The 250,575-nt window shown below is 42.3% G+C and overlaps 4 protein-coding genes and 3 long non-coding RNA genes across 8 annotated transcripts in view; 6 read left to right on the top strand and 1 right to left on the bottom strand.

Annotated features, from left to right (window-relative positions):
- The first annotated feature begins 8,056 nt into the window (after positions 1 to 8,056).
- Positions 8,057 to 215,614, top strand: LOC115569868 (uncharacterized). The gene is given in 38 exon segments (XM_030398062.1): positions 8,057 to 8,078; positions 8,728 to 8,881; positions 9,747 to 9,921; positions 9,923 to 9,980; positions 10,170 to 12,036; positions 13,643 to 13,816; positions 14,880 to 15,053; positions 17,876 to 18,049; positions 19,015 to 19,188; positions 19,491 to 19,664; positions 43,607 to 43,783; positions 45,692 to 45,865; positions 46,285 to 46,458; positions 47,442 to 47,482; positions 47,624 to 47,685; positions 95,960 to 96,006; positions 97,197 to 97,414; positions 97,683 to 97,948; positions 99,224 to 99,340; positions 99,409 to 99,550; positions 99,808 to 100,269; positions 124,453 to 124,479; positions 129,628 to 129,639; positions 163,940 to 164,388; positions 194,012 to 194,030; positions 196,675 to 197,538; positions 197,992 to 198,445; positions 202,073 to 202,246; positions 206,841 to 207,014; positions 207,434 to 207,607; positions 208,595 to 208,635; positions 208,777 to 208,838; positions 210,720 to 210,766; positions 212,011 to 212,228; positions 212,584 to 212,849; positions 213,998 to 214,114; positions 214,209 to 214,350; positions 214,613 to 215,614. Coding segments are annotated over 37 exon segments (8,613 nt in total). The 5' UTR covers positions 8,057 to 8,078; positions 8,728 to 8,747; the 3' UTR covers positions 215,002 to 215,614.
- LOC115569892 (protein NLRC3-like) lies at positions 33,110 to 42,972 on the top strand. Its single transcript, XM_030398101.1, has 8 exons — positions 33,110 to 33,209; positions 33,379 to 33,518; positions 33,928 to 34,047; positions 34,813 to 35,036; positions 35,173 to 36,537; positions 36,934 to 37,387; positions 41,030 to 41,203; positions 42,813 to 42,972. Exons 2-8 carry the CDS (start codon positions 33,409 to 33,411, stop codon positions 42,931 to 42,933), a joined length of 2,568 nt encoding a protein of 855 aa, XP_030253961.1. The 5' UTR covers positions 33,110 to 33,209; positions 33,379 to 33,408; the 3' UTR covers positions 42,934 to 42,972.
- On the top strand, positions 47,693 to 50,861 carry LOC115570005 (uncharacterized). Its single transcript, XR_003981665.1, has 3 exons — positions 47,693 to 49,389; positions 49,484 to 49,530; positions 50,782 to 50,861. It is a non-coding gene; the product is annotated as an uncharacterized LOC115570005 (long non-coding RNA).
- On the top strand, positions 102,871 to 103,860 carry LOC115570010 (uncharacterized). Its single transcript, XR_003981670.1, has 3 exons — positions 102,871 to 102,974; positions 103,066 to 103,164; positions 103,471 to 103,860. It is a non-coding gene; the product is annotated as an uncharacterized LOC115570010 (long non-coding RNA).
- LOC115570020 (uncharacterized) lies at positions 169,035 to 177,484 on the top strand. Its single transcript, XR_003981679.1, has 3 exons — positions 169,035 to 169,075; positions 169,911 to 170,084; positions 177,442 to 177,484. It is a non-coding gene; the product is annotated as an uncharacterized LOC115570020 (long non-coding RNA).
- Positions 182,605 to 188,801, bottom strand: LOC115569926 (uncharacterized). Of its 2 annotated transcripts, XM_030398160.1 has the most exons (8): positions 188,591 to 188,801; positions 188,388 to 188,451; positions 188,262 to 188,297; positions 185,567 to 185,636; positions 184,497 to 185,478; positions 184,207 to 184,272; positions 183,897 to 183,992; positions 182,605 to 183,575 (listed from the first exon to the last, which is right to left on the bottom strand). In XM_030398160.1, the coding sequence occupies exons 5-8, from the start codon at positions 185,457 to 185,459 to the stop codon at positions 183,261 to 183,263; spliced, it is 1,440 nt and encodes a 479-aa protein (XP_030254020.1). In that variant the 5' UTR covers positions 185,460 to 185,478; positions 185,567 to 185,636; positions 188,262 to 188,297; positions 188,388 to 188,451; positions 188,591 to 188,801; the 3' UTR covers positions 182,605 to 183,260. The 2 variants fall into 2 exon arrangements, with proteins under 2 accessions (XP_030254020.1, XP_030254021.1); XM_030398161.1 differs by lacking the exon at positions 185,567 to 185,636.
- A 1,725-nt stretch (positions 215,615 to 217,339) lies between the features above and the next one.
- dnah5l (dynein, axonemal, heavy chain 5 like) overlaps positions 217,340 to 250,575 on the top strand; it is a 37,511-nt gene continuing 4,275 nt past the window's right edge. Inside the window, exons 1-88 of the mRNA XM_030398060.1 lie at positions 217,340 to 217,465; positions 217,630 to 217,867; positions 218,243 to 218,346; positions 218,585 to 218,773; positions 218,857 to 218,931; positions 219,060 to 219,149; positions 220,225 to 220,296; positions 220,389 to 220,490; positions 221,119 to 221,305; positions 221,425 to 221,590; positions 221,682 to 221,775; positions 222,095 to 222,193; positions 222,381 to 222,562; positions 223,207 to 223,326; positions 223,405 to 223,510; positions 224,037 to 224,132; positions 224,263 to 224,358; positions 224,444 to 224,617; positions 224,796 to 224,885; positions 224,972 to 225,127; positions 225,416 to 225,555; positions 225,661 to 225,812; positions 225,890 to 226,097; positions 226,196 to 226,283; positions 226,514 to 226,637; positions 226,903 to 227,081; positions 227,214 to 227,306; positions 227,386 to 227,489; positions 228,077 to 228,173; positions 228,259 to 228,339; positions 229,080 to 229,334; positions 229,440 to 229,589; positions 229,754 to 229,872; positions 229,949 to 230,085; positions 230,158 to 230,320; positions 230,398 to 230,509; positions 230,651 to 230,779; positions 231,354 to 231,553; positions 231,642 to 231,795; positions 231,876 to 231,986; positions 232,068 to 232,223; positions 232,396 to 232,524; positions 232,929 to 233,144; positions 233,222 to 233,368; positions 233,453 to 233,625; positions 233,712 to 233,782; positions 233,860 to 233,967; positions 234,334 to 234,521; positions 234,836 to 235,030; positions 235,147 to 235,281; positions 235,534 to 235,591; positions 235,777 to 235,908; positions 236,163 to 236,380; positions 236,495 to 236,629; positions 236,755 to 236,931; positions 237,048 to 237,137; positions 237,408 to 237,542; positions 237,646 to 237,747; positions 238,394 to 238,561; positions 238,653 to 238,859; positions 239,013 to 239,105; positions 240,046 to 240,282; positions 240,363 to 240,428; positions 240,689 to 240,829; positions 240,921 to 241,052; positions 241,142 to 241,252; positions 241,455 to 241,609; positions 241,742 to 241,863; positions 242,043 to 242,272; positions 242,574 to 242,732; positions 242,813 to 242,969; positions 243,051 to 243,196; positions 243,650 to 243,784; positions 244,006 to 244,107; positions 244,198 to 244,311; positions 244,945 to 245,112; positions 245,210 to 245,314; positions 245,421 to 245,534; positions 247,826 to 248,002; positions 248,192 to 248,386; positions 248,488 to 248,643; positions 248,763 to 248,945; positions 249,040 to 249,210; positions 249,304 to 249,555; positions 249,670 to 249,796; positions 249,874 to 249,995; positions 250,077 to 250,226; positions 250,346 to 250,510. Of these exons, the coding sequence (XP_030253920.1) occupies positions 217,630 to 217,867; positions 218,243 to 218,346; positions 218,585 to 218,773; positions 218,857 to 218,931; positions 219,060 to 219,149; positions 220,225 to 220,296; positions 220,389 to 220,490; positions 221,119 to 221,305; positions 221,425 to 221,590; positions 221,682 to 221,775; positions 222,095 to 222,193; positions 222,381 to 222,562; positions 223,207 to 223,326; positions 223,405 to 223,510; positions 224,037 to 224,132; positions 224,263 to 224,358; positions 224,444 to 224,617; positions 224,796 to 224,885; positions 224,972 to 225,127; positions 225,416 to 225,555; positions 225,661 to 225,812; positions 225,890 to 226,097; positions 226,196 to 226,283; positions 226,514 to 226,637; positions 226,903 to 227,081; positions 227,214 to 227,306; positions 227,386 to 227,489; positions 228,077 to 228,173; positions 228,259 to 228,339; positions 229,080 to 229,334; positions 229,440 to 229,589; positions 229,754 to 229,872; positions 229,949 to 230,085; positions 230,158 to 230,320; positions 230,398 to 230,509; positions 230,651 to 230,779; positions 231,354 to 231,553; positions 231,642 to 231,795; positions 231,876 to 231,986; positions 232,068 to 232,223; positions 232,396 to 232,524; positions 232,929 to 233,144; positions 233,222 to 233,368; positions 233,453 to 233,625; positions 233,712 to 233,782; positions 233,860 to 233,967; positions 234,334 to 234,521; positions 234,836 to 235,030; positions 235,147 to 235,281; positions 235,534 to 235,591; positions 235,777 to 235,908; positions 236,163 to 236,380; positions 236,495 to 236,629; positions 236,755 to 236,931; positions 237,048 to 237,137; positions 237,408 to 237,542; positions 237,646 to 237,747; positions 238,394 to 238,561; positions 238,653 to 238,859; positions 239,013 to 239,105; positions 240,046 to 240,282; positions 240,363 to 240,428; positions 240,689 to 240,829; positions 240,921 to 241,052; positions 241,142 to 241,252; positions 241,455 to 241,609; positions 241,742 to 241,863; positions 242,043 to 242,272; positions 242,574 to 242,732; positions 242,813 to 242,969; positions 243,051 to 243,196; positions 243,650 to 243,784; positions 244,006 to 244,107; positions 244,198 to 244,311; positions 244,945 to 245,112; positions 245,210 to 245,314; positions 245,421 to 245,534; positions 247,826 to 248,002; positions 248,192 to 248,386; positions 248,488 to 248,643; positions 248,763 to 248,945; positions 249,040 to 249,210; positions 249,304 to 249,555; positions 249,670 to 249,796; positions 249,874 to 249,995; positions 250,077 to 250,226; positions 250,346 to 250,510 (12,357 nt within the window). The 5' untranslated portion in view covers positions 217,340 to 217,465. The remainder of the gene's footprint in view (positions 217,466 to 217,629; positions 217,868 to 218,242; positions 218,347 to 218,584; positions 218,774 to 218,856; positions 218,932 to 219,059; positions 219,150 to 220,224; positions 220,297 to 220,388; positions 220,491 to 221,118; positions 221,306 to 221,424; positions 221,591 to 221,681; positions 221,776 to 222,094; positions 222,194 to 222,380; positions 222,563 to 223,206; positions 223,327 to 223,404; positions 223,511 to 224,036; positions 224,133 to 224,262; positions 224,359 to 224,443; positions 224,618 to 224,795; positions 224,886 to 224,971; positions 225,128 to 225,415; positions 225,556 to 225,660; positions 225,813 to 225,889; positions 226,098 to 226,195; positions 226,284 to 226,513; positions 226,638 to 226,902; positions 227,082 to 227,213; positions 227,307 to 227,385; positions 227,490 to 228,076; positions 228,174 to 228,258; positions 228,340 to 229,079; positions 229,335 to 229,439; positions 229,590 to 229,753; positions 229,873 to 229,948; positions 230,086 to 230,157; positions 230,321 to 230,397; positions 230,510 to 230,650; positions 230,780 to 231,353; positions 231,554 to 231,641; positions 231,796 to 231,875; positions 231,987 to 232,067; positions 232,224 to 232,395; positions 232,525 to 232,928; positions 233,145 to 233,221; positions 233,369 to 233,452; positions 233,626 to 233,711; positions 233,783 to 233,859; positions 233,968 to 234,333; positions 234,522 to 234,835; positions 235,031 to 235,146; positions 235,282 to 235,533; positions 235,592 to 235,776; positions 235,909 to 236,162; positions 236,381 to 236,494; positions 236,630 to 236,754; positions 236,932 to 237,047; positions 237,138 to 237,407; positions 237,543 to 237,645; positions 237,748 to 238,393; positions 238,562 to 238,652; positions 238,860 to 239,012; positions 239,106 to 240,045; positions 240,283 to 240,362; positions 240,429 to 240,688; positions 240,830 to 240,920; positions 241,053 to 241,141; positions 241,253 to 241,454; positions 241,610 to 241,741; positions 241,864 to 242,042; positions 242,273 to 242,573; positions 242,733 to 242,812; positions 242,970 to 243,050; positions 243,197 to 243,649; positions 243,785 to 244,005; positions 244,108 to 244,197; positions 244,312 to 244,944; positions 245,113 to 245,209; positions 245,315 to 245,420; positions 245,535 to 247,825; positions 248,003 to 248,191; positions 248,387 to 248,487; positions 248,644 to 248,762; positions 248,946 to 249,039; positions 249,211 to 249,303; positions 249,556 to 249,669; positions 249,797 to 249,873; positions 249,996 to 250,076; positions 250,227 to 250,345; positions 250,511 to 250,575) is intronic.

The following is a 250,575-nucleotide window of genomic DNA, read 5'->3' on the forward strand; positions in this document are numbered from 1 at the left end:
CACCTGGACCTCCACCTGGATCCTTATTCTTTTATTCACTCACATATTCTGAACACAAAGCGCCTATGATGTAATATATGATGTAATAAATAATGACTTTGTTTTGTTGCTGTAACTGAAGACCATGAAAAGAACATTTGATTTCACTGATGTTATTTAGTATTTTATAGATTTGTAATTTCTGTCAAAATGTTGTAAAACAAACAAACAATGCACAAATATTAAACACCAGAGTCAAATATTTTGGTCGTCATGTCTTTTATTAATGTTGAAGCTCACTTCTAATCCGACACTTCCCCTAAAGTGGCCACTCTTCCAGGATTTGCTCCTTTTAACGGCGTCGTAACCTGTAAAATATATCCACATGAATGCTGACAGATTGAGGGTCACAGGGGCGTTGCCAGACACTTTTTACCGGGCCACGTGCCCCGGTAAACATGCGCTGTGCCCCCCTGTAAAATTCCAGATGAAAATTCACATTGAGTCTATTTTTCATCACAGACAGTTTATGATCAAAGAATGGAGTAGTTGACAGCTCCTGTGACAGGTGAAAGCAGGAGAAGATGCAGGTGGACAGTCTGAGGGAACAGATTCCATAGAAACAGATATATCTGTTGAGGAGGACACTGGTCAGACGCAAGACTGAGACAGGGGGGGCTGTGCCCCTGTAAAGCTGCAGGGCTAGCAACGCCCCTGTTGAGGGACAGCACAACCTGGTGTAATATGAACAATGAGATTGCATGAGTCGGATATTTGGCTCATATTTACATGTTAAGAGAAAAAATAACCTTAAAAAGGAAATTGACAAATTGTATTCAAATTTGTTGGATTTAATTTGTAAGGTTGAGAAACTCCTGAAATGGAAAATAAAACAAGACTGATAGAAATGGTTCAACATTTGGGGAGATGTGCTTTCTCATGAGCAATTGGTCATCTTAGTGTAAAGAGTGAAAAGTGGTATTGTGGATAATGACACAGCTGGACTCATTATGGACAGTTTAAAAAACAAATGATCCAAATCGATGCAGCAGAACCAGAGATATCACCTTTTTTATTCCACACATTCTTCTTGCGTTTCAAAATCTGGTGCTACATTACACACAATGCATCTGAGCCACTGAGTGACATCACTGGAGGCAGTTTATCAGATGACATGCAGCTTCCTCTGAAGGCTTTATACCACTTTATTCTCCCATGCAGTTGTATACATGCACTGTAACTGTTTCCCTTTTTAACTGTTAACTTGAACAAATCCGACATTAACTACAAGTTATTTTCTTTGTTCTCCTTTTTTAATGAAGTTTAGCTCCATGTCATTCAAATGTGTCCTATTTATTAATGATGTATTATTGTACAGAGCCTGTCTTGTGTTTTATGGATCTTGTCTTGATGCCTTTCTGTGTCTCATGTGAAACACTCTAATGACCTTGTTGCTGAATGATCTTTCCTCTGCTGTCAATCATCCATATTTCCATCTGATAAGAGAGAAGCTTCCTGTTTGACCGGCTCAAGATTTTCATCCAAAATTTCCAGTTTGTGCCTGCACACATAGTTTCCACTGCAAAACATCTTGTGACCTCCAGATTCTTTCCTCCACACACAAGATGAATTCCAGCGTGCAGAAAACTTTATTTAAACCAACAATATTCAGTTTGTTTTGGAGACAGACGGTTGATTGTTGATAGCTTTAAGTGAACTGCTCCTTTAATGTAATCAACACAGAACTGCTGAAACACATCAGGAGGTTATAAATGTCATGTCTTGGAGACGGGTTGCAACAAGACTGGGCCATGAAATGAAGTCCTGCTGCTGATGAGTGGAAGAAGTTGTTCTTGTTCTTTATTGATTCAGATTAATGAACCAATTTGAGCTTCATTTCATTTATTCTCAACAACCAGCAGACGTGCAGTGAATCTGGGTTCCTCTGGGCCCTTTGGCCTGCGCCTGCTTTGTGATCCGGTCTCGGTGCCGTCCTGACAACAAGCATTTAGTCCAGTGAAGTGGATCACATGAAGCACACAGCACATTCAAACCCCTCAGAACCACAGAACTTTGATCAGCACCACCGTCTGCTGTAGTCTGGACTTCAGCTTCTCCTCCGTCATGGCAGAGTGAAATCAGAGAGTCAAGTCCTCACTGCTTGTTGTTCCTTTCAGCTCCACTGGAAACAACTGGTTTCTTTGCTGCTTGACATGTTTTGACAGGATGCAGATCAGCTTTCACCTGATGCCTCACCTGCAGAAGACAAGCAGCTTTATTTCTACAGCAGCATTCACACACAAGGCCGTACGAAGGGCTTCACAGGAGCAGAGAAATACAGCAGAATAACACTGAGAATGTGTTTAAAAGAGCATAAAAACAAGAAGCAAATACAGAGTTACACATTTAAATAAAGTTATGTGTGATATTTAAATCTGTCCTTTGACACAGGAAACCTCTGTGGTGATTTAAGGATGGTGGAATGTGCTCCACCCTCTTGGTGAGCGAGGAGAAGCTGATGCAGGGATGATAAATCTTTGATTGAATATGGTTATTTAATTAGTGTTTTTTGTTGATTTGGCTCTGATGCAGCATGTAATCTGCAAAGTAACTAAAGTTGTTGAGTAAATGTACTTAGTTACATCCCTCAGTGTCTCCACATTAGCTCTCTTTATGACAACAGAACTGGAGATGAACACATTTAATGTGATATTTGTGTAGTGCTCTCTGTTGCAGCTCCACCCTGTGGAACGATGGAGTAGTGCAGTTAATTTCCACATGTTTCTGATCAACAGTACAAGTTGATGTTGCAGAGTGAAGTTCTGCTTATTACCACTAATATCAGCTGTTTGTTATGTTAGAATAAATGAAGCGGATCAAATCTGAACACAGTCTGGATTCAATCGAGGCTTTACTGAATCTTCTGGACTGACTTGTGTCTGGATTTTGGTGCAAAGTCAGCAGCTTCATATTTCATCTTTATATATTGTTTGATATTAAAAAGATGTGTTTAACATGCTTATTCTACACTTTATATTCATTAATCATGTCTGTGAAACAATCACAAGTGCACAGAAATATAAAACTCTCTTGATTTTTACAGAAAACCAACAAATTCGGTTTTTGACTTTAAAGTCTGTGAAGTTTATCAGAGTTTTATGTGTGACCCTGCTGGATTTCACATCACGTCATCAACAGACACATGACGTCATCCTGTGGAGCTTCTTCTCACAGAAGTCCTTGTTACATGCAGTTACATGAGAATTTAAATCAAATGTAAAGTGGTGCCACTGTTTTTATCAACTATTGAGTCTTTGTTAATGTTATAAAGAGTTCAGTTCAGAGCTGCTCCATATGAAAAGAGCCCTGAGAGAACTTCTGTTATCATCTGTCTCTATAGAAATAACAGGGACTGGACTATTCTCTGGGTTTGTTCTGACCTTTAATAAAACTGGACCAGGCTGAGTCTCACTTTGTTAAATCCACATCAGAAACCAATTTGTGTAAAATAAAAGCAGCTCGACTGTCATTTTGAGTCCACAGAAAGGCTGTTTAATTTAACTTTGTAAATATCACTTCCTGTGCCTGCAGGTGGCAGACAAAAAGAAAAGATGAGAGAAAACGTCAACATTTCAAGCTTTGTGCTGACAGAAACAAAGGAGGCTGATGTGTGTAAGCTGCTGTTTTATTCTATTAAAGCTGAGTCCAGTAGGGGTGGGCGATACTGCAAATTTTGGTATCGATCCGATACCAAGTAAATACAGGGCCAGTATTGCCGATACCAATACCGATACCGATACTTTTTACTTGAAAATTCCTGATCAATTAATGATTTTGTACTTTATTTAACATATCAAATCTCTAACCTGCATGTAGCCTAAATAGGAATACTAATGTTCCTTCAACAGATACACAAAAGGGTTATTATATTCTTGAGGTAGGTTATATATCTTAATATAAGTATATATTTTTGAGTTACAGTTACAGTGGACCTGAGTGAGCGGAGTGAGAGAGGTGAAGAGGAGCGCTGCGCTCACACAAACTCTGGGAAGAAATACAAGTGATTTGCTGAATTTATAGAAGAGAAACTACAACAAAAATATCGATCTCATCACGCTGGTATCGATCCGATACCAATACTCACCTTGGTATCGATACTATCGATATTTGGATCGATCTGCCCACCCCTAGAGTCCAGTTTGACTCGGAGGAAAACTAATTAAAGACTGTATTCGTGACCCGCTCGATGGCAGGATGAGCCGGGACTTAACCGGCGGCTGCGGCCAAGATGGCGGCCAAGCGGGCTGAAATAACCGTAGTAACTTGGGGTGTCAACGTGTACACGTGTAAACGGATGCACGGATAACAAATCATAACCGTTTAGAAAAATCAATAACCGTTTACACGTCTTTTTTTCTTCCTCCTCCTCCTCCTCGTTCATTTCTCATCAATATATATAGTATTCAGGGTTTCCCCTACATGTAATTGACTGTGGCGCACCGCCACGGCAAAAAATAAAAGCCGCCACACCTTAAAAATTCAGGCATAAATAAATCCAGTGGAAATATTTTACCGTCGTCTTCCACCGCAGTCTTTGACGTTAACTAGCATGTTTGATATTTAGCTTGATAATTGGCTAGAGGATTAAAATGGTCACTTAGAGCGGAGTCCTGCACGGGTCACCGCATCCGACCCGTTATCCGACAGTAGCACAGATTACATTCCGTACCAGAGCCGACCCGCTAGAAATTGATACCGACGCCCGAAGGAAAATTGGACGGACGCAATTTTTAAAAGTGAAAGTAAGATAATGTTACCTGAAAGCTTCAGATAATAACATTAACTAACTATACACTTAAATGTTCCCACTAGTGCAGTTATCCGCATACATAGCCTAATAGATGAATGGGGCACAATGTTACGTTGATATAAAAAAACAAAAAAAACCCGCAGCCCGTGTCGCGTCACGTCACGTCACGTCACTTCAAGTTGACTGGGGGACACGATGGCGGCGGTCAACAAGCGGAGCACTGTGTGTTTTTTGAACAAACTGCCAGTGGAAATCAAGTTGAGTGTAGGCTATGTCAGGCAAAGTTGGCTTACAACAACAGCACGGGATCCATGCTAAACCACCTGTGATGGAAACACCCGAACAAGTTGGAGGGAGAGACTGCTGCTGGCATCGGTGCTACCACAACTGCGATAGCAAGAGATCATAAATCTCCGACGTGTAACCGTGTACACGTCGGTTAGAAGCCCCGTTTACACGTGTAGAACAAATTGTAAACGTTGACACCCCTAATATAACATTAACCAAGTACCAACAAACTCTGGTCGCTTCTTAGATACACTTGTGATTTTTGTTAAACATGAGCAGAATGTAGGACAGTTTAATAAATACAGTTAGATAGCAGCAGATCAACGGAGTAATCAGCAGCTGCAGGTAGCTAGCTATTCTCGGCTTTGGCTAGCTACCGTTAGCTCATTAGCTCAGTTAGCCGTTACTGCCTGCACCGCGGGTCACGAGCGGAGTCGCTGTGGGTCAGTTCAACCGGGCTCAACAACCTTCCGGTGAACACCAGACCGGGACCAGACACAACCTCTGAGGTCAGTGTGAAGACAGGGGGACGGTATGGATCCGATTAGGACCATGACTCCGGGGAGGAGCAGACACGACAGGCGGGGACAGGAGGGACATGAAGCGGCAGAGGAGAGAGGACGAGTCGGGCATCAGTGGCGGCGGAACGGAAACGGTGCGTAGAGCCGGAATCTGGGTTTCCGTTATCCGGTAATTACCGGACTTTGACTGGTAAAATCTGCGGAAGTCAGGGTAATTTTTGACACCGCCGGTCAAAATATCCGGTGAAAAAATTCCCCCCTAGCAGTGATAAACGATCACTCCGTCTGTTCAGAGCATCGTCGGGAGTATGCTGAATCAGTCACACAAACCATTATTGGTCATGTTGGCGTACAATTACAAGTGAGGACGAGCTGGCGGCAGCTACAGCTCCGCTCATCGATGCCACTTGTGCGCGACGAGACGCCATGGCTGTAATGAAGGCGCTCCGCGGTTATGGAGGCTTGAACTTCTAAACAGCCTGCGTAGTTCTCATCAGAGATTTCAGCGAAATCTTCCCCAAGTGGGCTAAACTGGCCAAGATAGCCTGCGTGATCCACGTCTTCAGGGTGAAGAACCGCATCAGAACAGAACAGCGAAGTCGCCTCGGGGAGAACAAGGTTCTCACACTGATGCGCATTGCACGTTGTGGAGAGACAACTGGCCCTGTTGCTGTCCTCCTCGGACAGACGCTGGAGCTCCGTTTCTCTCACTCTCTCGGGGTCGACAGAGAAACGTCCGGCGGCGGCTTCTCCAGAGTTTTCCTCTGAATATTTTACGACGGAAAGTTCGTGGCGATCATCAGTGTGATACTGACTGACAGAAAGCAGCACAATACGTGAAAAAGCGAAAAAGGAAAACGTGCAGTGTCAGTGGTCACGTCTTCCTTGATTAAAAAAAATAAAAAAAAATATATATATATATATATATATATATATATATATATATATATATATATATATATATATATATAAAAATATATATATATAAATATATATATATATATATATATATATATATATATAAAAATATATATATATAAATATATATATATATATATATATATATATATATATATATAAAAATATATATATATATATATATATATATATATATATATATATATATATTTATATATTAGATTCTGCATTAATTTGGAACCGGCGGTTATTTACCAAAATATACATCTGCACCCAGCGTTTAAAGGGACCCTGCGGTTCATTGAACCCCGGATATTATTTGGTAATTTATTGCATAGGCTATATTTCAAAAGCATAATCGTGAACGGACTTTTTTTTTTATTTCAAATTGCACACCGCGTTGTTACAATGGTATGAGCCAGTCCAGATGTGTTTTTTGTTTGCAGGTGGTCTTATCTGAGAACAGGCCTTCAGTTTCTTTATGTTCATGTTAAAAGAGCACATTGTGCAATCTTTATTTTAGAAGTCACGCACTTGAGTCAATTGACACACTCATTTTATTTGATACAGCCTTTACTTTTCAATAAAAAGATTATAAACTGACATGCTTTGATATCATTCTTATATATACACTGCACATCATTTATCATTTTGATCTCAATAAATTCAGATAGGTATTTGACCGGAATTTCAAACGTTTGTCCAGTAAATTGAAAACCTGCCAGTCTTGCTGTCCGGTGCCAATTTTTTCTAGCGGAAACCCTGGCCGGAATATTTCCACATTTTTACTCAGAGCTGATGATTGATTTTCACCAAAGCAGACGTGACTGCAGAAAGACACAGCAAGACTTGGTGAGTTTGATTTCATGTCTGTCGAGTTTGAATGAAGTGTTTTAACAGAGTTATCAAGGTGATGAAGCTCTTCTCAGTTCTTTCAAAGAGACAAACTTGAACTCTGAAGCTGGACGGTTGAATTTTTCTGTTTAGTGAAGAAAATAGGTGTCAGAATTTTTCCTGTTTTTAGTTTATTTAGTTTAGTTATCTGAGTGAAAATATTGATAGATGTCCTGAAACGTAACTTCCGTCTTCTGGATGAGTTTGTGATGATGTGTGTGTTTTTATGAAAAGAGTTGATGAGGAAAGTGACAAACATGTCTGTGAAGAAGCTGTTCCAGGACAAAGCTCACGTTGAAGAGCTGAACGTTACCAAATACTTGTTCAGCTGATCTACAACCAGAAACATTGTTGAAGGGAGGTAAACTCAGCTGACCAGGGGAAGATTGTCTGACAGCAATCTGAACTTAGTTTGCTGTGTTTGGTTTATCTGTGTTAGTTTGAGCTGTTCAAGCAGAGGGAGGTCATCATGGAGACACCTGAACAGAAAAAAGTACACATGTGATTTACAAGAAATGACAAGAGGAGGAGCAACACTGACCAGGTGGTTCAGGTGCAGCAGGTGAGAACAGGGAGGAGACAGTTAAAGTGAAAGTGTTCAGTCAGTCAGAGTTCAGACTCCATCTTGAGTGAACAGAGCAGCAGGAGGAGAAGACGTCTGAGGCAGGGTGAGTTTTATTTCTACATTATTGTTTTACAGTCAAAGTCTCTGATTCTTCTGTGAGTGCAGCGTGATTAGATTCAAAAATTACACAGAACAAGAGACAACAAGCTCATATTTAAAGACAACTGACCTGTGTGTGTGTGTGTGTGTGCGTTTCAGACTCAACAGACCGGTTTGTCTTGATTCTCATGTTCTGAGTTACCTCTAAATGTTTATCAAAAGGAGCAGGATTGCTCTGTAATTTTATCATATGTGTTAATATTCAAACTAAGGACTATGAGCGTAGAACATTTTAGATTGAAATAACAGAGAAAAGCTCTTAAATTCAAACCACAAACCTGAGCAGGTGATCCAGGTGCATGAAACATGGAGGAAGCAACCAACAAGTTAGAGAGAAAGTGTGCAGGCAGTTAGTTGAGTCTCTGTTTTGAGTGGACAGAGCAGGACATCATACTGAGGGACGTCCCTTTAATTACACAGAAACATGGCCCATCTTTGTAAATGTCACTTTTGTTGAGCATCACATTGGGTGATGAGTCTGCAGCTTCACCAGCTCCATTTTACACCTTCCTCCTCCTCTTCATCTTGTTTCACCTGTTTGTCTTCCTCGTCTTCATGTTGTTCTCCATCCATGTGCTACATATTTACCTCAGTGCTTTCTGAAGTGCAGAAGATGAGTGATTGTGTGGAGGAAGAGGAGGACGGAGCAGAGTCTGCAGTCTCCAGCTGTCTGTCTATGAAGAGTGACCGGTCCAAAGATTTTCCTCCACTAGACTTCAGTAAAGAACCTGGACCCTCAGACACACAGTAAGAATACTGATACTAACTTCAGTTTATACAATTATATCATTACCATTATATGACTTGCTGCCCAAACGTTGGGATGAGACAACTATGTGTCAACATCAGATATTCCTTTCTATTTTCTATTCTATTAATTTTTTCACTAAAAGTGTTTAGTTTGCTCAGTTAAACCTTCAGAAGTTTGATGGCTTGTTCAACGTGTTTTGCTGCGATGGAAGAATTACTGATGAATGAAAACCAACAAAAGTCATCTCAGTGTTTTTACTGCAGATGGATCAAATGATCTGTTCAAAACACAAGAATTACAACTTTCACTGAATGCCAGGATGAGGAGCACAAAGTATTTTACAGATAGATAAATGACACAAATGAGGGATATATGTTCTGCTTTAATGACAAGTGAGGATTTCTTCTTTATCTTTGCAAAGTAAAAGGCTCCATTGATGAGGGCTGGAAGTATCTCATGGAAACTGTCCCAGAATCTTCACTCTGAGATTGTTTTTATCTTCATCAAACCTTTTTTATCAAACACAGCTGTTGAACAAAGAGAAGGGTATATTGTACTAAGCGTGACTATGTACTTTGTCCAGTATGGTTTAAGTTTTTAATGGCTGCTAATGAGGTCATGTTTTATGGTCCTTTTTGTTTGTGTAATACAATTTCCCATTAAAAATTTTTTTTTTTTGCTTAAATCGAATGATGCAAACTGCTCCACTGACGGACTCAGACAGAAACAAAGTGTTAGTGATTGGGAGTCCAGTCCAGATTCAGACATTGGAGAAGACATACTTATGTTTATAGTCTGTCTTCTCTTTTGTCAGACTGATCTATGATTTCTAATCTGAGGAATTTTCCTTTATCTCTTCAGAAAGACAGAGGGAAGTGTTTCTGTGGAGGAGCAGCCGTCCTGCTGTTCTTTGTGTCAGGACGTCCTGAAGGATCCAGTCTCTACCAGCTGTGGACACTGGTTCTGCAGACAGTGCATCACCTCATACTGGGACCAGTCTGCTTCATCAGAACACTCCTCCTGTCCCCAGTGTGGAGGTAAGATCCAGTACAAGAGCTGGACTGCAGACAGTCAGTCAGACTAACACTGTACAAAGTAAGACTGAACATCTGTCTGCTGATGTCATCATGTCTGAAAACAGGAACTGTTCACTTATTAAAGGAACAATTGTTGTGTTCTGTAGAGCATTTAATATTATCATGAATATCATTCATTCAAAAACATTTTTATTTAATCAAGATTCTTTCTCTCCATTTAATCCCAGAATATTTTCTTCTCTTTTAGCTGATAGTGTTCTGCAGGAGGCTTTAGATGAACATAAGATCAGTCTGAGGAGGAGATGTGAACATGTCACTGAAGGAAGTGAAACAGGAAGTGATGAAACAGGAAGTGGAACCCTCCTCAACAGGATCTACACTGAGCTCTACATCACAGAGGGACAGAGTGAAGAGGTTAATACCCAACATGAGGTGAGACAGCTAGAGACAGCTTCCAAGATGGAGACCCTCCATGACACTCCAATCAGGTGCTGCGACATCTTTAAAGCCTCACCTGACCAACAGAGACGCATCAGAGTGGTTCTGACCAACGGCGTCGCTGGAGTTGAAAAAACCTTCTCGGTGCAGAAGTTCACTCTGGACTGGGCAGAGGGCTCCGAAAACCAAGATGTCAGTCTGCTGGTTCTGCTGTCGTTCAGGGAGCTGAACCTGATCAGAGATGAGCAGTACAGTCTTCTCAGGCTGCTCCATGTTTTCCATCCAACATTACAGAAGGTGACAGCAGAGAAGCTCGCTGTCTGTAAACTTCTCTTCATCTTTGACGGCCTGGATGAAAGCAGACTTTCACTGGATTTCAACAACCATGAGGTCGTGTCTGATGTCACACAGAAGTCATCAGTCAGCGTGCTGCTGACAAACCTCATCCAGGGGAAGCTGCTTCCCTCGGCTCTCGTCTGGATCACTTCCCGACCTGCAGCAGCCAATCAGATCCCTCCTTCATGTGTGGACAGGGTAACAGAAGTACGAGGCTTCACTGACGTCCAGAAGGAGGAGTACTTCAGGAGGAGGTTCAGTGATGAAGATCTGTCCAGCAGAATCATCTCACACATCAAGACCTCCAGGAGCCTCCACATCATGTGTCAGATCCCAGTCTTCTGCTGGATCACTGCTACAGTTCTGGACCACATGTTGACTACAGACCAGAGAGGAGAGCTGCCCAAGACCCTGACTGACATGTACTCACACTTCCTGCTGGTTCAGACAACGAGGAAGAAGCAGAAGTACGATGAGGGACGTGAGACGAGTCCACAGGAGCTGACGGAGGCTGACAGGGAAGTTCTTCTGAAGCTGGGGAGGCTGGCGTTTGAACATCTGGAGACAGGAAACATCATGTTCTACCAAGAAGACCTGGAGCACTGTGGTCTTAATGTCACAGAGGCCTCGGTGTACTCAGGAGTTTGTACAGAGATCTTCAGAAGAGAGAGTGTGATCTTCCAGAAAACAGTCTACTGTTTTGTTCATCTGAGTGTTCAGGAGTTTCTGGCCGCAGTCTACATGTTCCACTGTTTCACCAACAGGAACACAGAGGTCCTGGAGGCTTTCCTAAAAGACTCAAAACCAAAGTCTCATCTTGAAAAGATTTCTAAGTCGTTTGGTAGAGGAATTGATGGCCATGAGGCCTGTTACCCATACCTGGATGTCTTCCTGAACAGAGTAATGACAAAATCCCTTGAAAGCAAAAATGGTCACCTGGACCTGTTTGTTCGCTTCCTTCATGGCCTCTCTCTGGAGTCCAACCAGAGACTCTTAGGAGGTCTCTTGGGTCGGACAGACAACAGTCCAGAAATCATCCAGAGAGCCATCAACAACCTGAAGGAGATGAACAGTGATAAGATCTCTCCTGACAGAAGCATCAACATCTTCCACTGTCTGATTGAGATGAACGACCACTCAGTTCATCAAGAGATCCAAGAGTTCCTGAAGTCAGAGAACAGATCAGAGAAGAAACTCTCTGAGATCCACTGCTCAGCTCTGGCCTACATGCTGCAGATGTCAGAGGAGGTTCTGGATGAGTTGAACCTGAAGAAGTACAAAACATCAGAGGAGGGACGACAGAGACTGATTCCAGCTGTGAGGAACTGCAGGAAGGCTCTGTAAGTCCAGATGTGATTATCAACATCAGTGTAGATTACAAGCTTAATTCTCCAGATACAGTAGGCTATCTCACAAAAGTGAGTACACCCGTCACATTTCTGTAAATATTGTTTTATATTTTTTCATGGGACAACACTTAAGAAATGAAACTTTGATACAATGAGTGTACAGCTTGTATAACAGTGTAAATCTGCTGTCCCCTCAAAATAACTGAACACACAGCTATTAATGTCTAAACCGCTTGCAACAAAAGTGAGTACACCCTTAAGTGAAATTGTCCAAATGAAACTAATAAAAGATGTTTTTTTTTTTAACCCCTATACTGAAGGATTTGAAATAATAGATGTATCATTGTTCATGTGATGTTTTTTTAATCCTTCCAAATTTCTGTCATGCAGTTAATTATTATCATTTTATGTTTAGAGACATTTCACGGTGAGCAAACGGACCAAAAAGTTCTAGCTCAAATTTAAAATATTTTATCTTACCTTTGTACGTGACATGAATTTTATTTTCTGATTCGACTGTTATTTAGTTTGAATCTTTATGTATTTTTGTTCTGTAGAATCAGAATCGGCTTTATTTGGCCAAATATGTGTTGACATACAAGGAATTTGACTCGAATTTATCATTGCTCTGAGTGTAGTTACACAGAAGAGACATACAGCTGGAAAGGAATCCAGCGAAACTGAACTAACAACTAGATGAAACGTAAAAAATAAAGAATTGTGAATGCTCAGGACTGCAATGTACAATAGCATTTTAAAAGACCGCAGGTGTATAAATCAACATCACCAATGGCAACACCATAAAAGTGTTCATCATATAAGTCTTCAGAGAAGTCAGCTATTCTGAATCGTATCTGTATTAGTGGGCAAAATATTAATAATTTGAATGTAGATTTCTAAGGTGGTTTCTCTTCTGTTTTTGACAGTTGAAATATACATGAAAAAGTCTTATCTCAAAATTAATTGTAAGTTATTTGCTGTAACAGTATTAAAAGTATATAGCATACAATTGAGAACATGAGCATGAGGTGGACTGTAATCAACGAAAGTCATCTTGTACAGATGCATTAACTGTGCTGTCCTGAACTTTTGTAATCAACAAAGTGAGAAAAAACAAATGTCAAACCTTCAAACTCATATATCTTGAATTCAGGAAGTGCACCATCATTCAGTACCCTGGTTTGTTGAGTCAACATACTCGACACAAGACGTGTGATGATATAAATTTTGGCACTCATTCTCATGCTCACACTGTGTTGGACATAAACTAATGTAACTTTTTGGCCAAAGACATCGGATCAGACCACACTGACAGACTGTGGACATCATGGAAACCCAAATGTTACTACATTTACTCTTGTGCAAGATTATTAAATTATTAAATTTACGATTATTAAATAAAACCCAGATTTAAAGTCTGCAGGTTTTAGAGAGTGTTGAGAATCACTGTTTCATGTCAAACACAGATAAGATGAAGGTTTGCTGAACCACTGATGTAAATAGCAAATGATAATCAGGGCAGAATATTGAAAAATGTTTTGACATCAAAAGTTTCCTCTTTCACGTTAACATTTTTGTAATATCTGTGTCATGACAGACTTTCTCGCTGTGGACTCTCAGAGACTCACTGTGAAGTTGTGGCTTCAGCTCTAAGGTCCAACCCCTCCCATCTGAGAGAGCTGGACCTGAGTTTCAACAGCCTAAAGGATTCAGGAGTGAAGCTATTGTCTGTTGGACTGGAGAGTCAAAACTGTGCACTAGAGATTCTGAGGTCGGTTCATTGTCTTGTTTTTCCATATATTCAATTCAAAACTTTCACTGAGAATTAAACAGTTGAGTTAATTAACTTCTAGTTCATAAATATCCATCAATCAAAATACTGACCACTTTCTTCATGAGTCGTTCCTGATAAACCAGCTGCTTAGAGAACAAACACTAGTGATGATTCATTCGTACTAGAAATACTAAGTTACTGTTTGAGTTCCCCAACAAGTGAAGTGAAACGTCAAACTGACATCAGGCACTGTCTGTCCAGTGAGTGTTGAGGAGTTTTGAGTGTGCCAGGAGGGTCGTGCTTGTTCTCATGCATACATTTAAATCCTACATCCTACAAAATCAACAGTCCTGACAAAATCCACAAAACAAAGGACATTTCTTTCACGTTTCTTTTTTATGTTAAGTCAAAGTAATTGTCATTGTTCAAGTGCTACAGTAGACAGCTCAGTTCTGTTTGTTCTGAAACCAAAACTGCCCTCAAAATAAGAAAAAAAGTATTCAATTCAGTGTGGATGATATCTGTAGACAATTTTTATATATATATATATATATATATATATATATATATATATACGTGTGTGTGTGTGTATATCAAAATTAAATACAAATTCTACATGAATCGAACATTTTCCTACATTAATTTTTTCAATACATTTATCTTGCCTCCATATATTTTTTGGGTTCTAATTTTGCAGGTACCCGCGAGGGTATCTGACAAATCACTAGTATCATACTAGAAATAGTATCACTGCTGTTTGTGATTGTGTTTTTCTGTATTTGTTCCTCAGATGTGCAGCAAACACACACAGGCACATACCACAGGTTCAAGAAAAGCATGTGATCTGCTACTCCAGTGCAAGCTAACAACAAATATTACTATCACTTTTTGTATTTTCCAGTGTTGAACCTGCATCCTGTTGGGTTAAGGTGTCTGAAGTTTCCATTTTCTAAACTTCTACATTCTAAACCCTCTTCAGCTCTAAACAGATTATTAAACACTGAATGATTTCAAGCAGGAACTTTGTCTTCTAAACTTTCATCATGTATCCTTTATTCAGATTGGAGCAGGGCAGTTTGTCAGAGATCAGCTGTGCTTCTCTGACCTCAGCTTTGATGTCCAACCCTTCCCATCTGAGAGAGGTGGAGCTGAGTGACAACAACCTGAAGGATTCAGGAGTGAAGCTGCTGTGTGATTTTCTACAGAGTCAAAACTGTCGACTGGAGACTCTGAGGTCAGTCAAACTCTATTATTGTAGATCTGAAAAGTTTGTTTAAAAAATTACCCTACTTCATGTTTGTGTATCCACGCATTGTTTAAAAACAAAACAAAAAAAAACTGACTGACTGACTCTGTTACTGCTAACTAATGTTTGAGTTACATTCATACATAACTTACATTGATAAAGTTAAGTTGATTTAATTTAGTCCGTAGTCACAAATGACTTTGTGTGTGTGTGTGTTTTTGAGAGTGTTTTCATTTTATTCAATTTTATTTTTCTCAGTCACTTCCTACCTCGAGCTGCTGTTATCTCCAATTTGACACTGCAGCTCAAAGGAACAGTGTGCAAACAATAGAATTTGTCCTACGGGTGATCAAGAAATGTTCATTTTATCATTTTAGAGAAAAGCTCATTGATGAGGACACAGTAATGTTAAGCAACACATTTAAAACCTGAACACATCTGAATGAATTATAAATTGGGCACTGCAGTTTGTCAGTGTTGAGGCAGTGTTGACCAAATATGAATCATGTCTCTAGTTCTCTCAGAAATATATTTATATTCACTGTTTAGCTGTAATATGATAAAGTTTATGTCCCTGCCAACCATGTTAGGAATGTACCAGGGACGACAGAGAAGCGTCATTATGGATCCTACTGCTGTTACCTTTGTTGGTTTAGGCATGAGGAGTGGTATTGGTTTGGATTAGGGTAAGAATATCAGGGTAAGATAATCAGAGGCAGACTAGGTTGGATCTTAGCAAGATAAACAGTGGAATCCAAAATGAGGCGACAGGGAGGCACTCACATGCACTAACATGCAGCTCAGATCACAACCCACACACTCAGAGTATGACGTCATTCTGTGTTCAAGACATCCTGACTCCACTATATCTTTACATAACTAATAGTTGTATTATAACTTCCATTTTGTTGTGTTCAGGTGTCTATGTCCTGTCTACCAGGGAGTGAGACAGGAGTGTTTCCCTATTTTTAAGCCTTTTACCCAGCTGTGCTCTCATTTGGTAATTTCTCCTGTTAATATCTAGGGGTGTGACGAGATCTTGTGGCACGAGATCTCATGTTATTGAAACGTGTTTGACGTTGAAATTGAAATTAGCATAGTAGATGCCCCCGCTACTTTTAAATTGTTTGTGTGGCAGCATTTTGGGTACCTGGTGGAAACAATAAATAGCGACAGACTGATAGACAAGACACGAACAATATGTAAGAACTGTAAGAAAATAGTGCTGTACACTGCGGATAACACGAGCACTATGCAAAGGCACTTGCAGAAAATACTGAAACAAGTCTATGGTCCTTTTAACTTCATTGTTACAGAAGAAGTAGGGCTGCAGCTATCGAATATTTTTAGAATCGAGTATTCTACCGATTATCCCATCGATAAATCGAGTAATCTAATAAAAAATAATTTAGCATTATTCAACAATAATACCAAAGAATGCAAAGCGAAAATGACAGGCCTGTCAAATAGACCAAGCAATTGGCTTTTATTCCAAAAAAAAAAAAATACAGGTATGCATTACAACTATTCCTAACACCGGGAGTAAAGGTTTGTGTTTATGTGTGCACCCGTGCGTGAGGGAGAGTGAGACAGACAAGATGAGTGTATTCAATCAATTCAATTCAAAGAACTGTATTTTTCCGTTAGGAACTTCATTTGTAAAAAGCGTCAGTGCAGTGCAAATTTTAGACAAGATAAATAAGCAAATAAATACATACAGGTGAATACAAATGTTAAAGAAAAGAGAAAAAAAATTAGAAGTACAAAACAAATGTTAAAAAGAGAAGGACATTCATCCACACGCTCACACACACACGAACACACACCCCCACACACAAGCCAGACCGGGTCAGCTGTTCAGTAATCTGATTGATGCTGGGACAAAACTTGTCATGGCTCTCTTTGTTTTAAAAGTGAGGGATCTGTATCTCAGGCCTGAAGGTAGGAGACTATAGTATGTGTGTGTGGGGTTTCCACATCTTAACATGATGTCCGCCATCACGCTAACTCAATTCTCAATGTAGCGGTGTGTGTCTGCAATAACAGTCCATGTGGAAACATGGTCCCTGAGCTAAGCGGGCCACATAACGCCGGTGATAGGAATTAAACGAAGCCTCGAGGCAGAGATTTTGCCTCGATCATTTTTTGTAATCAAATTATTCTAGTTACTCGAGTAATTGTTGCAGCCCTAAGAAGAAGCAGCATCCTGCTTATCCCATAAAACGCTTCATGTTATCAATTCATGGTCTTCATTATAAAGATGCTCTAAGTGTACATCTAATAAGAAGAGAGCAGAGGAGCAGAATTTAAGTTAAAGCCATTTTATGTTTGAAATGTTACATGTTGGCTTTTGATCACTTTTGTGCATTTAGTTTTACTTTTCTGACTTGAAAACTTACATGAAGTCTTTTTACTCACTCTGACATGTCAGGATATAACCTTTTTGATTAAAACGGCATTAAAATAACATGTGATCTGCAATTTTAGTGCACGCGAACAACCATTATTGCTGGGACCACAAAAAAATGTGCTCAACAGCTTTTTAATTCAAATGATTAACTCTACCACTGACTTCCTCAGTAACTGGCCACATTTAGGCACCTTGAGTAGCCATATACTTGTTTTTTTTTTCACTTTTTGTATGTTCCAGTGTTGAACCTGCATCCTGTTGGGTTTCAGGTGTTAGGAGTTTCCATTTTCTAAACTTCTACACTCTAAACCCCCTTCAGCTCTGAACAGATTATTAAACACTGAATCATTTCAAGCAGGAACTTTGCCTTCTAAACTTACATCATTTGTTCTTTATTCAGCTTGAAGGACTGCTGTTTGTCAGAGATCAGCTGTGCTTCTCTGGCCTCAGCTCTGATGTCCAATCCCTCCCATCTGAGAAAGCTGGAGCTGAATAAGAACAACCTGCAGGATTCAGGAGCGAAGCTGCTGTGTGATTTTCTGCAGAGTCCACACTGTCGAATGGAGACTCTCAGGTCAGTTCAGATTAATATGATATGAAAGTTGTGGTGACACCAAACTAAGGACATAGGACTAATATTATACTGATCCACACTGAGTATCTTAATGCTAAGTCTGTTTTCTTCTTCTGTGGTTTTACTGTGGTTGTTTAATATTTAGCTGCACATTTAAAACGTTCCTGTAGCAAATAAGTCTACACTAGACAATTCACCCTGAACATCTTAAACTCTTCATTTTCATTTCAAATTTCAATTTGTTTCCTAAAACAATGTTTTCTCAATTCATCTTGGACAATAAAAACATATTCATTATCTTATTTTCTAAACCTTGTTTATGAAAATTAAATAAATATATGAATAATTTTGTTCACATTTCCCCAAAATGTATCCTGACATATTTGCATCTTTATAAACTTTGTGATGTTGAGTTGAATCTTAAATCAGTTTCTGTGAGGTTTTATTTGTGTTTGGCTGCACAACATGAGCTTGTATAGATGGAGCCACTGGTGGAGCTGCAGAGTTGTCCATTTTCTAAACTTATAAAATCTAAACCTTTTTCAGCTCTGAAGAGATTATTAAACACTGAGGACCCAATTATGTAATGTACTCACACCCACCTGTGCGCTCCTGGGCATGTTGGTTTTAAAGTGAAGTGTGTTCACCGTTCATACGCTCTGATGTTGTAATTTGAGGGGCTGCTTTCAGTTATTTAAAACATTAAAACAGGGAATGGGAGACGACATTCGGATTGGTTGGATTTATGTTCCGCCCAACACATACCCACGAGTCGAGAGAAATATAACCCTTGTACCATGCAACTCACATTGCACCGAGATTATCCGCCATTTAACCAGCAAAATGGACTTGGACTTGCCCTGAATGCACTAGGGCAGTGTTCTTTAGACCATCTAAATAGGGCCCTGAATGTTTTCAAGCGGGAACGTTGTCTTCCAAACTTACATCATTTATTCTTTATTCAGCTTGTGGGACTGCAGTTTGTCAGAGATCAGCTGTGCTTCTCTGGCCTCAGCTCTGAAGTCCAACCCCTCCCATCTGAGAGAGCTGGATCTGGACAACAACAAGCTGCAGGATTCTGGAGTGAATCTGCTGTGTGATTTTCTGCAGAGTCCAAACTGTAGACTGGAGATTCTGGGGTCAGTTATCTGACTCTGTTACACTTGTAGATCTGATTTGTTACATTAACATTTGAGTTTATATTCATACATTACTTATATACATAAAGTTGTAAATCTCCTTTGATTCATATTTTCTTTCTTTTTTTATTAAGATTTGGTCTTCAGATTTCTGTTTCTTAAAGAAACTGTCCAGTTAGTAGTTCAAGTAAATTCATGTTTATGATTTTATCTGTTAACAGAAGATCCTCTGAGCTAACATTTAATTTACACACATTGGATTATGAATAGATTTTCATCTACATCATTCATTCTTTATTCAGATTAAGTTGGTGCAGTTTGTCAGAGATCAGCTGTGCTTCTCTGGCCTCAGCTCTGAAGTCCAACCCCTCCCATCTGAGAGAGCTGGAGCTGGGCTGGAACAACTTGAAGGATTCAGGAGCAAATCTGCTGTGTGATTTTCTACAGAGTCCACACTGTAGACTGAAGAGCATGGGGTCAGTTCATTGACTCTGTTATTGTTGTATTGTTGAATTAACATTAAAGTTCATATATAACGTCCAAGTTTCAGATTTTCTTTTGGTTCATATTTACAATGTTCTTAAACTAAATTTAGTCTTCAGACTTCTGTTTCTTCAAGAAACTGCAGAAAATGTTCAGTTGTTGAATGTGAATTAATATTTATACTTTCACCTGTTAACAGAAGATCCTCTGAACTAACATTTGATTTAAATTGATAAAGTTGAGAAGCTGAACTTAAAATATTTTGATTTCTGTTGATGGCAATATCTTTTCACAAATAAAGTCTGATCATTGATATTGATCCTACGGAACACACACCGATCAAAGCATATTGTCTAAAGATGTTGAAAAGAAAATTCTCACTCTACTTATTTTAGAGAAAAGCTCATTGATGAGGACACAGTAATGTTGAGATACACATTTAAAACCTAAACACATCGGCTTGGATTATACATTGATTTTTATCTCCATCATTTATTTTTTATTCAGATTGATGGACTGCAGTTTGTCAAAGATCAGCTGTGCTTCTCTGGCCTCAGCTCTGAAGTCCAACCCCTCCCACCTGAGAGAGCTGGACCTGAGGAACAACAAGCTGCAGGATTCAGACGTGAAGCTGCTGTCTGAGCTGAAGGAGAGTCCAGACTGTAGACTGGAGATTCTGAGGTCAGTAGAGGGTTGGAGTCAGTTCATGCTGGTTTCAGCAGTATTGTACTAAACACAGTATCAAAGTAAAGATCCAGTATTTCCTGCTTTCCTCAGTGAAGCTGTGAGAGGAGAACAGTCAGCCAATCAGACGAGCCAGAAGCTTGTTGTGATGGTGTGTTTGAGTTGATGTGAAGACGACTGTTGTTGTTGTGTTCATGTCTACAGGAAATAAAGCTGATCACAGCTGACAGCATCACAGGATGTATAGAGACAGTGTCCTCATTCATCAAACTGTCGGAGCATCAAATCTGATCTCAAAGTGTTTGTTCTCTCATTTCAACACTGAAGAACTCATCAATTCATCGTTGTCACAGCTCTCAGATCAGTCTGACTGAAGGCTCTTATTTCAGAGAACCATCATTATATTTAGTAACCATGTGGTCTGTATACAGACCAGAACCTCTGCTGAAGTCCAGAAACCACAGCTGATGTTTTACTGTTCAGTGTAGGACCTTTAACGTTATATTTATATCTGCCCATGTGTCATTTGATTTGTCCAAATATTTTATAACAGACTCCATATTTACATATTGTCATGTAATGTTTCCAAAGTAGATGAAATCTTTAAATGTGAGTGAGACTCTGGTTTTTAACAGCAGTAAATCATCATTAAAGTGAGCTGTGAGTATCTGTGTTCCTGCAGTAATGATGCGTTCAGGGACTGTCAGCAGTTTATTTCCACTGTGTCCTTCAGTGAAACCTGCAGAGTAAACAGACTTGATGTCCAAAGTGTCTGCAGGTCTGTGAGCTTCACTCCAACACGTTAACATGAAGCTGAAAGGAAGCTGGCTACGCTACACAGCCGCTCCACTTGTGGTCTGAACAGGACTGAAGTCCTGCTGGTCTTTATATCACTGACTGACAGCTGATGGAGGGAGTCTCTGGAAACACTCATTTATCACTTCTGCTGTCTCTCTGCTTCTCTCATCAGATGGAGTTGATCTCTGTCAGAGTGATGAGAAAGGTGGAGGTGTTGAGAGGATCAGCTGTGTCCTGATGATCCAGAGAGGTTGAAGCAGCACCATCAGCTGGTGGGTGGAGAGGCTCTGACTGGGCCGTGTTACTGGGAGGTGGAGTGGAGAGGAGAGCTTCATCCAGCAGTGACTGACGGACCAATCACAACAAGTGGAGATGACTGTCAGTGCTGCAGTGTGAACTGCTCTGAGATCAGCTCCACTGTCACACACAATGTCCAGTCCAGCATCATCCCTGTGTTCCTCTGGATGTGACAGAGTATCATCAGTGTATCTGGACTGCTCTGCTGCTGCTCTGTCCTTCTACACAGTCTCTGCAGACACACTGACACTCCTCCACTCCTTCTGCTCCACACTCACACACCTCCTCCACCTGGACCTCCACCTGGACCTGGACTTCCACCTGGACCAGGACCTGGACCTGGATCTTTATCTTGTATTGTTTAGTAGTAACAAAACATATTAGTACTATTAGTAATCATTATTGTTAAAGCTTTTTAAGTCACACACAGGCCTGTTAAACTATTGTGAAGTTAACTGTAAAATCAGTTTATTGCTCTGTGTTGTAGCTCCACCTTGTGGTATGATGAAGAACTGCAGCTGATGTCCACATTGTATTTCTAATCATCCTGCAGATTGATATCAGTATGCAGCAGCCAGACTGCAGGTGCAGAGTTATTAAAGTAAGATTGTGTATCATTCTTACTTCTTAATTGTTGCTTAGTGCTTGATTATAGTTTAAATGTATTTGTTCCATTCTTCATGTGTTTATATCTTTTCACAGATTCTATTATTTGCAGAACAACTTTGAGACTCACGATCCATTCTGTGCTTTATGTGTTTAACAGAGTCTACAGACTGTCAGATGTCTGCAGGACACACACTTAAAAAACAAAGAGAGAGACACTGAGGAAATCAGACTTACAGAAATATAAAATGAAGAAATGAGAGAGTGAAGTAAATGATTCCAGCAGACACTGTGAGCACGACTACAAAGCATCAGTCACTGAAGTTTGTTTCTGTTCAAAATAAAAAGACAAAAAAAAGATTGTGGTCTCCTCTCCCTGTTGTTACATGAATGTACTCTATACGGTTTATATCCACTATATAGTTATTGGACCAGTGAACTGTAGTTTGAGGTATGATACAGTCATGAAACCTAATAACCACTGATTGTGTGATATTAAAATACATCATCTATGATGTCATCTACGTATAAAGGGCACAGCATCGTAAAGTAGAGACACATACAGACTTTATATGACCTTTATTACTGACTACATGAAAACCAGCTTTTCCACTTTATCAGCTGTTTCTAATCATCTTCATGAGCAACAACACAAACCTCTGACAACAACATGAACAGTCTCAATAAACACAGAAGCTTTCTTCTGCTGCTTTGTGCTCTTCAGTTATCGAGTATCTTCACTCAGCTTTTTAATTTGACGTTGTGTAAAAAACCCTTGAAACCTTCCAGCTGGTCGCATCGGTCGACGCACCATCATCCTGCTTTCTTTGTTGTGAGTTTAGTTGCCGAGTCACCGACACGTGCAGCTCCAGTCGCCGTGGCAACAGTCAAACTTTTCCTTCTCAGAGCCAGTTTGGATTTACTTCCTGCTCTCACAGCATCTCTCTCTCTCTCACTGTGTGTGAACCTCGCTCTCCCTCTGACTCTGAGCTCAGTTTGTTTCAGCAGTGACTCGTCAACAAACAACAGGACCAGAACTGTCAGCAGGACCGGGACTCTCAGCAGGACCGGGTCTCTCAGCAGGACCGGGACTCTCAGCAGGACCAGGACTCTCAGCAGGACCAGAACTCTCAGCAGGACCGGGACTCTCAGCAGGACCAGGACTCTCAGCAGGACCAGAACTCTCAGCAGGACCAGGACTCTCAGCAGGACCAGGACTCTCAGCAGGACTCTCAGCAGGACTCTCTGCAGGACCAGGACTCTCAGCAGGACCGGGACTCTCAGCAGGACCAGGACTCTCAGCAGGATCAGGACTCTCAGCAGGACTAGGACTCTCAGCAGGACTCTCAGCAGGACTCTCTGCAGGACCAGGACTCTCAGCAGGACCGGGACTCTCAGCAGGACTAGGACTCTCTGCAGGACCAGGACTCTCAGCAGGACCGGGACTCTCACCAGAACTCTCAGCAGGACCAGGACTCTCAGCAGGACCGGGACTCTCAGCTGGACTCTCAGCAGGACCGGGACTCTCAGCAGGACCTGGACTCTCAGCAGGACTCTCAGCAGGACCGGGACTCTCAGCAGGACCGGGACTCTCAGCTGGACTCTCAGCAGGACCAGGACTCTCAGCAGGACCGGGACTCTCACCAGAACTCTCAGCAGGACCTGGACTCTCAGCAGGACCGGGACTCTCAGCAGGACCAGGACTCTCAGCAGGACCGGGACTCTCAGCTGGACTCTCAGCAGGACCGGGACTCTCAGCAGGACCTGGACTCTCAGCAGGACTCTCAGCAGGACCGGGACTCTCAGCAGGACCGGGACTCTCAGCTGGACTCTCAGCAGGACCAGGACTCTCAGCAGGACCGGGACTCTCACCAGAACTCTCAGCAGGACCTGGACTCTCAGCAGGACCGGGACTCTCAGCAGGACCAGGACTCTCAGCAGGACCAGGACTCTCAGCAGGACTCTCAGCAGGACTCTCTGCAGGACCAGGACTCTCAGCAGGACCGGGACTCTCAGCAGGACTAGGACTCTCTGCAGGACCAGGACTCTCAGCAGGACCAGGACTCTCAGCAGGACCAGGACTCTCAGCAGGACTAGGACTCTCAGCAGGACTCTCAGCAGGACTCTCTGCAGGACCAGGACTCTCAGCAGGACCGGGACTCTCAGCAGGACCAGGACTCTCAGCAGGACCGGGACTCTCACCAGAACTCTCAGCAGGACCAGGACTCTCAGCAGGACCGGGACTCTCAGCAGGACCAGGACTCTCAGCAGGACCGGGACTCTCAGCTGGACTCTCAGCAGGACCAGGACTCTCAGCAGGACCGGGACTCTCACCAGAACTCTCAGCAGGACCTGGACTCTCAGCAGGACCGGGACTCTCAGCAGGACCAGGACTCTCAGCAGGACCGGGACTCTCAGCTGGACTCTCAGCAGGACCGGGACTCTCAGCAGGACCTGGACTCTCAGCAGGACTCTCAGCAGGACCGGGACTCTCAGCAGGACCGGAACTCTCAGCTGGACTCTCAGCAGGACCAGGACTCTCAGCAGGACCGGGACTCTCAGCAGGACCAGGACTCTCAGCAGGACCGGGACTCTCAGCTGGACTCTCAGCAGGACCGGGACTCTCAGCAGGACTCTCAGCAGGACCGGGACTCTCAGCAGACCTGGTTATTGACTCGGTGCTTCCTGTGAGTCCTGGTTCATTCAACAGGAACTAAATGTGTCTCCACATGTTTTCTGCAGCAGTCAGTGACCTTCCTCATCCTCCTTTATAGGATGACGACACGTTCACACACTACTTCTGAGTTTGTACATTTGAATCAGTGAATGCTGAAGATGTTTCCACTCTCAGATGGCAGATCCTGACTCTCAGCCTCCAGACGAGGTTTCACAGAGGGAACAAGGAGCTGATGTTCCCCCGGCTGGCAGCTCTGAACCTGGGCTGAGTGGATGTGCACCTCCCTCAGACTAAGACCACCACTAAAGACCACCATTTTTATAAACCAGAGTTCCTGTCATGTGTTCTGACTCCTGAGACTATCACAATTTGAATCAGCAGTGGTCCGAGCAAACCGGTTCTGTAAAGGTTCACAATCCAGAACCAGCAGAATTATAAAACATTGTTGGGAAAGATGGTAAAATGACAAGTAGAACTGATGAGAGCAGAACTGTTCTGTACTAGAATAGAGTAGAATAGAATATACTTTATTGTCCTCTAGGGGAAATTTGTCCTGGACTCAAAGTGCGTGTGCACAGTAGTAGCTGCCATTTCAAACAGTAAATACACATCAAAATACATAGAACAGCTGAAGGCGTACAGGCGTAGGCTACATACACACTCATGACACATCCATAAAAGATTCAAACAAATACAAAACAAACAGAACACGACATTATTGCACACTTCCCAGGCCTCAGCGTACAGATCTACTTAACATTTTGATGGAGGTGGTACGAAGGAGGATTTAAAACGCTTCAGTTTGCATTTGGGGATTCTGTACCTTCTGCCAGAAGATAAGAGCTCGTCATCTGTTTGAAGGATGTGGGACGGGTCCGACAACACCCTCCACACCTGCCTGAGTACAGACTGCTCATAGATGGACTGAAGGGAGAGCTTGTCAGTCCTCCCCATCACCTTCATAGCAGTCTGTACCAGGCGCTGCACTTTAGATTTGGACTGTGTGGAGAGATTGCAGAACCACGCCGTCATCCCATACCTGATGACACTCTCCATCACTGCCGGATGAAATAAAAACATGATGTTCTGGCTGACACCAAACACCCTCAGTCTGCGTAGAAAATACAGCCTCTGCTGTAAAGGAGAACACACAGAGTCTACGTGATCCCTCCAGCTGAAGAGGTTATCCAGGTGGAGACCCAGATACCTGTAAGATGTGACCTGTTGGATCTCCTCCCTGTGTGTGGACAGTGGAGTATGATCCCCCACCCACCGAGGGTCAAACACCATCTCCTCAGTTTTTTGGATGTTAATGATGAGGTAGTTGTCGTCACACCGCTGAACAAATGTATTAACCTCCGTGAAGTCCAATGACGGGTCTGAGTTCTGGTGAAGCAGGATGAGACTATTGGTGCAGTGGTTTGTGTGAAGGGTGAACAGGACCGGGGAGCTTACACAGCCCTGAGGTGCACCTGTACTGGAGAAAGGATTCACATTCATCTGGGTCATTTTCTGTCAGAGCAGATGAGGCTGTAATGTAGTGAAAGCAGAACTAAAATCAATGAACAAAAGGCGTGCATAAGCCTCGGGATCCTCCAGATGCTGAAGAGTCAGGTGGGTGATGCTATTAACTGCACCGTCTGTGCTCCTCCCCTGCTGTTAGCAAACTGGATCTAGTTCAGAATGAACCTCAGATTTCAACACGGATACCATGATGTATTTGTCAAAGCATTTCATGACAACAGAAGTTAAAGCCGGCGGTCTGTAATCATTGTTTTCTGTAGGACAGGGTTTCTTTGGAATGGGAATAATGGCAGATGTTTTCCAGAGGGCAGGAACCAGGTGGGAATCTGCAGACCTCTGAAACACAGAGCACCATGCTGGGGTTAGCTCTGCTGCAAAGGTCTTCAGGAGAAAAGCAGAGAGGCCATCAGGGCCTGAAGATTTCTGTCTGCATACATGGCTGAACAGTGACTGGATTTTAAGGGGTTCAGCTGCTAACCTTGAACAGGAGTCAGCAGTTGTGATTGACTGTAGTACATTATCACATTCCAAAGAATAGTCCTGTGCATCAAACCTGAGACAGAAATCATTGAGTGTGTTTGCTTTGCTCAGCTCATCACATGTTATGAGGCACTTTCTATGTGTTGTCATGTTGGTAACAGCTTTCATGGAGACCCAGAGTTTTTTACAGTCCATAGAAACAAAGTTCTGTTCTGTGACATCCTGTGTTTCCTTCCTCCCTTAACGACTGATTAAGCTCCCTTTGCACTGATTTGAACTCCATCCTGTCATGATTCCTAAAAGCTAGTTTGTTCCGGTTGATACAGTCCTTTAACTCTCTAGTGATGTATGACTTATTGTTAGGGTAGATTGTAATAACCTTCTTGGTAGCCACACAATCCAAACAGAGCTGAATATACTCTGTAATAGTGTCAGTGGCTTCATCCATACTCATATTATCTATATTTATAATCTGTATATAAATATTTGCTGTTCATTCTGCACTATGTCATGTAAATATGTATATACATCAATTTGATTCTATTTTTCTCTCCTTTTCAATGATAATGTCTATTTTATATTGTCTATTGTCTATTTTGCTCTTGTTCTTGTAACAATCTGACGCTGCTGTGACAAACACATTTCCCGTCTGCGGGACATTAAAGGATTTCTGATTCTGATTCTGATACGGTGAAAAATGTCCCAGTCTGTAGAGAGAAACGAGCCCTTCAGTGTCTCTATGCTGTCTGTAGACCATACAGGCACTGTGTTGCAGAGACTCGAGTCACTGTGACTCGAGTCGACTCGAGTCGTTGTTTTGATGACTTTTGACTTGGCTTGAAAAAAAATAAAAGACTTGAGACTCAACTCAGACTTGGAAGTTAAAGACTCGGGACTTGACTTGACTTGAGACACAATGACTTGAATGACTTGAGTGTTATTCAGTTCACGATTTCAGTTTGAATATACATTAATACATTAATTTAAAAAAATAATATATGATATATCGATTACCTGGTAGGAGTGCAGACTGAGAATGGCATTGTCATGATTGGATCACTACCCTGTCAATCAATCATGCCCTCTCTACGTATCTTATTGTTATTTGAGAAACCCGCCCTCTTATATCAGATCTGCATCAACATGGCAGCGGGAGGGGTGCTGACAGTCATCGTCTTCGGCTTTCGGAATTACCATTTTGACGGCAAAAGACGCACAGCACAGTGCAAGACATGCGACATAAACATCTCGGACAGCCAAGCGACAACTTCAAACTTTGTTCGTCATTTGAAGAGCCATTCTGCCCAGTAAGTGCTTGTCAGTTAGCTAATATTATCCTGTTAGCCTAGTCGGTAGCTAGCTAACTTTAGCTTGATATGATACGGAGGTGGGGGGGGGGGGGGGGGGGGGGAGGGTCGGTTTGGTGGAACTTCTTGTTTTTAATTTGCCAACATCAACCCCAGACAACGTGAGCGAAGCTTCCGACCGGTTCATCACAAGAAAAGCTGTACGTTTTATGAACAGCAACACAACATACCAGCCCGCCAACACCGAATCATTACCTGGTGTTTTCCCGCCTCTGAAGCAACGGCAGGCCGCCTGCGGGATTTTGGCCGCTACCTCTGTGTGTGTGTGTGTGCAAAGTAAATATTGCAGCAATTAAGTCACCTTATATAGTAGTAGTAGTAGTAGTAACTAAGGTTGTGAAGTTGAATGAATACTGTTTGAGATGGACTAAATGAAGCAGTTGTCTTAAAACTGAGTAATTACTACAAGCTAAAACACTAGTAAATAAAGTAGATGCTGCTTAAAAACAGATCATGTCACAAATATGGTTTTAAAACTTAGCAAAGTAAGTAAATATAATTTAAAATGGAATACATATGTTCAAACAGTACAGTAGTGGGTTAACAGCTTAGTAAATGTACATTTCTGTTTTGTTTGATTCCATTATGTATTTTACTGAATATCAGTACTTACAATGCAAATCCAAAGTATTGTCATTTTTTAAACAGGTTGGACACATTGGCCAAGAAATACAGAAATAACCCTTGTGAAATAGACATTGAAATGTTTGCTGGGTAGTGTCGATCAGATACCAAGTAACACAAGATCAATATCACCAATATCTGTACTTTATTTTTTTTATGAGTTGTTGAAGGTAAATAACAGAAGTGTTGCTCTCTGAGGATCACCTCTGTGAAATACCAAAACTAAAAAGGTCTGTGGTCTGTGGTCTCATGAAAAGGTTCATATACTGACAATATTCAACATGTTTCACTTTCATGACCATAATTGACTCAGATAAAGTTTCAGTGGACTGAAGACTTTATTCCTCCTCCCTTCTTCTCTGCTGCAGCTCCGTCTGCTGTTTCTAATGAGTCTGAACAAGTTGATGATGTCACAGCAGTGAACAGCTCAGAACTCTTTCATTTACAGCTGTGAACAAAACGTGGACATGTATGATTTTTGTCCTTATGAGTCAAATCAAACCATGGACACTCCTGAGTCTTCACCCAAGCAAGTGGAGGCACATGACAACCAGCAGCAGGTTTGTTCAGAGAGGGAAAAAAGAGGGTTTATTTAGTGGTGAATGTGTGCGGTAATATTGTTGGTTACATGTTTTTGCATAAGATATTTTTCTAATGCTGGTTTGGTGTGTTCTGCAGACTGGTGACATGGCAGAAGAAAGCAGATATGTGTTATGTTTCTTTTCTTTAAGAAGGGGAGATGTGTTGATAGTAGTGGGTGAACTACATTACCCACAATGCCATATAAGTACTCACGTGTTTGTGGCGTCACAGTTCAAAAATGTCTACCTGAAGTTGGTCAGTAAAAGCTGCATGAAACCTGTGCCGGTGTGTTCATTGAGAGCATTTTTTAATCGGATTTGACGGATAACTTCACATATGCAGTTTAAAGTGAAGCTGTGGCTCTTTATTCCGTCATTAGAAGTCTTGTTAACCAGAAGTAACTGACCAGTGTTGCCAAGATGGCTGCCAGATGCACCTTGAACATCTTTAGGTTAAGAAATGAACCCCGGTTCTCTGAAACATGAGTGAGGTCTCTCACTATAGGACACGCCCCCTGTGCTTGTCCCCAGAAAATATTTTCCACGACGCCAGTCTTGACTGGCAGACAGACGTGACGTCCGCTCCCTGGAGGAGGGACTTCCTCCTTATAAAGCCGGCGTAACGTCATCTATTCAGTCTTAAACCTCTTCTGGCTCCCAGAAGCTCTCAGACAGCAGGTGTAGCTCAACTAGCAATACAGTTCACAGAGCGAGCTAACCACTCAGTCGCTGAACGCTACGTTACCTAAAGCTACAAAGCTTTCTGAGTGCAACAGCTGGACTGTCTCAGAACAGGAGCTGCTTCCATCCTTTACAGAGCTGACAGAATGTCAGAGCTCGTACCTTCCCTCACCATGGAAGACATCAAGCCAGCGAGGACGTGTGCGTCTGGCAACAAGACCTCGGGAGCAACCACCCACTCTTTTTGTGCTGCGTGCCTCGGCTGCATCCCCTGCCTCTTGTGAGCATTGTGCACGCCTGTCCATTAAGACCCGCCAATGCGGGCTAGCACGCCAAGCTTGACGCCATTGCTCCACTAACTGACCATGATGACCTTGAAGCCTGCCTGATAGCAGAGCACGGCAACATTGCAGGAGATGACTTCCACTTGGGGATGAGTCCATTAGCCTCGGGTCTGACAATGATGACGAGGACCAGGACTGCTCCTTTACCCCCTCGACGGCTGCAAAGCCGTCACCCGGGGGCGAGTCAGGCAGCGGGTCTGCAAACCCGCCCGCCAGTACGGACCTGCACGATGTCTATAAGAGAGTGGCTGCAAAACTTGGCATCACGTGGCTGGAAACCCCCACCGAGGCCACCACATCTCGTTATGAGGGAAGAATGCTGCCCAAGGTCAAATCCTCTACCAGACAGTTCCTGACGGTCTTCCCTGAGTGCATGGAGGAGGGCAACCCAATTGTGGAGCAATCTTCTTTCCGCCAAGAACCCTGTCCAGGGAGGCTCAGCGCTGGACTGGGCCTCCAGTCAAACCTCTGCTCGCATCCCGCCTCCATCCCTCACTCAAGTCCACCATGACAGCAGCGAGCCCCGCTCTCCCATCCAAGGCCGAGTGTTTTCAGCCTTCACTGACTGAAAAGGGCTACAAAGCAGTGGCAATGTCAGTGAGGGCCCTGAACGCATCATCGCTGCTACTGGCCGACCAGGCTGAACTGCAGGATGACATGTCACCTACCCGGCCCTGTGGGATGAGGTGTGCGTGGTCACGGACCTCTGCCTGCGCCATCCAAGCCTCCAGAAGAGCCATGGCCCTGATGGTCGCTCAAGAGAGAGCGAGGTGGCTGAACCTCTCCAGTCTCTCTCAGGAGTGACAGGCATGTTAGTTTGTTTGAGAGGTGAAAGTAGACAGACCAATAGAGAAGACAGACTACGACGTACTGTTAACTATTTAATAAGAAGAATTGTGTCATTAAGCAAAAGCAAAAAAGCTTGATCAAGGTCTTTCTCTGTTTGAAAAATCACAGGCCGCAAAAGCCAAGCAACCAGTCGCCCAGAAAAAGATGCAGAATTTCAGCATGTAATACATTATATATTGTTGTCACAACGTATGTGTTGAATTGTCATTGGTCAACCATATAGATAGGATGAATACTATTATTGGACAATCAAGTAAAAAGGTGGGGAGAAACCGTGGTTTAGACTTTAGCCCTCCCATCGTTGGTGCATAAACTGGTCCCAGTTTCTTAGCACACGAACCATGATTCCTGGAGACGTCACCCTGTTGAAGAAAACAAAATGTGCCTGGCCTCAACTGCCTGTTCCCCGTTATCTGCCTTTGTTTGTGGTGCCTTCACTGTCGCATACGCACAAAGGATTTGGGAGGTGATATTGCTGGCCTTGGAGGCCTCCTCATGTGTGAAAGTTTTAGTGAAAGTGTTCTGTTCACTTCTGACCATCTCATTAGTCAGCAGGATATGTGCAACTCTTAATAATGTGAGATAACAGGAAAAGATGGGAAAAGACAATCTATATGTGTCACAGTGTGGCAGACGTCATAATTTAATGAGCAATGAATGATGTGCGTGCAGTTTCATGAGTGGTGTGTTTGTTAAGGGAGTCACGGGCAGTCATGGGCAATATTTAGTAGGCCGGGGTCATAGGGGGGGCATACTGAGGGGTCATGGGGCATAGAGGGGCATAATGAAAATGTATAAATCCTAACAGGAGGAGAAAGCTCAGCTCCTCGACGTCCTGGTGGACCCAAAAGACCTGTTGGGCCCGGCGGTTGCCACCATGCAGAGATGATGTGAGGAAAAAAAAGAAGGAGGGTGAAGCGCTTCAACTGTGTCTCTCCAGGAAGATGCAGCCACCTCCTCCCCTGCAGCACCTCAGCAGACGTTTGGCCGAGTTGCAACCCGGCCGGGTTACCACATCCCCAAACACCAGCCCCAAGCCCAGGCAGCCACCCAGAGCAAGCCACATGAACTTAATAATATACGGGTGAAGAAGCCCTTTGTTGCCGTGCAGAGGCCGCGCCGGCACTCGCAGTTCACAGCCAGATGAAGAGGAGGAAGGTGGGACCTGCAGGGAACTCTGTGGAGCCCCAGCTGTGTCACAACAGAACACACCAGTGTCCCTTCCCCCTAAAATCTTTAATAAAAATGTTTTCTGGTGCTCACCCAGGCTCAAAGCTGCAGCCACATGTGTTAATGACAACAGGAATAAAAAAGAAACAGAACACGGCTGTACAGCCCCATATAACTCCACAGAGCGGAGACATAACCCCACTCATGGTGCAGCGGACCAGTCTGTCTGCTGGACAGCACAGAAATATCACACTGGTTTTACTGTATTTCTGACCATTCTTACCTTATTGTTTCTATAAATGTCTTCTCTGCTGATTGGATGGTCCACACAGTTGTGAACAGGTTTGTGTTAATAATCATAATATTACTTTGGTAGATAAAATGATGAAGATGCTTGTTTAGGTCCTCTAATAGTTCTTCTAAGTGTCCTGAGGTAGTTTTCAACAGAAGTATATGAGTCTGGCTCTCATTCATATGCTGTTACATTAGTGCTTTACTGTGTTGGTCAGAGCTGCAGTGGAGCATGAAGGAGCTGATGTTCAGCTGTGTGTGTGTTCGTCATCAGTCTGAAAAATAACGTCTTCATTTTAATCTAGTTTAAAACACTTTAGTTGTCACTTAAACAAAACATGTAACAAATATACATATATATCTTGAAAATAATGCCCAGTATTCTCTATCAAAACTCATCTTAATTAAAACTATTTAAGTCAAGAAAGGACACACACACACACACACACGGACACACACACACAGCAGCATGTGGAGAGAGGAGGAGGAGCTAAGATCATGTGATCCAGTGAAAGTGAATTGTTTTCAGACGACAGACGAGGGAGGAATCTAAAGCTGATGCAGGGTGAGTCTTCATCTAACCTTTTTTATTTCACTGCCAAAGTCTGTGAGTGAATTTTCAGATTTAAAGAAAGCTGACCAAGTGGAGATCTGCCTCCATATATTATACTGTACACTGCTGCTGTGGGAGTGAAGGGAGAACCGGAGATTGTGAGATACATCCTGTTTCTCAGACATGGCTGCTGCTGGCTTAAGTCCAGAAAATGAGTCATCGTGTGGAGGAAACAGGACAGAGCTGTCTGTCTCTGAAGAGTGACCGGTCCAAAAATGAACCTCCACTCTTCAGTACAGAACCAGAACCCTCAGACACACAGTAAGAGAACTGATACTAACTTATTATAATGACTAATTTTCAGTCTTTTTTGATTTTGTCATATTTGTCCTCAAAATAATTAGTTGTCATGATCAGATAATCAATCAGTTTTTCAGTCTTTTCTGTTTCACTGGTTGATTGTGTGTTTTATGTGACATTATTTACTGAGATGTATTTGCTGCCTAAATCTAACAAACTGTCTGTGAAACTAAAATAATTTGTCTCACCTTCCTCTTCTTACCTGTGACAGCTGTCAGTCACCTTCTAATGTAATCAGTAATCTAATCTAAAGGACTAATACAAACTTTAAACACCTAATAATCGACTGTTACAGGAGTTTGTGTTTTTAGAGCTTCCTACATTTTAAAGGTTCTAGTGAGATCAATAAAAAACCTGTTTGTGTTTGCAGAGTTCAGTCCAACAGACAGAGAGCAGAGTCTCCAGTGTCCAGCTGTCTGTCTCTGAAGAGTGACTGGTCCAAAGATCGTCCTCCATACTTCAGTACTGAACCAGAACCCTCAGACAAACAGTAAGAGAACTGATACTAACTTATTTGATTATGTCATATTTGTCCTCAAAATAATTAGTTGTCACGACTTGATTATCAATCGGTTTTTCTCTTTTAGCACGATGTCTCTGCCTTTTTTAGACTAGTCTAGTTCAGGATCATTGGTTTTATGTCGTGATGACTCATTGAATTATTAATTCTTATTTCCAAAGATGGTCTACATGGTGTCATGAGTGATATAATCTCCATTGTTTGTTTGCAGTGCACCACACTAAGACCTTATTGTCAAATTAAAATAATTTATTAACAATATAAATGTGACAGTAACTTGTTTCACCAGACAATTAGAAACTATCTGTAAACAAAAGATATGATAGAGAAACCTTGGTGTTAGCACGGAGATGGTGGTGTGGAGGTGTGTCACTCCATGGTCCATGTGTGTGACGTGTTGAGAACCCCTGCTGACCAGTTTGCTGAATGGCAAAGCTTCTATGTTGTTATGCTGCTAACATGCTGGACCTACTAGAGACTGTTTGTCCTCATGGACAGATTAAAAATAACAGCAGAGTCATCACATGCTGTGTGTCGTAGACTGCTGGTCAGATATAAATATATATTATAGAAACAAACATTTTCATTACAGACTGAATGCTGAATAAACAGAAAAATAATGACCTCTTATGGATCCTTGTGACCATCTGAGCTTCCACACAGTGTCTGCTAAATCTGGATATCTTTCAACAACAGTGAATGAATCATTATAGTTATAAAGACGTGTCTTCACAGAGAGAGGAAGAGGAGGCATGTTTCTGTGGAGGAGCAGCCGTCCTGCTGTTCTTTGTGTCAGGACGTCCTGAAGGATCCAGTCTCTACCAGCTGTGGACACTGGTTCTGCAGACAGTGCATCACCTCATACTGGGACCAGTCTGCTTCATCAGAACACTCCTCCTGTCCCCAGTGTGGAAAAAGATCCAGGACAAGACCAGCCGTTCAGACCAGCAGTGCACAATGTAAGACTCTACATCTGCACCAATTAAAAATATCACCTGCTACATGTAACTACAAATAACAGAGGGTTGATGGGCTCTATATGTAGATTGTCGTTGTGTTTTGTTTTGTCTCACACTTTTCTCCCTTTTTCTTTAGTGAATGTTGTTCTGCAGGAGGTTTTAGATGAACATAAGATCAGTCTGAGGATGAGATGTGAACGTGTGACTGAAGGAAGTGATGGAACAGGAAGGGATGAAACAGGAAGTGGAACCCTCCTCAACAGGATCTACACTGAGCTCTACATCACAGAGGGACAGAGTGAAGAGGTTAATACCCAACATGAGGTGAGACAGCTAGAGACAGCTTCCAAGATGGAGACCCTCCATGACACTCCAATCAGGTGCTGCGACATCTTTAAAGCCTCACCTGACCAACAGAGACGCATCAGAGTGGTTCTGACCAACGGCGTCGCTGGAGTTGGAAAAACCTTCTCGGTGCAGAAGTTCACTCTGGACTGGGCAGAGGGCTCCGAAAACCAAGATGTCAGTCTGCTGGTTCTGCTGTCGTTCAGGGAGCTGAACCTGATCAGAGATGAGCAGTACAGTCTTCTCAGGCTGCTCCATGTTTTCCATCCAACATTACAGAAGGTGACAGCAGAGAAGCTCGCTGTCTGTAAACTTCTCTTCATCTTTGACGGCCTGGATGAAAGCAGACTTTCACTGGATTTCAACAACCATGAGGTCGTGTCTGATGTCACACAGAAGTCATCAGTCAGCGTGCTGCTGACAAACCTCATCCAGGGGAAGCTGCTTCCCTCGGCTCTCGTCTGGATCACTTCCCGACCTGCAGCGGCCAATCAGATCCCTCCTTCATGTGTGGACAGGGTAACAGAAGTACGAGGCTTCACTGACGTCCAGAAGGAGGAGTACTTCAGGAGGAGGTTCAGTGATGAAGATCTGTCCAGCAGAATCATCTCACACATCAAGACCTCCAGGAGCCTCCACATCATGTGTCAGATCCCAGTCTTCTGCTGGATCACTGCTACAGTTCTGGACCACATGTTGACTACAGACCAGAGAGGAGAGCTGCCCAAGACCCTGACTGACATGTACTCACACTTCCTGCTGGTTCAGACAAACAGGAAGAAGCAGAAGTACGATGATGGACGTGAGACGAGTCCACAGGAGCTGACGGAGGCTGACAGGGAAGTTCTTCTGAAGCTGGGGAGGCTGGCGTTTGAACATCTGGAGACAGGAAACATCATGTTCTACCAAGAAGACTTGGAGCGCTGTGGTCTTAATGTCACAGAGGCCTCGGTGTACTCTGGAGTTTGTACAGAGATCTTCAGAAGAGAGAGTGTGATCTTCCAGAAAACAGTCTACTGCTTTGTTCATCTGAGCGTTCAGGAGTTTCTGGCTGCAGTCTACATGTTCCACTGTTTCACCAACAGGAACAGAACAACATTGGAAGCTTTTCTGTTGGAGAAAAAGTCATCTCTTGAAAAGACTGATTATGATCAAAGTCACGAAGATTATGATGAAGATGAAGAAAATGATGATGACTCTCATTATGATGGTTATTCTGACAATGATGACAAAGAAACATATGATGATGAATATGATGACGAAAATGACAATGATGAAGAAAATGATGATGACTCTCATTATGATGGTTATTCTGACGATGATGACAAAGAAACATATGATGATGAATATGATGACGAAAATGACAATGATGAAGAAAATGATGATGACTCTCGTTATGATGAATATGATGACGAAAATGACAACGATGAAGAAAATGATGATGACTCTCGTTATGATGGTTATTCTGAAGAATATAACGAAGACAAAGATGATCATGATGACTCAAATGTCCCTGATGACAATCCTGATGACATTCTCTCTTCCTTGAAAGTCTTCCTGGGAAGAGTGATGGAAAAATCCATGAAAAGTAAAAATGGCCACCTGGACCTGATTGTTCGCTTCCTTCATGGCCTCTCTCTGAAGTCCAACCAGAGTCTCTTAGGAGGTCTGCTGGGTCAGACAGACAACAGTCCAGAAACCATCCAGAGAGCCATCAGCAACCTGAAGGAGATGAACAGTGATGATATCTCTCCTGACAGAAGCATCAACATCTTCCACTGTCTGATGGAGATGAACGACCACTCAGTTCATCAGGAGATCCAAGAGTTCCTGAAGTCAGAGAACAGATCAGAGAAGGAACTCTCTGTGATCCACTGCTCAGCTCTGGCCTACATGCTGCAGATGTCAGAAGAGGTTCTGGATGAGGTGGACTTGAGGAAGTACAACACATCAGAGGAGGGACGACTGAGACTGATTCCAGCTGTTAGGAACTGCAGGAAGGCTGTGTAAGTGCATGCATAATTATTGATACATTTTAAAAAATCAATGTAAAGTTAGTTGTTTTTTTATCAAACATTTACATTACATTTACTAATTTTGAAACAGATATGTATATATATGATGGTGTTCATTACCATCCGAAATGATGTTGAAAACAAAGGTTGCGATGTTGATTTGACTAGATTAGGCAACACCCTCTACTGGGCTCAATTTGGAATACTCTCCTCCAATCACACACATGTATTTCGCCCACTGAAATTTGTGTAAACCTTACCAGCCAAGTAGCATGTGTTTACAATAATTAATGTGGAGTTCACGGTATGGGCAGCGAGACAGCTGTCGGTCATACTACAACCTTTTTAGCAATCGGTGTAGGAGTGGTAGTGTCCATAGATAAATGACTATACCTGTGCTTATAGATCTAGGGATGAAACTGAACTGGGCAGAGCCATTGCCTTACCTTGCAGGGGTCCACAGACACGCTGCTGTCACCCTGTACACCTCATTGCCAGGGTCATGGAGGAGCATGGGGAAATCGAGATGTATCATTCCTAGAGGGGGTCAGGTTCATCACAGTTGACACACACCAGTCCTGAGTCGTTCATGTAAGCAGGAAGAAAGCCTTTTGGGCTAAGTTGGCCCAGGAGTCTTCTGTAACAGCAGCCGCCATAAGGGCTCCAGCTTTGGTAGCCGCTGAAGCGCAAACCTGTGTGTGGGAGAAGTTTGGGGAGGCTATTGAGAAGGACTTTGATTGACCCCAAGGGGTATTCCACTCTTGGCCGCGCCGAGTCAAACTGAGCCATGCTGATTTGCTTTTCCATCACCACTTTTACTATGGGGAGTTGAGTGGAGTTGTGCCTGTGATAGACATGCTTCAGAGTATGACTGGTACAGGTACAAGGTGCTGAAACAAGTGTCTCCATTGGTTGGCTGGCCTCAGGGTTCAAAATAGGGTAAGCATTTCAGACACCTGGAGGGAGCTCAGAGTAGAGATGCTGCTCCTTCGTGTCAAAAGGAGCAGCCGCGCCCAGAGGTGGTTCGTGTTGCAGCATCAGGGAAAACCATTGTGGGTACTGGATGTTCCATCAGTTGACAAACATCCACTTCCACCTCCCTGAACCTGGTCCAAATCTCCTTTTCCACCTCCGGGTGAAGCGTTCCCTCTGCATGACGTTGGCATCACTACTCATCAGCCCCATTATTGAGGAGAGACTTAAGAGAGAACAGGTGCTTTGAAACCCACATCCACATGGTCCTCAACAGGGTAGCAAATCTAACTCTGCTGTGCCTGTTGATGTAAGCCTTTGCAGTGCGGTTGTCGGTGATCACTAACACTTTATCTGGGTCTTGAAGCATTGGACAACCAAAAATATTGCCTGAAGCTCAAGATGGTTGATGTGTTGGTCTTCTGTCAAAGGCCACACTCTACCTATCACTCTTTTCAACCAGGACTCTTCCCACCCTGCACAGGGGGAGTGGTTACCAAGTAGAGGTGGGTAAAAATATTAGTTCATCAATGCATTGCAATATATTTTTTCCCAATTCAGTATCGATTCAAAAAATCCTCTGAATCGATTCAGGCAAGCAGCGGCCCCGACCACCCGCTGTCCCTCGCCGGACGCCTCTCGGGCCCTGCCTCCAGCAGCTGGAAGCGCCTCGCCTGCGACCACGCTCGAGTTCAGTGTCAACGTTTTACTCCATTGCGTCTCGCCGGAGGTCGGAGGGACCGCAGTTATGTCTATGTTTATGTCAGACAAAAATTTACCATGCAGTCCCAGAAACAATGGCACTTTCTCATCTCAACTATGGTTGCACTATTTTATAACTAAACACATTTGTACTGCCCTCGCAGTGCGTGTGCCGATACAAAGCTAGACAGTCAGTCAACGGATAGAAGTCCCCCAAAAAACCACAAGGCTTGATCTTTTCTTGTCCTTTAATGGAGTCTTCTATTTCTCCTCCGTAAAACTGAAATTATCACAGATAGAAACACAATTTACTTACAGTACTTACAGTAGCATAGTATGAACACATTTCAACTAGCATCCATAGATTAACAAAATGAAAAGAGTTAGCATAGACTGAAGGCTAGCAAGGGATATTTACCGAAAACATAACTAATCATGTCTTAATTACAAAAATACACAATCATGTAACACTATTCACGTATTCTACTCACAGATAAATATTCTCCAAGGCAAAAGGCGTCCAACAATATTATTTAGCAGTCTGTTTAGCCGTCTGTGCTCACTTTTACACCCAAGCATGAGAACTGAGCATGCAACAGAAAAAACACAGCATAGCTGGACTTGACGAGCCGAGCGCTCACTCCAACGCTGGTTCTCTGAACCAAAGAGAAGACCTCTCACTCTGACGCGGTTTCTTTGAACCAAAGCACATATACTTTTTAGACCTGCTTACTTATGAACTGTAGCTTAACATTTTAACTTTTGAACCCTCAAAGACAGTACAACATTGTGTGCCTTTGGTTACATTTCAGTTCAAACTAGAACTTCCTAGAGAAATGATTTATAATTTAAGATGATATTTTGATAATTATCAACAGATACTCTAATGAATTATTTGTTTATTACTACTTATTACTGAATCAATATCGAAGCATTTAAATCAATATTGAATCGAATCGATATTGAATCGAATTGTGACCTAAAGAATCTAAAACGAATCGCGAGGTTCTTAACAATACCCAGCCCTATTACCAAGCGACGCTTGTGCTTCTTGGTATACAGGCAAACCACTTGCATGCATTGCATACGCAGTACTTCCAGTGGTACCAGAGGATGGACTGCTGCCATTAACCACAGAGTCTGCAAGCCTTCAGATCAATGGTGGTCAACCAATCGCCCGGTTGAACCAGTGCCATTAATCGCTGACTGATTAATATATAAATTACCTTTAGGTTGATGCACTGGTTAAGGATGCAAAATGCAGATCCAGAATGGCTCTTTAACTCCCAATCTAGACTTGTGCTCAAATCACTAATCATTGATTCTGCTGAGTGATTGGCATACATTGAAATATGTCCCCTTCTTTATAACTGAAGGAAGATCATTCGTAAAAATTGTTTCGCAACAGTGGCCCAGGACAACTCCGTTGAAGCGCTCCATGTCTCATGTTTCACCTCAAAATAACTTCACCATACCATATGTCATTTTCCTCCTATAACTCCTATAACTATTATCAAATAGCTGTAGTGAAGATTGAGAGAAGCCATAACATCCTATTTTCTTTTATCACTTACTCATGATCAATGATGCCAAAAGGAGCTGAAAAATCAAGCAAAGCAACTCATAAATTTCCCTCTCCTCTATTTGCTGACATCAATCATCAACCATTTAAGTCAGTCCAACAAAGTTGTCCTTGGCCAATATTGGCTGTCAAATATTTTACTGTGTATGCCTGTTGGAAATAAGTGATTAAATCATTGTTGGACAAATATTGGCATTTTGGTGCCAAAGATGGAGGAAGAGGGAAAAGAAGTGTTGTTCAAATGAGGCAACGCAAAACAAATAATGAGTATTTTAGGGTAAATTTGTAGTTGGTCTATCTGTTGTCTGTTACATATTCAAAATATTAGACCATTTACTTTCAAGATAACAGCTTTTTACATGTATCTGTATTCACAGAATTCATAACTGCAGACTTTCAGATGCTCACTTGCAAGTTGTGGCCTCAGCTCTGAAGTGCAGTACCTCCCACCTAAAAGAACTGGACCTGAGCAACAACAGTCTGCAGGACTCAGGAGTGAATGAGATATCTGCCGGACTGGAGAGTCCAAACTGTAGGCTAGAGACTCTGAGGTCAGTTTGCTGTCTTTCTGGTGCTGTTAAATTCATGAATAAATTGTGATATTTTCTTTGCTTCATTTTTTTCACAAGTTTGGCTGAGCACAAGAAATATAAAAAGTTTGTCAATCCAAATATCTTAGAAGGTGTTTTACGTATAACTCAAAATTACTTTTTCAGTGAAAACGGATTACTTATTTTATAGGAACTAAGGTAGAAGTCCTATGAGGGAGGGCACTAACATATGAAAGATATTCAATGAGATTCTCACAAAATAATTGGTGTGCACATTCATTTGATGATCTCATGCTTCCCATTCTGCCTTCCCTTGGAGACTGGGACAGCGCTACACCGGGGCTAGGGGGTGATAGCCATGTCACCAATCTGTATAGCCCCAGTTAAGCAACCTCAAGCGTTTGAGTGCCCAATTTTTCCTTTGATAGTAAAGAAATATGTAAAAGTTAATTTCCAGCTTTTCATTCTGTTCTAATTCTGTTCCAATCTAATCCCTGATCGTGCATGTATGTCCAGATAACAGGCGTAGGGTTTAGATGAGGCTGATGGTAAGGAAGCAATGATCATACTTATTTTAACAACCAAGAAGGACAGTTAAAAGTTAGAAGAAAGTTAATATGGTCATAACTAAACTGCCATCAGACACCAGAAAGTATAAATCCATATGCCAGCATAGTTTATATGATGTGCACAAAACTCACATGCTTCAGGCGTAACCGAGTAACCTGACAGCTCTTTTTCTGTCTTTTTTTAAAGACAGGTTTTTAAGTGCATCCAAAAGCACAGACCTAGTTAAGAATATAGCCCAACTTCAATAAGAAGGCAGGATCCAGCATCAGTTAAGTAATTGCATGTAGTGTGTTTTCTTTAAATTTCCTCATTGAAGAAGTACTATTTCAGTCGCATCCCATCTGCTATTTATAAGAATGATCATTTTATTGAACAGACTGGCCGATCCGCTGATCATCCTGGGGATATAACTGCAGCCAACATATCACTTTGTTGACCTAGAGACTTACCCGAGATTCCACCAGATACGTTTCCGCTGCGTTATGGCTCTGGTTCAGTTTTGCTCTGCCATCTGCATGACTGGCGGAGCTGGGATGGAGCAGATACGCAGCGGATCTGGTGGAAGTTAACACAGACTTATCAGCTCTGTCAGCGTGGCAGAAACGTAAGGCAGCGGACACGTATCTGGTGGAATCAGTTGATTAATCACCCACATTTCTCGTTGTGGCTGCACTTTGGGTATTACTAATTTTGTCTGTGAAGCTGTGATAGCCATTAAATCTGAAATATTCTTAGGAATGCACAGTTTGCTGATTATGCATATGGAACAAACTCACTTTTTATTGTTGCATTTAACAGTTGAGTTAATTTTCATTTATTATGGAATCATGGCCGCTGTCAAGTGCTGAAGTCCTTAACCTCAGCATGTAAAAAACATTTGTATAATTGCCTTGTGGTTTATATATATATTCTGCTGAACATTCTCCTGATAAGTTTGATTAAAAACAACATTTATGTGGAATGTGCTGCATATAATATCCACTTTTATAGTTACAGAACATTAATACTGTGAAGTCATGAAAATCAACTGTTTTCTTAGCACCCCACATATTGTTCAAAGCCCCCCAGCACCGGCAGAGAAAACAATCCTGGTGCTGTCCCTGCTGGAAAATTACTTTGGTCTCTATCTCTTCTGTGTATGCACCAATGCAGACAGATAGGGGCAGGTACCTGGACGCTGCGCACATTATTTTTGCAAGGTGAGCCTTGAAAAAGTTCTGTCTGCCTTTTATCAACACTTTTTGTGGGCCTACATAGGGGCAGGACCATTGTCAAGGGGAATAACAAGGTAAACTCTCTATTCAATTCAAGAATAAAGGTTGATAAAATGGCTTTCAGACAGTGCTTGGAGAGCAAGATGATGGATGTCCATTCCTTATTCTTCCATGTTGGAAAACTACATCACCAGCGTGACTGCGTGACAGAGTGACTGACACCTACATTGTTACTACACCCATGCAAATAGGTTGGTGAGGGATTCAAAAATCCAATCTGATGATTTACAAATAAAGTCTGTCAGATATGATGTGAAACATAAATCAAATTTGCTTGCAGTCTGAACAAAGGGAAGGGACAGAGTCCTGTTCTACTCCTGCACCAGCTCAGGAAGGACAATCTGCCTCAAGAGGTGCGGATCCAGTCCTACATTGCAATCATCCAGTGTGTTCTCTGGGGCAGCTCAATTTGCTCAATTTGATGATGTCTGTCAAAAGTTGACATTATGATGATCCACAATAACATAGTAACCGTCATTGACAAAGGGGATTATAGAAATTATATTTACCAATATCAATTCATTCACCAATTCATATAAAACTTCCCTTTCTTTTTCAGACTGATTTACTGCAGGTTGTCAGAGATCAGCTGTGCTTCTCTGGCCTCAGCTCTAAAGTCCAACCCCTCCCATCTGAGAGAGCTGGAGCTGAGTTACAATCACAAGTTGCAGGATTCAGGAGTGAAGCTGCTGTGTGATTTTCTGCTGAGTCCACACTGTAGACTGGAGACTCTGAGGTCAGTTCCGTTTCTGTTGTTAATGTTTTCATTTTAAATGATTCATAAAGTATTATTTTTCTTAGGTCTATATCCTATTTTATTTTATTGTAGTGCTCGCCATTCCCTATTTTCTATATTACTCCACTAGGCATAGCCACCAGAAAATGTTCAGAGAAGAAAAGATCCATCTTCTATTTGTCTGCAAAGTCTGACAGCTAAACAGATCCTTCACTCATCAAATAAATGAGAAATGTCCTATGCTTCAACAAACAACGTTACAGGACCAAACCTGGCAATGGGTTAACTAGTGGTGACTTTGGCAACTTATATGAAGAAAAAATGCTGCAGTTATATGTGGAAAATTGTCTGTCATCCTTTCTGTCCTACCGAATCTTCTTCACATTTCTGCCTGAAAAACAGCGTCTGTCTGAGAGAAAACTGGTCAGGATGGTCCAGAGTCAACCAAACTACTACAAAGCATGTCTGCAATGAATTAGAAGCTGCTGGAAGACAGGTGTTAGTGTCCACAGTCAAGTTTGTTTTACATTAACATGAGCTGAGAGGCTGCTGTGGAACAAAGAAGCCCTTGTTCCAGTGGCACCTTTAAAGTTGAGTGAAGTTTCTTGCTGATCACATGGACAAATAAAAAACCTTCTTTAGGAAAACTCTGTGGTCACATTAAACAACAACAGAGTTGTTTGGCCACAATGAGCAGCAATATGTTTGGAGGAGAGAAGGTGAGGCCTTTAACCCTAAGAACACCAAACCTACAGTCAAGCATGGTGAGTAGTATAATGCTGTGGGCGTGTTTTGCTGCCAGTGGATCTGCTGTTCTAAAGAAAGTAAATGGAATATTAAGAGGGAGGATTATCTCCAAATTCTTCAGGAAAATCTAAAATCATCAGCAGAAGATTGGCTCTTGGTGCAGACACATCACACCCAAACACATCAAAAGTGGTAATGGAATGGATCAATAGAATAGAGAATTGAGATTTTGGAATGGCCTTCCCAAAGTTCTGACTTGAACCCCATCGAGAACATGTGGACTGTGTGGAAGAAACAAATATGTGCCAGGAAGCCAATAAATGTGGTTGATCTTCACCGATTCTGTCAGGAGAAGTGGTTAAAGATTCAACCAGATGACTACCAGAAGCTTGTGGGTGGCTATGAAAAGCACCTAACTGAGTTTAAAATGGCCAACCTTACTTGGTTTGGGTCCATTTGACCTCATATAGGGACGGTTCATTGTTCTGTGTGATTAGCTTTATCCTATGAGGAAACATTTCTATCCTGATGGGAGTGGTCTCTTCCAGGATGGATGGCCCAATCCCTAGTGCATGAGGGCTCACTGTATGGATTGATGAGTGCTAAAATGATGTGAATTGGATGCCTTTGCAGTCAACAGATCTCAACCCAATTGAAGACCTATGTGAAATTTTGGACTGACGTCGCAGACAGCGCTTTTCACCACCATCATCCAAACAACAAAAAGGGGAATATCATTCAGAAGAAAGTGTTCCATCAGGCCACCACCTCACCAGAGTTCAGGCTTGAATGGCAAGGGAGACTGAAGTTTTTAGATTGATCCAAATACGCCAAAATCAGTGGTGTCTAATCTGAGCTGAGTCCCATAGTCCAAGTTTGGTGGAAATTTGGTGTTCAGTAGTTTTTGTGTAATCCTGTTTACAAACAAACCAACCAACTAAATCAACTGAATGAAACTGAATTTGAAGAAACAACAGTGTTGACATTCTGTCAAAGATATGTTCTGTGTAATATAGTTTGTAGCACCTACATTACGTCTGACAAATTGTTACAGACCTGGGATTTATATTTATCACAGTGGTGTCGCACTCAGAACTTTCGGCAGGCTTCACATTTAAGACTTTGTGGGTTTTTTATCCAAATTGTTCATTCTTGTTTCAGTTTGAGTTGGTGCAGTTTATCCGAGACCAGCTGTGCTTCTCTGGCCTCAGCTCTGAGGTCCAACCCCTCCCATCTGACAGACCTCGACCTGAGTGGAAACAACCTGCGGGATTCAGGAGTGAAGTTGCTGTGTGATTTTCTGCGGAGTCTAAACTGTAGACTGAAGACTCTGAGGTAAGACACCATTTTTTACTTCTGTCTTCAGATTAATATGATGTGAAAGTTGTGGTGACACTAACTGCAGACATCAGGGTGATGCTATACTGATTCACACTTTGTATCTTAATGCTAAAGTCTGTTTTCTTCTTCTGGAATTTAGTCCATTGACTGTGGCAGAGCAATGTTGAACTACACCTATGCTGGAATGTATTAAAGTAGCAGCTCATTGTGATTCATACTAATGACAGCTCTTTTTCATTTTTTTTCATTTTCAAGTTTTAAACCTGTATCCTGTTGGGTTCAGGTGTTGAGAGTTAAATTTTCTAAATTTCTGCATTCAAAACCTTCTTCCGCTCTGAACGGATTATTAGGCACTGAATGATTTCAAGCAGGAACATAGTCTTCTAAACTAACATAATTTTTTCTTTATTCAGATTGAGGGACTGCAGATTGTCAGAGATCAGCTGTGCTTCTCTGGCCTTAACTCTGAAGTCCAACCCCTCCCATCTGTGTGAGCTGGACCTGGACTACAACAGGCTGCAGGATTCAGGGGTGAAGATGCTGTCTGATCTTGTGGAGAGTCCACACTGTAGACTGAAGACTTTAAGGTCAGTATAAGAATAGCGTTATGTTATGCTGTTTTCGACAGTATTGTACCAAACACAGGGAGGTTAATGTGTTACTCTCATGGAATGTACGTCAAGTTCCACCATCCACTGTGTGAGTACCGCAACCAATCAGTTGGAGTTGCTAGCTTAGTTACAAGGTTAATAACCCTCACAACAAAGCCTACAGAGGTACCTCTACAAGGAATTGAGCCTTGGTTTTCTGCTACGGTAAACAATACTTCTTCCCATGGGTGGTTGCAGTAGTTGTAATATTATCAGAAAAATAAGAATTTACAGTAGAGTATTTTTTTTTTTTGTGATGTTTATTGATTTCGACAGATGACTCGTTATTTCCTTGAAATAAGGAGGCAGACAACATGAGTGGTGGCCAAGATTATAAAAGTTTTTAACTTTCAATTGTTTTTTAGTTAGTTTAGTTTTCAGAGTGCGTTTGCCAGTTGTAGTTGACTGTCAGTTTTTCGAAGTTTCAGTTTTTTCATATATTCAATTTATAGTTTAACAGGAGTTTTACTTTGTTATTGTTTCGACTAGGTATGATGTGGCAGAAGTATGTAGCTACATATGCATCTAAAATACATGAAAAATGTTCTACAAATTCAAATATGTGTCTTCTATGTTTGTATTGCATGAAGAAGCTACAACTTTCATTTTACTGTGCAACTGTATGTTGCAAAATGTCAATAACCTTATTGCTAATGCACAAACAAAAAAGAAACAGGCATTTTTTAAAAAAGCATTTCTATAATATTTCAGTTCAGATTTTTTCACTGCGTATATTAATTCCAGTTTTAGTTTAGGATAGTAACCCTGGTGTTAGTCAGTTTTTTAGTCTTTGCTGTGACAATGTAACACGATGTGAAGTGATCACTTGGCTTGTGTCAGGACTTTGAAGCTGGCTAATTCAAAGAAGACATCAATTTAAATTTGATCCATAACTTTAGGGATTGTGTTCATCCCTACAGGATTGATGGCATGTTGATGACAGCTGACGAACCTCAAAAATGTGAGTAATGAAACAGTGTCCACCATTCATCAAGGTCAAGTACATTCAAATCTTGTTTTAAAATGAGCATGTGATCCTAATTATTTTTCACACTATGCAAGTTTTCATTATTGCTCTTTCTGTTTCACTTCTCTCCATCAGATTACTCTGATGTCAAACCGGATGTGACAAAAGAGTGCCACCTGCCCGCTGATGACAAAAAGGTAAGAAAGGAGCATTTGCACAGTGTCCTCCAGTATATGACTATATTTTGACATATGTATGTCCTTCACCAATGGAAATAATATGTTGACCTAAAACTGCAGAAATTATAGATTTGTATTTATTAGTATTTACAGTCTTAACACTCTGCATTGAATTTGTTTAATTAGTAAAACAACAATGGAATTACTCAAAAAGATGTGGCAAGAAAATAGGTTCCAGTTTACTCTCAACAGTCCCTCATTACAGCTAAAGAAAAAGTCTTTGCACCAACTGTTTTTCTTTAACATGACCAGTCAGTGGCACCTTAGCACACACATAAATTCATCTAATAAGAGCTACATTTTAACAAGAGAAATGCTGCTGAAATATCCATGATAAGCTCAGTGTTGTACAGCGGTTGTATTTAGACTCTTGATAGACTCGTCATGGGTGTGTTTTTGGCTTAGGGCCAGAATATCATTGAGTTTCACCCTTAACAGGATGTGATTGCCACTTCCTGTTACTGGAGACAAAGACAGACTGTGCTGGTGTCTTCCTCTTTCAGCCATCCAACACACGGCCTGACAATAGCGTCCTCTGCACTTGCCTGCAACTGGGCATAATTATATGTATATGTGTGATTAAAAGGAAGACCTTCTATGGTGCAAATGATGGAAACAATTTCATGAGTGTTGGGCTAATTCATCCCTACTATCTGGTAATGTGAGGGTTTTACCGATCCAGTCCTCAACCTCCTGAACTGCTCACAGACTCATCAGGGCCACCCCAATGATTTCAAACATGTGTATTAGTGAGTTAAAATCTGGATGTTTACATGAGTTTTTTACAAGCAAGACCACAATAACCAATGAGATGTTATTCCCAAAGCAGCTGACTTTATTAAGATAAAATAATCCTGTATTAGTCCCACAACGGGGACATTTGCAGTATTACAGCAGTGAACGGGATAACAAAAAAAGAGAGCATCAATTCAAGACAGTAGAAACAATATGAATAAGAAAGACCCCAAAATATTTACACTACTGCGCATTGGGACACAGCAATTGCCAAACACTGTACAACTGCTGGCCCCAGAGGATAATATTGACTACAGAAATATACAAATTTGTAGACTTTGCCTATCTCTGCAATGCAAATCAAACACCAGCTGTCTCCCCGGATGTGGCTGTTAACATGACGTCACAGTGATTGGGTTTGTTCTGTTTGCATGTGCTGCATCGCTCCCTCTGGCACGGCAATCTTAATGCTATCCTGGAGTGTGTGATACGCCATTATTTTCTAGTCTAGTGTATGCATGTTTAAGATTAGAAAAAACTGATATTTTAAGATGTTTACAGTGTTTCCATGCACAGTTTTCTGTTTGAAAAATTACTGCACATTTTTACTGTACAATTGCGTATTTCAACTGAAACAAAAGCCATTCATCATTTCCCTCAGTGCTGTAGTGATACATGTAGTAGTGCTGTATCTATAACATATCCACCTGCTGCAGCCTGACATGCTGGACCTGTCTCTTTCTCTCACTCTGTTCGTCTCTCTCTCCCTTTTTTCTCTGGTGGTTATGTAGTCTGTATTGTAAACGTCTCTTCGAGAGTTTTTGCTTTCCTGCATTGATAACAAGGTTGGCCTTATAGATTTGAACAGTTACATCATTGATTCTATTTCCTCTTTGATCCATACTTGGATACCGATCCGTGCTTGAGGTGAATATTGACAATTTGAGTTTACCATTTTGTTACTTTAGACAACACAAGTTGGCATTTCTCTGAAATGAACTTTTGCCTTCTGTAATCACAGGCTCCACTGTCCTTCTCACCTGAGCAGGCACCTGACTCTTCATACAGGTAATCATATAAAATGACAAAACATCATTCCAGTTTCTTTCGAGACTCATTAAGTAACAAGACTCTGTTGTCTGTGTTGAGATGGCCAAAGCTGAAAACAGTAGATTGAAGAATTATAACACAGAGTGGTTGCAGCAGTTGGAAAACAGCCTAATTTATAGAACTGTGTAGAATGCAAGCAAATGGTGCAAGCGCAAAAATGTATCCTTATAATCCTTGAACAGCTTCATATTCTGTGCATTGCACTCTGCAATGCAAATCTTTAAGGGCTTTAAACCCTTTGTAGCTCAATGCATGGATTCATAGAAGTGCACCACTTGGCTTATGTTAAATATACACCTACGTAGGTCATAAAATCACACTTTGAATATCTAATAAAACAATACAGACTGTGTCTAGGATTTAGTGGCATCTTGTGTTGAGGTTGCAGACTGCAACAAAAGAAATACCCTCACCTGGCTCTCCTTTATAGTGGCCACGAAAAACGCAGAAGTCCCTCTGTTGAGTCAGTGTTTAGTTTGCCCATTCTGGGCTTCTATACAAACATTGGGGTGCAACATGATGGACTCAGTGGAAGAGGACCTGCTCCCTCTGTAGATATAAAAGGATCATTATACACTAATGAAAATATAATTATGATTATATTCAATTTCTGCCAATGTCTACACACAGACCTTTAATTCCAAAATCCCCTGTCTAACTTCTTTAGTCACTGGTCAGGTACATTCATAAAGAGCAGCTCAATGAAGTTAAGGTGAAAAAAAGTGTTGATCTGAGAACTTGTTAATACCATTTACATTTCAGGCCCTTGAGCAGTTGAGATCTTATGGATCCATATGAACACCAGCAACACAACTTAAAAATATGTAGAAATTCAGAGTTAAAATGTCTAAAACTGACATTGTTCTCCATGTTGTTGAGTTGTGTTCTCACATTATCCCAAATGATCCCAACAATGTTCTATTCACACCAGAGAAATCCTCCAGGTTCCTCGAGGTAACAGTGAGTTTCATTTGGTTCATTTGTCATTTCTTTGGGGATAGGGAAATTGTCATCAGTAACAGTAGTTACCAGTGTGTTCACCACCAGTTCACCCCTCCAGCTCCAGTCAGCAGTCAACAGTACAGAACAGTACCACCCGACAGTGGAGGTCAGCTCCGGATCACTGCTGCAGTCAGGCTGATCAACAGGAGTGAAGAGAAATCACCTAAATCAATTAATGCTATATTTCGGCATTTCTGTGTCCTGCAGGTTCAGGTGTCCTGGTCCAGGTGTGTTCCAGTGTTCTTTGACTGGCCTGGTGTTTGTTGTGGCTCAGGAGGCGGAGCTGCTGTACAGGACTGTCCAATGGGATGAGAGCCTCCTCCAATCTGCTGGCAAGAGACCTGCAGGGATGCTGTTTGATATCAAGTGTTCAGAGGATGATGCTGTCTGTCAGCTGCACCTGCCACACTCTGAAACTAAGGATGGTAAACACATGGTTGTCTTCAGTGTTGAATGATGAATTAGTAAAATGTAAAGATGTTTTTGCAGTACTTTGCAGCATTCAGTGACATGCAAAAACAACTTTTCCACACAAGTTGTTGTTGCATGTTGAAAGTTGAAAGTTGAAAAGTACACGCATCCAAGTAGATCACAATGTGGGTCATGAAAAATGATAAGTAAGTAAGTAATAGATGAAGGAAGAGGCTAACTGGCCCCAGTACTGCAGAGATGACAACAGCAGATTAATTTGAACTCTCTAAACTGAAGTGATCAAACATAAAATTGCCAAAGATGAACCTGCAGCAAAACAAAAGTTTAACAGCTCTTTCCTTTAACAGCGTTGCTTGTTGAAGGCCTGCTGTCTGTCGTCCACATCACTGACGATGGGATGAGCATCTTGGAGCCGCTGGAGATCACAGACACTCATGTGGCTGTGAAGGTCCCTCACCTCTCTGCCTTTGGTCTGGTCTGGGATATTGTTAAAAGAGTACTCAACATCTCACTGCCATTGAACGGCCAAGTTCTGCTGTTCCTCCGGCCTCCAGACAGAAGACATCGAGTACTTGATGTATTTCTGCTGCAGGACAACATCCCTGTGCATGAGGTAAAGCATGTGTCGTGTTTACCATCAGCCTAAACTCGTGTTTTTAGATACAGCTCATTCCACAAAGACGATTCAGGTCAGGCACAAGTGTGAAACTTTCTCACGCTGCGCTAAGAATCAAAATCAGTCTGTACATTTTCAGATGAATGTATCTATTTCTTTTTACAATTTAATCGTCATTATACTGCCAGGATTGTATGTTGATTGTTGTAGTCCCTTTATGCTACATATAAAAACAAAATCATATGGATGATTAAACAATAAACTAGATTTATTGCCTCCCAATTGTTTCAAGTCAGCACTATGTATATATAATCATTTGGGGTTATTTGTTGGGCTTTCAAGCCTTTATTTGATAGGACAGAAGAGAGATATGCAGCAACGGACTGCAGGCTGGACTCAGTACATGGGTCGCCTGCTGTACCAGTTGAGCTATGAGTCGCCCCTGTTATCACTATCATTTCCAGGAGAAAGAAGAAAGATGCTGTTTCCGTTTACAGGCTGGCCACACGAGCTGTGAGAGCAGCAGATGTGCGAGGGGTGACATTTTGGTGTCCATGTTGAGGTTAGAGCAGCCACACTGGCTGTCTGAGTTGTGCTTCTACTGCATGTGTCAAGCGAGGCTGCAGCGGCGTCATCGAGAGATTCAGAGTCCCGCTTAATTTTACTGCGACGGAACATCATGATGTCACATTTGGTCCAAATGGATGCCGAATTTTAAGAAATGTCCTCAAGGCGTTCAGTCAGGATGCAAGAATTTGTGACAGGAATTTATCCTTCTGAAGTTTCAGTCAAAATTAGCAGCAGCTACCAGCCTGTTTGTAGGATTTGTGCAAGTGGTGGTAGATTTGCTTCACTCACCGACCAAAAAGACAATCTACGAGTGAGATTAGATATTTTCCATTGTTTGCCCCCTTTACAGTTTTAGATCTTACCTCTTTAAAGCCCATTTTAAGAAGTATCTCATTTCTCTGGTCTTTAGCTATCATGAAGACATGACCGATGACACACTGTTGTTAGTAATTGTTTGATTTTATTTAATTGTTCTCTGTGTATTCTTTGCTAGTATTAATTTACTTGTATCCTCTTGATTATGTCTGTCTCTGTCATTTTATTTGAGTGTAATTCTCATCCGTCATCTGTCTGACATGTGCTCTATAAATAACATGGACTTGACTATCTGAGCATAAATGCCAAAATAAAATGTCCTGTGACTGAAGGTTGCTGCTCAACAAGGAGGTGCTGAGTACATCAGGACCTCTTCAGACTGTCGTCTCAGCATTGATCAAAGTTACAGTGTCTGCTGTGAACATGAGGGCTGCACAATACAGCCTGAGGTGAGTCGACACATGAGGATAGAATTATCATTAATACAATGTTGGCTTCATGTTGACAATAGGTTACAATATGGAAAGTAAACATTTTTGCAACAGAGCTGAAAATGACACATTGCTTCTGCCTTTCAGGGTGCACCGTTTAGTCCAAAGTTTGGACCAAACTTCCATCCAACATTTGAAGTTTTCCTGACTACAAACGCAGAGGAAGTGACTTTGATGGTCCAGGACCAAGACAGGAAAGACATCTGGAGACGTAATGTGTATCTGAGAGGTAAAGGCTTCACCACCCTGCAGGAGCAAAGCACCTGTCAGAGTTTAGACCCCAGCGATAGATTAGAATAGAGTAGAACTTGCATGTGTAGTCACAAGTTAGCGACTTTTAATAGAGAAGTGATCAAAAGTCATAATAACTGATACACCAGCTCACTTGTATGTATAAGCGTTGGCTAACTGGGCTAATCAATAATAATAGTGTTGGTAGTTTTCACTCAATTAAGTTGCTAAGCTAGATCTTCATGAATTTACAATACCCTATTTTGTGTCCCAGCAGAGGACAGGGTCCCAGCAGTGGACAGGGTCCCAGCGGAGGACAGGGTCCCAGCGGAGGACAGGGTCCCAGCAGTGGAGAGGCTGCTCTCTGTTAGGACAGAGTTTGTAAACCGAGTGTCTGAACCTGTTCTGAACCAGCTCCTGGATCAACTTCTTCAGCATGGCGTTATAACAGATAATGAACTGCAGTCAATCAGAAATGTCAGAGTCCCAGCAGATAGAGCGAGAGATATGATCGACACAGTGCGAGGAAAGGGAAGAGAAGCCAGCTCAGTCCTGATCGCTGCTCTCTGTGAGGTGGATCCTCTCCTCTACAGACTGCTGAACTTAAGCTGAAGCTAAATCAAGAAAGTGTGATGATAATTCTCTGTAACAGCTGGCTGCTGTTCAGTTTCACATGATGCAGTTAAATGTTTGAATGAGACGTTCTGCTGTTAATGCCTGTGGTTCTGATGAGATTTCTTGACAATGAGTGACTGTAGTTGGAGAAAAAAGGACCAAACAAAGCACTATTTTTTCTCAGGGAAACATTTGTTCTTTTGTACAAAGCTATGTGAATATATCATGGTTACACGTAGTTTCTTTGACAAACAAGGTCAGAAGAAGAAGAACTGAAACCTTGTCAACTCATGTGGAGAGGTCCTCATCAGTCTGCATCAGCTCAGGTGAATTCTTGTCTTATCACATCGTTTCAGTGGTTTTCTATCCAACTGTGCTGCTTCTCAAATGCAAAGTGTGTTCTGTGCTCAATTGATCCCACTGGGTTGACTTTGTGCCACATTTATACCGCTGTGCCAACTTGAGCGAGTATTCTAACTGCTTTTTTCTCACATTCAGTCGTATATATGCACTGTAACTATTTTTCTTTTTAGCTGTTAATTTGAATAAATCTGACATTAACTACAAGTTATTTTCTTTGTTCTCCTTTTTTAATGAAGTTTAGCTCCATGTAATTCAAATGTGTCCTATTTATTAATGATGTATTATTGTACAGAGCCTGTCTTGTGTTTTATGGATCTTGTCTTGATGCCTTTCTGTGTCTCATGTGAAACACTTCAATGACCTTGTTGCTGAATGATCTTTCCTCTGCTGTCAATCATCCATATTTCCATCTGATAAGAGAGAAGCTTCCTGTTTGACCGGCTCAAGATTTTCATCCAAAATTTCCAGTTTGTGCCTGCACACATAGTTTCCACTGCAAAACATCTTGTGCCCTCCAGATTCTTTCCTCCGCACACAAGATGAATTCCAGCGTGCAGAAAACTTTATTTAAACCAACAATATTCAGTTTGTTTTGGAGACAGACGGTTGATTGTTGATAGCTTTAAGTGAACTGCTCCTTTAATGTAATCAACACAGAACTGCTGAAACACATCAGGAGGTTATAAATGTCATGTCTTGGAGACGGGTTGCAACAAGACTGGGCCATGAAATGAAGTCCTGCTGCTGATGAGTGGAAGAAGTTGTTGTTGTTCTTTATTGATTCAGATTAATGAACCAATGTGAGCTTCATTTCATTTGTTCTCAACAACCAGCAGACGTGCAGTGAATCTGGGTTCCTCTGGGCCCTTTGGCCTGCGCCTGCTTTGTGATCCGGTCTCGGTGCCGTCCTGACAACAAGCATTTAGTCCAGTGAAGTGGATCACATGAAGCACACAGCACATTCAAACCCCTCAGAACCACAGAACTTTGATCAGCACCACCGTCTGCTGTAGTCTGGACTTCAGCTTCTCCTCCGTCATGGCAGAGTGAAATCAGAGAGTCCAGTCCTCACTGCTTGTTGTTCCTTTCAGCTCCACTGGAAACAACTGGTTTCTTTGCTGCTTGACATGTTTTGACAGGATGCAGATCAGCTTTCACCTGATGCCTCACCTGCAGAAGACAAGCAGCTTTATTTCTACAGCAGCATTCACACACAAGGCCGTACGAAGGGCTTCACAGGAGCAGAGAAATACAGCAGAATAACACTTAGAATGCATTTAAAAAAGCATAAAAACAAGAAGCAAATACAGAGTTACACATTTAAATAAAGTTCTGTGTGATATTTAAATCCGTCCTTTGACACAGGAAACCTCTGCGGTGATTTAAGGATGGTGTAATGTGCTCCACCCTCTTGGTGAGCGAGGAGAAGCTGATGCAGGGATGATAAATCTTTGATTGAATATGGTTATTTAATTAGTGTTTTTTGTTGATTTGGCTCTGATGCAGCATGTAATCTGCAAAGTAACTAAAGTTGTTGAGTAAATGTACTTAGTTACATCCCTCAGTGTCTCCACATTAGCTCTCTTTATGACAACAGAACTGCAGATGAACACATTTAATATGATATTTGTGTAGTGCTCTCTGTTGCAGCTCCACCCTGTGGAACGATGGAGTAGTGCAGTTAATTTCCACATGTTTCTGATCAACAGTACAAGTTGATGTTGCAGAGTGAAGTTCTGCGTATTACCACTAATATCAGCTGTTTGTCATGTTAGAATAAAAGAAGTGGATCAAATCTGAACACAGTCTGGTGCCGGGTCTTAGTGTTTGTTGGAAATATTTCTATTATATTCTGATGTCTTGAGAAAAGACTCAACTTTGCTGGGAAAGATGTCTGGAATCATATTTGTTTCTCCCTCAGCACCGTTTGGCCTCTGACAGTCAGTCAGGTTAATACACACACATACACACACACACACACACACACACACACACACACAGTATATTTCCCAACAATTATTAACCATATTTAACTATTATCTTTTCACTCATTCAATACAGAAACTCCGTATAGATATTTAAATGTTCCCAATCATCAATACATTGAAATTAATTGAATTTCTCAGTCTGATTCAGAGTATTTGATTCATTCTCACTGTAACATCTCTTCATACTCCATCAGTTGCTTTTCAACACAAATTCAAGCAAGTGTTTCAGTTTGTCTCAAAGCTTATGTTCCATTTTTAATGCTTCATTCTAACCGAACTATTATGAAGCTTCATTCTCTCCAGACGAGACTACATATAAATTAACGCCAAGAATTCAGTTTGGCCTTAGTTTTTCAAAACACCCTAAATTATTTCACAGTTTTTAGATATTGGGGACATTATTCAAAGTTTTCACAGCCAGCAATCCACATTTGACCTTAAGCTGGTCAACAGGGAGCATTCAGAACCATCAAGTTCTTCAGAAATTGCCTTTTCTAGTTCTTCTAAGTGTCCTGAGGTAGTTTTCAACAGAAGTATATGAGTCTGGTTCTCATTCATATGCTGTTACATTAGTGCTTTACTGTGTTGGTCAGAGCTGCAGTGGAGCATGAAGGAGCCGATGACACACACACACACACACACACACACACACACACACCTACACACACACACACACACACACACACACACACACCTGACACCTGTAAGTTGAGAGGGGAGGAGCAGCGCAGATCATGTGATTCAGGAGCAAAAGAACAGAACCTCAGAAGTGAAAGTGTTTTACGGTCTTCATCTAACCTTTTTTATTTCACTGCTGTGAGTGCATGTTCTCCCTGTGGACTGGAGAGGAAAGAACTGCTAACATGAACTCAACACTTTGATTCATATGTGGACACAAAGTTGTGATTGGCTGAATAAGTAAGGGATAATGACCTTCAAGGTGTCTCTTATCTATCAGAAATTAACGGACTTCGCGGAGGTCCGTTAATTTCTGATAGATAAGAGACACCTCGTCGGGCATTAACCCGCTTATACCATGGTCACTTGCCAAAGAAAAGAAATAAAGACCAATTCATTAATATGTGAGATTATTCACGTATCAGTAAGTTTAGAAGGGAAGTGAACTTTCTGCAGCTTGTGTGTTACAGTCGCCACCCTGTGGTGTTCAGAGGATAAGACACTGAAGGACTGACGGACTGAACTCAGTGTTGGAAATAACATATTCAGATTTGATACGCCAGCTAGCGCATTGATTTACAGCGGTGAACAGACAATTTGACTGGAAATTTGACTGGTGTGTGTGTGTGTGTGTGTGTGTGTGTGTGTGTGTGTGTGTGTGTGTGTGTGTGTGTGTGAAGGGAGACTGTGATTGTGATCACACACACAGTCACTGTGATGTGACTGTGAGATTGTGTGTTACTTCCTGTTTCTCCGTCTCAGCCTGGCCTGCTGGCTGAAGTCCAGAAAATGAGTCATCATGTGGAGGAAGCAGTGGACAGAGCAGAGTCTCCAGCGTCCAGCTGTCTGTCTCTGAAGAGTGACCGGTCCAAAAATGAACCTCTACACTTCAGTACTGAACCAGAACCCCCAGACACAAAGTAAGAGACTGTTTTTACTGTAAGCTGATGTCTGTCCTGTCCACAGACGAAACATTCAGACAAACTCTTTAAAAAACTAAATTATAAAGAAACTGAACTAAAGTATTAATACTATGAATGTATTCTCACCCTACGTACTCTGTTTTGGCCTTCATATTAAAGTCATGGTAAATATTTGGAAATAAATAAAAGTGTTGGTATTTCCAGAAGTCAGTCCAACAGACAGAGAGCAGAGTCTCCAGTGTCCAGCTGTCTGTCTCTGAAGAGTGACCGGTCCAAAAATGAACCTCTACACTTCAGCACTGAAGTTGGACCCTCAGACACACAGTAAGAGACTGTCATGTTTTAATAACCAAACTGTCAGTAGTAATGATACATTTATAACTGCATATTAGGGGTGGGAGAAAATAATCGATTCTTGGATGCATCGCAATGCAGATGATTCTGAATCGTTTCACAAATGTCAAAAATCGATTTTCTAAATGTTAATTGACAACGTAATGTTGACAGAACTCGTAAGTGCAGCGCCCAGACAGTCGATGGCACGCACATAACAAAAAACGTGGCTGAGCGCAACATTCAACCAGCAGACTCTCCTTTTAAAAGCAAGTGTGTGGAAGCATTTTGGCTTCTATGAAGTTGAAGGAAAAACACATTGTATTGAAATGCAAGCAGCATAACTTAGCATAGCATTGAGATATGCTGCTTATTACCCATAACAGGAGGATTTTGAGATATGAGAAGTCACATTCTTATCTTTAATGACACATAGAGAAGAAAAATTCATGTGTTTATTTTATTAGTGTCAATTACCAAAAGTAGCCATGTTTTAGTGTTACAGCCAGGGCTCTAGACCAACTTTTTTTACAAGGAGCACAGTTGCCCCTCACTGAAAATTTTAGGAGCGCAATCACAAAATTTAGGGACACACACCACAAATCAGTTATGTTGACTGTGTGTGTGTGTGTGTGTGTGTGTGACAGAGAGAAAGATAACCCAGAGATTCCACCAGATACGTGTTCGGTGTGTTAACTGCTCCGATCTGGTTTTGCAGTGATGCAGTTATAGGTATGTGTTCTAAATCTCCAGACTGCCTGAGCAGGTATGCAGCGCAGCGGACGTGGTGGAAGTTAAGACATTATCTAAAGTAAAAAAAACAGCTCAGCTCCACCATGCAGCAGACACGTATCTGGTGGCATCGCAGAGTTCGTTTCGCCATTGTTCGCTGCTGAAAGTGAAACCTTCTCCTTCTGCACTTGGAACAACTTTCAGACCCTCCCCCTCCACACATTAGCCACTGACAGTGCCATTCCCCATTCCCTGCTCATCTAACACACATGGTTGCTGTCTGGAGCCCTGAGAGCTGATACATAGGTCCATGATGTGTTGAAATGCAAGCTGCATTGATTATTGCAGTGAAAGCTTTTTTATTTTTATATAGGCTACAGCATACTGTTTTTCTCTCAGGGGTATGCTCATCGCCTATAATGGGAGGAGTCTGTGTTCATAGAAAGTCAAATCTATTTGTGACAAAGAAAAGCCTGTTCTTTAATAAAATATTAGAGAAGCTAATTAATCTGTTGATTTTCTAATGATCATCATAAGAAGGAAGTGATTAGCAAACTCAGATTTAATTACTATTTTTGGCATGGAAATGTGCACTAAAAAATTGACAAGATGCATCAATAATGGATTACAATCAAATCGTGACCTCTGAATCGAATCGAATCATGAGGTGCCAAGAAATTCCCACCCCTCATGCATACTGACATGAAATGAATGTAAATGTGTTGGTTTTTCCAGAAGTCAGTCAAACAGACAGAGAGCAGAGTCTCCAGTGTCCAGCTGTCTGTCTCTGAAGAGTGACCGGTCCAAAAATGAACCTCTACACTTCAGCACTAAAGTTGGACCCTCAGACACACAGTAAGAGACTGTCATGTTTTTAATCACCAAACTGTCAGTAGTAATGTTACATTTATAACTGTATATTGGGGTGGGAGAAATAATTGAGTCTTCGATGCATCGCGATGCGGATGTGGCCGATTCTGAATCGATTCACAAATGTCAAAAATCGATTTTCTAAATGTTGACTGACCTTAACCTTTACTGGCCCATCTCCAACCTCCCTTTCATCTCCAAAACACTTGAAAGGGTGGTTGCTGCACAACTACAGTCCCACCATGACATAAACATCCTCCATGAACCTTCTCAATCCGGTTTCCGTCCAAAACACAGCACTGAAACATCTGGTCAAACCCTGGTCAAAATCACTAACGACCTCCTGTTACAGGAGTTTGTGTTTTTAGAGCTTCTAAATTTTAGGGGTTCTAGTGAGACTAAGAAAAAAAAATGTTTGTTTGCAGAGTTCAGTCCAACAGACAGAGAGCAGAGTCTCCAGTGTCCAGCTGTCTGTCTATGAAGAGTGACCGGTCCAAAAATGAACCTCTACACTTCAGTACTGAACCAGAACCCTCAGACACACAGTAAGAGACTGTTTGTACTGTAGGCTAACGTCTGTCCTGTCCACAGACGACATACCAAACTAAAGAATTAATACTACGAATTTATTCTCACCCTACTTACAGTGTTTTGGCCTACATATTAAAGTCATGGTAAATATTTTAAACTGTTCAAACTTTTAAAGAATGTTCTTCAAATGTTTGATTTTGTCATATTTGTCCTCAAAATAATTAGTTGTCATGATTCGATTATCAATCTGTTTTTCTCTTTTAGCACGATGTCTCTGCCTTTTTTAGACTAGTCTAGTTCAGGATCATTGGTTTATGTCCTGATAACTCATTGAATTATTAATTCTTATTTCTAAAGATGGTCTACATGGTGTCATGAGTGATATAATCTCCACTGTTTGTTTGCAGTGCACCACACTAAGGCCTTATTGTCAAATTAAAATAATTTATTAACAATATAAATGTAACAGTCACTTGTTTCACCAGACAATTAGAAACTATCTGTAAACAAAAGATGTGATAGAGAAACCTTCGTGTTAGCACGGAGATGGTGGTGTGGAGGTGTGTCACTCCATGGTCCATGTGTGTGACGTGTTGAGAACCCCTGCTGACCAGTTTGTTGAATGACAAAGCTTCTATGTTGTGATGCTGCTAACATGCTGGACATACTACAGACTGTTTGTCCTCATGGACAGATTAAAAATAACAACAGAGTCATCACATGCTGTGTGTCGTAGACTGCTGCTCAGATAGAAATATAAATTATAGAAACAAACATTTTCATTACAGACTAAATGCTGAATAAACAGAAAAATAATGACCTCTTATGGATCCTTGTGACCATCTGAGCTTCCACACAGTGTCGGCTAAATCTGGATATCTTTCAACAACAGTGAATGAATCATTATAGTTATAAAGACGTGTCTTCACAGAGAGAGGAAGAGGAGGCATGTTTCTGTGGAGGAGCAGCCGTCCTGCTGTTCTTTGTGTCAGGACGTCCTAAAGGATCCAGTCTCTACCAGCTTTGGACACTGGTTCTGCAGACAGTGCATCACCTCATACTGGGACCAGTCTGCTTCATCAGAACACTCCTCCTGTCCCCAGTGTGGAAAAAGATCCAGAACAAGAGCTGGACTGCAGACAGTCAGTCAGACTAACACTGCACCAAGTAAGATTGTATGATAGATAATGAGTCACATGAGTCACACAGAAAACAGCAGGAGTGCTGGAAGTTCTTAACATTTGAGGAAAATAAACGAGGAAAGGTGAAAGAATTCAAGCAAACTCATATGAACACGATGCTACAGAGCAGTGCTAACTGAAGATGCTAACTCAACACATTTAGAACCAACACAGACCTACAAAAAGAATTTAGCAAAACTGGTGATGGCTCCTGTTTCATCATCACTGTCGTATGAAGACAGTGTGGCCCAGTAGACTGGTGCTGATAAGTGAGTGAACCTGTTGTCAGCTCAGCAGCTATTTGTTATTCTCAGAGCTGCTCACTCAGAGCCATCAGGCCTTAGAAATCTCAGACAGCAGAGTTTCAGTAGAAAAAGACTTGTCAACTTTTGTTTCTGTCTCCCTTTTTTCTCTGTTGCAGTGAATGTTGTTCTGCAGGAGGTTTTAGATGAACATAAGATCAGTCTGAGGAGGAGATGTGAACGTGTGACTGAAGGAAGTGATGGAACAGGAAGTGATGAAACAGGAAGTGGAACCCTCCTCAACAGAATCTACACTGAGCTCTACATCACAGAGGGACAGAGTGAAGAGGTTAATACCCAACATGAGGTGAGACAGCTAGAGATGGTTTCCGAGGTGGAGACCCTCCATGACACTCCAATCAGGTGCTGCAACATCTTTAAAGCCTCACCTGACCAACACAGACGCATCAGAGTCGTTCTGACCAACGGCGTCGCTGGAGTTGGAAAAACCTTCTCGGTGCAGAAGTTCACTTTGGACTGGGCAGAGGGCTCCGAAAACCAAGATGTCAGTCTGCTGGTTCTGCTGTCGTTCAGGGAGCTGAACCTGATCAGAGATGAGCAGTACAGTCTTCTCAGGCTGCTCCATGTTTTCCATCCAACATTACAGAAGGTGACAGCAGAGAAGCTCGCTGTCTGTAAACTTCTCTTCATCTTTGAGGGCCTGGATGAAAGCAGACTTTCACTGGATTTCAAGAACCATGAGGTCGTGTCTGATGTCACACAGAAGTCATCAGTCAGCCTGCTGCTGACAAACCTCATCCAGGGGAAGATGCTTCCCTCGGCTCTCGTCTGGATAACTTCCCGACCTGCAGCAGCCAATCAGATCCCTCCTTCATGTGTGGACAGGGTAACAGAAGTACGAGGCTTCACTGACGTCCAGAAGGAGGAGTACTTCAGGAGGAGGTTCAGTGATGAAGATCGGTCCAGCAGAATCATCTCACACATCAAGACCTCCAGGAGCCTCCACATCATGTGTCTGATCCCAGTCTTCTGCTGGATCACTGCTACAGTTCTGGACCACATGTTGACTACAGACCAGAGAGGAGAGCTGCCCAAGACCCTGACTGACATGTACTCACACTTCCTGCTGGTTCAGACAAAGAGGAAGAAGCAGAAGTACGATGAGGGACGTGAGACGAGTCCACAGGAGCTGACGGGGAAGTTCTTCTGAAGCTGGGGAGGCTGGCGTTTGAACATCTGGAGACAGGAAACATCATGTTCTACCAAGAAGACCTGGAGCGCTGTGGTCTTAATGTCACAGAGACCTCAGTGTACTCAGGAGTTTGTACAGAGATCTTCAGAAGAGAGAGTGTGATCTTCCAGAAAACAGTCTACTGCTTTGTTCATCAGAGTGTTCAGGTAGTTTCTGGCTGCAGTCTACATGTTCAACTGTTTCGCCAACAGGAGCACAAAGGTGCTTGAGACCTTTCTGGAGGATTTCTTCCTGAGAAGAGTGATGGAGAAATCCCTTCAAAGTAAAAATGGTCACCTGGACCTTTTTGTTCGCTTCCTTCATGGCCTCTTACTCAGGTCCAACCAGAGTCTCTTAGAGGGTCTCTTAGGTCAGACAGACAACAGTCTAGAAAACATCCAGAGAGCCATCAAGAGCCTGAAGGAGATGCACAGAGATGATGTCTCTCCTGACAGAAGCATCAACATCTTCCACTGTCTTACGGAGATCAACGACCACTCAGTCCATCAGGAGATCCAAGAGTTCCTGAAGTCAGAGAACAGATCAGAGAAGAAACTCTCTGAGATCCACTGCTCATCTCTGGCCTACATGCTGCAGATGTCAGAGGAGGTTCTGGATGAGTTGGACCTGGAGAAGTACAGAACATCTAAGGCGGGACAACTGAGACTGATTCCAGTTGTGAGGAACTGCAGGAAGGCTCGGTAAGTCCAGACGTAATTATTAACTTTATAAATCAACATGAAGCTAAAGACATCAACTTTAGAGTGAAGATATCATCACCAAGCTCAGAGATGAAATTATTTTGCTAAACTCCACTTGAGGAAACACTTACTAATACAATTACAATAATATAATACAGTGATAATCACTGTAGGTTTCAACATACAGGTCATTGAACAACAGGTTAACTTTAGCAAACACAAATCACAGCACCCCGTTTATTAAAATATGACACATTTACATAATAGTCAGGCTGTTTAACTGTCAAACTGTATCAAAGTTCAAGTTTTACTTTCTCTTTCATCACAGACTTTCTGGCTGTGGACTCTCAGAGCCTCATTGTGAAGTCGTGGCCTCAGCTCTTAAGTCCAACCCCTCCCTTCTGAGAGAGCTGGACCTGAATGACAACAGCCTGAAAGATTCAGGAGTGAAGCTGCTGTGTTCTGGACTGAAGAGTCCAAACTGCAAACTGGAGACACTGGGGTCAGTTTGTATATTTTTGCAAACTATGTTGCCCTTAGTATGGGAAATGTAGGATTTACCAAAACCAAGAACTTGAACATTCATACATTCAACATCTCTCTCTCTCTCTCTCTCTCTCTCTCTCTCTCTCTCCTATTAGATACATGAGCACAGACACAAAGCATGTGAAGCATGTTTTTAAATACAGTTGTGCTGACATGTGAATGATGTCTCTAGAAGGCCGATGATGATCAACAATAACACAATGACAATGTCACTCTAATTATTTTAGAGAAGAGCCCTTTGATGAAGACACAGAAATGTTGAGCTACACATTTAAAACATGAACACATCTGACTGGATTATAAAGTGATTTTTCTCTGCATCATTTATTCTTTATTCGGATTGAAGCGCTGCAGTTTGTCAGAGATCAGCAGTGCTTCTCTGATTTCAGCTCCGAAGTCCAACCCCTCCCATCTGAGAGAGCTGGACCTGAGTGACAATGAGCTGCAGGATTCAGAAGTGATGCTTCTGTGTGATTTTCTGCTGAATCCAAACTGTAGACTGGAGAGACTGAGGTCAGACACCATTCTTTACTTCTGTGCTCAGATTAATATATCCCCTATTACAAGAAAGAGCCCAGTTGAAAAGCTATTTAAGTGAAACTCTCGCCTAAAAGCAAAGAAGGCTTTATTTGTGATTGAATATGAGTCAAACCTTCATGTAAAAGCATAATTACGACGAAAGAAGCACTTTTAATATTTATCGTAGTTTAGTTCGGGCAAGCTATTTTTTCAATGGGAGAGTTATGGGCGCTTTAGCGCTAGCATCAAAATATATCATTTAAACTATTTTTAAAGGCTTGACACAACATGAAACTTTGCTTGTAGTATCACCAGGGTCTCTACACATGAACACGAGCATTGAGAACATTGTTTGTGTACACAGAGTTTACTAAAAAGAAGGTTTTTGAACTACTCACCATAGGAGCTGGATCTCCTGTGCATCGCCGTCAGGGCAGACAAAAAGTGTCGATCCCAGGCGGGTTTGAGGAGCGGTCCACCGTTACTCTCCTGCCTGTTAGGTCACACTTGGGGATCGACACTTTTTGTCTGCCTTGATGGCGATGGGCAGGAGTTGCTACTGCTAACGTGAGTTGTCCAAAAACCTTCTTTTTAGTAAACTCTGTGTACACAGACAATGTTCACAATGCTTGTGTTCATGTTTACAGACCCCGTTGATACTACGAGCAAAGTTTCATGTGGCATTTTTTTCACTTACATCATTTATTCTTCATTCAGATTGGGGAGATGCAGTATGTCAGAAATCAGCTGTGTTTCTCTGGCCTCAGCTCTGAAGTCCAACCCCTCCCATCTGACAGAGCTGGAGCTGAGTGACAACGAGTTGCAGGATTCAGGAGTGAAGCTGCTGTGTGATTTTCTACAGAGTCCAAACTGTAGACTGGAGACTCTTAGGTCAGACACCCTTCTTTACTTCTGTGCTCACATTAATTTAATTTAAAAGTTGTGTTGACACTAAACTGCAGACATCATGCTGATTTTATACTGATCCATGCTGAGTATCTTAATGCTAAAGTCGTTTTTTTCTTATGTGGTTTAGTCTGTTGTTGGTTTCAGAGCAATGTTGAGCTGTGCATTTAAAACCTTCATAAAACAATAAAAGTGTATCCTGGATAATTCACTCTGAACCTCTGAAACACTGGATTTTATCTTAAAGTTGTCCTTAAATCAAAATGAGGTATAATAAATACGAAGAACAAATAATCTGTATTTGAAGTATCCGATAATAACAAATATATCCAGTTTTTTCTTTCCCATCTTTTAAATTTAATTCTTTTAAACTGAAGATGCTTTGATTTGATGACTCAACTGTTCCTTAAAGATAAATTGTAGATGTCTTTTATTCACATTGTCCTAAATTCATCCTGACATGTTCATCATCTTTACACTTTGTGGTCTTGAGTTGAATCTTAAATCAGTTTCTGTGGGTTTTTCTTTGTGTCTGACTGAACAACATGAGTTTGTATAGATGGAACCACTGGTGGAGCTGCAGAGTTTAAGAGGTGACGTCACTACATCTTTATTGAAGCAGCAACACGTTGTCATTAATATTAATGAGAGCTCTTTTTCAGTTATTTTATTTTACAGTGTTGAACTTGCATCCTGTTGGGTTCGGGTATTTTTTAAACTTCATTCTAAACCTTCTTCAGCTCTGAACAGATTATTAATCACTGAATGATTTCAAACAGGAACATTGTCTGCTAAATTTACATCATTTATTCTTTATTCAGATTGGAGAGCTGCAATTTGTCAGAGATCAGCTGTGTTTCTCTGGTGTCGGCTCTGAAGTCCAACCCCTCCCATCTGAGAGATCTGCAGTTGAGTGAAAACAACCTGCAGGATTCAGAAGTGAAGCTTCTGTGTGATTTTCTGCTGAGTCCAAACTGTAGACTGAAGACTCTGAGGTCAGTCACCATTCTTTAGTTCTGTGCTGAGATTAATATGATGTACAAGTTGTTTTGACACTAAACTGCAGACATCTGCCTGATATTATACCAATCCACACTGAGCATCTTAACGCTAAAGTCAATTTTTTCTTCTGTTGTTTAGTCTATTGTCTGTGACAGAACAATGTTTAACCGAACATTTAAAACTGTAATATAACACGAAAAGTATCCTGGATACTTCACTCTGAACCTCTGAAACACTTAATTTTAACTTAAATGTTATATTAAATCAAAATGAAGTATAATAAATACAAAGAATAAATTATCCATATTTCACGTACCAGACAATATCAAATATATTCAGGTTTTTCTTTTTTTTCAGGTTTATGAAGTTATATAATGCTGATACTGAAGTTTAGTTTATTTGAAAACAGGGACAATGCACATTAATAACATTACTGTAAATGCGCCACAATTAGCCAAGAGGCTATTTTTCATCTGTAGTCCGTAGACAGATGTTAAAGTCACCCTGCTCTACCTGCAGCCATCTTGATCCCTCAAGATGACCGAATACTTTAAACTGAATATGCTTTGATTTGATGACTCCACTGTTCCCTAAAGATAAAATGTAAATGTCTTTCATTCACATTGTCCTAAATTCATCCTGACATGTTTGTAATTGTGACGGAGCGGCTCCATCACTAACTGTGGGCAGCGTACAAACACACACACAATGCATATCGCTCAGTGGTGTCGCCGGCTGCAAGCAGCAAACACATCTATGCACACGACTCTCGGACCCGTCCACATCGGAGTTAATTCATGCCCTTAACTGTTTTAGTAGTGTGATCAAGGGTGCACACTTGTTCACTCTACTGTTTTCTGGAAACATACATACTCACACAATCAGTACACATTTACAAATGGATGAAACGCATCACACTCACCTTGTCCTTGCCCATGCAGGCAAAACGGGGGCAAAATCATTTCGGCCCTTAAGAAGAGTAGGACGGGTCATGTGACCATTAATAAAATGTTTTATTATTTTCATTGCGATTGTGTGGCCAAATAACATATGTGTATGGGGAAATGTTTGGATGACAGGGTAAAATTAGTGTGTAAAACACACTCATGTTTAAACAGCCTGTAAACGTTTCATTAATATCATGATAATGATAAATTCCTGTAAACGTGGATATGCCCAGGGGAGGGGCTCTGTGTTTAAAAGGAGGCCATTTTGCCTTGGTAAGTCAGTCTTGCTATGGTTACAGAGAAGGTAGCACTGAGACAGAGAGTATTGCTCAGCTTTTGTGTCATTTCTTTTGAACAGTATGTTACAGTATGTTTGTTATTTTCACTTTTGTAAATATTTGCACTGCTGCATTGTGGAGGTTGGGGTAATCAAAGTATATATTTCATATATATATATTTCTATTTCTTACTACACCATCGTTTTCCCAATTTTTGAGGAGTTTAAAGTAGAACCCCGCTACGGTCATCTTTATAAACTTGGTGATCTTAAGTTGAATCTTAAATCCATTTCTGGGCGTTTTCCTTTGTGTCTGGCTGCACAACATGACCTTGTCTAGATGAAGCCTCTGGTGGAGCTTCAGAGTCTAAGAGGTGGTGAAGCAGGAGCACGTTGTCATTAATATTAATGAGAGCTCTGTTTCACTTAAAGTATTCTACAGTGTTGAACCTGCATCCTGTTGGGTTCAGGTATTTTCTAAACTTCATTCTAAACCTTCTTCAGCTCTGAACAGATTATTAAACTCTTAATGATTTCAAGCAGGAACGTTGTCTACTAAATTTACATAATTTCTCTTCTATTCAGAGTGAGTGGCTGCAGTATGTCAGAGATCAGCTGTGCTTCTCTGGCCTCAGCTCTGAAGTCCAACCCCTCCCATCTGAGAGAGCTGGAGCTGGGCGGAAACAATCTGCAGGATTCAGGAGTGAAGCTCCTGTGTGATTTTCTACAGAATCCAAAATGTCAACTGGAGACTCTGAGGTCAGACACCATTCTCTACTTCTGTGCTCAGATTAATATGATGTGAACATTGGGCCTCATTCACCAATATCTTCTTGAGAATCTTCTTAGATTCTTTCTTAAGTTGTTCTTAAGAGGTTCCTTAAGAAAACCCTACGTCAGATTCACCAACTCGTTCGTAAGCCTGAGAATTGTTCGCAGCTGTGTTCTTACATTGATGAAAGCCGCAAGAGCAATATATATGCCATTGTTTTGCCTTGGATGGAGAAATGCCACGTATAAATATGGTGGGGGGGTTACTTATTGATGGCATGTTTCCAATTTACTTGATTTGTCTTAAATCATTGGCACATTTAATTTATTTTAGAATTTAAATTCTTTGTAAATTACCAAAAATCTGAAATAAATAAATAAATGAATAAATATGACAGAATTATTACTGTAATATTGCATTTTATTGAACTACACGAGAAGAAAACACAACCATGCCAACATTTCGGCACTGAAATGTGCGTAAGAGTGCTCCTGAGTGTTCGTAGGATTTGTTCTTGCCTAAGGAAAAATCCTAGATAAGAAAAAATTCACGAATGCCACAATCTTCGTAAAATATTCGTAAGTGGGACTTAAGAACAAATTTGTTCCTAAGAACGGTTCATGAATGAGGCCCATTGTTATTACACTAAACTTCAGACATCAGGCTGATATTATACGAATCCACACTGAGTATCTCAATGCCGAAGTCTGTTTCTTCTTCTGTGGTTAAGTCCATTGACTGTGGCAGAACAATGTTGAGCTTGACATTTAAAACCTTCATACGACAAGAACAGTCTATCCTGGACAATTCAATGTGAACCTCTGAAACTCTGGATTTTATCTTAAATGTTTCCTTAAATCTAAATGAGGTATAATAAATACAAATAATATATAACCTGTATGTGAGTATAAGAAAATAACAAATATATTCAGTATTTTTCTTTTCTATATGATGCTGACACTGTCTGAATACTTCTTACTGAATATGCTTTGATTTGATGACTCCACTGTTCCTTGAAAATAAATTGTAGATGTCTTTTATTCACATTGTCCTAAATTCATCCTGACACGTTTGTCATCTTTATAAAATTTGTGACCTCGAGTTGAATCTTAGATCAGTTTCTGTGGGTTTTTCTTTATGTCTGGCTGCACAACATGAGTTTTTATAGATGGAGCCTCTGGTGGAGCTGCAGAATTCAAGAGGTGGAGTCACTGCATCTTTATTGAAGCAGCACCACGTTGTCATTCATATTAATGAGAGCTATGTTTCACTTTGTATACTTGACAGTGTTGAACCTGCATGCTGTTGGGTTCAGGTGGTTAAGGTTGATATTTTAAAAACTTCTTCATTCTAAACCATCCATTCTAAACCATATAAATCATTCTATAGCTCTGAACAGATTATTAGACACTGAGTGATTTCAAGCAGGAACTTTGTCTTCTGAACTTACATCATTTATTTCTATTCAGATTGTGGAGCTGCAAGTTGTCAGAGATCAGCTGTGCATCTCTGGTCTCAGCTCTGATGTCCAACCCCTCCCATCTGAGAGAGCTGAACTTGAGTGGAAACAAACTGCAGGATGCAGTAGTGAAGCTTCTGTGTGATTTTCTGAAGAGTCCACACTGTGAACTCAACCATCTGGCGTGAGACACCATTTTTTACTTCTGTGCTCAGATCAATATGCTGTGAACTTTAGACTTTTATTCATCCCACATCGGGAAAATTCACTTGTTACAGTAGCTATTAGGTAGACATACAATAAGTAAAAGACTTAAAAAATACAAAAAAGGTTTAGATAGGATAGAAAGATATAGAATAGAAAGGACTATGCTATGTGCATTATATACAGGAAAAAGAGGCAGTGTGTATTGTATACAGAGGTAAATGTGCATTATATACATTTAAATAAAGTTCAGAAGTATTGCCTTGTTGAAGGCTAGATGTGTAAAAAAAAAAATATAATACAGTGTTTGAATTAAACAGACTCAGTGTAAGAATATGAATATGTAAGAATTATATATATTTTTTAATTAAAGCTGCAAGCAGCGATGATCGGGCCCTTGCAGTCCACGCGCATCGGGGCATGCTGCCGTCGGGGTGTGCCACGTAGATGTACTCAGGGCAAGACCCTCTACATGTTTGAGCAATTTGGAGTAGATTACAATTGTATGTGGAAGTTATAATGACTTGATGGTTTTATGGCAAAGCATCAAAATGGACAACGCCACCAGGTGTGACGTAGGTGAAAGCTTTTGGTAAGTTTTGTCCACACATGCTACTTGCAAAGTTTGGTGCAAATTGGTCAAATGGCCTAGGGGGGGTTAGGAAAAGGAGGTTTATAATTTTTTTAGAGCCTCAGGGGCTCATGGGCAAGTAGTCATCTGGGTTTCATGTCATTCAGACACACCAATGTGGAGAATATGCAACACTTTGTGTTTTAAGCAAAATGTACAGGAAGTTGTTATTTAATAACTTGAGTGTTGTTTGGACTGTCAAAATTCGTTTAATATGTTTTTGTCAGGAGAGTCCACAGATGTTGTGTGCAAAGTTTCGTGCAAATCGGTGGAATCACCTGGGAGGAGTTCGGAAAAGTAGCTTTGCGACATTTCGCCAAATTGTGAAAAAACTGTAGGCGGAAATGGGTGTGGTCTATTTAACGAGATTCAGCACAATTCAGTGAACACGTGGATATAATGTTTTTGAATGTGCAACAGAGTATATGGGAGTTATAAGCCAAAACACCTATCCTTGATTATACCGCCACCTAGTGGTGGAAATTGAGAACAACAATAGATTATGAAATTTCTTGGCAGGTGTGACATATATTCCAAGTTTGGTGAGTTTTGGGGTATGTTCAGGCAGTGAAAAATGCCATCATTTGGGACAAAAAGAAATTGTCCTTCGAAAAACAATAGGGACCTTTATCCTGATGTGTCCCGGGTTACACCATCTGTCGTTCACAAAAATCACTATGCCCCCTCCTTTCCTCCTACCGCTCTCCTTTGCATTCATGTCCACTCTCACAAGTTGAAATCCGCCCAAAGTGATGTGTGAGTCTGGTGAGAGTTCATTCAGCCAAGTTTCTGTTGGCTGTAGTATTAAAGGTCTGTTGACACTAAACTGCAGACATCAGGCTGATATTACTGATCCACACTGAATATATTAATTTTTAAGTCCATTTCTTCTTCGGGGGTTTCGTCTATTGTCTGTGTCAGAACAATGTTGAGCTGAACACTCAAAACCTAAAATTCTGTCCTAGATAATTCACTGTGAATCTTTGATACTCTGGATTTTATCTTAAATGTTTCCTTAAATCTAAATGAAGTATAATAAAAACAAAGAATGATGTATTTCAAGTAACGGATAACAAATAAATTCAGTATTTTTCTTTTACAAGATGTTTATGAAGCTATATGATGCTGAAACTTACTGAATATTTTAACCTGAATATGCTTTGTTTTGGATACTCCAGTGTTCCTTAAAGATAAATTGTAGATGTCTTTTATTCACATTGTCATAAATTCATCCTGACATGTTTGTCATTTTTATAAACCTTGTGATCTTGAGTTGAATCTTAAATCAGTTTCTTTGGGGTTTTCTTTGTGTCTGGCTGCACAACATGAGTTTGTATAGATGGAGCCTCTGGTGGATCTGCAGAGTTTAAGAGGTGGAGTCACTACATCTTTCTTGAAGCAGCACCACGTTGTCATGAATATCAATGAGAGCTCTGTTTCATTTAATGTATTCTACAGTGTTGAACCTGCATCCTGTTGAGTTCTGGTGTTTAAAATTTACACTTCGGCTTTCAACAGATTATTAAACACTGAATGATTTCAAGCAGGAACTTTGTCTTTAAACTTACATCATTTATTCTTTATTCAGAGTGGAGGACTGCAGTTTGTCAGAGATCAGCTGTGCTTCTCTGGCCTCAGCTCTGAAGTCCAACCCCTCCCATCTGAGAGATCTGGAACTGAGTTACAACAAGGTGCAGGATTCAGGAGTGAAGCTGCTGTGTGATTTTCTACAGAGTCCAAACTGTAGACTGGAGACTCTGAGGTCAGACACCATTCTTCACTTTTGTGCTCAAAATAATATGATGTTAAATTTGTGTTGACGCTAAACTGCAGACATAAGGCTGATATTATACTGATCCACACTGAGTATCTTAATGCTAAAGTCCACATCTTCTTCTGTGATTTAGTCTATTGTCTGTGTGAGAACAATGTTGAGCTTAACATTTAAAACTAATTCACTCTGAACCTCTGAAACACTTAATTTTATCTTAAATGTTTTATTAAATCTAAATGAAATACACTGCTCAAAAAAATTTAAGGAACGCTTTTTTTATTGGGTATGGCATGAGGTCAGTTGAACCTGTCTGATAATGATCTGGTCGGTTACGTAGCAGAGGGCATTGTTTCAGTTGTATTGGTGTTGATGGAATTAACAACAGGGGCACTAGGGTGGCAACAATGAGAAAACCCCCAAAACAGGACTGGTTTTGCATGTGGAGGTAATTTCAAGTTTCTCCCTCTTGATCTTTTTTTGGCTGGTTTTCCACTAGTGCTGGTTTTGGCCAGAGTCATTATCACTTCTGGCAGTATGGGGCAACCCCTAACCCTACAGAAGTTGCACAGGTTGTCCAACTCCTCCAGGATGGCACATCCACACGTGCCGTAGCAAGGAGATTTAATGTGTCTCCCAGCGCAATCTCCAGAACATGGAGGAGACTTCAGGAGACAGGCAGTTACTCTAGGAGAGCTGGACAAGGCCGTAGAAGGTCCTCAAACCATCAGCAGGACCGATATCTGCTCCTTTGTGCAGGGAGGGAACAGGTTGAGCACTGCCCGTGCCCTACAGAATGACCTCCAGCAGGCCACTGGTATGAATGTCTCTGCCCAAACAATCAGAAACAGACTTCATGAAGGTGGCCGGAGGGCGCGACGTCCTGTAGAGGGCCCTGTGCTCACCACCCAGCACCGTGGAGCTTAATTTGGCATTTGCTAGAAAACAACAGAATTGGCAAGTCCACCACTGCTGCCCTGTACTTCACCCTGAGCACCTGTGCTTAGGCATGGGCCGGTATGAGATTCTGACGGTATGATAACCTTAGGGCAAAAATTTCACGGTTTTACGGTATTATGATTACAGCTCTAAAATGTGTATTTTGAATGTCTCTGTTTAAAAACAAAAAAAAGAAAAAACTTTTCCATTGAACAATCTTTTATTTTTAAACAATATATAGAACATGGATATTTGAAAATGTGTATTTAAAATAAAAAACAAAAAAAGACTGAATTCTTTCTAAATAAAATGATAATCATAAAACAATAAATGGAGTCCTTTAACTGAAGATAAAGCTGCAACTCAAGTCACAACATAAATGAATTAGTTTTAGTGAAAAAGCAACACCACTAAATGCAAATAAATGCAATCACTTAACCTGTGGCTCAAGATCAGAACAAATACTGTTTAATCTCTATTTTCACTCTTTCTCTTGGGGGGGGGGGGGGGGGGGGCATCTTTGGCTTCAACTCTTTGATGTTTTGCTGATGTCATTTTTTTCAGCAAAGAAGACAGAGATTTGTCTTTCTTCTTTGTGGCAGCAGAGGGAGCAGTGGTAGTGGAAGTGCTGGTGCCCTGTTCTTGATCAGCAGTGGCTGCAGGTGATTCTTCAGGTGGCATTAAGATTGTGTGGCCTGCCAGGTTCACAGCCCCTCCTCTTCAGCAGATCTGATGATGTCATTCTTGTTTTGACTAAATTTGTCTTTGAAATTGGGATCAGTGAAGCAAGCGATGTCAATCACCTTCTTGACGCTCTCACAGGAGTAATGTTGTTGCAAATCATCCATCATTACCTTTTTCATTTGTTTTGTTAGGGCATCATCTCCCTCATTCTCATTCAGTAGGTTAGTGATGTGTTCCATAACAGGCTTCAAAGAAGAGAGGGTGGTCTTTGTTTCAGAGCCAAGTAAATCTGTGAAGTCATTGAGAGGCCCCAGGAGTTGGCACACCCTCTCCAAAGTTTGCTCATCATTGTCTTTTGGCATTAAATGCCATCAGCTCCTGTCTGCTGCAAGAACTGCACAACATGCTTGTTGCTGTTCGAGGAATCTCTCAATCATTTTAAAAGTGGACCCCCATCTTGTCACTACATCATGAATGAGTGATTTTTCAGGAATTTCCAGGGTTGCCTGCTGCTTCTTCAGTTCTCTTTTTCTCTTCCAGCTGCGAGAGAAACCTTGTACAAGATGCCTGCACGCTCGTACAGCTGTGTCAACATTTTGAATTTTGCGTGCTTTGGCTATAGCTAGGTTAAGGTTATGGCCAAAACATCCAAGCCAAACATAGGGTTGGTCATGAAATGCTTTTTTCATATTCACTTGCATTGTCTGTTGTGATGGTAGACAATTTGCCATCTGTGATGTTCCACTCCTGCAGCATGTTTTCAAAAAACTCTAAGATGTGCTCAGCTGTGTGGTCCTCTGGGAAAAACAGTTTCTAGACAGAAGGACTTTAGCTCCCACTCTGGAGAGAGGAAATTCACTGTGGAGCTGATGTATGGTTCGCCACCACCACCACTGTTAGTCCACAAATCAGTCAGAGCTGCAGAGTTTAAGAGGTGGAGTCACTACGTCTTTATTGAAGCAGCACCACGTTGTTTTATTAATATTAATGAGAGCTCTGTTTCACTTTGTATTTTACAGTGTTGAACCTGCATCCTGTTGGGTTCAAGTGTTTGGAGTAATCTGAACAGATTATTAAACACTGAATGATTTCAAGCAGGAACTTTGTCTTTTAAACTTACATCACTTTTTCTTTACATCAGATTGTGGAACTGCAATTTGTCAAAGATCAGCTGTGATTCTCTGGCCTCAGCTCTGAAGTCCAACCCCTCCCATCTGAGAGAGCTGGACCTGTTCAGTAACAACCTGAAGGATTCAGACATGAAGCTGCTGTGTGATCTGAAGGAGAGTCCAGACTGCAGACTGGAGACTCTGAGGTCAGTAGAGGGTTGGAGTCAGTTCATGCTGGTTTCAGCAGTATTGTACTAAACACAGTATCAAAGTAAAGATCCAGTATTTCCTGAGAGAGACATTAGATTTATCACTTCTGCTGTCTCTCTGCTTCTCTCATCAGCTGGGAGGGATCTCAGTCAGAGTGATGAGAAAGGTGGAGGTGTTGAGAGGATCAGCTGTGTCCTGATGATCCAGAGAGGTTGAAGCAGCACCATCAGCTGGTGGGTGGAGAGGCTCTGACTGGGCCGTGTTACTGTGAGGTGGAGTGGAGAGGAGAGCTTCATCCAGCAGTGACTGACGGACCAATCACAACAAGTGGAGATGACTGTCAGTGCTGCAGTGTGAACTGCTCTGAGATCAGCTCTTTATCTTTATCTTGTATTGTTTAGTAGTAACAAAACATTGTATTACTATTAGTAATCATTATTGTTAAAGCTTTTTAAGTCACACACAGGCCTGTTAAACTGTTGTGAAGTTAACTGTAAAATCTGTTTATTGCTCTGTGTTGTAGCTCCACCTTGTGGTGTGATGAAGAACTGCAGCTGATGTCCACATTGTATTTCTAATCATCTTGCAGATTGATATCAGTATGCAGCAGCCAGACTTAAATGTTGCTTAGTGCTTGATTATATTTTAAATGTATTTGTTCCATTCTTCATGTGTTTATATCTTTTCACAGATTCTATTATTTACAACTACACTCACAATCCATTCTGAGGAGCAGATAAAGCCTTTACCAAACCCAGACGTTCTGTGCTTCAGCTCCACAGAGGTACAGGGCCCGGGTGCCTGGAAGGGCTGAATTATTAGTTTCGATCAGATACCAAGTAATACAAGATCAATATCACAAATATCTATACTTTCTATGACTTTTCTATGATTTTTTTATGAGTTGTTGAAGGTAAATAACAGAAGTGTTGCTCTCTGAGGATCAGCTCTGTAAAATACCAAAACTAAAAAGGTCTGTGGTCTGTGAGAGACATGAAAAGGTTCATATATTGACAATATTCAACATGTTTCAGTTTCATGACCATAATTCACTCAGATAAATTTTCAGTGGACTGAAGACTTTATTCCTCCTCCCTTCTTCTCTGCTGCAGCTCCGTCTGCTGTTTCTAATGAGTCTGAACAAGTTGATGATGTCACAGCAGTGAACAGCTCAGAAAACTTTATTATTATAATTAGTACAAATTATTATACCATATTGTGCAATAACACAACTTTTTCATTATCTATCACTCTGCATATTTGGATATTTTATTCTAGTCGAATGAACTTTTCTTGTAATCCTGTTTTGTTTTTGTTGTTCCTGCTTATATATAGTTTTATTATTATTTTTCTGCGTATTCTGGACTTTGAATGTGAGCAGCTGTAACTCGTGGATCAATAAAGTATTTGTGATTCTGCTCTGATTAAAAGCTGATCTGTCAGCAGCAAACACACAGACACAGTCACATGATCAGTGATGACGTAGGTGTTGTATGAAAGCTGGGCGGGAATAATGAACTGAAAGTAAAAACACATTTAACAGACTTCATTTGTTCGACAGAGCCGAAGCACCTGACGCAGGGTGAGTGCTCAGACAACGTTTTATTTTTCTACTGTTATTCAGTTATTTTCGTGTCGACTGAAGGAATAAAACACCAGACTGTCTGGGTCCGTGTATCATCTGATCATACGAAAAAACGAGAATGACCACATAGCAGAAATGTACCGTGGGAAATGGCGTAACAATAACGGAAAATGTAAATTAGATTCATTATGTCGTTTTGGTTTCCTTGTTTAATATATATATTTTGTTTTGGGCTGAAAATGGGAAAACACACACCAATGTTCAATGTTTGGTGCATACAGAAAAACGAAATATTGACTCGTTTTTAATTTGCCAGATTAAATGAAATAATTGAATAGTCAGATGACACAAGGACGCTCTGCTGTGGCCACGCTTTGTGCATGCGCAATGTATAGTCTGGTATCTCTAGTCGCCAATTACGTTTTCAAAAAAGCAAACAATGTTTTAATTGTGGCCACACTATAGCTATAACGTGCGCACGAAATTATGTTTCCATAACTAGTCCAAGATTTGTACTGCTGAGCTTAGTACTTCCTAGACTACTTGTAACTACTATGAAGCACTATCCGTGTTCCGTAACAAGCAGCAACTTTGATACAGCGACTAAGGGTTAGACACGTGTACTCAAACAGCAGCCCAAACACGTAGCAGGTATGTTCAGCACAGAGAACACCTGAACAAAGAGGCACATCAGAGGACAGCTACGTCTTCTCTTCACGCTTTCAACATCTGTTGTAACTACAGTGATCGCAGATGCATTCGGCTGATGGTCGCCAGTTAACATGAGGCGCGTTCGAGTTGAACACCTGCTGACTGACCGCAGCAGCGAGATCTGGTGGCGACTGTAGGGGCGGGGCTACAAACGCTGCTATGAAGTCGGACACTCTTCCCGTAGACGTGACGTGACTTGGCTGAGCATGAGGCGTTTGCATTCTTCGTCTAAGAAGAAATGGAGGAAAGTGAAATTCTACTAATGTCTGAAGAAAATCAGCAACGAAGGTGATCGGTTTTCTTACCTCATCAGGTAAGAAGACTGATCGCTTTCGCTGTTGAACGCTATAGGAACTCTGCTGGCCTTTTTCTCATATTAATCTCCTTTCGAAATTATTAAAGCTGAGATGTTAAAAATAGTAGTCAACCAGTAAATGCAGTCTGAGGGAATAGAGCAGTGGAATCGCTGCCCTGTTGCACAGGGGCGGTTCTAGGGGGGGGGCCAACAGGAGCCAGTGCCCCCGTAACTCTGAGTCTGGACCCCCCTGACAGGGAGTCTGCATTAATAATACAATGACAGATTTCTTGCAATGATTTTGTTCTGAAGGGAAAGGCAGAAATATAGTGTCTCAGCAGTTTGCTACCCAATCAAAATTGCTGAAATTGATGACAGACAATGACAGACAGGACAGACTTCCGGTGACATGCTGTGAGGACGCCAAACGCCGACCACGCCGCTCCTTCAAACAATTAAGGACAAAGATTGAGTTTCATATCTCCCCTAAGGCAGCTCTTACTGACGATTTATATCATTCGTCAAACTTATGCCGTCTACACTCCGCAGTGCAACAATGGATCCCGAAGCACTTGCGAAAATGATTAGAGACATTGTGCGGGAGGAAATCTCAACGGCTTTTGATACGAAACTGAAGCCGATGCAGGAGGAGCTAAGTAAGTTAAATCTCATATTAACAGCATGCAAATCAAAAGTGCACGAATTGGAAACTTCTGCAAATACAATGGAAGAACGCATGCAATCTTTGGAGAAGAGCCACAAAGCTCTGTTGGCAGAGAACGAAGAATTAAAAGAAAAAACACAAGCGCTGGAAAATCACAGCAGGAAGTACAATCTCCGAATTATTGGCCTACAACAGGGGATAGAGGCAGGTAACCCTACTGCCTTTGTTACCAAGCTTTTGTATGAACTGTTCGGGGAAGAAAAACTGGGCCCGCAACCACTTGTGAGCATAGCGCATCGCACTGGACCAGTTGTTCAAAATGAGAGCCGCTGTATGATCACCCGGCTACACAGCTTCGAAGTGAGACGCACCATCCAGCGCCTGGTCGGAGCCATGGGGGGTAAACTAAACTACAGAGGAAGAAGAATTCATATCTACCCTGATATGACCACAGAGCAAACAACAGGCTCAGTTTACTGACATCAGGGCGCTATTACGCACAGCCAACCTGAGGCATGGCATCGCTCATCCTGCTAAACTGCTGGTGACTTTCAGGGAGAAAACGTACGCCTTCACTAGAGCAATGGATGCGATGGACTTCTTCGAACAACAGGTGAAACCATCTCTTAATATCCCGGCTGTCTGAAACTTTCCTTCAACAGTTACCATGAGGAGGGGGCACTAACTCTCTGATTCACGACAGTTGTTGGACATGAGAGATATCTCTTCGCGTCTTTCTTTTTCTTTTTCGTTCCTAACATCAAGGTAGTAATTTTGGTAATAAGAGTAGAAATTAGGTTTAACTACATTATTGAACTTGGGAGTCACTTAAAGAAGCGGCGAGGATCTGCGTTTTTCTTTTCTTTTTTTCTCCTTGTTAAAGTGTGTTACACATCCGCACAGATGGGGCGGAGTGAGAGGAGTCTGTGCAATAGGACAATATATTTTCTTTCTGTTTCAACTGTATTTTTGATTGTACTTGTGTCCTATTGGTGGGTGACTCAGAGGGTTGGGGTGGGGGGATGTACAGGATCTTCTCTATATTTTTGTGAAGAATGGTGCTGGTATAAATGTTTGGTTTATCAGAATATTGTTGTAACTCACTCTCCATTTATATACTCCCTTCCCCTGAATGTTTCGGTATTGAAAAACGTATGGGTAGTTTGAATATTTTTTGTTGCAACTTAAAGGGCCTTAATTCCCCTAATAAGAGAGTAGCCTTTTTAGATCTATTAGCAAGAAACAAAATTGATTTAGCTATGTTTCAGGAGACACATTTGCTAAGAGATGATGTTAACAGAATGGAAAATCACTTGTATAAAGTATGTGCTTCCTCTTCTGCTATAAATAAAACAAAAGGGGTCATAATACTAATTCGTAAAGCACTACGAATTAACATCATTGACAAGGGTGGTGATGAAGATGGTAGAGTTGCTTTTGTTAAGTGTATTTACAATGAAAGAAAACTGGCATTTATCAACATATATGCCCCTAATTCATATGATAATGTTTTTTTTACTCAATTGAATAGTATTTTGGCTGAACTTTCTGACTTTGAGTTGGTGATCGGCTCTGACATGAATGCCATATTAGATTACAAAATGGATAAATCAAGTAAATCTGACTCTAATGTACAAGCAACCAAAGCATTACAGCATTTGCTCTCTGACTTTAATCTTATGGATGTCTGGCGGCTACACCATCCCACTGCTAAGGAGTATACTTTCTTTTCAAATAGGCATAAAACCTTTACAAGGATAGACTTTATTTTTATGTCTACTCCCCTTATTTCTTTGGTTCAAAATATAGAAATAAAGCATATGACTCTAACGGACCACCATGCATATGTATGTCAATTAATGATCTCAAACTTACCTAAAAGAGCCACTAGGTGGCGTTTTGATCTAACTTTATTGCAAAATCAAGAGTTCTGTGAACAGTTTGAACTGGAACTTGCTGAATTTTTGGAGATGAATCGTCACTCTGTGGATGATGCTAGACATTTTTGGGACTCAATAAAAGGCTTCATAAGGAATTTTTCCAGTTCATATTCGTCTAGACTCAAAAAAGCTCAGCTTAAGAGAATTGGGGAATTAGAGGCCTCTATGATTGACTTAGAACGATCACAACAAATAAATTTTTCTGAGCAAACAGCCAAGTCTTTAACTAAAATAAAGGTAGAACTTAACTTAATACTAATGCAGAGAGCTGAGTTTGTTTTAAATAAAAATAGAATGAATCATTTTTTTATGGTAATCGTCCCAGTCAGCTATTAGCCAATAAAATAAAAGCAAATGATCAGTTCACAAATATAGCAATCATTGCATCAGAAAGTGGCTCTATGATATCTGATCCTGATTTGATTAATCAAAGATTTTCAAACTTCTATAAAAAGTTGTACACTTCAGATAACATCTCATCAGCATTAGACAAGGACAATTATCTTCAGAAATTAAAGCTAATTTCATTATCAAAAGAAGAAGCTTCAATATTAGGGTTATTGCTTGATGAACTTAAACAGTCCTTAGTAAAAATGAATAAAGGTAGGTCCCCTGGAATTGATGGCATACATCCTGAGGTCTATCTAAAATTTTGGGGCATTTTAGGACCACCATTACAGGAGATGTTTAACACAGCTATTCAAAAAGGATGTTTTGGAAGAGATGTGAACACGGCTTTATTAATACTTCTTCCAAAAAAAGATAAGGACCCAACTAATTGCGTTAACTATCGCCCCCTATCGTTGTTGAATGCAGATATTAAATTATTTTCAAAGACACTTGCTAGTAGGTTGGAGCTGTTTTTGCCAAAATTGATTCATCCAGATCAAAGTGGATTTGTAAAAAAGTGCCTCTCAGCAGACAATTTGCGTCGTCTATTGCATATTCTTGATACTTCTGATAATCTATCATCAAAAGCCATTTTGTCAATTGATGCAGAAAAGGCCTTTGATCGTCTTGAATGGTCTTTTCTATGGTCCGTATTGAATTCTATGGGGTTGGGGTCAAATTTTATTAACATGATTAAAACTATTTATGCAAATCCTTCAGCTAGTGTAGTTACAGGTAATATACATTCTCCTCCCTTTAAATTAAGCAGGAGCAGTCGGCAGGGAGATCCGATTTCATCAATGTTGTGTATATTATCATTGGAGCCTTTGGCACAGTCTATTAGGTTATCTCCAAACATTACACCAATAAAAATAAAATCCACTCTGCATCATATATCCTTATTTGCGGATGACATACTTTTATTTTTTTCTGATATTAAGTACTCTTTTCCAAACATCCTTAACATATTCGAACAGTTTAGTTATGTCTCCAGCTATAAGATAAACTGGACTAAGTCCTCCCTTTTACCATTGAACTCTGTGAGCAAGGAGGAATGTACAGATTTCAACATCCCAGTAGTATCTCATTTTAAATACTTAGGAGTAAATGTATTTACATCACTACAAAAAACAATCACTAAGAATTATAATAACACTCTTAGTATGGTCAAACAAGACCTGGAAAGATGGCAGAAGCTACCTATATATCTGTCTGGTAGAATTTCAATAATTAAAATGAATGTGCTTCCTAGAGTTAATTTCTGTAGCTATATGCTACCTATGGCACCTCCTCCAAGATATTGGGAGAAAATTCATAGCATTATTACTAGGTTTTTATGGAGAGGCAGACGGCCAAAAATAAGGTTAACTAATTTACAAAGAAAGAAGGAGTCGGTACCTAATTTCAAACTTTACTTCCACGCCCTTACTATTCGTCCTTTGTTAAATTGGTTTAGTGAGAAAACTTCACCTCCATGGCTTAACATTGAGAAGAATCTGGTGGCACCTGCTTCTTTAAATGATTGTTTGTTTACATGTCTCTCTGTCAATAAATGTAAACTGGAGTATGGTTCAATAGTAGCCAGTGCAATTCAAAATTTTAGGAAAATAGAAAAAATATACAATTGGACATCTAAATGGCATGCAAGTACTCCAGTATTTCATAACAGCCTTCTTAAGTCTGGTGGGGTGCATTTTATTTCGCCTCAGTGGTCTAAAGCAGGAATCCACAGTTTAGGAGACATTATGAATGACGATGGGTTAAGAAGCTTTCAGGATTTGAGTGAAACATTTAAACTGTCCTCAAATTCCTTCTTCTTATATTTACAATTACGTTCTGCCTTAAGAGCAGCAGGTATTTTGATTGATAGGAAACCTCTTAATTATCCAATAATGGAATTATTTAAGAAAATATCAGGGCTACCTAAAGGACACGTTTCTGTAATTTATAATAGTCTGTTGGAACATATGCAGATCCCCTTAACGATAACAAATGTGTGGAATAAGGACTGCCCTGAATCACCTTCAGACTGGCATAGAGTTTGGAGGAATTATGCTTATTCTTCACAAAGCCTAAATGATAAGTTAACCAATCTCAATTTTCTATATCGCACTTACTTAACACCAAAACGGCGTTTCATGATTAAGTTATCTCCTTCTCCACATTGTAAGTTATGTGACTTGAATCAAATAGGCACCTTCTTGCATATCATGTGGGAGTGTCCATCAGTTCAAAACTTCTGGCAACAAATAGTCAAACATCTCCACAATGCACTCGGCCTAGAGATTGACCTCTCTCCCAAATGTATGCTATTAAATGATGATTCTGGGCAAAACCTTAACCATATGCAAAGGCTGCTGTGGCTCTCTGCATGTATAGTGGCTAAAAAGATGTTAGCAGTTAGGTGGCAACCACCGCACTCGCTTTCTATGCTTCAATGGACTTATTCTTTAATAGAGTTGTTATCCCTGGAGCTCTCTGTTGCCAAGATGAATGGAGCAGGTCAGAGGGTGCTCAATGCAAGGAAGCAGGCACTCGAGGTAGCTAGAGCTATGATTGAACCTTTTATTATTATTATTCAATATTCTTAAGTATTTACCTGAAATATCCAGCATGGTCTGAAAATTAGAGAAAGATCTGTGCGAGGGGGTTGGGGAGGGTCAAGGGACTATAAAATGTGCAGGTGTTGTGTGTTATTTATGTATTTATTATTATTATTAGTAGTAGTAGTATTATTAGTATTATTATTAGTATTATCATTATTATTGTTATTATTTTTCCCTTTTTTCATTGTTTGAGTTATGATTATGAATTATTAGTTATGATTTTGATTTGTCTCTGCCAATTGTATATAGTAATGATATCACTTTATCTAAATGGTTTGAAGAGTGTCCGTGCTTATATGTATAATTACTGTTATTTATCTACATATATTATTTGACTATATTCTTTGTCTGTAATGTTGATTTGCACCTGTATTAATAAAAAAAACAAAAAAAAAAAACAGAAAATGGAGCTTGTGCATTCGTAGGAAGGAAGACATGACTAGAAATCATTTCTTAAATCCTATTTTTATCATATAGTTGATTTTTTAAATTTATCTTCCCCACATTTTTATTTAAAAAAAAAAAATAAATAAATAAAAAAATTGCTGAAATTGTAAACACTGCTTTGTGTGAATGAGGGATTTATCCTTTTTTCCAGGTTGTATGTGCCCCCTAACAAAAAAGCCGGCCCCAACCTGGCCCCCCTATTAAAACTGGTCTAGAACCGCCACTGGCCAAAAGGAACAAAAAAGTGGAAGATGCAGGACCAGCCATGCAGTGAGCCGTCGTTTCTGTTCACTTCCCTCTAAACTACGTAAATGATAGCTAGACCTAAAACAAAAGAAATTAATAACTGAGCTACCGGTGATCTCAGCCCAAAAAGGAATATGACAAAGATGACAAACACGCCAACACCTAAAGGGCATGGCGGTTATCCCAACCTGTTTGGAACAACGGAGCAAAAAGCATGAGGAGAGAGCCCTCCTCACAGGTGTGCTGCTGCGCGCCTGTTTGGATCGACCTTTGTCCCTGCACTCTCTGCCTTTATATCACCTCCCCCACTCTACCAGGGCACCGATTACCCACAGGTGTGCTCAGGTGGAGAGGGAGGAGCGTGCTACCAGAAACAGGGAGAGAGAGAAAGAGGCACAGCAGAACACGGGGTTAACACGGGACAATAAGCGAGTTCCAGATCACGGGGCTGCCTGATGCATGCTGGTTAAAATGTGTCCACGATGACCTGGATGGGAGTGGTTTCTGCTCCGCGTTCGATGTCACATGACCTTAAGATATCGCGGGAGCAAGGCGGCTACAGAGCAGTTAAGCAATTGCTCTCCAGGTGCTGCGCGAGCCTAGACCCACCTTCATGATGTCAGGACTTTGCCCTAATTGGCTTTTATCTACGCTGACGCATATGACCTGTTTCGATGAATTTCCATATCCATAAGCGCCTGTGCCAGTTTTCTACTAAAATATCACACACTTTCAAATAAGTAGCAGCCATGTGGCCGCACCTATGGGATAAACCTATAAAATCCTTCATGTAACGCAACAACCCTGAAAGATCAGAATCAGAATCCTTTTATTGTCAGTGCACAGTGTACAATGACATTTTAGCAGCATCCGGTTATTCACACAACATAAATAGAATAAGAAGAACAAGTAAACAGTAAAAGGCATTAGTGCAATGTAAATATATTTTTAAAAGTAAAAATAATAGATAATCAGTACAGTGTTACAATAATGTGATGATGGTGATGTCGCCAATAAATTGTTCAGTTCTGTCTCGTAACTTGTGGTGATGATAGAGAAGTGGTTAACTGCTGTGTCTTGCATGCAGACAACACAGATTCAGCTCCAGTGTTATCTGTACCAGCCCTTTCTGTTCCCGTCACATTAAGAAAACAAATAATCATCTCAAGTCTCCTAGTCTCATGTGATGAGATGGCGCCGCGATAGTGTGAAGACCTGTCATGCGGTATACTCAGGAGTGATTATAGAGATAGTTTGTCTGTTTTTTGTCATGCCAAAAATGCAACAGCCACATTGTGTTCCACAGCTGCCCTTTAAGTCCGTGGTTCCCAACCTGGAGTCCGGGCCCCCCCTAGGGGGACGCCAGTGATCGCAGGGGCGGCACACAACTTTGTCTGCTCTGAGGTTTTGAGGTTACCAAAATTATATTTGTGCACATTAGATGTATAAAATCCCAACAACACACCCAACTGGGTAATCAAAAGTCTGTATAATCCAAATTGAACATATTTTTGGTCCACATTTAAATTCAGTAAGCTATTTATCACCACACCCCTATGAGGGAGGCAGGTAGATAGGCAAACTGTGTGTGTGTGTGTTTGTGTGTGATACACCTGATGACACAAAAAAGGAAGAAATGTATCTATGTACATTGTAAAACAAGGAGAAAAAGAGCAAAAACCTACAACTGTTGTTTATTTTTGCAAATAAAAGTTTGTAATTAATCACTTTATTCTTTCAGTGTATGCGGGTTGGGGTTGGGGGGGCCTGGCTTGTCTTGCACACAGGCAAGGGGGGCTTCAAGGAAAAAAGGTTGGGAACCACTGCTTTAAGTCAGTTGGACTGTATTTGACAAGATATAAGATGAACTTATTAGGCCCAATGGAAATAAATAGTTGCATGCAGACGGCAGGGGTACAAGACCCGTGCTGCTGCATTCAATGTATGTTATCTGTATTGTCTTATGTAACAAAAAACTATTAATGTTTTCTATTTATTTCCATTGCTCTCTCCTCATGCTTTTTGCTCCGTTGTTCCAAACAGGTTGGGATAACCGCCATGCCCTTTAGGTGTTGGCGTGTTTGTCATCTTTGTCATATTCCTTTTTGGGCTGAGATCACCGGTAGCTCAGTTATTCATTTCTTTTGTTTTAGGTCTAGCTATCATTTACGTAGTTTAGAGGGAAGTGAACAGAAACGACGGCTCACTGCATGGCTGGTCCTGCATCTTCCCATCTTTTGTTCCTTTTGGCTGGGATCTTCAGCCCTTTTTTGTTTGTTCTGGGGTTTTCTTTTAAGAATTATACAACAAAGCTTCCTTAACTGTTGATATCGTGTGTGGCGTCTTTAATATGTTACGTCCTCCAACCCGCTTTGAGCCCTGTGTGTAAATTGTCAAAGGACAGGTCTGTTGTCGGTGACTCCTGAACAGATGTGTTTCTTTGCTCTTGTGATCTGAGCTTGTCATAACTGTTAATGTTTCACCTGTCTGACTGACCAGAACATGAACATGAGCCATAGAGTGGTGGATGAAGAGAAGGATGGAGCAGAGTCTCCAGTGTCCAGTCGTCTGTTTCAGAAGAATGACTGGTCCAAAGACGAACCACTACACTTCAGTACTGAACCTGGACCTTCTGCCACAAAGTAAGAGACTGTTTCTCCTGTTAGCTGACCTTTAGATATCAGACCAACATCTGTCAGAGGGAGGCAGAGATCATCTGAGAGGGAAAACAAAGCTCCTAATTAGGGATGTCCCGATAATTTTTTTTTTACCCCAATCCCGAATCGAGTCCTTTAATATTTAGTAAATGCCTATACAGAGTCCCGATCCTATACTTAGCCTTCACTAATATTTTCCTGGATAATACAGCTGCATTAAGAAACAAAGTACCTGCATCCAAGCTGTTCCTTAATAGTTTTTTGTATTTTGTTGAAACAAAGTAAATATTTTCATATGGCTCTTTCTTTTTCTGTATATGACATGTGACAGCAGACCCTTGTGTACAACCAGCTGAAGTGTGTGCGAGATGCAACCCACGCTTGGTACCTCCATATCACCCATTGCTCTTTTCATATTACTTATGTTGTCACTTAAAATGATGTGGACGTGTTGCTTGTCTATTCACACACGTTCAGCATCTCCTCGATTGCCTGTTTTACAAACTCTGCTGTATGACATGCACGAAACTAGTGCGTATACCGTCATGTTGACGGTATGTGATTCCACTCAAAAGTGGAATATGTGTAATGTAATCAAACATACTCTGTACACAACATCTGACAGTTTCTCAAGTACAGTACAGGGTCCAGCCCACTGGCTCATCAGCTTGGGTGAAAGGCACTTTATTTGCTCTGGACTATAGACCCACACTTGATCCCCTGAAGCAAAGTCCTCCCCTTTGCAACGGGAGTCATAAGCTCTCTTCTGGCGAGACCCAGCCTCTGCCAGAGCCTGCCTGGTCAACTCATGCACCAGATGTGATGTCTTCAGAGATTGTGGAGGAAGTCCAAACCAGGCGGTCCCCCACCTCCATTTCTGGAGGGGGACCAAACACCAAGTCCACAGGAGTGCAAAGCTCATGTCCAAAAATGAGCGAGGCAGGAGTGCACTTAGTGGATTCTTGGATTGCCATCCTGTATGCCCACAAGACCAGAGGTAGGTGCAGGTCCCAGTCACGCTGGTTGCAGCTGGTCAGGATGGCTAGTTGGGCGGCCAGAGTTCGGTTAAACCGTTCAACCAACCCGTTGCTCTGGGGATGCAGGGGTGTAGTCCGGGTCTTCTTGATCCCGATCTGACCTCTGTGTCGTGTGGGCTGTTCCATTAATCAATTAAGAGATCCTCTCTCCTATCCAGACAATGATTGACATCTATGATGTTGATGATATTTGATTAGAAAGTTAATTAAAAATATATCAGGATGTGAATACAAGCTATGCATGTAGATGAAGAGATGCATTCAACATGTGAGGCATCAGTTGGTCACCAGTAATGTAATGTGTTCATCTCCACAGAAAGAAGAAGAAGAGTCATGTTTCTGTGGAGGAGCAGCCGTCCTGCTGTTCTTTGTGTCAGGACGTCCTGAAGGATCCAGTCTCTACCAGCTGTGGACACTGGTTCTGCAGACAGTGCATCACCTCATACTGGGACCAGTCTGCTTCATCAGAACACTCCTCCTGTCCCCAGTGTGGAGAAAGATCAGTCAGTCAGGGCAGAACTGTACAAGGTAAGACTGAACATCTGTCTGCTGATGTCATCAGGTCTGAAAACAGGATTCTTCTTCATTAATTTCTTCTGTTGTCCAACAAAGAAATTAAAGATTTTATGAAATCCTTCTTTAATTTTGGTCTTCTTCCTAGAAATAATCAGATCTTCTAATTCTTTCTGTATTCTCACACATTTTTTTCTCTTCAAGCTGATAGTGTTCTGCAGGAGGCTTTAGATGAACATAAGATCAGTTTGAAGAGGAGATGTGAACATGTGACTGAAGGAAGTGATGCAACAGGAAGTGGAACCCTCCTCAACAGGATCTACACTGAGCTCTACATCACAGAGGGACAGAGTGAAGAGGTTAATACCCAACATGAGGTGAGACAGCTAGAGACAGCTTCCAAGATGGAGACCCTCCATGACACTCCAATCAGGTGCTGCGACATCTTTAAAGCCTCACCTGACCAACACAGACGCATCAGAGTCGTTCTGACCAACGGCGTCGCTGGAGTTGGAAAAACCTTCTCGGTGCAGAAGTTCACTCTGGACTGGGCAGAGGGCTCCGAAAACCAAGATGTCAGTCTGCTGGTTCTGCTGTCGTTCAGGGAGCTGAACCTGATCAGAGATGAGCAGTACAGTCTTCTCAGGCTGCTCCATGTTTTCCATCCAACATTACAGAAGGTGACAGCAGAGAAGCTCGCTGTCTGTAAACTTCTCTTCATCTTTGACGGCCTGGATGAAAGCAGACTTTCACTGGATTTCAACAACCATGAGGTCGTGTCTGATGTCACACAGAAGTCATCAGTCAGCGTGCTGCTGACAAACCTCATCCAGGGGAAGCTGCTTCCCTCGGCTCTCGTCTGGATAACTTCCAGACCTGCAGCAGCCAATCAGATCCCTTCTTCATGTGTGGACAGGGTAACAGAAGTACGAGGCTTCACTGACGTCCAGAAGGAGGAGTACTTCAAGAAGAGGTTCAGTGATGAAGATCGGTCCAGCAGAATCATCTCACACATCAAGACCTCCAGGAGCCTCCACATCATGTGTCTGATCCCAGTCTTCTGCTGGATCATTGCTACAGTTCTGGACCACATGTTGACTACAGACCAGAGAGGAGAGCTGCCCAAGACCCTGACTGACATGTACTCATACTTCCTGCTGGTTCAGACAAAGAGGAAGAAGCAGAAGTATGATGAGGGACGTGAGACGAGTCCACAGGAGCTGACGGAGGCTGACAGGGAAGTTCTTCTGAAGCTGGGGAGGCTGGCGTTTGAACATCTGGAGACAGGAAACATCATGTTCTACCAAGAAGACCTGGAGCGCTGTGGTCTTAATGTCACAGAGGCCTCGGTGTACTCAGGAGTTTGTACAGAGATCTTCAGAAGAGAGAGTGTGATCTTCCAGAAAACAGTCTACTGCTTTGTTCATCTGAGCGTTCAGGAGTTTCTGGCTGCAGTCTACATGTTCCACTGTTTCACCAACAGGAACACAGAGGTCCTGGATGCTTTTCTGGGAAAGAAACATGTTGATTCAACACTTGATGTCTTGCTGATGGGAGCAATGATGAAATCCCTTGAAAGTAGAAATGGTCACCTGGACCTGTTTGTTCGCTTCCTTCATGGCCTCCTTCTGGAGTCCAACCAGAGACTCTTAGGAGGTCTGCTGGGTCAGACAGACAGTCCAAGAATCATCCAGAGAGCCATCAACAACCTGAAGAATAAAAGGAAGAAAAATATGTCTCCTGACAGAAGCATCAACATCTTCCACTGTCTGTTGGAAATGAAGGACCACTCAGTCCATCAGGAGATACAAAAGTTCCTGAAGTCAAAAAAACAAACAAAGAAAAAACTCTCTGCGATCCACTGCTCAGCTCTGGCCTACATGCTGCTGATGTCAGAGGAGGTTCTGGATGAGTTGTACACACAGAAGTACAACACATCACAGGAGGGACGACGGAGACTGATTCCAGTTTTGAGGAACTGCCGGAAGGCTCGGTAAGTCCAGATGTGTTCATCAAGACTGTAAAACAACATCAGTGTTAGAATGGAGATCCCCCCTCAAGACACATGTATGATATAGAACCTCCACATTGGAAACTTTTTCCTTAAATTATTATTTAACATGTTTCTTTAAAGCTGTAGTCTGTAACTATTTTTGGGTTATATTTGCTAAAATTGTCATTATGATCTGACAGTAAAATAAGATACAGGTCAGCTGTCTGTGGCTCCACCCAGTGGCCCTAATTTGATTTGCAAGAATCCACCGCTCCCGGGTCAATACAACCAATCAGAACCAAGGGAAGTGTCTGAAAAGTGTCAATCATTCTCGCGCATACGCTGCTGGCAGCCCCCCTCCCTCAAGCAGTGCGTACTGTGTAGTGCCCCACCCCTGCACAGGCGTAGTGGTGCCTGCTCTGACCTGCTCTATTTTTCAAATTTTTCTCATTTTAAACGGGTAAAAAAAAATCAGTGAGTATAGATATCGACTTGTATGAAACAGTTATATCGTGATACATTTTTTAGCCACATCGCCCTGCCCTATTGCAATATATTGTTGTTTTGACATTTTAGTACAGCCCTAATTATAATTATTTTATTTATTTAGTACTGATTACACTATTAATGCAAAATAAATAATTAGATGAATTTACTGGTAGATCAAAAGCAGAGTGAAATCAAAGTTGTGTTAAACACAGACAGCTGTTTGATGGACACTTTTGTCTAAAGCCTCAGATTTCTGTTCATCATGTTGCTGGTTTGGGTTTGACATGTGGACAGGAGGTGCTTAGTTTTAAACCACAGACCAGCTGATCAGTGACTGACCAGCCCAGACTCAACAACTGACCCGCTGATTGCAGCCACTCATGTTCACTTGCTTGCATCGTCTATTTTTATGATGAAGAATGTTTATAGTTGAAGTTTTTTCTCTGTCATCACAGATTTGTTAAGTGTGGACTCTCAGAGATTCACTGTGAAGTCGTGGCCTCAGCTCTGAGGTCCAATCCCTCCTATCTGAGAGAGCTGGACCTGAGTTCCAACAAGCTGCAGGATTCAGGAGTGGAGCTGCTGTGTTCTGGACTGAAGAGTCCAAACTGTAAACTGGAGGTTCTGAAGTCAGTTCATGTCTTTTTCTCTCACACAGAGTTTGTCTACCTAATTTAAATCTATCAAAGAAGTTTTACATTTCCTTCAGTTCTCTTGTTTTCTGTGTTTATCTGAGCACAAATCACGCAGCTCTTTTTAAAGGTTTGTCAGTCTGAACATTTTGATTCAGAATTCAGTCTGAACTCAAACTGGGTTGGTGTTAGTACAGAAACAAGGATTTATCTGTTATTGTGCTGCAAAATGAAATCAATATCTAAATTCTTGGGACACATCTTTGGCAAATCAAGCATCTTTGAATGCTTGATTTGCTTAACACACACACACACACACACACACACACACACACACACACACACACACATGTATTTATATTTGTTTTCTTAGTGGCCATTTTAAAATTCTATAGAAAACATCTGTCTTAGTATTTTTATGAAATGACACATGGTTGATATGAATTAGAAAGAGAAGAAAATGACAGAACAAAATGTACATTATGTCTGATTTGATAATTGATCCAGACCTGACTGAGATCAGCAGCTTGTGGTTAATCTGTGTTGAAATGAACAGCTGTGAATGTTGTGCTGACATGTGGATGATGTCTGTAGAAGGCTGATGATGATCCACAATAACCCAATGACAAAGTCACATGACCCATTCTAAAGGAAAGCTTATTGATGAGGACATAGTAATTTTGAGTTACACATTTAAAACCTGAACACATCTGATTGGAGATAAAAATTGGAGATAAGAAATATTTTTTTATCTCCACCATTTATTCTTTATTCAGATTGAGTCGCTGCAGTTTGTCAGAGATCAGCTGTGCTTCTCTGGCCTCAGCTCTGAAGTCCAACCCCTCCCATCTGAGAGAGCTGGACCTGAGTGAGAACAACCTGCAGGATTCAGGAGTGAAGCTGCTGTCTGATCTTGTGGAGAGTCCACCCTGCAGACTGAAGACTTTGAGGTCAGTATAAGGTTAGCGTTATGCCATGCTGTTTTCGAAGGTATTGTACCAAACATAGGGAGGTTGGAGTTGCCAATTCAGTAACAAGGATAAGCACCTCACATCTAGCGGCAACTCACAACAAAGTCGTATAGTTTAACAGTAGTTTTACTTTGTTATTGTTTGGGCTAAGTATGATGTGGCAGAAGTATGTAGCTACATATGCATCTAAAATACATGAAAAATATTTATATGTATGTTCTATATTTGTGTTGCATGAAGAAGCTACAACTTCAATTTCACAGGGCAACTGTGTGTTGCAAAGTGTCAATATCCTTTATTGGTAATGAACAAACAAACAAAAAAAGTTTTTAATTTAGTTTGTAACCAGTTCAGCTTGTTACATTCCAGTTTTAGTTTAGTATAGTAAACCTGGTGTTATGGTGTCAGTTGTTTGTCTTTGCTTGTGACAGTATAACACAATGCAAAGTGATCAGTTGGCTTGTGTCAGGACTTTGAATTTGGCTAACTCAAAGAAGACATTAATTTAAACTTGATACATAACTTTAGGGATTATGTTCATCCCTACAGGATTGATGGCAAGTTGATCACAGCTGACGAACATAAAAAAAGTAATGTCCCCCATTCATCAAGGTCAAGTACATTCAAATCTAATTTTAAAATGAGCATGTGATCCAAATTATTTTTCACACTATGCAAGTTTTCATTATTGCTCTTTCTGTGTCACTTCTCTCCATCAGATTACTCTGATGTCAAACCGGATGAGACAAAAAAGTTCCACCTGCCCACTGATGACAAAAATGTACGAAAGGAGCATTTGCACAGTGTCCTTCAGTATATGACTATATTTGGAAAGACGTATTGAGCCTTCACCAGTGAAAATAATATGGTGACCTAAAACTGCAGAAATTATAGATTTTAATTAATTAATATGTACAGTCTGAACATTCTCTGGCATGAATTTGCATAATTAGTAAAACAACAATGGAATTACTCGAAAGGTGTGGCAAGAAACGAGGTTACAGTTTAGTCTCAACTGTCCCTCATTACAGCTGAAGGAAAAGTCTTTGCACCAACAATTTTTCTTTAACATTACCAGTCAGTGGCACCTTAGCACACAAATGAATTAATCTAACAAGAGCTCAATTGTAACAACAGAAATGCTGCTGAAATATCAACTTTAAGCTCATTGTTGTACATGAGTTGTATTTAGACTCGTCATAGACTCGTCATGGGTGTGGTGATGGCTTAGGGCCAGAATTGTTGAGTTTCATCCTTAACAGGATGTGATTGCCACTTTGGGTTACTGGAAACAGGGTTTTAGGGTTTTACCGATACAGTCATAAACCTCCTGTACTGCTCACAGACTCATTATAAACAATATGAATAAGAAACAAAAAAAACCACAAATATTTACTCTATTGCACATTGGGACGCAGCACCTGCCAAACATTGTACAGCTGCTGGCCCTAGAGGATGTTGACTACAGAAATATACAAATTTGTAGACTTTGCATATCTCTGCAATGCAAATCAAACACCAGTTGTCTCTCTGGACTTGGCTGTTAACATGACGTCACAGTGATTGGATTTGTTCTGTTTGCATGTGTTGCATCGCTCCCTCTGGCACGGCAATCTTAATGCTATCCTGGAGTGTGTGATGCGCCATTATATTCAAATGTAGTGTGTGCAAGTTTAAGATTAGAAACAACATCTGTTAAGTTTCAGAATCTGATAGATTTTTTACAACTTCTGAGCTCAGCTTTAAACTGCAACTGCCGTATCATTCACATACTAAAAAACTGACATTATAAGATGTTTACAGAGTTTCCATGCACAGTTTTCCGTTTTAAAAATCACTGCAAGCTTTTACTGTACAATTGTGAATTTTAACTGAAACAAAAGCCATTTACAATGTTTCCTCTAGGATTTTTTTCAGCAGCGGGGGCAGGCTTTCCGGGGAGCCGTGGCAGCGTAAACAAATGACACTTAACTGCAGATTTTACTTTTATGCCCAGCATAATCCCCCTTTTTATTGAATGGCTGGCATGGAAAAGGGCTTTTTAAAGGCTGAATGTAAAAATAAAAAATAATAACAAAAATACAACAATAGAATAAAGAAATAAATAAAACAATAAATAATAATTTCTTGATGGGGCTGTAGAATCAGTGGCAAAGATTGCACCCAGGCTCGGAACAATGAATTTTTCTGGGTTTTGAGAAATATTTGAACAAGCTCCTCTGAAAATGCAGTCAGCAGTTACATCATGGCGTGTATATATTCGCTTAATGCTATCAATTAGTTTACTCGCGTTAGCGACACTGAGTTGAGTTGGCACCGGGCCCAATTAATTAAGCTACCGATATGTTACGTAACCTTAGCTGGCCATCAATATTATACGAATGTCTATTGAACTTATAAAATCTATTTTAAGTTTTCTTAAGCTAATAAGTCTACCTTTTCTCCGGTGAGTCGTTGCCCTATTTTCAAGATGACACTCCTCTGACTCTCTGACCTGATGCCTGGGCGCTTGACGTGATGTCACTTTCAAGGCCGCGCTCTCGCAAGTAATTAACGTCGATGGCACCGGTAAGTTCTTGGGGGGAGAGCTACTCCAAAGAGTAGAAACTGAGCAAGATAGTTATCTAGTTTACCTCAGCACTCGCGACACCTGACCCAGTGCAGGACTCTGCAGTGAAGGTGGCGATATGATGCAGCGGTGGTGTATTTGCGACAATTTAAAAAAAAAAAAGAAATTTGAAGGAGTGGCGGCTAGGATTTAGGAGTGGCGGGGGAAACACGTAGAGGAAACACTGCATTCATTTTCCTCAGTGCTGTAGTGATACATGTAGTGGTGCTGTATCTACTACATAATCCACCTGCTGCTGCATGACATGCTGGACCTGTCTCTTTCTCTCTCTTTGTTCTTCTCTCTCCCTTTTTTCTGTGGTGGTTATGTAACCTGTATGCTGATCGTCTCTTCCAGAGTTTTTGTTTTCCTGCATTGATAACAAGGCTGGCCTTACAGATTTTAACAAATACATCATTGATTCTATTTCCTCTTCGATCCATACTTGGATAACGATCGTGCTTGAGTTGAATATTGACAGTGTGGGTTCACCATTTTGTTACTTTAGACAACACAAGTTGGCATTTCTCTGAAATGAACTTTTGCCTTCTGTAATCACAGGCTCCACTGACCTTCTCACCTGAGCAGACACCTGACTCTTCATACAGGTAATCATATATAAAATGACAAAACATTATTCCAGCTTCTTTTGAAACTCGTGAACGTAAGAATCTAAACAAGATTTTGAAGCTAAAAACAGTAGGTTGAATAATTATAACACAAAGTGGTCACAGCAGTTGGAAAACAGTCTAATTTATAAAACTGTGTAGAATGCAAACAGATGGTGCAAGTGCAAATATGTATCCTTGTAATCCTTGAACAGCTTCATATTCTGTGCATTACACTCAGCAATGCAAATCTTTTATGAGTTTTGATTTACATATTGTAAAGAATGGAGGCTTTGTTTGAAACAAAACACACTCAGACAGCAGATAGGTGTTAGCATCTGGAGCACTGGGGAAGTTGAGCAGCAGAAATGTCAGGAGGCAGAAAATGTCCAGAACAGTTTGCAGTTTGAACATGAATAAACTCTGCAGCTCCTCAACACCAACAAAGATTTAGCCTTTAAAGCCTTTAAACTCCTTGCAGCTCAATGCATGGATTCATAGAAGTGTACCACTTGGTTTATGTTAAATATACACCTACGTAAGTCATAAAATCACACTTTGAATATCTAATAAAACAATACAAACTTGCTTAAAGATCCAGTGTCTAGGATCTAGTGGCATCTTGTGGTGAGGTTGCAGACGGCAACAAAAGAAATACTCACCTGGCTCTCCCCCTATGGTGGCCACTAAAAATACAGAAGTCCCTCTTTGGAGTCAGTGTTTAGTTTGTCCATGTCTAACTTCTTTGGGCTTCTGGTCAGGTGCATTCATAAAGAGCAGTTCAATTAAGTTATGGTGAAAAAAATGTTGATTTGAGAACTTTTTGAAACCATTTACATTTCAGGCCCTTGAGCAGTTGAGATCTTATGGATCCATATGAATGAATGGTAACTTTTTGCCATATGACAATAGCATGGGTTTGGATCTTTCAGCGTTTAACACCACCAACACAACTTAAAAAATACAAGTTAAAATGTCTAAAACTGACATTTCCTGTGTTCTCCATGTTGTTGAGTTGTGTTCTCACATTATCCCAAATGTTTCCAACAATGTTCAAACCAGAGAAATCTTCGTTTCCTTGAAATAACAGCGAGTTTCATTGGGTCGCCTGTCACTACTTTGGGGATAGGGAGATTTTCATCAGAAACAGTAATTAACAGTGCGTTCACCAGCATTTCTATGTCCTGCAGGTTCAGGTGTCCTGGTCCAGGTGTGTTCCAGTGTTCTTTGACTGGCCTGGTGTTTTTTATGGCTCGGGAGGCGGAGCTGCTGTACAGGACTGTCCAATGGGGTGAGAGCCTCCTCCAATCTGCTGGCAAGAGACCTGCAGGGATGCTGTTTGATATCAAGTGTTCAGAGGATGATGCTGTCTGTCAGCTGCACCTGCCACACTCTGAAACTAAGGATGGTAAAGACATGGTTGTCTTCAGTGTTAAATAATGAATGAGTAAAATTTAAAGATTTTTGTGCAGTGCTTTGCAGCATTCATTGACATGCAACAACAATGATAATGAATTCAGAAGTAATAGATGAAGGAAGAGGCTAACTGGCCCCAGTACTGCAGAGACGACAACAGCAGATTAATTTGAACTCTCTGAACTGAAGTGATCAAACATAAAATTGCCAAAGATGAACCTGCAGCAAAACAAAAGTTTAACAGCTCTTTCCTTTAACAGCGTTGCTTGTTGATGGCCTGCTGTCTGTCGTCCACATCACTGACGATGGGATGAGCATCTTGGAGCCGCTGGAGATCACAGACACTCATGTGGCTGTGAAGGTCCCTCACCTCTCTGCCTTTGGTCTGGTCTGGGATATTGTTAAAAGAGTACTCAACATCTCACTGCCGTTGAATGGCCAAGTTCTGCTGTTCCTCCGGCCTCCAGACAGAAGACATCGAGTACTTGATGTATTTCTGCTGCAGGACAACATCCCTGTGCATGAGGTAAAGCATGTGTCGTGTTTACCATCAGCCTAAACTCATGTTTTTAGATACAGCTCATTCCACAAAGACGATTCAGGTCAGGCACAAGTGTGAAACTTTCTCACGCTGGGCTAAGAATCAAAATCAGTCTGTACATTTTCAGATGAATGTATCTATTTCTTTTTACAATTTAATCGTCATTATACTGCCAGGATTGTATATTGATTGTTGTAGTCCCTTTATGTTACATATAAAAACAAAATCATATGGATGATTAAACAATAAACTAGATTTATCGCAATTGTTTCAAGTCAGCACTATGTACATATAATCATTTGGAATTATTTGTTGGGCTTTCAAGCCTTTATTTGATAGGACAGAAGAGAGACATGCAGCAACGGACTGCAGGCTGGACTCAGTACATGTGTCACCTGCTGTACCAGTTGAGCTATGAGTTGCCCCCGTTATCACTATAATTTCCAGTAAGAAGATGCTGTTTCTATTTACTGGCTGGCCACACGAGCTGTGAGAGCAGCAGATGTGCGAGGGGTGACATATTGATTTTCATTTTGGCGTCCATGTTGAGGTTAGAGCAGCCATACTGGCTGTCTGAGTTGTGCTTCTACTGCATGTGTCAAGCGAGGCTGCAGCGGCGTCATCAAGAGATTCAGAGTCCCGCTTAATTTTACTGTGAGGGAACATCATGATGTCACAGTGAAGTTTGATCTTTGAACATCAAATTTTAACCAGTCCATCTTTGGTCCAAATGGATGCCGAATTTGAAGAAATGTCCTCAAGGCGTTCAGTCAGAATGTAAGGATTTGGCACAGGAATTTATCCCTCTGAAGTTTGAGTCATGCAGACTGGGCACAAAATTAGCAGCAGCTACTAGCTGTTTGTAGGATTTCTGCAAGTGGTGGTAGATTCATCCAAAGTGAGATTGGATATTTTCCATTGTTAGCCCCTTTACAGTGGAACATTTTAGATCTTACCTCTTTAAAGCCCATTTTAAGAAGCATCTCATTTCTCTGGTCTTTAGCGATCATAAATACATGACCGATGACACACTGTTGTTAGTAATTGTTTGATTTTAATTAATTGTTCTCTGTGTATTCTTGTAGTATTCTAGTATTAACTTCTAGTATTAATTTACTTGTATTCTCTTGATTATGTCTGTCTCTGTCATTTTATTTGAGTGTAGTTCTCATCCGTCATCTGTCTGAGATGTGCTCTATAAATAACATGGACTTGACTATCTGAGCATAAATGCCAAAATAAAATGTCCTGTGACTGAAGGTTGCTGCTCAACAAGGAGGTGCTGAGTACATCAGGACCTCTTCAGACTGTCGTCTCAGCATTGATCAAAGTTACAGTGTCTGCTGTGAACATGAGGGCTGCACAATACAGCCGGAGGTGAGTGGACACATGAAAATAGAATTTTGCAACAGACCTGAAAATGATACATTGCTTCTGGCTTTCAGCGTGCACCATTTAGCCCAAAGCATGGACCAAACTTCCATCCAACATTTGAAGTTTTCCTGACGACAAACGCAGAGGAAGTGACTTTGATGGTCCAGGACCAAGACAGGAAAGACGTCTGGAAACGTAATGTGTATCTGAGAGGTAAGGGCTTCACCACCCTGCAGGAGCAAAGCACCTGTCAGAGTTTAGACCCCAGCGATAGATTAGAAAAGAATAGAATATGCAAAAGTATTCATAAGTTAGCAATCATTATTAGGAGTGATCAAGAGTCATATTAACTGCGGCACCAGCTGCACTTGTCTGTATATAATCAATAATCATAATGTTGGTAGTTTTCACTTGATTAAGTCGCAAAGTTAGATCTTCATGAATTTACGATACCCTATTTTTTGTTTCAGCAGAGGAGAGGGTCCCAGCAATGGACAGGGTCCCAGCGGAGGACAGGGTCCCAGCGGAGGACAGGGTCCCAGCAGTGGACAGGGTCCCAGCAGTGGACAGGGTCCCAGCGGTGGACAGGGTCCCAGCGGAGGACAGGGTCCCAGCAGTGATCAGGGTCCCAGCAGAGGACAGGGTCCCAGCAGTGGACAGGGTCCCAGAGGAGAGGCTGTTCTCTGTTAGGACAGAGTTTGTAAACCGAGTGTCTGAACCTGTTCTGAAACAGCTATTGGATGAACTTCTTCAGCATGGCATTATAACAGATAATGAACTGCAGTCAATCAGAAGTATCATAGTCACAGCAGACAGTGCGAGACGTGTGATCGACACAGTGCGAGGAAAGGGAAGTGAAGCCAGCTCAGTCCTGATCGCTGCTCTCTGTGAGGTGGATCCTCTCCTCTACAGACAGCTGAACTTAAGCTGAAGCTAAATCAAGAAAGTGTGATGATAATTCTCTGTAACAGCTGGCTGTTGTTCAGTTTCACATGATGCAGTTAAATGTTTAAATGAGACATTCTGATGAGTTTTCTTTGACTCTTTCTTTGACAGTGTGTGACTGTAGTTGGAGAAAAAAGGCCCAAACAAACCACAATTTTTCTCAGGGAAACATTTGTTCTTTTGTACAAAGCTGTGTGAATGTATCATGGTTACATGTCGTTTCTTTGACAAACAAGGTCAGAAGAAGAAGAACTGAAACCTTGTCAACTCATGTGGACAGGTCTTCATGTCAGTCTGCATCAGCTCAGGTGAATTCTTGTCTTATCACATCGTTTCAGTGGTTTTCTATGCAACATTGCTGCTTCTAAAATTCACAGTGTGTTCTGTCTGAACACATAAAGCTCACACTGTGTGGCACATCAGACAGGTTCAGTCTCACACAGACAGTCAGACCAGGTTTTGTATTTGGACCTCCTGTTTTTTTAATGTAATAAAACTGCACCGACGATGTTTCAGTCGTTCCTTTACTGGATTCAAACCAGTTTAGTCTGAATTTTTTTCTTATTCCCTTTAGAGAAGTCAGACAGCAGAACATCCGCTCCAAATATGTGACAGTGACATTATATATGTACACTACTCACAATAAGTTAGGGATTTTGTGAGAAACTCAGTGGTTTTCATACATACGGTGTTTGTTTCACTTCAGAGAGTTTTGGGATAGGGAGGCAATTGTATTGGGGTGATAGACACACCTCATGTTGTGTTTTCCACGTAATGGTCTCACTGTGTACAGTGTGCCTTACATATTGGGGCCAATACCAAAAAACTAAAAGACAACCCTTTTCAATGTGGCATCAATTTCAACATTCTCTGGGTATAAAAAGCTGGTATTGTCAGTAAGTCATTCCAAGTTCTTCATTCAAACAGCCATGAACACACGACGTCACTTAATGGACGAGCAGCGCCACCTGGCCATAGCGCGCCTTCGGGTCGGTGGCAGGCAGTCAGATTTTGCTTGTGAACTTGGTGTGTCTCAGAGTGTCATCAGCAGACTTGCGTCAAGACACAGAACTACTGGCAGAGTTCATGACAGACCCAGGACCGCAACGATGACCAGTACCTAAGGACCTATGCACTCATACAACGTTATGCAACTGCCACACAGCTGCAGGCCCAGTTACGAGGTGTGAGGGGTACTAGGGTTTCCAGACAAACCATTCGAAACCGACTCGACCGCTTTGGCTTGAATGCCAGACGATAGGTGCAGGTGACTCCACTGACACCAAAAAACCGCTGTGAACGTTTGCAGTGGGCACAAGACCATGTGACCTGGACAATGCAACAGTGGTCTATCGTCCTGTTGACTGATGAGTGTCGGGTCACCTTGCACAGAAATGATGGTTGTCAGCGTTGCTGGAGAAGACGAGGTGAGCGATACGCCGAGGTCAACATGGTCCCCAGGGTTCCCTTTGGTGGAGGAGGTGCAACAGTCTGGGCAGGCATCACCAGTCAGCGCAAAACAGATTTGGTTATTGTAGATGGCTCAGTCACTGCAGGTTCTTACCTCAGAGACACCATAGAACCCATCATCATCCCCCAATTCCGCCAGCCCATCCCCAACTTTCTGTTCACGGATGATAATGCTCCACCACATCGTGCCAGAATTGTCACAGCTCGACTTCAGGAAGTCGGAGTGCCTCATATGGTATGGCCAGCAATGTCCCCTGACCTGAACCCCATAGAGCACGTCTGGGACCGGCTGAAGCAGAGACTGGATGATCGTACCCCACCCCCACGTGACCTGGCAGAACTGCGTGTAGCACTTGTGGAGGAGTGGAACGCATTGCCTCAGAACAACATCATGAGGCTAGTGAGGAGCATGAGACGTCGCTGTCAAGCTGTCATTGCGGCAAATGGTGGAAACACCCGCTACTGACATTGTCAATTTTTGTTATTTGGGGCTATCCTTGTTATTGTCTAAACTTTTGGGGTAATAAATATTAAACTAATGAAAATGGTGTTTCTTCTCATTCATTATTAGTAATATCAAAGGGAACTTTTACTTATTTCATTAAAATTCAGACCAAATAGGAAAAGCACTCATGTAAATAACAATATCCCTAACTTATTGTGAGTAGTGTATATTAACAGGCTACTATAATGGCCTATATTAACAGCTTGGTTTCCATCTCTGTCTAAGACCACCAACGAATTTTTGGCTGCAAATCCCGGAAACAAAACAGAAACCACATCCTGAAGGTGACCAGGGTTCAAACTGAGAGCCAACAGAAACTTCTATGGACTGAATTTACAGGAAGAGATTTTGGAGAAGAAGAGGAGAAAAAGTGTCAGCAGGTCAGAATAGTTCTTTGTGTCAGCCTCTAGATGGAAGCAGAACTTCACTGATGGACAAAGAGGTACAGCTGTGATATGATGGTATAATGGGCCTCCTGCAGCAACTCTCTTTTAATGTCTCTCATACCTTTATTACTTTTTTGTTGAGAATAAATAAGAGAAATCACCTCCACATGCACCAAACCTTCATACCACCAAGACCTGCTCTAACCCAGGTGTGCTGAATGATCAATCACACTTGATTGAGTAAGTATTGCAGGTAACGCCTAAACACCATATATGGGCAGGTGTTGTGCTGATGCTTGGAGAGGTTGGAGAGATGCCACCAAAAAAAACAGTAAGAAGAAGAAGAATGTCAGCAGCAGTGAACTTGAGGTGTTGTTAAATCAAATGAAACATGTAAATATTAAATATTTTATTTCACACAGAGAAAACACTGTTCTGGGATCAGGGGTTGTGAAAAAGAAGGAACAAGCCAAATGGAATAAATTGCAGGAAGAGCAAGCAAGGAGGGAATCCTCTCCCAGGTACAGACGCAGAACACAGGTCATGTGTACACAATACATCAACATGTAACACTTACAGTATGGACACACAGGATGATACAACTCAAAATACATTGTAAACATACATGAAACATATGGACCCAGTAGGATGTGAGCAACTGTCACCAAACAGACTGGACCTGAGGACCAGAACCTCCTCAGGTCCACAAACACAAGAGGGAAAGCTCAGCACACCATTCACACAGATGGCAGAACGTGAGGAACACACAGAGAGAGTGATGCTGAATGTTATTAAATGTTCTAGATTTCTTATATTTGGTATCATAGGTGGCTACTGAAGTCTCTGTCTCCCCTCCTGAAGCTGTCGACGGATTCACAACACTTGTCCAACCATGGAATAAGCTGACCTCTGGCTCTGACCTGCAATCAAATGCTTTCCATCATGCTCATATTTATGTTTGTATGTAGACTATAATTTAATCACCAAAACAACATGTATCTCAATACTTCTAAATCTCCTTGAAAGCTCTTCATAACTGCTCAAACTGGACAACAAAGTCAAATATCACAATATCTTTAACACAAATATCATCACTGTGACGATGTTGTAGGGATCATTATTGGTACATATGTCTGGTAAATATATAAATATTGGTAAATATGAAGACAGTGACATTTTTGTTTTAATCTCCAGAGTCCAACTTGTACACAGATATATTTCACACACGTAATAAAAACTTTTCTTGTTGATGTTTTTCTATGGATTTCCAAACGTGTCCATTTATTGGTACTGGTGAGATTAAATTCTAGTGAAGTGTGTGTTTGTGTCCTTCACTGAGCTGTAGCTGCAGGAAAATGAGTGTTTGGCTGCTGTCAGACTGTCAAACAGCAGCAACAACCCACCACAGCAGAGAACATGCAGCCTGCGTGAGATCTGATCTGAGAGCAGATGAAGAGCAGATGTGACTGCAGCTGGTAGTTTTTTGGTTTGGACAGCAGGTGGTGCTGCTGCATCAACAGTGGGCTGCTGTGTCTCATCTCTGTATTTATATGATGGTCAGTAGAGATTAAAGTATTCTGCTTCTGTTTGTTAAACATTTATAAATCAGAATATGCTGTTATCAGAAAACACCGTCACACAGCAGGCTCAGGCTGCCTCAGTGTCCCTGATGACGAAGATGTTTGATGAGTGATAGAAATGATCTGCTCCTCTTATAAATGTCTCAGAGGCTCCGCCCACTCAGCTGCAGTACGCTCTGTCTGCGCAGGCGCACTGATCGCAGCTAACGGCTCCGCGCTGTTTGTGAAGAAGCTTGTAGAAGGTTAGACAGGTAAAACGGCGGCAAACAATAAATAACGAATAAGCGTCCTCAAGGATGAGAAGAGAGGATGAGGAGAAGGGGGGGAAGAGGAGGAGAAGAAGGTGGAGTTTTATTACAGTAAAGTTTAATAAAGTCTGACTCCGACAAATTGGACAAACTCTGGATGCTCGTGATGAGCTAGCTTGCTAATTGTCATGAAGTAGCCGTTAGCTCGCGACATTAGCTAACTGTTTTGAGTGAGACTCCAATGATAATTAAATTCAGATAAGATAAGAAGATAAGTTGTCTTCAAGTGTGTCTAAATGTTGAGCTGGTGGAACATCGCCTCTACATCGTCACAGCATGATGCAGGTTAGTGACGCTCACAACTTCACTCGTCACACTGATCTGAGTTCAGCAGCCGAGCCGCCATTTATTCATCAGTGTCACCATCTGTAATCAGAAGTCTGTCACTGCCCAGACAGCCTGTCATGTCACTCAGTATGCTAACATTAGCCAGAGTTAAACTAGCTAGTAGTGTTTTGGTTAATGCTCATCTTAGTTAAGTTTCAAATTGGGGAAATTAGTTGATTTTTATGCTTTCAAACAGAAGAGATGCCAGGTCCCGGCATGTTAGTCTTACAAGTTTAAAGGGATAGTTGGTGTTTTTTGAAGCGGGGTCATATAAAGTACATATCTATAGTCCAGGGGTCACCAACGCGGTGCCCGCGGGCACCAGGTCGCCCGTAAGGACCAGATGAGTCGCCCGCTGGCCTGTTCTAAAAATAGCTCAAATAGCAGCACTTACCAGTGAGCTTTTATATATATAGATTTATTTATTTAGCTATTCTTGTTTAAATCACACTTACATGTAACTTACAAATGACAATACATATATATAAACACTTAAAATGTAAAGTGTTTTTTGTGTTTAATATAAATGAATTCTGACCTAGTATAGTTCAAAGGTCAGTATTGTGCGCATGACCAAAACGTAGCGTTTGTTGCGCTCTTACAAACAAGCTAACGTTAGCGGACGCAGCGAATATGAGGAGAAGAGTTACCCCAAAAAATGTCAGAAAAAAGAAAGAAAACATATCATTTTCAGGACGAATGGGAGGTAGAGTTTTTTTTTACCACTGTGAGAGGATCCTGCGTGTGTTTCATTTGCGGGGCAACTGTGGCAATAGCAAAGCGGCACAATGTGGAGAGACATTTCACTACGTGTCACACAAGCTACCATGCTAACTACCCACCGGGCAGCGCACTGCGCGCAAAAAAGGCCCGCGAGTTAAAGGCAGCTTTGTGCAAACAGCAGTCTTTTTTCACTAGACCGGTTAAAAACTCCACAAAAGCAACCGAAGCCTCGTTTAGAGCTACGCAATTCTTGATGAAGAAAAAGAAGGCATTTACAGACGGGGAGGTTGTCAAAGAAGCAATGATGATAATTGCTAAAACTGTGCTTGAAGATGAGAAGTATGGAACCGATGTACTCTCCAGTCTCTCCGATGTTCAACTAGGGGCAACTACAATGGTAAGAAGAGTGTCAGCTATGTCTGGGAACTTGACCGACCAGCTGGACCGTGATCTGGCGAGGTGCCGGTGGTTCAGCATCCAGTGTGACGAGTCGGTGGACAGCAGCAGTACGGCGCAGCTGATGGTCTTTATCCGGATGGTGTTTGATGATTTCTTCACAAAAGAAGAACTTCTGACACTAGTAAAAGCTGGTATCAGTGACTACGGATGGGGCTCCTGCTATGATCGGCCGACACACAGGATTCGTGGCTCACTGTAAAGCTGACCCAGAGTTCCCAAACTTTCTGCAGTACCACTGCATCATACACCAGCAGGCCTTATGTGCAAAAGTGATCTGCTTTGAGCACGTAATGACTCCCGTCGTAAAGATCATAAACAGCATCCGCTCCAGAGCTAAACAGCACAGAACATTCAAGGTACTTTTGGAGGAGCTGTCAGCTGAATATGGTGACCTACTACTACACACAGAAATCCGATGGCTCAGCAGGGGACGAATTTTGCAACGTTTTTTGTCACTTTTGGATGAAATCAAAGAGTTCATGCAGTCCAGAGGTGAGGACACCGTGCTGCTGGAGGACACTGAGTGGATACTTGACCTTGCATTTTTAACGGACATTACTGGAAAACTGAACAGTTTGAACTGTGAGCTGCAAGGCAAAGGTAAAACTGTCGCCGATATGATAAGTGCTTTAAATGCATTTAAAGCTAAGATGAACCTTTTCTCTGTGCATTTACAGAGAAAAAAAGTGCCGCACATTCCCTCTGTGCAGATGGTGCTGAAAGACAATGCATCTGCATCTGAGACTTTTGACAAAGTTGCAGAAAAGTACTCTCAGGTCATAAACAGAGTTGGGCAAGAGTTTGAGAACAGGTTTTGTGACCTGGATCAGCTTGAGCCATGTGTGTCGTTCATTTCTAATCCTTTCATGAACGTTGACATATCATGCATTGCTGAGCAGTTAAGTGCAACATTCAGCCTGGATGCTGAACAGGTGGAGATTGAAATTGTAACACTGCAAAATGACCTCCACCTCAAAGCCCACCAGGCTGCACCAAACTTTTGGTGCCTTGTTGACACAGAAAAGTACAGTGGTGTATGCGCAGCAGCTATGAAGGTTGCAAGCCTGTTTGGTTCAACTTATCTTTGTGAATCAGCCTTTTCTGACATGAACTTCATCAAGAACAAACACAGAACACGCCTCACTGATGCACATCTGCAAGACTCACTCAGAGTTGCAGTGTCAAGTTACACACCAGAGTACAACACACTAGTTGACAGCATGCAATGCCAGGCTTCCCACTAACTGACAAAGAAACAGATAACAGATTTGGTGTCCAGTACAAAGTGTGACATGATTTATTTAAAAATTTGAGAGTTGACTTTTGTATTTTACATGAGTTATTATTTGTACAAACATGGTGCAAAGTAATTCATGATTTGTTAAAAAATGTTAGTGGCTAGCTAGTTAAAATGGGATATTGTGATTTCACAAGACTGTCTTAGAAGTGATCATTTGAAAATGTTCAATTTGAAAAATGTGCACTTAGAGAAAATATAAAAATAAAGTGTTGCATATTGATATTTATCTGTTTCTATATATATTTATTGTGAGAAATCATTGAGATGATCAGTGTTTCCACAAAGATAAATATTAATTATTAATAATAACATAGAGTTAAAGGTAAATTGAGCAAATTGGCTATTTCTGGCAATTTATTTAAGTGTGTATCAAACTGGTGGCCCTTCGCATTAATCAGTACCCAAGAAGTAGCTCTTGGTTTCAAAAAGGTTGGTGACCCCTGCTATAGTCGATCTGTTTCCTACCGTAATCACCAATCGGCGCAGCCTCAGTTTGGAGAAGTAGAGAGCCGCTCCAGCCCAGAGGCTCAGCTTTGTACTGCAGTGAACGGGTCCAGAGAAAAAGAGAAATTAACCGCCTAAAACAAGGCTCACCTTAAATTTTTTACATCAGTTCAAATGTACGTTGTATAGGTAAAATTCACATCGCTTTACATCGCCATCAGACCGCGCTTTCTTTTGGCACTACATTTTCTCAACCGCAGAACCTCCGTATCTAAATTAGGTAAGCCTTGTTTTAGGTGGTTAATTTTGCTTTTTTGCTGGACCCCGTTCACTGCAGTACAAAGCTCAGTCCCTCCAGAAAAACGCGATTATGCGATGGAATGATGCATAATCAGGCAAAGTCCGCATATTTATGCGGGGCTGCATTTTTTTCTAATACGCCGCACTTTCGCAGCATAAATTGCCAATTTCCACGCAAAATATGCGGTTCTTGCATGATTTCATAATCCCCGCATTTTCATTGCAAAAAAATCACATATATCTTAGCAGAAAGTTGAAAAATGTTGCGAATACTTAACACAAGAGCAGCCATTTTCCCCTGTTGCCATGGGACGTTATGAAGTGACGTAATTACACGACGTGAACATCGTCGAAAAGCTGCAAAACCCGTGATGAAGCCATGATGAAGCCCGCAAATCAGTCTCATTTGCCAAAAAAAAATCATACTAGTTTCAAAAACCTTACAGTTGTAAGTATATTAGTAGTGTGTAAATTTACGTTACAGTAGAGATTGCACTTTGTGCATTGGAAGAGCTTAGTTTTACAGAAGATGTCTGTTTTGTATCGCTACTTCTGTAAAACAGGAAACACACATTTTATTTTTTTTATATTTTCTTTATTCATTTTTACAGAAGTTGTAGCATATTCCTTTTGTAAAGCTACAGAACTTGTTTGACTCATCAATGTTTTGTAAGTTTGAGCCATGTGTTCATTAAGGTCTGAAATAAAACAAGCTGAGAACTTAAATATTCCTTTCTGTGATGTAGTATGCTGCTTATCATAGGAAGTAATAAGAAATGACTCTTTACATTAAGGTAGTAGCCCAGTGAGAACAGGGTGTTGGGGGAATCACTTTTTTTTCTCTTTTTCATCAAACCGCAATTTTTGCAAGTTCCTGCAATTTCATTGCATAAAATTGCATAAATATCCCGCTTATTCCATTGCATTTTTTAAAAAAACGTGCCGCATAATCAAGGATTTTTGCCCGCAACAATCACAAAAACACTCTGCGTTTTTCTGGAAGGACTGAAAGCTGAGCGTCTGGGCTGGAGCGGCTCTCTGCTGTTCCAAACTGAGGCTTCGCTGATCGGTGATTACGGTAGGGAACAGATCGACTATAAATATGTACTTTATATGACCCCACTTCAAAAAACACGAACTATCCCTTTAAGTTTAACAAGTTTAGTTTGTGGAGTTCTGGGTTCAGCAGGTTAGTTTAATTTTATGGTTCCCAGTTCTGTTGTAAGGGACAGAAGCAAACTTAAAGAGATTAAGTCATAAGCTAGTGTCATATAAAATGATATGACCTTTGGACTTTTTCTCTGTTAAACATTAACTTGGATCACCTGATCGGACTGACTCCATTTTGTAGAAACGACTTCTGAGCACTTGGTTCTGTCCACAGACACGAGACAGTACGGGATTTTTGACAAGTGCATTGTTGAACTTGTTCTGTGAAGTTCCAGGTTGAGGACCATCAGGACACAGTGTAAGTTTTACATTGTTGTTATTATATTTTCCCTGTCAGAGGGCCACTTCAGTCTCCTTGTGGACTGTAGACGTGCAGATATCCTGGTTGTTAACTGATCTATCAGGGCGTTGGCAGTCAGAAAACTTAAGACGAGAAAGCTCTTAAATTGAATTCCCACTCACATATTAAGCTGTAAGTAGGGCTGTGCATTTAATCAAATTTTGAGTGTGATATGATTTTTGGGTCAAATGATCTCCAAACTGATATAATCGAGTTAAAATTATTTATTTGGCATTTTTCATTGGACAGTAGGCCAAGAGATTTTCTGAAAGAGACATGCATGTGCAATTCAATCCCTGCAGGCACTGCTCCGCCACGGCAGTGGAGCTACAACGCAGCGTTCAGCTGAATTTAGCACAGAGCAGACATGAAGTCTCGCACCGAAACCAAAATATAACGTCCGGTCATTTTCCAAAATAAAACACTCCATGTTGACGCCAGCACAAAAATCTCAAATAATAGACAAATACAGGCTCTTCTACTTATGTGATTATCGCGGGAACTCCTCGGTCTCGCGATGCTGTGGTGAACTCAAAACACAACCGGTGGGGTTTGCTGGATGGCGGATGGCAGAGCAAATTCTGACCGGAGCCATAATTAGTGATGCACCGATGTGAAAATTGTGGTCGATTCCGATATTAGTATTGCTGTTATGGCCGATACCAATATTTACCGATGTCGATATCTCTGTATAGAAAACACATTTTTATGATAATCAAATAAAATTTTGGTCTGGTTTGGTCAACATTCTGCCTGAAACACAGTTATATTTAGCCTACCGCGAGAGATATGTAGTGCTAGGCGTTAGGCTGTTGCAGCTGACATGCAAGCCAGCCATCATACACAACTTTAATTTAATTTGCATCTATCAAAAAAATAGCCAGGCCTACCCATATGCGAGCCAGCGAATTCTTGGGCATGTAACACGGCTCTCTTCATCTCGAAGTTTTCATTGATCCACTGAGCCGTGAGGCTCAACATGCTTGTTTGGTTGAGGTCGGAACTCCAGATATCCTTGTAAAACTGATGTCATTGAAATTGCTGGCGAGTAACTTGTGGACGTGAGTGGCCACGATATCACGTAAGGCAGGCAGGGCGACATCCGCAAAGTAACGATGACTTGGCTTGTCATAGCGGGGCTCAGCGACCTCAAGCACCTTGCTAAATCCTCCGTCTTCCACTACTGAAAATGGTTTATCATCAACAGCGATCATCTTGGTTATTGCCATGGTCAATGCCTTTTGCTTCGTGTGGTCCTTGTGGAATTTCTTGGTCTTTTCCAGCAATGGTTCTATGGGGCTACCAACTGGTGCAGCTGCCGCAGCGTTGGCAGCAGCTTTCTTCCGCTGCTTGTTAGCATTAGCTAGTTTCTCATATTCTTTGTAGGCTTCGGTTTGCTTGTTTTTTAAGTGGGTGATCAAATTGGTTGTATTGAATGATATGACACGAACTCCCCCTCGCATCACCCGGCCCTCACAATCATTGCACACAGCATATCGAGGATCCTCTTCAGACACTTTGAAGAACGACCAGACAGATGACATTGCTGCTGCCTAACCAAAGGCAAAGTCAAACTTAGTTTTGGACTTTTTTTTGCCGCCTCCAGCACCTGCTTGAAAACATATGCGCTCGTGCAAAAACAAACATCCCCGCCCCGACACTCTCAATTCTTCTTCTTCTTCTTCTTCCTCTTCTTCTTCTTCTTCTTCTTCTAGGATTTCGGCAGTGTAGACGCTGTTAAGCATATTACTGCCCTCCACAGGTCAGATTTAGATCTAAATTCTCACACACTCTCACATCTAAGCCTACACATACGTCAAATACACAGGAATGATTCACATCGGCCCTATTTTGACATCGGAACGATACCGATGTGCAAAAAAATTATCATATCTGCCGTTATTATATCGGTGGCCGATATATCGTGCACCACAAGCCGTAATGCAGCGGCACAAGAACAGCTGCCATTGGAGTAAAAGATCTTATTTGATTTTGAAGTATATTAATTTTATTCATTAACTGTTTTATAGATATTTCAGAACAGTTTTTTTTTTAGAGAAATGCTGAATAAATGCATCAAACTCAAAAATAGCCGTTTAAATAATCGTGATTTCAATATTGACCGTAATAATCATGATTTTGATTTTTTTTTTTTTTTCAAAAATCGAGCAGCCCTAGCTGTAAGTGATATAAAGTTGGAGAAAAGTTTAAATGTCAATTATCAAAACTATTTCTGTCTGTTTGTAGTATTTGAAGTGGCTGACTGTTGCTAGGTAGATTTTAATGCTGAGTGGGTTAGGCATGAATTGTTGACACTGTTGTGTGTACTGTCGACAGTTGAGGAAGTAGAAGGAAGTAGTGACCGACCGATTATCGGCCACCGATATATCAGAGCCCGATAGAACGGCCCAATATCTATCGGGGGTTCTATCGTATCAGTGAAATGTTGCGCCGATAGAAAAAAAAAAGTGACAATGACAAAAGCACGCGCTGGTGTACTTATTTTTTCCAGTGGGGCACGCTGAGCTCAGCCAGAGACTTTGGCTCAGCTTACAGTGATGTTGCTAGGTACGCGTCCTGCGTCCCTGATGCATTAAAATCTGAAAGGACGCACTAAACTCACTATCCATGCGTCCCGGGGACACACCTAATTTTTCCCATGAAAAACAGTACATTGTGAACATTAAACAACTCGCGTTTAATCACAGTAACTGACAAAAGAAACCTTGTTGTTAGCAGACCGGACAAGCGCTGTTTCAACCCTCTGCGCATCTACTCGGCGCAGACGTGATCCCCTGTGCAAAGTATCGCGACATGCTAATTTAGCCGCTACCAAAACAACAAGCCCGTCACCGCTGAATTCATTTCAACCAGGGACGTCGCACCCGTGGGGGATGTGTGTGTTTTAACCCCACACTTTTCCCGGTGAGAGGGTTCAACCCCCACACTTTTTCTGCAGTTTTTCTGCAGTTTTGCACAAACGCCTTAAAGTCTGCGCTCGCTGCAGCTGCCTCCTCTCTCCTCCCTCTCCTGTTGCTGCTTCAAACATGACACCGGCTTTGAGACTGACCAGCTGATGATTGGCTGTTCTGCCTTAAGTCCCGCCTCTCTTGCTATGTTAGATTTTATTGTTCAGCTCATGCTGATGAGGCGGGATCTACCGTAAAATACCAAATAATAGCTGGGCGTTTATTTGTTTCAATCACTTAACCGACCAGCCGTTTATTTGGGACAGGCGTTTAATTCCCTCCTCACAAAAACTCACTACATTGAAAACCAACATCACTGGCTCACATTTCAGTGAAGTCCCTCCCCCACTCTACACCACGAAACCTCCCGACCACCTGACCAGTCAGACGGTCTGTTTATTTATTTTTATTTATTTATTGAAAGTTCTGCTACATTATTTAATTTATTTTTGTTTGTGTGCCAATCTGCACTTTGTCTCAGCTTGACTGAACAAGTTCAAATGTTGTCATTTGTTGTCATTTAAAAAAAGTCTGTTAAATGTTAAAAGTCTTGAATAAAGGCATTGGTTTAAGAAAGCATCTGTCTGTACTACTGTCACTGTGCCTGTACTATTGCATAATCATATCGGTGCAAAATCTATGTACAATCCAAGGCCTGATTTCATTCCAGCTCAAAAACTCACTATATCGGTTGCATATCGGCTATCGGTGATTGCACCGCCTCTAATATCGGCTATCGTTATTGTGCCAAAAAATCCCTATCGGTCGGACACTAGAAGGAAGACAGATGACAATGACAGGAGGATAACATAAAGGAGTGAAGGAAAATATGAGAAGCTAACAGAGTTACAGGTTTGGATGAACACACTCATTTACAGAAACCAGTTGGTGTGTTTTGTTTGAATGTTTGTTAGCTACCGTGTTGAAAATGTGCGTGATGAAACTGATCTTTCTTTCCACAGCATTTCCTCTAGATTCCCTTAAAGATGACAGTCAGAATGGAGAGCAGCTGCAGTCAAAAACTGGAGTCAGTCTTCAGTCTTTGAGTCACATTCATCATTTGGATTTCAAGAATGTACATGGATTTGATCAAACTGAGATATATTCCAAAAAACAAGTACCGACTTCATTATACTGTGTGTGTTTGTGTCTCTAGTGTTACTGGTTGACCTCTCAGACTTGATAAGATGAGTGATTTGGAGGAAGAAGAGGATCGATCAGAGTCTCCAGGATCGAGCCGTCTGTCTCTGAAGAGTGACCGGTCCAAATGGGAGCCTCCAGTCTTCAGTAATGAACCCTTTGATAGGAAGTAAGAGACAGTTTTTACTGTATGTTGACCTGAAAACTATCACATTTCTGATGATCTACTTTACAACACTTTCCTACATACAGGGTTTTCCCTGCAATTATACGGCTTAGGAGCGGCGCCCAAGCATTTTTGCCACCCGCCTAAGCAGGGTTCTCCCCAGACGGTGGAACAGCGGCGCTGCGCTGCTATACCGCTAGGTCAGCGCTGTTATGCTTCAAGCGTGACGGTGACGAGCGTCCGTCCGTCCGTCCCCCGGTTGACGGCTAGGAGCTCCCGGCTAACGGCGATGAGCGTCCGTCCGTCCCCCGGCTGACGGAGTTGATGACCGTCTGTCCGTGTGAGAAAAAAGACAGATAGATGGTGGCTGAGCTCAGAGCAGACAGGTGTTGTGGATTGGAGTAGATTGAAAGTGTTGCAGTGAAGTTGTCTAGTGGCAGTAAATATATAGATCAGGCTACCGTTTGACTAGCTTGGTTAAACTCTGCAGCTCCTCAATACACAAGAAGAACGTTAATACTATCAGGGTGAGGAGGACAAAACACAGCCGAGTGAATAACGTGTCAGAGTCTGATCAGCTTTATTTGAGATGATATAGATCCATTGAAATATGGATCAGCGCTGTACCCCTTCATCCTGTTGGTTGAGCATTAAATCAACCTCAGTCATGTAGTGCACATGGATTAAAGTTTTCCGTCGCGATGATAGATTTCCATCAACTCGGCTCTGGAAATGTTATGAATGAGATCGATGCAGATCCGAAGAGAAAAAAAAGATTAGGTGGGGGCAAGTCGAACCTCTGCCACCTGATTGACGTGTAGGACGGCCATTCTGAGATCTTTTCTTGTACACGTCACATATTACGGGTCACGATTCACCATGCATGCGCAAACGCGCTAGCTACTGCAAAACACAAGCAAGCTTTTAATTGATTAAAAGTAAACATAAAGACTAGTAATCTATTTGCTTTAGATTAAATCGTTTTTGACCCTATTATTATTATTTTGCACTGAAATTTATTAATTAAGATTAATTAATTAATGAATCACCACACTCGAGTCTGTCGGCACACTGACACTATCATTTGTGTCTGTGATATTGTCTGTGTGCCGACTGAACACAGGAGCTCAGATTCGTGGCTGAGACAAGAACTATTAACCTAAAACTTTTACTCTTAAACGCAAAAGGCAAGTCCACTTTAAGAAAAAATAATTGTTCATATACTTAAAATGGAAGGAGCAACCCAACGCACACAAGTTAGCTTATCGTTTTTAGGTGATATGCTTGAAGTCAAGCTGTCTATAGTGGGTTGGGCTAATCCAAAACAGTGAAAACAAGGGGGGTGTTCTGAAGACACACTGTTACCTGTGAAACAGGGGTGCTCTGAAATAGGGCTGCACAATTCTGGAGAAAATGTGAATCACGATTTTTTGGCTTAGAATTGAGATTGACAATTTTTTTACAAAATGTTTATTGCACTGATGAAAAAAAACCATTGTAGTATGGCAGCGGCACACTACTATGCCTCTGCCAAAGCAATGTTTTTTTTTTTGTTCAAGTTCTATCATTGGATCAGAAATGATTTTTACAAAAGCAAAAAAAAAAAATTAGTCTCCACGATGAGAGGGCATCCTTTAATCCCTCATGTTGTACAGTGTTTATTGGGGCCGTATCTTTGGCTAGGTGATATGTGATAGCTGCTTTGATCGGCTTTCTAAAACAGAGGCGTAATATTCCTTACGTAAGCATGTGACGTGACATGAAGCCCGAAGTTGGGCTGTGAACAGTGACAACGAATTTGTCTTCAAAATAAGAGCTTTACAATGCACCCCATTAGAGTTTAGCACTGGGTTCTTAGTGGGGGGCTTTTAATTTGAAAGTAGCAACCGTTTCTAGCTTGTGCTACAACAACAAGCTAACACAACCATACAGCTAGAGATCGCTAGCATCTCCCGGATCTCAGAGGCTGTCCAGTTGCTCATCTAGCAGGCGAGGTGGAAATAAGTGTACCCTCCGAGGCGGCAAATCGGCGGACCAAAACAGACCCCCAATTTGCCGCCTTCTGTCTAAAACCGCGGACCTAGCCGCCCAAAGGACGGGCAGATTGGCGGCTTGCTGCCCCGTCTAAAAACGGCCTCTCACTCACTCCTTCCAAACACTAAACTGCAGGCGGGCTTCCTCCGCTGAATCACGTGTTGTAAAGACGCTTTACCACAGGTTGAGGGAGGAGGCAGCAGCAGTGCTGTGTTTGGGGGCGCTTCAAAAAATCCAGGAGGAAAATAGGAGCATTTGTTTGTGATTCAGCTCGAGATAAAAAATGCTTCAGAATCGCTATGTGTAGAAATAAGAGCACGTGTATGTGTGAATCGAGATCGCGATTTTTTTAATGATTTTTCGTGCAGCCCTACTCTGAAAACACCCCCATTAGCACTTAGTACTTTCCTCTTGATGAAGGCAAATATGCCACATGCAGGACACACAGCATTGGGATGGAGAGGACCTGCTGCATGTTTACGCACTGCCATAGCAGCATGTAATTAACATGCCAAAATCAGAATTTTGGTCGAGCCAGAACCTATCGACCAATAAATCGACCAGTCGACTAGGAGATTACAGCCCTACGATTTAGTAAATTATTCTTCATTGCGGCTGCAGGCGCAATGCAATTTCCCGACATTTGTTAAATTACGCAAAACTCAATAAGCAGTAACTATTCCACTGCTGCGTTCAATGTCCCATCAATCTCAAAGGTTAGTTAGTTAAAGTAAATTAATTTAAACTGATTAGAACGCAAATGTAATCTCAAACAAAGACGAGATCAGCAAAAGGGTTTGGCAGAGTCCTGAGACGCCGACAATAAAGCATGTTTCAGCCAGAAGTTTTATTTTTATTTATTTTTATTTTTTTTTTTGCTTTAATCTTCAAATCTAGATGTAGAAACTCTTCACTCGTAAGAAAATGTTTCCAGTTGTAGATAAAATATTGAGAACATGCAGATTGAGAAATAAACATAATGATGTTTCATGTTAATGTTACCTCTGAACATCTAAAAGTGCTTTATTTAAAATATCTTCTGTTGTTTCCACAGACAGAGAGCAGAGTCTCCAGTTTCTAGCTGTCTGTCTCTGAAGAGTGACAGGTCCGGAGGTGAACCTCTAAACTTCAGTACTGAACCAGAACCCTCAGACACAAAGTAAGAAACTGTTTCTCCTGATAACTGTCCTGAAAATGATTCAGTTTCTAAATGTTTTCTAATAGACATTTGTTTTTGTAATGACAATGTCTTTATTAATCAGTCACTAGAGATGTCCTGATGAATCAGTTTAAACCCTGATCCGTTCCTGACTCCTTATATTTACCTAAATGTTGATTTAATATGTGTCTGACACACTGAAATAACAGCAGTAGATACTAAATTTGGCACAACTTGTGTTTAACTTGCAACGTGAACCAAGTGCAGGTTCAAGGTTCAGATTTATTGTCATGCAACATTACAGAATTGCACAATGAAATGCAGCTGTTGCCTCCATGTTTCACACAGAAAATGTATAAAGAGATTATTAAACATGTTAATGAGACTGGAAATAAATAATGAAATAGAAAAAGTACATACAAATAGAACTAAAGAAAGTTGGAAAACTAAATCATGTTGGCATTGAATATGTACATCACAGTACCTGTGCATTCACATGTACATGTGTACATATGAACATATGTACTCAAGTTAACGTACAATCTGATCCTAATTCAAAACTATTAAATCTATCAGCTTGAATAATTGAAGCGATATGAATCAAGTTGTAGTTGGAAGAATCTGGCTTCTAAAAGTGACGTGACACGATCAGCTGGTCTCACTTTGTTTGCCTTGTTGAAACGACTCTCAGCCTTATCGGATTTCAAAATGCTGCACTGTGGACTCGTCAGTGCTGCAACACTAGAGGAGAACGGTAAAGAAAGGCAGTAGAGTTCATGAAGGACCTCAGTAGAGTTCATGAAGTAATCCAGTAATGAACCTGGACCCTCAGACAGAAACAGTCATCAGAGATGGTTTCCACTTTAAGCTAACCTGATGAAGATTCACTGTTTCATGTTTTCCTGTTCAAAGGCTCAAAATATGTAAAGAAAGGATGGAAACATGCAGTTTTCACTGCAGCTGAGAACTGAAACTAGAGATGTTCCGATACCATTTTTTCCCTCCTGATACTGATTCCGATACTTGTGCTGTGGGTATCGGCTGATACCGAGTACCGATACCAGTGTGTTATGAAAAAAAATAAATATCATACTATGCCTGCATGACTGTGATATGATTATCATTGTGGTGAGGCCTGGCTCAGGTTAAACCCTTTGTCGAACTCAATGAGTACAGCAAATGAAAGCCTTTTTAAATTATTTTTAATTTTTAAATAGAACAGTATAAAACAGTAGTGCAACAGCAACTTAACTAAATAAATCTAGGAAGAATTATTTTTTTTCTAAATTAAAGTGCAGCCACAATATTGTGGTATCTATCTATGGTCACATTATGCTATATAAGAAATGAGAACTTCTCTCATGAAATGCGCAACAGCACAACTTTAATAGCGCAATCTGCTGCAGAATGAAAAAAGCAAGCCCTAAAAGAGTGTTTTTCACTAGATGAATATGGGATTTGAAAAAGTTGCTGTCTCTCTGGCTGGAAGGAAGGTGCTGGCTACAGTGTGTTGATGCTATGACCTGCACCTTCTTCTTGTCCGCTTCTGTTTGACAGTGTGCCTGCAGTGCATGGCTGCCCTTGTTTGCATAGTTACTAGCGCCAATTTGCAATGTAAAGCTCTTATTTTGAAGACAAATTCATTGTCTTTCTTTCCCCAAGCTTGCTGTGATGCTGTGTACGGAAGCCCGTTGGGGCGCACAGAGAGACGGGGGAACGCTAATAAAAAATAGATTTTTGAAGTTTATGAATCGATTCAGAATTGTGGATGATTAGAATCACGATTCTTATGTGAAAGCAGCTGAAAGCAGTACAGCTGTGAAAAGATCAGTTGTGAAGGATGAATTTGCTGAGATGTGAATAATCTTTGTGCAGACTAATTCTTTAGCTTTAGCTCAAAAATCAGGCTGACAGCACTGATCCAGAGTCATTGCAGTGTCTATTTAAACGCTATTATTATTGAACCTGCGTATGAAATCTACTTATTAGTAGCTGATACTGTGTTGTTGTGCTCTTGATCTGCTCAAGTGTTTACGACATTAAAGGAGTTTCCACAGCATGTTGCTCTCCTACACCTGTTTGTATGTGAAACCAACTTAATGTTTAAGTGTCTGTGATCTGACCTCTGTGAGGTGTGGTCTGTTCCTTTAATCAGTGAAGAGATCATCTCATCCAGACAAAGATTGACATCCATGATGTTGATGATATTTGATTAGAAAGTTAATTAACAGGCATGAAAATCACTCACTTTATTGCGAAATTCGCCGTTTTGAAACCGAAACAGGTGACCTACGTGAATCGTGTAGATCCGATGAGAAAATATTTTTTGGGGGTGGTGGGTATGGACGGGACATGGCGGTATACCAGAGATTATCAGTGAGCTGTGAACATGTGCGTGCCTGAAGGGAGCCTTGAAATCGATAAAAACACGTTTTCTAAAATCTCTACAACTCATTTTCAAGACTTGTGGATGATGCTGAGGTGAGGGGACTGACTGGAGGCTGAAGGTAAAGTACGTAATATTCTCTGTCAGAAAGAGAACGAATTTGTCTTCAAAATAAGAGCTTTACATTGCACCACATCAGAGTTTCGAACTGGGTTCTTAGCGGGGGGCTTTTAATTTAAAAGTAGCGACTGTTAGTAGCTTGCCGCTACAACAACAAGCAGACAACAAAGACAGCTACAGAGACCGAGGAGACGCTGCATCTCCTGGATCTCAGCGGCTGTCCAATTGCTCAACTTAATGTCCGCAGATGAGGTGATGGACTGACTGCTGTGATCAGCTGTTTCTTGGTTTTAAAACTCCCCGGCTGTGGGTCGCACAACAGTGCAGGTCATTGACACCTCCGCCCACCTCACGCAGAGGCCGGTACATTGACACATTGGATTTAGATGGCCTCCGAGGTGTGCCCTCTGAGGTGGCAAATTGGCAGACCAGAACAGACCTCCAATTTACCGCCCTCTGTCTAAATCCGCGGACCTGGCTGCAAAAAGGACGACCACATTGGCGGCCTGCTGCCCAGTATAAAAACGGCTATTAACTAGGGGTGGTTAATCGGCCCAATTTCCCGATTCGATTCGATTCCAATTATTGAAGTCTCGATTAGATTTCAAATCGATTTTCGATTATTAACGATTATCGATTTGATTTTCAATTATTAACGATTATTGATCTTCCATTTAACATCAGTCAGCTGCTGAATTATTTTACTTATCTTTTGAGTAACACCTCACAGCACCTTCAATATTGTATAGTGTAACTGTAATATCAAAATTACTATTTTTTAATTTGTTTTAAATGTAGTGTTTCACTGTTAAAAGAAAGCTGCCAAGCTCAGCAGCCGGACTCATGTTAGAAGCATTGTTGGTGACGAGAACCAGGTCGTGTTTCTCTATTCCCCACTCGTCTGCCATTGCTTTGAGAAACTCACACATATTTGCGCTTGTGTGGTTATCATCCATAGCTTCCGTCTGAAGTACGTAGGACATTAGCTTCCATTAACTGCTGACATAATGAGCTGTAACGGTCACATATGAGACTGTAGCTCTGGATGTCCAGGCATCGCAGGTTATTCCTACCCTGTGAGCAGAGTTGAGGGACACTTGCATGGAAAGCTTTGTCTCCTTGTAAAGATTAGAATCGATTTAAGTGTGAAAAAGCTCTGGGATGGAATAACATATCTTGGCTCCAGACTGTGGACCATGTAGCGGAAGCCAGTAAGAGGACAACTCCAGTTTGTATTACCATTTCAAAAATTATTATTATTTTTTTTTTTTTATCGATTTTTGGAAATTCAATAATCGAATCATAATCGTCAATATTATAATTGAGATTAAGCAATAATCGATTTTTTTCACCACCCTTACTATTAACTATGCAAACAAGGGCAGTCATGCACTGCAGGCACAATGTCAAACAGAAGCAGACAAGAAGAAGGTGCAGGTCATAGCATCAACACGTGTTGTCAGCACCTTTCTTCCAAGCAGAGAGACAGCAACTTTTTCAAAACCCATGTTGGTCTAGTCAAAACACACTCTCTAAGGGCTTGCTTTTTTCATTCTGCGGCAGATTGCGCTGTTAAAGTTTTGCTGTTGCACATTTCAGTTATAGTTACTAGTTACTTTTCCCAAAAAGTAACTGAGTTAGTAACAGAATTACTCCTCCATAAAAGTACTTAGTTAACAGGGAAAGTAACTATTGCGTTACTTTCTTTTCTTCCCCCTTTTGAGCTCTGCAGTCATTTTAGCTACTCAGCATCCATGTATTTAGAAAATGTCTTCATGCATGGCGGACCGGCTCCTGTTCTCCCCGGTATGTTTACCAGTGAGTTCTCTGAAGGAGTCTGAGTCAGCTGTTGATAAAAGGAGCATGTTCTCAACAACATACCTGCCTATCATTGCATTCAGTTCAGTCTGTGTCAAGTTTTTGTGAAGCTGGAGCAGAAACATCCAGCTGTAGCTGCTCGGACAGCTCCGTGTCCTTCTTTGTGAGCGGAGCTCACGTTAGCCACACCTGGCCTGCTGTCATCATCAACCTCGACAACAAAGGTGTTTTTGGACTCTAGTCTTGTAGAGGCGTGTGCTGCTGAGAGATGCTTAATTAGATCAGAGTTGTTTACAACGGACGTGGACAAAGGAGATTAAAGTTGTGTCTGTACTTCCACTTTGAAAACGTTAACTTTCCCTCCGGACTGGCCATTGCTGCAGCTCACCTCTGCTAGTTAGTGTGTGTGATGGCATTTTTATGAGCTGTTGGCAAAGAGCCTGCTGAAGCTGAATGTGCCGAGTAGTAGGCAGTCAGACGAGGTTGTACGCTCACCTGCTAACGTTAGCTTACGAGATTGTTAGCTAGGTGAGTCCGCAGATTTGTTGTCGTTGTAGAGTAAGACAGCTGCTTTGTCCAAAGAACTTCCATACATTACTTCTCAGATGTTTTGGTGTCGTGACTGTCCGCTCAGGTCGGCTTTGCTTGCTAGTGTCCTCCATTTCCGTAGCAAACAACATAATATTACTAGCTGAATTGATAGGTCAAGGGTCAATAGGGCAAGCTGATTTAGAGAGCCCCCTGCTGGATCACAAGGCGAACTACTTCAAACTGTCTGTTGCGCTTATTTGGTGCATACATTTTGAATTCGAACAGGTCATTACATTCGAATAAGTACTTTCCCCCCCACGTTCGAACGAATATTCAAATTTTGAATAAAAAGTGACAGCCCTAGTGTAAACTGAACACTGCCTCTGATTGGCTTACAAACTCTCACTCTACCTTAGAGAGCCAATCATCATCACTTATGCAGTTGTTTCGCCTCTCCCTCACCCGAGAGAGAAAAAAAAACATCTTAGCAGCTCCTGTGGCTGAGAGCCGAGTCGGATGACAACAATTTCAATGAGTAGTTCCAGTTTATAACACGCCACATTAAATGTCGGTAACTGTAACAGTGTTGTAACGATGGAAATAGCAATTAGTTAGATTACCTGTTACTGAAAAAAAGTAATGCCGTTAGTAACGCTGTTTATTTTAACAACTTTATTCCCAACACTGGTTGTAAATAATCTTTTCATCTCCACAGAGAGAAGAAGAAGAGGGGCCCTGGACTGGAGACAGTAAGTCGGGGCAACACTATAGCAGCCATTGATGGTCTGCAGGAGGTTTTAGATGAACATAAGATCAGTCTGAGGAAGAGATGTGAATGTGTGACTGAAGGAAGTGATGAAACAGGAAGTGGAACCCTCCTCAACAGGATCTACACTGAGCTCTACATCACAGAGGGACAGAGTGAAGAGGTTAATACCCAACATGAAGTGAGACAGCTAGAGACAGTTTCCAAGAAGACCTTCAGTGGAACTCCAATCAGGTGCTGCGACATCTTTAAAGCCTCACCTGACCAACAGAGACGCATCAGAGTGGTTCTGACCAACGGCGTCGCTGGAGTTGGAAAAACCTTCTCGGTGCAGAAGTTCACTCTGGACTGGGCAGAGGGCTCCGAAAACCAAGATGTCAGTCTGCTGGTTCTGCTGTCGTTCAGGGAGCTGAACCTGATCAGAGATGAGCAGTACAGTCTTCTCAGACTGCTCCATGTTTTCCATCCAACATTACAGAAGGTGACAGCAGAGAAGCTCGCTGTCTGTAAACTTCTCTTCATCTTTGACGGCCTGGATGAAAGCAGACTTTCACTGGATTTCAAGAACCATGAGGTTGTGTCTGATGTCACACAGAAGTCATCAGTCAGCGTGCTGCTGGCAAACCTCATCCAGGGGAAGCTGCTTCCCTTGGCTCTCGTCTGGATAACTTCCAGACCTGCAGCAGCCAATCAGATCCCTTCTTCATGTGTGGACAGGGTAACAGAAGTACAAGGCTTTACTGACGCCCAGAAGGAGGAGTACTTCAGGAGGAGGTTCAGTGATGGAGATCTGTCCAGCAGAATCATCTCACACATCAAGACCTCCAGGAGCCTCCACATCATGTGTCTGATCCCAGTCTTCTGCTGGATCACTGCTACAGTTCTGGACCACATGTTGACTACAGACCAGAGAGGAGAGCTGCCCACGACCCTGACTGACATGTACTCACACTTCCTGCTGGTTCAGACAAAGAGGAAGAAGCAGAAGTACGATGAGGGACGTGAGACGAGTCCACAGGAGCTGACGGAGGCTGACAGGGAAGTTCTTCTGAAGCTGGGGAGGCTGGCGTTTGAACATCTGGAGACAGGAAACATCATGTTCTACCAAGAAGACCTGGAGCGCTGTGGTCTTAATGTCACAGAGGCCTCGGTGTACTCAGGAGTTTGTACAGAGATCTTCAGAAGAGAAAGTGTGATCTTCCAGAAAACAGTCTACTGCTTTGTTCATCTGAGCGTTCAGGAGTTTCTGGCTGCAGTCTACATGTTCCACTGTTACACCAACAGGAACAGAACAACATTGGAAGCTTTTCTGTTGAAGAAAAAGTCATCTCTTGAAAAGACTGATTATGATCAAAGTCATCAGGATTATGATGATGATGAAGAAAATGTTGATGACTGTCGTTATGATGGTTATTCTGACGATGATCACAAAGAAACATATGATGATGACTACGATCCTCATGAATATGATGAAGAAAATGTTGATGACTGTCGTTATGATGGTTATTCTGATGATGATCACAAAGAAACATATGATGATGAATTTGATCCTCATGAATATGATGAAGAAAATGTTGATGACTGTCATTATGATGGTTATTCTGACGATGATCACAAAGAAACATATGATGATGACTACGATCCTCATGAATATGGTGAAGAAAATGTTGATGACTGTCGTTATGATGGTTATTCTGAATATGATGACAGAGACACATATGATGAATTTGATCTTCATCATTATGATGACGAAAATGTCAAAGATGAAGAAAATTATGACGACTCTCGTTTTGATGGTTACTCTGAATATGATGACAGAGAAACCTATGATGATGAATTTGATCTTCATCATTATGACGAAAATGACAACGATGAAGAAAATTATGACGACTCTCGTTATGATGGTTATTCTGAAGATTACAACGGAGACAAAGATGATCATGATGACTCAAATGTCCCTGATGACAATCATGATGACATTCTCTCTTCCTTGAAAGTCTTCCTGGGAGGAGTGATGGAAAAATCCATGAAAAGTAAAAATGGCCACCTGGACCTGATTGTTCGCTTCCTTCATGGCCTCTCTCTGAAGTCCAACCAGAGTCTCTTAGGAGGTCTGCTGGGTCAGACAGACAACAGTCCAGAACCCATCCAGAGAACCATCAAGAACCTGAAGGAGATGAACAGTGATGATGTCTCTCCTGACAGAAGCATCAACATCTTCCACTGTCTGATGGAGATGAACGACAACTCAGTTCATCAGGAGATCCAAGAGTTCCTGAAGTCAAAGAACAGATCACAGAAGGACCTCTCTGTGATCCACTGCTCAGCTCTGGCCTACATGCTGCAGATGTCAGAGGAAGTTCTGGATGAGGTGGACTTGAGGAAGTACAACACATCAGAGGAGGGACGACTGAGACTGATTCCAGCTGTGAGGAACTGCAGAAAGGCTGTGTAAGTGCATGCATAATTAATGAGGCTCAATTTGGAATACTCTCCTCCAATCACACAAATGTATTACGCCCACTGAAAATTCTGTAAACCTGACCAGCCAATTAGCATGTGTGGTGCTCACGGTATGGGCAGCGAGACAGCTGTTTGCCATACTACAACCTCTATTGCAATCGGTGTAGGAGTGGTGGTGTCCATAGATGGATGACTACACCTGTGCTTAAAGATCTAGGGATGAGACTGAACTGGGCAGAGCCATTGCCTTACATTGCAGGGGTCCACAGACACGCCGCTGTCACCCTGTACACCTTATTGCCAGGGTCATTGAGGAGCATGGGGAAATCGAGATGTATCATTCCCAGAGGGGGTCAGGCTCAACACAGTTGACACACACCAGTCCTGAGTCGTTCATGTAAGCAGGAAGAAAGCTTTTTGGGCTAAGTTGGCCCTGGAGTCTTCTGTAACAGCAGCTGCGAAAAGGGCTGCAGCTTTGGTAGCCACCGTAGCGCAAACCTGTGTGTGGGAGAAGTTTGGGGAAGCTATTGAGAAGGACTTTGATTGACCCCAAGGGGTATTCCAACAGCACTCTTGGCTGTGCCGAGTCAAACCGAGCAATGCTGATTTGCTTTTCCATCACCACTTTTACTGTTGGGAGTTGAGCGGATTTGTGCCTGTGATTTACATGCTCCAGAGTATTACTGGTACAGGTACAAGGTGCTGAAACGAGTATTTCTGGGTGGCTGGGCTCAGGCTTCAAAATAGGGTAAGCAGTTCGGACACCTGGAGGGAGCTCAGAATAGGGACACTGCTCCTTCGTGTCAAAAGGAGCTAATGCAGCTGCACCCAGAGGTGGTTTGTGTTGCAGCATCAGGGAAACCATTGCCTGCAAGTCTCCCGGTCAATGGTGGTCAACCAATCGCCCAGTTGAACCAGTTCCATTAATCGCTGAATGATTAGCATATGAAATGTCTTGAGGTTGATGCACTGGTTAAGGACGCAAAATGCATGGATCCAGAATGGGTCTTTAACCCCCAATCTAGGCTTGTGTTCAAATCATTAATCATTGATTCTGCTGAGTGCCCCTTTTTTGATAATCGAAGGAAGATCATTTGTAAAAATTGTTCGCAACAGTGGCGAACTCCCTTGAGGCGCTCCATGTCTCATGTTTCACCTCAAAATAACTTCACCATACCATATGTCATTTTCCTCCTATAACTATTATTAAAAAGCTGTAGTGCAGACTGAGAGAAGCCATAACATTCTATTTTCTTATATCATTTACTCATGATCAATGATGCCAAAAGCAGCTGAAAAATCAAGCAAAGCTACTCAAAAATTTCTCTCTCATCTATTTCCTGACATCAATCTTCAACCATTTAAGTCAGTGCAACAACACAGAACTGGGGCCCTATTGTATGTCAAATATTTTACTGTGTATGCATGTTGGAAATAAGTGATTAAATCATTGCTGGACAAATATTGGCATTTTGGTGCCATAGATGGAGGAAGATGAAAAATAAGTGTTGTTTCAAATAAGGCAATGCAAAAGAAATGATGGGTATTTTAGGGTAAATTTGTTAGTTCTATCTATTGTCTGTGACATATTCAAAATATTAGACCATTAACTTTCAAGATAACAGTTTTTACATGTATCTGTATTCACAGAATTCATAACTGCAGACTTTCAGATGCTCACTTTGAAGTTGTGGCCTCAGCTCTGAAGTGCAACACCTCCCACCTAAAAGAACTGGACCTGAGCAACAACAGTCTGCAGGATTCAGGAGTGAATAAGATATCTGCCGGACTAGAGAGTCCAAACTGTAGGCTGGAGACTCTGAGGTTAGTTTGCTCTCTTTCTGGTGCTGTTAAATTGATGAATAAATTGTGATATTTTCTTTATTACATTTTTTTCAGTGAAAAGAGATTATTTTATAGGAACTAAAGTAGAAGTCCTATGAGGAAGGGCACTAACATACTGTTTATCTCCAGTTAAGCCATTTTTTCCTTTGATAGTAAAGAAATATGTAAAAGTTAATATCCACATTTTCATTCTGTTCCCAATCTAATCCCTGGCTTTGTGATGGTGGATGTATGTCCAGATAACAGGCATAGGGTTAAGAAGAGGCTGATGAAAGGGAAGCAATGATCATACTTATTTTAACAACCACAGAGGATAAAGTTAATAGGTTCATAACTAAACTGCCATCAGACACCAGAAAGTATGAATCCACATGCCAGCACAGCTTATATGATGTGCACAAAACTCGGCGTAACCGAGTAACCTGACGGCTCTTTTTCTGTCTTTTTTTAAAGACAGATTTTTAAGTGCATCCAAAAGCAAAGACCTAGTTAAGAATATAGCCTAACTTATATAAGAAGGCAGGATCCAGCATTGGTTAAGTAATCACATATACATTTGGGGCATTTTGCAGACGCTTTTGTCCCAAGCGACTTACAATAAGTACATTTGTCACAAGAGAGAAACCACGACATATCAATGGCGATGGAGTTAAAAGGTTAGGGAGTGATGCAATGCGGGGTCGAGGAGAAGTCTGAACAAACCAGTCTTGAGACTTTTGTAAACGAGGCGCACTACAGTGTTCTGGATACGCTGCAGTGTTCTGGATACACTGCAGTGGTTTATTCGCAGAGGCTGGGAGTCCAGCCAAGAGGGAGTTGCAGTAGTCCAGGCGGGAGATGACCAGTGCTTGGACCAGGAGTTGCGTGGCATCTTTTTTGAGGAAAGACCAGATCTTGCGGATGTTGGCCGGTCCGCTTATCATCCTGGGGATATAACTGCAGCCAACACATCACTTTGATGACTTAGAGCAGGGGTCTCAGAATCCGCGACTTGACGTAAAAAATGAAATGCTATTTTCGCCCTTCAAGTTTATTTTTAATTATTTGTTTTCCACAATTAAAACGATAATTTTGCGTACAATTTAAATAAAAAAAAACCCAATTCATTCAATGAAGTGCTGACGACATGAAAGAGAAGCGTAGTAGAAGAAGAAGCCGATGATGACGCTCTTCAAACGTAAAAGAAGAGTAGATGACGAACACAGACAATTTCAAGGAAGATGGACACTGGAGTATTTTTTTGTTTAACTGTTTTTTTTAGCACCACACATATTGTCTCATCCTGTCCCGAATAGTCTTTCAGATATGATTTGAAAAATTTCCCTGCAGTCTGAACAAAGCCTAGAGGAACTCACTGGCACAGGATTTGTGTGCCAACAAAAACTTTTTCCACATACAACAAACAGTTTAACTTCGGCAGCCTCATCAGAACAATGAGGGGCCTTGGCGGACAGATGTAGGGACAGAATCCTGTACAACTAGGCTTCTGCACCAGCTCAGGAAGGACAATCTGCCTCAGGAGTGGCTCATCCAGTCCTACACTGCATTCATTCAGTGTGTTCTGTTGGGCAGCTCAATTTTATCAATTGGATGATGTCTGTAGAAGGCTGACATGATGATCCACTATAACGTAGTAACAGACAGTCATTGAGAAGGGGGGAAAAGGAATTATATTTACCAATACATGAGAAGCAGCTATATTTTAAATGAATTTTTTATATAAAACTTCCCTTTCTTTTTCAGACTGATTTACTGCAGGTTGTCAGAGATCAGCTGTGCTTCTCTGGCCTCAGCTCTAAAGTCCAACCCCTCCCATTTGAGAGAGCTGGAGCTGAGTTACAATCACAAGTGGCAGGATTCAGGAGTGAAGCTGCTGTGTGATTTTCTGCTGAGTCCACACTGTAGACTGGAGACTCTGAGGTCAGTTCCGTTTCTATTGTTAATGTTTTCATTTTAAATGATTCATAATGTGTTATTTTTCTTAAGTCTATATCCTATTTTATTCCATGGTAAATTATTCCACTTTGCATCACCACATCATCCTCAACAATTAGAAAATGTACATCTTCTATGGCACCAGCAAACTGTCATTCACTGTCTCATACATGTCATTCAACAACTAATAGCAGGAGGAGTTAAGAGGGAAATCGGCCCATTGGAGTGCTCTCCATTACCTATTTTCTATATAAGTCCACTAGGCATAGCCACCAGAAAATGTTCAGAGAGGAAAGGTCCATCTTCTATCTGCCCTATCCCTAACCCGGGATGGAACGAACTCCTGACCAATGTCAGGACAGCAGAATCACTCTCCATCTTCCGCCAAAGACTCGAGACTCATTTGTTCAGACTCACCTTGACCCGCTAAGCATGACTCCTGTGATGGAATGAGTGGAACATATACTACTTAAGCCACAATCACACTGCCCACATGTGCCAGTTCTCCGCATCACCGTCTGTGTGAAAGTTACAGATGTGGAGAGGGGGAAGGAAAATTGTCTGTCATCCTTTCTGTGCTACCGAATCTTCTTCACATTCCTGCCCGAAAAAGCAGGTCAGAGAGAAAACTGGTCAGGATGGTCAAGGGTCAACCAAACTACTAAAAAACATGTCTGCCATGAATTAGAAGCTGCTGGAAGACAGGTGTCAGTGTCCACAGTCAAGTATGATTAACATCAACATGAGCTGAGAGGCTGCTGTGCAGCAAAGAAGCCCTTGATCCAGCGGCACCTTTAAACAGGGTGTCTGCGCATCCTTAAAAAGTCTTAAATTCATGTATCTAAAATTATGGCCTTAAAAAGTCTTAAATATGTCCATATTTAGCACATAGGTCTGAAATTACATTTAGTTAGGTCTTAAATATTAGGGGTGTGCCAAAATATCGATTCTACGATATATTGCGATATTTCGTCTTGAGGTACGTTATCGATACACTGGTGCCAAATATCGATATTTAAAAATGTAAAAAAAAAAATATATTTATTTATTTATTTATTTATTTATTTATTTATTTTATTTTTTTTTTCGGCCCACCACCACAACCCCTCTTCGGAGGACAGCTTTATCTTTATTCAAACATAGGTATACAACCAAATAAAATTTTAAAAATGGTTTAAGTAGCTCTGAAACCCACACATATAGATATTTAATGATAGATAATGATAGTAGTCAGTATGTGTGTTAAGAACAGTCACTGTGCAATATACTCTTTGTTTACTTGGCTGTCATTCATGTGAAATTGATTGACAATGTTTTGTAATTCCTGTGAAATGGATTCAGTGCATTCAAAAAATTATGAATTTCTTCAGTGACACAGATATCGTGATGTATCGTGGATGAAATTTTTTGCAATATATCGATTATCGCAGAATCGCTGTATCGTGATATTATCGTTATCGTGGGCAAAATATCGTGATAGTATCGTATCGCGAGGTACCTGGTGATACCCAGCCCTATTAAATATGTACGTTCATTTACTGCTTAAGTCGTCGCCTTTTTTGTTTTTGTTTTGGGGAAATGTGTTGGTGAGATTCACAGTCAGCTCTGTGTGTTGTACTTCTGTCTGAAGTATCCAAGAACGTAAGTGGCATTTTTTCAACAGCCTGGTCAGAATTTATTGCCGCACACTTCACCAGTTTCAGAAAGACTTGTGCTTTGGATTTGAGCACTGTGTGTGTGTGTGTGTGTGCGCGCGCGCAGTGTTTCCCCTAGGATGGAGTTGTAGCAGTGGAGGTGAGTGTTCGCCCGCGTGTAAAAGCAAAGCTCAAAGTGCACCCTGCCGGGAGGTTTCTATGTGTCTGCTGGCACCAGAGGGGCTCTTTAGGCTTAGGTACATCGCAGAAGATTTGTGCACAGTAATGAGCAGGGGAAATGTCTGTCTAGTCATAGTAATTATTGACAATAACTATAATATTATAATTATAATAATCAGAAATATATTAACAACCAACCATATACAGTTAAATCACATAACACAAATGCAAGAACGCCCTAACCCTATATTAACACTGTTACAGTGGAATACCGGAGTTCAGCGCGGCGCATCACCTGCATCAACCAGTAACGGTATATCTGGATGATATGTATGTAGCGGAGGAGACTGCTTGCGAAGTTTCTTTGACAGAAACAATGATAGTTGCCAAGCAACCAAGATAATAAGACAACAGAACACGGATATTGGCCGCCGAAATTGTTATTTTAAAGTTCATTATTCTAACTGCTGCAAGAAATGGCTTAACAGGCTGTTACTGTGGTTCATGATTTATTTTCATAAATAAAATCGTTTCAAACAGGCATGTGATTGACCTGGATATGAAGCATCCATAGCGCAAAACTGTATAACGTTCAGAGTTTCCCCTACATGTAATTGACTGTGGCGCACCGCCACGGCAAAATAAAAGCCGCCACACCTTAAAAATTCAGGCATAAATAAATCCAGTGTTAGAGAAAGGAAATATTTTACCGTCGTCTTCCACCGCAGTCTTTGACGTTAAACTAGCATGTTGGATATTTAGCTTGATAATTAGCTAGATGATTAAAATGGTCACTTAGAACAGGTCTTATTTTGCAAACCCGTCCCAAACCCGCCATACTTAAAACAGCATCTGACCCGTATTCCGACAGTAGCACAAATTACATTCCGTACACGAGCCGACCCGCTATAAATTGATACCGACGCCCGAAGGAAAATTGGATGAACGCAATTTTTACAAGTGAAAGTAAGCCAGCATGGGGAATGGGAGTTCTGGGAGGGCACAAGCATGCATGAATAAGCTCATATGAAATATAAATGCTTGTCCTTTGTGTCGCTAATAATGACTGATGCCTTGAAAATGGCAATCGTAACCTGACCCACCTCTTCAGGCGTCTGGCCTGATCCGCATCTGTGTCCGGCACAGTACGTTATTTTTCACCTGTGGCTGTGTGAGCATTATAACCAGAGAAAAAAAATGTTATTCCTTAAGTAGACTATGACATAAGTATATTACAGTATGATGACCCAAACTGCCAGCCCACTCTCCACCTCTCCTCTCTCTACTTGTTAAAAAAAAAAAAATTCAGCAGTGGCAGTCCGCCACTGCTACGTGCATATAAGGGAAACACTGGTGTGTGTGTGTGTGTGTGTGTGTGCACGTGCGCAGTTTATTTGTGTGTCATATAGTAACCCTGGTGCATGTACATAATAAATAAATCAATAAATCAATATCTTTCTATAAAAGCAAGGAATCTCTGTCTGTGTGTGTTTGCCTCAAATATCTCTGCGGATCAGGATCAGACTGACCTAAGACTTTCAACATGGCTGCTGCGTGGTTCAGGGGTGTGCAACGTCGCATTTGTTTGGACTGCAATGATACCGTTAATAAATTATTTCATAAATGCTTTACAAATTCCACGAGCATTGTCCACCGGAGCCACCACAGTCACGTGCGCACTAGAGCCAATCACTGCACACCGTAGCCACGTGCGCACCAGAGCCAATCACTGCAGAGCTCAAGCCCATGACATACCTTAAGAAACAAGTGGATTTATACCTGCAGCGGCGCGAGCTGGACCGGGATTTTGCCGCGATCCGGTACCGTTCTGTTCTGTGCATCTAAACTGACTGTTGTGGATTAATGACACTAAACTAGTCCGGACTGAGTCTTTTCGGGTCTGAGGAGATCCGGATACGCCAGGACAACAAGTGGAATTGGAATCTGTGGATGTTTGTGTGTAGCTAGCTGCTAGCCCACCCACACGGCCCACCTCCCGAGTCGACGGACCAGACGCACCGGCACATCCAAAACCGGACTTAGGGTAAATAATGTCCGCCACGAAAGTGTCAAGCAGCAAGTTTGTTTGTTGAGGAACGGGGAAGTTGTGGGAGGGACGGAGGCGGGTGAATGACAGGCAACGACGGTCGATGTAGGGACAGCGATAGAGACAGCGATATTGAGAGATGAGAGATTTGTGACATTTAGTGTGTTTGGAGTGTATAGATAGTGTGTTATGTAGTGTTTGGTGTGGTGTGTTTAGTGTGTGGTGGAGTCGTTTTTTTGTTTAATGAGTCAAAACAATGAGCAGACTGCTGAATGTGGAGCAGACAGTGCAGCTCTTCATTCAGCTGGAAGGAGCTCAGGCAGACCTGAGCATTGCCTGCATTTAAATGTAAATAGTTACATATAACTTTTTTTTTTAAATTTATGCACATATTTAGCAAACAACAATTTATATTTGCATTATAAGTACTCAAAAGTGGTTTGTTAACATATTTGTGGTTTTCACAGTAAAAAAATGTAACTTTTTCTTCTTGGATTTTATGTTTTTTTTTTGTGATTTTAGGTCCATTGTGTTAATACAGTATGTCAAAATAAAAAAATAACTGTACAGTCACACATGTGAGGTTTAGCTGAAAATAGTGACACCAAGTAAATAGTTTTTAAGGTGAAATATAATGGCAAAATCAAAAATAGTCAAAAACAGCCAATTATACCCTGGAATATCGGATTTCACAACAAACCTAAATATCCCTGATGTTCCACCTTCAAACACAGCCTCATTTGGCCATCCATGAAAAAGTTACTTAACCTCCCCCTTTTTATGGGAGTACATATTTTCTATGGGCACTGCACTAGTATATATAAAAGATAGATAGAGCAAACTGAAAAAAAAATTAAATAAAAACTAATGAAATTTGAAAACTACAATAACCCTGACACACTCACTCAGTCCATTCTTAATTGTTTGAGTTGCTTTGTGAGTGGCAATAAATTGAGTTATTATTGAAAGTAATTCAGGGACTTTATTTTTCCTTACTTTTTCGTACTTCGTGCAGGTATTACATTTTGTTCAAAGTGGTGGTAAAAAGGTCTTAAAACGTCTTCAATATGACTTGTTCAAACCTGCAGAGACCCTGTTTAAAGTTGACTGAAGTTTGTTGCTGATCACATGGACAAAGAAAAAACCTTCTATAGGAAAACTCTGTGGTCACATTAAACAATAACAGAGTCACAATGAGCAGCAATATGTTTGGAGGGGAGAAGGTGAGGCCTTCAACCCCAAGAACACGAAACCTACTGTCAAACATGATGCTGGTATTATAATGCTGTGATGATGTTTTGCTGCCAGTGGATCTGCTGCTCTAAAGAAAGTAAATGGGATATTGAAGAGGGAGGATTATCTCCAAATTCATAAGGAAAACCTAAAATCATCAGCAGAAAATTGGCTCTTGGTGCAGTTGTGTGTTCCAATGGGAAAATGATCCCAAACATATCAAAAGTGGTAATGGAATGTTTCAATCAGGCCAGAATTGAGGTTTTGGAATGGCCTTCCCAAAGTTCTGACTTGAACCCCATCAAGAACATGTGGACTGTGCTTAATAAACAAGAATGTGCTAGGAAGCCAATAAATGTAGTTGAACTTGACTGATTCTGTCAGGAGGAGTGGTTAAAATTCAGCCAGAGGACTACCAGAAGCTTGTGGATGGCTATGAAAAGCACTTCACTGAGTTGAAAATGGCCAACCTGACTTGGTTTGGGTCCAGTTGACCTCATATAGAGACGGTTTGTTCTGTGTGATTAGCTTTATCCTATGAGGAAACATTTCTATCGTGATGGGAGTGGTCTCCCATAGTGCATGAGGGCTCACTGGATGCCTTGATTAGTGCTAAAATGATGTGAATTGGATGCCTTCGCAGTCAACATATCTCAACCCAATTGAGGACCTATGTGAAATTTTGGACTGACGCCGCAGACAGCGGTGTTTTGCACCACCATCAGCCAAACACCAAATAAGGGAATATCATTCAGAGGAAAGTGTTCCATCATGCCACCATCTCACCAGAGTTCAGACTTGTAGAATGAATGGCAAGGAGCACTGAAGCTTTTAGATTGATCCAAATACACCATCAGTGGTGTCTAATCTGAACCAAGTCCCATAGTCCAAGTTTGGTGGAAATCTGTTCAATAGTTTTTGTGTAATCCTGTTTACAAACCAACCACCAAACCAACTAAACATAATTGAATGTTAATCAACAGAATTTGAAGAAACAACAGACATTCTGTCATCATCACATCTATGTTCTGTGTAATGTAGTTTGTAGTACCTACACTACGTCTGACAAATTGTTATAGACCTGGGATTTATATTTACCACAGTGGTGTTGCACTCAGAACTTGTGACGGGCTCCACAAGTAACACTTCATGGTTTTTTATCCACATTGTTTATTCTTGTTTCAGTTTGAGTTGGTGCAGTTTATCCGAGACCAACTGTGCTTCTCTGGCCTCAGCTCTGAGGTCCAACTCATCTCATCTGACGGACCTCGACCTGAGTGGAAACAACCTGCAGGATTCAGGATTGAGGTTGCTGTGTGATTTTCTGCGGAGTCTGAACTGTAGACTGAAGATTCTTAGGTGAGACACCATTTTTTTTTTTACATCTGTCCTCAGATTAATATTATGTGAAAGTAACTGCAGACATCAGGCTGATAGTATACTGATCCACACTTAGTATCTTAATGCTAAAGTCTGTTTTCTTCTTCTGGGATTTAGTCCATTGACTGTGGCTGAGCAATGTTTAGCTACACCTATGCTGGAATGTATTAAAGTAGCAGCTCATTGTTAATCGTACTAATGACAGCTTTTTTTTTTTTTTTTTTTGCATCTCAAAGTATTAAACCTGCATCCTGTTGGGTTCAGGTGTTACAATTTTCTAAATTTCTGTGTTCTAAACCTTCTTCAGCTCTGAACAGATTATTCAACACTGAATGATTTCAAGCAAGAACTTTGTCTTCTAAACTTGCATCATTTATTCTTTATTCAGATTGGAGGACTGTAGTTTGTCAGAGATCAGCTGTGCTTCTATAGCCTCAGCTCTGAAGTCCAACCCCTCCCATCTGAGAGATCTGCAGCTGAGTGGAAACAAGCTGCAGGATTCAGGAGTGAAGCTGCTGTGTGATTTTCTACAGAATCCAAACTGTCGACTGGAGACTCTGAGGTCAGACAACATTCTTTACTTCTGTGCTCAGATTAATATGATGCGAAAGTTGTGTTGACAGTAAACTGCAGACATCAGGATGATATTATACGGATACACACTGAGTATCTAAATGCTAGTCCATTTCTTCTTCTGTGGTTTACTCTATTGTCTGTGGCAGAACAATGTTGAGCTGAAGATTTAAAACCTTCTTATCACAAGAAACGTCTATCCTGGATAATTCACTCTGAACCACAGAACCACTGGACTTAACATGTGTCCTTCAATCTAAATGAAGTATAATAAATACAAAGAATAAATAATCGTTATAAGTATCAGAAAATAACAAAAATGTTCAGTATCTTTCCTTTCCAACATGTTTATGAAGCTATGTGATGCTGATACAAACTAAATACTTTAAAATGAAGATGCTTTGATTTGATGACTCCACGGTTCCTTAAAGATTAACTGTGGATGTCTTTTATTCACGTTGTCCTAAATTCATTCTGACATGTTTGTCATCTTTATAAACTTGGCGATCTTGAGTTGAATATTAAATCAGTTTCTGTGGGTTTTTCTTTGTGTCTGGCTGCACAACACGAGTTTGTATAGATGGAGCCTCTGGTGGAGCTGCAGAGTTTAAGAGGTGGAGTCGCTACGTCTTTATTGAAGCAGCAGCACGTTGTCATTAATATTAATGAGAGCTCTGTTTCACTTATTGTATTCTACAGTGTTGAACCTGCATCTTGTTGGTTTTAGGTGTTGGAGTTTCATTTTCTAAACTTCTTCATTCTAAACCTTCTTCAGCTCTGAACAGATTATTAAACACAATGATTTCAAGCAGGAACTTTGTCTTCTAAACTAGCATCATTTATTCTTTATTCAGATTGGAGAGCTGCAGTTTGTCAGAGATCAGCTGTGCTTCTCTGGCCTCAGCTCTGAAGTCCAACCCCTCCCATCTGAGAGATCTGGAGCTGAGAGGAAACAAGCTGCAGGATTCAGGAGTGAAGCTGCTGTGTGATCTGAAGAAGCGTCGACACTGTAGACTGGAGAATCTGAGGTCAGTAGAGGGTTGGAGTCAATTCATGCTGGTTTCAGCAGTATTGTACTAAAAACAGTTTCAAAGTAAAGATCCAGTATTTCCTGAACAAGACATGAGCTGTATCACTTTTGCTGTCTCTCTGCTTCTCTCATCAGATGGTGATCTCTGTCAGAGTGAAGAGAAAGATGGAGGTGTTGAGGATCAGCTGTTTCCTGTTGATCCAGAGAGGTTGAAGCAGCACCATCAGCTGGTGGGTGGAGAGGCTCTGACTGGACCGTGTTACTGGGAGGTGGAGTGGAGAGGAGAGCTTCATCCAGCAGTGACTGACGGACCAATCACAACAAGTGGAGATGACTGTCAGTGCTGCAGTGTGAACTGCTCTGAGATCAGCTCCACTGTCGCACACAATGTCCAGTCCATCCCTGTGTTTCTCTGGATGTGACAGAGTATCATCAGTGTATCTGGACTGCTCTGCTGCTGCTCTGTCCTTCTACACAGTCTCTGCAGACACACTGACACTCCTCCACTCCTTCTGCTCCACACTCAGACACCTCCTCCACCTGGACCTCCACCTGGACCTCCTCCTGGACCTGGACCTGGACCTTTACCTTGTCTTGTTATGTTCTTTTTAATCATTCCTTCAGATACTCTGAACCCAAAGTAACAAAACATATTAGTACTATTTGTTTTGGGTTTTTTAAAAGTATTTTTTTGGCCTTTCATGGCTTCATTAATAGTACAGCTGAAGAGGGTGACAGGAAAGAGGGAGAGAGAGGGGGAGTGACACGCAGTAAAGGGACCCAAGCCAGGAGTCGAACCCGGGTCCGCTGCAGAGCCTCAGCACGTGACTTCCGCTCTACAAACTGAGCTAAATGGCGCCCCTGTTAGTACTATTTGTAATCTTAATTGTGTTGTAGCTCCACCCTGTGGTATGATGAATAACTGCAGCTGTTGTCCACATTGTATTTCTAAACTTCTTGCAGATTGATATCAGTATGCAGCAGCCAGACTGCAGGTGCAGATTTATGAAAGTAAGATTTGGTATCATTCTTACTTCTGACAGTAGTTAGTTGGTATAATAGTTTAAGTGTATTTGCTCCATTCTTCATGTGTTTATCTTTTCACAGATTCTATTATTTGCAGAACTACAACACTAACAATCCATTCTGTGCCTTATTACAGAGTCTACAGACTGTCAGATGTCTGTAAGACACACACTTGAAAATCAGAATCAGAAATCCTTTTAATGTCCCGCAGGCGGGGAAATTTGTTTGTCACAGCAGCGACAGAATATTACAAAAACAGAAACATATTATAAGAACAGAAACAATAGTAAAAATAAGCAATACAATTAAAAAGGGAAGAAATGAATAGACATATATACATATTTACATGATATAGTGCAACATTAACAGGATTTTTTGTTTTGTTTTGTTTTTGTAAATGTAGATTTTAAATACAGATAATAAATATGGTTGTTAAGGAAACTGACCAGATAGTGCAAAAACAGAAGTGACCTTTGTGCAGACATATTGCACAGTGCAGAGAAAGAGAGAGAGACAAAGAGAGAGACATTGAGGAAATCAGACTTTCAGAAATAGGAAATTGAGGAACAAGAAAGTGAAGTAAATGATTCCAGCAGACACTGTAAGCACGACTACAAAGCATCAGTCATTTAAGTTCGTTTCCGTTCAAAATAAAAAGACAAAAAACGATTGTGGTCTCCTCTCCCTGTTGTTACATGAATGTACTATATGGTTTATATCCACTATATACAGGTTGTCCGTGCATCCTTAAAAAGTCTTAAATTCATGTATGTAAAATTGAGGTCTTAAAAAGTCTTAAATACGTCCATATTTTGCACATGGGTCTTATATAGTACGTTCATTTACCGCTTCCATCGTTGCATTTTTTGTTTTTGTTTTGGGGAAATGTGTTGGTGAGATTCACAGTGAGCTCCATGTGTTGTTCTGTCTGAAGTATCCAGGAACGTAAGTGGCATTTTGACAACAGCCCGGTCGGGAATTTTTCGCACACTTCACCAGTTCCGGAAAGACTTCGACTGCGGAACCTGCTACAACTATGGGAAAGTGTAGATTTAAATTTGTTGGCTTGAACATCCAGAATTCGGTTGGTTAAAAGCCGTAAAATAATGAATTTGAAGCACAGTGCGCACTCTGTCAGAGGACCCTCAACTTGGGCACACTCAGTGTGAAAGCGCACACACAAAATAGGAAAAACATCAGTTAGCTTCTGAAAGTCTCTGTCCAAGTTGTACAGTTCTGCTCGACCCGAAACTCTACGCTGCCTCTGCCGTCTCACAGTCAAACGACATTCAAACCTTCTTCGACTCAATTCTGACATTGAAAGCGGAGATGCTTTTGATTTTGAACACTGTGCGTGTCTGTACATAATAAATATATAAATGATAGTTAACTTAAGCAATATTACCCTGGAGGGTGTGTTTTAACGTCATTTGAGCACGACAGTGACGCGGTCAGCGCCGAAGTCCGCAAGCAGCACTGATGTGCTTAAATGACGTTAAAGCACCCTCGAGGGTAATATTGCGATTATACAACTAATACAAACAAAAATGAAATGTATAATCAAAATATATCCATGTTGATGGAGAATTTGCTCTCAAATTTTAAAGGTCTTTGCGAGTGTGCGTCGCGTTTCAATGGAAACACATGGGGTCTGACAAATAACTGAAACAAAATCAGTCACGTCAGTAGACTCATATGTGTAATGGAACGTAGTTTACCACTCCAGTAAATAATCCAACCCTTAGTAACGACCTAGCAACAGAAAGGATTTTCTAGTCCCAGATGATGAACTCTGAGCTGACGTTAATGTTTTATCGTGGTCTCGGAATTTCCCGAACTAAATCAATACTGCACAGATATACAGAAAATGCTTATTTTTATCGCCCAAGTTATAACAAAGATGTTGATTTTTCTTCTTTTATATTTTTTATAAAACGTTTTCACCATGGCTACAATAGTGTCTCTCACACTGAAGGGAAAATAAATAAATAACAGCCGGGCCGTTTGTTTGTTTCAATCACACAACAGACAAGGCGGCAATTTGGGACAGGCGTTTAATTCCTTCCTCTCAATAATCCGGGATGAAAATGTCACAAACTTCTCCAGCTTCTCTGTGAATTCTCTGGCATCCTTCTGGGCAATAGCTGTCTTCTGCAAGTGAAGGCGTTGCGGCGGAGGAAACGATTCAGCCAACCAGCACTCACAGATAACTCCTCATCTCTGCTGTCACTCACGGTGGTAGACATTTGTTTCTCCATCGCCCTGATTATTTTGCGGGACACTCTCTCATGTTTGCTGATAACTCATCCCTGCATGTTTATCTCAGGCTCCTCGCTCGCTCCCAGCCTGGCCCTGTTGCTGTCCTCCTCGGACAGACGCTGAAGAAAATAAATCAAAATGAACAACAAACCGATCCATTTGTAGCCTATTTTTCCGCCGTTTCCTTCTCCAGCCATGGAGATGAATACTCAGACTTGGGGTAGTAGTATTTTGAGTAATGAGTCAGGCGTGCCGTCATGCTGATTTGAGCATGTTCTAAATTTCTTGTTGACCAATCAGATTGCTTGGTTGGAACTACTTGTTGTATAATGAATAATATTCCCTGATAAAAACTAAACTAAAGCTACTTAATCACTTGTTAAATTAATTGTAAATAAAAAGCAAACTGAAAAAGCAGATTAAAATAAAAACTAATGACAACTACAATAACCCTGACACACTCACTCCATTCTTAATTGAGTTGCTCTGTGAATAAATAAATTTAGTTATTTTTGAAAGTAATCTGGGGACTTGATTTTTCCCTGTTTTTTTGTACTTTGTGTAGGTCTTAAATTTTATTCAAAGCTGTCTTAAAAAGGTCTTAAAAAGTCTCAAATTTGACTTGTTCAAACCTGCAGAGAAACTGTATATAGTTATTGGACCAGTGAACTGTAGTTTGAGGTATGATACAGTCATGAAACCTAATAACCACTGATTGTGTGATATTAAAATACATCATCTGTGATGTCATCTACGTATAAAGGGCACAGCATCGTAAAGTAGAGACACATACAGACTTTATATGACCTTTATTACTGACTGAATGAAAAACAGCTTTTCCACTTTATCAGCCGTTTCTAATCATCTTCATGAGCAACAACACAAACCTCTGACAACAACATGAACAGTCTCAATAACCACAGAAGCTTTCTTCTGCTGCTTTGTGCTCTTCAGTTATCGAGTATCTTCACTCAGCTTTTTAATTTGACGTTGTGTAAAAAACCCTTGAAACCTTCCAGCTGGTCGCAGCGGTCGACGCACCATCATCCTGCTTTCTTTGTTGTGAGTTTAGTTGCAGAGTCACCGACACGTGCAGCTCCAGTCGCCGTGGCAACAGTCAAACTTTTTCTTCTCAGAGCCAGTTTGGATTTACTTCCTGCTCTCACAGCATCTCTCTCTCTCTCACTGTGTGTGAACCTCGCTCTCCCTCTGACTCTGAGCTCAGTTTGTTTCAGCAGTGACTCGTCAACAGACAGCAGGACCAGAACTCTCAGCAGGACCGGGACTCTCAGCGGGACCAGGACTCTCAGCAAGACCTGGACTCTCAGCGGGACCGGGACTCTCAGCGGGACCGGGACTCTCAGCAGGACTCTCAGCAGGACTGGGACTCTCAGCAGGACCGGGACTCTCAGCGGGACCGGGACTCTCAGCAGGACCGGGACTCTCAGCGGGACTCTCAGCAGACCTGGTTATTGACTCGGTGCTTCCTGTGAGTCCTGGTTCATTCAACAGGAACTAAATGTGTCTCCACATGTTTTCTGCAGCAGTCAGTGACCTTCCTCATCCTCCTTTATAGGATGACGACACGTTCACACACTACTTCTGAGTTTGTACATTTGAATCAGTGAATGCTGAAGATGTTTCCACTCTCAGATGGCAGATCCTGACTCTCAGCCTCCAGACGAGGTTTCACAGAGGGAACAAGGAGCTGATGTTCCCCCGGCTGGCAGCTCTGAACCTGGGCTGAGTGGATGTGCACCAGGGGCGGTTCTAGGGGGGGGCAGTGCCCCCGTAACTCCAAGTTTGGACCCCCCTGTGGTCCCCCAAACAGGGAGTCTGCATCAATAATACAATGACAGATTTCTTGCAATGATTTTGTTTTGAAGGGAAAAGCAAAAATAAAGTGTCTCAGCAGTTAACTACCCAATCAAAGTTGCTTAAATTGTAAACATTGTTTTGTCTGAATGAGGGATTTATCTCTTTTTCCGGGTTGTATGTGCCCCCTAACAAAAAAGCCGGCCCCAACCTGGCCCCCCCTATTAAAACTGGTCTAGAACCCCCCACTGATGTGCACCTCCCTCAGACACGGAGCTCCAGGCTGGAGGGCAGCGTGTCCAGGACGGTCTGGAGGAGAGGAAGACCAGGAAGAGGAAGGAGGAACAGATAAAGTCTTTACCAAACCCAGAGCTCCTGTGCTTCAGCTCCACAGAGATACAGAGAACACATACAAGACGGTAGGCAGTGGTTCTGACCCAGTGCCTAATCTAGAACCAGTTCTTTGTTCTCATCCCTTAAACTGGTTCCAGAAGAGTGTCAACACGTTGGGGGCGGTGCTATCAGGACAATGGACCAACCAAAACCACTAAAGACCACCATTTTTATAAACCAGAGTAAGTGTCATGTGTTCTGACTCCTGACTGATTTACACAATTTGAATCAACAGTGGTCCGAGCAAACCAGTTCTTAAAAGGTTCACAATCACAACCAGCAAAATTATAAAACATTGTTGGGAAAGATAGTAAAATTACAAGCAGAACTGATGAGAGCAGAACTGGCAATATCTATACTTTCTGTTATTAAAAAAAACAATAAACAGGAGTTTTTCATGTACTGATATATTCAGGAAACAGAGAGGAGCCAAAAACAACTTCAGTAACGTTCTCTGATGATTATAAACGTTAACTACTCCGTATATGTTCAGTAGGTCGACACCAAACCACAGGGTGTGTTTATAATGTTTTCGTGAGTGTTTATGTAATAGAGTTAAAATGCACTTTATCAATCCTTATTTCCAATTTGTATTTGTCAATTTTATTTATCATTTAATGGTTTTTGAGTATGTGTGAATTTCATCGTAATAATTTATTTGAATTTACCGTTATTTTTATTAATGTTACCTGCAGAAATCACTTTGCCAATGTCGCCTTTTCTGTACCGTCTGAGCTTCCGTAGCTCCGACTGACGCTCACAGCGCTTCTTTGCATTGCTGATGGTGAGTTATGTGGAAACTGTTGCTGCGCTATTTTATTGCTTTCTTTGGAAATTGAACCGTTATGTTGTAAACTTTAATGCATCGTGTTCACCGTGAACACAGCTACGTTACCCAGCTGTCTGGTGCTGATTTCACCGCTAATATAAGTTTTATAGATGTTCAACTTTCTGAACGCCATTTGTAACGCAGCAGACCGCCCTGTGTCTTGTAAACAAAGCACCGCTTCGGACGCCGTATCATTAATTTCTCAGTGTAGGTGTATCTGTTATTGTGTCTGCTTGGGAACAGAGGTGCAGAAAAGGAACAGATGACAATTCATGTGTATTATTTTCTTCTGCAGAAAATAAATGCTGGTCCTTGGCTCGTTTTCTTTCATGCCCGACCGAATCCGTTACAGTTATCAGCTGCTGATGTATGTGACGCCGTTACTGTGATGATACATGACAGATAAATATTGAATCTGTCTATAATAACCAGATCCTGACATTTAAATGTGACATCTGTGGGAATGAACAGCACCAACGTCGTTTTTATAAATACAGTTTGATGATCTAAGTATTAATAATAACAATCATGGAGACAAAAAAATAACAATCTCTGCAGATCAAGATAAGAAGCTGCAGCAGTAGTGAGCTGCTTTCTGTTCTGTCAGCAGTGAAGAGATAAACTCCATGACAGAACATTATAACTTATGATAATGTATACAATAACATTTAATAGTAAAAAAAAGTTACTGTACGCTACTTTTATAAATATGCACCATACATACATTTTTAAATTATTATTATTAGTATTATTGTTGTTGTTGTTTTGTTATTGTTATTATTATTATTATTATTATAATTGTTATTTTTCTGCATATTCTTGACTTTGAATGGAAGCAGCTGTAACGCTGCAAGTTCTCGTTGCGGATCAATAATAAGTATTAAGTATTTCTGATTCTGATTAATATATTATGAAGTCAGTTGTTCATATTTAAAGTTAAATTAGGGATGCACGATCCACATTTTTTCACTTACGATCCTGATACCTGAATTTGGATATCTGCCGATACCGATATTATTCCAATACCAGAGCTCTATTTGCTTTAATATTATTATTATCATTAAGGTTGATTTTATGAGGCTGAAATTTACTCCTCTCTACAGGCAAGTGCAACATGTACGTAATTGCATGTATGTCCCAAAAGGCAATTTGAGGTAAGTATAAGGTCAGAAAAGGAAGTCAGATAATCAGGAAATCCTGTTAACAGGAAAAATCCAATCCTGAAGACAAATATGCAACTGTAATGATTTCAAATTGATTGTCAATATTTATTAAATTCCCAAAAACAAAAAATACCTGTCATATTAATACAAATACTTGATACAAATCAAGTAGACGCTACTAAAATACAAAGGGCTGCTTCATCTGATGAGCAGCACAAATTAACGTTGTCTTCTGGGAGTATACCAGAGAGGGAGCTTCTTCCTTCTTCTGAATAACGGCTTTGCAAACATTGCATTTTGCTGTCTTGCTTTGCTGTGATTCCAGTGTAAAATATTTCTACACAGCGGACATGTTGGCTAGCCGCAGTGCTGCCCAATGCTAGCCTGCTAGCTAGCTGCAAACGGTGAAATGGATTTCCTTAACGGGGGCGTGTCTCATAACTCTGTCTCATTGAATCACGCCACCATTCAGGTAATCCATTCTACAGACTAGCTGGCAGGAAACACTTGTGGAGTCATTTCAACAGACAACGTCAAAGGACAGACATGGCTCATGGATCGGAAATCTCCGCAGGTTGGATCGGAAATTTCTGGTCTGTGAATTACGTTGATATCGGACCCGATACCGATACTGGATCGGATCAGCCCCATCCCTAAATTAAATGAAACAAGTTGATAGTATGGTAAACAGACGTCACATTTACATGTCAGGATCTGGTTATTATACACAGATTAAATATTTAACTGTCATGTATCATCAAAGTAACAGCGTAACATACATTAGCAGCTGTGAACACTCATGAAAACATTATAAAACACATCCTGTGGTTTGGAGCCGACCTGTATCCTGAACATATACAGAGTAGTTAATGTTTCTAATCATCAGAGAACGTTACAGATGTTGTTTTTGGTTCCTCTCTGTTTCCTGAATATATCCGTACGTGTGTGAATGTGTAAATGAGACATTAACTTACAGCAATTTGCAGACAGCTGACAGGGGGGGGGGGGAGAGAGAGAGAGAGAGGGAGAGAGAGGAGAGAGAGAGAGAGAGAGAGAGAGAGAGAGAGAGAGAGAGATGCTCCTCGCCGTTAGCCGGGGGGTGGGGTTGGCGCTTTTCTGTTCTATTTAACTTGCTCCTCCGGTGCTCCTGATGGGTTTCCGCAGTTCAGAGTGCTGTTTTCACAATATTAAAAACTCGCCAAATGTGGACTAAAGCAGCGCAAATTTTATTCACCTGCCCAATGTATTTTTTTCCCGCCTGGCGTCAACAAAAGTAGCCCAATTGGGCGGAAAACCGCCCAATCTGGCAACACTGTTTGTAGAAGGAGCTTTATAAAGTTCACTTCATTGACAAATATCAGTTCACAGGGCGGAGCTGCCAAGTCCAAGATGGTGGCGATGGCGACGGCGACGTTTCGCAACCAACCCGCTCAATGAGGCGTCTGTGTATATGGGCATAACTGTTAATGTTTCACCTCTCAGACTGACTTCAGACCAGAACATGAGCCATAGAGTGGTGGAGGAAGAGGAGGATGGAACAGAATCTGTCTCTGAAGAGTGACCGGTCCAAACATAAACCTGCAGACCTCAGTACTGAACCAGAACCCTCCTCCACACAGTAAGAGACTGTTTCTCCTGATGACTGAACTTTAGACATCAGAGGGAGCAGAGATCATCTGAGAGGGAAAATAAAACTCCTAATGTTTTTAAACCATGAGACACATGTTGGATTTTATGAGCTGGACGAGACTTCTGCTTCACAACAATCACTACTCACGTCAATCATTTTAACCTGAAGCTGACCTCATAAATTATAAATGCTATTATAAATATAGTTTTTGCTTGAGAATATTTCATTGTATAATGTAAAATGTTAAAATAAATTGTTGGTTTACAAAAGTTCTGAATACACAACAAGCAAATTTATGTTTTGCATTTTGTTCCCATACTATACTGAAAATGAACCGAACTGTACATATGATGAGTCATGTTAATGTTACCTCTGTACATCTGAAAGTGCTTTATGTAAAATATCTTCTGTTGTTTCCACAGACAGAGAGCAGAGTCTCCAGTCTCCAGCTGTCTGTCTCTGAAGAGTGACTGGTCCAGAGATGAACCTCCAGCCTTCAGTACTGAACCTGGACCCTCCACAAAGTAAGAGACTGTTTCTCCTGATAACCGACCTTTAGACATCAGACAAACATAACTTGTGTCAGAGGAAGGCAGAGATCATATGAGAGGAAAAATGAAACTCCTGATGTTTTTAAACCGACATCTCGAGACACGAGTCGGATTTTATGAGCTGGACGAGACTTCTGCTTCACAGCAATCACTACTCACGTCAATCATTTTAACCTGAAGCTGACGTCATAAATTATAAATGCTATTATAAATATAGTTTTTGCTTGAGAATATTTCATTGTATAATGTATAATGTTACAATAAATTGTTGGTTTACAAAAGTTCTGAATACACAACAATCCGTGTACCCTTCGTTCTATGGTTTTTCCGTTTCAAAACCAAATTAAAATAACAGAAAAACAAGTTTGTTTTTCTGTTATTTTGTTTTAAAACCAGAACGGAAAAACGGAAAAACAGAATAACACAAAATCACACATTTTGTAGCTGTTATTCTGTTTTAAAACAAAAACAGAATAACGTGAAAATTTTGTTTTTTGATTTTTACTGTTTTGTTATTGTGATATTTGGAAAATTCGGATTTAGGAGCGGCAGCGCAGTAATTGTAATTCATGTAATTCACACTGAAAGCTGCGCTGCCGCTCCTAAAGAGACGTGACGGTAGACGTCATGATGATGAGATCGGGGTGTTTCCCCTGCGGTTATTTATCAAAATATACACCAGCAGGTGGTCGAGTGGTTAGAGCGCATGTCATAAACGCAGCCGACCCCGGTTCGATTCTGGCCGGAGGTCCTTTGCTGCATGTCACATCCCCCTCTCTCTCTCCCGTATTTCCTATCTGTCTACTGCTTAATAAATGTGTCTATGCCAGAAAAAATCTTTAAATAAAAAATATACACCTGCGCCCGGCGTTTAAAGGGGACCCTGCGGTTAATTGAAACCCGGCTTTTATTTGGTAATAAATGGTACATTTATACGCTGGAGCAGCGGCGGTGGCCATGCGCATCCGCGATTCATTTACAGCCTGGAGGCGGAGTGCTGTGTGTCTCCTCTCTGCTCTGACTGGACTGCTGCACGAGACTACTTAGAGACTGACCGCCTGTGAGTGCTTTTGGATGGGGGAGGGACTCACGGCAGCACCCGCTGCTCATTGAGCACAGTAACTGCAGAGTGATACGTGCTTCCAAGTCAGAGTCTCCAAACACCAAAAAAGTCTCCAATAACACCAGTAAAAGTCGGTATTTGTCGGTAGGGGAAACACCCCGACGTCATCATCATGACGTCTACCGTCACGTCTCTTTAGGAGCGGCAGCGCAGCTTTCTGTGTGAATTACATGAATTACAATTACTGCGCTGCCGCTCCTAAAGCCGAATTTTCCAAATATCACAATAACAAAACAGTAAAAATCAAAAAACTTAATTTTCACGTTATTCTGTTTTTGTTTTAAAACAGAATAACAGCTACAAAATGTGTGATTTTTTATGTTATTCTGTTTTTCCGTTTTTCCGTTCTGGTTTTAAAACAAAATAACAGAAAAACAAAGTCGTTTTTCTGTTATTTTAATTTGGTTCTGAAACGGAAAAACCAAAGAACGAAGGGTACACGGATTCACAACAAGCAAATGCATGTTTTGCATTTTGTTCCCATACTATACTGAAAATGAACCGAACCGTACATATCGAGGTTCATATCGAATCGTTAAACCCCTAATACATACACATAGAATTTGTTTTTAGTTTTCAGTGTTTGTGTATACTTCCATCACAGATTTGGTCTTAAATTTCATATAACGTGGTATTTAAAAGGTCTTAAAGTCTTGAATTGAACTTGTTAATGTCTGTACACCCTGTAAATGAGAGCAATGCTGCAACATTAACAGGGTGAGGAGGACAAAACACAGCCGAGTGAAGAACCTGTCAGAGTCTGATCAGCTTTATTTGAGATGATATGGATTCATTGAAATATGGATCAGTGCTGTTCCCCTTCTTTTTGTTGGTTGAGCATCAAATCAACCTCAGTCATGAAGTCTAGATGTAGAAACTCTTCACTCTTTAGAATGTGTTTCCTGCTGTAGATAAAATATTGAGAACATGCAGATGGAGAAATAAACATAATGATGAGTCATGTTAATGTTAACTCTGTACATCTGAAAATGCTTTATGTAAAATATCTTCTGTTGTTTCCACAGACAGAGAGCAGAGTCTCCAGTCTCCAGCTGTGTGTCTCAGAAGAGTGACTGGTCCAGGGATGAACCTCCAGCCTTCAGTACTGAACCTGGACCCACCACAAAGTAAGAGACTGTTTCTCCTGATAACTGACCTTTAGACATCAGACAAACATAACTTGTGTCAGAGGAAGGCAGAGATCATCTGAGAGGAAAAATAAAACTCCTGATGTTTTTAAACCGACATCTCGAGACACGAGTCGGATTTTATGAGCTGGACGAGACTTCTGCTTCACAACAATCGCTACTCACGTCAACCACTTTCACCTGAAGCTGACGTCATAAATGATAAATGCTAACAGGAAGCCCAGCTAATGAGCCGAGATCTGTTTATGCGTTGAATATATACATTTAGGGCATTTAGCAGACGCTTTTGTCCAAAGCGACGTACAATAACTACATTTGTCACAAGAGAGAAACCACGACATCACCGTCGATGAAGCAAAAACAAAATATAGAAACAATTGTCAAGCCCTCATCTGAGAATCATAACTGCTATTTGTCAAAGATTCTTTAAGTGCATAAGTGCTAACTATACGAACATACAAGTGCAAACATTTTTTTTTGTTTGTTTTTTTTTGGGGGGGGGGTGTCGAAGGAGTCATGCTATGCGAGGTTGAGATGAAATCTGGACAAATGACTCTGCTGTCCTGACTTTGATCGGGAGGTTGTTCCACCACCGAGGTGCCAAAACAGAGAAGAGTCGCAACTTCGCTGCGTGGGCGCAGCCAGCCGATGTAGGATAGTGAAGTGCTCTCACTGGAGCGTGTGGTCTGACCAGTGTTTGGAGGTAAACGGGTGCAGTTCCAGTGATGGTCTTGAAGGCCAGCACCATCGTCTTGAATTGGATGTGGGCCACAACAGGAAACAAGTGGAGATCATGGAGGAGGCGAGTCACATGGGGGGATTTGGGTAGATTGAAAACGAGGCACGCTGCAGCGTTCTGGATACGCTGCAGTGTTTTGGTCACAGAGGCTGAGAGTCCAGCCAAGAGGGAGTTGCAGTAGTCCAGGCGGGAGATGAGCAACACTTGGACCAGGTGTTGCGCTGTGTCTTTTGTGAGCAAAGACCGGATCCCGCGGATGTTGTAGAGGGCAAATCTGCAGGATTGGCCACAGCAGTGATGTTGAGGGTGCAGGACAGTCCATCGTCGAGGATTATGCCCAGGTTCCTCACCGTCGATGAAGGCAATACTGTGACGTCCTCGACAGTGACTGACAGGTCCATGTGAGGGCAGTCTGTCCCAGGATGAAGAGGAGTTCAGTTTTACAAAAGTTGAGTTTGAGGTGATGTGCAACTGTCCAAGCAGAGATGTCTGCAGACATTCAGAGATGAGCGTCACAACGTGGGTGTTGGAGGAGGATGAGGGGAAAGAGAGGAACAGTTGAGTGTCATCATCATAACAGTGGCCAGAGAATCCATGCGATGTGACTGCAGAGTCTCGTGATCTAGTGTATAGTGAAAACAGAAGCAGTCCTAATACTGAGCCTTGTGGGACACCAGTTTCCAGAAGGCAGGGTTTGAACAAGGAGCCATTCCCTGTGACCTGAAACGTGCAATTTGTCAGGTATGATGTGAACCAGGTTAGAGCTGAGTCAGCAATGTTAAGCAGACGAGAGGGCAGCTGGAGTGGCAGTGTTTTCTGGGGTGATCCAGGTCTCAGCGAAGGCCAGGAAGTGGAGAGTCTGCAGGGAAGCACAGGCTGAAATGCTGTCTGCCCTCTTAACTGCAGAATGGCAGTTCCATGGCCCCCCCAGTACTTCAAGGCCTTACCCCCGTAAGGTCGCCGGTGCCTCTCATGGCAGCAATCCCCGAACCCGGTGGTGGACTCCGGAAATAAGGGATACTGTCAAGATGAAAAAGGAGTCCTATCAAGCCTGGTTGGCTTGGGAGACTCCTGAGGCAGCTGACGAGCACCAGCAGGCCAAGCATGCAGCAGCACGGGCGGTCGCGGAAGCAAAAACTCGGGTCTGAGAAAAGTTCAGGGAGGCCATGGAGGAGGAATACTGGTCCGCCTCGAAGAAATTCTGGCAAACCATCCGGTGTCCCAGGAGGGGGAAGCAGTCCTCCACCAACACTGTTTTACGCTGGAGGTGGGGAGCTGTTGACCTCGACTGGGGACATTGTCGGGCGGTGGAAGGAATACTTCGAGGATCTCCTCAATCCCACTGACACACCTTCCATAGAGGAAGCAGAGGCTGGGGACTCAGAGGTTGACTCATTTATCACTCAAGCCTTAGTCACTGAGGTAGTTCAGAAGCTCCTCAGTGGCAAGGCACCGGGGGTGGGTGAGATCCGTCCTGAGTACCTCAAGTCTCTGGATGTTGTGGGGCTGTCTTGGCTGACACGCCTCTACAGCATCGCGTGGCAGTTGGGGACAGTGCCTCTGGACTGGCAGACCGGGACGGTGGTCCCTCTATTCAAAAAGGGGGACCGGAGGGTGTGTTCCAACTATCGGGGGATCACTCCCCTCAGCCTCCCTGGGAAAGTCTATTCCAGGGTACTGGAGAGGAGAATTTGGCCGATAGTCGAACCTCAGATTCAGGAGGAACTGTGCAGTTTTCGTCCTGGCCGCGGAACACCAGACCAGCTCTATACCCTCCGTAGGGTGCCCAAGGGTTCATGGGAGTTTGCCCAACCAGTCCACATGTGTTTTGTGGACTTGGAAAAAGCATTCGATCGTGTCCCTCATGATATTCTGTGGGAGTGCTCTGGGAGTACGGGGTCGGAGGCCCTCTGCTAAGGGCTGTACGGTCCCTGTACGAACGGAGCAGAAGCTGATTCGCATTGCCGGCAGTAAGTCAGACCTGTCCCAGTGCATGTTGGACCCCCGGCAGGGCTGCCGTTTGTCACCGGTTCTGTTCATTATTTTCATGGACAGAATTGTTGTATCAGTCTGTCATGGTGGCGATTTACCGGTCAATCTACGTTCCTACCCTCACCTATGGTCATGAACTTTGGGTCATGACCGAAAGAATAAGATCCCAGATACAAGTGGCCTAAATGAGTTTTCTCTGCAGGGTGGCGGGGCGCTCCCTTAGAGATAGGGTGAGGAGCTCAGTCACCCGGGAGGAGCTCAGAGTAGAGCCGCTGTTCCTCCACATCGAGAGGAGCCAGCTGAGGTGGCTCGGGCATCTATATCGGATGCCCCCGGGACGCCTCCCTTGGGAGATGTTCCTGGCATGTCCCGCCGGGAGAAGACCCTGAGGAAGACCCAGGACACGCTGGAGTGACTATGTTGCTCGGTTGGCCTGGGAACGTCTTGGGATCCTCCCGGAAGAGCTGGAGGGAGTGTCCTCTGGAGAGGGAAGTCTGGGTGTCTCTGCTCAGGCAGCTACCCCCGCGAACCGGCCCCGGATAATGCGGAAGAAAATGGATGGATGGATGGATGCATGGGCTATGTTTTCATCAAAGGATGCAGGCAGTCAGATATAAATATGAACTCCCTTTGTATTTGATGTGCTCTGAGTAAGCACAAACATCAGAAAAACTAGAACCACAAGTTTATGTAGTGCTGTTTACTCTTTAATATGTTAATTGACATATGAAATATGTTATACTGATTTAAATTTTTACCATTACCTTGATTGACCAAGCCTACCTGTGTTTGAATTGACATTTGACACTTTCATTTATTTTCAAAATTGAAATCCTTATTCGTTTTTGACCCATTTGCAAAACTACATCCAGTTAGCCAAGCCTTCCTGTCGTACTAATTCAGAGAGAAGCTCCTTTGGTACACTTTACCTTTCTCATGTGTCTGTTTTGTTAAATTCAAAACAGGAAGTGGGTGGGGAGGAAATTCCTTTGTAATGAGAGCCAGATCTGTGCTGACTCTCCCTGCTGGCCACATTTCCTTCAGAGCACTGCCTTCAATGCATTGTTCACATCTGCTCACTGACAGTCCAGAAAGATGCTTAAGACTCTACAGTGAATGGAGTTGCATGAACATTGGACATTTTCATTTGATCTTCCACACAGGACTATCAAATATAAAGAATCGAATGAACGATGCCTTCTAATCATCAAATCACTCTAGCCTTTCCCATATTGGACAACACAATTAGTAAAAGACTGGCTGTTCCTCAAATATTACTGAAACCACTGTGAAAGCAATACGTGTTTTATACTGACACTGCAGGATTTTAACCTAAATAAGGCACAATGAAAGATCAATAGAGGAAATATGTGAGCAGCATTAGCCAGTGGGAGTGCTCCGTACCATGCTTAAGCACAATACATTTTCTTTGCCTTGGCATGATTGGAAAAGTTTTGCTTCAGACACAGTTGCTCAAGCACAAGCAGGGGGATGCAATATGGACAAATTATAATCATGCCTATTATGCCTTGCATAATTAAGAAATCCAGGAATGTGAGACGGCAGTCTATGACTAAACGACACAAAATAAGCCACAAAACAGTCGGTAAACTTACGGTTATGCTAATATTTATACACAAATTCATATAATCAGTATAATAACTACACGCATTACATTTAGAAACCATTTGGTCACTTTAACATCATTTATTGGTTTAAATTGGTTGCACAACCTGACAAATATTGGTTGTACCACCTGACAACATTAGTTATGACATGAAATATGCTGGAAAAAAATGCATTTTCATTCAAATAGTAACATGTGTTTTAGCCATTAGTCTTTAAGTTTTCTTAAATAGAGATTTAAACCTAACCCTAACCCATCAAAAAAACTTCAGATAAGATTACATTTGATACAACACTACAACAATATAACACTATTCTAAATGGCAACAATTTGTCACAGGGGGGTTTAGAGGAGAAAACTAAAAGGTGGACCCAATGCAGTTACTCAGACAGGAGGCAGGATTGGGGGAAACAAAAGCAAGCTTTATTGAACAAAAGCCGAAATCTACAAACACCAAGAAGCACGAAATAAAATAACTCCAAAGACAAAAAAAACAAAGTAGCAAATAAGACAGTTCAACAAAGTACAAAGAACAAGTGTAGGAGACACTACTTTGATAAAAAGGGATAATTAATTACTGGTAATTAATTAATTACTGGTAATCAACTAGGCCTCACACGGGGCACCACAAATTTGTAGGACATGTAGGTATGCTATGCGGGCCTCTCATGGACGGCACCATAGATATAAATGTAAGGGACTATCACTGCTTGATAATCAAGGTCATTAATCACTGGTGATTAATTTTACACTCGTAGAAGGGGCACCACCTCCATTGTTTGATTTACTAGAATAGGCTGGAGGGAACTATTCCAAACATCTAACTGCACAAGTTTGGCTTGGACAGCTAGAGTATCAATCTCAATATTCTGAAGCAGTGAATTCTTTGCACGTATCCATCGATTCTCCACATTAAATCGAGTTCCAGACAAAAACAAATGATTATATATGTTTATTGACTAAATAATTTGGGGTAACATAAATGAACTGACAATTTTAGACGAACAACAAATAACAGAAAAGGTAAAGAATGTAATAAGCAAAGTAATAAAGTTATGTGACCGTCGGCAGATGGTAAAGTTAAAGGGTCGGGTTTTTATATATTAAATATTACGGGAGTAATCTTTTAATACTAACGAGAAAAAAAATAAATTCATAGGATAGAAGTTAGAGCTTTAGACAGAAGTCAGAACCTGAGACAGAGGTCAGAACTTTAGACAGAAGTCAGAACTTTAGACACCACTCATTCTCACGTGTGTGGATCCAGCTGTATGAAGACGTTCAGCCTGTTTTGTCTGGGCGTCAGGAGGCACTGAAGCTTGGTCTCTTTGAGAGTTCTGGGTTGGACCACGGCACGGCGCGTCGGTCCAGTAGCCAGAGGGAATGCCGGTACTCTGTTGAGGAACTCTTGGTTCGAAGGCCCAGCGGAGTTTTCGCCTTGGGAGCGCTGGGGGCAGAGTTGATCTCAGCTGGGAACAAAGTCTCTTTTGTGGAGACTCCTTGCACGGCTTCTGAGGCAGACGATGGACTGCAATGTTCTTCATCAGATGATCACAGTCTTGAAAAAAGACTTTTCTTTGATGTTTCAAGGTGGTTCTCAAGTTCTGATCCTTTCACTAATTCAACTTCTTCTGGATCAGGCGGTGATACTTTAACGTTATATTAAAATCAAATCAAAAGTCAAAAAAGAAAAGAATTTGTTCTATTAAAGACTTGGATAAAAGTAGAGTACTTTAAGTAGTTATTCAATTCGCTTTCTTAGAGCTTGTTGCAAAAATAAAAGTAAAGATTACTTTAAAAATAAAAATAAGAATAAAAAGCAAAGAAGTGAAGAGAAGAGAAGAGAAGAGAAGAGAAGAGAAGAGAGAAGAAGAAGAAGTCAGGAGAAGAAACAGGGGGGCAAGAGAGCCCGGAGAAGAAACTCAAAGTCCTGACTGAAGTCAGGACCCGAAAGTGAGAGCGAGCGTCAGCATGAGAGAAGAAATGTGCAGAGCATCTTCTCTGTTTTTATGACCTGCAGCAGACACACCGAGAACAGGGGTGGGGCTGGCTGACAATACTCCTTCTGTGTTTGGAGTTGTGACCCACGACACTTTAATTCAAATAAACTGTATTGCCTTAATGTTTCAAAATCGTGTTTTAACTTCCAAAAAACTTTACCATCTTATAAGTCGAATTTTTGTCTTCGTTAAAAGATGTAACATGGTTATGATCCAAGAATGAAAGAATTAAAAACATGATTAAGGCATAAAACAATAGTATACAACATAAACCATAAAGCATATAATACACAGTAGGACCAAGGACTTATACATATTCCTTGTAGTTCTATCTTAAGAAAACATCAGACATTTAACTGGTAAATAACACAAGCATTACACACAAAGAGGATCATGATATGCAAGTCTGTGCCCATCGCAAAGGTGGGGGCTGGTTTCTTTCAAACCCCAAATTCATTAAGTAATAAACTTCATTTGGGCTTGACAATAACATGGAAAATATCTACTGTATGACTTTCTTGGCTATTACGGAATCTGATAAAATTAAGAAGATGAAATTGTAGTTAATAGTTATTCAGAACATATTTAAATGTGGATGAGTATAGGATTGGGATGCAGCAAAGATTGGAATGTCACAGACAGGGTCGTAAAACGCTTTGGCCTGTGAGGGGGGAGGACTGGGTCAACTTAACCCAACCAACATCAACCCCCACTTCTTGTCATCTGATGTGGAGAGAGAGAGGACTCTATTGTATTTAGTTGTTAAAATTAATAACAAAACGTCTCCAATGATCTGTTTATAGCGAGAGCAACACACCGTCCTAATCTATAGGGAGAAGAGGCCATAGTTTGGCCTGAGGAAGAAGGACTTCATCTTCTTTGTGAGGGGGGAGAAGAGGCAAATATTCAGTCAAACAGATATGCTTTGTTTGTTAAATTAGTCTTGTCTTGTGGTTGAGAGGTCAGAGGTCAGAGGACGCAGAAAGGGAGCAGAGCCTCGTGATGGAGACATAAGGGCTGGTGTTCCTACACAAGGCAAAGTACAAATCAAAAATCAAAGTTCAAATCAAACATGGGAAAACCAGAACTCACAATCCAAAAAACACATACCACTGGAGACATTAGGAACTCTGGAAGAACATCACACCGACAGCTGCAAGGAACGGACAAAGAGTGAAGGGGAAGCGAAGACTTTAATACAGAGACACGCTGATGAGGGGACGAGGAGCAGGTGAGGAGAGAGAGGAGGGAGGAGACCAGGTGAGGTAACGAGGGGGGAAGCACAGAGGGGAAAACACTGACAGACAGAGGGAGACATACTGCAACAAGGGGAATACACAGGAGACACTGAAAGGAGAAGAGACACAAGACACAGTACCAAGATATCAAAAAATAACACAAAATGAACCATGACACACTTAAGTATCTTTTAACAAAATCGGAACATTTTCAAATGTTGGGTCAACATTGGTAGACAATATCTCATCTCAGTTTTGTGTATTAACGTATTCCCAGTCTGAATGCATTAGCCGTGTGTGCTGTGAATTGAGAGGCTCTGACTCTGCAATCACTTTGAGCACTTCAGCTGCGTAGAAAAAAATGATGTCAGCACGATGGGGCCAAGTGAATGCATTTTTCCTCCCAGTTGCTGCATGCAGCTCACCTCAATCTCTCAATCAATGACCTGCCCCACAAATGGCTGACCTTCATAAATCACCATGATAAACTTTCCATTTAGATCACTGCTCTCATGGATACTGGCCCGGGCACTAGCTGTTTGGAGGTTGACCATTATGGGATTGTGGCATTAACAGATATTTGGTCTGCTACAGAAGCAGGAGATCTCTCTGTGCATGACTGTCCCTGGTTCAGTGGAGATAACTTGGTGCAGCGTAGGAGGCACAACCTCAGGGACCGCTTCATCAAATCTTCTGATGTCACCCACAAGGACTTGACATCAGATTTCCTCTCTGTTAGGAGGTTGTAAAAATCTTCTGGGGTCTGGTCATCTTCACCCCTTTGGACAGCAGAGTCAGCAGTGCGCTTCACTGCACCGCCTTTTCCATGGGACTTCTCTGAGAAGGAGAGGAAGGGAATGGTGCTGAGCAAATAAAAATTATTATTATTGCGGTATTGGGTGACTGGACCATCACTCATCACATGTAGAATTGTAGGAGATGGATTGGATTCTTCATTACTTCCCTCAGCACTGGCTCCAAATGGGCCCACACAGCTCTCCCATCATGCCGAAGGGATGCAGAGATGGTTGCATAGGACTGTGAGCCTGCTGCTGTATAAGCCACACATGTGTGGACTGTGGCCTGCTTCGACTCCCTCCAAAATGAAAAGCCTGCACCTCACTGTTAAGTTTGCCAGAGAAATTCTCTGAAAAGTCCACATGAAGGACAATTTCATCTTTTCTTAGGCTTTCTTTTAAAGCCCTGCACTCTTTGGCTTGGTGCAACCAGTTGTAGTGGTGTTTGGCTAGGCTGTCGAACTTCTGATTGAAAATGTTCAACAGTTCAGCAAATGTTCCAGTTTGTGTTTCTTTTATAAAATTCATGTATGTTTTTGGCCCCTCTAACACAGATTTTCTGATACACTGATGCCATGCCATGGTCTCTTCTGCCTGTGGTATTGGAATTTCAACCTCATTATAACAGCATTTGGGCCAGACTTGATACATGCGTGTCTTGTTGTCTGGACTGCATACAATAGAAGACAACAGCTGAGACATGCTGGTAGTTTTCAGGAGACCTTTCTGGTGCAGTTTTTCAGTCAAGAGTTTGACATTCTCGTGGTCTTAGCACGCACATGTGCTTCTGTCTGATAATTTTGGCTGCGTCACAAAAAATGGACAATATTGAACAAACTGTCTGTAATACAGCCTGTGAGACTTTTGCACTTCAGAATTATACTGCAAGTGGAGTTCAGTGAGGGGTTTAACTAATACACCTCTCTGTTGTTTGTTTTTGTTTTTGTGACTGTGTCCTTTCTCCCTGGCAGTAAGCAACTGTTGTTCTCATCTCGACAGAGGAAGTCTACAACTCTTTCCATTCTCTGGATGGCCACTGGACTTGATCTGTCTCCTTCAGTAGATTTAGCCTTTTGCTTTTCAGCCTTCATTTTCTTTAATCTTTCTATTCGTTTTCTTAACTTTTCAGACTTTTGTAAGCTTCTACTTCTCGTTTCATTTTTTGCATTTTCCTGCACAACTTTGCTTTCTCTCTTTTCCATCTACTGCATGCTTTTCTTTGTGGTGTTGAAGATGCATTAGGTGTCTAGACTGACAATATCATCCTTGTTGGTGGGGTTAGGTTCAAGCTCTGCTGGGGGTTCTATTGACTCTGGTGTGAAATTCAAGATTTCCTCCATGGCACTTTCCCTGTCCCTGTGCTTTCTCTGATCTTGTCTCCACTATTGCCTCATTTTTTCCTTTTCTTGCTTTGACAGTTGGCTGATGGGGGGCTTCACAATTTTTCTCTCTCTCCTTCTCCTCTGATAACTATAAAACACAAGAACTAATAAACTGACAAATTCCCATTTAAGAATCTGAAAGTTCTAATATGATAATAATGACATTGAAATTAACTGTTGTTTCTAGATGTATCACCTCTCTTTTCTTTTTGCAAGATATAGATAGATAGATACATTGTGTATATATACAGTGTACAGTGTGCTATAAACAATAAACAATGATAATATATACAACAAAACAAAATATGCAAAATATACTATAACAATAATAATATATACAACAAAACAGTAGAGAGACCAGAGTTCTCTGTCAGACAGAGGTGAGAGAGTTGTTGTATAAAGTGATGGCTTGTGGCAGGAAAGATTTCCTGTATCTATTGCTATGGCAGCGAAGCTGAAGCAGCCTTCCCTTCCCTTCCCTTGCAGCTAAATCATTGTAAATGCGTGCCCTGTGTTGTGCTGATTTTTCTTTAGTTGACAGTGGCATCTAAAATGTACAAATTATCATGTAAAATGTTTTAAAGTGTGTAATATTTTTAAATGTAAAACTAGTAAACATTTTAGAAGTGTCATGAATAATCTTTAAATAGCATTATATATTGACATTCCTTGCAGTTGTGCTACCTGACTGTTGCAACTAATCTCAAATTAAACAGGCTTCTGTTTGGATGCTAGTATTAGCTTCTACCCTTGTCATGAAGTTCAAACAGACCACTTTTTTAAAAAAATAAAGGGTTTTATGATAAAAGAACATTTTTTTATCAGTAATTTGACAGAGGTCTACAAAACTTTTAACTTAGTCCCAAGGGTCACTTGGGGTCCTCTGACTGATGCAACATCCTGTTTACAGCTATTGTCTCTATACTTCAAAATAAAAGTCCAATGTTTACGGTTGCGCCACCCTGACATTTAGGAAATGTAAACTGCTGGACAAAAGTTTTGCAGCTTTAAAACTATTTATATTAGAAAAAATATATCCAAAAGACTTCAAACATAAAATAATGCCAGAGTATATTATTTTGAATTTATCATTATTAAAATAACATTTTTAATAGTTTTCTTAGTCTGCTCACTTGCTCGGACAGTTGCACCACCTGACATCTTAGGGGTTTGAGAAGCCAAAACATAAAAGAATATAATTATTTGAATTTATTGAAAAATTTATGAAAATAAATAGGTTTTATAGAATAAAGTGATAGATGTCATGAATAGATTAAATTATGTTTTATAAAAAATATGGACTCGGACACAGAAATATGCATGTCATGTCACTGACCCATACTCAACTAGCTTGGCTCATTGTGAAATTACCTGGGCTTTGGTTTCGTGGTAAAGTGCAGGTGTAACCTTTTCTGTGAAGTAGCTGCGTGACGGGAGCTTTTATTGCGGCTCCAGTGTCTTCAACAGGTGATGAAACCCGGTGTTGTTAACAACAGAATAAGGTCGTAGATCCTTAGCTATAAAAGCTGCCACAGATTGGGTTCATCTCTTCCCTTTCTCCATGTTGGGTGGCAGAGTTGGCAGCGTGGCATCAGTTTTTGGCTGGGCTGGGTCTGCTGTCTCTTTGGCAGCCGCTAACATTGACTGTAGCCTCTCTGAGACAAAATGGCTAACGTGGTTTGTCAAGTTAGCGGTATTCCCGAGGTATTTGATTTTTGTGTGACACAATAGTGATGGGAATTCTTAGGAGTCTGGGAGTTCTTATGGCTCGCCTCACTAAAAAGAGCCAGCTCTTTCGGCTCCCAAGTGGCTCCTCAGATTTTTTTGTTGCTTTAATTAATTTATTACCAAAAATAATGAAACATGGTGTGTAAAATGACTTACTAATGTACATTATATCAAATGTTTATTATTTATATGGCTTATTATGCTCAACATAGAACAGAATGCTACAAAAAATACATTTTAAAGTACATAGCCTTTTGCACAAACTGTGTCATAGAGCTGTGGGTTGTAGGTGGTTGTGGTGGTGTACTGTAGACACTGTAGACGCTGCAGCAGCAGCAACAGTTGCAGTAGACAAACTGGCACCTTCATTAGCAGCAGGTTCACTTGCTTGTTTTATTTCTTCCAACTGCACTGATGGATGAACAGTTCAAATGTGCCTGTGCAGGTTATTTGTAGAGCCTGCTACAGATGAGATTTTAACCTTGCATACACTACACTTAATTTTACCGTGTTTCCTGCCGTCACTCATTTTCTCACCTTTCCAGCGTGTTGTCTCTGTAGCGTCTGCTCTCTCTCTCTCTCTCTCTCTCTCTCTCGCTCTCTCTCTCTGTGTGCTGTGTCTGTAAGCCCTGCCCCTCCTGTTAAAATGTGTCCACGATGACCTGAATGGGAGTGGTTTCTGCTCCACATCCAATTTCACATGACCTGAAGTTATCGCGGGAGCAATAACTATTTACGGTGTGCGCCCTTAAATTTTGTGATTGCGCTCCTAAAATTTTCAGTTAGGGGCCACTGTGCTCCTAGTAAAAAAAGTTAGTCTGGAGCCCTGCCATCACTGGTTTGGTCTTAAATTTCATATAACATGGTATGTAAAAGGTCTTTAAGTCTTGAATTGAACTTGTTAATGTTTGTACACCCTGTAAACGAGAGCAATGCTGCAACATTAGCATGGGTGAGGAGGACAAAACACAGCCGAGTGAAGAACCTGTCAGAGTCTGATCAGCTTTATTTGAGATTATATGGATCCATTGAAATATTGATCAGTGCTGTTCCCCTTCTTTCTGTTGGTTGAGCATCAAATCAACCTCAGTCATGTAGTCTACATGTAGAAACTCTTCACTCTTAAGAAAATGTTTCCAGCTGTAGATAAAGTGTTGAGAACATGCAGATGGAGAAATAAACATAATGATGAGTCATGTTAATGTTACCTCTGTACATCTGAAAATGCTTTATGTAAAATATCTTCTGTTGTTTCCACAGACAGAGAGCAGAGTCTCTAGTCTCCAGCCGTCTGTCTCTGAAGAGTGACTGGTCCAGAGATGAACCTCCAGCCTTCAGTACTGAACCTGGACCCTCCGCCACAAAGTAAAAAGACTACCATGTTTTTAATCACCAAACTGTCAGTAACAGTAATGTATGCATTTAGAACTGCACATTGACATGAAATAAATACCAACATGTTGGTGTTTGCAGAGTTCAGTACACCAGACGGAGAGCAGAGTCTCCAGTCTCCAGCTGTGCGTCTCTGAAGAGTGACTGGTCCAGAGATGAACCTCCAGCCTTCAGTACTGAACCAGAACCCTCAGACACAAAGTAAGAGACTGTTTCTCCTGATAACTGACCTGAAAATGATTCAGTTTCTAGATGTTTTCTAATGATAGACATTTGTTTTTGTAATGACAACAGTGTCTTTATTAATCAGTCACTAGAGATGTCCTGATGAATCAGTTTAAACCCTGATCTGTTCCCGACCCCTTATATTAACCTAAATGTTGATTTAATATGTGTCTGACACACTGAAATAACAGCAGTAGCTGCTAAATTTGGCACAACTTATGTTTTACCTGCAACGTGAACCAAGAGCAGGTTCAAGGTTCAGATTTATTGTCATGCAACATGACAGAATTTGTTGTAAGTTGTAATTGTACTCCTAAAAGTGACGTGACACGATCAGCTGGTCTCACTTTGTTCACCTTGTTGGAACGACTCTGTCTACTTGGATTTCCAGATGCTGCACTGTGGACTCGTCAGTGCTGCAACACTAGAGGAGAGGAGTAAAGAAAGGCAATAGATTCATGAAGGTCCTCAGTAGAGTACATGAAGTGATCCAGTAATGAACCTGGACCCTCAGACAGAAACAGTCATCAGAGATGGTTTCCACTTTAAGCTAACCTGATGAAGATTCACTGTTTCATGTTTCCTATTCAAAGGCTCAAAATATGTAAAGAAAGGGTGGAAACATGCAGTTTTCACTGCAGCTGAGAACAGAAATACTGAAAAACTCAAATCTACATATTTCAGTCAGCCTCAGACTGTTGAATCTCCTTAATCTAAATGCCGCATGTTCTTCTTCTAGTGTTGAACTGAAACCTCTACAGCAGTGAAAAGATTAATTATGAAGATGAATTTGCTGAGACATGAATAATCTTTGTTTAGGCTAATTATTTATCTTTTGCCTGTAAATCCAGCTAGATTTGGGCCCGATCTAATCTAATATCATCATTGAGTCCTGATACTGATATTATTACTTATCACATATTAAACTGTTGTCATCTTTCCTCGTACTGATACAGATTCCAAAGTCTTGAGTGTTTCTTTAAAATAGAGAGATTGTCTCTCATATCCAGACAATGATTGACATCTCTAAAGCTGATGATATTTGATTAGAAAGTGAATTAAAAATATATCAGGATGTGGTCAGAAGCGTCACATGTAGATTAAGAGCTATATTCAACATGTGAGGCATCTGTTGGTCACCAGTAATGTAATGTGTTGTAAAGAATCTGTTCATCTTCACAGAGAGAAGAAGAAGAGTCATGTTTTTGTGGAGGAGCAGCCGTCCTGCTGTTCTTTGTGTCAGGACGTCCTGAAGGATCCAGTCTCTACCAGCTGTGGACACTGGTTCTGCAGACAGTGCATCACCTCATACTGGGACCAGTCTGCTTCATCAGAACACTCCTCCTGTCCCCAGTGTGGAGAGAGATCCAGAACAAGAGCTGGACTGCAGACAGTCAGTCAGACTAACGCTGCACCAAGTAAGACTGTATGATAGATAATCTGTACATGAGTCACACAGAAAACAGCAGGAGTGCTGGAAGTTCTTAACATTGGAGGAAAATAAACAAGGAAAGGCGAGAGGATTCAAGCAAACTTGTATGAACACAATGCTACAGAGCAGTGCTAACTGAAGATGCTAAGTCAACACATTTAGAACCAACACAGACCTACAAAATGAATTTAGCAAAATTGGTGACGGCTCCTGTTTCATCATCACTGTCGTATGGAGACAGTGTGGCCCAGTAGACTGGCGCTGATAAGTGTGTGAAGCTGTTGTCAGCTCAGCAGCTATTTGTTATTCTCAGAGCTGCTCACTCAGAGCCATCAAGCCTGAGAAATCTCAGACAGCAGAGTTTCTGTAGAAAACGACTTGTCAACTTTTGTTTCTGTCTCCCCTTTTTCTCTGTTGCAGTGAATGTTGTTCTGAAGGAGGTTTTAGATGAACACAATATCAGTCTGAGGAGGAGATGTGAACATGTGACTGAAGGAAGTGATGAAACAGGAAGTGGAACCCTCCTCAACAGGATCTACACTGAGCTCTACATCACAGAGGGACAGAGTGAAGAGGTTAATACCCAACATGAGGTGAGACAGCTAGAGACAGCTTCCAAGATGGAGACCCTCCATGACACTCCAATCAGGTGCTGCGACATCTTTAAAGCCTCACCTGACCAACAGAGACGCATCAGAGTCGTTCTGACCAACGGCGTCGCTGGAGTTGGAAAAACCTTCTCGGTGCAGAAGTTCACTCTGGACTGGGCAGAGGGCTCCGAAAACCAAGATGTCAGTCTGCTGGTTCTGCTTTCGTTCAGGGAGCTGAACCTGATCAGAGATGAGCAGTACAGTCTTCTCAGGCTGCTCCATGTTTTCCATCCAACATTACAGAAGGTGACAGCAGAGAAGCTCGCTGTCTGTAAACTTCTCTTCATCTTTGACGGCCTGGATGAAAGCAGACTTTCACTGGATTTCAACAACCATGAGGTCGTGTCTGATGTCACACAGAAGTCATCAGTCAGCGTGCTGCTGACAAACCTCATCGAGGGGAAACTGCTTCCCTCAGCTCTCGTCTGGATAACTTCCCGACCTGCAGCAACCAATCAGGTCCCTCCTTCATGTGTTGACAGGGTAACAGAAGTACGAGGCTTCACTGACGTCCAGAAGGAGGGGTACTTCAGGAGGAGGTTCAGTGATGAAGATCTGTCCAGCAGAATCATCTCGCACATCAAGACCTCCAGGAGCCTCCACATCATGTGTCTGATCCCAGTCTTCTGCTGGATCACTGCTACAGTTCTGGACCACATGTTGACTACAGACCAGAGAGGAGAGCTGCCCAAGACCCTGACTGACATGTACTCACACTTCCTGCTGGTTCAGACAAAGAGGAAGAAGCAGAAGTACGATGAGGGACGTGAGACGAGTCCACAGGAGCTGACGGAGGCTGACAGGGAAGTTCTTCTGAAGCTGGCGAGGCTGGCGTTTGAACATCTGAAGACAGGAAACATCATGTTCTACCAAGAAGACCTGGAGCGGTGTGGTCTTAATGTCACAGAGACCTCGGTGTACTCAGGAGTTTGTACAGAGATCTTCAGAAGAGAGAGGGTGATCTTCCAGAAAACAGTCTACTGCTTTGTTCATCTGAGCGTTCAGGAGTTTCTGGCTGCAGCCTACATGTTCAACTGTTACACCAACAGGAACATAGAGGTCCTGGAGACTTTTCTGGAGGATGACTTCCTCAGGAGAGTGATGGAGAAATCCCTTCAAAGTAAAAATGGGCACCTGGACCTGTTTGTTCGCTTCCTTCATGGCCTCTTACTCAAGTCCAACCAGAGTCTCTTAGGAGGTCTGCTGATTCAGACAGACAACAGTCTAGAAATCATCCAGAGAGCCATCAACAACCTGAAGGAGATGAACCGAGATGATGTCTCTCCTGAAAGGAGCATAAACATCTTCCACTGTCTGATGGAGATGAACGACCACCCAGTCCATCGGGAGATCCAAGAGTTCCTGAAGTCAGAGAACAGATCAGAGAAGAAACTCTCTGTGATTCACTGCTCAGCTCTGGCCTACATGCTGCAAATGTCAGAGGAGGTTCTGGATGAGTTGGACCTGGAGAAGTACAAAACATCAAAGGCGGGAAAACTGAGACTGATTCCAGCTGTGAGGAACTGCAGGAAGGCTGTGTGAGTCCAGATGTGATTATCAAGATTATAAATCATGAAGACATCAACTTAAGAGTAAAGATATCATCACCAAGTTTAGAGAAGAAATTGTGTTGTTAAACTCCACATGAGGAAAAACTTACTAATACAATTATAATAATATAATCTTAAGTACTAATTATACTATCCATGCAATAGGAGTCAGTAAGAGCAGTTGCAACCTACAGTGAAAATCACTGTATGTTTTAACTGCACTCACCACAACATGTCAAAATAAACTTCAGCAAACACAAATCACAGCACATTTGACACATTTACATTATAGTCAGGATGTTTAAGTGTCAAACTGTATTAGTTTAAGTTTTATTTTCTATTTCATCACAGACTTTATGACTGTGGAATCTCAGAGCTTCATTGTGAAGTTGTGGCCTCAGCTCTTAAGTCCAACCCCTCCCATCTGAGAGAGCTGCACCTGAACAACAACAGCCTGCAGGATTCAGGAGTGAAGCTGCTGTGTTCTGGACTGAAGAGTCCAAACTGCAAACTTGAGACACTGAGGTCAGTTCATATATTCTTGCAAACTGTGTTCCTCTTTGTATGGGAAATTTAGGATTTACCCTGCTGTAAAATTAACCAATATATACAATTTCTGAGACCCATCTATGCACAAAAAAGTAGAAGAAGTTCAACAGATTATCATGAATAATGTCTTTTTATTCAAAACCTTCTGAACACAGTATTTTCCCGGAAGTTGTACATTCATACATAAAGCCTTTCTCTCTCTCTCTCTCTGTGAGTGTGAAGCATATTTCTTAATACAGATGTTTGAATTATTGGATCTGATCAGTCACCACTGACTGGTGATGTCGAAACATGTATTGATTCTTTTATTCAGAAAATTATGTCAATTTGTTTTCTGACTCAACCAGTGAAAGGAGCATAAGTAAAAATACACTTAATTTTTATTCACTATATTTTTGCAAGGTTTCAGGTTACATGTAAGGTTAAGAGAAAATATGAGTCACTAAGTTAGTGCACATTAGATCCAATAATAACTAGATTTGGGACCGATCCGATCTAATATCAGTACGAGGTTCAGATGAAGATGTCATTGACTCATTGGATATTGGACTGATGTCACCAATCTATGTCCCGATCCAGACTGATCTATGTTGACATGAACTGGTGTATGAATGTTGTGTTGACATGTGGATGATGTCTGTAGAAGGCTGATGATGATCCACAATAACACAATGGCAAAGTCACTCTACTCAATTTAGAGAAAAGCTCATTGATGAGGACACAGTAATGTTGAGCTACACATTTACAACCTGAACACATCTGTTGGGATTATAAATTGATTTTTAAATCTATCATTTATTCTTTATTCAGATTGAAGGACTGCAGTTTGTCAGAGATCAGCTGTGCTTCTCTGGCTTCAACTCTGAAGTCCAACCCCTCCCATCTGAGAGCGCTGGAGCTTAGTTACAACAAGCTGCAGGATTCAGGAGTGAAGCTGCTGTGTGATTTTCTACAGAGTCCAAACTGTAGACTGGAAACTCTGGGGTCAGACAGATTCTTTATTTCTGTGCTCAGATTAATATGATATGAAAGTTGAGTTGACACTAAACTGCAGACTTTAGGCTGATATTATAATGATCCACACTGAGTATCTTAATGCATAAGTCCATTTATTCTTTTGTGGTTTAGTCCATTGTCTGTGCTAGAACAACGTTGAGCTGAACATTTAAAACCTCCATATATTAAGAAAAGTCTATCCTGGATAATTCACTCTGAACCTCTGAAAGTGTCCAAAAAGTAGACTGGAGTTATGTGCTCAGATTGATATTTTCCCTTTGCAGGGTTCGCACAGGTGCTTGAAATCCTTGAAAGTGCTTGAATTTCAATGTTGTGTTTTCAAGGTCTGAAAAGTGCTTGGATTTTGGTTTAAGTGCTTGAAAGTGCTTGACATTATAACTCTGTCTTTCACAAAATTGGGATCAGACCGGATAATTAATTTCTGAAGTTTTTGCTATTATAAAACATAATTTTAGATGTTTACAGCATAATATAATGTACATGATTGTGATAAAAAGTGAAGAATAAAATCATGAGTATATATATTCCTGTAGATAAGTACTTTACCCCAGCAATAAGGTGCTGGAAAATCTTGAAAATTACCCTTAAAAGTGCTTGAAAAGTGCTTGAATTTGACCTTGGAAAATGTGTACGAACCCTGCCTTTGACAAGAAAGAGCCTGGTGGAAAGCGATTACGGATGCAATTGCGCTGCATATCACTGAAGATATTGTAACTATTTATACAGTGGAAAAGCTGGGGTTTAAAAGCCGGGGATGTTACATGCAACAGGGCATGCCTCGTGCCAGAAGTAGTAGACAGGCTTGTCTTCATTACCAAAAATGTGTTTAAAAAAAAGAAAAAGAAAGTTGAAACTAAAGACGAAAAGCATCACCCGATGTCCTGTACATCTACCAACATGTGATGTTTACTATGCAATGCATGTTTACATATCTTTAGGGATACAAAATCATTTGTGTACAAGAGAAACCTTTAAAATTTAATGAAAGTTATGGTTGGATTATATCAATCCCAATGGGGAAGCTGATCTGCTTTCGTAATAGCGTGCTATCTAACATGTTTCTATCTAACAATTTATGTTTACAAAATTGTTTTAACAAAAAGGGACACAATTTTTTTTTACAAGGGGAGGCACTTTTATTTATGTTTCTGTAGTGTGTTGGAAGGGGCACTGTGTCACTGTAAGAAGGGAACATTTACTGAGGTATGTTTACATAAGAAAAACTAACTTTCCAGGTTCCTGGAAGTTAAAACATTCTCTGAAGCTAGTATAAAGTCAGCTTAAAAGTTACACTGTCACTGTTCTTTACAGTCAATCTTAAATCAGTTTATGTGGGTTTTTCTTTATGTCTGGCTAAACAACATGAGTTTGTATAGATGGAGCCTCTGGCGGAGCTGCAGAGTTTAAGAGATGGAGTCATTATGTCTTTATTGAATCAACAACACGTTAATAATAATGAGAGCTCTGTTTCACTTTGTGTGTTTGACAGTGTTAAACCTGCATCCTGTTGGGTTCAGGTGTTTGGAGTTTACATTTTCTAAACGTCTACATTCTAAACCTTCTTCAGCTCTAATTATTAAACACTAAATGATTTCAAGCAGGAACTTTGTCTTTTTAACTTTCATCATTTATTATTTATTCAGATTGGAGAGATGCAGTTTGTCAGAGATCAGCTGTGCTTCTCTGGCCTCAGCTCTGAAGTCCAACCCCTCCCATCTGAGAGAGCTTGAGCTGAGGGACAACAGGCTGCAGGATTCAGGAGTGAAGCTGCTTTGTGATTTTCTACACAGTCCAAACTGTAGACTGGAGACTCTGAGGTCAGACAGCATACTATACTTCTGTGCTGAGATTAATATGATCTGAAAGTTGAGTTGACACTCAACTGCAAATGTCAGGCTGATATTATACTGTTCCACAGTGAGTATCTTAATGCTTAAGTCTATGGTGGTTTAGTCTATTGTCTGTGTCAGAACAATGTTGAGATGAACATTTAAAATCTTCATAAAACAAGAAAAGTCTATCCTGGATTATTCACTCTGAACCGCTGAAACTCTGGATTTTATCTAAAATGTTTCCTTAAATCTAAAAGAAGTATAATAAATACAAAGAATAAATAATCTGTATTTCAACTATCAGCCAATAACAAATATATTCAGTTTTTTCTTTTCCAACATGTTTATGAAGCAATATGATGCTGATACTGACTGAATACTTCAAACTGAAGATGCTTTGATTTGATGACTCCACTGTTCCTTAAAGATAAATTGTAGATATCTTTTATTCACATTGTCCTAAATTTGTCCTGACATGTTTGTCATTTTTGTAAACTTGATGATATTGAGTTAAATCTTAAATCAGTATCTGTGGGTTTTTCTTTGTGTCTGGCTGAACAACAGCCTCTGGTGGAGCTGCAGAGTTTAAGAGGTGCAGTCACTACGTCTTTATTGAAGCAGCAGCACATTATCATTAATATTAATGAGAGCTCTGTTTCAGTTGTTGTATTTTGCAGTGTTGAACCTGCATCCTGTTGGGTTCAGGTGTTTTCTAAACTTCATTATGAACCTTCTTCAGCTCTGAACAGATTTGTAATCACTGAATGATTTCAAACAGGAGCATTGTCTTCTAAACTTACATAATTTATTCTTTATTCAGATTAGGGAGCTGCCGTTTGTCAGAGATCAGCTGTGCTTCTGTGGCCTCAGCTCTGAAGTAAAACCCCTCCCATCTGAGAGAGCTGGACCTGGGTGGAAACAACCTGCATGATTCAGAAGTGAAGCTCCTGCGTGATTTTCTGCAGAATCCAAACTGTAGACTAGAGAGACTGAGGTCAGACACCATTTTTCACTTCTGTGCTCAGATTAATATCATGTCAAAGTTGAGATAGTAAACTGCAGACATTAGGCTGATATTATACTAATCCACACTGAATAACTTCATGCTTAAGTCCATTTCTTCTTCTGTGGTTTGATCTGTTGTCTGTGTTCGAACAATGTGGAGCTGAACATTTAAAACCTTCATGTAACAAGAAAGCTCTATCTTAGATAATTCACTCTGAACCTCTGAAACACTTGATTTTAACTTAAATGTTTTATTAAATCTAAATGAAGTATAGTAAATACAAATAATAAATTAAAGCTGCAAGCAGCAATGAATGGGCCCTCGCAGTCCAAGTGCACTGGGACATGCTGCCGTCAGGCTTGTTCACACAACACCTTCCATTAAGGAAGTCGTTCCTTTATAATTTGGTGGCCTGCTCTTGCTAGTATTAAATAATGTATGCTGAAGTCAGAAGAACTTCCTGCAATCTACATGAACAACAAATAATGAGAGGACTACACTGTGTTACCCTACAGACTCTTAAACAGAGGTTTGTATACATTAGCAAGGCCGCACTGCCCTCTGTTGGAGAAAGCCTGTCCACTCAAAAGAGAATATAGTCAAGCTGTTCTTTCGTCATTTAGCCATTAAAGCGCCACGTATTGGCCAATTTGCACTGAATTTTGCACAAACCCTCATCAGGCCATACCACACAATTATCCAAAGTTTTGTGGTATTGTGATTGTACTTGGTCCAGATATGCAAGACTTTTTGTTTTGACCACAATGTACTGGGTGTCCACAGATGATTCATGCAAAGTTTGGTAACAATTGGTCAAATGGCCTGGTAGGAGTTCGAAAAAGTAAGTTTTTCAATTTTCGCAATTTTGCGAATTGAAAGTCACTGCAAACGTGAGGGGGGGGCCTACATTACACAATTCAGGTGAATTCAGGGAACACGTAGATATAAGGTTTAAAAATGGGCAACATATAATGTGGGAGTCATGGGCCAAAGACGCTTTTGCATTGAAAATAGCGCCACCTGCTGGTAATTTTTGATGTGTGAGTTGCAGGGGCCATTCTGTAGCACCCCTATAAATTTCATTTCCATAAGTGTTATGGTGTGGGAACAGTGCCAAATATTAAATTAGACTGGCACCAGATCACCACTTAGTGATTGATCGGTAGGTCCTTTGTCAGATATCCTCAGGAGGGCATTGACCATAATTGTACAAAGTTTCATGTTAATCCAATGAACCAATGTGGAGATATAAAATACTTCAATTTAAAGAGTGCCACCGTGTGGTCATTGCCTAAAATTTTGTACAGACCCTCAGGAGCACATGGGGAAATAGTAATCTGAGTTTCAGATTACACACTCAGACACACCAATGTGGAGATAACACTTCCTGTTTGGAACAAAATCTGCAGGAAGTTGTTACATAATAACTTGAGTATTGTTTGGAATATCAAAATTCTTTTAATACATTTTTGTCAGGAGGGTCCATAGATGCTGTGTGCAAAGTTTGGTGCTGTAGGAGATATAGCTGCTTGATGATAAAGGTCATTAATCACCGGTGATTAATTTTACACTCGTAGATGGGGCACCACCTCCGTTGTTCAGTTATTGGAATAATCCGGAGGAAATCATTCCACCTAACTGTACCAGTTTGACTTGAACAGTTTGTTCAATTTCTAGTCAGTTTATTCAGTCTCAATATTCTGAAGCAGTGACTTCTTTGCACGTATCCATCGGTTCTCCACATTAAAATGAAGTTCCAGACAAAGACAAATGATTATATATGTTTATTGACTAAATAATTTGGGGTAAAATACATGAAATGACAATTTTAGACGAAAAACAGATAACCGAAAAGGTGAAGACTGTAATAAGCAAAGTAATAAAGTTATGTGACCGTCGGCAGATGGTAAAGTTAAAGGGTCAGGTTTTTATATATTAAATATTACAGGAGTCATTTTTAATACTAACGAGACCCTAATCTCAGTCCTCTTAAATTCATAAGATAGAAGTCAGAACTTAGACAGAAGTCAGAACCTAGACAGAAATCAGAACCTAGACAGAAGTCAGAACTTCAGACACCACTCATTCTCACGTGTGTGGATCCAACTGCATGAAGACGTTCAGCCTGTTTTGTCTGGGAGTCAGGAGGTACTGAAGTTGGTTTCCTTGAGAGTTCTGGGTTGGACTACGGCACAGTACGTCTGTCCAATAGCCAGAGGGAAGGCCGGTACTCTATTGAGGAACTCTTGGTCTGAAGGCCCAGCGGGGTTTCCGCCTTGGAAGTGCTGGGGGCAGAGTCAGTCTCGGCTGGGAGCACACAAAGTCTCTTTTGTTGGAGACTCCTTGCAAGGCTTCTGAAGCAGACAATGGGCTCTATCTTAACTATCTGAAACGCAAGTATCAAACGCAAAGCGCAAGTAGCTTTGTGGGCGGATCTCAGGCGCTGTTGCTATTATGCCGGCGGGATAAATGACTCTTGCGCCCAACGCAAATCTAAAATGGGTTGGTCTTAAGTAGCTACATTAGTCATAGGTGTGGTTTGGGCGTAACGTGCAATAAACCAATCAGAGCGTCATCTCACATTCCCTTTAAGAGCAGGCGCGCTTGTTTCATGGCGGATTGCTATTATAATGGCGCATTTGCCAGGCGCACGCCAGGAGCGGTTCACAGCTGAGGAGACCGACGTCCTCGTCAGGGCTGTAAAAGACCGAGAAGTGGCCTTGTATGGGGATGGGAGAAACCCATCCAAATTAGCTTTGGTTAAACGGGTGTGGGAGGAAATTGCCACAATTGTTTCTACGGCTGGCATCCCCAGGAGATCGCACCGGGCCTCGGGAGCAGTGCGCACGGGCCGAGCAGTGCGCAATGGCCAGCTGATGAGGGAGCAGCGCAAACACCAAGGTGCAGAGGATCCAGACCCACTACACGCCGTGGCAGCATTGTCAGACCGGACCGCACTGTCCAGGATGCGGCAAGGTATTAATGCCCGTCTTGACCGGGTGGCGATGTTGCTGCGGCCTCTCAGGCGCATCGCCTCACGTCTCCAAACGCACCACCTGCTCCTGTTGTGCCCCGTCCTCCTCCTCCCCCAACTCCATCTCCGTCCACCCACTCCACTAGGAGCACTTCGCGCATTGCCACTCCCGGACCCTCATGGCAACGGCGGGCGCATCGCATATCAGAGGGAAAAGGAATTAGTTCTTCTGTTTAAATCTTTTCAACTTTTTTTGTATGGTTTGCAAAAACGGGAACTGCTTCCTTGTAGATGAGAGAAGCAAAGTCTATGCACGTTAAGCACACGCTACATTATGGCCAAGCATGCGCCCTTAAAATACTGCATCTGAATAAGCGCCACTGACTTTAGACTAGGTTTTTCCTGGTCTGTGGCGGAAGTGTTTTCTGAAACGGCAAAATAGCACCAGTGAACGTTTGCGCCGGAACACGCCTCCTCTTTTCGCTGAACCGCCCCGGGAGCGCAAAGTCATTCCCTAATTTAAGGACGCGCATCTGTGGAGGGAAAATTCCAATGTGCGCCGAGTGCAAAATAGGAATTACACAAGCGCCAGTGTACAAAGTCAATTGCGCTGAGTGCAAGATAGAGCCCAATGACTGAAACGTGCTTCATCAAATGATCACAGTCTTGAAAAAGACTTTTTCTTTGTTGTTTCAAGTGGTGGTTCTTAAGTTCTGATTCTGAAACTAATTCAACTTCTTCTGGATCAGGCGGTGACACTTTAACAGTATATCAAAATCAAAAAGAAAAGAATTTGTTCTAATAAAAACTTGGAAAAATAAAACACTTAAAGTAGTGATTCAATTTGCTTTTCTTAGAGCTTGTTGCAAAAATAAAATTAAAGACGACTTAAAAAAAATTTCAATAAAAAGGAAAGAAAGAAGAAAAGAAATAGAGGAGTGGGAGAAGTGAAGAGAAGACGTCAGGAGAAAAAGCAGAGAGGAGAGGAGCAGAGAGCATTTCTCTCTGTTTTATGACCTGCAGCAGATGGATCAGAAGGGGTGGGGGCCGGCTTAGTGTCCCTCCTTCTGTGATCTGAGTTTAGGCTCCCAAAAGTTTAATCTAACTACACTATTGTATTTAATGTTTTGAAATCGTGTTTTAACCTTCCCAAAACTTCATCATCTTAAAAGTCGAATTTTTGCCCTCGTAAAAAGATGCAACATGATTATGATCACTTATCATTCAAAAGAATTTAGATTGAGACATAAAACAATAAAGTGTACAACATTAAACAATAAAGTATACAATACACAGTAGGACCAAGGACTTATACATATTCCTTGTAGTTCTACCTTAACAAAACATATCAGACATTTAACTGGTAAATAACACAAGTATTACACAAGGAATGATGATCTGCAAGTCTCCTCCATCTTCACCAAGGGGAGGGGCTGGTTTCTGTTGACCTCAAACTTATTGAGTAATAAACTTCATTTGGGCTTGACAATAACATGGGAAAGATCTATTGTATGACCTTCTTATGTTATTTTGGAATCTGCTAAAATTAAGAAGATGAGACTGTAGTTTATTAGTTATTCAGGACGTAATTGAATTTGGATGAAGGTAGAGACTAGCGGGATTGGAATATCAGATCCAGGAACAACAACGGTCGTAAATAAAATTTCGACATGGGAGGTGGAAGAACACACAGATTAGGTTTCCCACCTAGCCTTCCCCCACTGGAGAATGTTCCAGAGGGAGAGAGATGTAGATTAGTAAGAAACCTTAAATCACAATATCTGTGTTAGAAAACAGTTCTCTTTTCTTCTGATGTAGAGAGAGAAGACTCTATTGTTGACAATTTATCCTGTGATTTACTCTGCTCAGCTTCTGCCCAAATGTGAAAAATGGCCTGGCCAACCATAAAAGATTCCATGGGACAACTCTTTTCCTCTTCTCAATTTTATTTTCTTATTGGAGGAGATATTAGGTTGAAAACCTTCAAACAGAAACAGAAATGTACAACCATCATTACTTTCAAACAAATGTCTTAAATGTTTTAGTCATTTTTAAAGTAATTTATTATTCAAATTATTATTATTATTATTAACTTTAACTTAACTGTTGTAATCTTTACAATATTTGATTACCATGTACGTCCAATTTATCAATCATCAAATATTATTTCTCAATTATCATTGACATTGAAACATGAAATCAATTTGTAACAGCAAAGAGACAAACAAAACCCAGCAGGCTGCTTCACTGCTGCTCAACATGAATAGGCCTGCTGGCCTGTCTATCGTAATCATGCAAGAAACCAAATTACAGCTTTTCTGCTTTCAGCAACAAAACAAACATTTCTTATCAATATAATTTCGGTTCATCCATACCAGTAGCTCCTTCATGGTTTGACCCAAGCTGAACAGTCCTGAACTTCTCTGTTGTCTGAATCCACATTGGAGTGCAGAGTGATCCTGCTGAAAGACAGCAGGTGCTCTCAGTCAGTTAATCAGCTGGTGTTAGTTTAGGGATTTTCCTCTCCTCAACAGGGAGGCAATGACCTGCTCCACCTGTCCTACAGATGTAATGATTTCTTTGACTTTAACTGATTTGACTTTTCAGGCCCATATGCTGGAAAAAGGAATCGATTTGGGTTAAAGGTAATCATGGCCGAAATGGGACGTCTTTAACCCTCTGAGGTCGATTGACGCGCCGGCGCGTCCAAATTACGTGACCAATTTAAGATGATGTAGCAGCGAGACGGAGCCTCTGTGAGTCTCGGTTCTGACTTTAAGTGTTCGAGCAGCCTTCAAACTATATACCAGTTTTTTAAATCGTGTTGATAGGCCAAGTAAAACCGGATGTATTATATATTATGTATGCCACGCTTTTTCGCTAACGTTGCCGTCACATTTGGTGCAGGAAGAGACGGTAAAGAGATCAGGCTTTCCTCACGAACTTGTCCGCAAGCAGGAAGTGCAAGCAAAAAAACATGTTCCTATTTGTGGAAAAAGGCACCACACCAGCCAATCACAAAATTACAAACCACGTGATTTGGTTGCTGAGGGCGGAGGGGGGGGCAAGATTTGGAAGGGGCAGGGGCGGAAAAGTGAAAGCAGCAGTGCGGATCACAGAGATCACAAGTTTTGAGAGTTGATAGATTTGTGACATTTAGCGTGTTTGGAGTGCATAGTTAGTGTGTTATGTAGTGTTGAGTGTAGTGTGTTTAGTGCGTAGTGGAGTTGTTGTTTTGTTTAATGAGTCAAAACAATGAGGAGACTGCTGAATGTGGAGCAAGCTCTTCATTTAGCTGGAGGAGCTCAGGCAGACCTGAGCCTGAGGCATTGCCTGCATTTAAATGTAAGTAGTTACATATAACTTTGTAAATTTAAAAAACTTATGCACAAATTTAGCAAACACAATTTAGATTTGCATTATAAGTAATATAAATGGTTCGTTGAGCATATTTGTGGTTTTCACAGTAAAAAAACTTTTTTCTACTCGGATTTTATGTTTTTTTGTGATTTTAGGTCTATTGTGTTAATACAGTGTGTCAAAATGAAAAAATAACTGTACAGTCACACATGTGAGGTTGTGATGAAAATAATGACACCAAACAAGGCAAGGTTAATAGATTTTTGAAGGTGAAATATAATGGTAAAATAAAAAAAAAGTCAAAAACATTTTTCGCCAGGTGTGACTTAAATTCCAAGTTTGGTGAGTTTTGGGGTATGTTCAGCAGTGAAAAATGCGATCGTTTGGGACAAAGAAAAAAAAAGAAGAATCATTAGAAAAACAATAGGAACCTTGCAGGTTTCCTGCTCGGGCCCGATCTGTATTTCAAATTTAAGACAATATTTTCTTTTCCAACATGTTTATGAAGCTATATGATGCTAATACTGACTGAATACTTTAAACTCAAGATGCTTTGATTTGATGACTCCACTGTTCCGTAAAGACAATTTGTAGCTTTCTTTAATGCACATTGTCCTAAATTTATCCTGACATGTTTGTCATCTTTATAAACTTTGCGATCTTGAGTTAAATATTAAATCAGCTTCTGTGGGTTTTTTCTTTGGGTCTGGCTGAACAACATGGGTTTGTATAGATGGAGCGTCTGGTGGAGCTGCAGAGTTGGTGGAGGTGGAGTCACTACGACGTCATTGAAATAGAAGCATGTTGTCATTAATGTTAATGAGAGCTCTGTTTCACTTCGTGTGTTTGACAGTGTTGAACCTGCATCTTGTTGGGTTCAGGTGTTTGAAGTTTCATCTTCTAAACTTCTTCATTCTAAACCTCCTTCAGCTCTGAATAGATAATTAAACACTGAATGATTTCAAGCAGCAAGTTTGTCTTCTAAATGTACATCGTTTATTCTTTATTCAGATTGAGTGGCTGCAGTTTGTCAGAGATCAGCTGTGTGTCTCTGGTCTCAGCTCTGAAGTTCAGATCCTCCCATCTGAGAGAGCTGGTGCTGGGTGGAAACAACTTGCAGGATTCAGGAGTGAAGCTGCTGTGTGATTTTCTACAGAATCCACACTGTCGACTGGAGACTCTGAGGTCAGATATCATTCTTTACTTGTGTGCTTAGTTAAATATGTTCTGAAAGTTGTGATTACACTAAACTGCAGACATCAGGCTGACATTATACTGATCCACACTGAATATCTTGATGCTAAAGTCAAGTTCTCCTTCTGTGATTAAGTCCATTGAATGTGGCAGAGCAATGTTGAGCTGAACATTTAAAACCTTCATAAAACAAGAAAAGTGTATCCTGGATAATTCACTGTGAACCTCTGGAACTCTGGATTTATGCTAAATGTTTCCTTAAAATCTAAATGAGGTATAATAAATACAACAAATAAATAATCTGTATTTCAACTGTCAGACAAGAACAAGCATATTCATTTTTTTCTTTCCCAACATATTTATGAAGCTATATGATGCTGATACTGACTGAATGCTTTAAACTAGAGATGCTTTGATTTGGTGACTCCACTGTTCTTTAAAGATAAATTGTAGATGTCTTTTATTCACATTGTCCGAAATTCATCCTGACATGGTTGTCATCTTTATAAAATTTGTGATCTTGAGTTGAATCTTAAATCAGTTTCTGTGGGTTTTCCTTTTGGTCTGGCTGCACAACATGAGTTTGTATAGATGGAGCCTCTGGTGGAGCTGCAGAGTTTAAGAGGTGGAGGCACTACGTCTTTATTGAGGCAGCAGCATGTTGTCATTAATATCAATGAGAGCTCTGTTTGACTTCGTGTGTTTGACAGTGTTGAACCTGCATCCTGTTGGGTTCAGGTGTTTGGAGTTTACATTTTCTAGAGTTCTTAATTCTAAACCTTCTTCAGCTCTAAAGAGATAATTAATCACTGAATGATTTCAAGCAAGAACTTTGTCTTTTAAAATAGAATAATTTATTCTTTATTCAGATTGTGGGGCTGCAGTTTGTCAGAGAAGGGCTGTGTTCCTCTGGCCTCAGCTCTGGAGTCCAACCCCTCCCATCTGAGAGAGCTGGAGATGAGTCGAAACGAACTGCAGGATTCAGGAGTGAAGCTTCTCTGTGATTTTCTGAAGAGTCCACACTGTAGACTGAATTATCTGGCGTGAGATGTCATTTTTTATTGCTATGCCCAGATTAATGTGACGTGAAAGTTGTGTTGACACTAAACTGCAGACATCAGACTGATAATATAATGATCCACACTGAGTATCTTAATGCTGAAAGTCCAATTCTTCTTCTGTGGTTTATTCTACTCTCGGTGTCAGAACAATGTTGAGCTGTGCATTTAAAACCTTCATGTGACAAGAAAAGTCTATATAAGATAATTCACTCTGAACCTCTCAAACTCTGGATTTTATTTTGAAAGTGTCCTTAAATCTAAATGAGGTATAATGAATACAAAGAATAAATAATCTGTATTTCAACTATCATACAATAACAAGCATATTCACTTTTTTCTTTTCCAGCATGTTTATGAAGCTATATGATGCTGATACTGACTGAATACTTTAAACTAAAGATGCTTTGATTTGATGACTCCACTGTTTCTTAAAGATAAATTGTAGATGTCTTTTATTCATATTGTCCTCAATTCATCCTGACATGTTTGTCATCTTTATACACTTTGTGATCTTGAGTTTAATCTTAAATCAGTTTCTGTGGGTTTTTCGTTGTGTCTGGCTGCCCAACATGAGTTTGTATAGATGAAGCCTCTGGTGGAGCTGCAGAGTCACTCCATCTTTATTGAAGCAGCAGCACGTTGTCATTAATATTAATCAGAGCTCTGTTTCACTCTATGTGTGTTTGACAGTGTTGAACCTGCATCCTCTTGGGTTCAGGTGTTTAAAGTTTCATTTTCTAAACATCTACATTCTAAACCGTCTTCAGCTCTGAAAAGATTATTAAACACTGAATGATTTCAAGCAGGAGCATTGTCTTCTAAACTTACATCATTTATTCTTTATTCAGATTGGAGGAATGCAGTTTGTCAGAGATCAGCTGTGCTTCTCTTGCCTCAGCTCTTAAGTCCAACCCCTCCCATCTGAGAGTGCTGAAGCTAAGTTACAACGAGCTGCGGGATTCAGGAGTGAAGCTGCTGTGTGATTTTCTACAGAGTTCAAACTGTAGACTGGAAATTCTGGGGTCAGACACCATTCTTTATTTATGTGCTCAGATTAATATGATATGAAAGTTGAGTTGACACTAAACTGCAGACTTTAGGCTGATATTATACGGATCCACACTGAGTATCTTAATGCTAAAGTCCATTTCCTCTTCTGTGGTTGAGTCCATTGTCTGTGTTAGAACAATGGTGAGCTGAACATTTAAAACCTTCATATAACAGGAAGTCTATCCTGGATAATTCTCTCTCAACTGCTGAAATTCTGGATCTTATCTTAAATGTTTCGTTAAATGTAAATGTAATATAAGTGTAATAAATACAAAGAATAAATAATCTGTATTTCAACTATTAGTCAATAACAAATATATTCAGCTTTTTCTTTTCCAACATGTTTATGAAGCTATATGATGCTGATACTGACTGAATAATTTAAACTAGAGATGCTTTGATGTGATGACTCCTCTGTTCCTTGTCCTAAATTCATCCTGACATGTTTGACATATTGAGTTGAATCTTAAATCAGTTTCTGTGGGTTTAGAGATTAAGAGGTTAAGAGGTGGAGTCACTACGTCTTTATTGAAGCAGCAGCGCGTTGTCATTAATATTAATGAGAGCTCTGTTTCACTTTGTGTGTTTGACAGTGTTGAACCTGCATCCTGTTGGGTTCAGGTGTTCAGTTTACATTTTCTAAACGTCTTCATTCTAAACCTACTTCAGCTCTGAGCAGATTATTAAACACTGAATGATTTCAAGCAGGAACATTGTCTTTTAAACTTACATCATTTATTCTTTTTCAGATTGATTGGCTGCAGTTTTTCAGAGATCAGCTGTGCTCCTCTGGCCTCAGCTCTGAAGTCCAACCCCTCCCATCTGAGAGAGCTGGAGCTTAGTTACAACGAGCTGCAGGATTCAGACATGAAGTTGCTGTGTGATCTGAAGGAGAGTCCAGACTGTAGACTGGAGACTCTGAGGTCAGTAGAGGGTTGGAGTCAGTTTATGCTGGTTTCAGCAGTATTGTACTAAACACAGTATCAAAATAAAGATCCAGTACTTCCTGGTAGAGACATGAGATTTATCACTTCTGCTATCTCTCTGCTTCTTCCATTAGCTGGGAGTGATCTCTTTCAGCATGATGAGAAAGGTGGAGGTGTTGAGAGGATCAGCTGTGTCTTGATGATCCAGAGGGGTTGAAGCAGCACCATCAGCTGGTGGGTGGAGAGGCTCTGACTGGGCCGTATTACTGTGAGGTGGAGTGGATAGGAGAGCTTCATCCAGCAGTGACTGACGGACCAAACACAACAAGTGGAAATGACTGTCAGTGCTGCAGTGTGAACTGCTCTGAGATCAGCTCCACTGTCACACACAATGTCCAGTCCAGCATCATCCCTGTGTTCCTCTGGATGTGACAGAGTATCATCAGTGTATCTGGACTGCTCTGCTGCTGCTCTGTCCTTTTACACAGTCTCTGCAGACACACTGACACTTCTCCACTCCTGCTCCACACTGAGACACCTCCTCCACCTGGACCTGGACCTGGACCTCCACCTGGACCTTCAGCTTGTATTGTTTAGTAGTAACAAAACATTTTATTATTATTTATTATTATTGTTAAAGCTTTTAAATCACACCCAGGCCTGTTAAACTATTGTGAACTTAACCATGAAATTATTTATTGCTCTGTGTTGTAGCTCCACCTTGTGGTATGATGAAGAACTGCATCTGATGTCCACATTGTATTTCTAATCATCTTGCAGATTGATATCAGTATGCAGCAGCCAGACTGCAGGTGCAGAGTTATGAGAGTAAGATTGTGTATCATTCTTACTTCTTAATTGTTGCTTAGTGCTTGATTATAGTTTAAATGTATTTGTTCCATTCTTCATGTGTTTATATCTTTTCACAGATTCTGTTATTTGCAGAACAACTACGAGACCCACGATCCACTGTGCTTTATATGTTTAACAGAGTCTACAGACTGTCAGATGTCTGCAGGACACACACGTAAAAAACAGAGAGAGACACTGAGGAAATCAGACTTTCAGAAATATAAAATTAAGAAATAAGAAAGTGAAGTAAATGATTCCAGCAGACACTGTAAGCACGACTACAAAGCATCAGTCACCGAAGTTTGTTCCTGTTCATAATAAAAAGACCCTCCCTGTTGTTACATGAGTGTTCTATACAGCTTATATCCACTATATAGTTATTGGACCAGTGAACTGAAGTTTGAGGTATGATACAGTCATGAAACCTAATAACCACTGATTGTGTGATATTAAAATACATCATCTATGATGTCATCTACGTATAAAGGGCACAGCATCGTAAAGTACACTGTAAACCCGAATCAGTTCAGAAAACTCAAATTTTTTGTCGTAACTGATTACATAAGAACTTTTAAGTTATGCTGATAAATTTTTTGAGTTATACTATGCTTAAAAAATATGTGTTCAGTTTACTTAATGTATATTCTAAATTCAATATAATTTTTTAAAATTTCCTTAACTTAATATTTATGTCTTCTTCATACTTAAATTATTTGATTGAATGATACTTACAAAATCTAAATTACATGGACTTGAAAAAATTAACTGAACAAAATGTATTATATTAATAGTATCTACTCAAAATATTACACCTTAATGAACTTAAAATATTTACCACTTGCCAGCTTAAAATGTACAATGACGCCCTGTTTTGTAAGTTTATAATGCTGAAAACCAAAACAGCTGCTATGGACCATGGGTCCAGCTGCTCGCCACTCAAGTCGTTCCATGATGGCTCATGGAAGAGGTTCTGCCCCCCAGAGCCATGCCAAAAAATATAGTTGTGTACATGTAACTGTAGAACTGCAACCATGTATGTATGATTGTGCAAGAGAAACATCATCCATGCAATAAGGTTCTTGACTAAAGTGTTCCTGTCAGAATTCCAATAATTTATTAGGGTATAAAACAGCACCTTAAAACCTACCTTTTAAAAAGGCATTAACAACTGTTACATTTTAATTTTTTTTCTTTTCAGAACAAAATATCAGGCTTAATAAAACTGTGAAATGTCGAATAACAATTAAGTGCAACACCTGGAGTCAAACATTTTTTTACATATATTTCAAGAGCCTAATTTGAATCACTGGGAATGAACAAACCTTCCCTTCTCTGCACTGTATTTTCTCATAATAATAATAAAAAATCTTTCAAAAGTAGCAGCATAGACATCTCAATTTGTGCAAATGAGTAAAATGAAAAACATACCAAATAAAACAGAATAAAATAAAACAGAATAAAATAAAATATAATATAAATAAATAACTGAATTGCCATTAACAATGAGGGCATACTGATCAATGAGGTCAAGGAGGCAGTTCAACAAAAAAAACAAAAAATGTACCTCTCATTCTAAACTTATAAAAAGCCCACTGGGCATACGCAAAAGTGCTTTCAACATTTTAACAGACATAATATCAGACACATCTAAGAATGAACAACAGAACAACATGGCTGTAATAACGTTGCTGACATGAATCACATTTATGCATGCCTGTTGAGTGCAGGCATGCATTTTTCAGCTTGTTTATTCCTTTAACAAATCATTTTTCAGGGAGAGTAGGCATGGTTTCATTGGTTTGTTATCATCCAGACACATCAGCACTTTCTGGATGAATGTGAATGTGTGAGTGAGTTTCTTTGGATAATCCAAGTGTAATGCGTATATTAAACCAAGCAGCACCACAAATGCATCAGCCAACCTGGGAAGCTCACTCATAACAACTTCATCCTCTATCACAATGGATATGTTCTCAGGGCTGAAGATGATGGAACCAGTGGAGTCAGGGACCACAGAGAGGAGCGCTAGCTTTGTGTCAGTGGTCTCCATATCATCTTCACCCTGCAAAACACAAGAAAATCAATTACAACGACCAATCCAGAAGGATGTGACACAGTCCTTGTTTGTAGAGCCAAAATGTATTATTCCTTCCTTAACAAGTAATTTTAAATACCATAGAAACCGAGATGGAGGCGAACTGAAGAAAACCTAAGGAGTACTAAAGACAGCAACGTGAGCTAGAGTCAAGCCAAGCACAGAGAGATCAGTCACTGTGTGTGTGCGAGAGTGAAGCACAGCTCTGGCTGCAGAGACAATGTGTGTAGGGGAGGGGTGGGCGCTGTGTGTGACTGGCAAATACTCGTCTGAAACCCTAATACTTACATTACAGGTTTTGTAGAATTCAGTGTCATCCTCCCGGAGATACACTGGAAGTGCACGAAGAGCCAGAGTGCATCGCATGTTGATGTCATGTTCTTCCTAGATTGAGAACAAAGAAAAAATCATTATAGAAATATTTTGCCAGCATACCCAGTCCGTGTCTCTGGTATAACAATGTAATGCTTCAGTTATTTTAAAAATAGTAATCTATCTATGATTCATACTATCAAGGTATCTGTAATCTGTAATGACAACACATTATATGATCAGCACTGTCAGCACTGATCAGCACTGTCCCCATGGAAAGGCTTACCTCCAAGTCATAAATTGTCAGCATCTCTCGCAGTGCCTCTGCTCCCTTTCCAGTCCTTGAAGACTTCTGCGATACAGTGCATGTAGTTTTGGTGTGTATCGGTCAAGTTCACAGTAAAACTGGTTGCATAGATTCACATTTGTAATTCGATGGAACTCTGCAAATACCTGTACACATATAAATATTTAGGTGTAAAAACAATGTGGAGTTGTCAGATATTTTCTACATGAAATGTTAAATATCAATTACTTTTATTAACTTTTACTAATTAAAACATACTATATATTTACCTGTGACTGCATTCGCAAGGCCGGCCACTTCTCCAGGAATTCCCACACCCGTGGACTTCCTTGAACAATGTGTTGGCGGCGAAGGGCAAAGGTTGTGTGCATGAGCTTTTCTATCAGTATCTGGTCTCTCTCAGTCTTTTCAGTCTCTTGTATGATTTGTACTCTCATTTCCTCCAAGGTTGCCTCATTTTCTCCCATGGGGAAGTTGGGCAGGTAATTCACCTCGGCTCTTCTGGCTCTTTTGATGTTGTAATGAGGATGATCATTGTCAGGGTTGGTTCGGCTCCTCTTGCCTGCATTGATGGAGACCTCTGCACAACCAGATCTGGCCAACTTAGTGCGAAAATTCCCCATCTTGAATTTCAAGGCCACCTTCCATCCATACCATCCATTCTTACTCCCATGTTCTCTGAGGCATGGATGAGCTGCTATTAGAGCTTCAGCAGCCATACCCACTTTCTTGTCATGTGGATATGGCTTGAAGTTGTACATTGCTTCAGCCATGTTTTCCAGGATATTGTGTTTTTGGGCTCTTGTTAATTTCAGTGTCTTCCCAGAACTTTCAAAGGCAGCATTTCCCTGTGCGCATACATGCTCAACTTCATAAGAAAAAGTTGGCACATGGAAACAATCTGGCCAATTTTTCTGACGCTGTCTTAAAGGTACATGTGGGAGTATGTCTGTGTCGGAGCTTCCAGTAGAGGATACATCACTTTCAGATCTCACCACTTTCAGTGTTCCTTTTTCAGGGAGCTCCTGAATATCCATAAGAACACTGAGCTGTCCATCGAAGTCAGGATCCTCATATTGAAGGGTAAAGTCACAGTCCAGCCTTGGCTTAAACTTCTCTTGCATTACATTCTTGAGCTCTTCTACTGACTGTGGTCGCTCGGTTAGAATGAGCTTCATGGCAAGATCTGTTGCAACACATACACGGAGCACAAATTTCTGCGGAGCAGCCATATCTTGATGTGTTGACGTACTGTAACAAAAAAAAAAAAACAAAACAGTAAATGGTTAGTTTGAGTGTGATTAAGAATCATCTTTGAACAAAGTTATTAGCCATTTACCTTAAATGAGCTGGAATTTCAGTGTATCAATATGAACCGTTTTGGTGTTAAGAGCAGTCTTCCATCTGTTCTGTATGCAGAGAGAGGCAATGTGTCATTGAGCTCTTTTAAAAGGTGGACAGTCAAGTTCCCTGGTGAAAGTTCATAAGATCTCAGATGTTCAATGTAATATGATGTGTGTGTCTTGCAAAGAAAGACAATCTGGTTATCGACAAGGAGAATCTGTTCAATTTTGCTGAACTTAGGCAATCCTCCCTCCTGTCCCACAGACACAAACATCTCCACGCCATAATCAGTTCCATCAACATTGACAACTGATGTGCTGTAAATCATGCTGCTGTCTGTCATGTGTTCGACATATGCATTTGCAACATCAGGAAGCCCTGATACCATCACAGACGAGACGCTTGATGTCTGCTGGTGAGGTTTGAAGAAGGATGGGGCACTGAGAGAGTATGCTATCATGTGTTGGTGTCTGTTTGCTAGTGTTTTTAAAACATTCTTGAAGTTTTGTGTGTCATGTACTACACGCTTGAAAAAGCGGTGTTTTCCCTCAAATCTCATCGTCCAAAAGTGGACAAGAGGTCCAAAACAACATATGAGGTCAGCGTAATGCTCAGTGTAGTGATGCTTTGGTCTAAGTGTGAAATCAGGAAAAACTTCCTGCAGCATGTGTCTATGATCCTGTATCTTCATTTGCAAGTACTGAATGGATTCATCTGTAAACACTGGGCAAATCATCAGCTCTACTATCTCTTTCAAATCCATGAGTACACTCCATGCTCCATCCTCTTCTGGAACTTTACTACCAGTGATCAATGGAAGTAGTCTGAGCAAAGTAGCATTTTCATGGCCATTGCCACCAATCGTTTTCTTCACAGTGAAGGTCTTTGGGATAGGCCGAGGTCTGTCAACCTTGTCTGTGTGCATGTATGGGAATGAGGCAATTTTTCTGTTTAAATACTCCAGAGTGAAGTATTTATGATGGATCATTTTCCCAATACACAGGGCCAGCTCTACGGGCACAATGCCCTCAAGAAGATCGTGCAGGATATCTGGTGGGAAGCCTGTGACTGTATGAAAATACTGTAGATCCTGCCTCAGAACACAGACTCCCTGAACACCACTCTGAATAACCCCATGCAGTGCAGCATCAACATCAACATCATGACTGGCTTTTGTCCGCACACTGAATTCTCCACTCCCAACATCATGAGCCTGAATTTGGTCTTTGGTAGCTGTGCAGAATCTACACATATACTGAGCTCTGAAACACTTTGTAAATCCTGCTAATGCATGAGCTGCAAGATTATCAGCCACGACACACAAGACTGTTCCCTTTACGGCTTTACCAATGGACTCAATAAAAACACCATCTTGCTCAAGAGTTTGGATGTCTCGTAACAGAGGACCAAACAATCTTTCATATCCAACCCGCTGAATGTCAGACACCTTACATAATGCTGCTAACTGAAGTACATGCAATGATGATCTGTATTTACTAGGCAGATCAGCAAATACCCAGTAGACTGAACATAGTTTATGGATCTTACATGATGTTCCAAGTGGGTTTGCTATTTCAAGATCATCGATGTACAAAATGAGTGGTAGCTTTAGATCATCTGAGAAAGAGAATAATTCATTCTCCTTATAGTATGAGCCATCTTTGTGGCTCATGAAATGACCTTCCTGTGACATCTTTGTTTCTAGAATTTTGTCCAGAATGTCTGTATGTTTAAACATTTTCTGAATCATGTCAAGAATAGGAACATAGACTGCTGTGTGTCCTGGCTCCAGCACATACTCTACAGGCTTCACCACAGGGTAGTTTTTCTCAACAAATGTTTTCCTTCTTTTAGTTGAAGATAACTCTCTACCTTTAGCTGTGGCATTTACAAGAATGTTGCTTTCCAGAACAGCAGTAACTATGTCATCTAGAGTATTTTCACTGACAGAGATGTCATGATGTTCTAAGACTTCTCTAAGAGATTGTTTGACTAGAGGCTGGGACAGGGAAAATATTTGTGTCAGATGCTCCACTATGTCCTGAGTCGCCGGTTCAGACACATGAAGAATTGTTTTCATCTTTAAGAATAGTGATGCTAAACTTTGGTGCAGCTGCGCTTTTAAAGTGTCTGTGTCACACTGACTCTCTACCTCAACAGGGTCAAAGGTGTCTGTGCTCTCACACTGAGCAGGTCCCTCCTCAACATTTTCACCAGCAGGTGTGTCTGGTGTACCATCCTTTTCTGAACACACAATGTTCATATCAAAATCTGAACTGCCTGCATGGTTTCGGCTTTTGTGTGCATTGAAGGACGAGTATGCATTTGTACTGTAACTGCAATTACTGTATGGGCATACTACCACCTCATGATTTCTTAAATGACTCCTTAAATGAGAAAATAGTGATGCCTCAGAAAATATCTGCTTGGTGCCACACAAGGGACATGTAAAAAATGCACTTCCTGACTGTGAACCATCAGTCACATTTATTCTGCCTGTATCACTATGAAACCGTGACAAATGAGCTTTAACTGCATTAAATGACTGGAAAGTACAAATGCAGTCACTGTACAAACGTGGTAGAGGGCTGACTCTTGAGAAGTGGTTATGGTGCAATTGATAATGCCTAAATAACTTTGGACGTGTGTCCAAGGATACAGAGCACAACTTGCACTTCCAATCCATTTACCTTGAACTGGGGCGGGCAGAAGAGGTCACACAAATCCTGCAGGGAGAGAATAAACAAATGTAATTTATTTCCAAATCATGATGAACGTCATAACCAAATGGTGTTTTTACATAAACAAATACTCACCAAAATAATCACCAACACTGTTGCTCAGAATAACGAACTTCTCATATCCAACCGCTCTATGGTACTATAACATAACAAAGCACAAATAGTTTAATGTTGCTTAAGATGCAAAATGCGTAAATGATTGTGTATTAACTTTGTCAACAAAAGATAACGATATGTATTGAACTTTTGCCGAACTTTTGTAACAGTACGTTACTCACCGCTTCGCGCGCGAAACTTTCAGTTCCTGAACTCGTGGTCCCCGGAACACAAAACACAGATAATAAGACAATTTTGCAACCGCACGATGAAAAAATGTGCGTTGTTGTGCAGGTTTTTTGATGAATATGAATGTTGTTCCTCCTTTTTTCGCTCCGTTGCATCCCTCGCTAAGGTCCAGCCATCTTGAATTTTTTTGATACGTGCCCTGAACAGTTGGGTGTAGTGACGTCAGACGTCACGTCCCCTCACGTACGCTTGTTAACTTAGACGTTTCAAGTTAAGTGACAGTATTCACTTAGACATACTAAGCCCTGTGAAATCAAAATTATATTATTCGTTAAGAATACTTAATGTTTCAGTGTCGGGTGAACTAATTAGCCCACTTTGATTTAGTTGCCGGCAATAGTTATGAGTTTGTAGTACTGTTCGGGTTTACAGTGTAGAGACACATACAGACTTTATATGACCTTTATTACTGACTGAATGAAAACCAGCTTTTCCACTTTATCAGCTGTTTCTAATCATCTTCATGAGCAACAACACAAACCTCTGACAACAACATGAACAGTCTCAATAACCACAGAAGCTTTCTTCTGCTGCTTTGTGCTCTTCAGTTATCGAGTATCTTCACTCAGCTTTTTAATTTGACGTTGTGTAAAAAACCCTTGAAACCTTCCAGCTGGTCGCAGCGGTCGACGCACCATCATCCTGCTTTCTTTGTTGTGAGTTTAGTTGCAGAGTCACTGACACGTGCAGCTCCAGTCGCCGTGGCAACAGTCAAAATCTCAGAGCCAGTTTTGATTTACTTCCTGCTCTCACAGCATCTCTCTCTCTCACACTGTGTGTGAACCTCGCTCTCCCTCTGACTCTGAGCTCAGTTTGTTTCAGCAGTGACTCGTCTACAGACAGCAGGACCAGAACTCTCAGCAGGACCAGGACTCTCTGCAGGACCAGAACTCTCTGCAGGACCAGAACTCTCTGCAGGATTGGAACTCTCTGCAGGACCGGGACTCTCAGCAGGACCAGAACTCTCTGCAGGACCAGAACTCTCTGCAGGACCAGAACTCTCTGCAGGATTGGAACTCTCTGCAGGACCGGGACTCTCTGCAGGATTGGAACTCCTTGCAGGACCGGGACTCTCAGCAGGACCAGGACTCTCTGCAGGACCAGAACTCTCTGCAGGACCAGAACTCTCTGCAGGATTGGAACTCTCTGCAGGACCGGGACTCTCAGCAGGACCAGAACTCTCTGCAGGACCAGAACTCTCTGCAGGACCAGGACTCTCTGCAGGACCAGAACTCTCTGCAGGACCAGAACTCTCTGCAGGACCGGGACTCTCAGCAGGACCGGGACTCTCAGCAGGACCGGGACTCTCAGCAAGACCTGGACTCTCAACAGGACCAGGACTCTCAGCAGGACCGGGACTCTCAGCAAGACCTGGACTCTCAACAGGACCAGGACTCTCAACAGGACCGGGACTCTCAGCAGGACTCTCAGCAGGACCGGGACTCTCAGCAGGACATTGTACATTTGAATCAGTGAATGCTGAAGATGTTTCCACTCTCAGATGGCAGATCCTGACTCTCAGCCTCCAGACGAGGTTTCACAGAGGGAACAAGGAGCTGATGTTCCCCCGGCTGGCAGCTCTGAACCTGGGCTGAGTGGATGTGCACCTCCCTCAGACATGGAGCTCCAGGCTGGAGGGCAGCGAATCCAGGATGGTCCTGGAGGAGAGGAGGAGGAGGAGGGGGGGAGGAAGGAAGAGGAGGAGGTGCAGATAAAGCCTTACCAAACCCAGAGCTCCTGTGCTTCAGCTCCACAGAGGTACAGAGAACACATACAAGACGGCAGGCAGTGGTTCTGACCCAGTGGCTAGTCTGGAACCAGGTCGTCGTTCTCAGCCATTAAACTGGTTCCAGAGGACTGTCAACACTTTGGGGGCGGAGCTAAGGACCAAGCTAAAGAGCTAAAGACCAACATTTTTTATAAACCAGAGTTAGTGTCGTGTGTTTTGACTCCTGAGATTTTCTCCATTTTCACAATTTGAATCAACAGTGGTGCGAGCAAACCCGTTCTTAAAAGCTTCACAATCCAGAACCAGCAAAATTATAAAACATTGTTGGGAAAGATCGTAAAATTACAAGCAGAACTGATGAGAGGAGAACTGTTCTGTACCGAGCCCCCTAAGAGTCACAGTGTGTCGACCCCCCGGGTGCCTGGTAGGGCTGAATGATTAGTTTCGATCATCGAGTATTGAGTAGTTTCGATACCAAGTAATACAAGCTCAATATCACCAATACCTATACTTTCTATCATAAAAAAACTAAAAACTGGAGTTCTTCAAGGTAAATAACAGAAGTGTTGGGCTCTCTGAGGATCACTGCTGTGAAATACACTCCTGATCAAAATTTTGAGACCAGTTGAAAAATTGCAAGAATTTACATTTTGCACTGTTGGATCTTAAAAAGGTTCTGAGTAGAGTTTCAAAATGCAAAAAGAAGAAATGATATATTGAAAACAACAGTTAAACTGAAATAGGCTGTTCATCAGCTGATCAAAAGTTTAAGACCACAGCCTTTAAAAGCCAACATCTGCGCAAAAATGTGGATTCAATGTCATTTTCTGTCAGGCATTCACACTGTCATGATCTCCTGATGGCAAAAGCCAAAAAGCTTTCTCTCGTTGAACGTGGTCGGATTGTTGAGCTGCATAAGCAAGGCCTCTCGCAACGCGCCATCGCTGCTAAGGTTGGACGCAGTAAGACAGTCAATTTGAATTTCTTAAAAGATCCTGAGGGTTATGGAACAAAAAAGTCAAGTGGTAGACCCACTTGACTGAGCCGGAGGATCCAATTGGCTGTCCTTCAAGACACGGGACGATCCTCGTCCCAAATTAAGGCCGTTACTGGTGTAGACTGCAGCCCAATAACTATCAGACGGCATCTGCGAGAGAAGGGCTTTTAGAACAAAAAACGTCTTCAAAGGCCTCGTCTCCTTCAACGCCACAAAATTGCCCATTTGGACTTTGCAAGAGAGTACCAAACATGGGAGATTGAAAGGTGGGAGAAAGTTTTATTCTCTGATGAGAAAAAATGTAACCTTGATGGTCCTGATGGCTTCCAACGTTACTGGCATGACAAGGAGATCCCACTTGAGATGTTTTCTACGCGGCACAGTGGAGGGTGCGCCATCATGATCTGGGGTGCTTTTTCCTTCAATGGAACAATGGAGCTTCAGGTTGTGCAGGGGAGTCAAACGGCGGCTGGCTATGTGGAGATGTTGCAGAGGGCATCCCTCATGACTGAGAGCCATCGTCTGTGTGGTAATGACTGGGTTTTTCAACAGGACAACGCTGCAGTTCACAATGCCCACCTGACAAAGGACTCCAGAGGAATAACATCACTCTTTTGGACCATCCTGCGTGTTCCCCTGATCTAAATCCAACTGAGAACATTTGGGGATGGATGCAAGGGAAGTCTACAAAAATTGTCATCAGTTCCAGACAGTGGATGCCCTACATGAAGCCATCATCACCACTTGGAGCAACGTTCCCACTAGCCTCCTTACCTGGAAACACTCGCATCAAGCATGCCAAAACGAATTTTTGAAGTGATCAACAAGAACGGTGGAGCTACTCATTAGTGAGTCCTTTTTTGAAACTTTTGTTTCTGTTTCAGGAGGGTTTTGTTTTTTTTAGCTATGGTCTTTTGATCAGCTGATGAACAGCCTATTCCAGTTTAATTGTTGTTTTCAATAAATTGCTTACTCAAATTTTTTATTGTGTCTTCTTTTTGCATTTTGAAACTCTACTTAGAACCTTTTTAAGATCCAACAGTGCAAAATGTAAATTCTTGCAATTTTTCAACTGGTCTTAAAATTTTGATCAGGAGTGTACTAAAACTAAAAAGGTCTGTGGTCTCTGAGAGACATGAAAAGGTTCATATACTGACAATATCCAACATGTTTCAGTTTTATGACCATAATTCACTCAGATAAAGTTTCAGTGGACTGAAGACTTTATTCCTCCTCCCTTCTTCTCTGCTGCAGCTCCGTCTGCTGTTTCTAATGAGTCTGAACAAGTTTGTGATGTCAGCAGTGAACAGCTTTTCTGCACATGTCACAGCTCGCAACCCTTTCATTTACAGCTGTGAAGTTGATCCAAACAACACTGTCTTGTGTTAAACCATCACATTCAGTGGAGAAGCAAGAACACTTACATGTGTTCAAAACAATGGTGTTGTAAAACGGTCAGTAGACTGGAGCAGAAGTCCATTAACCAAACTGATCCCTTTGTATCCATCCGCCCTCCCTGAGCCTGTAGTAGTAGTCCTGGTATATAAAAAGCAAATCTGTTTTAGCAGCAAATAGACAAACAGACACAGTCACGTGACCAGTGATGAAGGAGGTGTTCCACATTTGCTCCAGTCGTATGAAAACTGGGCGGGAATAATGAAACTTAAGGTTAAAAAAGATTTTACAGACTCCATTTTGTTCAACAAAGCTGAGGGAGAAAAATGACAACTAATGCAGGGTGAGTGCTCATACAACATTTTATTATTTTACTGTTATTTAATTATTTCCCTGTCGACTGAAGGAATAAAACACGAGACTGTCTGCTGTTACTGAGAGAGAGAGAGAGAGAGACTTCCTGTTCTGTTGTCGGTGACTCCTGAACAGATGTTTCTTTGCTCTTGTGTTCTGAGCTTGTCATAACTGTTAATGTTTCACCTCTCAGACTGACTTCAGACCAGAACATGAGCCATAGAGAGGTGGAGGAAGAGGAGGATGGAGCAGAGTCTCCAGACCGTCTGACTCTGAAGAGTGGCGGGTCCAAAGAAGGACGACCTCCAGACCTCAGTACTGAACCAGAACCCTCCTCCACACAGTAAGAGACTGTTTCTCCTCATAACTGACTTGAAAATGATTTCCAGATGCTGCACTGTGGACTTGTCAGTGCTGCAACACTAGAGGAGAAGAGTAAAGAAAGGCAGTAGAGTTCATGAAGGACCTCAGTAGAGTTCATGAAGTAATCCAGTAATGAACCTGGACCCTCAGACAGAAACAGTCATCAGAGATGGTTTCCACTTTAAGCTAACCTGATGAAGATTCACTGTTTCATGTTTTCCTGTTCAAAGGCTCAAAATATGTAAAGAAAGGATGGAAACATGCAGTTTTGACCGCAGCTGAGAACTGAAACACTGAAAAACTCAAATCTACATATTTCAGTCGGGGCGGCTGTAGCTCAGCGGGTAGAGCAGCTCGGCCGGTGATCAGAAGTTCGCTGGTTCAAATCCCAGCTCCGGGCTGGGCTGAGCTGCTTGTCGACGTGTCCTTGAGCGAGATACTGAACCCCACGTTGCTCATCAGTGAGGGCCCTGCGATAAGCTGGCGACTTGTACCCTGCCCTCGCTCTGAGACGAGGCTGGGATTTGCTCCAGCAGCGGTTATGGACGATGACATGACATGACATATTTCAGTCAGCCTCAGCCAGTTGGATCTACTTAATCTAAATGCCCCATGTTCTTCCTCTAATGTTGAACTAAAACCTGTACAGCAGTGAAAATTTTTAGGCTAATTCTTTATATTTTGCCTGTAAATCCAGCTAGATTTGGGCCCAATCTGATATCATCAATAATATCATGAGTACTGATACTGTTATTTATTTATCACATATTAAACTGTCGTCATCATTCCTCGTACTGATACAGATTCCAAAGTCTGATTAATTGATTTCCGATTGACACTCTTGTGTGTTTCTTTAAAATAAAGAGATTGTCTCTCATATCCAGACAATATTTGACATCGATGATGTTGCTGATATTTGATTAGAAAGTGAATTAAAAATATATCAGGATGTGGTCTGAAGCATCACATGTAGATTAAGAGCTGCATTCAACATCTGAAGAGTCTGTTGGTCACCAGTAATGTAATGTGTTGTAAAGAATGTGTTCATCTCCACAGAGAAAGGAAGAGGAGGCATGTTTCTGTGGAGGAGCAGCCGTCCTGCTGTTCTTTGTGTCAGGACGTCCTGAAGGATCCAGTCTCTACCAGCTGTGGACACTGGTTCTGCAGACAGTGCATCAACTCATACTGGGACCAGTCTGCTTCATCAGAACACTCCTCCTGTCCCCAGTGTGGAAAAAGATCCAGAACAAGAGCTGGACTGCAGACAGTCAGTCAGGGCAGAACTGTACAAGGTAAGACTGAACATCTGACTGCTGATGTCATCATGTCTGAAAACAGGATTCGTCTTCATCCATTTGTTGTGCTGTCCAACAAACAGGGTTTGGCCCGGGTCTTAAAAAGTCTAAAACTTGACAGTCTCAATTTTAGGCCTTAAGAAGTCTTAAATACGTCCATATTTTGCATATTGGTCTTAAATTACATTTAGTCAGGTCTTAAATATGTACTTTCATTTACCGCTTCCGTTGTCCCCTTGTTTTTGTTTTGGGTAGATGTGTTGGTGAGGTTCACAGTCAGCTCTGTGTGTTGTTCTTCTGTATGAAGCATCAGGAACGTAAGTGGCATTTTGCCAACAGCCCGGTCAGAATTTATCGCCGCACATATCACCAGTTCTGGAAAGACTTCGATGGCGGAATCTGCTACAACCATGTGAAAGTGTAAGCCAACAAGTGTTGGCTTGAACAACCAGAATTCAGTTGGTTAAAAGCCTTACCTCATAATGCATAAGAAGCGCTCTGCCAGAGGACCCTCAGATTGGGCACACCTGGTGTGAAAAACACTGGTGTCACACACAAAATTGGAAAAACACCAGTTAGCTTCTAAAAGCCTCCAACGAAGTCACACTATCACACACTTCTGTACGCCTTCGTCACCAGTTCCCGGTCCAAGTTCATCCAATTCTGCTCGACCCGAACTCTGCGCCACCTCTGTCACCTCGCAGTCAAGCAACGTTCAAACCATTTTCTGCTCAGCTCCGACATTGAAAGTGGAGGTGCTTTGGATTTTGAACACCGTTGCTAAACATCAGTCGTACCAATTTGTTTGATGTGAGGGGCAGTATGTGACAGCCCCTCCTGTCCTGTCCTTTTCTGCAGCCTCTCATTTTCCACTGTTCAATAAACTGAGTGGAACTTCTCACACACACACACACACACACACACACACCAGGGATATTAAATGAAATTCCCAGATAAAAACTAAACTAAAACTACTTTATCACTTGTTAAACTAATTAAAACTAAACTGAAATAAAAAAAAAATCAACCTGAAAACTAAATTAAAATAAAAACTAATACAAATTTAAAAACTACAATATCCCTGACACTCACTCGCTCACTCCAATCTTCATTGTTTGAGTTGTTCTCTGAATGGCAATAAATTTGGTTATTTTTTCAAGTAATTATGGGACTGCTTTTTTCCTTACTTTTTCGTACTTCATGTAGGTTGAAAATGGTCTTAAAAAGGTCTTAAAAAGTCTTAAATTTGACTTGTTCAAACCTGCAGAAACACTGATGTATAACATGACAAAGACATGAAATCCCTTCTTTAGTTTTGGTCTTAGTCCTGAAAATAATCACCAGATTCTCATATTTACTCTCTTTCAGCTGATAGTGTTCTGCAGGAGGTTTTAGATGAACATAAGATCAGTCTGAGGAGGAGATGTGAACGTGTGACTGAAGGAAGTGATGGAACAGGAAGTGATGAAACAGGAAGTGATGAAACAGGAAGTGGAACCCTCCTCAACAGGATCTACACTGAGCTCTACATCACAGAGGGACAGAGTGAAGAGGTTAATACCCAACATGAGGTGAGACAGCTAGAGACAACTTCCAAGATGGAGACCCTCCATGACACTCCAATCAGGTGCTGCGACATCTTTAAAGCCTCACCTGACCAACAGAGACGCATCAGAGTGGTTCTGACCAACGGCGTCGCTGGAGTTGGAAAAACCTTCTCGGTGCAGAAGTTCACTCTGGGCTGGGCAGAGGGCTCCGAAAACCAAGATGTCAGTTTGCTGGTTCTGCTGTCGTTCAGGGAGCTGAACCTGATCAGAGATGAGCAGTACAGTCTTCTCAGGCTGCTCCATGTTTTCCATCCAACATTACAGAAGGTGACAGCAGAGAAGCTCGCTGTCTGTAAACTTCTCTTCATCTTTGACGGCCTGGATGAAAGCAGACTTTCACTGGATTTCAACAACCATGAGGTCGTGTCTGATGTCACACAGAAGTCATCAGTCAGCGTGCTGCTGACAAACCTCATCGAGGGGGAGCTGCTTCCCTCGGCTCTCATCTGGATAACTTCCCGACCTGCAGCAGCCAATCAGATCCCTCCTATATGCGTCGACAGGGTAACAGAAGTACGAGGCTTCACTGACGTCCAGAAGGAGGAGTACTTCAGGAGGAGGTTCAGTGATGAAGATCTGTCCAGCAGAATCATCTCACACATCAAGACCTCCAGGAGCCTCCACATCATGTGTCAGATCCCAGTCTTCTGCTGGATCACTGCTACAGTTCTGGACCACATGTTGACTACAGACCAGAGAGGAGAGCTGCCCAAGACCCTGACTGACATGTACTCACACTTCCTGCTGGTTCAGACAAAGAGGAAGAAGCAGAAGTACGATGAGGGACGTGAGACGAGTCCACAGGAGCTGACGGAGGCTGACAGGGAAGTTCTTCTGAAGCTGGGGAGGCTGGCGTTTGAACATCTGGAGACAGGAAACATCATGTTCTACCAAGAAGACCTGGAGCGCTGTGGTCTTAATGTCACAGAGGCCTCGGTGTACTCAGGAGTTTGTACAGAGATCTTCAGAAGAGAGAGTGTGATCTTCCAGAAAACAGTCTACTGCTTTGTTCATCTGAGTGTTCAGGAGTTTCTGGCTGCAGTCTACATGTTCCACTGTTTCACCAACAGGAACAGAACGACATTGGAAGCTTTTCTGTTGGAGAAAAAGTCATCTCTTGAAAAGACTGATTATGATCAAAGTCACGAAGATTATGATGAAGATGAAGAAAATGATGATGACTCTCATTATGATGGTTATTCTGACAATGATGACAAAGAAACATATGATGATGAATATGATGACGAAAATGACAATGATGAAGAAAATGATGATGACTCTCGTTATGATGAATATGATGACGAAAATGACAACGATGAAGAAAACGATGATGACTCTCGTTATGATGGTTATTCTGACGATGATGACAAAGAAACATATGATGATGAATATGATGACGAAAATGACAATGATGAAGAAAATGATGATGACTCTCGTTATGATGAATATGATGACGAAAATGACAACGATGAAGAAAACGATGATGACTCTCGTTATGATGGTTATTCTGAAGAATATAACGAAGACAAAGATGATCATGATGACTCAAATGTCCCTGATGACAATCATGATGACATTCTCTCTTCCTTGAAAGTCTTCCTGGGAAGAGTGATGGAAAAATCCATGAAAAGTAAAAATGGCCACCTGGACCTGATTGTTCGCTTCCTTCATGGCCTCTCTCTGAAGTCCAACCAGAGTCTCTTAGGAGGTCTGCTGGGTCAGACAGACAACAGTCCAGAAACCATCCAGAGAGTCATCAGCAACCTGAAGGAGATGAACAGTGATGATATCTCTCCTGACAGAAGCATCAACATCTTCCACTGTCTGATGGAGATGAACGACCACTCAGTTCATCAGGAGATCCAAGAGTTCCTGAAGTCAGAGAACAGATCAGAGAAGGAACTCTCTTTGATCCACTGCTCAGCTCTGGCCTACATGCTGCAGATGTCAGAAGAGGTTCTGGATGAGGTGGACTTGAGGAAGTACAACACATCAGAGGAGGGACGACTGAGACTGATTCCAGCTGTTAGGAACTGCAGGAAGGCTGTGTAAGTGCATGCATAATTATTGATACATTTTAAAAAATCAATGTAAAGTTATAGTTGTTTTTTTATCAAACATTTACATTACATTTACTAATTTTGAAACAGATATGTATATATATGATGTTGTTCATTACCATCCGAAATGAAGTTGAAAACAAAGGTTGCGATGTTGATTTGACTAGATTAGGCAACACCCTCTACTGGGCTCAATTTGGAATACTCTCCTCCAATCACACACATGTATTTCGCCCACTGAAATTTGTGTAAACCTTACCAGCCAAGTAGCATGTGTTTACAATAATTAATGTGGAGTTCACGGTATGGGCAGCGAGACAGCTGTCGGTCATAATACAACCTTTTTAGCAATCGGTGTAGGAGTGGTAGTGTCCATAGATAAATGACTATACCTGTGCTTATAGATCTAGGGATGAAACTGAACTGGGCAGAGCCATTGCCTTACCTTGCAGGGGTCCACAGACACGCTGCTGTCACCCTGTACACCTCATTGCCAGGGTCATTGAGGAGCATGGGGAAATCGAGATGTATCATTCCTAGAGGGGGTCAGGTTCAACACAGTTGACACACACCAGTCCTGAGTCGTTCATGTAAGCAGGAAGAAAGCCTTTTGGGCTAAGTTGGCCCAGGAGTCTTCTGTAACAGCAGCCGCCATAAGGGCTCCAGCTTTGGTAGCCGCTGAAGCGCAAACCTGTGTGTGGGAGAAGTTTGGGGAGGCTATTGAGAAGGACTTTGATTGACCCCAAGGGGTATTCCACCAGCACTCTTGGCCGCGCCGAGTCAAACCGAGCCATGCTGATTTGCTTTTCCATCACCACTTTTACTATGGGGAGTTGAGTGGAGTTGTGCCTGTGATAGACATGCTTCGGAGTATGACTGGTACAGGTACAAGGTGCTGAAACAAGTGTCTCCATTGGTTGGCTGGCCTCAGGCTTCAAAATAGGGTAAGCATTTCAGACACCTGGAGGGAGCTCAGAGTAGAGATGCTGCTCCTTCGTGTCAAAAGGAGCTAATGCAGCCGCGCCCAGAGGTGGTTCGTGTTGCAGCATCAGGGAAAACCATTGTGGGTACTGGATGTTCCATCAGTTGACAAACATCCACTTCCACCTCCCTGAACCTGGTCCAAATCTCCTTTTCCACCTCAGGGTGAAGCGTTCCCTCTGCATACTCATCAGCCCCATTATTGAGGAGAGACTTAAGAGACAACAGGTGCTTTGAAACCCACATCCACATGGTCCTCAACAGGGTAGCAAATTGAACTCTGCTGTGCCTGTTGATGTAAGCCTTTGCAGTGCGGTTGTCGGTGATCACTAACACTTTATCTGGGTCTTGAAGCATTGGACAACCAAAAATATTGCCTGAAGCTCAAGATGGTTGATGTGTTGGTCTTCTGTCAAAGGCCACACTCCACCTATCACTCTTTTCAACCAGGACTCTTCCCACCCTGCACAGGGGGAGTGGTTACTAAGTAGAGGTGGGTAAAAATATTGGTTCATCAATGCATTGCAATATATTTTTTCCCAATTCAATATCGATTCAAAAAATCCTCTGAATCGATTCAGGCAAGCAGCGGCCCCGTCCACCCGCTGTCCCTCGCCGGACGCCTGCCTCCAGCAGCTGGAAGCGCCTCGCCTGCGACCACGCTCGAGTTCAGTGTCAACGTTTTACTCCATTGTGTCTCGCCGGAGGTCGGAGGGACCGCAGTTATGTCTATGTTTATGTCAGACAAAAATTTACCATGCAGTCCCAGAAACAATGGCACTTTCTCATCTCAACTATGGTTGCACTATTTTATAACTAAACACATTTGTACTGCCCTCGCAGTGCGTGTGCCGATACAAAGCTAGACAGTCAGTCAACGGATAGAAGTTCCCCAAAAAACCACAAGGCTTGATCTTTTCTTGTCCTTTATGGAGTCTTCTATTTCTCCTCCGTAAAACTGAAATTATCACAGATAGAAACACAATTTACTTACAGTACTTACAGTAGCATAGTATGAACACATTTCAACTAGCATCCATAGATTAACAAAATGAAAAGAGTTAGCATAGACTGGCTAGCAAGGGATATTTACCGAAAACATAACTAATCATGTCTTAATTACAAAAATACACAATCATGTAACACTATTCACGTATTCCACTCACAGATAAATATTCTCCAAGGCAAAAGGCGTCCAACAATATTATTTAGCAGTCTGTTTAGCCGTCTGTGCTCACTTTTACACCCAAGCATGAGAACTGAGCATGCAACAGAAAAAACACAGCATAGCTGGACTTGACGAGCCGAGCGCTCACTCCGACGCTGGTTCTCTGAACCAAAGAGAAGACCTCTCACTCTGACACGGTTTCTTTGAACCAAAGCACATATACTTTTTAGACCTGCTTACTTATGAACTTTAGCTTAACATTTTAACTTTTGAACCCTCAAAGACAGTACAACATTGTGTGCCTTTGTTTACATTTCAGTTCAAACTAGAACTTCCTAGAGAAATGATTTATAATTTAAGATGATATTTTGATAATTATCAACAGATACTCTAATGAATTATTTGTTTATTACTACTTATTACTGAATCGATATCGAAGCATTTAAATCAATATTGAATCGAATCGATATTGAATCGAATTGTGACCTAAAGAATCTAAAACGAATCGCGAGGTTCTTAACCATACCCAGCCCTATTACCAAGCGACGCTTGTGCTTCTTGGTATACAGGCAAACCACTTGCATGCATTGCATACGCAGAACTTCCAGTGGTACCAGAGGATGGACTGCTGCCATTAACCACAGAGTCTGCAAGCCTTCAGATCAATGGTGGTCAACCAATCGCCCGGTTGAACCAGTGCCATTAATCGCTGAATGATTAATATATAAATTATCTTTAGGTTGATGCACTGGTTAAGGATGCAAAATGCAGATCCAGAATGGCTCTTTAACTCCCAATCTAGACTTGTGTTCAAATCACTAATCATTGATTCTGCTGAGTGATTGGCATACATTGAAATATGTCCCCTTCTTTATAACTGAAGGAAGATCATTCGTAAAAATTGTTTCGCAACAGTGGCCCAGGACAGCTCCGTTGAAGCGCTCCATGTCTCATGTTTCACCTCAAAATAACTTCACCATACCATATGTCATTTTCCTCCTATAACTCCTATAACTATTATCAAATAGCTGTAGTGAAGATTGAGAGAAGCCATAACATCCTATTTTCTTTTATCACTTACACATGATCAATGATGGCAAAAGGAGCTGAAAAATCAAGCAAAGCTACTCATAAATTTCCCTCTCCTCTATTTCCTGACATCAATCATCAACCATTTAAGTCAGTCCAACAAAGTTGTCCTTGGCCAATATTGGCTGTCAAATATTTTACTGTGTATGCCTGTTGGAAATAAGTGATTAAATCATTGTTGGACAAATATTGGCATTTTGGTGCCAAAGATGGAGGAAGAGGGAAAAGAAGTGTTGTTCAAATGAGGCAACGCAAAACAAATAATGAGTATTTTAGGGTAAATTTGTAGTTGGTCTATCTGTTGTCTGTTACATATTCAAAATATTAGACCATTAACTTTCAAGATAACAGCTTTTTACATGTATCTGTATTCACAGAATTCATAACTGCAGACTTTCAGATGCTCACTTGCAAGTTGTGGCCTCAGCTCTGAAGTGCAGTACCTCCCACCTAAAAGAACTGGACCTGAGCAACAACAGTCTGCAGGACTCAGGAGTGAATGAGATATCTGCCGGACTGGAGAGTCCAAACTGTAGGCTAGAGACTCTGAGGTCAGTTTGCTGTCTTTCTGGTGCTGTTAAATTCATGAATAAATTGTGATATTTTCTTTGCTTCATTTTTTTCACAAGTTTGGCTGAGCACAAGAAGTATAAAAAGTTTGTCAATCCAAATATCTTAGAAGGTGTTTTACGTATCACTCAAAATTACTTTTTCAGTGAAAAGGGATTACTTATTTTATAGGAACTAAGGTAGAAGTCCTATGAGGGAGGGCACTAACATATGAAAGATATTCAATGAGATTCTCACAAAATAATTGGTGTGCACATTCTGCATTGATCATTTGATGATCTCATGCTTCCCATTCTGCCTTCCCTTGGAGACTGGGACAGCGCTACACCGGGGCTAGGGGGTGATAGCCATGTCACCAATCTGTATAGCCCCAGTTAAGCAACCTCAAGCGTTTGAGTGCCCAATTTTTCCTTTGATAGTAAAGAAATATGTAAAAGTTAATTTCCAGCTTTTCATTCTGTTCTAATTCTGTTCCAATCTAATCCCTGATCGTGCATGTATGTCCAGATAACAGGCGTAGGGTTAAGATGAGGCTGATGGTAAGGAAGCACTTATCATACTTATTTTAACAACCAAGAAGGACAGTTAAAAGTTAGAAGAAAGTTAATATGGTCATAACTAAACTGCCATCAGACACCAGAAAGTATAAATCCATATGCCAGCATAGTTTATATGATGTGCACAAAACTCACATGCTTCAGGCGTAACCGAGTAACCTGACAGCTCTTTTTCTGTCTTTTTTTAAAGACAGGTTTTTAAGTGCATCCAAAAGCACAGACCTAGTTAAGAATATAGCCCAACTTCAATAAGAAGGCAGGATCCAGCATCAGTTAAGTAATTGCATGTAGTGTGTTTTCTTTAAATTTCCTCATTGAAGAAGTACTATTTCAGTCGCATTCCATCTGCTATTTATCAGAATGATCATTCTATTGAACAGACTGGCCGATCCGCTGATCATCCTGGGGATATAACTGCAGCCAACATATCACTTTGTTGATCTAGAGACTTACCCGAGATTCCACCAGATACGTTTCAGCTGTGTTATGGCTCTGGTTCAGTTTTGCTCTGCCATCTGCATGACTAGCGGAGCTGGGATGGAGCAGATACGCAGCGCAGCGGATCTGGTGGAAGTTAACACAGACTTATCAGCTCTGTCAGCGTGGCAGAAACGTAAGGCAGCGGACACGTATCTGGTGGAATCAGTTGATTAATCACCCACATTTCTCGTTGTGGCTGCACTTTGGGTATTACTAATTTTGTCTGTGAAGCTGTGATAGCCATTAAATCTGAAATATTCTTAGGAATGCACAGTTTGCTGATTATGCATATGGAACGAACTCACTTTTTATTGTTGCATTTAACAGTTTAGTTAATTTTCATTTATTATGGAATCATGGCCGCTGTCAAGTGCTGAAGTCCTTAACCTCAGCATGCAAAAAACATTTGTATAATTGCCTTGTGGTTTATATATATATTCTGCTGAACATTCTCCTGATAAGTTTGATTAAAAACAACATTTATGTGGAATGTGCTGCATATAATATCCACTTTTATAGTTACAGAACATTAATACTGTGAAGTCATGAAAATCAACTGTTTTCTTAGCACCCCACATATTGTTCAAAGCCCCCCAGCACCGGCAGAGAAAACAATCCTGGTGCTGTCCCTGCTGGAAAATTACTTTGGTCTCTATCTCTTCTGTGTATGCACCACTGCAGACAGATAGGGGCAGGTACCTGGACGCTGCGCACATTATTTTTGCAAGGTGAGCCTTGAAAAAGTTCTGTCTGCCTTTTATCAACACTTTTTGTGGGCCTACATAGGGGCAGGACCATTGTCAAGGGGAATAACAAGGTAAACTCTCTATTCAATTCAAGAATAAAGGTTGATAAAATGGCTTTCAGACAGTGCTTGGAGAGCAAGATGATGGATGTCCATTCCTTATTCTTCCATGTTGGAAAACTACATCACCAGCGTGACTGCGTGACAGAGTGACTGACACCTACATTGTTACTACACCCATGCAAATAGGTTGGTGAGGGATTCAAAAATCCAGTCTGATGATTTACAAATAAAGTCTGTCAGATATGATGTGAAACATAAATCAAATTTGCTTGCAGTCTGAACAAAGCCTAGAGGAGCTTACTGGCACTGTCGCATCCTACGTTCATTAGTTGTGAGGACTTGTGTGCCCACAAAAATGTTTTCCACATATAACAAACAGCTTAACTTGGGCAGCCTCATCAGACCATTGAGGGGCCTTGGGGGACAGATGTAGGGACAGAGTCCTGTTCTACTCCTGCACCAGCTCAGGAAGGACAATCTGCCTCAAGAGGTGCGGATCCAGTCCTACATTGCAATCATCCAGTGTGTTCTCTGGGGCAGCTCAATTTGCTCAATTTGATGATGTCTGTCAAAAGTTGACATTATGATGATCCACAATAACATAGTAACAGTCATTGACAAAGGGGATTATAGAAATTATATTTACCAATATCAATTCATTCACCAATTCATATAAAACTTCCCTTTCTTTTTCAGACTGATTTACTGCAGGTTGTCAGAGATCAGCTGTGCTTCTCTGGCCTCAGCTCTAAAGTCCAACCCCTCCCATCTGAGAGAGCTGGAGCTGAGTTACAATCACAAGTTTCAGGATTCAGGAGTGAAGCTGCTGTGTGATTTTCTGCTGAGTCCACACTGTAGACTGGAGACTCTGAGGTCAGTTCTGTTTCTGTTGTTAATGTTTTCATTTTAAATGATTCATAAAGTATTATTTTTCTTAGGTCTATATCCTATTTTATTTTATTGTAGTGCTCGCCATTCCCTATTTTCCATATTACTCCACTAGGCATAGCCACCAGAAAATGTTCAGAGAAGAAAAGATCTATCTTCTATTTGTCTGCAAAGTCTGACAGCTAAACAGATCCTTCACTCATCAAATAAAAGAGAAATGTCCTATGCTTCAACAAACAACGTTACAGGACCAAACCTGGCAATGGGTTAACTAGTGGTGACTTTGGCAACTTATATGAAGAAAAAATGCTGCAGTTATATGTGGAAAACTGTCTGTCATCCTTTCTGTCCTACCGAATCTTCTTCACATTTCTGCCTGAAAAACAGCGTCTGTCTGAGAGAAAACTGGTCAGGATGGTCAAGAGTCAACCAAACTACTACAAAGCATGTCTGCAATGAATTAGAAGCTGCTGGAAGACAGGTGTCAGTGTCCACAGTCAAGTTTGTTTTACATTAACATGAGCTGAGAGGCTGCTGTGGAACAAAGAAGCCCTTGTTCCAGTGGCACCTTTAAAGTTGAGTGAAGTTTCTTGCTGATCACATGGACAAAGAAAAAACCTTCTTTAGGAAAACTCTGTGGTCACATTAAACAACAACAGAGTTGTTTGGCCACAATGAGCAGCAATATGTTTGGAGGAGAGAAGGTGAGGCCTTTAACCCTAAGAACAACTGCCAGTGGATCTGCTGTTCTAAAGAAAGTAAATGGAATATTAAGAGGGAGGATTATCTCCAAATTCTTCAGGAAAATCTAAAATCATCAGCAGAAGATTGGCTCTTGGTGCAGACACATCACACCCAAACACATCAAAAGTGGTAATGGAATGGATCAATAGAATAGAGAATTGAGATTTTGGAATGGCCTTCCCAAAGTTCTGACTTGAACCCCATCGAGAACATGTGGACTGTGTGGAAGAAACAAATATGTGCCAGGAAGCCAATAAATGTGGTTGATCTTCACCGATTCTGTCAGGAGAAGTGGTTAAAGATTCAACCAGATGACTACCAGAAGCTTGTGGATGGCTATGAAAAGCACCTAACTGAGTTTAAAATGGCCAACCTTACTTGGTTTGGGTCCATTTGACCTCATATAGGGATGGTTCATTGTTCTGTGTGATTAGCTTTATCCTATGAGGAAACATTTCTATCCTGATGGGAGTGGTCTCTTCCAGGATGGATGGCCCAATCCCTAGTGCATGAGGGCTCACTGTATGGATTGATGAGTGCTAAAATGATGTGAATTGGATGCCTTTGCAGTCAACAGATCTCAACCCAATTGAAGACCTATGTGAAATTTTGGACTGACGTCGCAGACAGCGCTTTTCACCACCATCATCCAAACAACAAAAAGGGGAATATCATTCAGAAGAAAGTGTTCCATCAGGCCACCATCTCACCAGAGTTCAGGCTTGAATGGCAAGGGAGACTGAAGTTTTTAGATTGATCCAAATACGCCAAAATCAGTGGTGTCTAATCTGAGCTGAGTCCCATAGTCCAAGTTTGGTGGAAATTTGGTGTTCAGTAGTTTTTGTGTAATCCTGTTTACAAACAAACCAACCAACTAAATCAACTGAATGAAACTGAATTTGAAGAAACAACAGTGTTGACATTCTGTCAAAGATATGTTCTGTGTAATATAGTTTGTAGCACCTACATTACGTCTGACAAATTGTTACAGACCTGGGATTTATATTTATCACAGTGGTGTCGCACTCAGAACTTTCGGCAGGCTCCACATTTAAGACTTTGTGGGTTTTTTATCCAAATTGTTCATTCTTGTTTCAGTTTGAGTTGGTGCAGTATATCCGAGACCAGCTGTGCTTCTCTGGCCTCAGCTCTGAGGTCCAACCCCTCCCATCTGACAGACCTCGACCTGAGTGGAAACAACCTGCGGGATTCAGGAGTGAAGTTGCTGTGTGATTTTCTGCCGAGTCTAAACTGTAGACTGAAGACTCTGAGGTAAGACACCATTTTTTACTTCTGTCTTCAGATTAATATGATGTGAAAGTTGTGGTGACACTAACTGCAGACATCAGAGTGATGCTATACTGATTCACACTTTGTATCTTAATGCTAAAGTCTGTTTTCTTCTTCTGGAATTTAGTCCATTGACTGTGGCAGAGCAATGTTTAGCTACACCTATGCTGGAATGTATTAAAGTAGCAGCTCATTGTGATTCATACTAATGACAGCTCTTTTTCATTTTTTTTCATTTTCAAGTTTTAAACCTGTATCCTGTTGGGTTCAGGTGTTGAGAGTTAAATTTTCTAAATTTCTGCATTCAAAACCTTCTTCCGCTCTGAACGGATTATTAGGCACTGAATGATTTCAAGCAGGAACATAGTCTTCTAAACTAACATAATTTTTTCTTTATTCAGATTGAGGGACTGCAGATTGTCAGAGATCAGCTGTGCTTCTCTGGCCTTAACTCTGAAGTCCAACCCCTCCCATCTGTGTGAGCTGGACCTGGACTACAACAGGCTGCAGGATTCAGGGGTGAAGATGCTGTCTGATCTTGTGGAGAGTCCACACTGTAGACTGAAGACTTTAAGGTCAGTATAAGAATAGCGTTATGTTATGCTGTTTTCGACAGTATTGTACCAAACACAGGGAGGTTAATGTGTTACTCTCATGGAATGTACGTCAAGTTCCACGTCAAGTTCCACCTGTGTGAGTACCGCAACCAATCAGTTGGAGTTGCTAGCTTAGTTACAAGGTATATAACCCTCACAACAAAGTCTACAGAGGTACCTCTACAAGGAATTGAGCCTTGGTTTTCTGCTACGGTAAACAATACTTCTTCCCATGGGTGGTTGCAGTAGTTGTAATATTATCAGAAAAATAAGAATTTACAGTAGAGTATTTTTTTTTTGTGATGTTTATTGATTTCGACAGATGACTCGTTATTTCCTTGAAATAAGGAGGCAGACGACATGAGTGGTGGCCAAGATTATAAAAGTTTTTAACTTTCAATTGTTTTTTAGTTAGTTTAGTTTTCAGAGTGCGTTTGCCAGTTGTAGTTGACTGTCAGTTTTTCGAAATTTCAGTTTTTTCATATATTCAGTTTATAGTTTAACAGGAGTTTTACTTTGTTATTGTTTCGACTAGGTATGATGTGGCAGAAGTATGTAGCTACATATGCATCTAAAATACATGAAAAATGTTCTACAAATTCAAATATGTGTCTTCTATGTTTGTATTGCATGAAGAAGCTACAACTTTCATTTTACTGTGCAACTGTATGTTGCAAAATGTCAATAACCTTATTGCTAATGCACAAACAAAAAAGAAACAGGCATTTTTTAAAAAAGCATTTCTATAATATTTCAGTTCAGATTTTTTCACTGCGTATATTAATTCCAGTTTTAGTTTAGGATAGTAACCCTGGTGTTAGTCAGTTTTTTAGTCTTTGCTGTGACAATGTAACACGATGTGAAGTGATCACTTGGCTTGTGTCAGGACTTTGAAGCTGGCTAATTCAAAGAAGACATCAATTTAAATTTGATCCATAACTTTAGGGATTGTGTTCATCCCTACAGGATTGATGGCATGTTGATGACAGCTGACGAACCTCAAAAATGTGAGTAATGAAACAGTGTCCACCATTCATCAAGGTCAAGTACATTCAAATCTTATTTTAAAATGAGCATGTGATCCTAATTATTTTTCACACTATGCAAGTTTTCATTATTGCTCTTTCTGTTTCACTTCTCTCCATCAGATTACTCTGATGTCAAACCGGATGTGACAAAAGAGTGCCACCTGCCCGCTGATGACAAAAAGGTAAGAAAGGAGCATTTGCACAGTATCCTCCAGTATATGACTATATTTTGACATATGTATGTCTTCACCAATGGAAATAATATGTTGACCTAAAACTGCAGAAATTATAGATTTGTATTTATTAGTATTTACAGTCTTAACACTCTGCATTGAATTTGTTTAATTAGTAAAACAACAATGGAATTACTCAAAAAGATGTGGCAAGAAAATAGGTTCCAATTTACTCTCAACAGTCCCTCATTACAGCTAAAGAAAAAGTCTTTGCACCAACTGTTTTTATTTAACATGACCAGTCAGTGGCACCTTAGCACACACATAAATTCATCTAATAAGAGCTACATTTTAACAAGAGAAATGCTGCTGAAATATCCATGATAAGCTCAGTGTTGTACAGCGGTTGTATTTAGACTCTTGATAGACTCGTCATGGGTGTGTTTTTGGCTTAGGGCCAGAATATCATTGAGTTTCACCCTTAACAGGATGTGATTGCCACTTCCTGTTACTGGAGACAAAGACAGACTGTGCTGGTGTCTTCCTCTTTCAGCCATCCAACACACGGCCTGACAATAGCGTCCTCTGCACTTGCCTGCAACTGGGCATAATTATATGTATATGTGTGATTAAAAGGAAGACCTTCTATGGTGCAAATGATGGAAACAATTTCATGAGTGTTGGGCTAATTCATCCCTACTATCTGGTAATGTGAGGGTTTTACCGATCCAGTCCTCAACCTCCTGAACTGCTCACAGACTCATCAGGGCCACCCCAATGATTTCAAACATGTGTATTAGTGAGTTAAAATCTGGATGTTTACATGAGTTTTTTACAAGCAAGACCACAATAACCAATGAGATGTTATTCCCAAAGCAGCTGACTTTATTAAGATAAAATAATCCTGTATTAGTCCCACAATGGGGACATTTGCAGTATTACAGCAGTGAACGGGATAACAAAAAAAGAGAGCATCAATTCAAGACAGTAGAAACAATATGAATAAGAAACAAAAGACCCCAAAATATGCACTACTGCACATTGGGAAGCAGCAATTGCCAAACATTGTACAGCTGTTGGCCCCAGAGGATAATATTGATTACAGAAATATACAAATTTGTAGACTTTGCCTATCTCTGCAATGCAAATCAAACACCAGCTGTCTCCCCGGATGTGGCTGTTAACATGACGTCACAGTGATTGGGTTTGTTCTGTTTGCATGTGCTGCATCGCTCCCTCTGGCACGGCAATCTTAATAATATCCTGGAGTGTGTGATGCGCCATTATATTCTAGTCTAGTGTATGCATGTTTAAGATTAGAATAAACATCTGTCAAGTTTCAGAATTGGATAGAATTTTTACAACTTCTGAGCTCGGCTTTAAACTGCAACTGTCATATAATTTGTATGCTGAAAAACTGATATTTTAAGATGTTTACAGAGTTTCCATGCACAGTTTTCCGTTTGAAAAATTACTGCAAGCTTTTACTGTACAATTGCGTATTTCAACTGAAACAAAAGCCATTTATTTCCCTCAGTGCTGTAGTGATACATGAGCTGTATCTATAACATATCCACCTGCTGCAGCCTGACATGCTGGACCTGTCTCTTTCTCTCATTCTGTTCTTCTCTCTCTCCCTTTTTTCTGTGGTGGTTATGTAGCCTATATTTGAACGTCTCTTCCAGAGTTTTTGCTTTCCTGCATTGATAACAAGGTTGGCCTTATAGATTTGAACAGTTACATCATTGATTCTATTTCCTCTCTGATCCATACTTGGATACTGATCCGTGCTTGAGTTGAATATTGACAGTGTGAGTTTACCATTTTGTTACTTTAGACAACACAAGTTGGCATTTCTCTGAAATGAACTCTTGCCTTCTGTAATCACAGGCTCCACTGTCCTTCTCACCTGAGCAGGCACCTGACTCTTCATACAGGTAATCATATAAAATGACAAAACATTATTCCAGTTTCTTTCGAGACTCATTAAGTAACAAGACTCTGTTGTCTGTGTTGAGATGGCCAAAGCTGAAAACAGTAGGTTGAAGAATTATAACACAACGTGGTCACAGCAGTTGGAAAACAGCCTAATTTATAAAACTGTGTAGAATGCAAACAGATGGTGCAAGCGCAAAAATGTATCCTTATAATCCTTGAACAGCTTCATATTCTGTGCATTGCACTCTGCAATGCAAATCTTTAAGGGCTTTAGACCCCTTGCAGCTCAATGCATGGATTCATAGAAGTGCACCACTTGGTTTAAGTTAAATATATACCTACGTAGGTCATAAAATCACACTTTGAATATCTAATAAAACAATACAGACTGTGTCTAGGATTTACTGGCATCTTGTGTTGAGGTTGCAGACTGCAACAAAAGAAATATCCTCACCTGGCTCTCCTTTATAGTGGCCACGAAAAACGCAGAAGTCCCTCTGTTGAGTCAGTGTTTAGTTTGCCCATTCTGGGCTTCTATACAAACATTGGGGTGCAACATGATGGACTCAGTGGAAGAGGACCTGCTCCCTCTGTAGATATAAAAGGATCATTATACACTAATGAAAATATGATTATATTCAATTTCTGCCAATGTCTACACACAGACCTTTAATTCCAAAATCCCCTGTCTAACTTCTTTAGGCTTCTGGTCAGGTGCATTCATAAAGAGCAGCTCAATGAAGTTAAGGTGAAAAAAAGTGTTGATTTGAGAACTTGTTAATACCATTTACATATCAGGCCCTTGAGCAGTTGAGATCTTATGGATCCATATGAACACCACCAACACAACTTAAAAATATGTAGAAATTCAGAGTTAAAATGTCTAAAACTGACATTGTTCTCCATGTTGTTGAGTTGTGTTCTCACATTATCCCAAATGATTCCAACAATGTTCTATTCACACCAGAGAAATCCTCCAGGTTCCTCGAGGTAACAGTGAGTTTCATTTGGTTGCCTGTCATTTCTTTGGGGATAGGGAAATTTTCATCAGTAACAGTAGTTACCAGTGTGTTCACCACCAGTTCACCCCTCCAGCTCCAGTCAGCAGTCAACAGAACAGAACAGAACCACCCGACAGTGGAGGTCAGCTCCGGATCACTGCTGCAGTCAGGCTGATCAACAGGAGTGAAGAGAAATCACCTAAATCAATAATGCTATATTTCAACATTTCTATGTCCTGCAGGTTCAGGTGTCCTGGTCCAGGTGTGTTCCAGTGTTCTTTGACTGGCCTGGTGTTTGTTATGGCTCAGGAGGCGGAGCTGCTGTACAGGACTGTCCAATGGGATGAGAGCCTCCTCCAATCTGCTGGCAAGAGACCTGCAGGGATGCTGTTTGATATCAAGTGTTCAGAGGATGAAGCTGTCTGTCAGCTGCACCTGCCACACTCTGAAACTAAGGATGGTAAAGACATGGTTGTCTTCAGTGTTGAATGATGAATTAGTAAAATGTAAAGATGTTTGTGCAGTACTTTGCAGCATTCAGTGACATGCAACAACAACTTGTCCACACAAGTTGTTGTTGCATGTTGAAAAGTTGAAAGTTGAAAAGTACACGCATCCAGTTAGATCACAATGTGGGTCATGAAAAATGATAAGTAAGTAAGTAATAGATGACGGACGAGGCTAACTGGCCCCAGTACTGCAGAGATGACAACAGCAGATTAATTTGAACTCTCTGAACTTAAGTGGTCAAACATAAAATTGCCAAAGATGAACCCGCAGCAAAACAAAAGTTTAACAGCTCTTTCCTTTAACAGCGTTGCTTGTTGATGGCCTGTTGTCTGTCGTCCACATCACTGACGATGGGATGAGCATCTTGGAGCCGCTGGAGATCACAGACACTCATGTGGCTGTGAAGGTCCCTCACCTCTCTGCCTTTGGTCTGGTCTGGGATATTGTTAAAAGAGTACTCAACATCTCACTGCCGTTGAATGGCCAAGTTCTGCTGTTCCTCCGGCCTCCAGACAGAAGACATCGAGTACTTGATGTATTTCTGCTGCAGGACAACATCCCTGTGCATGAGGTAAAGCATGTGTCGTGTTTACCATCAGCCTAAACTCGTGTTTTTAGATACAGCTCATTCCACAGGGGTGATTCAGGTCAGGCACAAGTGTGAAACTTTCTCATGCTGTGTTAAGAATCAAAATCAGTCTGTAAATTTTCAGATGAATTTATTTTTAATTTTTTACAATTTAAGCGTCACTCTACAGCCAGGATTGTATATTGATTGTTGTAGTCCCTTTATGCTACATATAAAAACAAAATCATATGGATGATAAACAGTAAACTAGATTTATCGCCTCGCAATTGTTTCAAGTCAGCACTATGTATATATAATCATTTGAGCTATGAGTCGCCCCCATCATCACTATAATTTCCAGTAAGAAAGATGCTGTTTCTATTTACTGGCTGGCCACACGAGCTGTGAGAGCAGCAGATGTGCGAGGGGTGACATTTTGGTGTCCATGTTGAGGTTAGAGCAGCTTCACTGGTTGCATGAGTTACGCTTCTACTGCGTGTGTCAAGTGAGGCTGCAGCGGCATCATCAAGAGATTCAGAGTCCCGCTCAATTTTACTGTGACGGAACATCGTTATGTCACAGTGAAGTCTGATCTTTGACCACCAAATTCTAACCAGTCCATCCTTTGTTCCAATTGGATACCGAAATTTATGAAATGTCCTCAAGGCGTTCAGTCAGGATGCAAGAATTTGACACAGGAATTTATCCTTCTGAAGTTTCAGTCAAAATTAGCAGCAGCTACCAGCCTGTTTGTAGGATTTGTGCAAGTGGTGGTAGATTTGCTTCACTCACCGACCAAAAAGACAATCTATGAGTGAGATTAGATATTTTCCATTGTTTGCCCCCTTTACAGTTTTAGATCTTACCTCTTTAAAGGCCATTTTAAGAAGCATCTCATTTCTCTGGTCTTTAGCTATCATGAAGACATGACCGATGACACACTGTTGTTAGTAATTGTTTGATTTTATTTAATTGTTCTCTGTGTATTCTTTGCTAGTATTAATTTGCTTGTATCCTCTTGATTATGTCTGTCTCTGTCATTTTATTTGAGTGTAATTCTCATCCGTCATCTGTCTGACATGTGCTCTATAAATAACATGGACTTGACTATCTGAGCATAAATGCCAAAATAAAATGTCCTGTGACTGAAGGTTGCTGCTCAACAAGGAGGTGCTGAGTACATCAGGACCTCTTCAGACTGTCGTCTCAGCATTGATCAAAGTTACAGTGTCTGCTGTGAACATGAGGACTGCACAATACAGCCTGAGGTGAGTCGACACTTAAAAATAGAATTATCATTAATATGGAAAGTAAACATTTTTGCAACAGAGCTGAAAATGACACATTGCTTCTGGCTTTCAGCGTGCACCGTTTAGTCCAAAGTATGGACCAAACTTCCATCCAACATTTGAAGTTTTCCTGACGACAAACGCAGAGGAAGTGACTTTGATGGTCCAGGACCAAGACAGGAAAGACGTCTGGAGACGTAATGTGTATCTGAGAGGTAAAGGCTTCACCAACCTCAAACAGAGTTTAGAACCCAGCAATAGATTCAAATAGAATAGATAGTGCCTGTGTGTTCACGAGTTAGCGATTATTATTAGGGTGATCAAGTGATCAAGAGTCATAATAACTGAAGCACCAGCTGCACTTGTCTGTATAAATATATGTGGGCTAATCAATAATAATAGTGTTGGTAATTTTCACTTGATTAAGTTGCTAAGCTAGATCTTCATGAATTTATGATATGCTATTTTGTGTTTCAGCAGAGGACAGAGTCCCAGCAGAGGACAGGGTCCCAGCAGAGGACAGGGTCCCAGCAGTGATCAGGGTCCCAGCAGTGATCAGGGTCCCAGCGGAGGACAGGGTCCCAGCAGCGGACAGGGTCCCAGAGGAGAGGCTGCTTTCTGTTCGGACAGAGTTTGTAAACCGAGTGTCTGAACCTGTTCTGAACCAGCTCCTGGATGAACTTCTTCAGCGTGAAGTTATAACAGATAATGAACTGCAGTCAATCAGAAGTGTCAGAGTCCCAGCAGATAGAGCGAGAGATGTGATCGACACAGTGCGAGGAAAGGGAAGAGAAGCCAGCTCAGTCCTGATCGCTGCTCTCTGTGAGGTGGATCCTCTCCTCTACAGACAGCTGAACTTAAGCTGAAGCTAAATCAAAAAAGTGTGTTGATAATTCTCTCTATTCTCTACTGTTAATGCCTGTGGTTCTGATGAGTGGTCTTGTACTCTGACAGTGTGTGACTGTAGTTGGAGAAAAAAGGACCTAACAAACCACTGGTTCTTCTCAGGGAAACGTTTCTTTCTTTTTTACAAAGCTGTGTGAATGTATCATGGTTACATGTAGTTTCTTTGACAAACAAGGTCAGAAGAAGAACTGAAACCTTGTCAACTCATGTGGACAGGTCTTCATGTCAGTCTGCATCAGCTCAGGTGAATTCTTATCTTATCACATCGTTCCAGTGGTTATCTATCCAACTGTGCTGCCTCTAACATTCACAGTGTGTTCTGTCTGAACACATAAAGTTCATACTGTGTGGCACATCAGACAGGTTCAGTCTCACACAGACAGTCAGACCAGGTTTTGTTTTTGAGCCTCCTGTTTTTTTATTCAATAAAATGCTCCGACAATGTTTCAGTCGTTCTTTTACTGGATTCAAACCAGTTTAGTCTGATTTGTTTTGCTTTGAAGTTAAACAGCCGAACATCCGCTCCAAATATGTGTCACTGTCACATATTTGGAGTGGATATATATATATATATATATATATATATACACAAATATAATCAGGTCATCACAAAATGTCTTTTGTCAACACATTCAAAAAATGTAAGAAAACAATAAATAAATAGTAGCCATTGAAATAATGGCATGATTTCTAATTTAAGACTGCCATGGTTTCCATTTTTCTACATAAAATGAAATGAGCATGTCTTAGGCTACTATGCCACCTAATATGCAAAGACAACACACTAGTAGGTCTAAACGAAAATGTAAAAGAAGCTGCCAGAATGGCAACCCCAGATCATAAATTAGCAGAGGAAAATAACATGAAGACAGATGCGCATTAAGCAACAAACTGTTCAAGTTTCTGTTCTAAATTGCATCAACATTAACAGGAATGAATATTCAACCAAGTATAAAACTTTCTCAAAATTTTAAAAGCTCTCCTTCAGTCAGCTGTGCTTCTCTGGCCTCAGCTCTGAAGTCCAACCCCTCCCATCTGAGAGAGCTGGACCTGACTGACAACAAGCTGCAGAATTCAGGAGTGAAGCTGCTGTGTGATCTCAAAGTGTTTGTTCCCTCAATTCAACACTGAAGAACTCATCACTTCATCTTTGTCACAGCTCTCAGATCAGTCTGACTGAAGGCTCTTATTTCAGAGAACCATCATTACATTTAGTAACCATGTGGTCTGTATACAGACCAGAACCTCTGCTGAAGTCCAGGAACCACAGCTGATGTTTTACAGTTCAATGTAGGACCTTTAACGTTATATTTATATCTGCCCATGTGTCATTTGATTTGTCCAAATATTTTATAATGGACTCCATATTTACATATTTGTCATGTAATGTTTCCAAAGTAGATGAAGTATTTAAATGTGAGTGAGACTCTGGTTTTTAACAGCAGTAAATCATCATTAATACAGACTTACAAACAGACTTTATATGACCTTTATTACTGACTGAATGAAAACCAGCTTTTCCACTTTATCAGCTGTTTCTAATCATCTTCATGAGCAACAACACAAACCTCTGACAACAACATGAACAGTCTCAATAACCACAGAAGCTTTCTTCTGCTGCTTTGTGCTCTTCAGTTATCGAGTATCTTCACTCAGCTTTTTAATTTGACGTTGTGTAAAAAACCCTTGAAACCTTCCAGCTGGTCGCAGCGGTCGACGCACCATCATCCTGCTTTCTTTGTTGTGAGTTTAGTTGCCGAGTCACCGACACGTGCAGCTCCAGTCGCCGTGGCAACAGTCAAACTTTTCCTTCTAAGAGCCAGTTTTGATTTACTTCCTGCTCTCACAGCATCTCTCTCTCTCTCTCACTGTGTGTGAACCTCGCTCTCCCTCTGACTCTGAGCTCAGTTTGTTTCAGCAGTGACTCGTCAACAAACAACAGGACCGGGACTCTCAGCAGGACCAGAACTCTCAGCAGGACCGGGACTCTCAGCAGGACCAGGACTCTCAGCAGGACTCTCAACAGGACCGGGTCTCTCAGCAGGACCAGAACTCTCAGCAGGACCAGAACTCTCTGCAGGACCAGGACTCTCAGCAGGACTCTCAACAGGACCGGGACTCTCAGCTGGACCAGAACTCTCAGCAGGACCAGAACTCTCTGCAGGACCAGGACTCTCAGCAGTACTCTCAACAGGACCGGGTCTCTCAGCAGGACCGGGACTCTCAGCAGGACCGGGACTCTCAGCAGGACTCTCAGCAGGACCAGAACTCTCAGCAGGACCGGAACTCTCAGCAGGACCGGGACTCTCAGCAGGACCGGGAGTCTCAGCAGGACCGGGACTCTCAGCAGGACTCTCAGCAGGACCGGGACTCTCAGCAGGACCGGGACTCTCAGCAGACCTGGTTATTGACTCGGTGCTTCCTGTGAGTCCTGGTTCATTCAACAGGAACTAAATGTGTCTCCACATGTTTTCTGCAGCAGTCAGTGACCTTCCTCATCCTCCTTTATAGGATGACGACACGTTCACACACTACTTCTGAGTTTGTACATTTGAATCAGTGAATGCTGAAGATGTTTCCACTCTCAGATGGCAGATCCTGACTCTCAGCCTCCAGACGAGGTTTTACAGAGGGAACAAGGAGCTGATGTTCCCCCGGCTGGCAGCTCTGAACCTGGGCTGAGTGGATGTGCACCTCCTTCAGACACGGAGCTCCAGGCTAGAGGGCAGCGAGTCCAGGACGGTCCTGGAGGAGAGGAGGAGGAGGAAGGAGGGGCAGATAAAGCCTTTACCAAACCCAGAGCTCCTGTGCTTCAGCTCCACAGAGGTACAGAGAACACATACAAGACAGTAGGCAGTTCTGACCCAGTGCCTAATCTAGAACCAGTTCTATGTTCTCAGCTGTTAAACTGTTTCCAGAGTGTTAACACTTTGGGGCGGAGCTATCAGGATCAAGGACCAACTAAAACCACTAAAGACCACCATTTTTATAAACCAGAGTTAGTGTCATGTGTTCTGTCTCGTCCGTTGGGAATATTTTCACTATTTTGAACAGCGGTCCAACCTGGTTTCTAAAGGATTCACAACCCAGAACCAGCACTTGGTTTGCTAAGGTTACAAACAGATAACATTGATTCTGATTGGTTCTGTCATTGTTTGATTTAAATGTACAAATCCATCATTTTTTTCCTCCAATCCTCAGATGCGACTGGCGGAGGACACCGGCGAATCGGAGGCCAGAACCTCAGAGCCATTAATCACATGTCTTCTCCGGCGGCGGCTCCGTCCCCGACCACTGGCACCTCAGTGAGTGAACAGTAACATCAGCCAGCCCCAGGGGGCGCTGTGATGTCAGGATGTCAGCGTGTCATGACATCTTTAAGAAGTCTGTTTGCAGAGGTTGAGGAACTGTACATATGTTTAAATGTATAAATCATTAAGCTGTGTGGAGTCTGACTAATGTCCTGAGGCGGCGTTATTTCTGTCAGCAGGTGAGTTGTGTTGTCTTTTCCATCAGAAACAGAACCAGCTGTCTTCTGTCCAGGTGTCAGGTAAAAGGACCATGCTGCTGTCCAATGAGGCGAGGAGAGAAATGGCAAAGCAGGCGAGAGCCATGAAGGAGGAGAGACGAGCGACGCTGGACGCCCGACACAAATACTTGATCAGCAGGTTGGTGGACGCTGGGACCCTGGGGGAGCCGGAGGTGGAGGATGCCCTCATCTCTGATGACAAGGTACCATCAGGCCCGGTCCAGAAACTCTCAGAAATGATGTTTCCACTGTTCTCCATGAAGTCAGCCCTGTGTGATTCTTCCAGTTCTCTCTGATTGAGGAGTTCTTTGCTGCTAATGGATCCAAGAAGCTGATTTTCTTCTATCAAGCAATGAAACAGGTAACTGTTCTCACACAGAAGGATATTTTCATTGATTTGACTCCTGATCAATTCTACGTTCTCTGTCTTTATGTTTCTCATTCTCTTGTTGTCTGGTTTCGGCCCGTACCTCTCTGGTTCCTCTCCAGAACCTGTCCTCCACTCATTCCTCCTTCGTGGACGGAGCGAGCTCAGCTGTGGCTCAGAAGAAACTCTTCCTCACCACAGGGAGTTCTGAGGTCGGTGTCAGTTCATGTTTGAGTGTCTGAGTGTCAGTGAATCACAAAGCTGAGATGTTTGAACAGAGGAGATGAAACCCTCACAGAACCAGTTAATCCCAGGAAGGAGCCAAACGTCAGATAAATCTGAGTGTTTAAAATCAGAGCGATCGTAGTGGAGACGTCTCCTGAACAGGGACGACATTTAAAAAACCCAGTGTTTTGTTACACAGAACCACCTGAAGAGTCGGACTTAGAAACTGATTTTAAAAGTGCAGGTCCACTCAGAACACACTTATCACGGAGCAGATGTGTTATACTTTGGTGAACATCAACTCATGTGTGATTCTGTCAAGGCCCAACTTCGATCAGATGATCAGAGGCAAATGTTGTTACGTTTCTATTGTTCTGACTTCTTTGTCTTGTTCCTTTTTTCCTGTAATATTGTTTATTTCACTTGTTGACCTTCATGGCAGCAGAGCGTCAGAATAAGAGTCACGCTGATCCGGCTTCAATTTAAAGTTCTGGCTGATGTCCAGCTGCAGGATAAAGAAATGGACAAGCATGAAATCAGAACCCACGTCTTTACAGACCTGTCAGCAGTTATCTGACTTCACTCTGAGCTCAGAACAACCCTGTTAATATTCAGCATTGTTCTGCCTCACAGATAATAACGGCTCTGAGGCTGTGTTGTGTTGCTATGGAGGAAAATCCTGTGTGCTGCTTTGTTTGGCAGAAACAAGGTGACACAGAACACCTTCAGCAGACAGCACACAGTCAAACTCGGGTCATGAAGACGGTTAGTGTTCTGTGTCCATGACGCCCAGTTGATGTCTTTATGAGCTTCAGCCGAGAACAAACACAGCGGGTGAATTGTCACTCTCCCTGTTTAGCACACATTCTCCTGGACTCAGAACCGGCTGAGTTCAACTTTTAAAAGAATTGTAATCAGTTACAGGTTAAAACCCTGAGATCCAGCTGAAAGTGTCCTGACTGCAGAACAGTGTCTCCATTAGTGAGCTGTACAAACACTCTTTGACCAAATGATCCCAGTTCAGCTGATTCACATCGAACTGAACACACTCTCTGTTTTCAGCCTTTACTGGGGAAGTGTCTGTTCTTCCTGAGAACCACTGAGAAGTCGATCTCCACCGCCAACGTTCAGCAGGTCTGTACCTGGACTCGGTCCTCCACATCCAGACTGGACCGACCCTGCTGATGTTTGGTAGGACGGTTCTAATCTACCTGCTGTGTTCTCAGGAGGTGAACTTTGGTATGTTGGACTGCAGCGACGGCAGCATCCTGAACAGTCTGGAGACTCTGCTGGCCCACATCATGTTACCTGCCCTCAGGTCCCAGCAGGTACGCACCGCCGTCTCCTCTGTCTTCATCCTGTCGTCATCACGCACAGCTGATCACTGACATGTTGACCTCAAACATTTTGTCTCGGTGAGAAATGATTTGATTCGTTATGTAGTTTGAATAAATTGGATCAGCTAACAGCTTCACTCATTAAATTTTAATCTTTATCACAGAAAATATTAAATAATATTCAGTCTGCTGCATGCAGAGAAAAGAGGAACAAAAGGAACTGAACCAGCAGATTTAGTGCACAAAAAACCCAAAAGAAAGACTTATTGGACTGAGGAAGGCAACGGTCAGAACCAGGGAGGCCCGTCCATGAAGGGAAACAAATGGGACAAACAAATGTCAGATCAGTGAGCAAAGTCATCAAACTAAACATGAGGTTCAACCAGATGGTGAAACTTGTCATCAATCAAAATAATAATAATAAATCTTAGACCTGAAACAAACAGCAGCTGACCTGAAGTCAGTCATCTGTTTTAATTCAGAGGTTATTTATTTGATCATAGTCTGAAGTTTGTCTGCTGAAGCGTCTGTTTGTGTTGAAATCCCTGAAGAAGAAATGAACAGAGACTCTTTGGTTTCATCAGTTTGTATTCTCACTTGTGATGCTTCACGTGTCCAGACGTGGGGCTCCCTGCAGGACGGCTCGTCCAGTCCAGACGTCCAGTCCTTCCTGTCTTCAGTGGACCAGTTCGTCAGTAATCTGAGCTCAGCCAGAGTCAACATGGAGAGGAAGTTCCAGCTGCAGCAGGTGGAGCTTCCTGATGCCGTCGGCCAGCTGAGCTGCCCTGCAGACTACACGGCTGCAGGTAGGAAGGTTCCACCTGCTCCGTCCTCCTCAACCCTTCACTGCTCTGAACTCTGGGAACCTGAAAACTAATCCTCACCTCCAGCTGCTGAGGAAAACATCTTGTGCTTCTGTTCTCAGCCAATAACAGCGAGCTGGTGGAGCGTCTGGAGGGCGTGGTCTCAGCGTGGGCCAATCAGATCAAGCAGGTGCTGACGGAGAGCGAGCAGATGAGGAAGGAGGCCGATGATGTGGGACCGTCGGCTGAGCTGGAGCACTGGAAGAGACGCATGGTCACCTTCAACAGGTGGATACCTGAGAGTCGGTCTGACAGCGTTCAGTTTACTTCAGTGTGATCCTGGTTTCACATCCGTCCTCTGTGTTTGTGTTTGTGTCAGTCTGATGGAGGAGGTGAAGCGGCCTCACGTGAAACGGACTCTGGGAGTTCTGCAGGTCACCAAGTCCAGAACTCTACGCACCTGGAGAGAGCTGGTCTGACACCACACCAGCTTATCACTAAAAGTTTAACAACCACTGTCACAACCTGCAGCATGTCGCCTGTCAGACGAAACCTCAACCATCACTTATTGTTATTTGTTATTTGTGTGCCAATGATGTCATTTGAAACAAAATGGTGGATTTAAAGTGTTAAAGCTGAGAACCAGGGACTTTTTCCTGCTGTTGTTTCTCCTTTTGACTGTATTTAAAGTGTTTATGTTGGTCAGTTTTATTCAGTTAAGTTTAGAAGATAATGTTGCTAATATCATGATTGATTGATTGATTGATTGATTGATTGATTGATTGATTGAAGGACCGGGACATCACTGTGGTGGCTAACGAGGCGAAGGACAACGTGAAGTATCTCTCCACTCTGGACAAGTTCTTCGGGCCGCTGGGGAAGTGCACTCCGGTAAAAATCTAACTTTCTGTCTCTGTTCTGTTTGACGATTGTCTCTTTTCCTTCAGAGTTTTAAAGGAACAGAAAATAGAAATACATTTTGGAACACATGCGGTTTATACTCAGTAACACGTGTTTGTGTAGCTGTTTAATCTAACCTGTCAGATCTGACCTCACCCTCTCTGTGTCGCTCTGACAGACCAGTGTGCTGGAGCACATCCCCAGTCTGATGACCAGTATCAGGATGATCCACACGGTCTCTCAGTACTACCACACCTCAGAGAGAATGACCTCTCTGCTGCTCAAGGTCACCAACCAGATGATCTCCACCTGCAGGAGCTACCTGTCGCAGGGCGCCGCCCGGATCTGGGACCACAGCAGGTGAAGTCAGCGGCTGCTTCACCTGAGTTTAATAACACAGTGAAGCAACGAAGCAGCGGCAGACATACATCGTTAGAGAGCTCAGACTCAGTTAGGAGCCTCTCTGCCCGCCTTCCATCCTCCAACAGCCAATGAGAGCTCAGATCCAGTCATATCTAGCTCCTCTCAGTGTTTAAACTTGATGTAGTTTTCTGTGTTGGGCTCTTTGAATCGTCTATTTTCAAGCTCAGCTCTTGTTTCTGACTCTTTGATCTGCACACAGTTAGTGTGAAGAAGGAAACAAAGAAGCAGAATGAGTTTCATGCTGCTGTTCCTCTCAGGCAGCGACTCTGAGCTCAGAGACTCAGAACCTGTGGACCTGGACCCGGTCAGACTGCATGATGTGGACTCAGTGTGTTTCCAGCTGACAGCAGCAGCTGCAGCTCGTCTGTACATCATTTTACATTTAGATTACTGACTCAGAGTCTTAAACAGGTCTGTTCTCCACACGGTTCAACAACAGCTTTAAGTGACTTTGATTCAGACTGAGAGACGTTCAGGATCATTTTACAGACGTTTCCCTGAGTAAGAAGAGGTTAAACCAGCGCTGTGAGGTCATGTTGGAGCGTCCTCAGAACTCTGAACGACTGTTCTCTGTGTGTCAGGCCGGTTCTGCTGCAGCGGATCTCTGACTGCTGTCATCTGAACGTGGAGTATCAGAGGAGCTTCCAGAGCGTCAGAGACAAACTAAGAGAAAACCCAGAAAACAGACAGTTTGACTTCAGGTAAACACGAGCAGAGACGCAACAGCTTCAGTCTGAACGATGACTTTTACCCACAATGCCTTTCTCTGCTCTGCTCAGTGAGAACTACATCTTTGGAAAGTTTGATGCTTTCTGCAGACGTCTGGAGAAGATCGCTGACATGGCGTCCACGCTGGAGAGCCTGGCTGCTCTTCAGAACATGAAGGTGAGCTCGTGTTTAATATGCAAACATTTAATTAGTTTCTAAATGCATCCTAATATCATCAAACTGAAGGTCAGAGCATGTCCTGCTGCTCCTCTGTGACAACAGCATCGTTTATTTTCATCTTTTCTTTCATTTCTATTGTTGAAACTATGAAGTATTTTGTCAAGGTTCTTCTTTTACATACAGCTGAGAGTTACATTCTTGATTTATCTTTAAAGTTTGTTGATGCAGCTAAAATACAAAAATTAAAAGTCGACTTTATTGTGAGTTCTGCTGCATGAACAGGACAAACAGAGCGTCGCTCCCTCAGAACCACCAATGAACGGTGTGAAAGAAACGAGATATGACAATATAACGTGTAACGCAGCTCGTTGGCCTGGAGGACAAAGAAAACAAGACTCAGGCAATAAGTTATTAATTATTATATATACGTACATCAAGAATAAATCTAAGAACTCCGTGATATGAAGACGTAGCTGAATGTGAGCAGACTTGACGTGAAGCTGAAGCTCGAGTCGTGTTTCAGGTCGAGGGCGTCGAGAAGATTTACGTTCGCTACCAGACCATCAACTCCACGACCAAGTCCAAGACCTACGACGTGCTGGACCACCGCAAGCTGGAGGTGACTTCAGATCAACTATATGACATTTTATATCATATATAATATGATATACATGAAGTCCACAGGTGAAAACCAGCATCCTGGTAGATTCTGGGATATTTACAGAAAAGCTCAATTGTGTGTGTGTCAGTTTGACAGTGACTACGCAGACTTCCAGCTCCAGGTTCAGGGTGTGTTCCAGTCTCTTCAGTCTCTGCTGGACTTTTGGTTCCGACAGTCTCTCTCTGTGAGTAGAACTGAGTCCATCTCGCTGTGTGAACATGTGTGGACGGAGACGGACCCGACATTCAGAGCGAGCGTTTGTGTTTCAGGCGGAGCGGATGCTGGAGCTGCTGGTGGTGTTTGAGTCCGGCCCGGCGGCTCGTCTGGACCTGAAGCAGCACCACCTGCTGCTGCTGCAGCGCTACAGCCGAGAGCTGGAGCTGCTGAGGAAGACCTACCAGAGACAGAGAGACAGACCGCCCATCGGACGCAACCTGCCGCCGGTAACACCTGCTCCTGCTCCCTGTGGTCAACAGCACACACCTCCAGATTATTAAAAACATCCTTCTACAATTTCCCTCAAAGTTTGTCTTCAAATGTCACGTTACCTCTGACCAGAAGTCCAAAGCACCACAGTCTCACATGTTAGAGGCCCATTGTTTGAGTCTCTGTCTCTGTCAGGTGGCCGGCAGGATCCTGTGGTGTCGTCAGCTCTTCAGGAAGATGGACGCTCCGATGTTGACCCTGAAGAAGAAGCTGGACGCCCTCAAGGTACGACCTCTGCTTTGACCTCTTCATCATATCGACACCTCTGGTCAGTACGACCTCGGTCACCTCCCCATCTGTCTGTGTTTCAGGGACCAGAGATGACCAAAGTGATCCGCAGCTACAACAAGATGGCCGCGGCGCTGCTGCAGTACGAGCTGCTGCACCTGCAGGGGTGGAGTCAGGCTGCAGAGAGCGCGCCGCACCGCCTGACCGCCGCCCTGCTGGTCCGACACCAGAACAGCAAGGTGCTTCATGACGTCATGATACTTCAGCGATGTGATCCTGCTGGATGTTGTCGAACCTGCAGCAGGACAGTGACACAGCTGCCCTCACACACAGACTCACACACTGTTTAAGAGGATGACACATCACTGTTCTGTTCTGGTTCTGTAACGCTGCTTTGTGGGTCCAAATGTCGGACATTTCTCTTTTATTTGATGAGTGATGATCTGTTTAGCTGTCAGACTGACACACTGCTGTTGTCCTCCCTCTGTTGGAGGCCCAGAATGAAACCTCAGCGTCTGTTTCTGCAGGAGGTTTTCGTGAACCTGGACCCTGTGGTGCTGGAGGTGCTGCAGGAGGCCCGCTGGATGACCAAACTGGGGGTGACCGTGCCAAAGGTCATCCTGAAACTGAGCTCCAGAGAAGCACAGATCAAAACTCTGTACAAACGGTGAGAAACAACACCTGTCAATCAACATCAAGTCTTGAAGCTCCAGATGGTCGTTATGAAACCTGTTATCTTTTGTTTGACTTGACGGTCTGTGTGTTGGTCCAGACTGCTGGACCTGCTGCAGGACTACAGCTCGGTGGTGTCCAGGATCCCGCCTGCCCTCCTCCCTCTGATGCAGCCCTTCATCGTGCAGGTGGAGGCGGCGCTCTCTCCTGGACTCACCACGCTGTCCTGGACTGCTCTCAACACTGACGCATGTAACAACAGAACAACAATGTTTTCAGGGTTCGTTGTGAGTTCAGTCACGCCTCACTTCCTGTCTCTGTCCTCTCAGTCATAGAGAACGTGTACGTGGTTCTGAAGGATCTGGATCAGGTGTCTAAAGTCACCACAGACCTGCTGGAGTGCCGCATCGGCCGGCTGCTTCAGGCCGTGTCGTCCTGCTCGCTGCTGGTTCTACCCGAAGACCGACCCGTCTCACCTCAGGAGCTGCTGCTGCAGACAGACGGCTGCGTCCGAGCTGCTGCCGCCACTCTGAGCTGGTGATACTGCCGAGCAGACAGCAATCACATGACTGCTGCAACCACCAAGGGCTGATCTAAATGTGTGTGTGTGTGTGTGTGTGTGTGTGTGTGTGTAGGCAGAGTCAGCAGGTGGAGAAATATGTGTTTGAGCTGATCGAGGAGCTGAAGAAGAAGATGAAGACGACAGATACTGTAAATCTGGAGGTAACACACACACACACACACACACACACACACACAGATAAAGTTCTGGAGAATTTCAGTTTGTCATTTATTATTTTTCCTCTCCTTGTGTCCTTGTCTCCTCTCCTTGTGTCCTCGTCTCCTCTCCTTGTGTCCTCGTCTCCTCTCCTTGTGTCCTCGTCTTCTCCATTGTGTCCTTGTCTCCTCTCCTTGTGTCCTTGTCTCCTCTCCTTGTGTCCTCGTCTCCTCAGGGATCTTTCCAGTGTCTCCATCCAGACTCCAAGCAGAAGACTCGCTGTCAGTCGTGTCTTCCCTGTCGGTTCTACAACCTGATTGGTCAGCTCTGTCATCGCAACACCGAGGCCCTCGTCAAAGGTCCTTTCCTCCCGTGTCTCCTTCACCTCCCACCTTCCCCCTTTATTCAGTTTCCTCGTTTCCTTCCATCTTTCTTCTCTTCTTCTTAATCTTCTCTCCAACAGCAGAAAGTAAGGAAGTTCTAATTATTTGATTTTTATTCTGCATTGACTGAAATTTCCTAAAGAATAAAATGTGTTTGTAACTATATTTTATCTTTTGTAATATTTTGCAGGATTGTTTAAATCTTTAAACGTCCGACACTGATCTCTCTTTGTCCTCACAGCCACCAAATCCTCTCTGGACGCCCTGAGGAGGAGACTTCATGTCCCCAAATACCAGCCGTCCTCCTCCTCCTCCTCCTCCTCCTGCAGCAACCAATCAGCTCCTCCTCCTCTCCTGAGAGCCTCCATCCAGCTCGCCATCCCCAACATCGTCCTCAGACCGTCTCTGGACGACATTCAGGTTCTGCTGCTTCTTTTCTGCTGCAGTAAACTCCACAGAGCTCGTCCTCCTGTTCGCTGTTCCTTTAGAGGTGTGTAGTCAAAAAGTGTGTGTGTGTGTGTGTGTGTGTGTGTGTGTGTGTGTGTGTTTCAGAGCTCAGTCAACAAGCTGGTGAGCGTCGTGTTGTCTGCGACCAAAGACGTCCCTCTGTGGACTTACTCTCATCTGCAGTTCAAACAGCAGCAGGTACCTGTTAGCCATCTTGTTTTTAGAAACACCTGTTACCCGACAGCTAATCACATTCTGGTACCTTCCTCTCTTCCAGGTGGAGCAGGCGGCGGTTCGGGACGCAGGAGCCGACATCCCGGTGAAGCCGCCGGTGCTGAGGCCTCTGGACAGACAGCTGGCCGAACACAAAGACGTCTCCAAGTCAGTGACGGACAAATAAAAGAATGTCCAACTCTGAGCTCTCAATCAATCAATCAATCAATCAATCAATCAATCGATTAGTCTTATCTTGTATAGCGTCAGTTCACAATAAAAGTCATCGCTCGACACTTTCCAGTAGAACGATCAGAATGTTTGATTTACTTACGTTTCCTCCAGGAAACAGATGAAGTCCTGCAGCGAAAGAACAAGAACAGTTTGTTTACTGAACAACATGAAAACATTTAACTGAAACTACTGTTGTTGTTGTTTTTGTTGTTGTCGATGTTGTTGTTGTTGTTGTCGTTGTTGTTGATGATGTTGTTGTTGTTGTTGTCGTTGTTGTTGTTGATGTTGTTGTTGTTGTTGTTGTGTTGATGTTGTTGTTGTTGTTGATGCTGTTTTTGATGATGATGTTGTTGTTGTTGCTGTTGTTGTTGTTGTTGTTGTTGTTGATGTTGTTGTTGCCGTTGTTGTTGTTGTTGTTGTTGTTGTTGTTGTTGTTGTTGTTGTTGTTGTTGTTGTTGTTGTTGTTGTTGTGGTTGTTGTTGTTGTTGTGTTGTTGTTGTTGTTGTTGTTGTGTGGAGCAGGTTGGTGATCCAGCTCAGCACCATCATCTCGTCTCTGAGAGCTCAGTCAGTCGAGACGCTGAATGAACTCAGTCACTTCTCTACTCTGTGGATCCAGGTGTGTGTGTATGTGTGTGTTTGTGTGTGTGTAGCTGTTGTTGTTGTTGTTGTTGTTGATCTGGACTAACATCTGGGTTGTTTAGGACCCAGAGGAGCAGGTTCAGGCCTTCCTGCAGTCCGACCCCTCGCTGACGGAGTTCAGCTCTCAGATCTCCTTCTACTCTGTGAGTCCACTTCCTGTTTATGACATTATCGCTTCACATCATCCTTTAAACTTCAAGATGTCGACCTTTGTTCTGCACTAAACCAACTGGACCTTTGTTCTGCACTAAACCAACTGGACCTTTGTTCTGCACTAAACCAACTGGACCTTTGTTCTGCACTAAACCAACTGGACCTTTGTTCTGCACTAAACCAACTGGACCTTTGTTCTGCATTAAACCAACTGGACCTTTGTTCTGCATTAAACCAACTGGACCTTTGTTCTGCATTAAACCAACTGGACCTTTGTTCTGTGTGTTGGTGAGTTCTGTTCTCACATCATCTCAGATGTTTCCAACAAAGTTCCAGCAGAGAAATCCTCCAGTGTCCTCGAGGTGACGCTGAGTTTCATCTGCTCGTCTGTCTGTAACTTCAGGAGAGTCAGAGAGGAAGGAAGTCTGAGAACCAGACCCAACAGAACCAGAAGAACACTGCAGAACATTAGAGAGTTGAGGTGAAGCTCTGAGTGAAGTCAGCACTCAGCAGAGACTCTGGTTCTGGTTCTGGTTCTGGTTCTCTGTCTCCTCTCTGTAACGTTACGTTCATGAAGTAAAGTCCATTTCCCCTCCAGCTCCAGAAGTCATCTCTGAGCTCTGCTCCAATTGGTGAACAGCTCTGGATCAGAACCTGATCTGTTCAGTCCACAGCAGAAACATAAAGTGTAGTCTCTCTCTTTACCCATGATGCCTTGCTGTCTGTGCAGAAGCTGGAGGTGCAGATCTCGGAGCTCCCGGCGTTTTGTTCTGTGGGTTCGATCGTCTTTGAAACTGAGCAGCTGAAGCTGGCGCTCACTCAGGAGTGTCGTCTGTGGAAACGTGCGTTCGGCGCCGCGCTCAACCGCTGCGCATCCGCCGACATGGACGACATCTTCTCATTCGTGGATGGGCTGACAAAGCGCCTGCAGCGTCCAATCACAGACCTGGAAGACGTCCGTGGAGCCATGGCAGCGCTCAAAGAGGTCAGCCTGCGTCTGATTGGCTGTTGATGATGTACTTTTAGCATTTGTAGTTGTACTTCAAGCTCTCCTTCACTCATCCGCCTCCTCACTGTGTCACTCCTTCAGGTTCGAGAGGAGGAGGTTCGTATTGACGCCACCATCGGTCCGGTCGAGGAATCCTTCGCTCTGCTCAACAAACACGAACTTCTCTTCAACGACGGGAACGCCGAGCGCGTGGACGGCCTGATGTACGCCTGGAAGAACCTCAACGCCCTGGTGAGAGCGAGGAGCTGTTAACATCTAATCAGTTCAAATCGCTTGTTTCTATTCTAACTGTTTCCACGTGGCCTCGGGAGGACTACAGATCGCTGTATGGAAGCTGATGAGGATCTAAATAAAAGATGAATATCTTCAGGTGTGAGTGTGTGTTGTGGTTTCAGGTGGTGCAGAACCAGAACACTCTGGTGAAGATCCAGCCCAGCATGAAGACCGACCTGCTGTCTGCGGTGCGGAGCTTCCAGAGCGAAGCTCAGAGCTTCTACGCCGACTACGACCACAGGTGCTCCTCCGTCAGAGCCGGACAGGTGTGAAGGTGTGAAACACGTGAGTCAGAAGTCTAACCGGTGTGTCTGCAGGGGGCCCGGCGTGGAGGGCTTGGCTCCCGCTGAAGCCAGCGAGCGGCTGCAGAGTTTCCAGGCCGAGTTCGATCAGCTGTGGAGGAAGTACACCACCTACTCTGGAGGAGAGGAGCTGTTTGGACTTCCTGTTAATGGTACGACTGGCTGATGGACCTCTCTCCTCCTCCCTCCCTCCCTCCGTCCTAACCATCCTCTCCTCCCTGCAGAGTATCCGGAGCTGCAGAGGATCAAGAGGGAGCTCTCTCTGCTGTCCAAACTCTACACTTTGTACAACGCCGTCATCGACAGCGTGGCAGGATACTACGACATCCTGTGGGCTGACCTCAACATCGAGAAGATCAACACGGAGCTGCAGGACTTCCAGAACAGGTTCGGAACCGAGACGTCTCTGATGTTATCGAACATGCAGGTGAAACATGAGGCTGCGTCTTTTTCTGTGTTCTCAGGATCCGAAAGCTTCCCAAGGCGTTGAAGGAGTGGCAGGCCTTCAGAGATCTGAAGAAAACCATCGATGACTTCAGTGAGAGCTGCCCGCTGCTCTACATGATGGCCAACAAGGTCGGTCCACCTGTCTGTAGCAGGAAGCTGTTGTTAGTGACCGTCTGCTGCATCATCAGATCCACGTTACAGTTCCTTTCATGCACAAACGTCCTCTCAGAGATAATCACTCCTGTTGACTGAACGTGCTGCTTCCTTCAGGCCATGCTGCCGCGACACTGGACCCGCCTCAGTGATCTGACGGGTCACAGCTTCCAGGTGGAATCAGAGAGTTTCTCCCTCAGAAACATCATGGAGGCTCCGCTGCTGCGGTCCAAAGAGGACATCGAGGTACTGACGCCGTTTACATACAAGCAGGCACATAAAGACAGTCTGTCTGTGTAAATTACAGCTGACAGTCTTTTGATAAAGATATCTCCACTGTGACTTCGCTCATTCTCGCTATGATGACTACAACAATTGGAACAGAATAAAAAGATGAAGCGATGACATTTTATAACTTCACTGTGACGTCACACTGTCCTGCAAAAAGACTTTATAAACCATTATTCAATGACATAACTCTGGACTGACACACAGAGGCAAACGACTGCAGGATGGTAAATTTAGTCTCATCCTGAAAAAGTTCAAACGTTTGGAATAAATCAGAAATAATCTGTAAAGGTCTTGAATACTTCTTTAGAGACACAGGTCAGCCAGGAAAGGTAGGAAATGACCATCAAACAAAAAGAATAATCCAGAACGTGAAATAATTGTTAAAAGTCAAGTGTAGGAAAATAGCTGCAAGAGGTCAGAAAATAGATGATCTGGAAAGAGTTGTTAGAACCTCAAAAACAAACCTGATACATTCAGATTAGGAAACATGTCCTCTCAGCTGATTGCGACTGTTTCCTGTGTGTTTCAGGACGTTTGTATCAGCGCGGTGAAGGAGCGCGACATCGAGGCCAAACTGAAGGACGTGGTGGCCGAGTGGAGCGGCCAGACGCTCAGCTTCGCCTCCTTCAGGACGAGAGGGGAACTGCTGCTGAAAGGAGCCGACACGGCCGAGAAGATCTCCATGTTGGAGGACAGTCTGATGGTGCTGACGTCACTGCTGAGCAACAGGTGGGGAGACGAGGCTCGAGGAAAGGAAGGAAGGAACAATTAAGATAAATAGATGAATGTATAAGAAAGAGTTTCCTTCCTCCTGCAGGTACAACGCTCCTTTCAAGCCGTCCATCCAGCTGTGGGTCCAGAAACTCTCCAACACGTCCGAGATCATCGAGAAGTGGCTGTCAGTTCAGAACCTGTGGATCTACCTGGAGGCGGTGTTTGTGGGCGGAGACATCGCCAAGCAGCTGCCTCAGGTCACATGATCATCACGCCGCATGTTTGATATCACGTCTTCTCTCAGACGCAACTCAACGTTTGTCTTTCCCTCGTCCAGGAGGCCAAACGCTTCCAGAACATCGACAAGTCGTGGCAGAGGATCATGCAGCGAGCACACGAGCTTCCCAACGTGGTGCAGTGCTGCGTGGGAGACGAGACGCTGAGCCAGGTGCTGCCCGCGTGCCTCTGAGCAACACAGCTCACAGTTCTCTCTTATGGTTGTTAAACATTCCTCCTCCTCCTCCTCCAGTTGCTCCCGCACCTCCTGGAGCAGCTGGAGCTCTGTCAGAAGTCTCTGTCAGGTTACCTGGAGAAGAAGCGCCTGGTGTTTCCTCGATTCTTCTTCGTGTCTGATCCCGCCCTGCTGGAGATTCTGGGCCAAGCTTCGGACTCGCACACCATACAGGTAACACACATAACACACAGGTAACACACAGGTGACACACAGGTGATGATAACACACTTGTACTGTTTTACAGTTGTGATTAATCAATTCAACTTTTTTACGGTTGTGATTAATCAATTAATCGCTTTTTCTGTGATTCATGAGTCAGTGTTTGTGTCTCTGTGTCTGTCAGGCTCATCTTCTCAGCCTGTTTGACAACGTGAACCGAGTCGTCTTCAATGAGAAAGTCTACGATCAGATGATCAGTTTTCAGTCTCAAGAGGGAGAAACTGTGGATCTGAGCCAACCGGTCCTGGCACAGGTACAGGTGTTGTCGATCCGGTCAGACTGACACCAGTTCTGTCTGATTCACATCTCAGTTAGCGACTAAATCAATGAATAAACTCACATTTTGTTTTGTGTTGTTGGTTGTTGTCACTGATGAAACAGTCAAACACCAGTCATCAATCAGTATGTTAGCATGTTAGCATGTTAGCACATCCTGTCCCCTCGCCTCAAAGTATGTTTTTTTTCTATTTATTGTTTCTCAGCAACATTTAGAGGCTGCAACACTTTGTCTTTAGGAATTAAGGGCAGATAAAAGCTCATAAATCTGCTCTGTCACAAGGCTTATGTTTTAATTTTCCATGTGAACATAAGTCATAGATGTGGATGATGTCTTCGGCTCATGAAGGCAGCTGGAACTGTAAAGCTCGTCTCTTCCAGGGGAACGTGGAGATGTGGTTAGGTCAGCTGCTGGCAGGCGTGAGACAGACTCTGCATGCTATCATCCGTCAGGCCCACCTGGCCATCAGCGACTCCGGCCTGAAGCTGCTGGAGTTCCAGTCTGCGTTTCCGGCTCAGGTGGGCCTGCTGGGGATCCAGATGATCTGGACCAGAGACGCAGAAGACGCACTCGTCCTCAGCAAGTCTGACAAGAAGGTGCTTTTATTTTGAAAAATCATAGCAGAGTGGAAACAGATCTTTCATGCACTGACACCTCTCTGATGGGCCGACAGATCATGCAGACGACCAATCAGAAGTTCCTGGACCTCCTGAACGAGCTGATCGACATGACGACCCGGGAGCTGAGCAGGAACGAGAGGACCAAGTACGAGACGCTCATCACCATCCACGTCCACCAGAGGGACATCTTCGACGAGCTGGTGGGTGGACGGAGGGACGGACGAACAACCAGGTCTGAAATCAACCAGAGTTTTTATCATTCATCACGTTTCATCATCTCACAGGTGCGTCTGAACGTGAGATCTGCGTCGGACTTCGAGTGGCAGAAACAGTCGAGGTTTTACTTCCTGGAGGAAACGGACAGATGTGTCATCCAGATCACAGATGTGGAGTTCAGCTACTGCAACGAGTACCTGGGCTGCACAGACCGCCTGGTCATCACCCCGCTGACAGACAGGTACACACACCTGCAGGGTCATATGATCAACATGATGCTTTCATCTCAGTCAGAACCAAATATGTTGACGTTGAACATCTGTCCAGGTGTTACATCACTCTGTCCCAGGCTCTGGGGATGAGTATGGGTGGAGCTCCGGCCGGTCCGGCAGGGACAGGTAACACCGCTCACCTCTCTGAATTCTTCTTATAATGAGTTTGTTTGGCGTTGCTGTAATCCAGTGTGTGTCTCCAGGTAAGACAGAGACAACTAAAGACATGGGTCGCTGTCTGGGGAAATACGTGGTGGTGTTCAACTGCTCGGACCAGATGGACTACAGAGGACTGGGACGCATCTACAAAGGTGTGTGTGAGATTACTGCTGATGTACTTCTGTATTTGTAGTACGAAGATAAAGAGGTTGTTATTGAAGGTTGTGACCGACCCAACAGAGGACCTGTGATGGTCTTGGTGTCTTAATGTTTCGGTCCAGTGAACTTCATCAATGCACATCAGTCAACTTTGTCCTGGAGATTTGTGTGCAAACCAAAGTACAACATTTGAATCCTCCAGTCCAGGTCTGGTTGGTCCATTAGTCCATCTTTGTTAGAGATAAGACTTCTCTTGACTCCTGCAGTCTTACCTTGTGGTCTCAACGCCGGTGCAGGGAATCCTGGGAAATCGCAGTCTTGCACGTTGTTAGTCAGTTTATCCTGGTGTGTCTCTGCAGGTCTGGCTCAGTCCGGAGCCTGGGGCTGCTTCGATGAGTTTAACCGCATCGAGCTGCCGGTTCTGTCCGTTGCCGCGCAGCAGATCTACATCGTCCTGCAGTGTAAGAAGAACAAGAAGAAGCAGTTCATCTTCACAGACGGGGACATGGTCGACATGGACCCTGAGTTCGGCATCTTCCTCACCATGGTAACTGAGTTCTGACCGTCTGAGTGTTCTGGTACAGAACTATTTCAGAACTGATCTATCTTACAGCTAGTCTGAAAGTTCTAGAGCTGAACTTCCTCAGAACCAGAGATGGAGAACTGATCTACCTTCAGTTTTTGCAGTGAATGAGCAGAGAACCAGTCTGAGACTTAGAGATGGTATGGACTGAAGTTAAGGAAGGGATCTACTAGAACCAGATATTTCCAGAACTAAACTATCACAGGCCAGAATTGGAGAACTGACCCAACTACAAAGTTCTAGGCTCGACCCATCTTAACTTCTCCTTCCTTCTCCAGAACCCTGGTTACGCGGGCCGCCAGGAGCTGCCCGAGAACCTGAAGATTCAGTTCCGCACGGTAGCCATGATGGTTCCAGACCGAGCCATCATCATGAGGGTCAAGCTGGCCAGTGCAGGTTTCCGAGACAACCAGGTCCTCAGCAGGAAGTTCTACACCCTCTACAAGCTGTGTGAGGAGCAGCTCTCCAAACAGGTCCGACGGTACCGCTGATACCACGACCTCGTCTCCACAAACATACAGAGTCTCAGCCGTCACTGTACCGTCACTTCATAAAGTCCGTCTCTGTTCGTCTTCATCATGTCCGTCAGGTCCATTATGATTTTGGTCTGAGGAACATTTTGTCCGTTCTGAGGACGCTGGGAGCCGTGAAGAGATCCAACCCATCAGAACCAGAGAAGACGGTGGTGATGAGAGTCCTGAGAGACATGAACCTCTCAAAACTGGTGGGTTTGTTTTGTTCCCATCTTCAGTCTGGAGGAGCTCTCATGACACGACTATCGTTACTGATTAATACTAAATACTTATTACAATAATTATATATCTTTAAATGTTACAGTTAGGACTGAAATGACAACAGAACTAAACAAGTCAAGCAGTCAGAAAGTTTTCTATCTTATTTCATCGACTGAATGTATATTTTACCCTGAGATCAGAGTTATTACACTGTGACACGTCTTCTGTCTGTATCTGTGCAGGTGGACGAGGACGAGCCGCTGTTCATGAGTCTGATCAACGATCTGTTTCCTGGTATCGGTACGTTTCTCTCACACCGTCATCATCTCATGTCGTCCATCAACAGACGAGTGTGAGACATCAGAGAGCGTTCAGAGTTCATTTTGTGTTTTTATATTCCTGCAGACACAAAGTGTGTTTTAGTTTCAGATGTTTAATTTTCATTTCTATGTTTTAAAGTGTAGTTTTATTCTGATCCTCTGTAGTTCTGGATAAAGCCGGGTATCCGGACCTGGAGGCATCCATCTCCAGTCAGGCCCAGCAGGCCGGTCTGATCCCTCACCCCCCCTGGATCCTCAAACTGGTTCAGCTCTACGAGACGCAGAGAGTCCGACACGGTACAGACGACGCAGACAGAACATGAACAGAACAAACAACAGCCTGATGACGTGTCTGTTGAAATGTAATGTTGGTCCTGAAGGTGGCGCTGTAGGCAGATCAATAACCATCACTGACCCTCTGGACAGCAGGGAGATGTGCTCCATCGGTCACTGCTTTCATTTTATTTATTTTTTTACTTTGTTGTATATTTTACCTATAAAATAAATCTCCCTACATGAAAATATAAAAGTTGTGTGATGTTCTGATGCAGGTATGATGACGTTGGGTCCCAGCGGTGCCGGGAAGACGACCTGCATCCACACGCTGATGAAGGCCATGTCGGAGTGCGGCTCTCCGCACCGCGAGATGAGGATGAACCCCAAAGCCATCACGGCCTCGCAGATGTTCGGCACGCTGGACGTCACCACCAACGACTGGACGGACGGCGTCTTCTCGACTCTGTGGAGGAAAACTCTGAAGGCCAAGAAGGTAGACGGACGTCTCAGCACAGAAGAAAGAGTGAACGGGTGCAGAGAGGTTCAGTCCAAAGCAGTGAGTTAATCAGTGTGTGTGTGTGTGTGTGTGTGTGTGTGTGTGTGTCAGGGGGAATACATCTGGATCGTTCTGGACGGCCCGGTGGACGCGATCTGGATCGAGAACCTGAACTCAGTTCTGGACGACAACAAAACTCTGACGCTGGCGAACGGAGATCGAATCCCGATGGCTCCCTGCTGCAAGGTGACATCACAGCTCCCACCTGTCAGGTTGATATCACCTGAGTCAGTCAGAGGCTGGAGGACATTTAAAAACTAAACCAACTCGTACAGAATCTGAAGAGAAGCTGCGTCCTCTCTGTCCTGCAGATTGTCTTTGAGCCACACAACATCGACAACGCCTCCCCGGCCACCGTGTCCAGGAACGGGATGGTGTTCATGAGCTCGTCGGTGCTCGGCTGGAGTCCGATCCTGCAGGCCTGGTTACAGAAGCTCCCCGAGCAGCAGGCCGACGCCCTGAAGCTCTGCTTCAACAGCTGCTACCAGGTGATGGGAGGACAGATTCAGATGGACGAGATGTTTTTATAATGTTGATGTGAAGGTGGTGCAGTAAATCATCACTGAGCTGTTTTATACATCTTCTCATTCTGTTCCTCCTCCAGGACTTGCTGGACTTTGTCTCGACTGCTGTGTCTCCTAAGATGCAGGTGTTGGAGTGTATGTACATCAGACAGACCATCGACCTGCTGCAGGTACAGTACACCTGCCTGTTCAGTGTTGAAGGACGCCGACATGTCGTTACAAATGTGGTTTTGACCTCCAGAAGAAAAAACACACCATTCTTTTGCCAAAATGTCCAAAATGTCCAATGACTGAGTCAAACACTTGGACTTTATGTTTCATGACAGAAACAAGGGACGGTGCAATAAATTCTGAAGAAACAATGTTTACGTGTCTGATGTATTTGGTGTCACAGATCATTGTGTGTGTGTGTGTGTGTGTGTGTGTGTGTGTGTGTTCAGGGTTTGCTCCCAGCAGCTGAGGAGAAGCAGGGTTGCCATGGCGACGTGGGTCGTCTGTTTGTGTTTGCGGTGATGTGGTCCCTCGGAGCGGTGCTGGAGCTGGAGGACAGGGCCAAGATGGAGGCTTTTATAAAGGTGTGTGTGTTCAGTGTGACATCACTGGAGGCAGTTCATCAGATTACACACAGCGTCCTCTGGAGGTTCTAACAGGTTCTGATTGTCTTGTTTGTGTCTGAAGCGCCACAGCTCGTCTCTGGACCTGCCACACACCGACGACGAGCAGACCATCTTTGAGTTCACGGTGAACCAGCAGGGACAGTGGGAGCACTGGTCCAACAAGGTCTGTGGACACTGAGCTGTCTCTTTACTGTGTGGATGTGTTTAACAACATGTCTCCTCCACACGGACCGACACTGAGCTCATGGAGGAGGTCCGAGCTCCTTCAGCTTTCTCCTCAAAGTTAAAGCTTTACTTTCTCTGCAGCATCACACCAGACAGAAGCTTCTGGGTGTAATTCAGCCGGACATATTTGGTGTTTTCAGGAAGTTTAAGATGTTATGGGTGCAATATGTAAAAACTGGCCAACGGTTGAAATTAAACCAAATGGGGAGCAACTTATCGACAAGCTGTTAGCTTGATAGCTCGGTTAGCCGTGCAGCTAGCAGGCATGACTGGGATTTCATAGTACTGGAAGTGTTGGTGTTTCCACTGCTACCACAGGAGCTTTGGACCAGACTGGGGCTAGTTGGTCAGCATGCTAATATCAGTAGATATCTTTGCAACACAGTAAACAGACTTCATGATATCATCTGTAATTTTTTGACTTCCTGTTGAGAGTGTTTGTTAATGTTTTGAATGTTTTCACACAAAATTCTTTAGCAGAATTTTAGATAAAGTTCTGATGTGTGTGTGAGTGTGTTGATGCTTCTTTCAAACACAAAGTCCACATGATCTGTAGCCTCTGTAGTTTTCATATTACACTGCAGGTTCCGGAGTACATCTACCCCAAAGACCACATCCCAGACTACTCGTCCATCCTGGTCCCTAACGTGGACAACGTGAGGACGGACTTCCTGATGCAGACCATCATGAAGCAGAAGAAGGCTGTGCTGCTGATCGGAGAGCAGGGAACCGCCAAGACCGTCATGGTTAAAGTGAGTCGGACGGATTAAAACAGAGAATATTATCTCATCATCCATCTCACTAATGCTAATGTTTCATGTTCCTCTCCGGCTCCCCCTGCAGGGCTACACCAGTAAGCTCGACCCGGAGCTCCACCTCAGTAAGACGGTGAACTTCTCGTCGGCCACGCTGCCGAGCATGTTCCAGAGGACCATCGAGAGCTACATCGATAAACGAATGGGCGCCACCTACGGGCCGCCGGCCGGCCGCAGGATGAGCGTCTTCATCGATGACATCAACATGCCTGTTATCAACGAATGGGGAGACCAGGTGGGCTGCAGGCTCTCTCTGATTGGTCCTTTAATTTTTCGTTCACAAAGAATCCTTTAACGAGAAATGAAGAAGCGAATCTGTGTCTCGTTCTCTTTGTGTTTTATTTTTAATAATTGCACTAAAAAGCAAAGATGTCTTCTTCTCCCTCAGATAACCAATGAGATTGTGCGTCAGCTGATGGAGCAGGGAGGTTTCTACAGTCTGGACCGTCCAGGAGAGTTCATCACTGTGGTGGACGTCCAGGTAACAACACACCATCTGTGATGTCATCAGGGATCATTCACCATCAGATTCAGAATAGTAGTAGAATTTTTATCAACAGCTCTCACTGCCTCCCATGGTCTTCATCACAGTCTGGACTCATCACATCACCTCAACTGTGGAACTAGATCTGATGTTAGTGTCTGTCTCTGTTCAAAGATCCTCTGGCTCCTGACCCTAGACTGGTTCCTGACTGTAGACTGGTTCCTGACTCTAGACTGGTTCCTGACCCTAGACTGGTTCCTGACTTTAGACTGGTTCCTGACTTTAGACTGGTTCCTGACTTTAGACTGGTTCCTGACTCTAGACTGGTTCCTGACTGTAGACTGGTCCCTGACTCTAGACTGGTTCCTGACTTTAGACTGGTTCCTGACTGTAGACTGGTTCCTGACTCTAAACTGGTTCCTGACTGTAGACAGGTTCCTGACTCTAGACTGGTTCCTGACTGTAGACTGGTTCCTGACTCTAAACTGGTTCCTGACTGTAGACTGGTTCCTGACTGTAGACTGGTTCCTGACTGTAGACTGGTCCCTGACTCTAGACTGGTTCCTGACTGTAGACAGGTTCCTGACTCTAGACTGGTTCCTGACTGTAGACTGGTTCCTGACTCTAAACTGGTTCCTGACTGTAGACTGGTTCCTGACTCTAAACTGGTTCCTGACTGTAGACAGGTTCCTGACTGTAGACTGGTTCCTGACTCTAGACTGGCTCCTGACTCTAAACTGGTTCCTGACTATAGACTGGCTCCTGACTCTATACTGGTTCCTGACTCTAGACTGGTCCCGTCTGTCCTGGTTAAAGTCACAGCTCTCTCTCTGATGTGTATCAGCTGGATGAAGCCTTGAACATTTGAACGTCTTCCCTTCACTGTGAAACTCTGGCCGCTGTCCGACTGAATAAATGTTTTAATAACCTTTAACAGCTGGTGGCAGCCATGATCCACCCGGGCGGAGGTCGGAACGACATCCCTCAGCGTCTGAAGAGACAGTTCTCCATCTTTAACTGCACTCTGCCCTCCAACTCCTCCATCGATAAGATCTTTGGCACCGTGTCTCAGGGGTACTTCTGCCCTGAGAGAGGCTTCCCTGCCGCCGTGTGCGACCTCGCCGCCACCCTCGTACCCACCACCAGGCGGGCGTGGCAGGCCGTGAAGGCCAAGGTAAAATATCTTTTATAACCTTGGCTGGTTTATTGCAGTAATAACTTTGGTTCTTAGTCTGATGAACTCTGTTTCCTCAGATGTTACCGTCTCCTGCAAAGTTTCACTACATCTTCAACCTGAGGGACCTGAGCAGAATCTGGCAGGTAGAAAACATCAGTTGTGTGATGACGACGATCGGCTGACATGTTGGTTTATTTTCTTTATCAGAGATCCTCATTGAATTGGTCTGGGAGGAGGGTTCACCTGTGGAGGAAAAACTGAACCCAACTAAACTGATAACACTGTCAAAGATCCTTTATTGATTTGTTTGTGAAGAGGGTTCACTCTGGACAGATGTGAGAAACTGAACTGTAACAGATTTTTTGTCTTTTATTGTTGAATCACTGTAGTTTTGTCGTATCAGGGCATCCTGACGGTGAAGTCTGAGGTGTGTCAGAGCTCTGAGCTCCTCTCGGCTCTCTTCCATCACGAGTGTTGTCGTGTGATCGCCGACCGGTTCATCGACAGCAGCGACAGACAAACCTTCAACGGCATCATGGAGAGGGTGTGTGCCTTCATACTGACCTTATCTCATCCCTTGAATATTCTTTTGCAACACTTAGTTGTTCTGATCTTTCATCCCTCTGTGTCCTCAGATCACAGTGGAGGATCATGGGAAAGCTCTCACTGAGCATGCTCAGTGGGACAGCTGCTTCGTGGACTTCCTGCGTGAAGCTCCAGAGGCGACGGGAGACGAACCTGAAGACAGCGAGCTGGAAGCTCCCAAGGTTGTTTGTTTGTTGTCTTCCTCACAGTCGTACAGCAACAATCAAGCCATAATATCAGTATTACTTTTAATTATTGATGTGATTGACAGGTGTATGAGCCAATCCCGTCACTGGACGCCCTGGCAGAGCGGCTGTCTTTTTTCCAGCAGCAGTACAATGAGGCGGCGAGGGGCGGAGCCATGGACCTGGTCTTCTTCAAGGTAATGACTGATCACCATTGTCAAGCGGCCATGTTGGAATCCATCTTTGTTTACCTTTTTTTTCTCTCTGCAACAGTTAAAACCAGTTTACATTAATTAAAGAGTCAACAGTCGTCAGTTAAAGACTTTACACGAACCAGCTCCGTCCGCCCTCTCTGTGTTCCTATTGGTGAACGACCCTCTCTGTTTGGTCCAATGGCAGGATGCGATGACCCACCTGATGCGGATCTCTCGGATCCTACGGACGCCGCAGGGGAACGCCCTGCTGGTCGGCGTTGGTGGGTCGGGGAAGCAGAGTTTGACCAGGTTGGCTTCGTACATCGCTGGATACCAAACCTTCCAGATCACTCTGACCAGGTCTGGAACACAAAACGCAACAATTCAGTCACTTATTGTTCTTTTGTTCTTGTCTTTGTGTTAATTGATTAATTGGTGGTCAATTGATTGATGTGTGTGTGTGTGTGTGTGTGTGTGTGTGTGTGTGTGCAGGTCGTACAGCTGCAGTAACCTGCTGGAGGATCTGAAGGCTCTGTACCGTATCGCTGGTCAGCAGGGAAAAGGAGTCACGTTCCTCTTCACAGACAATGACATTAAGGACGAAGCCTTCCTGGGTACATGAATTTATATCTGTAGGAAGATTATTTCATCAACACCGAACAGAAACACAGTTTTGATAATTAGTCACAGAGGCCGAGCGTTGGTGAAGCTAAACGAGAGATAAGCTGATTCAGTCATTGAAATTAGAGGGTTCGTCCTCTGGAGAATATGAACACGCTTCTCTCCTCTGCAGAATACATGAACAACGTCCTGGCGAGCGGCGAGGTTTCCAACCTGTTTGCTCGTGACGAGCTGGACGACATCACTCAGGATCTGATTCCTGTCATGAAGAGGCAGCACCCCCGCCGACCTCCGACCTCTGAAAATCTCTACGACTTCTTCCTGTCCCGAGTGCGGAGCAACCTCCACGTCGTGCTCTGCTTCTCACCTGTTGGGGAAAAGTTTCGTACTCGTGCCTTAAAGGTGAGTCTGCATCACCTGTGACAGGAGCTTTACTCCTGCAGTGATGCAGTCGGGACACGATTCTCCAAATCTCTGCTACTGTTAGACTTTTATGTCCTGACTACTGGTGTTAACATTTATATGAGGTGCACTTGAATGCAACATGGATTATGTGACATACAAACCCATGTAGATTTCGGACATGCACCTGAATGCACCATGACCTCCCTCTGATACTCACTTTAATTTAAAACTGAAATCCCGACACTCATGCGTAACGGTTCCTGTGGTCCAGCTGGACTCTGACCTTTGACCTGAACAGTTCCCAGGTCTGATCTCGGGCTGCACTGTGGACTGGTTCCAGCGCTGGCCTCGGGACGCCCTGGTGGCCGTATCGCATCACTTCCTGTCTCAGTACCAGGACCTCCGCTGCTCAGAGGACGTGAAGCAGAGCGTGGTGGTTACCATGGGAACGTTTCAGGTACTGCTCATGATGTAATCAGGTGTGTGTCATCAGCAGGTTCAGCATGCTGACCACATGACCTCCATCTGTCCCTGCAGGACCTGGTGGCGGAGAAATGTGCCGAGTACTTCGAACGTTTCCGCCGTCAAACGTTTGTGACGCCCAAATCCTACCTGTCCTTCATCGACAGCTACAAGATCATCTACACTGAGAAGATCGCGCACGTGGGCACGCTGGCCGAGCGCATGAAGACAGGTGAGTTCACCAGGTGAGGAGAGGTTTCCCATGATCCACTGCAGTAGGAGCAGCCGTCCTGAGTCAGTTTGTTTTGTGCAGGTCTGTGTAAACTGATGGAGGCGGAGCAGTCGGTGTCGCAGCTCTCTGAGGAGCTGGTGATGAAGGAGCAGGAGCTCGCTGTCGCCTCCCAGAAGGCAGATGAAGTCCTGAAGGAGGTGACAGCGAAAGCTCAGGCCGCCGAAAAGGTCCGACTCAAAGAAACACATGTTACCCTTTAACACCAGACAACAACAGCTTCAACATCGTTCAGTCGGCGCTGAGTTTAAAAAACAGACTGAAGGGAAAGATGTTAAAAAGTGAAACCTGTCAACAGAGATGAGACAGAAGACGAGAGATGTCTCACTCTGCAGCTGCTTCCACCATCTGCTCTGTAATGTGTCTAATTCAGAAAGTTATTAAGACATTTAATAACAAGCTTAAAGTCTTCGAGGCATCTGATGTGGAAGGAAGAAGTTCAACCCAGATTTAAGCACCAAACTTCATTTAAAGCGTAAAGAGAGAAAATATTGTCCTGAGATTCATCAGGTGACACAAACACGACACGTGAATAGAGTTGATGGTAAAACAATATATTACAGTGTTTTCGTCCCCCTTGTGGCCAAAAAGTGCCGGTTGTAATCCGTCCTGTGGTCGTCCAGGTGAAGCAGCAGGTGCAGAAGGTGAAGGATAAAGCTCAGCTCATCGTCGACGAGATCGAAGCCGACAAAACAGTCGCGGAGTCCAAACTGGAGGCTGCAAAACCAGCAATGGCGGCTGCTGAGGCGGCGTTACAGGTCACACACACACACACACACACACACACACACACACACACACCAACATCAACTCTGCTTCAACTGACTTACTCATCTTCTACCAGCAGGGGGCGTTTGAGTTGCAGTGAAGATGTGCTCAGGGTAAATGGGAGATTTAGTCACAAACGTCCAAATGAACAATCTGTGTGTGTGTTTGTGTGTGTGTGTGTGTGTGTGTGTGTGTGTGTGTGTGTGTGCAGACCATTAAACCAGCAGACATCGCCACAGTGAGGAAGCTGCAGAAGCCTCCTCACCTCATCATGAGGATCATGGACGCCGTCCTGCTGCTGTTCCAGAGGAAGGTCTCTGAGTCTCGCCTGGTTTCAAGCGTTCTCAGGTGTTCAGAAGTCAGAATGACATCATGTCATTAATCGGTAATTATTATTCCTCAGATCGACACGGTGACAGCCGACCCAGAACGACCTTGTCCCCGACCCTCGTGGCCCGAGGCCTTGAAGCTGATGCAGAACTCTGCCTTCCTCAACATGCTGCTCAACTTCAGCAAGGTCGCACACACACACACACACACACTCACACACACACACACACACACACTCACACACACACACACACACACACACTCACACTCACACATTACACACACACACACACACACACACACACACACTCACACTCACACTCACACACATACATTACACACACACACACACACACAGGGAAACTCCCTTCTCATCTTTTCACACTACAGCCATCACCTGCTTTTATAAAACTATCACTGTGTGTGTTACACGCCTGCTAAGCTGTGGATTAGTGGAGCTGGAACTGGTCGTCTGAATGTTTAGCGCTAGAAAACCTTCAACTGTGTGTGTGTGTGTGTCTGTGTGTGTGTGCATGTGTGTGTGTCCATCAACCTCACTATAACAGTTTGGTTTTGTTCCAGGATGTCTGATTATTAATTCTGACATTAAAATATTTCCGTCTTTCTCACGTCTGTTTGTATTTGACCCGCTGAGCCACAATGTCTCAAACTCCTCCTGGTTCTCCTGGTTCTCCTGGTTCTCCTGAGTCCTAGTCTTCTACTAGGTGCCAAAAACAATGTGGGAGATCAGAGCTGAATCACATTCAGTGTCAGTAATAGTTCAGTTGATTGAAGTGTCCACTGTCCATCTGTGCTGCAGGACTCCATCACAGAGGAGGTGGTGGAGCTGCTGGCTCCTTACCTGGACATGGACGACTACAACCTGGAATCGGCCAAGAGGATCTGCGGCAACGTGGCGGGACTCTGCTCCTGGACTCAGGCCATGGTCGACTTCTACTCCATCAACAAGGAGGTTCTGCCTCTGAAGGTACGAATACAACCGTCCAGAGATTACTGAGGCTGCACACAGGACGACCTTCAGTGTGTGTGTGTGTGTGTGTGTGTGTGTGTGTGTGTGTGTGCAGGCTAATCTGGCCCTGCAGGAGGCTCGTCTGGTGGTCGCTCAGACTGAACTGGCTAAAGCTCAGGAACAGCTGGACGCCAAACAAAAGGAGCTGGACGCCGTGCAGGTGACATATGAAGAGGCTTCTTCTTATCTCTCTGTAACAGTTGTAACCTGTTTATATGTTTGAATAATATATTTAGGAATAAATACGTCTTTTTCATGAACTTCAGGCGCTTTACGACGCTGCCATGAAGGAGAAGCAGGACCTAGAGGACGACGCCCAGGCCTGCCGCCGCAAGATGGCCAACGCTACGGCTCTGATCGACGGGCTTGGAGGAGAGAAGGTCAGCTGTGACGCATCCATCATCCATCATCATCATCCAACATCCATCATCCATCATCCATCATCCATCATCATCATCCATCATCCATCATCCATCATCCATCATCATCATCCAACATCCATCATCCAACATCCATCATCCAACATCCAACATCCATCATCCATCATCCAACATCCATCATCCAACATCCATCATCCAACATCCAACATCCATCATCCAACATCCATCATCCATCATCCATCATCCAACATCCAACATCCATCATCCAACATCCATCATCTAACATTCATCATCCATCATCCAACATCCAACATCCATCATCCAACATCCAACATCCATCATCCATCATCCAACATCCATCATCCAACATCCATCATCCAACATCCAACATCCATCATCCAACATCCAACATCCTTCATCCGTCATCCAACATCCAACATCCATCATCCATCATCCATCATCATCATCCAACATCCATCATCATCATCCATCATCCAACATCCAACATCCATCATCCAACATCCATCATCCAACATCCATCATCCAACATCCATCATCCATCATCCAACATCCATCATCCATCATCCAACATCCATCATCCAACATCCATCATCCAACATCCATCATCCAACATCCAACATCCATCATCCATCATCCATCATCCAACATCCAACATCCAACATCCATCATCCAACATCCAACATCCATCATCCATCATCCAACATCCAACATCCATCATCCAACATCCAACATCCATCATCCATCATCCATCATCCAACATCCATCATCCATCATCCATCATCCAACATCCATCATCCAACATCCATCATCCAACATCCATCATCCAACATCCAACATCCAACATCCATCATCCATCATCCAACATCCAACATCCATCATCCAACATCCAACATCCATCATCCAACATCCAACATCCATCATCCATCATCCAACATCCATCATCCAACATCCAACATCCTTCATCCGTCATCCAACATCCAACATCCATCATCCATCATCCATCATCATCATCCAACATCCATCATCATCATCCATCATCCAACATCCAACATCCATCATCCAACATCCATCATCCAACATCCATCATCCATCATCCAACATCCATCATCCATCATCCAACATCCATCATCCAACATCCATCATCCAACATCCATCATCCAACATCCATCATCCAACATCCAACATCCATCATCAATCATCCATCATCCATCATCCATCATCCAACATCCATCATCCATCATCCATCATCCATCATCCTTCATCCAACATCCATCATCCATCATCCAACATCCATCATCCATCATCCAACATCCAACATCCATCATCCAACATCCAACATCCATCATCCAACATCCATCATCCATCATCCAACATCCATCATCCATCATCCAACATCCAACATCCATCATCCAACATCCATCATCCAACATCCAACATCCATCATCCAACATCCATCATCCAACATCCAACATCCATCATCCAACATCCAACATCCAACATCCATCATCCATCATCCATCATCCAACATCCATCATCCATCATCCATCATCCAACATCCATCATCCATCATCCAACATCCATCATCCATCATCCAACATCCATCATCCATCTTCCAACATCCATCATCCATCATCCAACATCCAACATCCATCATCCAACATCCAACATCCATCATCCAACATCCATCATCCAACATCCATCATCCATCATCCAACATCCAACATCCATCATCCAACATCCAACATCCATCATCCAACATCCAACATCCATCATCCAACATCCATCATCCAACATCCATCATCCAACATCCATCATCCAACATCCACATCCATCATCCACATCCATCATCCATCATCCAACATCCAACATCCATCATCCACATCCATCATCCATCATCCAACATCCAACATCCAACATCCAACATCCAACATCCATCATCCAACATCCATCATCCATCATCCATCATCCAACATCCATCATCCATCATCCAACATCCAACATCCATCATCCATCATCCATCATCCATCATCCAACATCCAACATCCATCATCCAACATCCAACATCCATCATCCATCATCCAACATCCAACATCCATCATCCAACATCCAACATCCATCATCCATCATCCAACATCCAACATCCATCATCCAACATCCATCATCCAACATCCAACATCCATCATCCATCATCCAACATCCAACATCCTTCTCATGTATCGTCCGTCCCTCCCTCATCCCGGCCTGTCTCTGCCGGTCTTGTTGTGTTTCAGGTGCGTTGGACCGACAGCAGCGCCGGTTTCCAGACTCAGATCAAACACCTGGTCGGGGATGTCCTCCTGTCCGCGGGCTTCCTGTCCTACGCCGGTCCGTTTAACCAGGAGTACCGCAGCCTGCTGCTGCAGCAGTGGAAGAAAGAGATGGAGGAGAAAGTCATCCCCTTCAGTTCTGTAAGACTTCACACGTCTCTCTTTGATTCTTTGTGTCGTTCTTCTTGAGAAGATGAGAACATCCTGATGGAAAGTTAAACAAACAAATACACGTATATATTTGTGTCAGATCCACACTGATTGTTTACGTTGTGATGTTTGAATGACCGTATGCATCACTGAGGTTTTGTGGTCTGTGCTCTCCTGCAGGACTTGAATGTGATTGGTCTGCTGGTGGACAACGCCACAGTGAGCGAGTGGAACCTGCAGGGTTTACCCAGCGACGACCTGTCCATCCAGAACGGCATCGTGGTGACGAAGGCGTCCCGCTACCCGCTGCTGATAGACCCTCAGGGCCAGGGCAAGACCTGGATCCAGAACCGAGAGAGAGACCAGCAGCTACAGGTGAGGACACGGCAGACATGCGCCCCCTGCTGGTGAGGAGTACAAGGTAAAGATGGAGTTGAGCTCTCTCCTGAGTGTTGGTTGTCTTCTTCTGTGTCCAGGTGACGTCTCTGAACCATAAATACTTTCGTTCCCACCTGGAGGACGGTCTGTCTCTGGGGCGCCCCCTGCTGCTGGAGGATGTAGGGGAGGAGCTGGACCCGGTCCTGGACAATATACTGGACAAAAACTACATCAAGTCTGGATCAACTTATAAAGTCTGTGACTTCCCTTTGTAAAAAAAAAAAAAAGCTGTATAAACATTAATTCTTATTTTATATACAAGAAAACAAACCACATCACGAGTGTGTCGATGGGATTCTTGCTCGTCCTGCAGGTGAAGGTGGGAGATAAAGAGGTGGACGTGATGAAGGGCTTCACGCTCTACATCACCACCAAGCTGGCCAACCCGGCGTACAGCCCTGAGGTCAGCGCCAGGACAGCCGTGGTCGACTTCACCGTCACCCAGCGAGGCCTGGAGGACCAGCTGCTGGGACGAGTCATACTGCTGGAGAAACAGGTCGCCACACCAGGCAGATAGTTAACTATTCAGCCTGGTAGTTAGCTGGCTAAGTAGCTAAAGTTAGCCTTGTTCACTCTGTTGGTCCAAACAGGAGCTGGAGGCAGAGCGAGTGAAGCTGTTAGAGGAGGTGACGTCCAACAAGAGGAAGATGCAGGAGCTGGAGGACAGTCTGTTGTTCAGGCTGACCAGCACACAGGGCTCCCTGGTGGAGGACCAGTCTCTGATCGAGGTTCTGAGGGTCACCAAGACCACGGCTCAGGAGGTACCGCTGTCTGTCTGTGGGCCTACTCTTCAGCCTGTCAGCCATGTTTGATTCAAGATGTTTGGTGAAACAAAACGTCCTCTCGTCCTCCAGGTGAGTGAGAAGCTGTCGGTTGCAGCAGAGACGGAGTTGAAGATCAACCAGGCCCGAGAGGAGTACCGCCCGGTGGCCACCAGGGGGAGCATCCTCTACTTCCTGATCGTGGAGATGTCGCTGGTCAACGTCATGTACCAGACGTCTCTGCGTCAGTTCCTCGGGATCTTCGACTCATCCATGCAGAACTCGGCCAAGTCGCAGGTCACCTCCAAACGCATCAGCAACATCATCAACTTCCTCACCTACCAGGTGCTGCTCGCTAAAAGAGTCCTGTCGTTTAAAGCCTCTGAGATGATGCAATAATTCAGATTGTGATTGGATGTTCACCCTGCAGGTGTGTCTGACTTCCTGTCTGTCCCTCAGGTGTTCTGTTACACAGCCAGGAGTCTGTATGAGGAACACAAACTGCTGTTCACGCTGCTGTTGGCTCTGAAGATCGACCTGCAGGCTCGCAACATCTCTCACCAGGAGGTTCTCACCTTCGTCAAAGGTCAGACATCCGTCCTCTTCCTCCTCCTCTCTACATCCTTGTATCACAGTGTTTTAACGGTACCTGTCTGTGTGAAGGTGGAGCCTCTCTGGATCTGAACTCTGTAGAATCCAAGCCACGGCGCTGGATCCTGGATCAGACCTGGCTCAACCTGGTGCAGCTGTCCAGCCTGCCGCTGTTCCACCAGATCCTGACCCAGGTAGAACCCAGAAGTCCTGTTGTCAGAGCAGGTAGAGCTGCAGCTCACGGACTAACAGAAGATACATTTCTTTGAGTCCAGGTGAGCCAGAACGAGCGGGCCTGGAGGACCTGGTTCGATCATCCGGCCCCAGAGGACGCCGCGCTGCCTGATGGGTACGAGGAAAAGCTCGACACCTTCCGGAAGCTTCTGCTCATCCGGAGCTGGTGTCCCGACAGAACCACGGCTCAGGTGAGACTGCAGCCGGACCGGACAAAGACCAGTTCATGAGTCAGTTTGTGATGTTGTGTTAATGTCATTGTGTGTGTATTTGTGTGTGTGTATTTGTGCGTGTGTGTGTTGTTGAGCAGGCGCGTCACTACATCTCAGCGTCTCTGGGTCAACAGTACGCTGAAGGTTTGGTTCTGGACCTGGACGCCATGTTGGCAGAGAGTGACAGCAGGACGCCGATGGTGTGTCTGCTCTCCATGGGCTCCGACCCGACTGAAAACATCGAGAGGCTCGCCAAGAACAAGGTGGGTGACTGATGGATGGAAGAACAGCTCATTCATTGTACAAATTATCACTTAACGACAGAAAA

Source organism: Sparus aurata, chromosome 19 (genome assembly GCF_900880675.1).
Source record: "Sparus aurata chromosome 19, fSpaAur1.1, whole genome shotgun sequence".
Lineage (NCBI taxonomy): Eukaryota > Metazoa > Chordata > Actinopteri > Spariformes > Sparidae > Sparus > Sparus aurata.

Coding starts and splice junctions, on each gene's coding strand:
- LOC115569892 (XM_030398101.1), top strand. CDS start 33,409: ATGAGTCATCGTGTGGAGGAAACAGGACAGAGCTGTCTGTCTCTGAAG. Junction 33,519..33,927: donor CCAGAACCCTCAGACACACA/GTAAGAGAACTG, acceptor TTGTGTTTGCAG/AGTTCAGTCCAACAGACAGA. Junction 34,048..34,812: donor CCAGAACCCTCAGACAAACA/GTAAGAGAACTG, acceptor GTGTCTTCACAG/AGAGAGGAAGAGGAGGCATG.
- LOC115569926 (XM_030398161.1), bottom strand. CDS start 185,459: ATGGCTGCTCCGCAGAAATTTGTGCTCCGTGTATGTGTTGCAACAGAT. Junction 184,273..184,496: donor CCTTGCGAATGCAGTCACAG/GTAAATATATAG, acceptor ACTGTATCGCAG/AAGTCTTCAAGGACTGGAAA. Junction 183,576..183,896: donor AATTCTACAAAACCTGTAAT/GTAAGTATTAGG, acceptor TGTGTTTTGCAG/GGTGAAGATGATATGGAGAC.